We start from the raw sequence: 288358 nt of genomic DNA on the forward strand, positions 1-288358 counted from the left end.
TTGAACTAAAAGATTTGCTGGATAAACCCTGACCTCAAATGACAAATTGTTATGCATAAAAACATACATTCTGTTTAAGTAGTTACATTAAAAGTATAAAACTCTAGACAAGTTTAAACCTTTAATGAAAGATAGCATGGTTTTCCTCCTTTAAAACAACTACATGTTTTATCTTCCCCAAAAGTACAGTTTAAACTGAAGAAAAAACTTACCTGGGAAATCATTTGCAGAGTAATTTCAAAGAGAAGTATTAATTAAGGATGGCCTTTGAAACTTGATCTGCATTTCCTAACTTTGATTAATTTCCTGACTTGAAAAACGATTTGAGGGCATGTTTCTCTATTTTGTATTCTGTCACCACTAAAATATTTTGGACAGAGGAGAAGCAATTGACTGACATCTCACGTCAGGCTATTTCATGTGACAGTTTTATAGGCACGCCTGGAAAACATGGTCTTCCAAAGGTGAGTTAGAAAACCATGCTCACAAAGTAAGTCTAAGTTTAGTAGCTCTACTAAGTAGAAGGATGAATAGAGTGAGGCTTAAGTCCAGAGCTGTTCAATGTTTTCATTAATGGTCTGGATGTTAGCAACGGAGAATGAACTTACTACGTCCACCCATAATACCAAATTGAGGAAGAATGAGCATTCAAAATCATCTTGACAAACTACAGAAATCAGCTACAAAAATGGGATGCAAGTCAATACGGTTAAATGCCAGTTACTAACCCCATATGGGAATAGTCAGCTGCACAAACACAGGATGGAAAAACAAGTGACTACCCAGTAACTCTGAACAGAAGAATCCAAGGGTTATGGTGGATCATAGCATGAACATAAACTAGGAGATGTTATGCCATTGTGAAATAGGTGAACACTATATTCGATATATGAATAGGAGCACTGTCTATTGACTCACAAGGGAACCGTTCTGCTCTGTAAGCTTTGGAAAGCCTCTGCAGCAGGAACTCCATCAGCATGGAGGGATAGCAAAATCCCAGCTTTTCTCAGAGACTTAACTAAGCAGCAGTGAGTATCATATTAATTTAGTAGTTTTTTAAAAAATATGTTATGAGGCGTTATTACTGAGTTCCCTTCCCAAAAATCATAGGTTAGTTTGAAACAGATTTTACTTGGCTTGGTCAATGAAGGCCACTGGGTCTATTTCAATGCATTGGGATGAATGAGTTTGAAGGATAAAGTGCATGTCCCCACTTCTTGTGGACAAATATGCATCATAAAGAAGTTCCACTGACTTTCTGCAGCTTTTGCAATACTACCTCTGCTCTCACGAGTAATTTGTACTCATTTTGGTGGGTCTTTCCTCTTCAAAGTCAAATGGAAAATGGAACCTTATCAGCAGAAAAGCAATAGTTTCTCACATAAATCTTCAGAGAGGAGCATTTCACTAACACTTCTCACATGATTGTGGAGACTGACATATTGTAAGCAGGTTTCGAGGAGAGAGGAGGTGTTCCTGTGTATACAAACAGTCTCAGCTGACTGGAAACTGGCTCTGTACCATGACTACCCTAACTAGACAACACACCTGTGCTCACACAGTCCAAGTTATGTATCCGCCATCACGTAATTTTCTGCTCAACTCCTGGCTTGATTCTATAAACCTCAAAAAAAGAGAAAAGAATAAACATTCTGACAGACTTCATTGCACCTGCCATCTGTGTGCAACATTTCCTATTTATATAACAACATTTTACTATTAGAAACCAACAGTTTCTTGAAAGCAGAGTTTCATGGGATGTTCAGCTCCATTCACCTTAATTTTCTGCTGCAGGCACAATTAAACCAAGCTCTTGTATTTTGGGTTAAGTTGTGGAACATATTAACATTAAAACTGAAACTATATACAAGCTTTTGCTGAAAGCATTGTCAGATCAGCACTGGAAGATTTTAAATCAGGCAATGTCTATGAATGGGTGTATGAATAAGTCTTTTGTGGTCCTGTCATCTCTCAGGCAGAAAGCCTTTGTAGCAAGCAAAATATTTTGACCATTCATATTTTTACTGTGTGATTTATAACGTTGTCCCAAAGCCCTTTGTGAATTTAAAATGCTGTGACCCACGTTTTTCAGAAAGCAATGCTTAAATATAATATTCCCAGATCCTCGTGTAGGGTCTTAATCCTGATCCTGCAAATACTGACATGAATGCTTTTAGTTAAATATAGGATTGAATTTTGGCAGAATCAGGGCCTAAATAAGCTGCCATTTCAAAAATACCAAGTAGCTTCCAAGGACCATTGCAAGCCATAGAGCACAGAAGCAGGACTATGTTGCATAGGCCTGCTTACTTCAATAGGACTACTCACGTTTAAAACCCTTGTTGGATCACATCCTTTCTGAGACAGAAGCACTGGCTTCCTCTGCCTTAAACGAGAATTGATTCAGGCTCTTAACATTGCAAAGCAGAAACCTGACATGTGTGCTTAGTTCTGTACACTTGATTTTGACTGCTGAAGGTAAATACATGTTGCTAACTTTTTCTTTGATGAAGCCTTAAATCTAAATGAATGCACCAGCTTTGGGCAGGAAAAGGTCATGCATTAACACACTTTGCTAACCAGTCCCTTTACTCATAGAGTGTCTAAGCAAATAAAAACAAAATTGATGTATTTCTAGAATGCATTTTATTTTTTTAGAAATCACCGTAAGAAAAATGATGAAGTATGAAAAATGACAAATTTAAAGGCTATGGGTTTCTACAGAAGGTTAAAATAGAGTCAATACTGACTTTATAAGCACTTTACTCCCAAAAGCAAGAATATCATCTAACGCATAATGCCACAGAGAACCTTCAAGTAAATAGTGAAAGGCCATTTCTTTGGATGCTTCACACCAGAAGATATTCTAAACTGACAGTTTAGGAAGCTATATCTCAATCAAAGTTGAAGATGATTTAGCTAGGCCACGTCTAAGCTGAGCTTCTCAAGAAAGGGGCAGTATGTAAGTTAAGTACAGTGGTAGGCTTCATCTTCTTTAAGTCTGACTTATTCTCTGGGGACATCTGGAAATCAGTTGATCTTGGATACAATCAGCAGCCAGAGACTGTTAGGATGTAAAAATGCTATGATGGTGCTCTCCTTCCCCAGATACACATGATAAAAGATCTACACAGAGGCTGAACTGATTTCAAGGCTGTCACCAATCAAGCCTAGCAGGCCAAGGGTCTACAGCTGCATAGTGAAGAATGGGGACAAGTGCAGTGCAAGAGGATTAGAGCAATATGTCATCAAACACCACCGCAGACTAAAGATTTCAGCTCAGTGTCTATAACAAAGCCTTTTAGTTTTATAGCTTATCTCTGTTAGAAGCACCAGTCTCTCAGTTTCTCAGCCAACACATAGCTAGATGTCATCAAAGAGGTCCTCTAGCTCACAAGTGTTTTCCAGTGTTTCGAGAGACATCTCATCCAGCAAATGCTTGTCCGATGTCTTCTGGGAGGCCAGATCAGGTCTGGAAATAGAAAGCAAAGAGATTTGAAACAAATTTAGATACAGATATAAACAATTCCAACATCTACACCACCAAGGTAAGCATTTAATAGTGTATTTTGAGCTTTTTGTTAAGGTTACATGTAAGGGAAAAGTGCTTTTTGTAAGACCTAATTACTTGCTGAGATGGCAATGGCAAAACAACAGATGAAATTCAGCTTATAAATGTCAAGGCTTCAGCTATTTTGTTACAATTTTTAGGACCCTGAGAATGACCATTTCACTCACAATTTTCACATGGAGAACTAGGGAGAGCAGAACAAATGCAGAAAACATACAAAGGATCTGCTCTTCTACTACTGCACAGGATGATGTTCTGTTAACTGCTCTGTATTTTTTCCCTGGCACTAAATGTGTCTGTTGTCCATCAGTTTGACATGAAGACATATGAAGAATCAGACTCAGTTGTCTCAAAGGTCCATGCCCCAAATGTTCAAGCCTCTCTCCAAACAGTTGAGCAGAAGAAAACAGGCAAGTGATGAAAATCCTTCCATCATAATACATGAATTCAGGTATTTGGGGACTTTCAAATCCTTGGCCTTCCCCTGTACGTATGTTGTATTTACATTTGCTATAAATGTATGCAAATAGAAGCACTCGCCATTCACTGATATGTGTATGCCAAGGTTTGCCCTCAGATAGCTGCACACCACAGAGTCCTACCTGAAAACTTCACGCCTGAATCAGACATCCATCACATTGAGTAAGAAGCTACTCTGCATCAGTCAGTCCTATTTAGCACTCCTTTGACTGTCCTCATCAATGTAGGTCATTTAAATGTCTCTTGGCTATACAAGCTCCTGGTGTTTGCCAGGAACCCATGTTCACTGTTTCTCCTCTCTCTCCGAGACACCATTCTGATAAAGACAGCTCTGCTTATGCCTGGGAAGGCAAGGTATCTTGTGTTTCCAAAAACGGTGGCATTTGCAACAGCTTCTGATCCCTATAGGAATTGATCTTACATGTATAGGCTGAATCCACAAACAATCTTTGAACCCTGCACAGACAACTTTGCTTTTGTGAGCTTTAAGAGGAGAATTATTGATCACAGATATGGGTATTGTTGGTGACTAGATATTCCAGGTCGATATCACTAGCTGCTTTGAAACTAAGACATAATCTCTTAATCTTGGCTCAGTATGCTGTAGGGAATTGGTGTAGGAAGCAGGGAACAGGCCTGATGTGCTTGTATTGCAGGATTTTGGACTGGTTGGAGTTTCATAAAAGTTGATGGCTTCATGCCCAGGTATATTCCACTGGTGTAATCCTGACAGAAGGTGAAAAATTCATGTATTACCAAGGCCAACACATCAGCCACCAGAATGGGAAGAACTAGACAGAAGTGATGGAAAGTGTTACTCTCAAATGCTGCCATATGCAGGCTTAGTGCAATGAGGCATGCAAAAGCAGTCCAAATTTTCAGACTAATTCAAGCATTTGCCTTCAACCTCTCCACACTGTAGAGCCAATATAGTCAGTGAAATTCAGCAAATTTTTTTTTCTTTTTAAATTTGGTTTCAAACAGATTCAGAACCAAGTTTCCCAGAACTACTACCCAGAAATCTCTAGGGAGCAGAAGTTTTTATAAAACACTGCAATCTTCAAAATGCAATGAGCTTCCTAAGACCCTAGCCACTGCGTCATTCATAGCCTCTCACACTTCAAGTCTGCCAAGTCCTTGGAGGTTCAGAGCTCTCACTACGATGTTTCCTGCTGTGAACCTGGGGAATGATTTTTATTTCAAGGTGGAGCCCCCCATACTCCTGAGGAATCTGCAAAAGTCCAGTAAATGCTGAGTCTTGGATGCCGTCACTTCCTAAGAGCTCTCCGGTATTCAGAAGGGTTTCCTCACCACTCTATCCATCACCCTACTTCTGCGGATCACTTTAAATTCAACGTACTGGTATATTCAGATTATGATAATTACTTTCTTTGGAAGTCTAACTAACTTTCTCTGTGAACTCTTCCAAAACACTTTCCTTCAGGTCTGAATAAATTGTGTCCAAGCATTTTTTTTTCCTTTTGGTATGCAGTGACATGTAGACAGATGTGTGTCTCATCAAAAGTCACTTGGACTAACTGTGAAACAAACCTGCCAGAATTGGACCCTTAGCCAATGACCTCTGGTCAGCAGGATCAGATCACTCCATGGTGTTCTGATTGCCAGCTATCAACTTATTTGTACCTTATTTTTTTTAAATATAGGTAGCATATCCCAACACAGTGTGACACTCAAGCTTACTTATTGAAGGTGTGTTGTTCTTTTACCTTTCTGGGTCTATCCAAAGCATTAAGTCTCCAGTGAGAACATACATAAATCACACAGTATGGAGCCACACACTGATCATTTTAATTAATTCTGAAAGGTCTCATCAGCAAATAAATTAGGCTGTGAAGACCTCTGTACCACCACAGGCTATTTCAGGTACTGGAAGTTTTTGTTAAAGCATATGCTCACATGCCATATAGGCATATAAGACTAGGCATATAAGACTAAAAGACTTCTGAGACCCCACACTTGTTGACTTTGACATTTCACCTATTCCAGCATTTTCTGATTTTGAAAAGCAAGCCTGACAGTGCTTAAGCAATGTCAACAACAATTTTATCCTCCTTGGCTAAAATAACTGTTTTCAATACTATACATGATCACATCTATAAGCCAAATTGCTGTTGAGTTTTAACATTACACAGCTAGAACTATTAAGCTTCTGTGTTCTTGTAACAACATGGTCCTCATTTAATCACCAAAAGCTGTAGTCACCACACCTGTGAATAAACCCAACTACACTTGCAAAGTGGAAGCATTAGGCTCTTTACACGAGGTTCATCAGCAACTTAATTTTGGTTTTAAGACTTGATGATTCCTATTTGCATGGCAATTATTCACTGAATGCCAACAGCTTGCTTTGTGCTGTGAAATTATTTTGAATCTTGGATTCTCACTGAAGCTGTATTACCATATCCTGATGCATAATTGAGTTAATTTCTTTAAATTGCAGTGAGTTGTATAGTCCTCTCTTGCCAAAAAGGCTGAAAGTAAGGCATTCTTCTTGAAAGTTTATTCTTCTGTTGGATCACTTTTTGAAGGCTTGCATTTTGGTAAACTTAAACGCTATTAACACATCTGGCGAACGGCTGACTATAAGAGATCATTTCATATTTCCTGACATTTAGTTCAAGCCCTTCATAAATTGAGACAGAAGACCAGATCCACAGCTGGTGTGAATCACTGGAGCACTAATAATGTCAGTGGAGCTCTGCTGACTTACACCAGCTGAGATTCTGGCCCAAGATCTGGAAGAAAGTGGTTACATTACTTGGTATTTCTTTCCACAGCTGAGTAAGAGCCATAAGAAACAGAAGACATGCAACACTTTAGTACTTAACTAAACAGCACAGAAACTCAAAGCCATGCAGGGTGATGGCTTTGCATAGCTTGGGAGAAAAGGCAACACCTTCTTTTGCAGCATGACAGATGGACCACTCCCATTTGTTTCTTGTGATGAATTATTCCTGAGTTCACACAGACCCCAGAGAAGATCTGCACAGCACCATTCCTGCTGCAACAGACAGCCAGTTCCACGAGATAATGTTCGTGAAGCAGTATGAAGTAGAAAATAATTTCCTATGTGACTGCTACAAATGACACGATTAAAAAGAGCTTCCTAGTGGCAAAAAGATCAAACAAGTCGTAGCTGTGCTGAAGGAAAATCAGGTCAGAGGCTGCAACATCAGCACAACTGCTCATCTTGAGGTACTTCTTGCTGGAAAGATGAAAGGTTCTCGCACTTAGCTATGCTTGTATAGCCAGCCCAGCACGTTGTGGTTGCAATTTGACTGAAGTTTTTGTTCTTGAGCAACTCTCATGAGATTTGAAAAGATAAATACCCTTGTAAATTAATGTAGCTATAAAAGTTTCCCAAGAAACTTAAATAATCTAGGAGACATACTTGTGTCCTCGGACCGTTACATTATTTTCCTCGTTTTTTAGTAATTAAAATAATCAGTTCCAATCAAAAGCTGGCATTTTACTAAGAAAGGAGACTTCAGCTCTCCCAGAAGATGTGTAGAGTGTTTTAGGAAAAGGCTGAATTTCTCAGTCTGTATATCTTTCTTTAGCTTGGTTTAACAGTTCATTTTTGTCATTAATCTGAAAAAAATGAAGGTTTAATAACATGAGTAAATATTAACAGAGAATATAATCGGATATATACTTTCTTTGGTATCATAAAAATAGGTGGCAGCAGCAGCTCATAAACAGAGAATTGGTGGTCGTTACAGCATTAACATAGGAACAAAGGTGAGGCACCTCAAACACCAACGAACGCTCGCATTGCAACTGACAGGGCAAAAGCTCAGAGCAACATTTGTGCTCCAGAGATGGTACTTTTAGTCCGCTCCAAGAGAAAAACTTGGATTCTTTGTTTTATCAGCAATCTGCTGTCTTGGCTGTGCAAATATCATCTTCACAGAAAGTCTTCAGAAGAAAGGTACTCATCAGCCATTGTTATTAAGGAAGTATTATGAAAGGAGCTTAGAGTAAAGCTCAGGGCTACACGTAAAACCTTGGCCTTGAATAACTGAGGCCCCATAGTGTGAGCTCTCTTGGGAGACATTGTACTGACTGCCTGTACCTACTGGCCAAAAAGAGGAAAGTTCAACTATGAAAAGAAAAAGAAATGGTGTAATGGAGGAGGGGGAAAAGCCTCTTATATGAATAGGTGCATCAAGAACACTATGTGCAGACAGACCTCTTTGAAGTTGAATACTAAAAATATAAGTAGACTGAATTGAAATTACATGTGATTAAAAACACGATGATACTCCCCTTTACAGAAATGCTACAATGACTATAATATAAGGTAAATTATAAAGGTATTTTTATTTTAAATTCAATTTTAAATGGAAAATGAAACTCAATAACTTGGTTTAGGTTTTGGCAGTATTATGAGTATTCAACTTCCAGATATAGTCTACTCTGGCATTTATTCCTAGAAATAATGTGAAAAAAACCCATATATTTCTAATTGATCTTGCAAAATGTAAACCCCAGCAAGTGATGAAGAACTTGCTGGATACAATCACTTTCATGATCTGAAATTACAGTTGATGGACTTTGCCCTCAGTTATGTTAGTGAAGAACCTGAAAATTTTTCTGCCAATTTCAATCATCTGAAGAGAGCAGTGGTGTCAGAGATCATCAGAGCTCAAGCTGTACCTGGGCCCAATACAAATTCACAGAAGCTAGAGAAAAATACTCAAGAAATAGCCCATACCAATGACTTCTAGCTTTAAGGATACTGTCTCCACCCTTCTTAGAGAACCTTCCATGTGTGGCATTTTTCTACAGTCAGTGTATTAAGCAAACAGTCTAGTCTCAGTTAAGGTCAGCAGACAGATAATAATGATAATGATGATGATGATGATGATAACAACAACAACAACAATAATAATAATAATCTTGTTCAATTACACAGTTAATGAAGAATATTTTCAATGCAGCATCCACAAATTTAATGTGCAGCCAGGGGATCAATGTTCCTTAATAAGCTTCCACCTCTGGCTGAAAGTCAAGCTGCAGCTGCACCTGCATTCATCACAACCACTGCACAGTAAGATAAGTCTTGGAATTCCCTCAATTAACAAAACTTAAAGCAAAACTTCAAAAAACAGGACAATTGCTAAACACTGTCTTGCAAAAAAAAAAAAAGCTCTTGCAAGCACCACTCTTTGTTCTCTAGAACTAGAAACTATCAAATGAGGGATAATTTTGATTTATGCTTACACAAGTTTTTTTTAATTTACATATCCCTGGAAACACAGAGGGAGAAAAGTGAACTGGGAACCCCTTAAACATCACAGAAATTGATATAGTGATTGCAGCAAGAACAAACTCGCAAACAAGTCTGCTACACTTAGAAGATACTCATATATCTCTTACTGACAGAACTTTTAATATTGATATAACTTCCAATGACTGGTCTAGGTCAGTTCTCAACATTATTAATCATCCACTCTATTTATTTAGTCCTATGAAACAGATGGTCTAAAGATCCTCAGAAAACCATATGTAATGTCTAAAATGGCTGCAGAGACAACACATTGTGTAAATGAGCAATGCTGACAGTACTTTTTTAGGGAGTTGTATCTGTTCAGTTTCAAATTCCCAGTTAACTTCAGTTGGCATAGTTGCAGGTCCTTATTTAAAAAGAACATTCCGGTTTAGTAATATAAATATAGCCTTGGATCTTTTCATCCGATCAAATGCACTTGCAGATGCTTACTAACAGAGATCTACTTAAAAATGTAGATGTCACTTATAAGGAAAAACCTAAACCATGTTTGTTTTAGACAAGTGGCACACATTTCTGTGGCTCACTTCCACTTAAACTCCTTCTTGCTTAAATAAACTAGACCACATTCAGTTCGAGGAACATACTAGCACCACTGCCTTCACTGGGAAAAAAACACAAATCTCTTAATCATAAGTACAAGAGTATATAGTAAAGGAAATCTTTGTTTAGGAAATTTGTCAAGGTCTTTCATAAAACCAGCACGTTGCAAATTTACTGGCAAATGCTAGAAGCCTTTTCTCATAGTCGTTAAGCGCTGTTTATCACATATACATTTATATAACAGCACGACTGGCTAAATTTTGTCATAACCCTTTTTGAGGCTGTCAGACCCTGGAGCTGCTTTCTCTCCCTAACCCTTTCTTATCCCCTCAGGGCGATCACAAGCAGTAGCCAGAGACCTAAGGGGGCAAATCAAAATCCCCGAAGCAGTTTCTTGCATAAGAAAACGTGTGTCCTCGTGCTCCTCCTTCTGTTGTCCCCAGGACAGGAGGGATCAAGATGCTGTTGCAGCCATTGCGCGGTGGTGGAGCGTGGCGGGATGGGTTTTCCACCTGAAAACCTGAAGCCTGCAGATGGTAGCTACAAAACTGCAAAACCACATTGGATCAAATCACGAAAACAAGAGCATTTAACTGGAGGAAAATCCAGCAACCCTAAAACCTAGATTGTGCTGCCGATGTTCCACGTATTTTCCACTCCTTTCCAGTATTGAGGCTCTCAGTGGCTATTTAAACCCTAATGACTTCAACAGGAGCTAAGCACTTGCTTAAAGTAAGGCACATGCTTACAAAGCCTTCTGAACCACAGCCTCAGCTTGCAACTCTCTGGGGTCCACCCTTTGCATTGACTGCTACAGAATGAAAGCCACAACCTCACAAATTAATAAAATTAAAATTATTCTTAAGGAAAAATGGATTAGTCCAGAGTTTATATAAGGAAAAGTTCCATCTTAATACTCGACTAGGCTACTGTGATATCTTTACTAAATTAACAGGTATAGCTAAAAATGTCCTCTTCTCAGAAGGATGTTGGGGAATCTATGGACATAATCCTAAAAATGATCTTTTAAAAACTCCTATGACTTAATTAAGCAAATTCCTTCTCCCTGCTGAACAATTCATACACGTACAGCTGGGCACCAGCAGAAACCCATTATTTCCCAGATTACCTATTATCCACAGGTTTTGGATCATTCACTTTAATTGACTTATTGCAGAAAACCACTTTGGATCAGTACAGTATATGGATATGACTTACGTATGGATTTTCTAACAACAAAATGCACTTAGAAAGATAGAGCAGCAGGAAGTTCTTAATAAATCTGGGAGCAGTGAATTGAATAAACTGGGAGCAGGTTTCAATGTACAAGTTAAGGTAGAGCAGGTAAAGTATAACAAGCTTTTTTCCCCTCTCTAATAGGTCTCTATTGCATATAAAATTGTTTTAGTACAGAGAATTGTGTTTTCTTTCGTCTCTTAACTCCCATTCAGCCTCTCCTATGTTCCTCCTGCTCCTTCTGCAGCCGCAGATCTGAATTCATTCATAGTTTTCTGAAATAAGTTCAAACCTTTGATATTTAAGATCAAATCCCTGCCTACAGTGACACCTGTGAGAGCTGAAACATGTTCAAACAGCAGTACCAAAAAAAAAAGAAAAAAAAAAAAGAAAAAAAAAGAAAAAAAAGAAAAAAAAGAAAAAAAGAAAAAAAAAGAAGGGGGGGACAGCACATCAAGCCCTTTGAAAACACAAGGGAAAAAGTAAAAATAGGTACAGTTGGCTGAGACAGAACAGACCTGAACACTGCAACAGCCAGTGTTTTCTGGCTAAAATCTTTGCATTTTCGTCATACCTTACCCATCCTTGAGATGTCTCCTCACCCAGGGTAGAGAACAGACATAGGCTTTGTCCACCTAATGTCAACCCTATTCCTTACTTTGGGGTGCATAAAGCAAATGAATGTGGGCTGAAGAGCCTGGATCTGACTCCTGAACTTCTTAACTCACTGGTAATACTTCTTTTTTCTTTGGACATGTGGTTAAGATGATTTAACAATCTTCCCTTTAGCCAGCCCATCTATCAAAATGTCTATTTGGTGGAGTAAAGAAGCCACTTTCAAAATATATCTTCTATTATTATATGAAGCAGGAATCATGCGCAGCTCATGATGCAATTGCTGCAGGACAGCCTGTATAGCAGGCTTCAAAAGTCATTTTTTCTCCTCCAAAACACCAACTGGTCTCCATCCATTCGAGCTCTCAGGGTCTGCCTAAGCAGCAACATCTGCAGTAAGTGCTTTAGCAGGAACGTTTAACAATAGACCAAATAGCCAAGTCATTACTTGTTGGGTAAATGCTGCGAAAGAGTCTAGACCATAAGATTTTTAAGAAAGGTTGTCCTACACCGAAAACCAACAAAACCCCAACTAACCAAAAGGACAGGACTGTCCCTGTGTGTTTCTTTCACAAAAATTCTTATATGAAGTGGGTTTTTCTTCCTAATGAGCCTCTCTACTTTTTAGTTCCGTAAATGGTCAAATTCACAGAAAGATTCTTTAGCCCTTAAATTTCAGAGATTTCCTTTCCTGGCAGAACAGTCTGCATACACGTTGTACCAGGATCAAGGGACAGTCTCAGCTTATTCATGTATACATGGACGTCCCCCAGTGTTACAATAATGAAGGTTGGAGACTTAACTGGTGCTAAACCAGCACCAGTCACACCCCAACTGGCTGCGACTGTGCTGGGATTGCTGCAGATCTGTCCCCAAAGGTGGAAGGGAGGGGAGCCCAGAACGGCCACCAGTCAAGACCTCTCTCTGCATTAGCAGGCCATCCATCTTGGTTTTGAGAAAGGAACCAAGAGGACCAATGGAGTTACAAGACATGAATTAATGAGCACAGCAAGCTGAAAGACAGCAACCAACCCATATTTTAAAAGGAAACTTCTGATTACTACCTTTCCACAAATACAGGTGCAGTTTCAGGGAGTCCATGCACCCCAAGTCCCTCTACCAGATGTTTCTTCTCAGGCTCCAGGCTTTCAGGGACACTTAGTCAATCAGGAAATTAAGAGCAGGGTCCTGATTAGACTGTAGGCATCTGAGGCTGGACTATCAGGCTCATCAAGACCACGAACCAGATGCATAAATGCAACCACGAGAACGAGCAATACTGGTGTCATACAGCCAAGCTCCTTTGGGCTGCCATGCCCCCGTGCTCACCACCCTTACTTGGAGAGATCACCTTATGCTTTACACTCCAAGCCTGCTCATCACCTGTCTGACTTGGCACTAGGCATGGACACCTGCAAGTTTTATTTCACACGCAGCGTATCTAGAAAACATTCAGCAATTTTGGTCACTGAGACCTGCATCTGGCTAAAATCATGCCTTCCTGCAATGAAGAAACAGGCCACGTCAGCCAATCTAAAACAGGTAATGAGAAAGATAATTTACCAGACATCTCCAACATAGGAACAGCTGTCCCCGGGTCAACCCAGTGTTGCCCAGAACCCCTTCTCCAACAACAGCCAAGAGCTCTTTGAAGAGTACAGAGTGCTTTTCAAGCCTCTGACCATTTGCAGCTCAGAGGCGTCCTGAGCCAGGGTTAATTTCTGTGTATTCAGTAACTTTCAGTACCTTTCTCTTTCATTAAATGGCCCTGTCCCCCATGAGCCCATGTAAACTTCTAACACTACCAAGATCTTGAAGGGTCTCCACAGGTAATACATAGGAATTGGAAAAACACAGCAGAAAACAGAATACAATGAAAAGGGGGAGAAACATGACAAAACTGATAAGATACCAATGTACAATAATGTTCTTTACAAAGCCATTTCAGTTCCACAGCCTAAGCCAGATTTTATCTTCAGTTGTGATATACTAGTATGAACCTGAAGTACCTCCACCAAAGTTTTCTTGTACCAGCACTCAAACCACAAACTTTATAAAATTTTAATCCACAGGGAGCCTTTATAATTGTGCTGGTACTGACAAATTTAGATAGTTTGCCTTTTTGTGAGTTTCAGCACAGTGCTCTAAATGATTCTTTTCTCTTACAAATACATTAAGAGAAAAGGGAGCACCATACAGGTGGGCAACTGGGACTTTATTAGGAGAAGGCAGATGTCCATCAGAGTGGAATAATCATGGTGTACATGTGAAACAGATGCTGCCTGTGTAAAACAACCCAGTGTGCTATACAGATGAATCACTGAAAATGCAGTTACACCTGCATCTTGGGTTATTGGTAACAGGTTCACTTACTGGAAACCTGTCTGATTTTATCCACACTAAAGTACTGGGAAACATAGGTTTATACTCCAACATAGCAGGGAAGTCACTGTCTTCTATTAATTAAGACTGTGACAATTTTAACATTCTGAATCTCGATTCTGTCTGAAATAGGTATCTTTGCAAAAGAGAGAGATGGAGAGAAAGCAAAAGAGTAAGACAGAGAGGAGTTCCCATCTGAAACTGCCTCAGCCCTGGCATAAATTCTCATGATCAGAATGAGCAGTTCAGATAGTACAAATGGATGCAAACAATGTAAAAGACCTAGTTGTTTAAAAAGCTTTTTTTTTTTTTAAGCACTTTTAGAACTAAAAATAGTTGTTTGAAAAGCTTCCCAATAAATCTGGCAGACAGAAAGCATTTCTGGTATCATTAGGAAAAAAAAGAAGAATTTTTCAGAATTCAGTCTGAAGCCTGGATTTTCAGTTCAAGGTTAGCTTAGCTCTCCTTTTAATAAAATCAGCTTCTTTCAGACCAGAGTTAGACTAAGTCATTGGCACTTTTTAAACGATTGCACATGGAATTACCAGAGCTCTCCAGCTCTGAGGACTCATCTCAGGAGCAATGAGTTCCCACTTTCACTTGTTCCAGTACAGTGCGGGGTGAGCTGCAGTTCCCTCCATGACATTGCTGGCACGCAGCCCTCCTAATCCCCCAGTGAATCTTCTGAAGAGTTTTATTGCTAACAATATGTACCATAACAATTGACTGTATTGTACATACACACATATAGTCTTGCCTGTTAAAGATTATAGGTCTGGTCATAAAAGATGGGAGTTTCCCAACTGGCTTTATTTCGCTTTGTATAGGTTCTTTGTACACAGCACACCGACATCAGCCTCCCAAGACTTAGCAGGAGGTCAGTGGACTGTATTTTTAACCTATTTGCTTTTTTTCCCCCAGACATGTCTGGACTCACTAGTGAGACACTAGTCCAAAGTATATGGTGATCTTACTGCTTTTTATCTTTTAAAACTAATGACAGAACAAAAAATAAACAAACAAGACTGTCCTGGTTGTGAGTGCTATTAGGTTTTGACACAAACCAGAAGCAAGGAAACAAACCCAAACGACATCCTACTCACTGGTTAGGTTTCGATGGTAATATTTCTGTGCTCACTTTGTATGTAATTGGTTCTGCATTGTTCTGTCAGGTACATAGCATTCATTGCAAATGTCTGTCTCAGGGTAAAGCATACAACAGAATCCGTACAGAAATTAATAGGTGCTGACATATTGATTCTATTCACATTTTTTTAACTATGAGAACATTTTAAAGAAACATTAATGAAATAATAAAATAATTGATATTGATCCCTGCAAAAAATCATGATATAAGATAGATATTTGGAACAAAGCAGCAAACTGAGAAGGCTGTTTAGCTGTGTGGCTGTTTAATAACCAACATGGCTTTTAAAATAATTTATTAACCAGCTTTCCACCAGCTGCTATAAGAAGAGGAATCCGTTCCACCTTTTCATACTCAGTATTGCTAATTGTAATAAGATATTCAGGCAACAGTAATAAAAGCTCACTCTAAATCTGGTGGGAACCGATGAAAGCAATTACGGTGAGGGCTTGGTACTGTCAAACTGTCAAGTTTCAAGCTTAATGTAATTCTTTAGGGTTTACGCTTTCTCTATTCTAGAAGAAAAAGACTGCAAGCCATTTTCTGTTGAGAATGCAATGAGACCAAGGAAACAGACCATTTAACTGCAGAACGCCGAAACACTACATAAAGCACCAATAAAATTATATGTCATGTCATAGCAATTCTTCAGGAAGGGACCTGTTTTGCCCTGTTGGACATTACTGGTGAAAAAATATGACAAGGGGCTTGAGGCCCTTGGTGGGGTGTGAGAAATTTCAGAGGTCTAGGAAGTGTGTTCATTTAAATTTTATCAATTGTTTCTGTTTTTCTAGGCTAGAGACATGTTCCATTGTGGAGGAAACAATGTAGTAATATAAAATAATAATGAGTCATTAGGTTTAGCCTGAATACTGCCATTTATCAGCAGAACATATTCTGCCTAAAGTTTTTGCTACAGCTGTTTGCGAAACTAGCATTGATGCTAATGCCCTACACACACACTTCCAAGTCACACAAGCTTTGTAACTATAAAAAACATTGAACTGCCAAAACAAGGTGCATTCTACATCCTATCTGTATGAAAGTCAAGCATGGCATGGACAGTGGCACTGACAATATGGCACCTAATGTGTGTTTCCTCTAATGCCCAGGGGACCTGGCTCCACAGCATTGACAGGGAAGTCCCACTGGGTCTACAGAATCATAGATTCCTAGAATATCTCAAGTTGGAAGGGACCCGTAAAGATCATCGAGTCCAACTCCCTGCTTCTCGCAGGACTACCTAAAACTAAACCAAATGACTTAGAGCATCATGTAGATGGTCCTTGAACTCTATACATCAACTCAGTCTTCAGCTCCTCAGCTGAAGCTCCCTGTGATGGTGAAAATCATCCTGAACGATGACTGGATGCACCAGGAGGCAGATCCCTCACAGAAGACAGATTACTTTACCTGTTTGCTTCAAATATTCCATGAAACAACTGTCAGTCAATAGCGAACCTCGAGTTGAACTGCTTGCAGAGCAGCCAGTGAGTAGACAGTAACAAATAATGATGCATGAAGTGAACTTCATTGGAAAAAATACTCCACTTTGATTTGTGTTGTAATTCTACACTGAAGGAAATAAGATTTTCTCTTTCATTGTGAGGCCAGGCGCATTAAAACTTTGTGAAAGAGAGTACAGCACAGGGCCACATAAGGGACCCAGCTAATGTGATGGAGATCTGGCAGAGATGCATAACCTAGGCAGGAATGACCACAGAAGGAAACCCCAGTTCCGGATCTAGGAGTGTTAAAGTGCCATCTATACTATGTTACATCTGCTTACCTTCAGCAAAGAGGAGGTTTGGCCGAACTATAAGTAAATCAGCATGGTATATGACGAACAACTGACACTTTGATAAAACTAGTATTAATGACTTTGGCTAGTGACAATTGCTGCATTTTTTTTAAAAAAACCAAAACACAACTTTCCTCTGTTAATCAAAAAAACCCCAACAACAGAAAAGTAATGTGTTAATCTACAGCCTAGGAGACTGTTCAGGGAATGAATTAGAACAAAGCTGTCCCCAGGCACAAGGGGTAGCATGCAGTAAATATAAAAGCAACTGATGGGCATAGTATCATTTGTTGCTCACAGATAAGATGCCTATACCTACAGAAAAGGAGGCTGTTCGAACTTAAACTACTTCTGTTCTTCCCTGCACAACAGTTTAATGAACAGATAGGCACATTTAACTGACACTCTCTTTGTAACAGGAAGTGCTCAACAGACAGAAGAGAGAGAGTTGGTAGACAAGATACAAAGAATAAAACTCTTATTTGATTACTAAAGCTGCTGCAAAACCAAGGCAGAAAGAAATACTCATGCTCCCAGGCAGAATTTGTATAATAAGATGTTATTTTGCTTCCTGTAAGCATCCTAAAGCTGTTCCCAGCATTAAAAAAATGAGCAGGTTCAGAAGACTTGGAATTGGACTTGAGGCTTATCAAAACCCCACAGTTCTTCTCAAGCCTTTAAACAGCAGAAAATCATGAAAGGATATACCTCTTGTAAGATTTCTGTATTACCACTTTCAGAAATGAGAGGGGAAAAAAACAGACATCCCTCTTTTACAGAGTGGAATGAAAAATGGGATAACATGAACACTCAGGACAATTCTTTTGAAGTTTGGATCAAAAAAGAAATGAAGCCTTGGGGGCAGGGGCAGAGGAAGGAAAGTTCCTGCTTTATCATATTGAGTCATTCATCCTCAGCACTTCTGTGTGTTTATTACGTGTCAGCAATCACAAATGAGACAACAGAAGTGTGATAAAACTAGCCATTCCTAGAAAGCACTTCTTACAGATGATGCTTAATTCAAAGGCATGAGTTTTTTCTTTTAATTGTTGGCTGAAGAGACAAAAACTCTAGTGAAACGGTCTCTGGTGAGCAGTTCAGATCAATATGAAGCGAACAGCTAGAATTAAATCAATAAACGGCATAATGAATGCAAAGACACTTCTCTTAAAGCAAAAAGCCCAGGTGATTCAAATTCCCTCACAGATACTGCCCTCTCACTGGAGTTGACAGGCCTCCACAAGGCTTGAAGCTGATGAACCACTGTGCTGCTAAAATGACTTACCCCCCGCCCCGCCCCCCCAAATTATCCTGTGCAGTGTTGCATCATTGTGTGAACAGCCTTCAGGGCTCCCCCCTCTCTCCATCCCATAATCTGGAGAAGGTAAAAGCAGCCACAGAGGCACACAAGCCCCTTAGGAGACCCATGGGATGCCTTCCACCCTGGTGCCCCAAGGCTCACTAGCAGATACCACCAGGATGCTGCTCTGCATCACCACAAAACACACTTGGCTGCTCCATGGACTCTGTTCATTTTTGCCTGCACCAGCAATATCACACCCATCTCTACTTCAGTGCTAATTTGTATGAAGATTAAAAATTGAAGTGTTACAAACCTAGGTTAGGGAGAGAAATGTATGGGTCTCCTGAGGACCTCTCAAAGCAATACAAGTTTGGACAAAAATCACATTTATAGAGAAGCTTTCACCGGCAGACTGAAGGTGGCTGCTGGAGAGAGGTGAGCAGATGTCATGCTATGCAGTAAAAGCAAGTTGTTATTGGCACAGGTTTAGAATAGTCACATTGCACATGTGTGTCTGAGCTGTGGTGGCTTATGCAGCTTGTCCCAAATGAGTGCCCAAACCACCTATTTTCCCACCATGCCTCTCCATGCATTTCATTTATTGCTTCCACTCTCATCGTCCAGCAGTCCAGATGGCAAAATCCAAGTGCTGCCTCTGACGGGAACAGGAACACAGTAGCTGGCTGGCATAAACCCAGTATGGGTCCAAATCAGGAGAAGCTAGATCTCAGCCAGCTACAGAATAGGCAGCTTTTGGTGGAAGGAAGAGTTTTCAAAGATTATGTACACCCCACTCTAGCAGAACCTCCAGTGGACAATGTATTGCTACCCTTTCCAAACGTGAACTCCCTTAATGGAGAAGCGAGTCCCAGAATCGCTAAAGAGTTTGCTGAGTTAAATGTGTCAATAGTGTCTATTCTTTGTGCTATAGGAAATTAAGAGAATCTTTGGGGCAGGGGGGGAGGGAGATATCAAAAACCCAATCCTGGGAATAAACACACCCAGCAAGGAGTATGGCAACCCTTGCACAACAATTTGTCAAGATGTCTGTTGAAAAGTCTACTGGGAAAAATCATACCAAGAAGAGTCCTGGTAAGACTGTTACTATTGCAAAAACCCACAATAAGTAATGCGTGCTGCACTAACAACTATTTTGCAAGGCCAGATTCCAACCCTACCATTCAAGGGAAAAATAAAACAACCTTAAACAGGAGATTTGGAAACAGACTCTTCCAACACATCTAGCAGTCAGTTTGCTAAGTAACTGCCCAGCCGCCCTTGCAGCCTTTGGGCTTCAGCAGTCATCACATCTTGCAATATCCTACCTCCATGAAAAGTCCAAGGAAATAACTGTGGTCCACAGATGCCCTGAACTTGTCCTTTACATGACAGCTATTCAGGGAGTTCTGTAGCACCAAGGGTGTATTTTAAAGCCTGACAATCTCATGGTATCTGAAATTGGAGGCTATTGAGCAAATTTCATGAAGACATGTTCTTGCCAACCCTCCTTGGAACAATCTATGTCTATGAAGGTATTGTATAGCCAGTTGGGAATTTTCTAGATATGTTTTTCAGCCAAATCAAAGATACATATTAAATATACATCCATGTTAATTTTAAGATATGTTGGGAAACCAGGGCTTTGGGTTCATAAATCAATGACCTAATTATACTCGCCCACATACAACATTTTTCCTATTCATGACAGACAAAACGGCTAGCAACCTTTACTGCCCTTCCTGAAATTTGTTGTGCAATGCTACTGTCACCAGTGGTACTCTGGTCTTTCTTAGACATGACTATTTCAGAGACCAAACCACATACATTGTCAGACAGTCATTAGGTCTCCCTCAAGTTTAAATCTCTAATTTTGGGGAAGAGACGTTAAAAAAGGCTTACAAACTAGAATGGTATGTGGCACTGTTCAGCAGAAGTCTTACATCCAACATTAATGAATATTGCAATATACTGCACCTGGGGCAGACATGGTGCAGACAAAAAAACCCACACAGGACTTCATTTGATGAAGCATGTGCATCTTGCTCAGTGCAGGACTGAAGTTGTTACCAATACCCAACATCAGCCCCCCCTTGTCTCTTGTGCCACTCAGGTGTGTTGTCTTGGTGGGTCTGAAGTCTGTCTGGAAGAGTGTCACAGCACCTAACCATTTCTAGTAAAAAGAACATTTACAGCTTTTAATTTGCCATTTTCAAAAAGTAAAATACAGATTATACTCTCCTTTGCACCTGAGCTTTTAAAGTGTCCTCCCCATCGTAGAAGAAAACCATTAATGTTTCCCTTTAAAATATACAGATATATCTCTGTATAGTGGGAACTGTCTAACACGTGAAGGAAAGGCAGACATTTACTTTATGTTTGCCAGACAAAAAATACAGGTAGTAAGCACCAACTTAAATTTGTTTCTGAAGGCTCTTGCCAGTGAAGGGAAAAGATGAGTCGTTCTGTTTGCTGCTGTGACAGGACAGTCTTTATTCTCAGCTTTTTCAGTTTCTGTCATACAGCTGAACTCATGTTTCTGGATGAATACATTAAAGAGAGTCTAGAGGTAAATATTAAACCAATAACTGCAAGGTGAATAAAAAGCTTTTTCTGAGACAATCTTTTACTTAAAGCTAATTGTTTCAGTACATTAATCACTTGGGCTTGAATTTCTGTGCTGCTTTCTTACTAAAAGAATCTAATAACACCAAATGATCAAACATACCTTTTTCTATATGTTTGTATGTTAAAGGAGCATTTAACCAATATTAATTGGAGCAAGTCCTATGATCTGGACAGCCATGGCTTTAAGTTTAACGGAAATTCCAGCAGAACTACAGTTATCTCAACAAAAGACATGTAAAAATAACTTTGCATATGTTTATCATAACAATTCATCCTTACATGCTATTTTTCAACTCAAATAGTTAATTTTAGAACAGAGAGGAGTGTATCTTGGTTTCTGGCAAGATAAACACTGGTGACATATAGTGCACAGAAAATAATCCAAAATGACAAAACTGATTTTGGAAAATGACATTCACTAACACAGCTAATGGTAATTCCAGGTTGGGATTTACCAGATTTGATGTGAACCATAAACTATTTCTTGGTTTACAGCTCTATGGAATAGTACTTTAACGTGACTGTGGCAGATTTCCGATACAAAAGACTCATTCTAAAGACATAACTATTTCCTTAGACTAGTAAACAGTGTCTCATTGTACTGATGACATTGTAAGAAATGCAGGCTTTTGATTAAGGGGATTGTAATTGAAGTAGAGACAGATCACATTTTAAACTCAGTTGGATTAGTTGGTGTTAATTTTTCATAAAGGTATTGTGTTGGTTGTATTTCCTGTGGCTTGATTTTTTATAGATGCATTTCACAGAATAATTAGGATCTCCTAGTTACAGATAATCTTCCGCTTCTGTCTTCCCCTCCCTACTCACATTCTCCGTATGGCGCACGGATGATAACGAACATCGCAGGCGGCAACAGGCAGGAAACACCTTCAGAAACACGCCTGCCTTTACCACAGGTCCGAGGACTAAGCAGTTTCGCCTCCTTTACATCCACACTCTCCATGCACAGTTGAAATCCAATGCTGTCAGTGTGCACTAGCATTAATTTTTCAGCACCTCGCATGAAACAATCGATCGACTGATTTTATAAGGATTCCTGTGAATGAACAAACCCCCTTCCCTATTCCTTCTGGTTTTGGTCCACATACCTCATTTTCTACTGTCCTCCCCTTTGATACTGTTTTCTGCGTTACAGTCCCTTACTGTTGGTGCACAAACAGCTGAGCCAGGATTACAAACTCCTCTGACTTTGGACTCTGCCAAGACTGTGAGAGCCCAGCATGAAGAAGCAGTTCAGTGATCCAAGTTCCTGTTGCCTAATCAGTCCTTTCACCCTAGCCAGGAGGCAGTCATGCCTCTGCTGTGGTTTTGCAAAAAACATGAATTATACGGCAGTACAATGAACTATCAATTACTGACCCAATTTGCAATGCTGGGAATCAAATCCCAAAGAATCTAAATGATCAAAGAAGAATCATAGGTTGCAAATTTTATTGCTGTATTTTTACTGGAACACAGCTTACTCCTCCTAAAATCATCCACATTAACACAATACTCGCATGGTCTGGAGCTGTTTAAACAAAACCTCATTCCACAATTCAACATTACAAGGAAATTAGCTAAGTAATAAGACAAAGCATTTTCTTAAGAGTATTAGAAAAAGTAGGAAAAGTTTTGAAAATTTAACTTTTGTCCCTGAAGCCTTAAACTTTGGAAATCAACCATATAGCATATCTTTTCTAGGTAATGAAAGATATTTGTAATGGATTTTACAATTAAGTGAACGAAAACTGCTATAGAGTCTGTTAGGGATTATCAAAATAGTGTAAAGAATTCACTGTTATGCCAAACTTACCATTAAATTTCTTGTGCATTTAGCCACATACCTTAGGGAAGAAATAACATTTTAAGCTGAAAGAAAACCACTCATTCAGAAGATAAGGACTTAATTTAACCTACAGAACAAAATGCGAAGGTAATAAATCAGCTAAGGGGATGCATATAGCAAAATGCATATGCAGCAATGAAAACAGCACTTGGTTTTCATTGTTATTTTCCACTCTACATCCTATTGATGCATTGTTAAAATCACTGGAAGCAGACAAAGCACAAACTTGCATGAGTGAGGTTTAAATGGATGAATTTACGGAATTTTTTGCTGCCACCAGCCACAGCTTTCATAGAAGGAGCTTCAGAAAGGAAAGAATCTTTGGTCACTTTCCAGTGAAGTTAAATCTCCAGGAGAAGTTCAGGCAACACTGGACCATAATTGCAAAACGACAGTCCCCATGAATTCTGGCAAGGCTTTGCCTTCGAGCATGTCACCAAGCAATATCCCTAGCCCATAACTGGGGTGAAGGTGTGAAAAAAGACCTGTTCTGAAGAAGACCAGAACAGAGTATGTCTCAGCAGCAATGTGGTTGGGGGTTTGGTGGTTTTTTTTTTCTGTAGTGGACAGAGAAAAAATTTTGCTCTTTTTTCTTCTTTTCCAATAGTTTATTTTTCTTGAGTGCTGTCAGTGGGGTCTCTTACACTAATAAGTCTCAAACTTATTAGCCTTCTTTGAGAGCACTTGCTTCATGCTGCCTGAGGCCTCAGAGACTTCAAGCTTTTTCTCTGTAATTCTGCACACTAGGATCTTGCGCATCGAAGAAAAAAGAAGGGACTTTGGATGGAATCTCATTCCGCTAGACTTAACTTGGCTATCATAATCCTACAGAAAGCAATGCTCCTGGTTCCAGGAACCTGCAGTAAGACTCAAAGAGGTGATACTCCCCCAAACATGCAAAGAACGAACTTCTACTCAGTCCAGACAAATAAGGAACACAATGGATTTAACTGATGATTTGAGAAAGTGAAAGGAATCAGAAAAAAATATGAAATTGAATGGACAGATGCATATACCAAAGTACAGTAGTTCTGTAGGACCTGGCAGGGGCAACGAGTAGGCTGTTCTACTGTACGCCAGCCACGCTGATCTAACCAGTGGCTTTAAACACTTACACAGGGACCTGAACATAAAGACTAAGACATGGTTCCCACCTTTGGCCAGCTACCAGTGCTGGCCAGACTTACACATACCTTTATAGTCCGGAACATCAGATTCTCTGCCCCTTGAGCCCTTGTGCTTTTGCAGCTGCTGCATCCCTAAAAGTAAAAGACCCTGGGCTTCACCTGCCTGACTACTGACAAAAGAGTGACAGACAGAAACCCCAGAAAGGCACCGAGTACTATCAAGGAGTTGCAAATACAATCCACAAAAGCTGGAAGTCTGACTCCACAGAGTATGTGGCTAAAAACCTGAAGAAAAAATTCAACAAAACGCTCAAATTAAAAGACATAAGCAGACTTTTTACAAAATACAATCAGCTGTACTGATCTTAGAAAAGATGCATACGTGCTATGAAATGTTATGGTTGAAACTGAAAAAATCCCATAGCATTACTTTTCTGTGTGCTGTTGCTAACAGAGAGACAGGATTATTCTCTATATTATAGTTCAACTAGTTGAAGAGCCCTACTCCTACCTGCCCCTGACGGAAGGAGAAGCAGCACAGAAAGTCAGATATGTTCTTTCCTACTGCCTATCTTAAATAGGTTTACAAACCTGTTCATATGTTATGCTTACAGGATCACTCTAACTACATGATCTATCTATGCTTTCAGATGCACTAAAAGCTAACAGAGTTTTGTTCCTAAGTGTCTAAACCATGAGATTTAGGTTCTCCAGTGTTTTCAGTGCTTCAGAAAACTGTATCCTTTCCTTATGACAGACCCAATACATTAGCATCACTTGAGAATTGCAGGATCAGACAGTAGAGGAGGCACATATCCATACTCTCTGCATACGAACTATGTACTGAAAATATTGCAGGGTTGTTTCTACACAGACCAAAGATGAGTTTTTCAAGCACAGTAACTCATTTCAGCAGAAACTACTCCTTAATGCAGATGGGGACACCACTCAGCAAAATAAGTATCATTTGAACTGGGTGCCTTGATACCCTTAATGAAATGTCAACTTATACCATGTTCAGCTCATATGATCTCAAAACATTAAAGTGTGAGTGCAAGAAGCACAAACAGGGAATATGAGGTAACACCAATGGAAAACACACCTTTTATCTATATAAGTAATTTCTAAAAATACAAGGTGCATGACAAGGAGGCAGGATGCTCTGACAACTAAAAAGAAATTTGCCAGAGACTTCAGTGCTTGCATCTATCTCTGCATACAAATCTAGAGCTGCACTGTCTTTCTTACATGGACAAGCTAATTCATTTCTCCATTTACATTGGTTTTCCAGAATGTAGTATTGGATGAGGGGTCTTTATTTACCTGTAATTCCTTACAAAGGACTGAGAAGAGAAACAAGCTCTGTGGAGTTTGTGAAACTAATCTATTTCCTGCTACAGAAGAACTCTTCCTCATTACTAGTATTTTTGCAGCACAGTTTTAAATGAAGCAAGAAATGCTCCTTCATTTTTCTCTGGAAATACTATTTTGCAAGCCAATAAATATAACTGACAATTCCTTAATATATTGTCCAAAAGCTCTTTCTCATTTCAAGTCATCTTTCTTAATCCCATTTCTCATATTACATTCTCTGCTTCATGTTGATACCCGTCAAGTTATCACATGTTTTCTTTATTGTCCTTTAGCCAGCCTGTATCTATTTAACCTAAAACCGTTCCTTGTAAATCCAGGCTCCAAATACCTTTCCTGTGTCTGCTGTTCTTCTCTCCATCTCTCCAGCTGTCAATATCTTTCTGCTAACAAGACTTCAGCATCCCAAGTGACAGGAGACCTCTGCTTATTAGACTAAAATTGAATTGGTCTTTATTGCTGTCAAATCAGTATTCTAAATTCATGTGTAATTTGCTGTCAGCTACTACTTTTAAGTCTCTTTTGGCATTACTGCTTTCCAAGGTTTCTCTCATTCATAGGAATCGGTGTCTCAGATTATTTTTCCCTTGATAGGCTTGCACTAATTAATGTTTCTAAAATGCTTTTAAAATGGAAAGCACTATATAAACATTAAGTATCCTTATCTGTAATGGGAAACATGCTCCATTACTATTGTCACATAAACTTCACATGAACACACTTTATGCATAGTCCTTGGTCATGGGCACTTGCTTTCCAAAAAAGCATTACTAACTGAATACATTAATGGGAAATATTTATATGTAGGCTATGTACACATAAGAGCTGGGGTACGCATTGTATGTGTTACACACACAAAATATAGCTCAAACCACTCTGTTTATGTATTTAAAGTAAACAGAAACTTAGCCCAGTTTGCAACTTTGCATATGTATTTTACACTGATTTTCACTGTATAAACACTGTCTTACTGAATTATTGACTGCCTAGCAATGTCTGGTGCAGGGAATTGTTCAATACTGAATGAAATGATGTTTGGTAAGTTTAGGCAGCTTAGGTATTAATTATTCCAAAAAACAAAAATAAAAAATCCCTGTGCTTTTGCTACGTAGCATTTCATGTATTTGAGTTTAAAGTCTATCATTTTAAATGCTCTGTTCCACAAAGAAATACAAAATATTTCTGTACACTTTAGCACCTTTAAACCACAGGTAATTAAGAAGACTGCAAACTGTTGTTATTGCAGATGATATTGTGCAGCATCCATTCCCACCACAGGCGCTGATGTCTCACGGTGCCCTCAGGGACACACAGTTCATAGCTTATGGGTTTATAATACAAGGCACATGCCCAAGGGGCCAATGAGCGCTGCGGGGGACAAAGGAAGGAAACTGACCCAGGTAATTTGTTAAAGCAGGCATTAAATATGTCGGCAAGGTTTGTTCTTCCAAAATGCTGCATTCTTGGTCCCGGTCCAATAAATCACTTACCATAGAAGTCAATGGAATTATTCAGAGATTTGAAGGTTAAATTTGTGTTTACATGTTTTGTTTGGTTGGGATCTGCACAGTCAGCACCCTCCGGGATTGGCCTACCATTTAGCTTAGGGGTTTTTTGAGTCTAACAAGTTTTGAAGCAGAAAGCTCTGTGACAAATTTTCTGCAAACCTCACGTCAAAGGGAGGTGGATGGCGTATCTTCACTTCCACCTGTATTTTTTCCCAACCAACCTGTTTACTATGGGTCATGTTATGAGGCATTTTATCATATTCTCTCTTTTTCTGGGCTAATGTCCCTCTCCAAAGTTCAGACCAAAGAAGAAAAACCAGCACTTAGTCTTGAAGACTGTAAGAAGCCTTTCCATCCAACCATCTAATGTTTTTGTATGACAGCTTATACTTGTTGAACTACACGTGGTGATGCAGAGTTACTGAGCGATAGGTGTGTTCCCACTATTCCCTTCCACGGGTGGAGGCTGATACACCTGTGTCATATTTGCTAAACCATAGTTTCAGATAAACCACCAGCAGACTGCTTATTTTGGAGATTGGTTAGGCAGAACAGCACACAGCCAATGTACCCGTCATGCTACCACAAGACCAAAAAAGGTGTGTTTGCCTTCCTTATAAAACACAGAAGGGAGCCCTAAACTCGTATAAAATGTCTAGACTCTGGATAAACAGTCACCAAAGCCGGTGCTGTTGCTAGTTACTGAATTACCATGAAGATGAAGCTGTACATTAATAGTATGTCAGTCACGTTCAAGGATGAGAAGCAGGTTTAAGATAATCTTTGCCCTCTAGAGATCTGCACGGTCACCCACAGTCCCGAAGACGCAGCCACAGGACCAGTTCCCCAGGCTCCACTCAGAAGAGCAGACCTTTGCAGTCAACCTGCAGGTGATCCTCAACCCAGTTCACTTCCCAACTCAAGCACATCTCACTTCCTAAGGTCCAGCTGGAGAATATGAGGATTTGCAATATCTCTATCAGTATTATTACTGCTGCTGCTGCTGCTGATGATGATTATTATTATTATTATTTAACACCAGTCTCCTCAGCAGCATGACAAAATGCACCGACTTGCCAAGCCATCTCCTTGCAGTTACAGCGTGCTCATATAATTCATGTACCATCATTATGAATTCAGGACAGTCTGCACAGACACAAGGGAAACTTAAGGTGAATAAACAAAATGTAAAGGAGAAGGGCATACTTAACTAGATACAGATAGTTTATTTCAGGGGCACAGTATACTTTGTTGTAGTTTCATTCCAATAACTTGATCACACAAGCTCAATCTGCCTTATTTTCTACACACTGATATAACACTTTTAGTTGAATATTACCCTCCATGCATTTTAGTGTGTTAAAATTGCTTCAGATTTTGTTTCCTGGCACTAAGTATATAAACTATGACAACACTGGTTTGGAAGAAAAATTTTTGTATTCTCATGATTATGCAAACAGAAAGCACAAACAATTTTTATTTATATTATTATTCATAGTAAAAGATAACTACAAAGATGATAAGGACTACCACAATTGTAAAAGAGATGTTTGAGGTGACTATAGCATCCTCAGCAATCGTGCTGGAAAACTCATAGCTATTTTAAAAAAGTGATAATGCTACGTAAAACAAATGTACCTATCAGTAGTGATCACCTTCCCAGGTAATGATTACCTCCTACTTTCTGTGCTGCATGAAATATTTATTAAAAAAGCCAACCCTAACATGAAAGAAAAGCACCTGTTGCTGTTTCCACAAGTAGCTCATATAAAAGACCTAGAAACTGGGACAGACTTAAGGGAATTTTCCAAGATTTCGTCCAGGAATGCCTGTTCTCTGGCTGAAAACCAGCTGGGCTCCTTGCTTGAAAATGGCTGAGCAATCTTTAATCAAATTGTCTGGTGGGTGTCTGTGACAGAGAGAAATATTCAGAAGAACTAGGAAAAGAAAATCAGATCCATTTACACCAGCGACCTAAGCCGAAGCTTGAACTGAGATTTAAAGACATAAAAAGTGAACAAATGCACTATTTCATTCTGCTCATATTTCAAGTTACAGAAGCATAAACAGATAAATATGGCAGTAAAATCAGTTTGCTTTTACTGCACAGTGAGTTCTTATGAATGACCAACTTCTCCCCATCACATTTTTTAAAGAATAATTTGTTCCAAGTCAAAAAGCCTGTATGCCAAGTTTCAGCACAGAATAAAATTTTTACAGTGGAGTTATAAATTTTTGAAAAGTGGGTTCTATGTTTTCACATACACTTAACCATTACAAGGGCAGCAGGTGTCACTATAACAAATGATGTAAAGTTCAATTTAAACATCAGAGAACATACTGAAATACTTTGGAAATTGCCACAGGTCACTAACATTTTATATGAAAGAAAAAAAAGAAAAGAAAAACCAAACTCCCCTCCCTAACATTTAATTTTTCCCCCCACAAGGCAAAGTAAAGAAAACACAGACACAGATTCTTTGTAATTAACAGGACTGCGGTTTTACAGCTAAGCATGGGCCAAGAAGTGAAAAGTTAACAAACCATTAGACAACATATATTGCTCTGTATGAGAACTGTAGCAATCTGCAAAATAGCTTAGGATACATGAGCATGAGGTCAACTGTTTTCAGTAGATAATTGTACGTGTAAGCATCTTTATCTCATGGACAAGGCATGCAACATAACACAGGAATATTCTGGCAGTTTCAAAACAATTATATTTGCCTTTCATGTTATTTAAACAAATACAGGAAGTAAGGTCACTAATCACAGTTATGATTTAAATATTAAGAAAAAACTGCTCGTATTTTCTCTCCTCCCCTCCTTTCATTTTTCTGCAAGTCACCATAGTTTCCATAGCAGCTGTACTGTTTACAACACAATGGCCTCTTCCCCCTCCTTGCTAAGACTCCTTGAAGTTACAAAGCACTTTAACACCCACTTAACTTTAAAGCTAGAGGATTCCTATGGGAGTGCTGGTACCCTCTGTAGATGCTTTGCTCAATTCAGGGACAAGAAGAGGAGACACCAAGTAACCTGAAGGAAAAGGAGAAATGCAACTATCTATTTGCTTAAGGATAGCTCTCCTTTCCCAGACTGTCCTTCTACAAAAGTGCTCAATTTTCAACATTACCTCCAGGTTTCACACAGGAATCCCCACTCCTCCTAAGCCAGCATTTGTTCAGGGTTATACCTGGTAGCACCTGAAGTCCTATCAATATTGCACACCGATCAATGTTTTACTCTACATACTGTCGCTATCAAAAGCTTAGCTGAATAATTTGCAGCAAGACCAAGTTTCACCTCCTGCCCAAGGCACCCTCTTGGGTTCGTAGAGGCTGTAGTGAGCCTGGACATGAGTCTGACAGCTCAATGGGATGGCCCCGACCACGCAGCTCTCCTTAGCCTGACACTTGATCTCTGCTCTGTAGCAACACATCCTACACTACAAATCTATACGACGGAGGTGCCTACGCAGCACAACAGTGCTCTCGCTGCTACTGGTGTCACTACCTGTATGTAACAGCAAACAAGTCATAAGAGCAGCAATTTTAACCCGCATGACTCATAACAGCGAAAACAATAATGAAACAGCACCAAGTCCAGATGTCAGAGGTACTAGCAGCATCAGCAAAACTTAATTTGGAAGCAAAAATATTCTGGGAGAAGGTTTAAATGGAAGTTTTAGTTTTGAGTTTTCTCTTAAGAAAGAGAAAAATACAGTCTGTGGGGAGATTGGGTGTGAGACTGGAAGTGGGCAGCAGCTGTGAGCAAGGTCTGTTGCTTTTTTTGCTCCTTCCTCGGTTTATCCAGGGCTGCTAAGTACCCTCAGGACAGGGCCGGCAGGAACCAAAGACCTCTTTGTCTCAGGCAGCTTCATCATCCACAGCGGTAGCTGCTGCTCCTGGTAGCTTGACCTCTCAGTTCAGCAGGATCTGCAGGGAATCGACCAGTCAAGCTGCAAATACTGCTGGAATAATCAATCTCATCTCCTCTGTCCTAGGAAAAGCAAGCAATCCATAGCTTTCAACAGCGATGTCCTAAGCAGCTGCCTGTTTCACCTGTGCCTGAAGCTAACTAATATTTAAGCTCTTCCTCTTCTTGAAATGAACATTTTAATCCAAGAAATATGAATATTATCTGTCAGACATTTTTTGTGGGTTTTTTGCTTCATCATAACAACTCTGGCCCTGATTCAACAATGCACTTAAGCATGTGCTTGAATTTATGTAGATGAATAGGCCTGTTGAAAAAATGCTCCAGTTAAGCATAGAATTGATAATGTGCTTCAGTGTTTTGGATTAGGCTTTAATTGCAGGAAAAGTTTAAAGCCATATTGTATAACACTTAAACATCCACCCATAAGCAAGTTTATGCTTTTCCTTAAAAAAAAAAGCTATAGTACTGCACCCTGCAAGAACCAAAGTACAGTGTTAAAGATCCCTAGGATGAAACTAGTATTATCTTGCAATGTGACAGATGTACTTTAAAAAAAGATCTGTGATTTTTCTCCTAATCTTTGCTGTCACAGACAAAAGAGATTTTTTTCATCAGTCTCTGTAAGTCATATTATATAGTATAGAAATACCAGTACAGTTAGGGTCTTTTTTGCTAACTTGTTCTGTTTTAAAGTCCCAAATGCAGTAATTCATGTAATCACAGTTCCAGACCACCCTGATGTCAGCACCTCTTACATGCTTTATAATAGACCTTATTTTTTTTTAAAGTGGGCAATTATAATTCCTTGTATCACTATCCTCCCCAGCCTACTTAAAACAAGAAAACTGTATTTTAGTTTTATTGTGAAATATCCCAAATAAATATCTTAAATGGCAAATAAGCAGCACAAACATGAACATGGAATATGCATGCCCTTCTTCCCTCCTTATGAAGGAAGTGTCTATCAGGATAAATTTAGGAAGAAAGGAGATTTTGTCCTGGTCTGAGAAGTACCATCCCATTCAGTGTTAATGCTTACCACAGTGAATTTCATCTATCCTTGTGAAATGACAGACAAAAGTCTTGCAGAAATCTTAAGCCAAATCTGGAAATCTGAAGCACTTTAGCATATTAGTGATATGCCACATAATGAGACAAGCTCAGAGCTGTGCAGAATGGAGACGTCTTTGCAAGGAACGCTTTCTAGATACGAAGGCAATCTATAATGTGGATCAGGGATAAATACAAACTATTGACGACAAAGGACGAACTTTGGCACTGGCATGAATAAATAGGAATTGGTGATGAAACATCAAGCATATGACTGAACTCAGAGAAAAGAGGGACTGTGAAGTTCTCAAACTAAGGAAGATTGGTATTCAGACCTAGCCCCCAGCTGCCTTAAAGTTGCCACTTCTCTCTTAGTGCAGATTGAAATTATGTCTCTCATTTCTGATGAGGTCCTGAGCAAGGCGCATCAGGCGCATCGTCTGTGCCAGTTACAGGAAAGTATTTATGGGGTAGTTGATAGGAAAAGCACACAGCAAGAGGAAGGGATAAAAAGTCCAGAAGACATTTCCCTTTGCAGCTGTCAGTAGGAGGCTGCACACCAAAAAAAGAAAAAACGCTCCAAGAAGTTTCTGCAGCGCTTTTTTCTCAAGAGACATGGATACAATGATACCTATTCAGTAGCCTGAGCCTCTGAAAAATGGAGAATTATACTTCTCTACTTCCATGTGCAGTTCTCTGTTCACATACATTGTCAAACAGCAAATGAGACAGAGAGAGAATAGAGTTTATTGTATCTAATGGGACTCTCAACATGTTAGAAATGCCAAACTTTTATTCATAGCATCTACGTGGTAGTAAGACTTCTCAAAAGATGAAGAAAAATATTTTATCAGCCTAAATCAATACTGGACTTTCTCATCAAACACTGCAGTATTTTATTCCTACAGGGTTGCCTGAGAGCTATTGTTTGAAACAACTGCCATCACATAAATCAACTTCTTTATTATTAATAACAGGAATTTTCCTTGCAGTTGTAGTGGGAACAGTGTTCACATACTGATCTCTCCTAAAGCAGTTCCAGTATAGTAATGTGACTATCCTATGTTGCCATCTTTTCAAACAAAGTCCCCACAAGTTACAAAAAAACCATTTCTACTCATAGGCTGTGCCTCTAAAGTATCTGATTTCTTTCTCCTGTATTACAAAAAGACTTTTCAGTGACACTTCAGTATGGGATACATGCAAATATGCTAGTTTTCTTTTATTTGAACCAGTCCATTAGATGCTTCCAAACCAAGCAGGGGAATATAAACACTGCCCAGGCTAAGAGAGAAGCAACCTATCAAGATCTGATAGCTAGTGCTATAGAATTTTTTAAGTGTATGTCAAATAAAAGATATTGATGGTAAGACTGCAAAACAACCTCATCCATTGATTATTTTAAAATTCAAGCAGGTATAATATTTTCCCCTTAAAAAAACATGGTAACAAACCCAATCAGATTACAGGGAGCAAAGATGTTATCATGTAGGTATCATCTGGAAAAAAGAAAATCCCAATAGGACATTTCAATATATTTTTACTTGATGATTTTTGTCTCTTTTGAATGGCACATGCTTTATACCAGATGTGATTGTATCCGTATCTTCCTTAGATGATGTCAAAATGACAAGCTACTGCAGTCAGAAGGCAGTGAAGAAGAGATCGTATTATTTTCTGTGCTCATGAAGCAACAGAAAATAGCATAGGTTTTGATATATGCACATGGTTGGTTGACTTAGATTTGAACCATGATCATATAGAAGAGTATCGTCTCTGACACTGCATTAGGTGCCACAGCAAAGCACAGTCATTGCAGAACAAGACCGCTATGCCTGGCTCTTTTGCTTGACAGAGTGTAAAATCAGAAAGCGGAGACAAAGGGAAGCACAATAAATTAGAGTGACACTATCAGTCACAGTCTTGTATTTCATTAATGTTATAGCTTGCATGGCTGAGTAGTTTTCATGCAAATAGGAAGGACTAACATCTTAATTTTATCCTGAATCAAGTCACTGATTTATCTTACATTGGTGTCCTTCCACCATTCTCTTCAATAAACTCTACCTATGGGAGTGGGTGGTGGGGAAAAGCAAGTTTAATAAGGGTTGGCTCACATGATGTAGAAGGTTATTTTCTCTGATTTAGGCCAATCAAAGTAATGTACAATGCACTGATTAGACATAGCAACATTTACGCATGCTAACCCTGAAAGTAACAAAAGAGTAGCAGGAATATTCAACACAACTGCAAAAAGCCAAGACATTTATATGTAGTAACCTGCATTGCAGCCAAAAGACTTACCCTATTGTATGACTTAACCATTATTATTCAAAAGTTGCTTCAAATTTCTCCTCATCACTCTACAGCCAAATGGAAATAATAGATACTACAGTGCAATGATGTGGAGCAATTGAAGAGAATTTTGAAAATGCTATTTTTTATGCTCTCATTTGATGAACAAATAGATTTTCATCTTTGCATATAAACCAGCTTGTATTAATGAAGTAAATTCTGTGCAAAATTGTTTGCTTGCCTTTGGACTTCACAGTGATTTCAAAATTTCAAAGCAATATGGCTTTTGGTGTATGAAGCAACTTGTAAACTTCTCTCCAACAACTTTTTTTTCAGCTAAGCGACATAACTACAAAAAACCTAAACAAATAATTTTTGCTACATAACCATTCTATGTAAACATTCAGGCAGGTCTAATTCACTGTCGTGGTTTAACCCCAGCCAGCAACTAAACACCACGCAGCTGCTCACTCTCTCCCCCCCCACCCAGTGGGATGGGGGACAAAATCGGGAAAAGAAGCAAAACCCATGGGTTGAGATAAGAACGGTTTAATAGAACAGAAAAGAAGAAACTAATAATGATAATGATAACACTAATAAAATGACAACAGCAATAATGAAAGGATTGGAATGTACAAATGATGCGCAGTGCGATTGCTCACCACCCGCCGACTGACACCCCGCCAGTCCCCCGAGCGGCGAATCCCTGCCCCCACTTCCCAGTTCCTATACTAGATGGGACGTCACATGGTATGGAATACACCGTTGGCCAGTTTGGGTCAGGTGCCCTGGCTGTGTCCTGTGCCAACTTCTTGTGCCCCTCCAGCTTTCTCGCTGGCTGGGCATGAGAAGCTGAAAAATCCTTGACATTAGTCTAAACACTACTGAGCAACAACTGAAAACATCAGTGTTATCAACATTCTTCGCATACTGAACTCAAAACATAGCACTGTACCAGCTACTAGGAAGACAGTTAACTCTATCCCAGCTGAAACCAGGACATTCACTTTTTCCTTTGGCAATACCTGAAAGAAAGTGAAGTGGTATAGATTTGAAAGATAAATGTCTTAAACTGACAGCCTTTTTATGAAGCTACGTTTTATTGGGATGCAATAATGAGTTGAGTTTTCCATACTTGACTGCAGTGATATTAAGACGCCTGATTGTGAAAATGGGAAATTGCATGGAATACAGAAAGACTGATGAGTATCTACTTTGAGGTGGATTCCTCTTTTGTTATAAATAGCTTGTCATGGACAGGTAACTGCACCAGCTCAACTGTGCATCGCACGCTGACAAGAACTCTTTGCAGCATTGCCATAACTTTCTTGTTGATTTACAAACTGACAGTGGATTTACATGAAGTCAGATTAAAAAATTCTAAGTCTTTTTTCCAAAGGGGCTATTTTTTATAGTTCTGCAGTTTTACAATACTCTTCTCTTACTTGGCAATGACACTGTGCTTTTCTTCTCACCTTTTTTGTCCTTGGGCATTAAGTTCACTGTGGTTAGAAGTTTTGCTTTGTTTACACCTAGAAGTTCTCCATCTCACAATGAAGTCCAGTGTCTAATTTCTCTGAACTGTAACACATAAGCGCTTCTGAGATTAGTTCATCTGTTCTCTGAAGACTTAACTGAAACTTTATTCTTCTCCTGTCTTTGGCTCTGCGTAGTTGTTTGCAATTGTTTAGTTTTTGTCGTAAACAGACCAGCTTTAGTTGCAACACTTTTGTGGTCAGCATGGAAAGACTTCATCGAGGAGGAAGATGAATATGTTGTAGTTACAGAAGCTCCTGTTCTATCCACTATACTCTCTCTTCCCTCACAAATGTATTGCAGCACTATCTGTTACTGCATAACAACTAAAAAAATGTGAGAGTTTCTAGCATACAGGAATTATACATTTTCTTATATTTTGTTTTCTGGTAAGTAGAAAACCCGTAGGAAGGTAATTCCAAATTAGTTTATAATTATTGGGAAAGTAGTATTAATATTAAGGTAGCAGATGACAGATGTTTTTATTTCAAGAATATGAACAATTGAGAATCTACACTGAGTTAAGATGGCATCTTTCTGTAAAGTGACTCAGTACGCTAGGTCATAAACCACAGGATTCAGATTCCAAAAGGCATCATTTTCTGCATTACATGAGGTAAAAAAGCAGCAAACTCCAAAAGAGCCTTTCCTGTACATAAAGCAATTAAACCCTTATACTACTATTTAACATTTATAAATGTCAACTGAGTTAAAATGATTAAAATACAATTTCAAAAGGACATTATAATTTCTCTCATCCTTCTCTTTCCTGTGTTGTAGTCTATACCTCTCTGTACACATCTTAATTCAAGACCGAATCTTGCAAATATTTACTCCCAGGTGTAATGCTTACTACACTGTGGAGTCCTATTGAAGTCTGAGGAGACTGTTAAAGAAAAGAGTATCCCAGGAGACTACTATAGACTGAAGAATGTAGACAGGGTGTTTAGAGGGTGCTGCACAATGAATACGAAAACAGTCTGATATTTACGTTGGTTTTGTAGAGTCTTCCCTAGCAGTAGAGATGGATTTTATGAACTGAGAAGCAAATTCAATGTTAGTTCAAAAGGCATCAGCCTGCTTCAGAAATCTCAGCTCTATATGTTTATGAGTAAACTATAAATGCCTATTGTTACTGTTTTCCTACTGTCTAGCATTCACACACTCTTTAATATAGATCTGTTACTTATTCAGCTCCTATTATGTTTTTCTTCTAAATCAACACTACAATTTTGAAGCCACCACATTTACCCATACAGAATAAAGGGTGATATCCTCACAGAATTATATGACAGAGGCTTCATGAACGAGCTTTGAGGTCTCTCACAGCATAGATTTCAGATCACTAGGTGAGAAAATATGTGGGTTTTATTTTCAAATGCTTAGCACCTACCACGAACCCAGTTTAACCAACAACAACACAGGAACAATAAAAATTCTCTCAACTCCCACTGAGATCCTCAGTGGGACCAGGTTTTCAGAAGGTTTCAGAAGGTTCAGAAGATCTCTGTCATGATACTCTCTCATGACAGTTGCTTCTGTTGACATTTCAGTGGACGACAAACTTTACAAAATATGGCTTTGTTTACATATACTGAAGTTTTAAAGTAGCTGGCCATGATCCTTCACTGCAGAGATTTATATTAGCAGCACATCCACCATTACATTCAGCGTTCCCTGTGCTGTTTGAGAAACTAACGGCAGAGTGGAAACACATTTCAAATGGAGATGAGACTAGAACAAAGAACCACCTCACCAGTTTGCTAGAAGTGATGGAGAAGGAATATGTGGTCATCATAGCCATGGGTATGGTGGGTGCTAAGAAGCAGCTGAGAGCTTCCCATACAATCACCGTCTTTCTTCCATCTGGTAAACCAACACTGTGCCACTCAGAGTGCAAGAGCTACCTATGCAACATCCAAGCCTATGTTACACCCACGCCAAACAAGTGAGTGAACTACTCACATTGTATAAAATACATGTTTAACCAAGTGACTCACTGTATTCTACAGAGGATAGTAGGTGAACAAAGTTTCTCTATGCTTAATAGCTTGTAGGAAAAACAAGCAAGCAAATCACAAAAGGAAAAAGAAGTTGTAGCATTCAGATAATGAAACAATTATCCACTTGAAAATAATGAGAAAAGCACCTTCCACAAGGGAGTTTCTTTTTTTTTTTTTCTTCTTGTTTTTTTTTTTTCCCCCTGGAAGTATGCTACAGTCCATATCCCTTTTATCCTTTCCATTAGGTATTTTAAGGGCTACAGATGATTCTGCTGTGAAACAAAAACAAAACACATGAGTATTTTACACAGTGTATCAGAAAAGACAGTTTAAAAAATGCACAGCCTTATGCCTTGAGCCTCTACAAACACTCTTAAAATCAAGCAATTCAATGCTTTTCATGTCAATCATATTCAGAGGTCTCCAATGCCTCCAAATTTTATGAGCTGCCACTCATTCCAATCCCAAAGGTACCCCTACTAAATACAAGCTTAATGACCCTAGAAAGTATGGTTGAAAATTTCTACTCTACAAAAATGTAAATTTAAAGCACAACAGTAAGAGAAACTAAAGAAGAAAAAAACCTCGCAATTTCTTATTAAATAATATTTTTATGCCCTTGGATATAGGCAGTCTTTGTACATACTGAAATATACATTTTGGTGTTGGATGGATGAAAATGAAACTCAAAGACATCTGCAGACAGTAAGTGACACCACCTTAAGCCAATGAAGACTACAGAGTATCTGGATTGTTTTATTCCCACTTTAATCCCTTATAATACATAATGTCTCTCGTTTCATTGTACTTAAACTCTTATGATGAACCAGAAAAATTTCTGTTATTGGTCAAACTTTATATACTAGCTTATACATACAAAGCTTCCAAAAACTCACCCTACTGCAGACTTGGAATTTAAGTTGCATTTTCCCTTTACATTAAAGATGGGGATAATCCGCAAAATCTGTTCACTGCCCTGAAATTCAGTATGCGTATGTGAGCTGTTTCTCTAAGAGAAAGATACCACTAAGAAGCCAAGTTAAATCACAGATATTGACTCTATCTCTTTTTCAATGGACTCACAGACTGAAGAAATAAAATATTAATAATGCTTTGTAGGGCAATGATCAAAGAAATAAAATAGTCCTGCAGAAAAAGAGAGGGAACAAATGGCTATATCTACTGTGTTAATGAGCATGGCAGCAGAAAATTAATTGGGTACCAGGTGTATAATACTGTGAAGAACTTATGTTGCCATTTGCCATGAGCAGCACTGGAACTGTTAGAAATAAAGTTAAAATGGCTTGGAAAATGTGTTATCTGCTTGCCTCATTGTTCTAGCTGGTTTTTTAATTCAGGTCAGAAGATTCAGCTGATACAAATTAACATACTTCTTAACTTCACTGATTTACATAAGCTAAAGTATCAGATCAAACGAGGAAGTAGAAATAAAACAAAGAGATTGAGCCCTTTTTTTTTTTTTTAAATCAAAATGTCCTGTGTTACCAACATGGCAACTCTAAAAATCAAATGACCTATGCAGACTGACCTGAATATTGTTAATACTTGCGTTTCACCTTTTAAGGCACTCCATACTACTTTTCATCTGATGTACAAATATAAAATAATAGCATGAATCATCATTGTTATACTATGCCTTAATACTTTACATGTAAAGGCATTGTTAGTATGGTATGAAGCCATTTTAAATTCTTATAGACTCATAAAATATGTTTTTATTATAAAACTGAGAACTAATCCACTTTTGCAGAAGTTTCAACTAATAGAACCAGTAATAAAAATAGGTATCATTGATGACAAAACCAGAACTACAGCAGCTGATATGGTTCCTAATATTGATGAAAATACATTCCCTAATGTTGATGCACATAGTATTATACCTGATGAGTGGAAGAGCTAGAGCTATGAAGAGTCGCTTCCTAAGTATGAACAGAATAGGAAACATTTGATATGAAGATTTCTTGCCTACTGAAACATGTAATAAAAAGTACTAACCAAGAACTGCTCTTTCACAAAAACAATCAGATTTGCAATTGCAATGCCAAATTCTTCTTAGCTGAATAGAAGTAAAAGGTTCTTCGTGGTGTTCCTCAAAAGACCTGGTCGCCCCAACTCCAAACCGATGTGGTGAGTATCCGTATAACATGGTCACTATTGCAACTGCTGTTTCAAACACTTCTTGGCAACTGTAGCAGAGGACAATGCAGGACTGAATGTGTCAAACCAGTCTGCAGAGGAAATTTACTCCTGAGTATAATTTAATTTTAATCTACACTTTCCATCCTTTCTTCTTTAAGTTAATTTTATGTCGACAAAGCAGTTCAAGTAAACTAAATATTTAGAGGTCAACTATGTTGATGATATATGCAAGTCCATTTTGCAGTTTGGGTGCATGCTGTAATTTAAATAGTATAGACAGACTTATTAATTATTAATTATATACTGAATGTGCAGAAAGCCTATCCTCTAACAAATCCATCAGATTAGTAGAAGTGTTATTGCTTTTTTTGGTATTCTTAGATTGGTCTCACTAAGTCCTACTATTTCCTGATACATAAATTTTATCCTTTTTCATTTGGCTTTTCTTATCCTATTCCCCCTTCCTAACTTAAAATAGAGCCTGCATATATTGGGAAGTATGTGAAATATGGCATAAAAAAATATAGGTCAGAAAAAAATTACTCTTTTTCAGATTTTGTGTGTTGTTCTCTCAACCTCACTGTAGACTTCTAGACAATATGAATTGAATGGGAACAGGCTTTAGCCACAAAGATATCACTTGCTCTCACTTCTCAGTCTTCTTATTTTTATACAAAAAGAAAGAAAAATAAAAAAAATCTTGGGTGTATTTTGCCCTTTTTATGGACTAGGAAAGCAAGTTTTGAATATGGAACGTGGCTCTGAGGAATGACCCAGCTAGGAATTAAGGGAAAAGTACTAATAAGGAGATTTTTGCGGAGACTTTACTGATACCACCATAAAGAATAAGAATACCTCAGTGTAAGCATATGGCTTGTCAGTGCCTGTCTGCTACGATATGTTGTTTCTCAGGGTACTATATTTGTATCACAAAATTCTGAAACAGATGAACACAAAAATAGTCCTTATCTTTACAATACGTGTCTTTCCTGAACTATATCAAACTAGTATCTTAATGGCACAATCAAAGCTTGTCTAAATTCAGAAATCTGAATTAAATAGCATGTCCAGGTCCTTATTAACATACACAATCAATTCCTTATCAAAACTCTTCAGTTTTCTTGCTGATGTTTTGAGTTTTAAAAATTTGCAATTAATTAATTTTTCAGCAATGATCTCTGCAAGCTACAGCTGCAAGGTGAAAAAGAAACAGGCGTAAGTGGGGAGATGGATGGACAGCCCAAATCATTCTATGATTCTGTGACAGGGTCGAGGGTGTCAGCTGTTCAGATTCTGAAAACCAGGTTAATAGAGTGTTGAGAGCAGAAAGGAAAGCATGCTAGCTTTCAGCTCCATCAGGATCTTAAGGACTGAGATGTGACTCATGATATACAATTCTGCCTTCCCTTCCACACAGCTCCTTTGCAGGCAAGCTACTGCATAAATACTGACTTTAAAAAAAAATTAATACAGTCATTTTCCTCACCAAAACTGAAATCCAATCACTGCTGGCATAACACCTTGGGACAGTGAAACAAATGCTATTTATAACATCTAGCAGTAACCTAATATCATCAGGTATTCAAATGTATGCCTTCAGCTACAGCCATTTCCCTAAAGCATTCAATCCTTTTAAAGACCCAGTTTTTGTGGCAGTGGTTAGAAAATGTTCCTTATACTTGATTAAGAGAACCATTTCATTCCCTAAAGGTATCAGATGTTACCTGTCAGGAATAGAGACAAGAATTGAGCCTTGTTTCACAGAAGAAATATTAAAAACATTAGACAAAATCAGTGTCACTGCAATAAGTTGATGAAATACAGCATTTGGGAAACTGAGCTTTGGTTAAAAGCTGCTGGCTAAGACTTAATCCAGGAAACAGCAAAACCAGCGTGCGCACACACAGAAAAAGAAAAAAACCCAGCAAGCTGCTTGGAAAGGCTTTTTAGAAGTTGATAAAGGCTATCAGCAAAGGCTTGTGTTCTCTCATAGTTAAAGAAGTAGACAGACTGGGAGTCACTGTGTCTAACCTCTCCAAACAGAAAGATTCAATGTTGTTTTTAAGTGCTGACATAAGGTGAGGGCAGTAGCAGAAGGGACCTTCTGTACAGACTAAGGGAAGAAACAAATATGTTTATTATTTTTATGGGACCAGTAATTTTATGCCTGATATGTAATTAAGAAAAAAAATAGAAGAAACAAACGAGGAATTCTGTATCTCCTGTGCTGTAGGTCTGGGGCTTCTGAGGGGGTGAAAGATGAGTCAGAGCATGACTCAGAGAGCTGTCATGCTAGCACAGAGGGAACTGAGAGCCACCTTCTGCCTTACCCTCAAAGTGGGTGATCTGGTCTCAGCAGCGCAGTAACATTAGTCATCTGATGGCAGTCAATTCGTGGAACATTAAAAACTCTTTGCCATAAACATACGAAGCCATAGAAATAGAAAAAGGATAAAAGAGCAAAGAAGGAGTAACCATGTGCATGCCTTCACATGATATGGACCCTACTTGGCCATCCACACACAAGAAGAGTGGGCAGAAAGCTCCTCCAAACATGACCATAGCCTTTGAACCAGACGTGGATTATGTTTCAGCCTGGGTCTGGATACACCAGACCTATAACCTCATACATAACGAGCATTCTACAATTCAGCAAGAATCATCAGCTGGATCCTTATACTGATTTCAGCAGATCATGTCAAGTGCTGGGTATAAAGCTTTGCAATTCCAGCATGAATCTTCATTAATTTTAGAAATAAGATTGCTTCTGTGACTTAATGTTTCCAAGTAAGGTAAGAACTGCAGAAGGATGGGGAAACTATATTCCACCCATGGAGCACAGCTCAAAGACGTGAAAAAAAAGATCAGAAATTCACATGTTCACAAGAACAAGACTAGAAACTATTACAAAATGCCCTGTTGCAGCCCAAGGGCTTGTCTGCTGTGAATAATTTCAGGATTTTGGCGGAAGCACATGCTAGTTTAATTTGCTTCTGCAAAACTTTGTTTACTTGCAGCTCCTTCTTACCAATCAACAAGCTGTTTTGAGCCACCACTTCCAACACCATTAAAACATACCTGAAGATGATTTAGTGTATGGCTGCTCTATGGTTTTCCTCTTGAGGGCACATACAAAACAAAGACTTCACAGATTATAAATATATCCAATATGAAATTACAGATTGAGAGCTATCTGTCAGGAAAATAATGAAATAAATTAAAAGCTTTAAACTCCACACTGTTACCATGAGAGGAAAATAGCCCCTATACTAGGACTAAATCAAACAAGTCAACCTAAACTGTATGTAATTAAATTTTAGCTAGGGACAAAGATTTCAACTTGTAAGTTCTAGAGTTATTTGAAACACTGAAAAAAATTCCCACAAACAGTTTCAAGGAAGAAAAGGTCCTAGTCCTGGAATGGGTATCTAAATGTGGCAGTAAGATAAGACTGTAACCAAATGCACAGCTGCAGAGTGAAACTTACAAATTTAATCATGCATGATTGCTAAGTATTGGTTTTGTTTCTAAATTAGTAATAAATGGAACAACAGTGTATTTAATTTTATGGCACCTTTAGTAATAAAATTCTTTGATGTATGGCATAGAGCATGGTTTTATGGAAAAAAAAATTAGGAAAGAAAAAAATATACTTTCCAGAATATTTTCTGGTTTCAGAAACCCAGTTGTAACTTTCTGTTCCCTTTCCCCCACCTGCTTTTTTCTGAATCCAGTAAGATACACAGGAACTTTCTAACACTCCAACTTGAAGTAAATAAAAATAAATGTTTAATAGAACAAAATGAAATGACTGACTAAATTTTCCATCCAAGATATACAAGACGTTTTAGCCTAACGGTGTTAGTTACAGAGGAAAGTAAAAAGTCATGTGAGAAAACTTTTTATATTTTTCTTTTTAGAAAGGTAGCCTTTGTCTCCCAAACAGACAAAAACCCCCAGAAACTAATAACCTGGAAAAGATAAAAAACATAAGGATTTCTACTGTCCACAACTTTAGATGAAGCTCTATTGAGAGTGCTTAACTAGCAAAAGGAAAGGAAGGGCAATGCAAAAGCCGGAAAAAAGGAAATAGTGTGTTATCAAAGGACTATTAATTGCTCCCAAAGTAAGAGCAAGTGATGATCTTCTTCCTTTATTTACTTGGACTTTCAGCTGCCTAATCAAAGAAATGTTGTGGTGGTTGTGCTGAAAGAAAACTCTACCTTTTGTTTCAGTTATTGCCCACTAGACCTTAAGGACTTTCATTGGATTGGTTTTATAGCTCACTACTGCACTTCAGAGAAGAAAACGAGCAGCAGACAGCTCCCAGTGTCCCCTTATATGGTTAGTAAACAGGAACAGGATTACAGAGCACCACTCAGCTCACTGAAGTTTTGTGGCTGTTATTACTTGGTTGGTCATTCCTTCAAAGATGAAATTTCTAGTTATAGTAAATTTACTGCATTTGGAAATGTGACTTTCTAATTATAATTAGCTTTAATATTCAAGCCAATGGATCAAAAAAGCTAAAACAAAACATCTTTCCACATGGAAGACAGATTACAGGTTTTGGGTACTTGCATTCCCTGCTGTCAAAGCAAAGCAGTTCGGCATGGTCTATATTTCCAGTGGCCCTCTTGCTGGTAGTACCTGACTAAGTAAATAAAAAAAGGGCTTACTGCCCCGCAGGCCTCGGTATGTTAGGTTTTTGTCTTCAACTCTAAAAACTGGAAGAAAAAAAGATTGAAATGCACCTCCTCCTTTTGTCCTTTGCTCCCTGCATCCCTCTCATACAAGCCGCTTACCAAAGTGTGCCCTACCAAAGCCATGAAAGTATAAAAGCATAAAGTCCTTTTTCTATTCAGAGCAGTAAGTTTTATAATTTGCCTGCAGGCAGAATAGGAACAAGCAGCTTTTCAAGTTTTTTATGGCATAAAAGAATTCTTAAAACAGCAAAATTATTTTGGAAGAAAATTTCTAACTCCTGCTGGAGAGAGCAAAGATGTTCCAGATGATCTGTAAATAATATATAATGTATGCTTCTTTTTTCCTCTAAATTTGCTCTATTCTGCCTTTCTAAGGCTTTCTCAACATTGAAAACAGAGCCTATTTCTAATAACGGATACCATTAAAGAATGCATGTGTACTGGCTGAAAACAACCGCAAGCACATTTCTCAGAGCATGTAAGACTTTATAGTTATTTCTGTCCAAGATGAGGCCTACAGGAGTGAAGAAAACCTACAATGATACTTTGTACAAAAATATTTTATTCAAGATGTTTACTGTACTGCAGATGTTATATGTTTATTTCTTTTCTTAGATGCTGACTGAACACAGCAGATAGTTCTCCTGGGAGTTTGCGAGCCAAGGCACATACAAGTATCCCAGTAGATGTCTGCCTGCATCCATAGGAATCCAGATACCATTAAAAAAGCCAGTCTTAAGGGGCTGACGAAGCTCATGCTTTACTGGACTTGACCAGAATTCTGGCATCTCAGTGAAACTAACACACAGAAAATGGGCAATTTATGAAAAAGCTTGCAGCACAACAGAGTCAGCTCCGGGTCAAACTCTGTTATTTTATGTCCCCCTAACCCCGCCACCTTTTACCCCAACTGAAGAGAGGAGTAGTGAGATGAAAGAGGACTAATCAGGCACACTAAAAGCGCTTAACTAGATGGGGCAGGACCACTTGCCACAGCTGTAGCAGGAAGCAACAACAACACAAGGTCATTGTATCCCAAACCTGTCCTGACAAAGGGAGCTCTGTCGGTCTATTTACTTTTCCCAGTTTGTCTTGCTTTATGCCTTTGATAAACTGTCAGGACTAGTTCCTCTAAGGACTATATTCCCCCAAAAACCACTCTCTGCCAGCCTCACATATGGTACAGTTTCTTGCGCTTCAGAAGCCTGCAGTTCTCATAAGAACTCTTCATGTTTTCCATAATAATTTTAAATACTTTTCGCATTATTTCTCCAGCTGTGCTGTGTACAGACTGAGCAGCACTACAAATCCTGCCCTATAACATTACTTACTCTTAGCTGGTGCTGCAATCTGGTGGGTTAAACTGCAGAAATATTTAAAAATACAGATCAAATAGCTGAATGCCAAATACAGTACCAGTGTACACAGAAAACAGACAACTTTACCAACATTACCCAGGCACTGAAATAAAGCAAATTTTAAATCAGATTACTTAATTCATTTGGCTCCAATCAAGCAAAATACTCAGTTTTCTCCACTCCAGAGATATGTTTTTAAAAGCTGATCAGGGAACTACCTCCCAGAAATTAACACTCTCAGCAAGCTTATAGAGCAGGACATCTATTAGATAAAATAACATTTTTCAAAGGTCTTGAAACAGTCAGGACTTTTCTATTTTTGAAACACCCAGGAAGAGCAAAGGGATAACAATTCCTCAGGTGGAGACTCTGGTGCTATAAGACTGCCTTCCCCAGGGTCCAGCTTTGTCTCCTCCGGAGCTGGGGAAAGATGGAGCACAAAAAGGGACAGTTGCGGAGTAAGAGTGTCATTCAGGGACTTGTGCAATACCACTGCTCTTTAAATTCACTTATTAAATGAACAGCTTATTTTGCAATAATTTGTCTGCGTAACCAAGCTTATAGCAAGGCCTAGAATACAAGAACTGTTAATACCAGGGTGACTAAGCCGTCCACTTGCAAAAGCCAGTGAGAGAAAGGGGATAAAATGCATGTCTGAGGATGGGAAATGTTCCACACTGAGAGCACAGAGTGGCCTTTTTCTGAAGAATGACGGGTGCTCTGCAGCTGTCCTGACCTCATTACATTCATTCTGCTGAAATTCAAACTTCCTATTCTGACACTTTCGTAGGAAGGTGAAGGAAGAGGTTTTTAAACTCGCCAGTCATGGATGATTAGACATCTTCCTTCCACTGATAATTAAGGGGAGCTAGATTCCTAAACAGTACTCGTGCTCTCCAAAACCTCACTCCTAGGAATGCAGTTGCTGGCACACAGTTTTTATGTTGAATAATTTCACCTGCCCATTTTCACTCACCACCCTTTTGAGCTTCAACAGCTACAGTTCAAAATGAGAGATCACCTCTGGCAAGCCTGAAACAGATTAGTGATAAATTGCTTCTCCTCCTGTTAAGCAATTTGCAGCACATTATTCTGGTCAATTCAGTAGGTTACCATTCTCCCTAAGAAGGCACAGGGACCTGAGGGAATGAAGATGAAAGCTTTTTTCTCCATAGATAAACATGGTACATTTTAATTCATTAAGATCCTCATCTAACTCCTCTAAAAACAATAAATTGCTCACAATGCTTTTTAATGGGATTTATAGTGGATTACCAGCAAGTAAAAATTCAAAGATAATCCATATTTGAGAATTTAGTACTTCTCCACAGCTGCATTGCAAGCGTTCTCTGCCTGTCATTAGCATTTTTGAGCATTTCTTGTGTATTATTATGCTTTCACTAACCTAAAGCAGCAATGCAAATATTTATGCCCAGTGGAGTTCAAACTGGTGGTTTCAGTGGGATGTCACATGGGTGCTGAATTCTTCACCACGCACCAGCTTGAAGTATCACATTCCAGCATGCTGTTCTCAATGTCAGTGAAACTGTTCCCATTTACACCAAGAATGCAGCCTACGCTTTAATATTCTGCCATAAAAACTCTTCCCTTAGAAAGGACATGCATTCCCTTCCAAGTCAACAGTGGCTTCCTGAGAAGGTGGGGTTTCTCAGAAGAGCAATCTCCAGAGACATGGTGGATCCCTGCTACACGACCATACACAAGAGCTACTGTTCTCCTTTCACACCATCCCTGGATTCTTGCAGTCTGTCAGGGAGCCACAGGACACAGTGGCTTCCTATCTTCTCTTGTTTCCACCTACTTGAATGGATTCCATAGGGTAAATTCCAAATCAGCATGAAATTAGGTTGTTGCCACTGACTTTTGGGTTTACTTTAAGCTTTTGCAGACTCCCTCTTTATAAAGTTGTATTTTGGTGACAGTCCTAATGGTTTGTGTGACCATAGGAAGAGAGATCAGTAATTATATTTTCCATCATTATTCTTCCACGTTGGAGAACAAAATGCTTTTTTGTTTCCCAACAAAAAACTTCATGCTATGTAAAAGAAATAGCAATGAAATTTTGCTTAGATCCAAAAATGATCTTTCTTTACCAAAGCCCTGCAGGTTATCTAAGCACTGTGATCTTACAATTTTGGTCACATCTTTTCTCACACAGCAAAATCACCTATGAAAATAATTCCTGTGAAATGTATAATAAGAAATTTAAATTTCAATCCACAGAAGTAAAAATCTAGTAGTTTACTCCAACTCCATATAGTTATGGCATTGCCTAACATAAAAGCTGCATTCTGAAATAACAGAGGATTCAGTCCTCCAGAATTAATATTTTTACACTCATCTTCTGACTAAAAATCTCAGAAAGGCATACACGCAGTGATACCATGTGATTAAAAAAAGAGGAAATCTATGAAAGTATTCAAGAGGTAAGCCCACTGCAGCAGCTCAGTATGCACCTGACTGATGTGTGTATAAACAAACCATTCAAAGGCTAAAAGCGGGTCCACCTCCAAATGATTTTTAGAATTGATGAGACTAAGTGAGGAGGCTGGGTCCATACATCAAAGGAAAAATATTTATTTCAGACTTGATAAGTATCTATACTCATCTGTTTAATCACACCACATTGATCACGTGTTTGCTAGAAAGAATTTTTTCCCTGTTAAGTATATATTTTTTTCAGACGATGAGCTGCATGTAATTTTTTCATTACTAGAACAGCAAATGGATGCATAAGAAATCTTCAATTACTTTCTAGTTAGGGCTACAAAGGCACCATATCATCTGTATAATAGTTTTGCATAATTTAATATCATGAATAGTTGTATACTGTACTAGAATACAAGGTACATTAAAATTAATCTACCTCTGGCGCATTCAAAGAGAAAATATTTGTTTTCTGAATGTAAAGTGAGAATTGTAAACTGCAAACAGTTAACCTTCTGTGTTCATTAATAAGTCTAGGGACCACATGTCATACATGCAATATTTATTACTCTGTTCTTTGTATTTCAGAAGTAAATATATAAAATACCTGAAACACTATAGCAATTGTCAGACTGGGCTTTGGAGATTATGTAGAAGACAACTCCATTGATAGGAAAGAGACTATAAATAAAAACACATGATAGATTTCATTGATCTAACGCCCTCTGAATGCATAACTCATCAAGGTGTTAAGAGAACATTTAGATGCCTTGTTTGAACAGCAATCCACGTCTGTCAGTAATTTGAATTTTAAATTCTTGCATTAGCTTCAGGGAAAAGCAGTGGGTGTACTCAGCCGGCTAGAGGTATGAGGAAGAAGAGATAAGAAACGTTAAAATAGAAAAGCAAGAAAAAGTGTCTATTTCAAAGCATGTACTGTTAATTAATAGGTTATGAGCCAAAAAGAAAATGCATAAATATCCCAGTGATGGGGTTCACAGTTCAAAAATAAACTTAACTCAGAAATCAAAACAACTCTAGCAGAGGTTTTTTCCAGCAAATACCTGCTTTTTTAGTTCATGAAGTATTTTTCCCTGATTGTTGAATGCAGGTAAGATACATTTTATTTAAGACTGAATCTTTTGTTAGTAAAATCCATACTAATTTGGCTAATGATCAGTTGCTGGCCAATGACAACAACCAACAGATTATGCCTGAAATGCATGGAATACACTTACTTGTTCTGAACTAGGCTTGAGCCTACAGTAATCGCAGGAAGCTACTCAAATAGGTGTATGCACCAATGTACCGTGGTGAGATAAATGCCTGACTGAGACTAGATGAGTGATCCTACCAGGCACTGACTTGTGATGCAATTAATGCAGTGCTGCACAGTCCTCGGGAGGACCAGGAGGTATTTTGTTCTGTGAATTCGTAAAGGCTCTAGGAGGTCTTATGCCTACAAGGGATCACCTATTCACACTGAAGAAGAGGTACCCTATTCTTAATCAGATCAGTACAGTGATAAGCAAGGAAAACGTCTGCCCTACTATAACCAGTTTTGGGAAGTGTCTAATGCATGGGAAGTATACAAGGAGTGAAATATATCTAGCTTTGGAGTCCAGGTATGAGAGTAAATGGATGCAATGAAAATTGTACACTCTAAGCCAGCTTCTCTAGCACAGGACAACCATGTATTGTATATCTTAGTTATCTGTCATGCAGAGAAATGCTTCCCCAGTTGGACAGATGGAGGATTTGACTGGCCTAAGTAAGACACAGATGGACTGGATTATTTCCCTGCAGTTGCCACTACTTCCTTAAATCATCCAATCATGGGTTGATCTGGTAAGCAGGAAGATAGATAAGCCACAGCTCAGCTGAGACCTCATCTGTTTACCTCCTTCAACCACAGAAAGCTCAGCAACCTGCCTGCAGTAAAGGGATACCAAAGTACTCTGTAGGACAGTCCGTAGTTTATATAGGGTAGCCACCTGCCTGAAATAGGCAGGAGCGAGAAGGACTTTTCCTGGGAGGAGGAGGCTGTACTAGGTTTTCTACTGCCTTCACAGCATCAGAAAAAATGAAGTTGCACAAGATGGATACTATTCAAATTTTGTCATAATTTGTGACTTTGGAAACCTCCCAGTAGGCAAAGTCTAGTGTGGTAGAACACTGACAGCCATCTCTCTAACACGGAAGGTATGACAGAAGCCAGTGGGCATAGAGAAATGGTCAGGTCCAGACAGCAACAAGACACAACTTGAGCTTTGGGAAAGGAGGAGGAAACCATCAGGCTCTACACCTCTAGCCTCCTAGCAGTTTGCTTAATGTAGTCTCTAAACAGACTGAGATTTTTTCTGTCCCTTGTCTATATCCATGCACTGCTTATGCTTAATTATGTTTTCTTCAGACGTGCTTTTTAATGAAATTGAAGCCTGCTGCTTAAGCCCCTGTCACACATCTGTGCCATTTTCGTGATGTCAGTTCATTTATAATTAAACACTAGAGAGCTTTATTATCTGTCAGTCATAATTTATCTAGGAGGTTGTCCTATTTATCCAATTAAACAGGTATACATTGTCAATGCATTGTATTTTTTCTTCAGTACTTGCCTGGTGCTGAAGCCCTGTACCATTTCATTTAATTTGTGCACACAAAAATCTAGAGCAAAATTCTTCTGAAATCAAGAAGCATTATAATAAAAACATTAGCTTCAGAGTTGGTATTATCTATAAGTTCTCAGGTAAGCTTCATATACAGATTGAATACAGAATTGCTATTGTGTACCTTAATGCGGATTACTCCTTTTGTTCCCCTTCAAGTTAACATAAATTTTATTGTAATTTATCTGACAGCTTGTTTACTGGCAGAATTCATTTTGCTGAAAAATGAAGAAGACTGAGAAAATAGAAGTAGTACCGTATTGAAAAGAATATAAAATAAGGAAGGAGAATGAAACGGTGTATGTTTAAATTTTCCTGTTTCTGAGAAGAAAAAGACAGAAGTCTAAGGAGATGTCTTGCTCACACATTTATACTAAAACTTTAATTTGTCAATTATATCCCAGTAATATCCTGTCCTGCAGCACAGATTCCTTCCCTGGCTAACTAAAAATTAATTTTGTATAGTGTAAAATGGTCTTTTGAAAAAAAACCCCACAAAAACCAACAATCCATCGTCTTCTCTAAGACCTGCAAATTCTTCTCTGTCAATAGATCCATGATAACACTACTGAAGGATTGACATGTTAATAACATCTGTAAGAACTTATTTAAGTCGAGGACCCTGATTATGTCCTGCCATTCTGCTGACCTTATTTAATGTCTTCTACATTACAGAGTCTAAGTATGAGGAGCATCAGGCTTCAAAGACTATAGATCTTGTCATCAAAGCTTATAAATCATCTTGAATATTCATTCAGAAGTTTTAAGTTCAAAAGTGATTGCGCACTACCAACATAATTCAATACATTTGAATCAAAAAACCTATAAATTAATTCATAAAATTTTTGAAATCTCTGGATGAGCTTGGTCTACCAAGAGCTGACTTAACAACTAAAATAGCTATTTGGTCTACATAGTTTCTAGGAATGCCCAAATTCACAAGCATCTGAAATGATTAAGCAACTCCCTAGATAGCCTAAAAGTTCCTTGGGAACTTACCATTAGCTACACATGTTTCCTGGAGTACCCTTGCACTGAGCTCTGGTATAATCCAGAATTAGCAGGCAAGCTCCAGGACTATCAATAGAATCTTGTAGAGAAGCTCAGAAACTTAGAAGAAGTGAAATGAAATTAATTTTAAGCTTGACATCACACAACGCAGTGCCCCCTTTTTCTCCAAAGTCTAGATGAGAATACTTGCATAGTGAGACTCGGGATGCTAGACTCTACACAGCCTGAGAGACTGAACTACACCTGTTTTCCAAGGGATGGTCCAAATCCAGCAGCTTTCGAATATTCAGATGGAAGAACCTAACCTTTCCTATCGGTTCCCTAGAGTACCCTGAGGGACTAAGTGGAGACTGTGCTGAATCTAAGCTAGACAAATCAAATTATTCTTCACAGTTCTTCCAAGGTACCTACTTTTGTTAATTAACCCTGTAAGAAACTTAGGCTGATACATCTGTCAGACAGGACCTACCTTATCTTGGGCCAGACCTAAAACTGAGGTGAGGTAATTGCCTGAATTAGATGCCATAAATGGAGTAGACTGAATTCCAAAAGCTATTCCAAGATGCTACTGAGAAGGTTATGAGCTGCCTCAAGAAAAAACTTGCAGCTGTGGATCTTATATTTGTGTTTCTGCCTTGTACATCTAAATGTTTACGTGAAACTGCTCAGAAAAACAATCCGACTTCTCCTTTCTTCCTTGTTTCTTCACATATATTAAGGCAGTCACATTTTTCTCTAGCAGACAATAGAGACTGTGTTACAGGAGACAACATACTTTTGTAAGAACATACAATGGAAGAATAATATTTGGAGATGTCAGGTGATGGCAAGTTAACCTGCACACAGGTGCACCATTATGCAGACAGTGTTAGGCTCCACTTTGGTTCATTTTCTGAATTCCATGTCAAATTGACTAAGTCTAACAACTGGAAAGTTTTCAAGATGAAAAGCACTTGTCAACATGACTCAGCCAAGGAATATATTTAAAAGCAGAGAACTCAATTACATTTGGAATGTCTGTGCCTTGCTAAGGACAGCAATTTTAGGTGTGACAGAAATTTTAATGCTAAAGATTTGGAAGTCCTAACTGAGACTCAACTTTTTAATGCTAAGGTAACAGCATTTAAATAAATACCAGGTGAATGCTTTAAACTAAATACTATGCTTAAATACTACTCAAGACAGGAATGTCTAGTAAAAAAGTGATGATGTGAAACAAAAATATGAAGACCCAGCTTAGATTCAGGAAGATTCAAGTCATTTGAAAAGCTTGCATAGAATATGCAAACTTACCTGGCCAACAACATTCAAGCCTGATTACCATCTATAGAAGTTGATACTGAACTTTACTAATACAAACGCCCCTAAATTAGCATTTTCTTTCACTTGCATATTTCTCTATTGAATAGAAATATATCTTTTGGTTGATTTATCATGAAATTCAAATCACGTTTGGAAAATTCTTCCCAAGCACTCAGTGTGGCTCAGCTTTGTTCTTAAAAGAGATTTGCCGCTGATTTGAAAGTTGGGCTGACTTTCAGGGCATTTGAAAAGCACTTTCAGTGCTCTAAAAAGGCAGGTCATTTTGTAGTCGTCTTGTTAGCTGTAAAAATTCTGATCAGTCAAATGCTAACATCAGAAGATATGCAGGTCAATAACACATATCACCATATTCAATATGACTTACCTACCCATGAGCTGGTTTTGCAAAGAGACCTCAGCAACAGAAAGGTTAGAACAAATGAAGAAATAAGTTGTATCTTTTTAGCTTGGCAAAAGGAGAACACGTCAGGACACAGGAGTTAATGCAGAACTGGGAGTGGTATGCAAGAAACCATGAAAAAGAGGAGTGTCTGGCTAACACTGTGTTAGGGTAACATGAAACATTGAGTTTTTTGTAAATCTAGCCTAAGAAAAGGTTATAACAGCATCAGAAACATCTCAACCTTGCAATCTATTTCATTAGAGACACCGTGAACTTAGGATTGTGGTGTCTGGCAACATCCTGCACCAAGTCATACTGAATAAACAGTCTAACAAGCATTCATAGTTTTGTCCTAAGACATGATGGTTGATTTGGTATTATTTAGAGCAGAAAAGGTGTAGATGCATATCAGGCATGCAGAAGGCCATCGTTATACACCTCTCAAGAGTTACACTGGATAGGAGAAAGTAGGAAGACAAATAAAAGACTGAGAGGTCTTGCACAAAAGAGTGAATAAAGACTCAGCTGGTCAACACTGTATCACTCCACACTAAATCCCATGTCACTACAACCCCTCCAGCTCTTACAATCCCATGCCCATTTGCTGTTCAGTGCCTTGACATAATTTTTCTAAGCCTCCTGCTATATATATACATAAATGTTTCTAATTTCCTTACCCTCCTATTGCAAAACAACCATGTCCATCACCTCCCTGCTAGCGGGCTCTCAGCCACCACCCAACCAAAGGTGCTAACTGGACAAAACTGATCTGGTGAGACTGTAGGCATATCACGAGAGCTGTGGTCATGCTGTTTATTTGTCTAGTGGCAGTACACCTGAACCCATGGGCGGCCAAAGCAGTAAGTATTACCTGTATTTGGAGTCGTCAGCCATCACCTGCTTGCAAAGGGGCAAACAGGACATTGCTCTTCGGCGGCTCGTTGGCCCACCCAACCACTGTTGCTCCCAGCTTTGAGAAGTACAGCAGGTACCCTGATGGTAAGTTGCATGAATTTGATATATACTGTAAAAAAACTGTTTTGCTCCCCTCTGCTCCTGTTCTTTCCCTTGCTTCTCTCCCACACCATTATCACTGGTTGGGGGATACTGGTTTGGAAATTTTGCTCATACTAGTTCTGGGATCGCTCTGAGTTAACATTGATAAAAATTTGATGCTTTTGGCTCTTTTTAAAACTTTGAACCTGGAGCTCACAAAGTATTTTGAATCCTTTAAAGAGTCAACAGGCAACTCATCATATGCTGATGATAATTATTTTTATTTGGACATCTTCTGTTTGTGTTTTCAAATCTGGTTTTACTTTAACTGAAATAGCTGTTCAAATTCTATCACTTTGGATTTTGTCAACACAACTGGGTATAATCTGATTTTTTTTTCCCATTGAACATTTTCAGGCAATGCTGTAGCTACACAGATATATAACTAAAGGGGAGTATTTATATACTAAGGGATTCTTTCTTAACCTGATGTTTCAGTACAGCTTGACAGTGATAAAGCACCTGAGCAGAAAAATAATTCTGTATTTGTGACCAACAGCAAATCCAGCAGGTATACTATTTGTAGAAATATTTTATTATTTAGTGGTGTATTTTAGCCTAAAGACTTGAGGAGTTTCTTTACAAAAATATCTAATTTTTCAGGATACTTTAATAAAAGTAGAATTTTGTTCAGGTAGTTTAATAGTTATCCATGGAGCAACTCCAGAGAGACAAAAGCAATCATAATCTGGATGGTTCACATCACCACTAGAAACTAAATGTCATGATTTATCATCTTTACTTCAGTGTTACACTTGTGCAACTTCAAGGTTTAGTGAGTTGCACTAGAACATTGAAGTGATGAAGTGGTATGCAAAATATTTTCTATACTTTTGAATACTATCAGTTTTAAAGAAGCATATTAGAAATATCATCTATTTCTAGAATGAAACTTACCCTCATCAAACAGTAGTGTTTACATGCACATTTGGCCCTTTTCGTCCGTTTTAGTCATTATTACTGTGTGAATTCTAAACATACAGGATGAAATATTGATGTCAATGGCTAGAATATTGTCAGATTTGAATTCACCTTAGTACCTGATGCCTTTTGAATCATTACGATAATTTTGAAAAGAGCCTTTTGTCTCACTTCTGCTATTTAACATGCCTTACAATATTGACTCTTTTGCTGATCGTTTTTGAATACTGACCATTTTCCTTCAGTTTTATATGAAGTTCACTTATAACAGTTGCTATACAGTTAACAATCTGAAGAAAATACAAGCATGTAATTAATTTTCAGATTGCTGTTCATATCTGCAAGCTCGAATGATGCAATAGCTACATGAAAATTGTTATGAATGGTTTGACAGCTGAATAAAGTAAAGGATTTTTTTAAGTGTTATTAATTAATCAAGGAAATCTTCCAGCAGTATTCTGTGTCAACACGGATTGTATTAATCTAATTCTGTACCTCCTGCAGCTTCTAATAAGCTCTTGGTTTTATTTATGTTCAAGGAGATTGAAAGGAAAGTTAAATTATTTTAAGAGAGACAAAATGTGAAATTTGTCCAACTCTTTCTCTTATTCTACAAGTTTTTAAACTGATGCATAAGAATGTTCTATATACCCTCCCACAGATGGCAGAACTCATCAAAAAGGATACTGATTAATGTCATGCTGAATCCTGATACAAGTTGACAGAAACAGATGAGTCCTCCCAACCGACCATGAAAATGCATTTGCTTATACAGTATGTATTAGTCACAGTGTATAAATTTATGAATATTTATCCATACAGACCAGATCTGGGGATGCTCTAAGTATTATTGAAAATCCATTGTCATGGACTTCAAGTGCTTAATGTACTGCTTTGGGGAAACATATATACGTGATAAATAGGAAAACAAATGCACAAATCAGTGCCTCTCACCACGTTCCCTCTTTCCCTCTCATCTGTCTGCTCAGTAATGTGCCCAGTGTCTTCTCTCACACTTCTCTGTACTCCTCTCTAGACCTTTTCTTGCTCTTTCTCCAAGTCATTTTGAAAGATCAACCTGCTTTGTGAGGCAGAAGGTACAGGATTAAAACAAAACTCAGCACAAGTCTGTTTACTTGGCATCCTTTTCCCCTTGGTTTTCCTATGTTTTTGCACTAGATTTCAAGCATTCTAGAACAGAAAATGTCCTGATACCTGTATCTTACTCAGTTTCAAGAGCACCCTTGGCAACTATGAAACAGTAAATCTAACAAACCTGCCATAAAATACATAAAAGGAGATGGAGAGAAAGCCACAGAAAATGCTACTGAATGTACTCTGTATTATATATTATATACAGGAGGTGTAGCAAGTCACATTAAGTCTGATACAGTATTTCTTACTGGCTGGATGTAGGTCTTCACAGTCAAGAGTATCAGTGAAATTAGCCCTGCTTTGCTGAGGTGGTACATTTGGGGGGGACAGAGGGAGGAAGAAAGATGGTTCATTGGTAAAAAGTACAGAAAAAGGACAAATACCAATAAAAATAAAAAGATTAATAGCTTCATGCAGTGAATCTGACTTTTGAGAAGTACACTGAACTGAGCAGAAGCTGAGCAATCACCTCAATGGAGCAGGAGCATTTGCAATTGTTTGTGAAATCATTTCCCAAATCCTGAGTTTTAGTGTATTTTTGTGCATGGGATTTTCTCTAGAATGTTTCCTGGGGTCCATAATGAGCTAAGGGATTACTGGTCTTCACAGACAGTTGTGCTATATGGAATACTCTAATTTAATCCAGTAAAGAAGACATATTTCATGATCAGTCTAATGAACAATAAAAACAGATATTTGAGGCAGCTTTATCTCATTAATATAGCCAAGCTTTCATCTCATTCTCTTCCGTCCTGTCTATCTTTGACATCAGGACTGAGCTGGCAAGCATGGTTACTTAGGCTTTCCATCAGTCTAGTATTAATCTCTTGCCAACATGTATAATCAAAATCTTAGGCATCTACATTACCTGCTTCTTCCTATTAAACATAATGTGAAAATAATTCTGCCTGAAGAGGTGTTTTAGGAAATGGAGGTTTAATTGACACCATCATCAAGAGCCCTTTACAAAAGTGTTCATAAAAAGAGTGCACATTTTCTGCAGCACAATAATCACAAGGATGTACAAGGAATTTTAAATATTGCCGCCTTTGTTGTTTTTAATGCAATCTCCTTTTCTTACTTCCCACCCTTCCCCCTAAAAGACTGAAAATACTGTAGCTTGGCCTACATCTAAAGCCAACAAATATTCCAGCACTGCCAGTTAGGTCAACCACACACAACCTTTTCTCCTTCTTACTGTAATTTACTCCTGAGGAGCAATTCTCTTGCCTCCCACATTAAAATACCCCAGCCGGAATCACAGTATTTAACAAAACTAATCCATAGTGCAATAAATTAAACTATACCAACCCACAACCTACCTAAGAGAGGCTTGAAATATAAAATTTAGTTCAAACATCATTCCAATATAAAAACTTTGTTAGAAAGGCAAGGGAAAAACCCACCAAAAATTTACCAGAAAGGTAACAGAAGAAGATATAGTTTCCATTTTTTAAGCTATCCTATTGTAATCTCACAGCTACCAGTTTCACTGAAATACATTATAGATTAATCATTTGAGACATATCTCACCAGATTTGTCACAGCAATAAAATCTTGCTCTAAAGAATATGCCCTGAGAAAACACAGGGTAGAGTCCTGTCATTCTTACTGAGTAATAAGTTCTCCATCAGCAGTCAATTATTAGGCTATTACTAGTGACAAAAATTGGTGAGATGTGCTACAAACTAGAGAGCTGAGCGACTTTACTCAGGAGAAATTGCAACCTCGGAGATCAGCAGATAATGTTCATTTTTCCCTGCCCCAGGCTTTCAGGCTTCATATTTTCCCATCTTTCCTTGGGGAGTCAGCAGAAATGGTGATTGCAGATATGAATTCCTTGCAATTCCCATGGAAATAAATCACCCCTTCCCACGTGGATGGTGGAAGCCTAATTATCTACCGCTCATTTAAAACAAGGACACTTGCTGCACAGAAGGCCAGGGTGCCATGAAGAGAAAGGCAACTGTACCATGTTGTATTTATTTCTGCCTTATTCATTCCAGTTGAATATGGAATTATTCTACATTTTTTGCAACTTTTTTTTTTTGCAAATACTGCTATACATTGTAATCAAAGTCTTCTACCCTTTTTGCCTCTGACAACACCCCATTTTGTATAGCCACAAGTCACATAACACAGGTATTAAACACAGCTCTTCTTTCTACTTCAACCTTATGCAACCTTAAATATTCACAGATGACTGTTGAGAAGATAAGTATTACTTATCAAAGCTCCCATCAGGCCACACAAAGTTACAGTACAATTTTTAATATTTGCACAGGTGAGTCAAAACAGTCTGTCTGGTATGAATGGTGACCAACTGCTGCAGCCAATGTCAGGGCTAAAAGGGAAAGAAAGAAACTATCCAAAGTGTAAGAAAATGCTGAGCATGAATGAAACACAAAAAGGACTTAATTCAACTATCTAAAAAATTTTTGGTTTGATTCTCACATTAGTCTCAAATGAACCTGACTATCCACTTCTAAGAGGTTTCTTAACCTGTTTACATTTTAGCCTGCATGAGTTAATTATAAAAAACTTTCTAAACATTGCATTCCATAAATTTATTATGGCAGGAATGAGCTTATCACTCCTGTACACAGACACTACACTGACTCACTGATATACCAGTGATCATAGCACTTTGTCACACCATGCAAGGTTCTGCAAGTTCTCTCCAATTGTATTAAATAAATACTCTTAATGAATAAAAAAGTGACATGTCAACATGAACTCTCAAATACACATTTTTTTAAAAGAGGATAACTGTGGTGTAAACTTTATACCCCCTCTGGACCATGGAAGGTTATGGTATCATCTTCAGTGGAATTAAAATATCACTTGGTTAAATCTTTACGAGAAAGAATTACTTGTTGCGTGAGACAGTAATACCGATGTCTATGCATAACCCTCTGAGAATGCCAAATTCCAGGATAAAGCTATGTTTTTGCTACCTGAATCACTGGCGGTGGCAAACCACATTTTAAATAAACCTTGCATCAGGACTTTAAAAATGTGAACCGCAAGCTATAAATTAAACAAATGCAGAGAGATCATCCCAGGGGATTCCTGGCACACCACAGGCTCTGAGTGCTTTTAAAGGTGTGGAAGGTTATCAAAAGATAGACAAGTCCAGCTTATTACAGTATTGGAATATAACACTAAGAGCTTTCTCTTCAAATAAATGACATATACCTATGAAGACTGTAAAAACCTTTTGAAGGTATAGAAAGAGATAAGAGTATGAAAATAAAAAAACCCCCACATTTATCATTAACAAGCAAAAACTATGCAGCTGATTCCACCCACAATTATACGTGCAACTAACTTTAATCAGACCCTTAAGTCAAGAACAAACACCAAGCATGAGGACCGTAACAATCGTATTTAAAGGAAAAATGACATTCTCTTTTTGGCCTTTTCTGATGGAGCAGGTGACAACAATGCAGGCACCACGAAACACACCTTGGCAACTACGGGCACTTCCAAATAGCCAGTCAGCAATCTGAATATGGTTTTTTACTTCATACAGATGTTTCTGAGGACTCCTAGATATATGTTGAACACTTTGAGCTCTCTGGAAAAGCAGCATTCATATGTAAAAAAGAAAGATTTAAATTACTGGTGGCAAAGATCCTATCAAATTCAGTGGGGCTATGACTGCATCTCAATATTTCAGCAAAAGCAAACATACTGAAGTTAAGGGAAAGCATCTCTTTCCTTCAATTCAAATGTAGGCCTGATTCTGACAGTCACTCAGTTTTATCAATCAAGCAAGAAGTAGCAAGCCAGCAAAAGTCAAATTTCAATTAAAAAAAAAATCAGTAACAGCTACATCAAATGTACAAAACTAGACTTACACATATGAAACTGAAATTTTTGACTGTCAAGAGTCACAGTGCTTGGTGTAAACATGTATTTCTTTACAGAAAAGGCAAGCAAACAATACCTGTTATTTCTCAGTCAACTGAATTACAATTATTCCTTAATGCTTTCTTCTCAAAATTATGAAGCATTTTCTCTGTAATAACTTTTTTTGGTTGTCTCTACTCTTATTCTCAGGAGAATCCAGCATATTTGCATCCATAATAAGGCTTCTCCTGTATTTAAGATGTTTTCCCCCAAACCACTTCTGAAATTGTATGCATCCTCAACAGTATGTACACATTCAATAGCAAAGAAATTATAAACACTATACAGCAGCCGGAATGGATTACATTTTGATACATACAGAATAACTTAAAGAATTTTGAGTCTTATCCAGGAAAGCTTTTGTCCTAAGAAACCCACGTGTGAATGAGGACCATAAAACTAGATCTTTTATTAGTAAGAAATAAGTCAGACAGAAAAAAAGGTTTTGCTTTTCTTACCTCCTTAAATAAAAACAATTTTGATAAACCAAAGCAGAAAGATAGATTTTTACTTGTGGAAACAAAGTAGTAGTTGTAAGCTGTACTAGAAAAGGAAGCTTTTTCCTGATCTACTTTTGTTTTAGTTATAGAGACTCCAGCACTGGTTGGGTTCAGCTGTACTCTGTCAGTATAGATTGTACAAGCCACACAAAGTATTCTGTATTCAATAACTATGCTTAATTTATGAAACTATATATAAAAAATATTTTCAGTAGGTACTATCTTCTCTCAAATAGGTTCCAATACTTTTAAAGTGAAATTATTATAGAAACATCCAATTATTTATAGGATTCAGGCTGACAGGCCATACACTTAAGCCTCTATATTGAATGCATATTCTACATAGCTAATAGTGTTATTCATATGCAGTCCCCTGAGAGATTTGGGTAATGCATCAATAAGCATAATTTCTAACTGTGGATTGGGATTGCTCTTATTAATTTTTCTCCTCCAAGTATGAAATGCAAATTGTAAAAAGTAGAATTTGCATCTTAACTTGACTTACATATTATCTCTGCTCTGCACCTTAGGAAATTGCCAGATATTAAGTTACAGTTAAAGCTTCAAGAATACCATCACAGTTTACTGGAATAAGAATAATTCTATTTTACTTGCTGACTCAATCATATTTTGTACTGTAAGAACCATCCTTTGTCACATTTTAAAAATGTGTAAATTGCAAGCCATAGTTTGACTGTTATCAACATGTAACATCTGTCTGCCTAAGGAAACATTTCCTTTTATTGGATAGCTCAAATTTGAAAAACAACCTAGAGAGTTGGCAGTTCACTGATCAACTAATTTTTCTGGATTTTTACTTTATCATAAAGAACATCTTTATCTCAGCAAATAATTAAACAGTTCATTTAGCAAACCTTGTTCCATAAATCCTAGTTCAGTTCTTTGCTGATCTCCTGTCTATACTACTTTCACTAAGCTTAATATTATCCAAAGCACATTTCCAAGTTTCATTAAAACTGTTGATTTAGTCCCTGAATAAATTGTCACAGTTAATACTAGATGTCTATACAGATAAATTCAATTCAACTCCTTTTCCTGCCACTGCACCCACACACAAAGCATGAGAAAGGCAGTACTCCTTTTGCTCTAATTTCTATGTTAAGCAGATTTTTATTTGCATTCTTCTCGGTATTCTTGGTCATATCTAAAAATATATTTCCATTCCAAAGGACTAGAGAATTGCTACATAACTAGCCTCAACATCCATAAATCTAAAATATTTGTGGAAATAGAATCCTTTCATTTTTCATGACTCAGTATTTACTTGAGATGCTCTTAACTTTAAGCATAAACACTACTTTCTTACCATACTTTAAAATCTTAGGAAAAATATATAGAAGTTAAGATATAATTCCTATTATGTGATAACAATGACTGTGTTGAAAAACACTGTATTTTCAAAAAGCAATCTGAAAGCCAAAAAGAAATGAAAAACTTGGATGCTCTCAGTCAGTAAAGAGGTATTTTTTTCTTCTGATTTAGGATCTTGTATCAATTGACTTACGATGCAACAATATAAAGACAGCATTATGCTCTTGATGCTTGGTTTGCAACTGCCCTCTCATTGCCTGGCAAATATGAAACAAGCACTGATGATGTCAGCAAAACTTGTAAATGGAAAATAACTCTAAATAAGCTTTAGTTTGTTAAAGCAAGAACTGTGGGATACAATTTTATGTGATAGCACCTTAAAATATTTACATTACGAGCAAAGAATCAAATCTTTCTGCAGGTCTGTGCAGGAGAGCTCAGAAATAAGAACTCATTCGTGCATTTGCAAATGTGATCACAATCTGTCATTTGATCCTCCTGCCAAACAGAAAAGCATGACATGCTTTCAAGGGCTGTACATCTTCCATATTTGTGATGGAGCATTTCCAAAGGTGAAGGAATTTAGAGGTTAACTTCCTCCCTGCCGCACCAGCAGGCTGGGGTGGTTTGCTTGGATTAGTAATTTTTTGCCAAGTAACACAATACTGGAAACCATTTTGGGCAGGACCCCAACGTACCATGAGCTTAAGATAAAGCCTTTCACATCGTGTAGGATCTAGCGTTCCGTCAGTACAAATTACTGAAGAGGCTTCATAAAAAGAAACATCTATATTTGTGAACTGGATTATGATACTAATTCTACACCTCCCTACTTTTGACAGGCTGAAGAGAAGTGAAAATTATTAGCCAAGCAAATTGACTGAAAGCTTGATTAGCAGCTGGCAAAAGACTTAAAATGAAGTTCAAAACCCAAGAACTAAGAAGGGACACTGACAAAAATAATCAGCAAAATGGAAATGATTACAGTTTGGCTTTTGTAATGTTCCAGGTAAACGGGGAGATCTAATATCTTCTTATTTAATCAAAGAATTAGCACTGCCACTGTATTTTTAACTAAAGGAAGGGTTGAAAAACATACTCCATTATCGGGCAATATCACATTTGATTTCTGAAGTCGCCATGGGATCACAGAGAAACATGGATCTTTTATTGTCAGATACACCTTCACCGTACTGGAAGGCATGTCACATGCCAAGCAATGTTGTGACCTGTAGTGCAAAGCTGTTGTTTACAATACATTTCATACATACTTAATGCAAAAAGAAAAATGGGGATAGAGGCTGATAGAATGGATGTTCCATATGGTAAGCCTTAAAATATGACTAATTATGTTATAGCCAAGAAGAAGAGCCACTTTCCGGATTCAGCTCTGATTTGATTCTGTAAGCATATTAGAAAAGCTTTGCATAGTATGAAAAACATAATGTTGCTCTGTTTTTTCTAAAATTTGCCTTACTTAAAGGAATTAAAACAAAAAATATCAATATCGTCTCAGTCCTTCCCCTGCACAAAGGGCTCAGATACTCACACAGTGAGGATTACTCGGCCCAAGGCCTCTATATTCTCCTTTGCAATCATTTGCCTCCGTAGGTTTTCCTTCCACAATCAATACTAAAAAGAATGAAATTGTTTTTCAGGCAAACAGAGTCAGACTTTCAAAATCAAACTGACTATGTACAATGGGGAAAGGGCATTGTCCATTGTAATATACTAGACTCTAAAAGAACAGAAGAGAGGAATTTGACATTCTTCTAGACAATTCTAAAAAAATATAATTTTTTAACTAATAAAACAGGATTGTAAGTTTAAATATTCCTAGCTGGCATCAAGCCACAACCTTCTATGTCAAAATAATGTAATTCTCTTGCTGATTTAAACAGAAATCTTTGCTAATCATGAGAAATGTCTTTGTAGTCTACTTGTGTCCATGTCTGTTTAAACAGTTTATTATGCATTGGATATTACAGATGAAAAGGGAAAACAAGTATTTTGAAATCTAACTTACCATAGATCTTAAAAAAAAAAGATCAGCTTTTGAAGAAAATACCACCAATCATACTGCAGCTCTGAGGTAATTCTATGCATAACTAAGCACCTCCCAGATCATGTGAAAATATTTCCAAAAGTTGAGAGTGATATAAGAAGAAAAAGACTTTCCTGAAGTGTTATAAATTCTGCCCCCCTTGTGTTTAAGAGTGAATTCTTTTTTCTCCCCACTAATCTTATTTCCAAAACAAATCTATTCTCATCTATTAAAAATGTTATTGCGAATTAATTTCCACTGAAATTACAAAAACAGAATCACAGGATGGTGAGGTTGAAAGGGTTGCCTAGCCCAACCTCCCTTCTCAACCAGAGCAGGTTGTCCAGGACCATGCCCAGCTGGGTTTTGAATATTTCCACACATGGAGACTCCACAACCTCTCTGGGCAGCCTGTTCCTGTGTTTGACCACCCTCACCGTGAAGACACTTAAAATGTTACTACTTTCTGTGACACAACTTAGCTGAAGCTGTCCATCTTAGCTTGACACTTGCTATAAATGCATCCTTCTTTACTTGCAAGTTTATACAGTAACCTACAGAACATCGTTTCAGTAGGCTTTGATCTATTTGCTTAAAGTTATCTAGGTCAATTAAAGAAAAAAAAATTACAATTGTCACTTTAGAGGCATATTAAAATCAATAACTCATTGGGCCTGGCAATGTAATCATTCACATCTATTCAAAGTTGGGCAAAATTACTGTAAATGACTATACAGAATGCAACACAACAGTACTCGATCTGAAATATGAAAGTGCACAAGAAAACACCAAAAACCCCAAACCACAAACCCTCCCACATCTGTAGATATAAAAACATTTCAATAAATTTGAAAACTGCTTACTTTTCCTTGGCTGGCACTTCTGTCTCCTGAATAGCCTTCTTGGCTCCTGTGCCGGCAGGCTTTGCTGTCCTTTGTCTTCGCTTTCTTCTTGGAGCAGTATCAATGACATCTGGGCTACCCAGAAGGGAATGCCTTTGTTCTGGTGCTGCCAAAAGGAAGAAGACCAAAGTTGAAAAGAACTTGAATATGAAGTATTATAAGACAATTCTTAAAATATTTTTTGTTTCTTTTTATTAAAACCTCTGTACTGCTAAGATGGTCTCGGATTTGACAGCAGTTGGTGTCAAAACAGACAGATGACATAGAGGGAAATTCAAAAAGTCCAAATTTAAACTGTAAAGATAAGCTTCCCTCAACATCTCTTTGTAGTCAGTGGAGAGAAAGATGGGCAGTTATAAACCAGAAATATACTGATGGTCTCCTCATTCCTCCTTGTAGACTCTACAGTAACTAGAAAGGTAGCCTATAGAGCCCAGTTTCATCTACCTGAAGTCAGTCTTTGTCACCTACAGAACAACTGAGGAAGATGTGCACATGGCACAGGGAAAGGAGCTTGAGCGTTCTGCTTACTGCACAGCTTTGTTCAGACTCTTGGTCTACAGTATGGACAGCAATACACACCCAGAACAATTTTCAACATTCATTACGACAAACCCTTGAGAGAAGCTTATTGCTGTGATCAAGTTCTGTATTTTGTAATGTACTAGTCAACCTGCTACCATGGACCTCCAGGCAATAAATCCTTACAGGTTCTGCTGCAGACTCCCTGAAAACAACAGGCAGAAAGACTGATGGACAGCCTGATGTCTGTTCAGTGAGGCAAGAAATCATCCATCTGGAGCAAACCCATGCGTAAAAAGCGGTAACACCGCTGGTTCAGACTAAACCTCTCAAAGTGATAAAGAGTAGCTGCAGTCTAAAAGGAAAACAGGGAGACTTCCCAACACCTCACAAACCAAAACTGGATAATCCACCTAGGTTTCCACCAAGTCCTCTGCTGAATGTAAGCAAAGTAGGCTCTGTCCAGGTTCTTTTACCTATGATTTCAATCTCCATCACTACTGCATAAACCACGATTTCACACCTGGTTCACATTTATATTATCAAGCAAATTCATAAAAGATGCATTATCTACAGTTAAAAAGCAATCCCCTCTCTGCTTTGACAGTTATCTACTTGAAGCTTAAATGTCAAGACAACCAGATCCTTCCTTAAGCTAACCCCCCCCCCCTTCCCTTGCTATTAAAGCACTCAGAAGATATGTAGACATTTTTATTCCAGCTATCAACATCCTGTGGAATGCTTTTATTGGTATGCCTGCTTTAAAAATAAAATCTTTAATTACTTTGAATTTTCAAGATAATGATATCCAGAACAGCACACATTTCAACTAAAATATATTAAATAATAATGTGGTGAGTGAGGCTGATGCTATTATGGTAACTTCCCTGATTATTACTTTCTGTGTGTTTTAGGAAGGTTTAATCTTCACGTGGATGAAAGACACCATAATTTGAGATTCAATACCGAAGGTTTTCACAGAAAGTAAATAATGGGTCCTATTTCTTCATTCCTTTCACAGTTCTTATCCATGTCTACTAAAAATGAAACAGAAAATACGCAACCCACAAGTAACATTTTCACTGTTTCTCAAAAGAACATGCTTCTGAGCAAGAACACTGCTAAATTAAACATGTAAATAGAGGGTCCCTAGAGCCAGTGCAACCACTGTTTACAATGAAGCATATGCTTAAATATCAGAACCTCTTAGCTTTTACCAGCATGCACTATACTGCCTCACAGACTTAGAGATCTTTGTAGGGTGACAACAGGTATTAACTGACATATTTCCAAGGCACAAGCCAATTAACAAGTTTCAAAGTCCAGTACAGACAAAACACATTGCTTATAATAAATGCTGAGAAGGGTTAAATTACAGCCTAATTCTTCACACTAAACTTTAGCTATGCTTACTTTTCCAGTGCTAAATGTTGAAAATATGTTCACGATTGTTAGTTACTATTTACTGGCAGCATGTTCAGGGTAGTATACCTAACATTTACACTAATACTATTTTATATATTCCAACACCACTTCCTAAAGTTGGCCCCTTCTTAATTAATACACATAAAACAGTTTACTATCAAGAACCAAACAAACTTGAGTAATTTTACTATCATAGCTCTTATCCTTCCTTGCTGCTGTTCTCCTCTCACACTCTCTGCTTTTGCCAAAAAGTAGATCCATAGGTTAGCTACATATGCCAAACCAACATAATGCTGATGTTAAATAAATAATGTCTCTGTGCTTTTACTTGTGTAATATGCAATGGTGCTCATGGCCCTCATGCTCAGCATTGTTTACTGTTTAGACACAAATCCTGTTTGTCTTCTACAACAGTCCCACTGGTGCTCGAGTGAGAAAAATGGAAGAGAAATGTTCGTCTTTGCAGCATACTGCATTTGTGCTAACTTCAGGCTGGGAAAGCTTCTCAGTTTTCTATTAAACATCTCAATCTAATCTTTCTCATGAAAACAAATTTTGCTCTTATGACCTATTAAAACCAAGCAGAATAAAAAATATTGACCTAAATGATTCAAGTAAACCTCTGCAATAAAGTTGACAATTTCTATTGTGAGAATGTTTCTTTCAATAATACCAAGAAGAAGGCTTCTCATTCAGACAGCCTAGAATGCAATCTTAAGAGTAGTACTAGACTGGCTTATAGATAATGGTTTTTGTTTTGTTTGTTTGCTTCTTTTAAGCCAAACTACCTCTTAGGTTAGAACTGCTAATGAAAAGATGGCTACACTGGAAGCTCAAAGTATCATGCGTGACCGTAAGACTTTAAACACACACCCACTACTGCTGCCCAAAAATAATTCCCATTAATGAATTCATTTATAGTACTTGACTAAAGGCCAAAGAAAACTTCAGCAAAATATTATTCATTGCTCGACACAAAATCATTTGGAAAAATGAGAGACAGTCTTGAACATAAACCTAGTTTTTAATTTTGAAAATCTTTTCTAAAAGAAAAATTTTATCTAAATTTCATCACCATTTTAAGGCAGTAAAGTTCCTTGACTTCTCACGAAATTTAATGTCTTACTTTGATATTGTGTAATACAATATGGATGATTGTTTTACCTTTCAGAAGAATAGTACCAATTTAAATGCAGACAAGAGTATTGTTTAATGAAAGCCAGTTAATTAAGCCACCTAAAACAACAAATGTTGATCAAGAAAAGGAAATATTCCTAATATATAACATACCTTCTGCAGGTGAGTAACTGCAAGAAACAGTATTGATAAGAGAGCAAGAAAGGGAATCATAGTTCAAATACCAAGATAATATTTCTGCTAAGAAGATTAAAGACTTAAACTCTTGATGTATTTTTTTGCTGTTTGTTTTGAAAAGTGGTATTACTTGGTGGGTAGAAGGAGTTTTCAAATAAGAAAGGATATTCTACAGAATAATTTAAACTGAAAACTAAAAATAGCTTTCACTGGTTTGGAAGAGTCAGGATGAAATTAAATCAATACAATCCCATAACATTGGGGGCCTGGAAACAGACGATGCCTTTACTCTAATACAGAAAAATGCCAGGACCCATTCTCAAGACATTTGGTACACAACACCTTGCATCCATGCAGAACAGCACAGCCTCTTCCAAGCTCTCTGCTGGGTGCAGTCTCTGGCCAGCCAGACTCTGCCTGGGGAACCGCCTGGCTGAGCTGGTACAGAGCAAAATCATTGTAGGGGAACGTGCTAGCAATGAAAGGGGGCAGACAACTTCGCTCAACAGCCAGCATTGAGGTCGGATCCTGGCATTGTTTAGTGTACTAACACAGCATCATAATCTCTGGAACTACAGGCATTTTAAAATTAATTTCTGTAGCTTGGTTAAAGATAGGCAGTAAGTTAGATTTTAAAATAGATCTTTGCATTACTTTATTTTGATATACAGAAGTCAATTATTTAAAAAGAAATACCTTCCATTCTATCATATTCACTTGTCTGTCTGAAAAAAAAACCCTGCCCACCTTCATCCTCTGTATATCATCACATGTAATGAAAATTCTACAGCTTTGACTTGCCTAATTATTAACAACAGTGGTGTACTCACTGAGAAAACAGAATCCGGCTCCTCTCAGTACAAGCCCTATTCTCAGTAAAGGACTAAAGCCAGTACTAAAAGCTTGGCTTTGCCATAGAAAAATATACAGGGAGCAAAGCAAGCAAAAAATGAGTAGAAGCATTCCAAATTTGAGCAATCTGCTTGCCTACAATGACCTAACTTCACCAAATAGAAAGCAGTCTCAATGTCTGAATTCCTGAAAGGTGTACTGCAAGTAAGAAAAAAAGTAGTAGTTCTTGAGATTTTACATATAGAAAACACAGTTACAGATGTAACTTCACTTCTCTTCACCTTGTTAGCATGTATTTACGATGTAACAAAGGACCCCCAAACTTGAACACTTCTATTTAATTCATTCCTATCATCCAAAACATCTGGCAGAGCTGCTACACTTCCTTAGCTAAACTATCCCATGTAGGTCCAGAATAAAATCAGGTACTCCAATAGTATTTTGCAAATGATCTACTGCTGACTTTTAATGCAATATGGGTGAAAGCAGAACCTGGACCTTGCTACTTATAGTTGAAAGACTACATCAGTGCTCTCATTTGCTTATATTTCTATCCTACTGGTAACTAACCTCAAGTGTATCATGTTTTTGTTATTTTAAATACTGATCATTTGTTTCCCTTCATAAAATATGTTTTCCTCTCTCAATATTTGTATTCCTCAGCATGCTAAGTTACATTAGAATGGGATGTGTCCTTTGCAAATACAGCCCTACAGTCACAGAGCCCATGGGATTAGTCCAACTGCTTATAATGCACAGGGTTGATTAACCAGTCACTCCAGAAAAGGCAACACTGCAAAGGAAAACACTGTACTGCTATCAGATTTGTATCATTGAATTATCAGGACATAACATGACAATTTTAAAACCAATCATCAATGTCAAATGGATTCAAGGAACATTCACATTTCTGGCACGTACCACCATTAGCATTGTAAACTGGCTTTGCTCACAATAAAGAATTTACAGTTATATAAAAAAAAAAATGCTTTATTTATTTTTGGAATGGAATGGAACAGGGAAGATTTATAAAGTATACAGGCATTTATCCTCAAGAAAAGGACCGGCATTTATTTAAAATTATCTCCTATCTTGGAGATTTTATCAACAGTAGCACAAAAGTCTGTCAATTTTAATTTCTGTTCTGAATGAAAATTTACCTGATTCCTTTTCCATCAGAGTAGTAAGGACTTACAAAAATTTGTTCAGATTATCAGGTATTAATGCTATCATAGGTTCCCTAAATTCCTCTCAGAGCCCTGCTGTTAACAGAACAGAATTTTCTGGTTGAATTCTGCTTAACTCCAGGCAGCAGGTGTTGCTCCATAGAGTTACTCAACTGAACTTCCAAGTTCTACTGTCTCTCTTTAATGAAGCAGATGATTTAACTTAAAATCAGTCCCTTGCTCCAGGACCTTGCCATTTTCTCTACGATGGTTTCTTTGGGAAACAACCAGGCTGCACATACAATTACTGCCTCTCCTGCTTCTGCCCTTGCACAGCATTGCTAGCAGATAAAATAGACTGAAAGAGGACAAATTGGTCACAAAATGATCACCTAAAGAGCACCAGACCTGCCTGTGACAGCTGCTCCCCAAGCCACGGAAGAAAAAAAAAGAGAAAGGGAGCAGAACTCATCACTTTAATCCTTGACTATAGTGTAACTTCAGTAATTACGTGGTTTCTCAATCTCAGCCTAATTCCTAAGGGATCACCATAGCTGATAATAATTAGCATGTCTTTGACATTCTCAGCAGAGAGTCTCCTAAATGAATGGGTATGGAAATGAATGTGTCTCACTGATGTAGGCAATTCCTGCAAAGTAGGATTAAGTCATTCTTGACAGGCAGTTTAGGAAACACCACTTCTACCTACGCTAAAGTTATCCTGTGTATACACATTCTGGCCATAATCAGGCCCTTTTCCTAAGAAATAGATCCATTTGGATCATTCAGAGATCCAAAATTAAACATTGCTATTTACGGTTCACGCATATGCTTCAGTGAAAGTAACAGGAATATGTCACTATTTTAATTTTAGGAAAACAGCAAGAGCCATTCTCCATTCCCTTTGTTCTGTTCTACTTTATATTTCATTCTTTGTATAAATTTGGGTTTACTGTACTGTAATCTCCTGGGGCCTAAAGGCTGTCAAGACTGCAGCTCTATAAATTTTTTGTGAGTTAGTTATTAATGTTTATTTTTATAGAGAATATCTCCATGGGAAGTGTTTATGAAGACACATTTTAAAACAACTCCAGCAAGAAGTTTAGATCCAGCTATACAAAATTTATAAATTGTATCCAGTTCAGTACGGAAGTTTACATTTCACCCTGCTAGACTGTATTACCACTGACAAAGCATCCGAAGTCTTAACATGTAGACTTTTCTACTTGCAAAGCCTATTCTTTTCCTGACATCACCTTTTTTCCAAAAGCTTTTTAAATACAATTCTTTTCTTTAATTAAAAAAGCTTATTTCAAACCTGCAGGGAAACTTATCAAGTTGTAATAAAAATCTGGTTGACATACCAGATTTCCTTCTCAATGCTTATTTATTGAAGACAGCTCAGGTGCTCATCTGTTAACAGTTCATATTGTCTTGAAACTAGATGGCAAAAAAACCCTAGGGTAAATTTGACAAGCAAATAATAAGATTGGTCAGGAAGTGTGAAAAAGTCTCTTTCCATATATCAAAATATCAGAGGGGAAAAAAAGAATGCGTTTTTACAAATATCTGCAGAGACTTTGAAAGAGCTCATTAATTTTAATAATCAAACCCATGATGTCTAATAAAAATCCCTCTTTTAAAAACACTTTGATATGGGATATTTCAATGAACCACATGTACTTCATCAGATGAGATATTAATTTTCAATAATACATAATAATGTGTGTTGCTAAATATACTTTAGCAATGCCATAATTCTAAGAAAGTCACTGGTTATAAACATTGTCAAAAGTTATGATTTGTCAGTAACCCAGCGATCTTGAAAATCCTCACAGCATACAGCTGTATACTATATATTTGTAGTGTCTCCAGCCCCTAAAAATTAGTACCTGCCTTACAATACCGAAGGAAAGCTTTATAATGTGCTCAAATCTTTGCTGACATGGGTCTGGTAGACGCTCCATTATGAAGTGGTGAAAGCTAAGAGATTGCAATTTTGATATCTGGAACCCACTAACAATTAAAGTTGCTTTCCCTGCTTTATTTTTTATGGGTGCTTGACAGAAGCAACAGCAATGTTGGCAACTCGGATGCTGAGGTGGTTTTTGACTAGCCAAAGGCTGTCTGGTGACAAGTTCGGCTGCTCAGCAACAGCATGCTCCAGTTTTCCAATGATCCAGTGAAAGCCCAGATTTATTACATGCAGTTTTAGAAATCCTTTTCCATCTCTGACCCTCGAATCTTTTTGAAACTCTGTATTAACACTGCCCGATGAGGCTAATTTTTGTGTACCATGGTTAGATGCACCATCGTCTAGCACACCAGCATATCCAAGTTCAGGCAAGAGCATGTAAAAAGTCATCGTCTGAAAAGGTTTAGATGAGCTCACTGTCCCGGGTGTGACCGTTTGCTAGAGTCATTCTCTGGACTCCCTTGATGTCCTATTTGGATCATCTGTGCCACCCAGGGTGGAGGTAGGAGGCTTCTGAACAGCATCCCCAGGAGACATTAAACAGCATGCAGGTCAAGTAAACAAAACAACAAAACAGACAGATGGAGGAATTAAAAACATGAAGCTAAGAAAAGCTTTGGAAAAAATTTCTGGGCTGTGATCTTTCGATTCAATGTGAGGTAGTCGAGCCGAAAGCCATTTTTCACCAGGCGCGTAAAACATATACCTCATGCGTAGAATTCCAACTGGCATCATTTAAATTGTAGTAAATTTTTTCTGGTGTCTACTCCTTACGTTGCTAAGCCCGCCCAGCTGATTCAGGCCCTGGCACTGACAGTGGTGGGCTTCCAAGTATCACCTCTAAGGCTACCCTGTATGTCAGACAATAATTATTATTATGCCTAATCCCCTGGCTGCACAGATGTGGAGCCTGACATTTGAAAGCCAGTCCTAAAGAAGAGTTTGAACAATGGTAATTATAATACTTACCAATTTCAAATCAGGAAGACATTATTTTGTTAACCTTTATGTAAAATGGTCACCCATAATGCTATTTAGAATGAGAAGATAAAGTAGCGTAGCTACTTATGAGCACTTTGAAACAGGGCTTCTCAATTAATACTAACATTAAGTCTCACTCCTCGGGCATGCATTTGCAAGAACTGTAGCTACTCCTGTGCTAACTTCTTCACCCAAAATCAGTATCTCTTGCATGGTGAAATATGTAAGTGTCTGAAAAGATCTGTAAACAAGAAAGCCTTTTGACTTTTTTTATTTATTTTTTCTTTGGATAAAGCACTGGGTTGCCCTTGTGCTTGAATAGTCTTTAGTATTATCTAGTCTGTCCCCTGGAAATGTACATAAAAGCTAGCTGGTTTAGAAGATCATCATCTTGGCACGTATTTTATTCACTAAGAACCCTGCACGGATCATGAGGCCAGCGAGATCTGCCTCTGTGTACTGAAGGCAGCCTTAAAAAGCAAGTGTGAGCTGCACTGGGGCCGCAACCTACCCAGTGCCCTGAAGTTGCACCACAGTGCTTTGAAATAGCTGGAGCTGGACTGTTATGCCACAAGAATGATTTCTTTCCCCATTAAACAATTTTTCAGGAAATCAATACAACTCAAGGGAAGCCACAGGCTGCAATAACTCTGGAAAATGTATGTTTTCATAACAATGGCATTTTATGGTGGATAAGTTACTAACCTCTACCAATAACTTTATTGTGTGGTATCTTTTAAGCCGCCTTAAGATTTTTTCAATTATATTATAAATTCCATTTGGAGGGATACAGGTATTTCTACTTTAGGTTGAGCAAACGTTTCAGGTGGAAAAATCTAAAATAAAAATCTATTTAAACAGGAACTTTGCCTGCCCATATTTCAATATATATTAGTAAGAAAGTACAATAATGTTTATTTGCTACTTACATTATTTATATAGCAATATAAATATGTGGTCCTATGTGTTTTCTTTGAGAGACAAAAAGACAGATTTCAAGCTTTAAAATAATTCACACTAAAAGTTAGTGACACAAGCACTACGTCCCATCATAAAGATATGCAATTTTAACCTTGGAACACAAAACAGCTACATTAAAACTGTCCTTACATGTGAACATACATAATTAATGATTGGATAGAGCCTAAGCATTCAAAATTTCATTGTCAAAGGAAAAATGTTGAGAAAACATTAAATGAGTAAAAAGGAAATGGAGCATCTCCTGCAGTTTATACAGTGGTTCCACATCACTAATAATAGTATTGGAAGCAGTCAAGGGTGGCTGCTTACTCAGAAAGTTACTAACAAGCTTTTTACCTCTAGTTTCCCAACTTCAATTCTGTGTATGGTTCCGGTAACTAAAAGTCACCATTACATTTTGTAGTTAGTGTGAAATGATTTAATTTCATCACACTCCTAGGGAATACTTGTTACTTGATGATATTTGAGTAAGACTGGGGTACATAAGCGTGGCTAAAATCTTCTGGAATCTATAAGCAGAAGTTAAGTTTAATAATTTTTTCCCAAACCCACAATCTTCTGGCATCCCTTACTACAAATAATTTTCTAAGGACCAAAGTTATTCAACACGCAGGGTCCTGCACGGCATTCAGGGGGGACACAGAATCTCTTCCTGATCTTACCACGGACCTTGATGAATACCGATGCTTTGGTTCCTTGTGTGTAAACCATGAGTAACGCTTACTTGACTTTATAAAATATCTTAACACTGAGGAATGAAAAGGATCGCACAAACCAGGTCCAAAGGATAGAGGCACCTCTGTAAATGTAAGAGCAGCTAAGACATATTATTATTCCTGTAGACACCAATCACGTGTGTGTGCACAGAGACTCTGGAGGATGGAGAGGGCAGGGAAGCAAATCCTCTGCGGAAGAAACAGCGAGTCTTTGGGTGGGTAAGCAAGAGTAAAGGGCCAGTTTTGTCAAGCAGGGCTCACTCACAAATAAGCTTGGGATTTAACAGCCCAGTGAGCCAATATGATTCTTCAGCATGTGAATGATTATAAAGTGTTATCATAATCTGCCAATCAATGTTGATAGAAAACAGTTGAAAGGATAAAGCCTAATTAATACAATCAAACAGTACTACTGAAAGGATCACAGGTCACGTCAATATTATAAACTGTGTAATTAAGAAAATAAATTTAGACACTCATGGATCAAAACTGTGGGGTTTTTGTCTTGTTTAAAAATTTTTTATTTTTATTTAAAGTAAACCTCTAAAAGAGTAAACCACTGCCCAAAGTATTCAATGTCTTGAATACTTAAGTGAAAAACTGGGAAGTTAGACATGACTCTGGGAGACATCCTCAGAAAAGCCCATGTTTTGCTCCAGCATCCTCTGGGCTTCAGTCATGATTACCAAAAATTCTGGGTGAAGCCTGTAAGATTTAGTACTGCCTTCTTTTCCATTTATTCCACTTTCCTCTTTCTACCTTTAGCAAAATTTGAGACAAACTGAGTGTATTGTGGTGACTGGTAAAAGGAGGTCATTGCCCAAAAAGGGACTATACAAGGTCCTTGACAGAATTATAAGAGTTCAAACCCCTTCCTTCTGAAAGATTGTTTCATGAGAAGCTTGTGCCCTTTCCAAATAACCTTGCTACAGATTTTTTAGAATATTCATATTGTGCTTTTTGTATGTATATACCCTTTTTCCAAATGTAATATGCTTTAGATCTTATATTTCTATTGTATATTTTTTAATTTTGTATAACCACCTGATACTCTTCCAAACTCTGGCATGCATTGTCTTATGTTTCCTGTGAAACAAGCAAGCTGACCTGAGCTCTCATATGTCATTCACTAGGAACAAAATTCTATGTACACCATTAGCTTTCTGGATCCATTTATTTCTACTGGAATTAATATGAATTCACTAAATAAAAGACATAGTATGAATATTATCCACAAATTGCTGTTAGCTACCTGCTTTTTTTGTACAGTGTTTCTGAAAGGCTTTTCATGCTGTGAATTTAAAGACAGCATTTAAGATGTCATTATGGCATGTCTTTATATACAGCTGCCATTAAGGTCTTTATAATGGATTCAGAAATGATGAACATAGAAGGTGCATGTGTCTCAGTCAGACATGACATTAAAGTTTCTATGGCAGATGCACTGGCACAATTTCAATCAACATCACAGGATAATTTTGATGTGGAAAATGCTACAGGTAATTTTGGTTACTCTAAGGGGTTCTGGGAATATATTTAAAGAAATTTAAAGATCTCAATAAGTACTTTGAGAGCAGCAATACATTAATATTTATTATAACATTTACTGAGCAATGAATATGAAATCTGATCATGTACAAGACATTAACAGATGACGAACAAAAAATTATCCATCAGCATGTTTCAATCAGAATCAAGAGGCTGGTTCAATCTACAACAACTTCTATTTAGATGCTTTTAAACACTTACAATGCAGTTCGCAAGACACATACACAGCACAATTTTAACTTTAATTCCTCACTTATTATTAATTGTGAATGGATCATAAAACTTATGATAGGACTCAAGACCTGTGTTTACATTCTGACCTGGGTTGGTTTTCTTCATCAGGTCCCTGGACATCTGCAGGGCTCTCCTGATCTGGCTGGCCTGTACACATGTGCCAAGGTCACCACTAACAGACCACAGCTGAAGAGGCAGCTAGAAAGCAGCTCAACTTTAGAAGCTTTAACCCACCATCATGGAACCATGTATGAAACACATTGTTATTGACAAGCTGGAAGATAGTCGGGAAATTTTAAATGGTAATGGTGAATATGAATGGCGAAAGACTATGGCAAATAGCCTGGCTCCAAGTTAATCAGACAATAGAGATGCACAGCCAGGATGCAAGATGAAGTAATTGTGTGGTGTGATGGTAAGAGTCACAGCCAGACTCGTTATACAGAACTGGCTTTGTTCCCTTGGGATCCACTAACTCTGGGATAGTCTTTCCATATGGCAAAAACTCCACTCCTCAGTAAGAAAAAACAGGCTCACGCCCTGAGCTGTGCTAATGTTCCATGTATCCTTCCCCAGCCAATGTCCCTACGAGCCACGAGGGCCAAGAGGCACCACGCAAATTCTTTATTAAAATGGGAATGCCAGGTTTTTGATTACCTAAATCACCAAACCCACTTGACAACACAAAACAACACGTGCACAAGCCTAGGAAACACTGTTTTCTTCTGACAAAGAGTCTTACTGCTAAGCCTTTCTGATATTCAGACTAGCCTTTTGCAGTGTGCAGCAGCCTGAGAAATTACTTAAGGGTGGAACACAGCTTGGACTGGGAAAGCTTCATGCAATTCCTCTACCCCTCCATCAACACGCAGTGATTCTAAAAAAAAAAAAAAAAAAAAAAGGGATATCTATATATAGGGATAATTTATGGTTGTTTAATATTTTATGCAAGCTCAAAATATCTATATGGAAGAAGAAAATACTTTTCTTATTTAATGTATGTTATAATTTCATTACACTGGGAAATTCTCATGCACCTTTACCACCAAAAATTCATTTAAATTATTAAGGCCCTGTGGAGATTTAAACACTTCCTGACACTCCTCCAAAACGACAGTCACTGTAATGGTAAGGTGGTTTCATTATAAAAAGTAATACAGTCTCCCTGTAACTAAAGAAAGCTTAGAGAAAAATGGGATTTAAATACACAGGGTGTAAATACACACTCCCTTCCCCACCACAAGACAGCTCAAGCCTAAGCTACAGACACTGTTTATCAGAATAAGTATCCAGTGAAGGATAGGGGTGAAAAAACCCTGCTTTACACAGGGAAAACACACAAATATGTGCAGATCATTCAATGTAAGTGCAAAGAAATGCACGGGGAGTAATTATTTCATCTGTTTTATCTGCAAGAAAGAGTAACTTTGATCATCTGTGAAATAAAAGGGGTGGGGAAAAGGCAGCATGGCAACATTGATCTTAGGAGAGAAGTGCAAAGGCATCCAAAAATGAATTCAGTAAACGGCAAAGGCAGATTAAAAGCTTTTGCTCAAGTTACAGTTCCAAAAACTGCTCCCACACTTTTAAAGAAACAGGAATAAATTATATATACACTACTTGAAATTAAGAAAAAAAAAGTCACTATGGTGGAACCATCAGACAATTTAACCAACTGATTTAGACTGAAAAGAGTTTTTCCTTTGGCACCTTGCTGCAGGGAGAATATGAAGGGATGACCACTGTGATATAAACCACATACTAAATTCTAGTGATGAAATACTATAAAAACATGACGTCTTCAAAGAAAGAATGTTAGTGGGTTATTTCCAGCAAAATTTGCTGAAGATGTTAGAAAGCATGCATGATTTTATGACATTTTCTGAAGAACCAAGAGAAAAAAAAGCATTTCAGTCTACAAAGGCTTACAGAATTAAGTTCAGTAACAGTAAAATCAGAATAAGGTCACCAGGTTAAGTGGCTGATGTGTGGGATGACAGAAAGCCATAACAAGGTTCTATAAGCAGAAAATATTGTATCATTTGATTTTTGAGTCTTTCCCAGAAAAAAAAAAAAACGTACAACAGAGAGTCTTGGTATTGTATTTTCTCACATTACAGGCGACATCTTACAAGTACTCCAGCTATCCTAAATAGTACTATATTAGACAGCTTGATCCTTAGAAATAATAATGTTGATATTATTTAATGCTAGAATTTTTGCCTTTAACTAATATTGTTTCTAACCATCATAATACTTGTCTAAAAAGACGTTTGAGAACCTGTAATTTTCTTTTATTGGAATGGATTAATCATTATTATACTGGTATAGCTGACTTAAAAAAAAAAAAAAATTTAAAATCACACAGAGTTCCAAATCAGACATTTAAAAAATTGGTTTTTTTCCTTGTCTGCTCCAGTTTAAGCAGTGAAATCTTCACAGTACTGCCCTCAGTCCTATGGTCGCTGGTACTGACTGTTATTTTGGCAGCATGCCTCCCAGGAAGACCAGCTCTGATTAGACTACTCGTAGAGGAGAATACTATGCAGAAGAGTGAAAATGTCAGAATAAAGTTCAAAAGCAAAGAAAGAAACATCTAATCTTTGCCATGTATACCCTGTTGTGCACAACACCCTCTTTGTTGATCAACAAGAAACACATTAAAACATCCAGGACTGGGCACAAAATACTAATGTGAATAACGGCTGTTAAGATGACTAACACTTTTATTACATATTCAGAATTGAACACTTTGGCCAGAAACAGAGCCAGAATAAACCAGAGTAGCCTCTCTGGAAGTTAATGGAACTATAATGAATTACACCAATTGAGAATTCAGAGTATTATTCTGAGATAGCTTGCTGGTGAGATACACAAAACAAAGCAAAAGACTAACTGCATGCTGTGCATGAACACAGTCATTTTAAATTGTATTTCCTGAAAAGGCAGCTGAATAATGTCATTACCTGAAAAATACCTGGAATCCTTCTTGACCATTTTTTCTCTAGTACAAGCTGTACATAGTAATTTTGTACTTTTTTTTTAATTATACAAAAGGGCTTACAGTCAATTCCTCTTCTCTCTCCCCATAAGCTCTGAATTAGCAAGGAAAAAAGCATCACCATGACTATACTGTAAAACATTCAATTTTAACTCGTTAACGTACCACACCTATCCTGGAATATGAAATTCCATTTGATACAATAAACTTTCCTAACCTTGGAAAAGTCAGAGTTGCGTGGCCAGGCCAGTTTGAGGACATTCCTGGATGCTACAATGGGCTTCCAGCCCATGCAGCTAGCTGGTCCCTGGATGCCGTTAGCCTGCATGGTCACGTATCAAGGCAGCCATTTCAGAGCCTCTTGTTTTGGTGGCATAAAAATGGAAATGCTATGTACCTTCATGATTCACTCTCAATAGTCTTTACTACAAAAATACCTGTTATTTTCTCTGAAACTATTTTTACTAATAATAACAACTGCATTGATCTTGTTATCCAAGGATATCTAAGGAAAACAAAGCCACCCATTCTTTACCAGAAACTGCGTTCAGAATCTTTCCTATCATAAATAGCCATGAAAGCTCAGCAGTTCAAAGTGCTGCATTGCCCCAGACAGGGATTTTAAAGTTCCTGAGATCTATGGGCAACAAGGGGATGATTTATTCCGAGATGCAGCTACAAATTAAGTGTCAGTGTATTTCTGCAGCAGCATGGATACAGCCTGAGTAACTGGGAAACACAGACAGCTCAACTCTGAGACACCAGACTGCTGGAAGGGTTTGGGTTTTGTTTCGCCTTCTAGTTTCCTACCCCAGATACGGGATACAGATATATAGCACAGGTCAGGGTTAATACACTGCCACTGAGATAAGGGTGAAGACTGACTGAACTAGTGGCTACTGTTCACAAATGTGATTTCACTTCTCTCCCGTACTACAGTATTATAGCAAGCCACAGTAAGAGAAGAGGATGAAGTGGGAAATAGCTTACACTCACCATTTTGTAAAAAAAAAAAAAAAAAAAAAAAAGCAACTTGATCTGTCCTTTACTCCTGCTACTCCTTGCTGCAGAAAGATGGAGCAGCACAGAGTGAAACAGGCACAGTTCCTTCCTTCAAGCTCATAAAAGAGCTGCAAAATCACTAATCCATGCCACAATTTTATTACTATGTCTCCCACCAGAAGACAGGAACTGTGGGTTCTCCCCTTGCCCTGCTAAGGCACATCTCCCCCAGATGGTGCGGTCTCCCTGTGCCCACTCCTTTCCTTCCAGCTGAACACAGACTTGTTGACAGATGGTCTCCTGCCCAGGGGGAATTTACCAGCGAGTTATTTTAAGGCAACTTTGCATTGTTCATGCAGAGAAAATTCTCCTCAGTGGGCCAGAGACACAACCCTAGTAGGGCTGTAGCTTTAGAAAACTACAGAAAAACTTTAGAAAGCCATAAAATATAAATATCTCCTGAAAGTGCCTACTTATCTGGATGATCAGCACAGCTCTTCGAGCTATGCCACTTCAAAGAATAGAGGAACTTTTGCAGAGTTGGCTTATTGTCTGTACGTAAAAGTAACTTCAATCAGCCAAACCTCACAAGCAAGGCATATGCTGAGGGATGATATACTACCCACAATGAGATGACTGTATTTCTTCTATCTTTAGTTATCCTGTCTTAGGGGACAAGCAGGGAAGCAATAAATCAGCTCCGCTCCTTAGCACTCCAGAGCTTAATGACTGCCTCCTCAAAGGTCCAGCATGAAGGGGACAAGACTCTCAGAATGCAGCAGGAATGATGCTTGTTCCCAAAGTAATGTATGATTTTTCCACCTATTATTTTCCTAGATGATCAAAATTTAATTAAGCTACAAAGCTAATCAGTAAGTTCTCATACATTAAAACAACTTTTTGATATTCACATGCCTAGAAAAGTTTTTTTTCATTAGGCAGTTCCTGAACCAAGTGTTGTAACCGAGTAAAGAATAAGCCATCAGTAAGCAGTTCAACAGCCTAGAAAGTAATATAATTCACTCACACAAGCACACAAACGAAAGGCTAATCACAGTTTTGACCTTGCTGATGCTTTGTCAAAATGACTGACATCAATCTCATGGTCCAAATATCTTAAGGATAGCTTGAAAGCACTCATAGCCATTAAAAATTTTCCAGTGAGAATCTTCTAATCCCTGCCCTGTTTCACAGGCAAGAGACTCCTGACATGATAGCACTCATAATAGAGATCTGATTTTACCCTTAGTCTGATGTAGTGAATGTCATCAGCCTGCAATAATTGAGGTCAGCTGCTCAGTGTAATGGTTAGCTGTGCAACACCTTTCATTTCTTTCTCAAAAAAATCAGTTTAGGTGCTGGCAGGTGGGAAATCAAAGATCACATTTCCATCATTTATGACCCACCTCCATCTCTGATCATAGGGAAAAGACAGATGTATTCACATCACAAGTGCCAAAAATCTTTATCAAGTCTGTGGTGGCCAAAAGCACTTTTTACATCTCCCTAAAAACTATAAGTCTCAACTGTTTCTTGGAAATATAAACTAGAAATTCCAGAAAGAACACAGCTCTCTGTTCCCCACTTTGATGAAAAGATAAAAAATGCTCAAATGAGAAGCTTCATCTGCAAAAGCTAAGTGCACAATAGGAGCTTATCCCTCCTGGGCACCCAGAAAGGATGTGTATTTAATTTTCTTCTGTACCTTGATGGCAGTTTGTGCATGTTCAGCAATTTGTTAATATTCTCAGAGCTTACAAACGCTTGGGAGAACGCTTTCCTAAATTTCACTGGTTAATGATACAGTTTTAAACATGGGGGACATAAAAAACAACAAAGTAAAATACAAATAGGGCACATCATATGAAAATGAATGACAGCATAGTGTAGTGATTGAAAATTCATTCAATCTAAAGGTCCATCTGCATTTTACATCTATCAAAAAATTCCCAAGTTTCTTATCTTCTCTATAATTCCATGTCAGAAGCAGACCTGCTCTGTCACTAAGTGTCAGTTCAGCTTTCTACACAGGCTCAAAGTCTTAGCTATCAAACTGTCCAACATAAAAGCAACTGTAGCTTTTTTGTCCAAAGTGATTGTATTTCAACAGCCATAATTACTGAAAAGCTAAGCAGACGTTTGCCTAACTTACCATCCCCCTTCCCCTGCCATTTAATCAACAGCCAAAGGCATTCAATTAGATCAGCAAAGTCACTTCTGTTCCTGTGCCATTTTCTCAAAAACTGACCATTCATACTTTTTTCTCCTTTCTCCTCTACCCCCAAATCTTTTGACTTTCTTGCATGGAGGATACTCTTCAGTGCTGTTCCTCCTCTGCTTGTGAGGCATGTGTTATACCTCCTTTGACCCCCATGGCTGCATGCTTCCATTGCTTTGCAGTAAGCCAACTGGCCGCTTCAGTAATACTCCTGAAAATCCACCACTCATCTCTTATGTGCTACTCTAACACAAGCAAGACAAGAGTCTTAACTGATATATGTCAGTAATAAATCACCACCCGGTTACCTGAGCATCTGGCTCTAATAATTCAACCAGAGTCCTAAAGTTGACGGTTAAGTTGGGTGCTGTAGCCCCACAAAAAACTCACCTGTAACAGTATAAATTTCTATTAAGGAATAGGGCTAAGCTATGCCAGTGAGAATTTTCTTTTTGAAATCAAGGTAGGTGACAGTATTTGAGTTGACCTTTTTGCTGAACAGAACTGAAATCAAATCAGATATAATTTACAAGCAGCTTCAACTGGAGGACAAGTATCAACATGTTTTTAATCTCCTGCATAAAGGCTCATTTCTCATGGAGCAGCCACACAAACAAGCAGCAGTGTTTTGTAGGGAGGTTTATTAAGCACACCTTGCTACATGGTTTAAAACAAGTGAGCACTGGGAATTGTGACTCAGATTTGCTGTTGTCAAGTGAGGAAATCAGGGAATGGAGTCTTCGGGCAGCCTACAATCAGTCTCAGTTAAAGCAAACTGCAAGTAAGTGACAGACCTTCTCGCCAAGGAACAAGTAATGAGCTGAATGCTCTTAATGCTAATTTGAACCAAGGACCAGTGTTAGAATAAGCAGTGGATGAGGATTCATCTTTGGATGCAGATGAAAGCTGATACCAAGCAATTAATGTAAGTGATGTTTCTCAGCAAACGGAGAGGCAGGTGATTGTCAAACAAAAGCCCTTGTTACTAAGCTTTGTTTAGCACTAGGACTAAATATAAAATGAACTCTTATATGCTGTGTTGCAATTACACACCAAAAAAAGCAGCCAGGTAAAAACCATAGGCATTGGAGATCCACATACAATTCTGTTTTGTGGATTTTGAGGGATTTTTTTTAAAAAACAAATTGGCCAAGAAAATTATTTACTACCAAGTATCCTGTTCATATTGTACATCCATTTTTTCTCTTTCCCATATCAACACAGTGTTTCTGGAAATGCCCCCCCAAAATGCTGCAAACCTTTCACATTTAGAAAACAGGAGTCACTGGAAGCCAAGAACAAGGTATCTTAATTAACAAAGGACATCCAGTGGTTCACAAAATGTAACTGCTTTAGAAAAAAAGCATTTCCATGAGATTTTTCCAAGGTTGCCTGTAGAGTTCTCCATTTTGAATGCTCCATCTTACTGCACACAATCTAGCAGTTAGGTTCTCTGTCATATAATGCTACATATGCTGTTCCAAATACAGAGGCATACATTTTTGTTACCTGCTTAATTTACATTCCCCTTAGCATACACTGATCAATGATGTGAGAAGCCAGTATCTCACTTCTCAGAGATGTGTCCCGAATCTTCTCCCCTTTCCTGTGGGACATACTCCTTCCATGTCTCCTGGCCCACAGGGCAACTTCAGGGAAGTGACTAAGTGTTTTTATAATGTGCTTCCTCTCTTCACCTCTTAAAGAAAAAAAGACAGAGCAGTGAAGCTTTCACCTTCATCAAAATTCTGAAAGTCTTGTTTGAATTTAAAGATTGCATATAAAATGTTTTGATGCTTTCAGCAGGAGTGATGAGCTACTAGTGAACCATATAGTTAATGATACTGTTCCTAAAACAGACCAAGTTTTATGTGTAACTAAAGGAGTTAATATTTGGTGAGGTGTAATGAAGTAAACTGTTGAGTAGGGAATAGACAACAGCTTTATTTTGCATTTAAGTTTTTGCATATTTTCTTTTAAATTATTTCGATGTCTTCAGCAAATAAGCTGCATTCACAACACATGGAAATGGTAGAACAAAATTAAAATAACCTTAAGCAACTGAGAGCACCCAGAATGCCAACATCACCCTTATGCAAGAACTCCTCCAGGTTACAAACAGGTTAACCCCTTTGTTTCACATAGTGTTTCTCAACTCCTACTCCAGAGCCTTCTGATTGCCTGCCTCATATGTTTCCCAGGAAAGGTCTTAAGGAAATTGCTGGCAATCAGATACTCATGACCTGACCCTTCTCTCCCAGGAACCTAAGTAATGAGTATCCTTGTGAGAATTCAATTCATGGCTATAGATTAAAGAGCTATTTTTTCCTGACTGAGACAACAGCTCACAGTATGAGTGATTCCAAACAAGCACTGCTTTTGCCCTATTGCACTGGAGACAGTTGCAGTTTGCAGGATCAGCAGATGGAAAGCTAGGGACAGCACTGTATAAGCAAAAACAATAGTTTAGCCAGGTAAACAGACCTGGAAACTCCGAAGTCTCAGCTGCTGGAACACAGCTGAGCTTAGCAGCCAAAGCACTGCTAGGAGGTATTCTCCTACAAGTTGAGTTTATTTCTCCATTTGAAACAAATAGGTTCCTTACAGAGACAAAAATTAATGTATTGCCATAAATGGGTTAACTAATGACAAGGCTGTAGGCAAAAGGTACATGGTGAGAGGAGAATGAGGAAAACGAATGTGGTGGCAGGTATAAAAGTTACACAAAATGCTCCTCTGATTTGCAAAAAGGTGGTGGTGGTGAATATAAACCAGTATTTTACTGTGAAAAGCATATTCAACAGGGATTTGTGCAGTATCAGCAGTTTTCTCTAGTGATCTACAGAGCTCAGATCTGAGGAAGAGAAGTTGCACCAACATCGAATGCTGGTGTTAATGCAGCTTTATTTTAAGTTTAGTCTCTCCTTATTTTCGTGCATTCTACATTTTTCCACTCCATTCCTCCTCCCCAGCTTGCATTTACTGTTCTACCCACTCAGGACATAGTGTTTTCTGAAGCTGGCCAAAACTGAACCAAACAGCCTGCTCTGCAGAAGTTTGAGCATTAGAGATTTGAGATTTTTGGTCTTGCTTGAATTGGTTGCATGCAATAACTTTCCAAGCTATTGACTGATTAATTAATGAAACCATGGAAGTCACTTTGGTCATTCTTGAAACTTGAGATGATTAGCTATCAGTACAGTTGCCAATGAGGTACTTACTCACTTTTGTGCTAAGAAAGTTTAATATTTTTCATAAATAAAAAATAAACTCTTCTCTCAAACTAAACAAAGGTATGCCCTGGCAGTAAAGTGGGAGGCAATTGAAATCGGCATAGTAAACCGATTTTCTGCCATGGACATCAATACTGCAGACTAATTTGTTTTGGTTGTGTTTTTCAAACAATTGAGCCAGTTATTTGGTTAAGAGAGGCTAAGAAATAGTATTAAGGAATAACTGGCAATGTTAAATTTTTATTATATTCTTAATATATTCCAAAATGCTGGTACATATAAACATATGCTAATGTACCTTTTTCATTTTAATTATGTTAATTTTGGACATAATTGATATCTCCACAAAGAGCTAAATCCTATATTTTAACCCACATTCCCTAAAAAAAGACTGGCACCTGTTAAAATGGGCACCCATTTTAATTTATATTTAGATATCCAAATGTGTGCACAAATTTCTAGAACAATGGGTACCAAACAGCTCACTGAGCATCCAAATTTTGTTTGTATCAAGACAGTGATAGTGTGTCTTTTTACATGCTGACAGAATTGGTAATGAGTTATAAATGAACTATTAATGACATTTTTATAAGCTACAAGGGAAGAAAAGGTTAGCAGCTTGACTACAAGGACACCATCTTGGGAAAGGTGAATTTCTAGGTTTAAATTTGTGAACAATACAAAAGAAGGCTCAGTGATTTCAGTATGATGATTAGTTCCAGGTGATCAAGACCACACCTACTAACTGCTGTCTCACAGGAATATCAGAAAAGGTGTCACTAAGTAAAGACTTCTGAACTAGGCAAGAAAAGTACAGAAAGACTAATCCGTCTCTGATCATGCTTTTATTTAAATCTACCCTGTTTAAAGAAAAGTTAAATCTTTAGCTTCTAAGACATGGGAGTTGTATTCAGGATGCACAGACTCATATCATCATTTTAGCTGACCATACAGCTTTCAGATAGAGATTTAATCTAACTACAGTAAAAATGATCCTTAGAACATATACTGCAAAATACTAGAAAGTGGGTTTTGCACCTGCCTTCCTACATATATATGTAAAGCTCTGAACCTCACGAACTACCATTTTGCTCTTTACAGGGGGTTAGCATTTGTCACGTTATGTGCATCATACCAGAGTAAAATAAATCAAACGTATGTATTTTTATGTAAATAAAATGAGACATTTGTAAGTGTAAAGAATACATTCTCTGTTTCAGATATGTAGGGTTCTAATCTCTACCCAATTAAAAACAGCAGAAGACAGAGTTTACAATACTTTTGATTTGGCATTATATCTTCTGTTCCCTTTAATTTATACAGTAAGTCAAAAAACTAATAAGATGCTGCTGACAGCTCCAGTTTTGAAAATGTCTCTCCTCCATCAGGTCACATGTGAGTAAGCTGTCTTTCAGAGTGTGTAACCTAACGTTTGATCTGCTTGAACATAGGCTTTGTAACTGATAGCTTCTTTACGAGATCATTTGGCCTGTTGTACGTAAAGGAGCATAAATCAACAAGCTCGGGTTAATCTTTAAAAACAAGCTGATTATAGCAAAATGCACTAAAAAAACTGGAGTAATAATTACAGATGTCATTTGCCTACTGTCTCTGAAGTATTTTAAAGCCATTTTTTCCCTTCTAAGCTTTACGAATGCTAGTTTTTACAAATATTCTACATGAAAATTGCATATGTGATGTGTGTAGTGTTACGCAGATTGAGGAAAAGGGTCCTGCAGGAGACCCTTTCATCCTAAAGATGAAAAGGAACTTCTCAGCTTTCCAGTAAAATGCTCAACAAAAAGTTGCCTTCCAAGAATTCTGGCATCATGCCAAATGATTTCAGTGGAATTTGTGTATCAGAGGTATTATTTAGGGTTTCTATTAATTAAAGCAACTTTTTTCTAATTCAATTTTATCACCTCACCCTCAATATCTTTTAGATTGTTCTCTGTGCTATTTTAAGAGTAAAAGCTAATGGGCAAATAGGAAAGTGTTTTTATGACAGCACCTATTACTTGAGATGGACATAAATAACAAAAATATCCAGTAAAATAAAGAGGATAGAAGAGGAGAGAAGGAGGGAAGAAGGAAAAAAAAAAAGAAAAAAACCACAAAAAGTTTAGGGGAATATTACATTCGTGACTTCTAGCTCATGGAGCAAAGGGATTACCTTCTTCGTAAAGGCTTTTTAAAGGATTAAAAGAAAATAAAATCCTTTTCTATTCTTATTTTATGTAGTATGAAGATGTTGACATTTCTTTAGACATAAACTATATTTCCAATTAAGCATTCACTGGGTTTGAAGAAACAAAAAAGGGCTACAGGAAGCAAATCCAACCAGGGAAACCAACTCTTAAATCTAGCAAAGACCTGCCAGACTCACAGTGTCAACTTAAGTTGAGAAAATTTCAAGTTAAAAACAAGGATGCATGCTTTAACATAGAAAAGTAATAAATCAAGGAAACAACCATAGGTTATAGTGCTGTCTTCAGCAACCCAGCTTTTAAATCAAGATAGGCTGTTTGCTCGAATGAGACATTGTAATACAGTTGGGAAGTAATTAAGATAAGTATTCCAGTGAATGTTACACAGGTGGCCAGAGTAAATGCCCTTCCAGCATTTTGTTAGAGAGAAAGCAACATTCAAAATTCAGAAGTGGAAGCTTGTTACTGTACAAAAAAAAAAAACAAAAAAACCCCAGTGTGGATAAACAGCAGTTGAAACTTTTGATTACTTGAGTCACTACCAGCCATGACAAAACACACATGAAACATGAAGTTTAAGAAGACAACCTACAAAATATTCACCTTAAAGTGAGAAGAGCTGTTATAAAATGTGTAACAGCCACAGGTTTCAAGTCATGCCAGCAAAATTAATGTGCTGCTCACTGAACTAACACAAGACTCTCTGGTCTGCAAGAATCTGCAGTATCCGGGCTTTGTTGGTTGCCACTGATATGCAGCCTATTCAATAGCTGAAGATAAGGGCTTTTATCCTACTGTTCAGGATTACAGAAATGTGCTATCAGTACCCCTGCAGGAACCGTTTTTCTCGAGAACCAATACTTCTCTTTGATGAAAGGATACTTCTCCAAGAGCTGATACTGCTAAACCCAAGATCAACTCTTCTAAAGTACATCCATATTTCTAAGAGGGAAGGGAATACAAATGCATTGTGTTATTTGCATGTGAATTGTTTTATTTGTTTTCAGTATAACATGAAGTACACTTAAATATTTTTGATGCCTTTTCTTCCTCTCTGAATTACATGTCTATATAAAACCATCCAGACACCAAAAGCAAATACCTAGCTTTGTAAACATGCACAAGAAAACTATCATAATAAATGGTGTGAACTGAACACAAAATAAAAAATTCCCATTGAATTAAACCTGATTACTATTTACAGTAAAAACAGTTAAACCATAACACTCATGATAAAGTAAAAAATCCTTTACCAAAAAAAAGGGGAAAGGGGCAGGGGAAGGGGGAGGAAAGAGAAGGGAAAGTGGGGGGGGGATTGGGGAGGGGAAGGGGAGGGGAGACTCTGGCTCTGTTTTACCTTTCCAAAACAACCCCCAGGAAAAGTAAACCTCTGACTGTACCTTCTGGAAAACAAATTTATGACCTGCAACTCAAAGAATTGTTTAGAGCAGGCATGTGGTATGAAGTTCATAATGAAACTGTGGTAGAGCGGTTTCATTGGCAGGTTTGCATAGATGAAAATAAAGCACTGTTGTCACTGTACATTGCATTCGGTAATTTCTGTGGTCCATAATACTTGTATTGAAGCATATTTTGGTATAAGAATAATAATTATTGCTAATTCTTATAATTACAGCAGATCCCAAAAGGACCATTACGCTGGATACTAAACAAATACACACAGAGTCTGTGACTTAAAAGTAGAAGAATAAACAAAAGTGTTAGAATGGGGATTACCCCAGGCAGATTATTGATGACTGGCAGAAGTTTCCTATTTACCTGATAAGGAGTTGGTGTTTAACTATTTATTGAAGGAAGATGAAACAGAGCAGCGCTGTTCGTGGCACCACTCCAGCACCACTAATGTTATAGTTTCACAACTGATGAATTACATTCTCAACCAACGGGTGTTGAAATAGGTCTTCTGTAGTTCATGAAGAAGAGAAAACAAAGAAAGGGTCCCACCAAACTAGTGCTGTCTTATAGATGGCTGAGTTACAGGATTCTGCAAAGGAAATCCAGTATCAGAATGTGCACGCTCAGTGCAGAAGTGCCTTGACTCACAGAATTTATGTCCAACTCTGCTCTAATTACAGAGCTGTTGGGTACACGTCACATTGGTGTGAAATATGAGCAAGAACAGAAGGAGGCTCTACATTTCCTTTATGTGTCCCATAGGAACATGTTGGTACTCCACATAAATACAATGAGGATTTGTTATCTCTGCCTAACGCTGCTTAATACTTTTAGGCTCTCAAGGCATAGCAAAGTACAACACATTTTGAAGAGAAGTAGAGGGAACATTAGAACTCCAGCAAGCCAGGTACAAACGTATAGATAGTTTGCTTCCTTAGGGGGAAAACCTGTTTGTTTGTTCATGGAAGAAGATAAAATTTGTAGAGTTACTGTTTCATTAATGGATTTGATTTTGATTTTTTTTTTTAATGACTAGAACTTTATGTTATTTGTTCCACTTTGCATGGATATATTAAACCCAAAGAAAAAACATGACATAATTCCACCTCTGTTCTAAATGTACAGGGCTGAACTGTTTAAACTAGCCTTGTTTTTAAGTGGAGGAAAAAACCCAACAGTATTCATAGAACTGCATTAAGCTTGGAATTTCCAGCCTGGACTGGAAATGGTTCGAAAAATCAGAGTCTTACAATTTAACTTAAATCTGATAAAGACAGTTAATTTGATAATTTAAGCAGAGCTTTAATTAGACTTCAAAAAAATTTACAGCTCACCAAGGAAATAATGTACCTTTATATGTAACATTTAGTAATATGTGGATAATACAACAACAAACATTTTTAAATTTTATATTAGTCAATGCTATTGCACCTAACCTGTAGTGTCGTCATTAGGTACTCTACTTTTTTGATCAGTCACCAAGTTTAGTAATCTGCAACAGTCTTACTAAAGCATAAATCCATTATGATTATATCACCATTATTATATCAAGTCACTGAATAAATAATGACTCGTTTAGAGGCAACCACATTCAGCTACATTACTTTATATACTGAAGCACATACAATAAGAAGGTGTATGCAGAAGTATAAGCAGCTTTGGTAATTTTCACAGTAATATTTTTAAGTAATACCTTATTAATCCCTCTCAGTGCAATATTCATAACAGGATTTTTAAAGGGACATGAAACATTGATATTTTTACTGTAAATGCATTTTGACCATGGCACCAAGTATAACACAGACGGAAAGCATCAAAAAAGGATCAATATCAAGTTTCAGATAAAAAGGTACCTACGGCTTTAAGGGAAAGGGAAATGAGATTCCTTGGGATGAACCATTTCCAATTATAGCTTGACAAAAAAATAAAATAATAATTTAAGCCTGAAGTCAATTCAAATGGCCAGTTCTAAAACTCCTTAAAACCAGTTTTAAAAGAGAAGCCTTCACAGATGGAACTTTAACTGCACAGCACAGTCCGGTGCTGTTATAATAGGCATTTTTTTTACAATAAGTTTGATCAAAGCTTATTAACCAGCAGTATCAAGCCATCAGTGGTTTCAAGTACACAAGAGAACTAATTAAATTTAAAGGGCCATAGCCTCCTGAAGGCACAACATGTAATCCCCAAGGCAGGAACTTGAATGAAGGGGATGAGAACATTTGCATAGTAAAACAGTGGAAAATGGCAAGGTGCTTGCTCTTATTTCTATTGGGCATTATAGCGAGTTTATTAGAAGCAATTTTGAATCTATCCTCATCATCAAACATGTAGAAAAAGTATGAGCGTTGAAAGTCTGAGGATTCACTTAATATAGAATATTTCCACACATATGGCAAGAAACACAGAACATAAAATTTCATTTAATCTAACAGGACAGATCATGAGATCCTTCCTTACCCCAAGGAGCAGTAACTTCCACTGATTTCTATGTGAAATATGACTAACAAATTCATGGGCAAGAGAAAACAAAATAGAGACAAAGCAAGATGACTATAAATTGGTGCCCAGTAGCCTTGTTTTGTCTACAGGCAGCCACATATAACAGCATTATAATTGAAAATAACAATATTAAATTGCAAAATAATTTCTTCCATTGCTTATCTCCCACCTGCTATATTATCCATCATATCTATTATAGATTTCAGTATATAACATCTTTCCCTGCAGTTTTGTTGTATACCTGGGAAGAGGAATAACCTTCTCTTCTCTGGTCATCTTCCAACACTGTGAAGAGGGAAACTATTACCCTTCATCTACCTTTCAAGTTCCAGGGAAGGAAGCAGAAAGGATGAATATTTACCCAATCCTTACTCCTGCTTTAAAAGCTTCCTGACATATGGACCGCTAAAGTACTTTTCAGTTAATAAAAGGGTTTCGTTTGTATAACAAAGGCATGATTGCTAATCATGACATCAAATGATGTTTTCTTAAGTTTGATAATCTTACTGTCATTTGAGGTCCCCTAGGAGAAAGGGCTCAATAGCTAGAGTAAATAACAAAAGTAAAATTTAGCACTGAGCAGAAGCAAGATGAATCAGCAACAATTGGCTTGCATTCTGGATTGTCCTTAATCAGAATAAGGGTTTCTGCATTCTAAAATGACAGAAATTTCTTGCGTCAGTGTGGAGGCATCATGCTGAGTCACCAAGTCACTCTTGTGGGCTAAGAGAAATACAGACTGGCAATTTCCAGCCTTTTTTTTTTTCCCTTTTTTTTAAAAAAACAGGTCCTGTTGGCAACAGAACATGAAAAGAACTACAGTCTTATTCCAATCAACATCTCGCTGTAATCTTTCCAAGCCTGCTTTAGGTGCTTCTCATCTGTGTGTGTGTATCATTCTTTCTACTATCACAGGACCTAGTGGTCCCAATCAAAAGTGATGGCCCTAAAAATGCTAGACACCAGTCAAGCTAAACAAAATATCAGATATTTGCTTAAAGAGTTGAAGTGCAAGACTAGATGCAAGGCCTGAGGGAGGAGTGAAACAACGAGAGGGCACATCAGCAGTCTCAAGTGTGAGGCACCTGCAAAGTTGCTGGAACTTTGGCAAAGTATCAGTAGTGAAAGCAACAACTATATCTGGTTTTGGTGGCTCAGCTAGAATCTTACCAATCCTGCAGTAAAACAGATAACAAAGCAAACCAAAAGCAACCTCCCCCTGCTTCCAAGGAACATTCACACTTCCCCTTTCATGAAGAACTGCTTAACAGCAGGAAGATTCCCTTCCTGTCCTTCCAGAGCAGAAACTCTCAAACAATAGCTCACCGGTGTTTACAAGGACCTGGCACATCATATATAGCTGCTGCTTAAGAATTTATTAAACTGCAGTGAAAGCAGGAATTGTGTGCCTTTTTCAATCTCACATTCACAATCCTAACCAATATGTCAAATAAATTTCCCCCATGCTCATGGCATGATGGGCAAAGCTGTTGTATAGAAAGACATACAGTATTATTTATAGAAGTTGTACTATGTCTAAAAGTTGTACTTCTCATATACATCAGTTGTTTTCCGGAGTGCTTTACACTGAAATACCTACTAATTCAATTTTAATTTGTTCTTTTACAATACAAAGCATTAACTACATCAGTATGTAGATTAGAGACAAAAACTACCATGTTTCAGTTGATTTTGGCTTTAAGCTATGAAGTAGAAACTGCTGTCAAAAAGTAAACCATAAATCATGTCTACAAATAGTACTGTAAGTGCCAAACCCATAAATTTTTAGGTAAACTTTTAGGTTACAGTTTAACTGCTATTGTAGGGAAAAGACCTCTACACAAAATTTATCTGAAGCTGAACAAATAAATGTAATCACCTGCTGTGCAGAGGTTGAAAACCTACCTGATAGACTTACTGAGCATTCATGCACGAGTAAACTCATTTTTGTAAAGGCACAAGAAATGGTTCTATTCTGCGATTCATCTGCTGTTATAGAGGAAAAGCTGTCATAGTAAAAGCCATTTGCAATGCCCAACATAACAGGTTGTATATTACTTTTAAGTTCATGCTTAAATGAACAAGATCTTGTCTTTTTATTAAAAGCATGCCATCATGATTTCAACACTGGCAGTGATGGACACTGTTCTAACAGTTAATTATCCTGTCAGGCATAACGTCCCACTTTTGTCTTTGTCTAATGTTAAGTTCCAGTTATTCAAGTTCATTAAACACCTGTATCTGCTGGACAGAAAGACCATCTACCATCACATCACTTTGCAATGTAGTTTCTTTTAGACCATGAAAACAACAATTGTTTAAGGTACTTCTCAGCATTTCATTTAAATCATTTGCTAATCCCTCCATTGTTATCACATTTTTATCATCCCCAACCTGCTAACATTTTCCTTCAATTCTTGATGTCCAAACTTGACGCAGCACTGCATCAAGGGGCCAAATCATGTATTGGTCCCTTTTACCCTAACACTGCAAATCTGCTTATTTATTTTCACACTCAATGTCTGGGGTTTTTTTTGTTTTCTTAAATAAAGTCATTGCTGCTTCAGAGAATTTTCTACATGTTCTTCATTTTCCAGTGTATCCTTACTCTAGACCAGTGGTTCCCTATCAGGTGAGGCAGATAGCACTGGGAAGTTATAAACTGATAAGAGGTCAGAGAGAGATCAACTGAACTAACCTGGGCCAAGACCAAGCCTGTTTCCCACAAGGCCAGACAGGACAGTGCCACCATGCCAGAATGGGTGCAATGTGGAGCAGAGTGTGAAAATTGTCCAAATAGCTCTTGGCATTGTTGGGTGGGTCCACCTGGGGAAGATGATGGGTCCACCTGGGGGCACCCAGCTTTCTGTGGCAGAAGGAGCTAGGCAAAGCAAAGCTTGAGACACTTTGTATTCTCAAGTGAAGCACAGCTGTCAAAGGACTGGAAATAATCACATTACAGTGTGTTAGAATGCATATGTTTTGTTTATAGTTGGTGTATCACAAAACACAAGTTGGTTTATATACATTATACACATCTTCAATTTCACACTCCTCAGATACAAGGACTGATAACTTTCCATTTATATTTTGAGACAGACATATTACCTCATTTGAGAATCTATTTACCATGTGTTAATTTCCATGTTCCAATTTCTTGATTAAAATGTGGTGCAGCATGATATCCTACAGAAGTCAGTCTATTACTTTACTAATTTTACTTTCATCAGCCAGCTGGTAATCTCATCACAGAAGACATGAGTTTTCAACCTCTGATTTCTGTACCTTTACAAAGACTGGAATTAACCATTCTTATTCCTTTTCTTATTATTTTTCTTCATTGAGTCCTGTTCCAATATTTGCATCAGATCAACACCAGGGTGATACACTCATACTTGAATGTTCCATTTAATTTACTTTTTCTTTTGGTAAATATTAGCAGCTTTTTTCCAAATCCCCTGGAATGCCCTCAGTGCCCCAAAAATTCTAGAAAAAAACTCCCCACAATTACTGGTAGCAAAGAAAAATTTCCAGGCAGCTTTTTAAACTCTGCAGTTCAACATATTCTGACTGGCTAATTTTAAAATGTCTACATTTCACAGCTCCTGTTTCATGTCCCCCTTAGTTGCTAGAACGGAAGTACATTATGACGCAACTACACCTAGTTTTCCCCCTAAACGCAAACCAAAAGCACTTACTGAACATGGCTTCTTTTTCAGCTACTACTGTTTTTTTTTATCATTGCACAGTAACAACTGCGTATATGTTCTCAACTGACTTGAAGACTGGTCATTGGCCTTCTACCTCCTGGCCTGAGATTCTCTGCCTTTATATCATGTGGCTTTCTTCAGCCATTTCCAGCAGTTCCTACTTCTTATTTATGACAACCAGCATCAGCTTCTTGCTTTTTTAAGTTCTGGACATGCACACATACAAATGCATGCTTAATATGTGTATATGTGTCTGTATACACATTTGCCTTCAATTATTTCCTTCAAAGCAGTTTTTAAATTATGATCTTCTCTCTTGATTGTGGGTTTCACCAGTATGTACTAAAACATTCTCAAAAATCCTTTAATTCTTATTGACTCCTGCAACCCACACAATGACATTCCAAATCCAAAAGGAAAAGAAATGTAATGTTGGACTAAGAGATAGGAAAACTACAGATAAACAGAAAAAACCCAAACATTCTCTGTATTAACTTTTATGCCTTACAGTCCTTGATGCTTGATGTAGCTATGAGCTTCATTACCCTCTCATGTCACTCACCCCTGAATCACTGTCTTCTTCACAGAGACACAGTGTACCTTAGAACTCTTTTTGAATGTGAAAATCCTAGACCACGCCAAGATATTCAGTTCCTATCTGTGCTTTTCTATTGTCTATGGGAAGAGAATGCTGTGTACACAGGAAGAGTATCAACTGACCTAAGCGATACTCATTGTGCAGGCTCAAGAATACCGTTACCTTGAAAAACTTGAGTGTGTTACCCAAACGATTAAGTTTATAGCCTTCGTATTATTTGCAAATTTTGCAATTGAAAGAACTCTCTAGTCATGATCAAAATCCTGAGTATTGTATCCCTCAAAGGCAAGAGAAGGCACAGTTTTGTTTACAACTCAAATAAAAATACAGTTGCTATTTTTTTCCTATAACACTGATCAGTCCAGTCCATCATGATTGCCTGAGTAGGGCAGTGGGGGGGTTGTTTTTATTTTTAAATATATATGTCTGTCTGAAAACTCACTGAGCTAATTAAGTCCTACTGAATCTAGCAAAAAGAATCAACACCTTCCACTCCCCTTGCCTTTTCGCTAAATGTGAAGTATTTCGCCTCATATTGTCTGAACTGACCAAATACCACTTGAAAGCAAAGATTTCTGAACTGAAGAGCGTAGTACAATACAAAATAATTTCTTTCTGCAATGGCAAATTTCTAAATCTGTGTGAAGCCCTGCCTACTTTATATTATATTATAAAGCCCTCAACAAACAGGCTCATATGAGTTACAAAGCTGAATACCACTGGTATCAAGGCCTTGAACACTTCTGGTTCCCAGTATGCACAGTAAACAGTTGTAATGAGTTATTCTCTTGAGTACCTTTACCTATGGTGGAAATAGAAAGCTCCAGTGACAGAACCCATAGCAAACTTTGCAGACCTGATGGGAAGTTTACAATAGCTATATGCAAGTGTCAATGCAGTTTTAAAACTTTGATAGCATTTGTCCTGCATATTCCTACTAGCTTGCCAAAATATGCCAAAATTTATATGATTCACAGCTAAGCATCTTGTATTGTAGTATGGACAATTGCTGTATCCCACACACTTTACAAGTCTCTAGTCCTGGAAAAATTAGTCAAATTAAGTTTCATGAGCACCTTCATGAGGCCAGAAATTCACTGACAAATTAAAATTAATTCTGCTATAAATACATTTTTATTCTATTTATGCACATGGGTCTTTTTATAGCTGTTAAACCTCCTCTCTTTCCCCTTTTTAAAGGCTACTGAAACTGTCAGGAACTACATTTTACATTTTAGCAATCATTGCATACACATCATGACTCCAACAATTTAAAATGGAATTGTTGATGCTTCAGATACTGTTGGACTGTCATTAGTTCTGCAAAGTATGTAATTTGTCATTTTGGAAGAAATGACAGTACATTCACTTGTGCAACATGCTTTTAAACTTCCTCTCTCTAATCTAAAAATGCCAGTATTATACTGTGCTTCAAGAGAGATATTTTTAAGGCTTGCAGGTTGGCTTGTCACAGAGCAATTTGTCAGGTAGTATTTTGTCTTCATTAAGGTTTATTCACATAAAGTGATTGGCCTGTCTGTGATATTCCCCAAAGACAATACATTGTCTTACCTGATGGTAATGAGGCCTGTGTTAAATTTTCACTTTCCTCATCAGTGTTGCCATCATAGTCATTTTCTCTCCCTGTAGCCATCTGAGTGGTGGCTATACTAACCCTAGGGGGAAAAGAAAAAACCAAAAGGGGGAAAAAAAAGCGCACATTTTTACCATCTATTATTTCTGCAAAGAATTTATAATTATTAGGAAATGCAAGCTGATACACATCAACATAGAGTCCCCATGCTGAACAGCTTAGCGTATTCATATACAAGGACAGACAAAAAAAGGTAAGTTAAGATATAAAAAAGCAGGATAAAAATAGCAAACAATTAAGCTGTGTTGTAGCATTAGAATAATTAATCTTCTCTGGATATTTTTTTTTTAAAAAAGTACATAAAAACATTTCAATTTAGATATTTCTGTTTCCCAAAGGACAAACGGAATCAAGTAATTCAGGGACAATGCATATGAAAGTACCAACTATGGAAATGGCAGGGACATACTCTCATTGGAAAATCAACAGCAGCCCAACAGAAAAAAAAAGAGGACAGATTCATTGAATATTTAGCTCTTGGCTACAGCATCCAAAGCAATACGCTGCTCTTTGCAGTGGTGCCACAAAGAATCCTCTGCTTTCATGACTAACGGTATTGTTTTGGATAACCAAGCACTTAGCCAGGAAGAACTGTCAGGAAAATTAAGAAATACCTTGTACATTTGGCACCTACTGCAGATTCTTTAGCTTCTTTAGCTTCGTTCAACAACTTCTGTAAGTTTCTTATCTTTGCCTTCTTCTCATTCAGCACCAAAATAAACCGGTTATAAAGATCTGCCTCTAGTTCTTCTTTAGCTTCCACACTTTTTTCCAGCCTACAATGTAAAATTAACTGTTACACTATTTCTTTTTAAAGTTCTGTGTTTCCTGGAAGAAAATTCTGCAGTGAGGCCAACCTTCCTATTACAGGAATCCCCACACCAAACCACGCATGACTAGTCCAGCATCTTGTGTCTGAAATAGGCCAGAAGAAGCTTTTTTCCACAGAAAAGTGCAATGAACTTTGATAGCAAAAGGGGAAAGTTGCCAAGGGGAAAATTTTCTCTTCATGCTTTTTTTTGATAGGTTCTTGCACACATGCAGCTGAGACAACTACAATTCAAACAGGTAAGTGTTCTTTAGTTTCAATGCTCAATTCACCATAGTGGGCATACCTTAGCAGAATACACATAATGAGATTACAAATAGATATGATTAAGCTTGACAGGTCCAAGATCTGGGCCACACACTCTGACTTGAAATGTATTCAAACAGGAACAAAAAAAAAGAAACAAGAAACAGGCAGCTCCCCTCCAACGTGGGCTGAGATGACCACCAAATACTTTGGGCAACTGGGACAGCTCCAGAACTCTTTCCTTGCCAGGACTCCCTGGGCAGACGTGGGTGATACAGACCTTTGCCTGACCATTTTCCATCAACAGCCTTGCACGTCTTGTTCCAGTGAGCTGGCAAGGTACAGAAACCAGATCCTGGCAAAGCTCAACAGGACACTGCAGCAAAACCTGATGGCAACTGTAATCCCTTACAGGCATTCAGACAAATTCAATGCTAGTAACTCCAGTGCTGTGGACTCCATTTCGAATTACACAGATACAGAGATGAGATCTAAGAGCACTTGCAGCGACCACTAGGCAGATTTATTTTTTTTTCCCCTTAACCAATCACAATTACTTGGTAGAGGACTAAACACTTAAAATATATATAAATATGTTTTAAAAGCTCTTAATATCCTCAGAGTAAAATATTATTCAGGTTTTTAAAGATTTAATGTGCATCTGTAGGTAGGTTAATGTCAATAAAATGAAGCACAATGGAAATATAAAATTAAGAATATGGATGTATACTGTCTCATAAGCAAAGCAAAGCTGGAATATAAGCAAACATGAGCACAATAAATGAAGTGACTTATAGCAAATGCAATCCTGTATTTACTTCTTGTATGTCGTAACTTTTTAGTCCTTGTGTTCAACCACAAACATTTTAATAGCTGTGTTCATAACAAGCAAATAAACATCTTGATAACCTTATTGATCATGGTGACTACAATATTACAGCAAATAGTCATAACTTATAAACAACATTCTTTTCATGAACCTGTACAAGGTTGGTAAAAAAGTTTAGGCAGCTTCCTTTGTTATTAAACCCAAACACATAAGAGATTTTTAAAAATATTAATTTATAAGGTAAGAAATTTCAACAGACTTCCTCTATAAATACTAATTATTTTGTTCATAGATGAAAACCATAGATGATGTAAGAAGGAAGACAATAGAAAATAATCTCATGAAGTATTAAGTCTACTGTGCAATGCTTTAGGGATATGCTTGATAGTTGATAAATAATTCATCTAATTTAAATGCAAATAGCAGAACATCATTACCATATAGATCGGTTCAATAATTCCTAAATGAAAGATCATATGTACTAATCAACTACCAGGAGACATTCCACCTACAAAAGAGAAGTTAACTGTTTAGTGGGGGACAAATAGACAATTCACAAAGAATCGTAAACCCTAATACAGGGTCCAGAAGTGCCTGAACATACTTGAAACTAATCACGTCTGTATACATAAAAATGGAAAACAAGGATTTTGTGTAAAATACAATAATGCTGACTGTATCAAATCCTACAGCAAAGTCCCTTCTCCCCCACACAAATTGATACGAGCTAAAGAAAGTGCGTACTACCGTGCCTTTAGTTTGCCAATGGACTGGTGACTGGTTTTTGTCAGAGCAGCTGAGGTTGGTTTTAATAGTTACATCGAGACATTTTGCTGACTTGGCCAAAAAGGTGTCATATAAGATAACTTCAGTGAGGCCCTTGAATCCTGCAAAGGCATGCACTGATGAAAATCCACGTAACTGTAACTCTAAATGAAGTAAAGCTGATGCTGCCTGGACATTAAGAAGCACAGTATAAGAACTTATTGCAAGACTAGCCAATTTCTTCAGCTTCTGGAGCGAAATACTAGCATCTCGAAACATACATACTGACTATATGCATAGATTAGAATATTAACTCTAGCCTGTAGGCAAAATCAATTAGTAGTATGCAATCAGTTAATCTTACATGATTGTCTTCATTTACATGAACACCTTTTTTGATTTTTTCCTGTTGCTTAAAGTGATCCATATATAAATACATTCTCCAGACATATGTATGACATTAATTTGGCCTAACATTCAATCAGTGTAAAATAGTATTACATTAATGCTATATTTGCAAGTTATGAGCCTTTAAAAATGTACTATTATATGGCATATGATGATACTTAAAAACAGCACAGTAAAAAGCAACTGTCCTCTGCTGCGTGGGAACAGGGATACATTAATAATGCAGAACGTATCTGTTTGTGGGGTGGCTCTGGCTGTAGCTCTGCATAGCCTTTAGGATTCACTCAGGCATGCATTACCTGAATTACATGACCACTAAGCAAATCTGGCTGGGTTTCACTGCAATACCTCGTCGGTTACAAATACAAACTTTAATTGCAGTTCATTACATGCTTGTGCCTGTATGTGAGTTGTCTCACTAAAATACCATCTCCCCAGGCCAAATAAAGAAACTGCGCACCTCAAAGACAACTTTCAAGTACAATGAAAATAAATGGAGTTTAATGGTTAGAGTGATGTAAGTCTTATTTGCACATGCTTTCTGATTTCTACATTCTTAGATGTCTCTGTTATGTAAGTGCAATGCTTTTAATGTGCCAGACACGCCCAAGTTGACTGCCATCAAAAAGCTTGCACAGCCCACTGAAAGCAGCTAGTATTAGGAATGGTTACAATCAGTAATTGAGAAAATAAGGTAACTGTCCAGTTCTTAAGTACTGCCTAAACGTAGAGCAATCACACATGCTTCACAGAGGTTAATGTGAACTATGTAACTTAATGGCATTTATACATTTTCCACACTCCCAATAGTAGAAAGAAAAAATTCAACATCTCTACTATTCATCCTTGTCCTCAGCGCTTTAAAATAATTGCTGGTCTTACAGCACTGCCCTATTACATTTCAGATTCACCCTTCCCCCAACATTGGCAATGGTATTGAATCTTGATGAGCTAATGCTGAAGAGTCAGTTTCAAGCACCAAACTACCTAGCCTGCATTTTTATAAGCTGTTTGTGGTTTAAATATACTGTCACTATAGTTGACCACAACACAAATGAGCAGCTATTTTTGGCTTGTCTACACTAATTTTAGATGTTTGATACAAGATACACACCATACCCAAATCAGAACTTTAACTTGTGTTTTATTGGCCAAGGAATTGTTTTGCTACAGATTATTATTACTTTACTTTTACCATCTTAATTACCTATATGAAATAAAAACAATAGCTATTCTGCTCTGGTATTTTAACTCAACCATCCCTGAGGTGCACACACACACACACACACTCACCCCCAGGCACACACAGCATTTTCAGAATAATAATTTTGAAAATTTCCTTAGCCTCTCTATTTAGATCTTGCCAGATAATGTCTTAGTCATTTTTATTTTATGTTTTTAGATCAAGGGCTGAACGGTCTAGCTAGCCAATAACTCCCATACTGATGTCACCTACACATGGGTCATTTCCTGAAAGCAGCGAATTTTTCAGCCAGGTAAAATCCTACACTTAGGTCATCACAATAAGCAAGATGATAGGGAGTTACATCTTCAACCAGAAACACTCCCAACACCTCAGATGCTGCACAGCTTAGACTAGAGCGCATAAGCAATTTAACAATTTGATCATGCAGGGGATTTCTCTTCAAAGGGATTTTTGGCCTGCTCCTGACTTTCGCCTTTATGTGAACCTGAATTGCAGAGGGAAGCAGCAGGAGTCATTTCTGTACCTGGCACAGGGCTGCCAGCAGCAAGCTGTTTACAGCTGGGCGGATTATCTCATATACGGTGAGGCAATAGCCAGCAGCAGATCAGGGCTGGTATTCAGCCTACAGATTGCTCACTAGGCAAATTCAGCCTCCTGAATGAAACTTCCTTGCCATTTTACAGACCGAATGGAAAGCAGAACAAGTTTAGACCTCAAGAGACCCCAGACAGCTACAGGGCAAAGCTGCTGAGCTGAGCTCACAAAACCTTCATGATGGTCAAGAAAATTAGAGTGGGGAAATGGAAAGAGGATGATTGAATTATTCCATCCAGTGCCCCATGCTTAAAATGAACAAACGCAGCTCTTGGAAGTCTGCATGCTATGTTTTAATTCTAATGAGGTCCTGAAGAGAGAGATTTTAAGCGAAGGGAACTGCAGGGGCTGAAACTCTGGAGCTGATGTGCCTTAGCTCCAGGCAAAGAGGGAGCACAATTCTCAACATCACGTGCTTTATTTGATGTTTTACCACTCAACACCGCAAGTGATACAGAATGTGAAGCCTGAAATCCTGTCTACTGAACAAAGACAGGCAAAGCTTTTGTTCAGGTCCAAGAAACTCACAACACTAGGTCCAGCATTTGGAGCCAAAAGAGCAAAGAGAGACACAGCAGGGTAGACTAGGCTGTGGCAAAAAGAATTAAAAAAACCAAAACCAAACAAACCCAAACCAAAAAAAACCCAATACTGTTTGGATGCAAATAATTTTTATTCTCCATTTAGCAGGCATGGCCAAAGTTTGGTGACCATACAACTTTCAATATTTATTTTGAAAAATCATGTTTCAGCTGTTCAAAACAAACATACTAAAGAAAACCACCACCTTTCGAAGCTTGAATACACTGCTTCTGAGAGCAAAGGCTGTGAGGCTACTGTGATTTTTTTTTTTTCTTTGGGGTTACTCTTTAAAAGTGCCACACCACCATGGAAACTGATACAAGCACTAACGCCTATTACACATTAGCGTGTAATGCAGTACAGCATACTGGTTACACAATACGCTATTGTTCAATAAACTGTTAAGCAGTAAAACACCACTTCGGAAGGCCATATGCTTGTCAGGGAGATTGTCAGGAGAAACTGTTACTCATTTTAATGAGAAGGAAACAAAACTAACTCCTCCCAAAAGTTCGCTCTCTTTTTCAGGGTAAATTAATGCCAATTAGCTACATTCTTTCATCAATCTTCCTAAACGTGGTTTTTTTCAGATAAAGCTATAGAAAATCAAGATAAATCTCTGACTCGTATGTGCTAAGTGTTTTATGCCAACTGAAATAAGCATAGATTACTTCACTACAGAGTGCAGTGGCAGACAATTCAGATCCTAAATGCAATGGCAATTATAAAAATCTCTTGTAAAATAATGTTACTTTTTCATATAACAACACACTCGTTTTCCAATTCTGGCTGCTTTGACGAGGCAAACAGATTAAAGCGATGGCCATTTATTTCCCACTCAAAAATGTAGATAATTTAAACTGCTAGTCCTAAGAATTATAGGAAATAGTGGAAAGGAAAAGGCTTCCTGAAGAAAGTGGAGAGGATTCTACAGAAAAAAGGTAATTTTATTTATTTTTTTTTTTTACTTCATAAAGCTAAAACCAGCTTTTATTGCAAAGTTTGTAATACCAGTTGTATCTTTGACATAGGAAGGAGATTCACAACTACATGGGCTGTAGATAACTGGGCTCAAAACACTTGTCAAGAGAAGGAAAATATGTGTGCTCCTTTCTGTATACGACTTCAAAAGTGCTCATCAGTAAAGCCTGCACTGACAGTATAAGTGTTTGTGAGTTTCTCAAGTATCACCTGCAAATGCACTTTTAAACTTACATCTTCTCCATGTCGCTCCAGTTGCTGAAAAGCCTTTCATTTTCTTTTTGCAGATGCTCGTTTTTCGCCTGAAGTCTTCCCAGGCAGTCCAGACAGTAACCAATCAGCTCCTTAACCACCTCTGCCGGACTCAAAACTTTCTGTAGCTTCAGAGATCCAAGTCTAAACTAGGACACAAGGAAAGAATGAGTTACTTCATCTGCACTAGAAAGATCACAAAACCTCACTCCAATAAATTTGAATACATACTTAATAAATATAAGAAATACCTTACAGTCCTCCAGTTCAAAGTGATATAATAAATTTGTCACAAGAATAATTGTGGAATATGTGAAATAATCTCCATGCCAATTATTTATGCAGCTAACATGTCTTAATGGTCACCTGTCATTCAATAGGCACAGGACATAAGCACTGACATACTTTCTAATGGACAGAAAAAGAGATGCCACGCAGCTAGTGTAACATGATATAGGAACAGCCTGCTCTTGTACAGCTCAGAGGAGGTCAGCAGTATAAAGGTGCAACCACAGGTTTTATATAAAAGGCATTTTTGATGTAATGAAGAACAACAGAAACTGAAAACCTAACGGTATTGCTAACGAGTTCTTGCCATCTGCCCAATTCTGGTACCCACAGCAGCAATACAACCACATAAACATTACTGATAAAACAAATGAACATTAATTACTTTTGATTTAAAGTAGCACTACAAATGCCTCTCAATAATGCTTGCATGCGCCTGATGGATGAAAACCAGTTGGCAAGTTTTCCCCTTTAGGGCTCAGACAGCAAGTTCTTAATAATAAAAGGAGTCCTTCAATTAAATAGGTATCTTCAATAATTCAATGAGATTAAAGGATAAGCTCTATAACAAATAGTTGTATTTCTTCAGCAATGGGGATGTTACACAGGTTATACAAGATCTTTGAATAGATTTGTTCTGCCTGGTCTGGCAGAAACAACAGAAAACTGTTGTTTCTATTATGTTAAAGGAGAAATAGCTCAGCCATACATACAAAACAGTATCAGCTAAACTATAAACGTGCAAAGCTGGATGAAGATACAAAAATATTTAACGTGACAGTTTGAGGCAATTGAAGAAGGGTATTAAGGCTCCTTGAAAAGGGTCGCACACATTACCTTAAGAGAAGCAAACCAGAAATGAAGGACCTGACTTTGGTGCTCTGGTGTGGGTAAATGATGGAGAATCTGAACTACCTTAAGGTACACTTCTGCAGCTGATAGAGCTTACAGAAGCCATAGGGGGCTTTTCTCATGCTCTCTATATCTAGAAGCACCACCATTTGCCTGGCTTGACAAAAAAATAGTTGAGGGAGCAGATCCTAAGAAAAGCAGAGTGGGCTGGATGACACAATCCAGACTTTGGCCAGCTTAAACTACAGCAGAAGCAGATCTTTCGGAAAGAGGCACCAAAATGACTTGGCTTTGATTGGAAATGCCTGCAGAAATGTCGAGTTGGTGAGGGGTACGTGGAGGGAGGAGGGATCCTCTCTCACATCTTGTAATTACTAAAAGGATTGACACAACTGTTGTGCCATTTCCCTATGAATAGAACTATTACTCATCTTTCAACTTGAATACATGGCAATAACATCTTTACAAACAAACAAACAAACAAAAAAGTGGTACATGCTAGGGAAGGGTTCAGTCTGTGTCCTGGTACCTCACCTATTAAAATCAGAAATGCCATTTCATTAATTTTTCTCCCTAACTTAGTTCATTTTACTTGGGAGAGCAGGGAAAATCACCAAATAAAAGACATTCATGAAAAAAAAGTGTAGCATTTGTTAACACTTTTTAAAAAGTGAAGTTTACCACCACTATACATAAGGTTTTGCTGAAAAAGGCCTTGTAAAAATTGCTTATAAAGATTTTAAAGGCATTGTTTGAAACAAATAACAGTCCTTCAACTTAGATATTTTATCTGTGGAAGTCTCTACAACATGATACCATCACGAGCTTCCTCACCAAGGTTAATTTATCAGAAAATGTGGCAAACCCAAACATTTAATTTCAAATTAGCACTGATCTTTCTTCCAAATTCACATGTACTGTCTCTGGCATGTTGTTTTCCTTTAGCTTACATACATCTGATGGCTAAAGATGAAAAGATGCATTTAATCTATTTTTGGAAATTAGATTACATTATCAGTAACCCACAGAGTGACGTGTATTCCCTGGATATCACACTTGGCTGCTTGACAGCATTAACAAAGATGGACATTTGCGTAAAGGAAACTGTTTTTCATCACTTGCAAGCCACCACCATACTATACGGATAAAGAATTCATGCCACACTTGAATACTAACCGGATAGAGAAGCACAGTAGCACAGATAAATAGCAACACAATCTTCTACTTATACTGTGGAGGAAATAGCAAGAAAAGGAGATCCTTTTGTCTCACGCTTTTAATATAATCAACTGAGATAAGGTACAGGCAAATATGTTTAATCAGGACAAATAAGCATTGCCCAAATTACAGTTTACTCAGCACAAAAGAATGAAATATGAATAACCCTAAAACAGGTTAAAGTGAATAACAATAGATTTCAGCTGAAAGCCTGGTTCCACTCACAAATCAAAATCATGCCAAACACACAACAGACAGTTCAAAAGCAATTGTAATTATAAACAAACACCAGTTCAGCCTCAAATATATTACATAAACTGATACTGCTAGTGCAACGTGGAGTTTTGAAACTGCAAAATACATTCTCATCTTCACGGACCTCTGCCATGAAAGGATTTCTGAAGATATGTAAGAAAAAACAAAGTCCTCCTTTTTATAAAAAAAGCTGATACACTGAAAGAAATCAAACCAGGCTTTTGGGCATGCTACCTTTTTTGATGAATTCTCAAGATGGAGACGGGGAGAGGACACGCTGCAAAGAGCGGAGCAAGAAATGCGTGCCAGCCTGATGAGCCACTGCTAACGTGTGAGCCAACAGAGAGGAGGTGCTGGACAGATTTGCCACACTGGTACAGGGACACAATGAATTTGGTTGGCCATCTTTTTAGCTGTTCATTTCAAAGTCTGACACAGTAACAGTTAGACTTTCATTCAGTCTTTGTATAAAGCAATTGACTGTTATGTACTGTCTTAACATTAAACTTCACTGTACTGTTTTCTGTGTCTTATACACTGTAATCTGTGGACCATTTCTAGGAGGCCCACTAAAGGTAAGCAAAGCAAGCCCATCACCAGGAGGCTTAAATTTATTAGGCAGGTGCTCATGTATCCACGGAAAAAACAAACAAAAAAAATCATAAGGCTTCTGCACCTTTCCACCCCACTCCCGTCATCTAATCTTAATTTAGGATAGTCATAGGAGCACATTATCTGGGTTACATTGCAGCTATCTTCAGCAGCTCAGTGCAGAAAAACATGGGACATTTAGATACAGCCTAATTAAGCCAAAAGCAATGTGATATTGGATATGCAGTTTTGTTTTGCCTCCTGCACACACAGTATTACACAAAGTGTACCAAAAAGCCTTCTTAGGCTGTTTCTTCAACATGAAATTATTTCTTACAACAAGCTATTACACCACCTATTTAACAAACAGACACGTTAGCACTAACAATAGTAACATTGTTATCTGAGCAAATTACAACTGATTGGCATTCGCCTGTGTAAAGAGCCCAGGGCTGACAAACTGATAAGCCATAAAGGCAGCCAGATCTATTTCATTTCCAAAGCATCGAGGCAAAGCATGAGCCATTCGTAAAATAACGTAAAAAAAAAGAAATCTCAGGACAGTTTTGCTCTGGAGTCCTGCTGGCATCCCAAATTGGAAAGCAAACTGGTAAAAGAGCAGCTGCACAAAATAGCGCAATTTTAGATCCAAGTATTCTGAATTTGGGACAGACACGTAATTTGCAGCACTGATTAAGACAGAATTCTATTAAAATTGAATGGGGGGGTGAAACATAAAAAAGGAGCCATTAGTTTTTTCACATATTGCTTAGTTTTTGCTTGCAAATAAACCAAGAAATAGTCCCAGTTATTTGTCCTTCATCACCAAAACCACAGTAGTGAAACTGGAAACAGTTCCAGGAAGATTCAGTAGAAGTGGTTAAAGATCAGGATACCATAAGAAACATTTAACTGAGTGAGATATCAAGATAAATAGATCTTGCTTACTGCATGAGTGAAAGCTCAACATTAACACTTCACTAAGCTAATTTTACATAGAACATGTCTATGATTTGGATCATGTTTCCAAGGTGAGCCTCATTTTGTAAATTCCTGCACATTGCCGCTCTCTAGATCAATTTATATTTCTTTCCATTCTTCCAGCTGCTGTAGCTTGCTAGCTTCATATCATCTGCAGATGTAATTAATGTGCTTTCTACTTCCTCTCTCAGATCATTCAAGAAAACACTATGTAAAACAGTGAAGCACTAAACACTTCATTTATACAGAGAATGAGCAGATCTGCTAGAGGTCTCAGTGGACAATAGCCTGTGACTGATATACTGCTCCTCTTCAATATCTGTTTTACTTTTTGTTGGGATTTTTTTTTTTACTTGCTTTTTTAAAGACACATGAAGATGAATACAAAACCATTTAGAAAGTTGTGTTCCCTTAATCAGAAATCACACTCAGAATTTATCCATTAGACCAGTATTTTAAGTTTAGAAATAAAAACAAGAATTAGAAGCTTATGGCAAAACTGTCATTTTCCCATCACCTCTTATCCTGCCCACTGTTTTGTCTCCTACCAATGAAGAAAGAAGTGATCTCAAGCATAAGACAGATAATATTTTGGAAGTAAACTGAAAAGCTTCTCAAGTAATTTTTCTTCTTGTTACTGATGTTTACAGGAAGATGCTTCACATAGGAAAAAAACCACATTAAAATATAAGCCAACACATTTTTTCATGGAAAGTTCTAAAGCTACATGAGAATTATTTTATTCTATAGAGATAGTGGATTTTAATTTTACATTAAAATAATATGTATATGCTATATAATCTTTGCATTAATACATTCCGCTAGAAATGAGAGTTATCACATCTAAAGCAATAAGTATTAAAGTTTATGCACTGAAAGAAGCAGCCATTTACACAGCAATGCCTGCATGCTCTCTCTTCTGAAGCAGAATCTGAAGCTAGATACTAACAGTGAGCTAATTTCCAATAACAACAATTTTTCATTATGACATACTAGTCTATAAGAAAATAAAAAAAATGCTGGAAACTCTCATTGCATCTGCATTGCTGGCCATGATTTCTCTCTGTATTACTTAAGTATCCTGACAATCCTTTCTAACAATATTTGTTATCCAAAATATATTTAAGGAATTCCATACTTCCACAAGCTAGAAAACAATATTTATTTAGACAGACTGATTTTGTCCTTTCTTGTCCTGGCAGGCTATAGCAGCTATATAGTGTGTCTCTCTATCTTCTATTTATATTAAATACTTAAATCCTAACCTACGATATTTTGTTTCTTCCTTCTCTATTTTGAAAAGGATTTAACAAATAATTTTTACAGAAATTACACTTACAGATACTTCGGTCGGATTTTGAAATGAAAATATTCCTAGTGTGTGAACTAATTCATAGTTTTAATTGTACGAGTCAACCTACAGCTTGTAACAGAATCATCTCTAACTCACCTCACTCATCTACCACTTTTCCTACACCTTTGGAGTAGGACTCAGAGATCCTTCTGCTGTGCTTCTAATCATAGTATTTCAAACTGCGTGAACAATCAGCTGGGTCAGCACAGTTAGTAACATCTACATCCTTGCTGACAGATGCTGCCTGCTGCAAGGTATTGTCTAAGCAAAGGTCCTTTCACCAGGAAAATATTAATGAAGAATTTGGGGGGGGGGGGGGGGGGAGTTCTATAGCAGCCCACCAGCATGCAGCAGCTGCATAGTCCCTTCTCTGTCTTTATCAAGACCCACAGTTTGTAATAGCAGATGTGACCCCTGCGTTGAAGCAGGAAAGCCCTGAAGACCCACATAACAACAGAACCTTTTGTCATTGCCCTATCCTGAGCATCTCTCAACACCTCTCCTACACTAAGAGGGAGCTACACTGGAAGGGGTGTTTCTACGATAGAGCTTAGTCTTACTAGAGCTTGGTTTTTCCATCCTGCCTATTAGTGCCAGTTCAACTGGGTCTTTGGGAACTAGGGAGGATTGAGGAGCAATCAGGGTGGGTGTTATTAATAAAAACCCCACAGTCTGAAACCATATGTTTTCAATACTCAAAAAGCCATCTTAATAATCTCAAGAGCCAAACCAAAACAAATGCTTTACTCACTTATTTTTCAACACTTGCACAAATTTATACCTAGAAAATCTTACTAGGACAAGATATTAAAAGCCATCAGTTAAACTATGCTGAAGTCACCTACTGATGACCTTGCCTATGGCTGGTACTCCAAGTAAATTCTTTACTACAGAGTTAGAGATTGGCCATAATGCACAGGACAACACTGAATGTTAACATTAATTCAAAAGTAAGATGTCCCTTACATGCTTGCATTACAATAGGCAGTGTAAGATACAGCAGCTTTCTTTTCTCACTGAGAGTTGGAACTCTTGCAAGACACACAGGCTGTGATTTCTAGAATCACCCTTGCTACTGCTGCTTAAATATCAGCTACCTCTTCCACTTCACATATGCACGGACTCTGAACTAAGATAGAATCAATACTTAGATAAAAATAAGTTTTCACCATGAAAAAAACCTATGATTTAAAAAGAGGAAAATGTTAATTAAAATTCATGTACAGGGTTAAAGAATATGACCTACAAATGAATGATGCTGACACTTATACAAAGAAAGTATTGTTACAAGCTTGAATCTGGAAAGCATTATACCATTTTTATTTCTTAAGTCAATCAGTGAGTGGTCTTGATTTTTTAAAGCTGTGCCACTGTTATCTCCAGGGAAATCATTCAACAGTAACCATGACATCCCTGGGTGTGGTAATAAAATGAGTACACTAGACTTGCACAATACAGTGATGACAATGTGAATGCAGAAGTTGCTTTTTTAACAGCAAACTCTAGGAAGCTAGAAAAATTACAAAGTACCATGGAAGCCAAGAAATCTTGCCGGTTACATCAGTCAATATAAAAATATTATCACCAATTACAAAAACCAAGTTTAAGATAAAAATCCTGCCTTTCTCCACTCTTGCCTTTCCCTCCTGAAAGGTTATTTATGAGAAAAGTATTACTTCATCCTCAAAAAAAGAACATCTTCCTTCTTGACAAAGGCATTACATCTATTCTAGGGCAAAACAGCTGACATAAGTGATTGCTATTTTTCTCAGGTTTCTACTACATGCTGCAGAAACCTTTCACATAAACTGCCATCATATTAGCTCCACATCAACTGATGAAATTCCATGTGGTTTCACTATTTTGTATGGCAGGGGTTCCCAAATATTTTGTAGACTGCTTTGCTATTTCTCACACCCTCAAACCCACGCATTCATGGCACTGTGGCCCCCTTAACGGTTGCAGTGCAAGGAGGCTACATCTTTACAGTAAACTAAGCAGACATTGGGAACATCGCCAGGTACTAGAATACACTAGTATTATATACATCTAAGCACTAGAACGGCCATAGCATGTCCTTGGCCCATGCCAGCGGCCACCCCACCAAACACTTTGCAGGCACATTGCAGAAGTTGGAGCACCCCAGGGACCACTCCCAATAGGCAGCTTGCATGCAGCCAACCTCTTCTGGAGGCTGAGAGAGTTTAATAGCATGGACATAGACTGTTCCCCACGAGCTGGCCTCCGTGCCTGGGAACATTCCCAGGAAATTTTAATTTACTGGTGTAGAGGCAACCACAGTAGTCCCTGGAATACTGCTTTATCAGGTTTGCAGCAGAAGCCACTGTCTTTTACCAGATTAAGAAAGAGCAAGGCACACTGCAGGAGGAGGTCTCGGGTCTCACTGTTGGTGGAATACCTGGATCCTGGGTAAACAGGTAGAAATAAGGCTGAAGAAGGCTCTGCCACTTACAAGTTATTCCATCCATCCCTCATCAAGCTGTACACTGCAGAGTGGGCCAGACTGGAAGCAGGCTCCTATCCTGAAAGCTCTCACAGAGTCATTGATTGGGAGGGACCTCCAGAGGTCTCCAGTCTAACCTCCTGCCCAAAGCAGGGCCAGCTCAGAGGTCAGACAAGGTTGCTCAGGGCTTTATCCAATTGGGTCTTGGAAACCTGCCAAACTCTAAAAACTGTTGCTCATGAGAGTACTTCCTCCTCCAACCTTAAACCCACATATATCAATGAGAACCAAATCATATCTTTGTAAAAATGAGATATGTTTCAAAAAAAGGCATGAACCGAGCAAAGTTACAGAGCATTTGTGCTAAAGCCATGTTCATCTCTCAACGTGCTAAGCCACTGAAAGCTGCTAATTTTCCCCTCAATTTTCTTGACCACTATGCAACTGAATCACTTAAAGTTAGAAACACACTGAATACTAAAATGCACTGCAGTGGTATTACTCAGCACCTGTAATATTAGGTATTCCTTCCAATTCTTTTCCAATGCTAATCAGACGCAATGTTCCACTTCACTAAAATATCTGAGCAATTGGAGTAAAAAGGCCAAAGGCAAAGCTACAGAAAGATCAGGTGTCCTTGTTTCTTATTAGGATAACAAATATGGAATGGGCAACTATGCATTATAGTTCCACAAACAGTGACAACAGAGTCATGATTATGTAGAGAACAAACAATTAAGGCAGTTTATTGAATTTGGGATGAAACTACTACTTCACCATGCAAAAACTGGCAGGTCTGCATTTTATGCATACATTTAAGCGCTTTATCTTCTTTTATGCTTCTCCTTTTTATCATTACCTTCTATACTTCAGGCAACACTCTCTGCTACCAGTCTGCCTCTGATGTGAGTTTACAAAGACAACTGAAGCAGGACATCCTTAAAAGATCTTTTCTTCATCCTTTTCCTCATTAATTCAAAGGCTTCAGGAATAATCAGATACTTTCCTACCTCACTGAGCAGCAACCAGGTCTGTGAGCAATGGAACTACTGAAGGCTGGTTTCCTATGGTTGTGACTCTTGTGCTGGATCCCCTAATGTCCAAGAAGGTGAAAAATCCAGTCAAAGCTTTTCCCTTATTTAGTACGTTCATAACTTCTCTTTCCCATGAGGATTTGCTAGTGTCTAATAACACAGTTGATCTCACTCCACAGTTTTTTCCAAAGCAGACATATGAATAGGGTCTCTCTTCTCCATCCAGCCACCTATTTCCATGAAACTAGTAGGAACCTGATATCTTTGAGACCTTTACTCCCGTCAAATCTGTTTGAAATTGGCCAGTAGTTTCAAAAGTTTTTTGGGGGAAGGGGGAGGAGGTAAGACTGGCAGTCAGCAGAGGCACACAGCATGATCATATAAGCTTTGTTCCTTAGAAAGCAGGGTAAAAGACTTGCACATTTTATTATTTTTAAAACTGCCCTAAATGAATTAGGAAATGAGCTTTACTTGGAGATCTAAACTTATTTTCTTCCTTGTTTTTCATGTAATTTATAGTGTGGCAATAATAAAATAGACTCTAGATATAACATCTGGATTCAGGTCTTGGCTTAAATACATGAAAAGTTCACAACTATGTTAATTTAGATTTCAGAAGGAAAGCCTAATAAGACAGCTTAAATCAGAATGCATTTCCTACAGGCTAAGAACAGAACATGGGGCATTACCATAAAACAACTGACACACAAACTTATCACATAGCAACTTAATTGTGTTTGAGGCTTGAGTCTCCCGAAAGTATGAAAGGATGCCTGCCAAGGATTTTTAATTTAATCTGCTGGCATTTTTTATCAAATATTCTGCATTTATGTTCAGGTTTCCAACTCAAAAATTACGCCAGAACAAAGCTCATTTAAGGAAAATCTTTAAAGTAGGAGTGTGAAGCTTTTTCTGAACAGTTAATAACAAAGTATACACAGCACGAACATGTAACACTGAAAAAAACCCCATGCAACCCTTTTGATAACCTCCAGAAAAGTTTCTACAAATGTTATGAAAGATAGATTCAAATAAATGTGCTTTTAGCAAAAATCTCCAAAATAAAAGCAAGGCTTGCAGGAGTGCTTGTGATATTACTGTCAGTAAAAGTTCCAAGGTAACAAAATATGAATGATTAATACTTCTAAGATTAAAAAAACACCACCACATTATGTGTTAGCTGCTGCATAATGGGAGTATTTTAAAACTACCTGTCAACTGATCATATTCCTACATGTGAAACCCAGACTGCAACTTTTTAAAAAAACTTTAATAAAACATAACTGAAGTGTCTGGAGTAATAACTGTCAGATATGAAGACAACTTGTCTTGGGAGCTACTTCCCTTCAAACATTGACCTTTAGGTTTGGGAAGTAATGGAAACTATAAAGTGCTTCTTGAATACACCCTTGGAACTAACATGCCAACATTTTGCAGTAATTTAAGTCAGACTCCCCCTGAATATGCTGACGGTTAACAGCTCAATGATTGCACATAATCTTTTTGCTTGGAAAGTAAATGTATAACCACGTGAATAAGCATGAGATAATGCCTAGACCAAGGCAAAATATAAAAGTGTTCCCAACTAAGTACTACAAACAATTTTCCAGTGTGAGTAATAACACAGGATTCATTTAGAACAACCATTGACTGTTTTCAGGGTGGGTTTTTTATCCTTTGTTTACAACATCCTGAAAGGATGTTGACAGCCACTTGCTAAAGCCTTTAAGATCCAAATACCTGACTACTTAGTAAAAACTTAATTGAATGGAGTTATTTTATCCCATTCAAGAAAACAAGAGATTGAACATTTTCCTCTATAGTACTAAACTCACCTATCGGAGCTACGTGGTGAGCATCTGCATACACTGTGCCCCACCCACAAACATGGAAATACTCAATGTATCACAAGATATATGTAGTGAATATGACAAATCTCCAGTAAAGCCAAAACTCCAAGCAGTTTAAGTACACAGAAGGACATAAACACTTCTATAAATTACCAGGATATGAACAGCATATTTTTTTCCATCCAAGAGTCTAAAAGAAACAAACAAAAAAGCCAAACTCCTATTTTCATGTAGAAAGAAAGAAGCACCAGCTCAGATTCAGGAATGTAACGCAGGTGAAATAAACTTTACTGAGTTGTATCTATCTACACTTATGTCCCTTTTCTTACTGTTCAATTTCATTACCAGCAAGAGAGTTCCCTCATCCCCTCTAAGACTTAAATTCCTCACAGATATGCATAGAGTGAGATCCTAAACACAGAAGCTAAGCCCTTCTAGCCCTCCTCAATGAACACCTCTTCTACCTTCATACAGGAATCTACATTGTTGTAACTGCCTTCATGATATCTTATTTTATGTAAGCATTAAAAAAAAAAAATTGAGTATTTAAAAAAAAAATCAAGAAGTATTTGCCTGTATTTCTCTGTAAAAAACTGTCAGAGATGTAGAAATGTGACAACTAAAACTTGTTCTAGACTAAATGGACCTAAAATGCTCTAGTAATAGTAGGACATAAATTTTTACAGCTAACAGAGATGTTCACTTTGCTGGGTGTGGCGGGTGGTGGTGGTGCATCTTTTTCCCCTTCTTCTGTCACAAGAATACTCCCTCCAACAACAGTGAAGTGTTTGTGACCACAGTGCCAGATGGTACTATCCTAACAAGGACCCACCAAGCAAACCCAATTCTCGCATGAAATTGTAACACAAGGAAGACAGTTCAACCTTGAACCATTTATGGGTTCAGTAGCACCAGCAGCATATCTTTAACTCCAAACAGATGGGATGTATAATCCCTTGAGCCATTTTTCTCAAAATGACAGCAGGAACCATTGCGTGACTCCATTCTGAACTACAACTCCCAGCACAAAATTCCCAGCCTTCTACCCAATTTTCTTCAGATATATGCATCTAAACAGAGGGATATAATGAAACAACAGCTGCAGATGACGTGGGAAATTAAGGAATTAAGATGCCATTATTAAAAGTCATTCTCTGTAACTGCTCTAGGCCAGTAGCAGTTAAACACCTAATACTTACATATAGGAATGACTTGGGAAAATATTGTATTTCACAGTGCCTAGGCTAAGTAGCAGCTCACAGTATGTTTTGGCCTTCAAGGAAGATCTACAGACATTGAGATGGTGGAACGTGTCCAAAGACCAACAAACCAAACCTGGTGAGGGGCCTGGAGCACAAGTCTTATGAGGAGTGTCTGAGGGAACTGGGGTTGTTTAGCCTGGAGAAGAAGAGGCTGAGGGGAGACTTTATTGCTCTCTACAACTACCTGAAGGGGGGTTGTAGTGAGGTGGGGGTCGGTCTCTTTTCCCAAGAAACAAGTGATGGGATGAGAGGAAATGGCCCCAAGTTGCGCCAGGGGGGGTTTAGATTGGATATTAGGAAAAATTTCTTCACCAAAAGAGTTGTCAAGCACTGGAACAGGCTGCCCAGGGAAGTGGTTGAGTCACCACCCCTGGAGGTATTCAAAAGACGTGTAGATGTGGCACTCAGGGACATGATTTAGTGGTGGACTTGGCAGTACTAGGTTAACGGTTGGACTCGATGTTCTTAAAGGTCTTCTCCAACCTAAATTATTCTATGATTCTACAGCATCGCTATACTTCATTTCAGGATGCTAGTATTCAACTCTTCTTACTACATATATATTGGTTTGCTCCCGGGCTCCTTAAAGGAACAAATTAAAACACAGAAAAAAGGCTAGTCTATTTCTCAGAGGTTTTCCTAGAGCCAGAACAAAAGGGAATTTAATACAATCTTGTTTGTGTCTTGTTTATGCTCTGGGCATGAAATTAAGGTTTCTCTTCTCAAGTCTGGCACTACCCAGACTCATTACGATAGAGGAGGATTTAAGACTAACTACTACTGCTAAAAATACCATGCTACACATTCTACCATGTAAGAATAATTAAAATACAGCATTTTTATTCCATAGGTAAAGGTTACTTCAGAGCACTGACTGATCACAGGTCATTTCTGACTGATCAAGTGTCATTTCATATACTGACTGATTCAAGGTAATTACTAAGCTGACATGTCAGAACCGTTCATTGGCACTACAAACTCAACCCTAGCAAATAATTTTTCTATATGGATTATTATCACGATAAAAGGCGTCAAAAGTTTTGCACTCAAGAAATTCATATTAAGTTCTAATAAAGATCAAATAAAAATTAATGTTTACCTGAAAATTCAAATCCACCGAATCTGTTTATATATATATATGTACATACATATAAAGACAAAAAAAATCCCTTATTTATAAACAACATAATGCTTAAAACAGATGCAATTATAATACGTGTCTTTTCATAAAGGAAGTCTGTACTGAGATCAAAAACTGGATTCAATCCAATTAGAAAACATTTTTTCTGAAATCTTATAAATTCTCATCTGCAAAAGAAATATGGTTAACAGATAAAAATGCTAGACTAAAGTGGTTGCTAGCAACACAAACAAAACATTTACTTTTTTCCACATAATACTATTTTCAAAAGTTGTTGTTACAAAGTATTTAGTGAATTAATGTTTTCTGAAGCCAAGACAACCCTGGAAGAAGGCAGGCATTTCTTTCTCACAATTAGAATTCTATAGAGCACAACTGACTACTTCAAGGGATGGTGTTTTAGGACACGTTAATATACAGCCCATTGAACCTACAGCATTTTAATTCACTAGGATCTGAATTCCTGAATCAGTCTTGCATGATTTCTGCACGCTACTTCCTTCGGAAGGTTGTTTCTATTTTGCAGATGAGTAAGTGAAATTGCTTCCTTCATTTTACTTGTAGCAAAACATACGGTGAATGTATTTTGTGACTGGACTGATACATCATCACTAGGATGGTTACAACCATTAGAAACAAATGCCAGTAGTAAAAGCAATCAAGCCAATTACTAAGGTTTCAACCAACAGTGCTACGAAACAACAGGGCAGACCACCTACTCTTCTGACCCTACAGTTACGTGCATTGTTAGATTCGTGCACAGTCCAACCTGATGGCACGGTTTCCTCTCTGACGACTGCTCAGCCTGGTGGCAGGGTATGTTGCAGCTGCTGGTTAGACTACGAGCTCAGGCGAAGCACCATAAAAGCCACATCACCTGGATCCACAGGTCACAGTCACGTCATATTATTTGCACAACGCAACAGAGGCAAAAATTTTCAGGGACCCAGGGAAAAGAGTGAAATCTCCTCTATATTACAGTGTAATTAGAAACCAGGAGCTCTACGCCTTCAAACCCAGAGGCATGGACAGACTCCCTCTGGACAGCCCCAGCTGTTTGTCAGATATTTCAGAGGCCAACAGCAGTACGCTCTACTTATTACAGAAATGGCTCAGTGTGGGAAAGAACCAGAGAATTTAATTTCATCTTTACTGTAATTTCAGTAGAGGAAAACAGCATTTCTTAAGTGTGTTATATTTCTATATTTTATTTTCTTTATTTTTACATGTCAGCAAACAGTGCAAAATGGAGAATCCACTTATTTTCTGAAATCCCAGGGTCTATAGTAGTAATGGTAGAACTAAAACTTTCTTATGATTCAGAAAATGGTGGGGGTTTTTTGTTTAGTTTTGATTTGGTTTTTGCTCTGTTTTTGTTTGTTTTTTTAAACTCTTACATTACCTTATTACAGAATAGTAAAATACTAGCAGTGGAGTACCTTAAAGAAATTGTGATTGGAAGAAAAAGACAACAACAAAAAATGCACACAGTGAGGTGGCAAACAAGGCAAAACTCAACAAACATGTATATTTCAGTTAGCAACAAACTGGAAAAGAACGCACACAGCAGCAAATACAAGCAATAGCCAAAGACAGAGAGGCAATTTTTCCCTTAAAGCTCAAAATGGCTCTTGCGGTGGGTTGACCCTGGCTGGTGCCCACCAAAGCCGCTCTATCACTCCCCCTTCTCAGCTGGACGGGGGGAGAAAATATAACAAAAGGATCATGGGTCAAGACAAGGACTGTTTAATAAAGTGAAAGCAAAGGTCGCGCACAAAAGCAAAGACAAACAAATGATGTTATTCTCTACTTCCCATCAGCAGGCGATGTCTGGCCACTTCCTGGGAAGCAGGGCTTCAGTACACGTAGTGGTTGCTCCAGAAGACCAAAATGCCCCCCTTCCGTCTCCCTTTACTTGGCTTTTATAGCTGAGCTGACGTCATATGGTATGGAATATCTGTTTGGTTAGTTTAGGTCAGCTGTCCTGGTTATGTCCCCTCCCAAGATCTTGTCCTGCCCCAGCCTGCCATCGAGGTGGGGGGCAAAAATGTTGGAGAGACAGCCTCGATGCTGTGCCAGCACTGCTCAGCAGCAGCCAAAACACTGGTGCGTTATCAACAACTTTCTAGCTACCGATGCAGAGCACAGCACTATGAGGGCTGCTATGGGGAGTATTAACTCCATCTCAGACAGACCCAATACAGCTCTTAATGTCACATGTTAACCATCAGTTTTCAGCATTAAAAATCAATATGCTAACATATGGGTAAAACAAGATCTATTAGAGACAACATGCCTGTGAAGAACCACAATATTGAGAACCAACCACTTTTCAAGGCAGGGATCTGGTTTAGGTGACTTGGTGATCTGCGTCCTGCCCAGGAAGCTGTGATAGAATAACTGATGCGACGACCACCCTACATAGACGAGTGTCCGACCTAGAGGCCCGCACACAGAGACAGTATTAAAAAGCTTAATTTTATATTTTTTATTTAATTTTATACCAGTATTCCACAGTCAAAGGGACATTGCTCAGTCAGACAATGGAATGTCTCGAGTTAAACAGGATCCAATAGGTTCATGGAGGTTTTTTTTTTTTGACTAGGATAAAGCAAGTACTTACACAGTCTGAACTCTCCTCAGGCAAGTGGTTATCTCCATGTTGCCAAATATAACTTCACCAAGATTCTCAGCAGTCTGGCTCACTGTGTGGTCAGCTAGAGATCTGCAAAATGGCCCTAAATAAAATCTAAATCTATTCCTAGTTGAGGAATCAGCAAAGAAAAGATCCACCACTATTTCTGAAACTACCAAACTGATCACTAAAATTGCTTCCCATTAGACAATGGTTTTCTAAGGCATATACAAGAAAGACCCATGAAACTGCTCCTTTAAACAAATACCGTCTTGTGCACACAAAGCACATGGATACACATGAACAAACTTTTGAAAAGAAGCCATATCACATCCTGGGACAGCTAGTTTAAACACGTAAGATGTGATTATTTATTCTGAGCTGTAAGCTTAAGGAAGTAGTGCTTTCAAGCTCCACGTAGCTGAACTGGAATGACTAGTAGCATGAAATAGCCCAGACTGCGAAGCAAATAGTGTAGAGTAACTATAGCAGCCCACACAAACACAAATGAGAACTGAACCAGAGCAGCAACACAGCAGAGTGGAATAGCTCTTCACTGCCAAACCCTGAAGTATAAGAACTCATTAAAAAAAAAAAAAAAAGGGGGGGGGGGGGGATGTCAATATCCTGCTCCTGACTTGCAAAGTCAGGAATATTCTTTCATGTTTTGCAAGACTTGCATCCTGTAGTCAGTAGCCAGTACAACTCACACCAACTTCAGAGCGTGCTAGATTTTTTGGCAGACCAAGATTTAAACAATCATTAAAATAAAAAAAACTTAAGTTAGGATGCTCAACTTTGCTAAATAATTTCTTCCCCTTATGTTAAGCTAGCTGAAAGTGATGATGGTAGTTACAGCAAATGTTGCTTGATAAGAATAACAAGGCACAAAAGAAAATAGGTAACCGCTATCGAAATTTCTGTTATAACATTAATTATAACTCGGAGCACATTGAGACTTCAAAATGCAGCATGTTTATTCTTTTTATACTTTGTTTTTATCTACTGAAGTATAATGATTCAAATATGTTGGAAATTAAAGAGAGAATGATACCACGCTAACTGAGTGCAGAAATGAAATTTCCAAGAAGGAAAAAAATCTGATAATCATGAAGAGTCTTTGCGTGATGAAATCCACCTGCAAAGCAATCTTCCATAGCAAATGAAGGAAACCTCATTGTTTAATCTTTAAAACTAAATTGGAAATACTTAGTCTTCATAGTCCACAAGTGTAAGTTCAAAAACAAATGCAATTCTCCATGCACCATCTGCCACTTCTAATTTCCAGCAAGCTTAGGTTCTACAGAGACAGTAAGTGGACTAGTCCAAAATACCAAATGCCTGCATCAAGAACTACAGATTAATTACTTGCAAAACAAGTGCAGAGAAAAGGTGTTAAAAAGGTTACCACAAATTGCACCGAAGTGCAAAATGAACGTTGCCCTTCGAAGTTATCCCACTCTTATCAGCAAGATTGTACCTAACAGATCTGAGCACTTATATTTGGAAGACTTCATAAACAGCCAAGAGGAAGGACATCAAATTGCAAATTTACTCCAGACAGCAAATGAAGCTATTGCCAGCATTTCTCTAGGGGATAGTGAAACAACTGTAAACTTGCAAAAGATCCTCAATTTCACTATATGATTTAGAACAACTTTCCTGAACCTTTTAAACTAGTTAAAAATGACATATTTAAGTTATAACTCCATAACAGAAAATGGTCTTCTATTCATAGTAGCATGAATGGTCCATCTCTGGCATTTTTAAGGTTCTGTCACCTCAGTGTGCACCTACTTATATCTGTGTTTAATACCTAGACCCATGTTCAACTTTAATGATACCATCCACAACAGGAGAACTGCTACCAGGATAAATCTGAGCAGGATCTTAGAGGACCTGCTTTGTCCAGTACCAACATCTGTGTCTACAGAATCATCTACTATGTACAGAATTAAGTAGTTACAACTCACTGCATCTACAATTTCTCTTTCTTTAACCTGAAGTTAGAAGTAGTTACCCCAAGAGATTATAGTCATGAGCACCTGTGCCATGTCTGAACAAGACTCACCCAGCCGCTTCCAAGAACTAAGTCACACTACCAGCTGAATAAAGCCTCTGTAGTTGTAAAGATTACAGACTATAATGAGTATCTCCAAGACAGGAAATAAAGCTGCTGTTTTCATCTAAATGAAGTTTGAGGAATTAACTGATATTTTATATGAAGGTAAGTTTCACAAGCTAATACTTTAGGGTAGTATTCTATGCAAATCATAGAATTGCACCTAAAATTGGGCAATTACAAAATCGTTTTTAGGGACATTATTCTCTTTCCCCTACATTATAAGGCAGCTCTCATCAATCAAGAACGAAACATTTTTGTCATATGCCTCCCAAGAGAAAAGATAGCTCTTTGCAGAAGAACTGCAAGATAATTCACGTCAAAACTAGAAGAAATCATAGCTACTATGAAAACAAATACTGTATTTCAAAACACACTGGGAAGATCCTGTTGTGTAAGAGGTCAGCATAGTTAGTGCTTTTCTACTGAAATTCATTAATTGTAGCTAAGGATCAATTTATTCATAAAAATGAGTAAGTTCTCTATCATACCATGATTATTTCCTTTCTTTTCTTTTATAAACCAGTAATATAAGTCTTATGTACATGTTTCCTTTTCCTTTCCACTGGTTCACGAGTTAAAAAATAGTAATTGAAAAGTAAAATCCAAACAGGATGACTCCTCTCACTTTTCTCCTTGATAAATTAGGAGCAATATTTAAATACAACATTACATTTAAATAAGCCATAAGTAAAATAAACAGTAACACAAATCAAATGCTTAACTGTAATGGTCAACTTGTCCAGAAAGCAGTCACTTTCTGACACGTAAATTAGGAAGTTGCAGAGTTATAGAAGTAGATGAAACAATTCCTCCCAGCCCTGGAAAAGCCCATATCATAAGGACCGTAAGGACAAGCTCCACAAAGCTGCGAAAACTAAGCCACAGGCAAGTGGAAGGGGCAAATACCTGACAGATTTGAGAGAAAACTTGGGCCTGGTTCAGGCAGCTTAAGCCCTTATGTCTACTGCTTCTTTCAGACAGACACCGTGGATCCAGAACCAGGCAGCAGCCATGGGATTTTGGCTGAAACTAGGCTGCTGAAATCAGATCTTCAGAGCACACCGCACATCACCCTGCACTCCTAGCTTAAGTACTTGAGCTCTACAGTTGTAATTCTACTGAAAAAGAAAACACTTCTTAGTTCAAAGGAAGACTTTCTACTGCTACAATTCTTTTTTTCCTTAAATTGGATTTATACTATTTAAGACTGATTTTGCAAAGGACTCTTGGATCCAACTATGTCTGGATGATTGAAACGTGGACTCTCACCAGTCTTTAACACTGTTCTGAACAGATAGGGTGCCTGCTCATGTACAACATGTTGTGAAGTCAGATGCTAGACAGATTCTTACAAAGTAAAAATCCACAAATACTGGGAACAGCTTAGAGTTTTAGCTCTCCTTGCAGGTCACACTGACGCAGCAGCATTTTCAATGCTGGGCCATCACTTTATGATGCTCACAGGTAAGTGTTCCTCAGACATAGGAAGCTAGTGTTTCACAGAAGGAATAAGCCTCTGATTCCTTCAAAGCTCACAATCCAAGAGCAAGGTCCTTGTCCCTTGCATTTCTTCACATTGCTGAGGAGCCAGCAGTCTCTGCGGTCCACTGCCATTCCCCCTGCAGCAGACACAAAGGAGCGGGTGCAGAAACACAACACGTTGCTCAAGAGGAACCCAGAATTCCTGTCTACTTAATGAAAGACAGCAGCTGCTGTGAAAAATCAGCGTGGTGAACCTCACCTCGCAGTTACAAACTGTTACGACTTGATTTCTAGGCATATCCACTTTCTCACTTATAGCCAGAGATGGACAGAACTTTTTGCAACCTAAACACTGGCTCCTCAGTTGTTTTTTTTTTTTCCTCTTGGGGTTAATAGCAGGAATTACTGACTTCAAGACATTTTGAGTACGGAAGTGTTCAAGCTGACAGCTCCTAGGATCCAGAAGACCCGTAGCCTTATCCCTGCAAAGAAGGAAAACAAAGCAAAACCTCCCTTTGCTGTGAACCTGAACTTTGGTTCAAGCATCATTATGCACCATTGTCAGGGATTTCCAAGAGAAGACATACGAGTCTGTGATGCAGGTAGACAACAACAGTTCAGGTCTTCCTAAACACAATTGGCTAGCACTGAACAAGCTCAGTCTACACCCTTTGCTTTGATATCTGAGAATATCTTGAGATCACCACCACCCTCTGGATCAGTAAATATTATTATGGTTAGTATTGTGTACTATTATGCTATAGTAGGAGCTGGAGAAGGATCTGTCTTTGGTCAGGTCAACTGCAAAAGACTCTAGAAGAAAAAGGTTTTGCATCACACATGAATGCATTAACACAGAATTCCTTTACTGCCATTATAATTTCTGTATACAATATAGAAAGCTTAAGTCCATTCTTACTTTATGTAATTTCATCCATCTTAGATAATTGCGGAAAACGTGACTACATCATACAAAATGCATTCATACAGAGAAAATTAAATTAAGATTTTCCCCCAATGAAACGATTAAATCTGAATACTCCTAAAAAAACCCAAACCAATTAACCTATCAAATAAGGACTACACTTATCCAGAAACATATGTCTTCAGAAGAAAATAATGAAGTATGACTTTAAAGTCAGTCAGTCAAGTAGTGAAAAGTGATGATATACAAAACTAGGGGCAATTTCATCCCTTATAGTAATGAATATAACCTATGTTTTTGTACAACTTAATTTAACCTTATTCTGAACTTGCTACTTTTCCTCCTTGAAGCTTCCTGACACTTCATAATAGCCTACTGCAACTTCATTGATCTTAACATGAGAAGGCTTTTAAATTAAGTTAAAAATCAGAAACCATATGAATAAACAATACATAACTTCCTGGAAGCCTTGATCCAGACCTTAATGTTGTGCCTGAAGCTAGATTTGTGACTGCTAATGTTTCTGCCAATTGAATTACTGCTTTTAAGTCACACACAAAGAAGCAGCAGCCATTTAAAAATTCATGTTAGAAGCTACTTATTTCATGGTGTCAGTAGATAAAACAGAGAAATAATTTTGACTATTGTAGAACAACATAGGTGGCAGGGACCTGTGGAGTTCATCTTGTCCAAGGTCTGATGCCTATTCACATCTTATCACCAACATCATTTTGTGGAGTACACAGAAGTTTCAGGTATCTTCTGTCCAAATACTAAGCCTACTAATGCTATTTGGCCCTACTTGTCTTGTAAGAATGTAAGAGGATTACATTTTTGTAGCATTAGTATTTTAAGTCATGGCATCACCATGATTTCAGGGAAGGTATCACATAACTTCTGTGAAATGCTTACATTATTACAACAAGCTGCTCTGCCACTCTGTCAACTCATAGAATACCCAATCCACAGGCAAAATGCTCCCCCCCCGAAACCAACAACAAAAAAAAGACCAAAAGACTAATGCAAGTTTGTTTAATATTAATCATATTCCAGAGCATATGGGTTTAGAGTTCCATTTTCCATAACATCAACCAGTTTGTAGTTGTAATACAATCAGCCCTATTTCAGAACAAATGCATGTTTACAATGACTTACAATAATATGCCAGTCATGGAAGCGTTTTTGATGTCAAGGACTCCATTATATGTTTGGGTGCAAGTTCAACAACAACTGCTGCTCCAGATTTAATGAAGGTAGTACTCAAGGGACAGACATTTCCTGGATTTATTTATGGGGGCTTACAGAAAATGTTCAATATGTACCAAAATATACATTGTTCAGAGACTTTCATGCTTGAGAGTGAAACTCTCAATGTTTGATTCATAATGGCTATTTCACAAGGGCTTACAGGAAATAAAACTGTTTGTTTTAATTGCATCAGCAAAATGTTAGAAAAGAAAGATTTACGTTCTCCAGTGACATTGAATGTTTTGGGTTAATTTGTCATGGTTACCATGGACAGAAAATAAAGGAATATTATTCAAGCACTACTCCAATTCATAGACATCTTAAAGTCTAGTATCAGCAAATATGCACAGTACTGGGGGTTCTCTTTTTAATCTTCCATGTACTCATACAGAACCTTTTAAATACAGGATATACTTACTACCTGTGTAATTTTATCATTTTACCTTTATTATTGTTTTCCATTAATAGGAAACATGAAAAACAGCCAATACGTCTGCCTCTACACTGGACTCAAATTAAACCAATAAAATGTAAGGTGATAATAAATCAGGGTATTTTTAATACGTTCATATGCACATTATTTTTAATATGATTAAAATAAAATGCATCCACTCTACTTAAAAAAGTATTTTGTTTCTGCCTTTCACTTGTCCACTTACCGTGTCTACCATCAGACACACGCAAATTACCTATGAAGTTTTGTATTTTAGTTTGAGACCCTTGAGTTAAACACAATTTTAAAAGCAGCTATACAATACTTAAGAGGCTGCATAGTAGTGATCTCTAATTGTGTCAATGTAGTTTTCCACTGCAGCTTAGGCTTTTTATTCTTCCTAGATTGCAATATGACATGTTCTTTTGAAACAAAAAAAATAAAAAAAATTATAGCATCTTCCCTTTTCACTTGCATATTATTCAACAAAAGAATAAGACAGTGACTGAGAAACAAATGGAAAACAATGAGGCTGCCTATATTTTATTAATGGGTTAGAGAAATTAGTAATATGAGGAAATTTTTGAGAAAGATGAACACTGGAAATTTGATTACAGCACATCCTCTGCAAACAGAACTCAAAATGCAAATTTAAAAAATATCATACATTTTAACTTTTGTTTTCTTTGAAGATTTCAATACGGTTCAGTATCTGTACTGGTCAATGCTTTGAAAACCAGTACCACTACCTATGTGTTCATACCTCGTCTGTGGAAGTCTTAGCTTTTCACTATTTTGGCTTATCTTTTCTAAATTTATGATCATAATGGTATCTGATCAGACATCGCCAGTTGTTACTGTGTTTCATTACATGCTGTTTTAACTATTAGGGTGTTAACTGGAAAGATGACTCAGCAGAAATAAATGTCAAGAGTACTACAAATACATTTTGTCTGGCTCTTGAAATACTTCAGTTTCAGCATCATAGTGACTATTCCAAAACTTTTCCTTCCATATTCGAAGCTGCCAACCCTGTCTTCAGCAAAAAGAAAACAGAAAACACCCCATACACACGCTGTCATCACAGCAAAGGATGAATTCCAATACAATTCCAATGAGCACAATTATCTTTTGACAGTTAAAACTCCAGGAAAGCTATGATCTTTCAACTGTTTTAGACCTCATAATACCTTAGAAAACACAGATATCTTTCTGCAAGCATGGCCCCATTGTGTCTTATTTGCCAAGAACCACTTGTAAATGTAAAAACTAGAAGTTTGTCTTTCACTTTTTCTTTCCATTTTTCCACCATTTTTCTCCCTTCCTCCACAACTTAATTGAAGTACTGCTTTTGCCATAGACTATTCCCCTCCCACAATTTTTTCAAGTTTATCAGTACAGATGAGTATTTTCTACATTGAAAGCAGTTTTTTTAACTCAAATCACTTAAGAATTCTTGCCATTTCACTGGGTTTTTTTAAAAATAAACTTAGAAATAGAATTGAATTCAAAACCAAATGTTGTTCTCAACTTCTATTTGTTCTTTCCTAACATTTACATAAAAAAGTGACAATAAGCAAGAGTTATTTCATGTCAACCTGAAACTGAACAGAGTGTTTGCAGTTTACAGTTGGCTGAGAAATCAGTTATTTACACCATTTGTATTTCCAGAATTACAGAAATCATGATTATTTACCTTAAAGTTATCTGAACAAGTATCTTCCGTGAAAGGATGGTCCAAGATCCACATGCATTCAAATTTCCCTCCAACAACACAGATTTGGATTAGAGATTCTTAGACATCACTGAGAAGGCATATTAAACAAAGCGCAACAGCCATTTCCTCTCGCTCTTTGGCAGTGTTACTGAACACTTCTCCAGCCTTTACTCACATTTTTCTCAGTTTGGACTCAAACATGCCTTCCATCATCGACCTGTCTTTCTCCTTTCTTTGGGATTTGTCCTTTCTCATTTAAGTATTTCAAATCATTGTAATTCAGAAAGAGACATGAAGGAAGGTGTTAGTAATGGCACTGGAAGGACAAAATACTGTTTGCTTTTTTCATATTAAATTTCAATGTTAATAACCCATCAAAAAAAATCCTAAGACAGATTCTTTGTGATCCCCAAATCATAGTATCAGTTTAAAATGAAAACTTTTGGAAATTAGTGTTAACTTCAATTAACTCTATTTTTTCTATATTATTTTCTATATTTTTGAGCTCTTAAATTTTGTATTTTTAAGCTTTTTCCATAATGTTCACAATGGAGACTCTCAAAATTTAAATGAAAGCGAAAATTCTTACTCAGCAAGGCAACTGTGGGAGCTGGGCTCTCAAGAAACAAACAAACAAACAAACAAAATCAGTAAAAATATACATGCTTCCCCTTCAAATCTTGTGTATTATTCTTTAGATTGGATGTTTCTCATGCCAAAAATTCTTTTTTTTTAAGACCTGATCTAAAAAAAGGGGTCTAGTTAACACAGTATTACACACAAACTCCACAGGAAAAATCTGAAGCATAATTAAAAGTTGTACTTCAATCAACAGATCCCAGAAGTAGACTATAATGTCAAGGAAACTAAGCCCTATGATTATTATTATTAGTTTTTACATGCTTCCTTCTTCTCCGTAGCATTTAATTCTATAACAATTTTCAACACCAAGAATCCTATGCAACCCCAACAAAGTTAACATCATCCCTATAGTCCTTATAATAGCTTGAATCTATTTTTCATGTATAACAACTCAGTAACCAACATCAGAAAGTTAGTTCTAAGTCTGTTAATTGACTTTGCACTTCAATTTCCTGGGAAGCATCACAAAAAGTTAGCGACAGCAGCTTTAAACCAATTTGTAAATAACATCAGTAAAACAAGTTAAATTATTCTTTCTTTAATATTACTGCTCAGCTTGCATTATTCTTTGCATTTAGTAAGGTTGAATGAAAATTAAGTTATTAATGGCTTTCTCTTCACTAGCCATTAACTAATTTATGCCCTTTTATGGAGCTGGCTTGTATCACCTCAGGCTACGCTGCCCACTGTGGAGACTCAGGGCATCAGGCACCACCAGTGCATCACTGGATTTTTAGGGAAACTTTTATGATGCAGCTGAGACTTTTTCCTCAGGTTTTTCTGCCACTCATAGTAGGTCACTCCTCCCTGACAAGGCAGAAACACTCTTCTCAGAAAGAAGAGCGCTATCTTCTGCCAGTAAGATTGTGGCACAAGTCTCAGCCTATTTAAATCCAAACTCCTAATTAATCAGCAAGCATCTGTTATTTTATCCTGCAATGCTCATCTTCCCATTTGCTTACAGCTACTGAGATTGTTCTCCCTGCAAGGCTGAGTTATAAAACAATTGCTGACCTAAAGTTCTAGGTACATGTAAAAAAAAATCCTCAACTCAAATTTATCTGACTTTCTTTTCAAGCTGGGGTGTTCCTCCTCTCAAAAGGTATATGTCAAAGGATGAATGAGAATAGCCCATATGCTAATAAGACCATTTTCCACAAAGGGGTCATCAGATCACTCTAGGGCCACTAATCCACCAAAGCTTTCTCTTTATCCCATCACATGCATGAAGAAGACAGAAGATTTTTCCAAGATGCACGGAAAGGTAATTGTTTCCAGTATTGCAACTGACAGAGCACAAAGAACCACGGGTTTGCCCCTTGATGTTACAGTGCTTCACAGAAAGAAGCAGGAGTGCAGCTCAAGCGCTCTGCACACCCCAGTCACCTTCACTGAGCTAAGTTATCACCAGAGTAGTTCAAGTGTAGACAAACCTTCAATGAGCATTACTCCGAAACTGCTCCAAACGACACAATCTTAACCTGTATAATTGAAGAGAGCTCAGAGGATGTGTATTTCTCACATCAAGCTATATACAACCGTCACTTTGATGTTTCTCCTTACAAAAATCATGCCCTTAATGTGGTGTTTTGTTTCTAAATTAATGTAAACACATGATACTTCCATTATTCATTCAGAACTAGGAATTGGTTAATATTGGATCTTTTATTTACAGCAGTCAGATTTGAGGACAAGTTACACCACATTTCAGCCCCACTGAGGCTCAAAGCACAGTAGTCTCTCTGTGGTTCTTCAGTCAAGCCAAGAAAGAAATAAAATGTAAGTTTATATGAACCTTAGTAACAAAGTTGAAAGAAAATTCTTTCAAAGAAGGACTGAAACTTTTATTCAATAAGACTGCTAGCCTACAACAAAGATAGTTAGAGGAAAAGGCCTTAAAGGCTTAAAAAATCTGGACCAACATTTAATAACTATGTTAAAAATACAAATCCCTAGATGTCATAAAAATTTAAAACAGCTGCTTTCCTGCAGATCAAAAGGTAGTGCACCTTCTCCTGTCACACAAGTCAGGAGGCAGAAAATAGCCTAGGTATGAGAGTCAAGATTACTTTATAATTACTCAGTGTCCAGATTCTGCTAAATTAGTGGCATGTTTACAGTGAGGAGCACAAGAGGCACCAAGGCACACTCCATATCTGGCTACTTTATTGAGAAACATCAGCATCTGACTACCTACAGTACATGGCTGTCATAGGCGTTGCTGTGTTTTTCTTTATATACAATATAGCTGCTTTAGATATGACCCAAGGAGTATACAAGGTTTTCCTCTTCATTACCCAGATCAGCAGGAACTAGATCCATTCAGGTTAATGGATATAGCCTGGCTATAGCCATGAAAAGAGGGATGAATGCAGCATCTGGACTGTATAAAGATTTGCTAGGAGAGTTATAAATGTTGAAGAAATCCTTTTTAAAGATTAGCATAGAGTATTTCCAAAGTAGTCCACATTAGAATATTACAATTACTTCAACCTACCAATGCAAGTTTTAAAAGGCATTTAAAAAAACCACTTAAATGATATACAATAAAAGCATGGAAAGAGCAGCCATTCAGTATTTGATGGCCTGTAACCAGAGCTAAACAGAAGTCCTTCATAACTCAGGAACTTGGTGAAGAGAGCAGTGCTGCAAGCTTTTCCACTGCTATTGTCCAGTGGGTGAGTAACCAACAGGAACCACCCTGTCTTGGACCAGGCGCTCGCCTCCCCGCCTGCCAGCTCAGGCTTCGCGTCAGCTGCAACAAGCATTTTTAAGGTACATAGGCGTAAACTAAAGACCTAGCTTTACTTCTTGTTTGTTTGTTTGTTTATGAACTTGAAGTGAAGTCTGGAGGAAAACAAAATAAAACAAAACAAAATGAAAGACGACAACATTTTCTGTTAGGTTTCCAAAATCATCAGAGCTATCCTCATGCTCTTTTTCATTAATTATGCAATCATCTTAAATCTTCACACAATCTTTCTTACGTTTACTGAAATATAAACTTGTATAAAAAAAGACAGATTGAGAAATATCAGACATCCTAAATATTTAGTGCTGCTACAAAACAGTGATCACACTCTGCAGAAGATAATCTTGTTAAATTAACTGCTCACGTATTGTGAATTTAAGAGTGATTGTATTTTTTTCACTTGTTTATTGTCTGGTTGCCACAGCAATACATGGCCTGTTTGTTTTAAACATTACATGGACAGTACATTTGTTAAGGGCACTTTTTTCTCAGCTTTATATTGTACGTGCACTGATGATTTCAGGCCAAAGAGGACGCAGCACTCTGAATGCACAAAACCCAAAAGAATCTAAAATGAACTTTAGCCAGTCCCAGTTTTAGAGCACCAAAATGTCAAACTACAGCTGTTCTGCCTTAACGAAGAGATGTACTGCTCAGCTTAACCCAGTCCCTCTCCCTATCTTCCCCAGAGGGAAGCGGATGACCTAATGTCAGTTTATCTCACTAATGTATGTATCTCAACAAGAAGTATCCTGCTTTATGTCCTCCTTTTCTCACTTGCATCTCTGACTTGCACACAAATACAATCCACTTCAGAAAAAGTGTTTTACACAATTTTTATAGACTTAGAAAAAAATATTTACTATTTCAGTATGTAAATCAGCCTAGAAAATTTATTTTTCACAAAAACACACTCTATATGAAGCAAAATATAATTTCTTGCATGGATGAGTATAATCTGTTTTTTTAAAAAACTCTTACCAAGCAATAAAAATACTCCATAGATTTAAAAGATTATTATGAACTGAAATTGATCAAGACATCACCCATTCTTGTTCTGTTTATGAAATAAATGCAGGGCACAATTTCCCATGCAAAATACTTTAAGGCCAAGCAAATTGCAACTGACATTAGCTATTGTAGTTTTCTACAAATCTTAGATTCATTCCAGTGGAGCTACCTGTGCACTTGAGAACATCACAGTTGGTCTTTTGAAAATTTTGTCTTCTACAACTTATGCTGATATCAATGTTATTTAATATTTGCCTTCCCATATTTAATATCAGTACATCACTATTTTCCCATCCAATTTCTGAAGCGCAGCAGTCTCTGTTCACCATACTCAATCTAACACAAAGGTTTCACAACTGCATTCCCACTGCAATCCCATTTCATCGTGGGATTTCCCAGAATGCATAACTAAATGATTTAATTTCTTTTTCCTAATAAAATATACCATTTTAATCTCACAATTTTCAGGAAAAAATATACTAAAATATTATCCTTTAAGTTCTTTAGGAGATTAAATTGTAAATATATTTTTAAATGCATTTCTTCCTCTACTACACAGGAGAAGGTAGTTGCACACATTCACTTAAAATTCATCTGAGCAATGGCATGAAATTCATTGCCGTTCTAGCAAAGTAATGAACAGGATAATCTGTATTATGGACTATAATTTACAGATGGAAACCGTAATGATAGATAAGTTTTAGACAGCAATTCCTGCTAATAGTCTGGAAGTGAAACAAATAAAACAACACACAAAACTTTGACAGTGCACTCCTCTGTGCCATTAAATTTCATTATAAAAAACCCAGCCTTTTTCTTATTTTTTTTTAAGGTGATTGTAAAAGCCAAAAGCATATACAGAGAAATACTATTATTTATTGTTTGAACCAATGTATTTAGGAAAAAATACACAAACAAACTTCAGAGATAAAGAACTGTGTACTTGAAATGCTATGCTGCAGGGTTCCCAACAACATAAAACTTATCTAGCAAAACATTATTTTTTCCTAAGCCTTAAATCTTCTGTATCTAAACCACGATGTCTACAACCACATAACTACTTTATTCATTAACAGTACTGCCACCACCAAAAGTTTATTGGGAGAAAACAATCATTTCTTTTTCCAAGTGTCAAAAAGCATCCACAAAATACAAGTACCAAGACAGAAAACATAACAATTCCACTTTCAATTTCTAAGTTTTGTCCTTCACTCAAATCAGTCTAAGATGTTCTCAAACACAGGAAAATTGCTTGGCAAAAAATACAAGCCCAAACTCCCCCCGACCCCTTTCAACAGGGCTCCTCTAAAGAAAGTTTAAAATATTTTTTCCTTTATTGAGCATCTTTTTCTGCTAAATTCTAAAGTTGCTCAGGTGTTTTGGTTTTTCTTAAAGAGATCACATCATTCAACTTGCTTTCGTTATAACATCAAGAAACTGCCTAGTTTCCTCATGATAACCTACTGCCATTTCCACCATTCGCGGAATGCACTTACACACTCCTATTTGTTCTCCATGTCAGTCTAAGTGATACCACATTTCTTCACTATGCAGATGATAAGCCTTAAAACAGATATATGAACGAAGAGCCATATCACTTCCCAGCACATTTAAAAATGTTTGGTTTCTGATACAGTTTTCATTTCTTGATTTTATTCCACCTTATCTAATTCACCAAAAGTCTGCAGTTCTAGGTGGTTAAGAAAAAAAAGAAAGAACAATCCATGAGGCAATGGCTTTTAAAGAGTGTTGTTGGGGGGTGCAAAAACCCTGTTCTACTTCAGTGCTACAGATCTGCAGCCTAAACTACTGTAAAAGGTTTAAGCTGAAAAAAAATAGACAACAAAAGGGGGGACTTAAATGCAGAACTTGCATGCCAGTTAGATCCTCCTAAGTTTCAAAGCAAGGTACAATAAAGACAAAGAATAATAAAAGATCTGAAAAAATATCATGGGAATTCACTGACATTTTATTCTCTGAACACATTAAAACACAGCAGTGATATCATGAATACAACCTGTAGGTATGTCTTCAGATTTCAAGAGAGCAACAAATGATCCTGCAGCTGACAGGCCAATAAAATATTACCCATTCACAGCCCAGAAATTCATTTTGAGTGAAAGTATTTTTCAGAAATGTGTCTTCAAGAAGGGGCTATGTCAAGTCTTAATAGAGGATAAACTACTTGTTCCCCTACTATTTGCTGTAGGTGAACTTACCTAGATTCGGCTTCGAGCCATAGCTCGCTCCTGTGACTTACCACACTTGACAGAAAAGCCCACTGTGGCTTTTTGCCACACATACATTTTTAGAATTATGCTAAAAAACATTGAGGCAACCAAACAGAACATAATATGCTAGCATAAATCTTAAGTGCTCCATATCATAAAACATCGAACTCCCTACTCTTATACAACTGTGAAAAAGGTGGATCTTTTTACCAAAGGATCAGACTGGGAGGTATTTTAAAGCTGTTTGCCCCCTGAGATCCCAAAATCTTTTTCAGAGCTGTTACTTCTAGCAGTCTCCCATTCCTCTTTACCACATCCGTTGTTTTACAGATGCTTTTACAATGCTATACCTGGAGACTTCCTATCTACAGTAGTGTCTTTAGAAATTAGATATGTACAATACTTATTTTAGAATTGATGAACTGTACAAAACTAAGAACCCTAGCTATTACTTATTTCATTGAGTCTTAAATCCTCAGATATTTTGTGGGAAGTAATTACAACCAGCTTCCATGTAAAATAGGGAAAACTCCGATACGTTACCTCCAAAAAGTCTACTGCAATACCTCTCAACCATAGAATTCCTGAACAATCCTTTCTTCACTTTTAGGTCAGTCTAAGTGATCTTGACTTCTTTTCTTTGTAAATGACTAACTATAGGAATGTAAAACTTGATCCTCTCCCAAGACATTCTGAGATGGAGGGTTGGTTTTGTTTTTTTTTAATAAAGGAAGTTTACCAGCAACAATTCATTTTCATTCTGTAATCCCTTAGTATTTTAGCAGACTTGTCTATTGCTTTAATTCCTGACTGACTACAGCATAGGCAGCTTCAGATTTCAACACAGAGAAGTCAGACAGGATACCCACTGTATGCTGACAGAACAGTAGCACATTTTCAAGTCTTCCATAACTTCCCAAGGATTTGGACACAAATTATTTGAGAAGGATGATAATTTAAATGTGCTCATATATGTAATATCTTCCTTAGTAACTAATGGATTGTCTTTGTGACACACAAATATTTTTGCTTTTCAGATTCAGAAGAGAAATACTAATGGAACATCTTGGCCTGTTCTGAAGCAATGCTAACATTTTTTTCATCATTATTCAGTAATAGAAATACAGTCTAACAAGTAACAGAACTAAGTCTAACAAGAATATAAGCCTAGTACGATTCACAGGAAATTAAAAAAGCATTTCTGCACATAATTCTACCAGTTGCAGATCTTTCCCTTATATTACTCTTATTCTGATTTTTTTTTGTAAATTCACTTTTTTCCACCTATTCTTTTGTATTTTTAAACTCCCACTTAAGCAGGAAAAGCCTCATTTAAATGTGCTTTTTTAAGTAAGAATCACTGAGACTTTTGACTATCTAAATGTTCTAAAACTTGTTGATATAGATCTGTGTACTTGATTCAACCATCTGTATGGTCATTACTACCTTTCCTGAAAGCAATGCAACATGAATCAAGTGAATCAATCAAGAATCAATCATCCTTTGTATCTGTGAATAGAAAATTCACCATAATCTATGCATACAAAACACACAGCTAATGAAAAGAACTCAAAGATACTTGTTTTGTTACAAAAAAAACCCCACCTTCATTCCCATCATGCAGCATTATTAATTCAATCTCCTTGCTTCTGTAACATTTTAATAGCTCACTTCATGGCAGCCATGTAAAGAAGGACAAGAGTTTCATAACTTCTAGAGTGATGGGAAGACAGATACGAGGTTAGCTCCAAACTCAAAAAAACTCCCATGCAGCAGCCAAGCATGCTGCCAAAAGACCACAGATATATACCGTATGAGCAGCTTAAAGTGTGATACTGAAGGGAAGCCATGGAAATTCTTTGTTTATAATGTACTCGTGTAATTCTAAGGTGTAACATGCATCAACTCGTTATTGCTTTGTTTTTCAGTTTGATAATTTTATAGCTATACTAAGAAATAAACTTCAAGAAAGGAACTAAAAAAGCAAGATAACAGAAAACTAGAAAGTGAAAACAATGCAGAAGAGATAAACGTTATAAATGGACCATGAGAGATAGAATCAAGTTTGAGCTGATTTTTTTTTTTAGCTGATTTTTGTGCTAACAGAAGTTAGTGCAAAAACGTAATTACGTTTTTCTTCACTATATCCAGATGCTAATTTTATCACAGGGACTTTTTTAAAAGGAAGGAAACAGACTGGCTTTCTATTCTGTTCAGAATTAAGTCCCCAAGTTACAAGCTATATGTAAATGAAGTCCTTTTGTCTTTTGATAATCGAAACTATCTGCAGATAGAACCAAGAAACAGCTTCTCCAATACTGCTAAACTGCATATGACTAATACAGGGGAGCTGGGTGGAAAGGGGGATGGAAATCTGCCTGGGCTGAGTCATTGTGAAGACATAGTAAAGAAAGATTGCTGTGTAAATCCAAAGCAATTGAGACATAAATCAGCTGACCTAGCGTCCAGTTTTTAAGGCTTAGCACAAATACGAGAACCAAGGCCTCCCTTGGTATCTTGCACTTCCCCTTTCAACCAATGCAACTTTCAAGTTGCATTAGTTTTGAACTGAGACATGATTTTCAACTGATGAGGACACCACATAGCTGAAGTAATCAAAATTTAGAAGCTTCAGTTGAAAAGCTGCTACTTCAGCTGAGTTTGATTGTTTCAACAGAATCCAACTAATGGCCTGAACAATAAATAGTATTTCGGAAACCCAAACTTAGATGTAATTGTGTTGACAAATAAGTTAAAAGTTCCAGGTTCCTTTCCTTGGCTATCTGTTCTACTGCTGACTTAACTACCACACATCACTCTTTCTCACTTATGCAAACTTTCTCATGTAAATTTTGGAATAAGCAAACAATTAACAAAAAACACAGACTGAGATTTTTCTGAAAGAATATTTTCACAAAGTCTCCCTGAAGATGAGGGCAACAGGCAGCTAGATCAGTTTTAAAAGGCACCATGTAGAAGACTAAGATAAATTGATTTCAGCAAAAAATCAGCATTCTTTTAGTGTTATTCCTAGTGGAAATTTCACCAAAAAGGTATTTTATTTGTGGACAAAAGTGTCCAAACTAAAGTGCCTACTACTGTAAAACTATCTAGTGTCTCAGTATGCCATTGCCTGCAACTGTTCCCATCTCTATCAATTACAATATTGCATGAACTAAAATAAAAGAATACTGGAACGTGACCTAAAATGCTCTGAAATAATCAGTTCAATTGTTTATCTACCAAGTGTACTAAAATTAGTTTCCTTGCCCATGGGAAGCAACTGATGGAAACTCAGGATCTTGCCTATCTTCCCTAGGTGTCAAGTTGATAATGAATGGAAAATTTAGGACCTGTGAAACAGCTGTGCATCTACTCTGACCAAAAGATAATCCTTGAAAACAAACACTGAAGGAAACCAGATCCTATCTCTTAAACTACTCTCCTTAGGCCATGGCTATGAATACTTACTTTTCTTCACTGAATAGAGCAGCTGGGACCTGTAACAGAATGATCTCCCAACTTAAATGCCCTGCTTCAGGGGAAACCAAGAGTTTATTCATTACAGAGAGCACTTGGGAAATTCTTAATTGTTGAAAAAAACCACTATGGGCTTGACCGTGTCTTAGTTACAATGTCAGGTTTTACTGGCATCTTATTTTCTGTATTTTAAAATAAGGTTTATAAGGAAGGGAGGAAGAGAAGAATGGCCACCACACATAAAAAACATTTTAGTGAAATGGAGAGGACTAGCTGGATGACAATCCTCTCTTCTCCTCTCCTCTCCTTACTTTAAGGATTGTGTTGAAGGGAAGATCCTGTGGAGAATCCCTCTTACCCTACACCTGGCCCCTACTAAAGGGTCCTGATGTGATCAACAAAGAACTTGCCTGGTGCATCTGCTGAAAAGATCCTTTTCCTTAGACTCTGCTTTAGTTTGCTACACAAAACGCATACTGAAATTTTAACATATGCAGATGCTACAGTATACCACTGAGGCAGGGGGTAGGCTTTCTTGCAGGAAAAGAAAAATGAGAATTTAGAACAGAATGTGTGCATTGCAATATTACCATCAAGTTTTTGCTTCAGAAATCTAATCAAGGTTATAACAGTGCTTATTAAAGATACACATCACTCAAGACATAGATAAAATCTCCCACAAACAAATCAATACATTTTTTCTTTTAAATCTACCCCCTCCCCTCTGCAAAGCAATACAGACTTAGTCAATGCCTCTCACAAATTTTTCTAAAAACATCATCATAAACTTGTGATTTTCAAATAGAGACAAATGCCTCCCAAAAACATTATCCTCATTTAAAAGAGGCGTGCCATTTGCCTGGATCTCAAGATTCTGAATACCTTCAGTCTGATGAAGAGGAGAGAAACAACTGGGCGGCTATAAATTTCAAAGACAATCTCTTACAACAAGCATTTATAAAAATGTTTCATCTATTAAGTGTTTGCAATACTTCAAACTAAGAAATCTTATCAGTATTGTTTTTCAACACCTATTTTTCCACTCTTGTGAGATTAAAGCCAGACTGTTGTGTAAGAAGTATTCTGGAATACAGACAATGTAGCATCCACAAGATGACCAGCAGATAAATACAAAAAATTGGAATCTACCCAATATTTTTAAACATCACATTTATACCATAGCTAAGATTAATATCTCTTTATCAAATCAGGTTTACTGAGGCCTTACCAAAGTAACACTTCCCACTGTCTTGTTTTATAAAAGTAAAAATATATGTTCACTTCTTAAAAGGTACACTCCTTCAAAAAAGGCCACAGAAGTTGCTTAATAGGTTAAATATAGCTTTTCAAAACTAATTACAACTTGTGCAAGCTTCCAGTGGGGCTTCTGTAGAAACGCCAGACCATTGCATAATCCAGGCTGCATTAATGTAAGAGACAGGATTAGTTTGTAAAGTAGCAAATGTCTATAGCTTGGGTGTCAACAACAGTCAATTTATGTTACTTGTTAGCTATAAGCTGGTTTTGAGCACTACCCAAAAGCTTTAATAATAAATACAAGAAGAATGCAGATCTCCATCTTGTGTTGTGTAGTATTTTGAAAACAATTACACAACATCCATTAAGGATTCAAGCATCCATTAGAGAGTACCACCATAGAAAAGTTAGCTTTCCCCTATAAATTTATTTTTCTGAATTCTAAGAAACAGTAAAACCACTTCTATAGCCTTTACCTTACTTCCACAATTTGTTGACATTTTTTAAAATTTATGCAAGCAATCCTACTAAATTCAAAAGACTACTAACCTGCAACTAAGCCAAAATGATTCCAATGAATCATAAATTTCTTCTCTTAAACAAGGAGGAATAAATTTATTCCATTTCAGAGTGATACTATTGAAATTTTACAATTTACTGCAGTAATAAAGGATAAGGATTCACTTATATCAGTGAAACAAAAAACTTACAGAGCCTTAGTTGCATTAGTACTACTTGTCCATTCAATAAAACTAGTTCCCACAACGTATCTCAACACTTAAAAAATAATTTCAGAATCACAAATTTTTTCATCAAATATTACCTTAACCTTAGAGCAAAATATGTATTTCCTTCTCAAAATCAATGCATACTGCTACCATCCTGAATTAAGTCTACAGAAAGGTCAATATAGCCTGGTATATCTGGGCTTTCCATCATATACTAGTAAGTTGTATCATTCCAGCCCTGAAAAAGAAAGAACGTATATGATAAAGACAACTTTCTCTTACTAACCATTTTCCCTTTGAAGGTATTCAAAACAGTAAGGCACAGAGGTTGTATGTCACCCACCAGACTACTGAAGTGTTAAGTTTTATGCCTTAGTTATGGAGAAACTCACATGAATTTTTTAACAAATATTAATAAATTCTTTACCATATGGAAATATATTTCTTTCCAATGTCATGGTCCAGATTAAAGTTTAAAGTTGTAGCTGAAAGGCAAATGCTCATATGTTGTGGAATCTATGTGTTATTTTCCTAAGGCATGTGACCTGACATCTAGGGACTTTTTTTTTTTTTTTTTAATTAAAGTAGGTGCCATTTGTTGAATTACATCATTTTCCATGCTCAAGTACCACACCTGAACTTGTGGGGTAAGCTCGTTCTTGTCATACTTCAGAAACCACTCCAGGGGAAAAAAAGCTATCACCCAGGAGAAAATTAACGTATCTAGAAGAACTTTAAGGATGGAATTGTGGATTCAAGCCTCAGCTTATGCTGAAGAAATGCAATGAAATTTGAAGCATTTGTTCCAAGGACTGACATACCCAGTATCAGGGAAACTCTGCCAGATGATGAAATTTTCCTCTGCCTCCCTGCAGAGGGTACTGCACTGGGAGAAAGGAAAGTACACTCCTTTGGATAAAGACAGAAGAGAGGCCAGGACCAAGACTGACTATGTACAATGTCAAATTGTTACTGAGCCTTACATGCACAAGCTACCAAGTTGAGTCACTCATATGTCATGAAATACAAGTGTTTCTTTATGTAAAAGTAACAGAGAACTAAAAACTAGCTAAAATCCTAGATTGACAGGTAATGGTTAAACATTTGATTGCACCCACATTTTCATAATGTTCTGAGATGAATCAAATATGAGTATGTCAACTGTGGTAAATTTAACAGGAAGCACATAGCACAAGTATCTTCTATCAACCTCTGAATTAGCTGTGCAATCACACAGAGAACCTCCACTCACTTAAATGTGGTGGTATTATGAAATTGTAAGCCTACCTATGAAGGTCCAGAAACTCCCTGACAGGCAGGCAGACTTGTCACTGAGTCAGTTTCAAGCTTCTCTTTCTCTTTCAACTAGGAAACTTTTAAGAATCCTGAAAGAGCAGTATGTGCTGAATGTGTCTCGATCGATACACAATTAGACAGCTAGATTTCAACATGCCTAAAGCTTTAAAATTGCAATCAGAGAAAAATAAATATTTTTTTTTTTAAATCAGCTTCTAAAAAAATTCGTTTTAAGAAGGGAGAAAGATCCAGGGCAGTTCTCTCAACTAACTCTAGAAAAGCTGGGATTAACTAGTGCAGCTTTATCAAGCACTACAGCACTACCAGAAAACCTGAAAAGAGACATTTCTCCCCCACCCTCCTACTGACTTTCATAGGGGAAAAAAAACCAAAAACAAACAACACAAACAAACCCCCAACAAAAGATCAACTTGTCAATATAAGAGGTATTGTTAAAAAAAAAAATCTTTACTTGGCATAAAAAATAACTAGAAATTAACAGAAACACACTAAGCATCATAAAAGCAAAAGCTAAACTTGAGTAAATATGTCATTCAACAAACACTGGATCAATTTTACATGTGTGACTGAATATATATTTCTGCTTCTTGAATATCATCTGTGAATGCACACACTTTTAGAATGCTACCAGGCACACTTCAGTTCCTGGCTCTTACCAAGTGAATTAACACCATCTCAAATGTATTTGCATTCTCTACATGTTCTTTTAGTACCAACTGCAAAAAGCTAGTGGAGCTTTAACACAATCAAGAAATTGTTCCAAAAACGTGTGGAACAAAAAGCTTATGCTTTTGTAATATGAAGAAAGGAGTACAACAGATGTGAAATGGTTTTGTGGATGTTTCTGTTTAGATGGACCTGGAAAAATGGAGTTTCCTAACAAATAAAAGATAACAGGCAATTCCTATAGGCTTACAATTCTCCATGATGTCTCTTGATTTGTTATTTTTACCCTGAAGCTCTTTAAACGATTTGGACTCTGAATATACACACAGAAGTGAGACAGTTCGTGGATAAAGGTACTAGTTCCAGAGATGTGCTACCCTCTGGAAGCTTGTTATCCTGAGTGCAACATGATAGGGTTAGGAAAAATGTATGTGTAATTCTAATTTTGGCATCCTACTGATTATGTATACTACTCTTTCTAGCCTTTCCATAATAGTGGTCTTGATTAAAGGCCATTATTCAGGAAGGGAAGCACATGCATTTCCAGATGGCATAAATATGCTGCAATGACTAAACAACATTTGATGAACACATGCAGCTCTGGCAGTGCACCAGAAAGAAACCACTGCATTCATGTTATATAAGTACTGTCTGACAAACTTGAGATAAACCACACACCTAGATTAGAATGGCTAAAACCTGGGAATACATTACCTCCTTACTCAGAGTCTCAAAAACTGTTAATAATAAAGGTTGAAAAAAAATTGTTATAGTGCCAATTTTAGATATCAGCTTGTCCAACAGAAGTTAAAATGAAAAATAAGTTAAGCTTCCCCCCCCCATTTCTGATGAAGCATTTATTTTAAACAGCTAGCTCCTAAGGACAGCTTTAAAATACTTGCTTCCTGTTTAGCCTGGTCTCTTTATTTTCCTGTATGTTAAAACTTGATGATGTTATTTACACTCAAATTCATCCCTCCTTTCTAAGTTGATGACACTCACAGTCCCATTTCTATTCCAAGACCTCACACCTCCCTCCCTCAGCCCATCTCCTGAATACCTCGTCTGCTCAAGCTCAGCATGGCTAAAGAACAGAGATGCTGCCTCCTCCAGATGCTGCCATTTATTTTCTAGGCTAATAATACAGGTATCAGTGTCACGTCTGCTATTAAGGTCTGTGAACCAGGCAACACCTTCAGCTCAAATCTCTTCCTGGACATTCACAGTCTCATTTTGCTATTAAAGGCAGCAACATTTTGCAATTTCTTTCCTCCACCAGTGAACTGTGTTTATTTTCCTCATGAGAAATTCAGACATCAAGGATGTGTATCTGTCATCTTTCCTCTGTTGGGGGGGTAGTGACCACTTTTATGTTTGTGCCATAGAACCTATAGAGATCTGCCACCCCAACCAAAGAATATAAAGGCAAGAAAATAAGAGTAGTATCTGCCCCAATTATTTTCTACAAATGAAGATGCTTAATCACAGTGAATGGTCTCAGTCTTACCCTGTGGTAAATACTATGTAACTTAATATCTTCCTGGCATTCTAGCCACAAGGAAAATCGATGTTTTAGAAAAATGGATTCAAAAATCCTCGAGGACCACAGACAAAAAGGAAAATTAAATTAGCATGGTAAATCAAAGGCATTTGCAATATATACAATCAGGCCTTCATGAGGATTTCAGCAGTGACATGTACGAGGGTCTTGTGAAAGCCATTGAGCCCAACTACTCACTTTACTGTTCTCACACTCAAAACCAGTGTACTCATCCATTTCTAATGCCCCTTGAATGCGTTTCAACATACAAAAAAATCAAGGTGTAGCTTGCCCAAGAGTTAACAGACAAGTCCTGTCCACCCACCCCTCCCACACACAATCTGGCAGAATTATTTTTATCACAAATTAAGAATGCCTTTACCTCGAATAATTTGCACTCTTTGGTGCCCTCAGTCATTGTTACAGCACTGTCTGGTTATATATACCTTTTTGAATTGTTAGGCATTATTAAAGGTGGACATGAACATTGGTTTTCTAACAACAAAATATAAAGTGATAGAGCTTAGGATAAACTGTTAAAATCCATGAAAATTACTAGAGCTATTACAAGATATATTGTACACTTGCAGAGAAAGAGCAGAGAAACAAACTTTTCATTACTAATCAAGCAATTTGGAGACAACTGTGGAACAGCTTTGGTTGGTTTGCTTCTTTTACTCATCCTTTCTCAAGATAAAGGACTGGTACATGAATTTTCTTTTCCAGAGAAAGGCTGGTTTTTTTGCAATCCCCAGATTGTGTCACTGAAATAAGAATTTTTAAACTATAACTATGTCAGGTAGCTAATATGCATAACATACCCCCTTTCCATTCCACTGGTTAGCACAATACTTCTGTTACCACATGTCCAACTAACAGCCTTATTAAAATATCCTTTTCCCAAATACCTTGAATAATTCACTCATAGCCTGCAAGGTTGAAAGCATAACAACTTCATTACGCAGTTTACAGATTTTTTCAAGCTAACACACAAGTGTACCAGCAGGCTGACTATTCCTCTGATCTCGTGAACAAGAGAGAATTCCCATTTAGTTATTTACAGCCAATGAAAACTTGTTTTTGCCCCCCCATCACAGCTAACAAAACCTTCAGCTGGGTCTCTCAAACATAATTGGTTTGTTGTATACCAGTTAGTGCATATAAAATAAATGTTAAATATTTTAATGCAGGTCTTTAAAAATAAAAAATACTGATCAAACACAAGACAGATCTCAAAAGTATACAAATTTTCATCGTAAGGAATCATGAAAAATCCATAAATGTGTCTAAGCACTTAATTTTTTGTTGTTGTTGCTGACATATCATGAGAGCCATTTTTGGAAATACAACAATTGTTTCCTGGACATCTCCACACTCAGACAAGTAGGAATGGGAGTGACCAGAGAGAGATGCTTCTTACTTCTTTACCTTCAGGCATGGATTTCGGTCCAGCATGCTCACACCATAGGTAAAGTCTCAGTGGAAGGGAACCACAGAGGAGATAGTCAGGCTACCTGATTGGGAGCAAGACCCAGAAGATTAAGACAAGATCCAGAGACAGACACTTGCTTTACAATAAGCACCAAACCTCAGGACTGCCTTCCAGTAAACTGTTGTCAGCTTGTAGACAACTGCCTTTATTAATATACAATATTACTAACTCAGTCCCTCTACATTTTGGGGTGGGGGGTGGGGGTGGGGGATGTTTGGAGAGTAATGGATTACCAAACTGACTGACTTTACAGAAATCTTCATTGTTTGACAGACAACATGAAACAAGCTCCCATTTCAGTGGGTTCAATAATCTCCACTGACACAGGGCAAAATTTTCATCTTTGATTATAATTACACGTGTGTATTTGAAATATCCCTTTAAACATCCTTCCATTTGCTATTCAGTAGTATTTGCATTCTTGTTTAACATTCTCAGTTTCAACCTATGTACTACACATCATCTCATTATTTCTTAATGAGATTAAAACGACATTGCTTAATGAATTTCAGTATACAATCTCAGTAACACTGCCAAAACCAAAAAACTGGAGTGGTAAATGGCTGATTTAGAGAATCAGTTTCTCAAAGCAGGTAGCAAGACTACACTGTTTCAACTCCTTTGTGAGCCCAGGGAAGTAAAAGATTATAGTAAATTCTTCTATTTTCAATTTTTAGCCAAAAAAACCCTTAAAAAAATAAAACTATCAGCTGACTCTGGGTTATTTAAAAGACAACACATTCTCATGATATGCATGGTTTTCAATAGGATTTTTGTTTAGCTTAAACGGTATTTTAAACTGTGAATAAAACAGTACTTGTAAAGGCTACACAAGCTCACAGTTTTTCTCCAACTATGTATCTTCAGACTTCCAAGTTCACCACATTACCTCAGGCTTAGACCTCGCATCTAAACTAGAACTCTTACTTGTGCTGTGACTGCCAATCAACAGCTCAAGTTAGTAAGTCTCTAAGAGCTACATTAGATAGTGCATAAACTTTTTCTTTTTTCCTGAGAGTGATTCAGTTCAGAGGAGAAGAGTATAGGTTCAGGGTAGAGCAAGAGAGTATGGTCAGGTTTATTCCAAATAAATAGCAAAATCCATCCATATAATGTTTCTGGGATAGACTAGCTATACATAGAATAAGAAGTTCTTCTTCTAGTTAAAACTGAACAGCTACAAAACACACACAACTGCAAGGTAACGAGTTCAGCAGGAAATCATGAAAATCTATCTCCTACTGCTTTGTGAGTTGTACAGCAATCAACTAAGTGCACAGAGAACGAGAATAAAACGTAACAAGCAGCTGAAAATTTGAGGAGGATTGTAATTCAAGTTCTGCATTAAGTCACTTTAGATAAGTTAGAATTTTATCCCAAGCTAAACTACAAATATATGAAGCATCATCCAATAACAAAGAGTATGTTTCATGCATTATTTTCTAGTAAGAAAAAAAAAACCAACTTTAAAATAGTTTTAGACTAAGGGCACAATAACCCACACATACACACTATATAATACAGGTTGTACCTGATCATGCAAATCATTGATAAACAGCTTCTATTAAGAAAATATAGAAATGCAGAGATGCAAGACAAACCTAAAATGAAGTATTTCTGTTTACTGATAGAAACTACTACTCAAAAGCATCACTTTGCAAACCAGGGGACCTCCTCTCACCTAAGAGGTTCCCTTTTAAGTCCCACATAGTATGTACGAGACTAAACCTGATGAGATTTACACATCTGCTTTCAATGTGATGGATGCTATTTGCTAATAAAGGCCACAACAGCAATTCATAGATTGGAGAATGCAGTTTATTATTGGAGAGGATGAGGACATATGTGTGTAATCTTTCTTTTCCTACTGATATCTCAGTGTTGGAGGGTTTTTTCCACTCCCTGCTTCAATCCCCCACCCCATCCCATTTAAGTCAGGTTAAAAGATTTAGAATAATGTCATGTTGCAATAATCCGGATTGAATGACCAGTAAAAAAACCTGACTGTTTCCAGATTCCACTTTTTGGTATCTCTGCAGCTCCTAAGAGCACTAGCAAGGTTCTGTTACCACAAATTAGCATACGCTTACATATTTGTCTTATACTAATAACCTACAGCTATTAATCATGCACTGAGAAGACACTGTGAAGACAATGTGCTTGTATGAACAGAACAAAAATCTGTACTTCAAAATCTTAAAAAAAAGCCAAAACTTAGATTTGCCAGAGAAGAACACATGCAAAAAGACAAGGATTTGCATTCTGAAAACCCAAAACCCCCCAAACTAGTACCAGTTACATTTTACATCCAACAGAGCAATTAAAACTAATTTTTAAATGAAATGTCAGACACTATTTGCAGGAGCATCTGAGACTAATAAAAAAAAAAGATAACAAGACAAATCATATTCTATGGAAGAGCTTTTGCAAGGTGTACACTGTATTTACCTCTCTGGGAATGTATTTTTGTAAGAGAACCATGTTCAAGATTTCAAAAACAGAGAACCTAGCTTCCAAAGCATTTTCCAGCATTACTAATATGTTTTAGAACAATTCTAAATGAATATTTGACTCACCAAAAATTTCAAATATATGTTATTAGGCTTCAAATTTTAAATCTCAAATCAAAGAGCCTTAGGCTTTGTCCTCCATGATTAAAAAAACCAAACTTACTCCACATGCTGCCTGACATCTAACAGGCAGTAATTAGCATTTTGTAAAACCCTAAGGTCAGACACAACAGTTTACAGTGTTTATAGTGAGGCAGCAAAATTAGAATAGTACAGTTCCACCAGGAAACAGTTGACCTTGCTCTGCTTATTGGACCATGAAATTAGGAACCTTTTTGCACTGTTGAGGGCAAACTTTATTTTTATGTCAGAATTACTAATACTTAGTGACTTCCTAAGATAAGTGAACAAGCAAAGATATGTATTTCACCTCACTGCAACTTAAGGGAAGCAAACAACCAGAAGCATAACACCTTCCTCACTGCAAATACTACAGCTACCTTATTTCTGCATCGCATTACACAGATATTTCTGTATTTGCCAGTTTTTAAAAAATACTGTACATGTCAAATTTGCTCTTTTCTTACATTTCAAGACAATTTCAGTATGTAACTGTAGTACAACTAGTATAAGTGCTGAAATTAACTGGAAGCATTTACTCAAAGCTTTGAGGGTTAAAACATATCCATTCAATATTTTATACTGGTAAAGTCTATTTTAGTGAATGCAAACTTTAACAAAACATTATTATCCTGAGCTTGAGGGTTTTCCTGTGCCTTTGCAGGTAGAAAGATTAATGCTTCCTCTGGAGCTGTAAAAGCATTTCTGAAGAGAAACATAGGTGAGATTCTTGCTGTTCTTCAGGCTCTGACCGTTGTTCATCCTTACGGTGAATACAGGACTAGACTATTGTAGTGAAGTTTTAAAACCCAGTAATCTCTTTTCCAGAGCATCTACTGTCCTCTATATTTTTCTTGGGAAACTAAGACTTGTCAATATGCCATGATTTAAAGATTTTCATCCTAAAATGAAAGCATTTATACTCAGCTGTACAAGTAAAAAGTAAGCCTTGATATCTACCCAGAGATTTGAAATGCACAGCAGGTATGCCAAAAAGGGAAAAATCTGAGGGAATTGAGAGGAAGGGAGACAATAACATAACATCAGGAGGGAAAAAGGACAACTGACATTTTTTTCTTGTATAAATCAAATCAGTATCTGTTATTTTGCTATTTTAAGAACATTTTACATTTATTTTTAATATATTTAGACCATCATTGCACTTGTGAAGTAAGAAAATGCCCTTTATAGTGTCATTGACAATAGGCCTTAAACCAGTTAAACCACTATTTTTGTTCAGTTGGATAGTTCACTAGTTCCAGTGAAATCCACAAATCCTAACTGGTAGAGAGAAACTTGAGGAGTATTTATTCATTGCAGTGTTTGATTCTTCTGTTTTCAACAATCTCTCATTTTTAAAGGTATATACCTCCAGTATTTTAAATGTACTTCTCCCCAACAGTTCTCCAAATCATTGCTTATCAGAAGCAGCAATCAAATGGCTAAACAATCAAATAGCTTATTACAATCAAAATCCAAACAAGGAAAATAGCATAAGTTAATTCTCCAGGACTTTTGTCAAATATTGCACACACATTAATATTTGGGGGGAAAAAAAGAATTTTTAAAAGAGCTTTTCTTACCTCAAGGCTACAGAAGTGATCTACTGCATTTAAAGTGTACCTACAAGACCTGAAAAGTGCATAAACCTATGCATCGGGCGAGATGGGGAAAATCATGTAGCAGTTAGAAGTCTGAGATTATGCAAAAGATAACACTTAATGTTTTTATTATATAAGGCCCATTAGTAAGCTATTTCTAAACCAGGCTTCTGAGAAACTCATTCAAGTGTACGCTCTTAAATCCTGAAGTACGTAGATATAAATGATACAGAAGAGTCATTGCTTTAAGACTGACCTAAAAACTAATCATTTCATCTTTCTGTATTTTCAGTTGAGCAATTAGTCGAATTGCCTGGGAAACAATCTGAACTCTCAGTGACCTTTGTTATCCAAACAACGTATCCTCAGTCGTTTGGAGCAAAGTAACTATTCAAACCTTGAACCAAGACAGTTTGGACAGCATAAAGAGCTCTACCAATTCTACTTCACTCACTCAGTATGCTGTGAAAAGTTTTGGTTAGCATGAATTTCTCCAAGTATTTTTAACTTGTAGTAAATTCATAATGAACTCACAGAACTGACCATGGAAAAGCAGCCACAGGAAATGGAAGAGACAAATAGCAGCATCTCTTCCATCAGCCTCATTAGCAACAGTACTGTATCTAAGGTAGAATTTCTTAAGCTCATGTCCTCCCTGTTTACAAATTTACGCAAAAGGCAAGAAAAAAACCAGAGCGTGTCACACTACTGTAAAAAATAAGACTGCTAGCACTCAAATAATTGTTTATCAAAGGCTATTTAATCAACTTAATTGCCAGTACAAAAAAAATCTTGCCGGATTTCCATTATTTATTATATGTGGAGTGACTTGCTAAAGTACTTGGAAAGATTTACTTCCAAGTGGTCACCTACTTAGATCAAGCGCTAAATCACTGACTCTGAGATGGTGTTTGTTTAGGTGGCAGCAGTTTAGCTGGCCCAGCCTCAATGGCCCCTTACTGAGATCTGTGTGTGTGTGGCCCATTTTGCACTGCAGCTGGCTTGACACACAAGTCCCACTGTATACCAAACTCATTGTTATTTTAATGTGACTCTTAACAGTCTGCTTTGCCCTTACCACCCTAAAAACAGTTCCTAAGGGCAGAGTGCTGAATACCCTACAGCAAAGCCACCTGTCATAAGGCAGATAAATCACAAAACACATCAGATTTTTTAAAGGCATAATTTTTTAGGCTCAGCTACATCAGGCTGAGATACAGCTAGAACAAGTATTTATAAAACTCAGACAGCATTTTAACTTTTTTGATCACCGTTTCAAAAAGGTGAGTACTGAAATCCTTACGGACTTCCCTTAAATTAGATTATGATTCTTATTCTGATACTTTTAAAATTACATGCACCTATGACACTGCAAAATAAACACATTACATACCTATCTCCTCTAAATCAGATATGAATTATTTGTGACTTGGGGAAGTTTTCCATCCATCCATTCAAAAAAAAAAAAAACAACCCATCAGCACCTAAATCTTACATATACATCATTATTATATATTAATCATTATAAACACTTTTAAAAGGGTTTGGAGATACAGGTTTGGTTTCATCCTATTAGGATAGTGCTGGAGTAGTTGCAAGCATTTACTTTTAAGCATCTAGCTTTGGTAGTACACATCAGTTCATGGAAGGAACCTACGTGTTCAGCAACTAAACAACAGGTGAATCAGATTGTAAATTGTAGGCTTCTGAATGACTGCTACACAGATGGTGTAAATGACCCCCCCGATCTTTACTTATGTTGATGGTAAAAGCTATACAAAAAATTGTCAAAGGCATTTCACATCTGGACGCAGCCCGCCTTCTTATACTCCCCTAAGTTGTTGCAGGTCTCTTTGGCCTTCAAAATAGGGCTCTGGCTAACAAGTGTAATTCCAGCCTTAATGAGCCAGTACAAAAGATAGGGAAGTAATTTTGAGGAACCACAGACAAGTTTTTAATCTCTAAACTTATTTACTTCCATAAGCAAACAAGGGATAATTATTCTTCCCTATCAGCTAGGAAAGGAAAACCAAACTGATCTTCAAGGGCTTGTTTGTAAGCTTACCTCAATGAGGAGATGTTTACAATGCCAACTTTTATTGCTACAGTGGAGGATCATCTGTCAGACTTACCACTGTCAAATATTTAATCTATACTACAAAAGACACAACAAACTTTGAACAACTAACCTGTGGCACCTAATGAGGGATGATAAACCTGTTTTCATGAGGCAACTTACAAAAACTACATCCTCTACTCTACTGCTCTTCAGTTTATGTGTGCGTGTGTGTGTGTCTGTCTGTCTGTAAATACAAGTTCTTCATTGCAACACAGACCAATGGAGCTCACATACACAGTAGTCTGGGTACGCAAGCAGAGATTCACAGGTTTTGGGGATGGAGAATACCTATTAAGTCATCTCATGTACTATACTGCCAATGCAGGATAGTTAACTTACAGTGCATTTTCCATTCCTTTGTCCAGTCCGTTTTTAAAGTGACTGACGCAATGGGGCTGCTACCACTTCCTCTGGCAAACACTTCAGCAGTAAAACAAATTTCAACATCAGAAAATATTTCCCAATAATATGCCTACACTTTCCTTTGCTTAACACCACTCCATTATTTTTATTTGCACTCCTATAGACCACCCAATACAGTTCTGTCACATAATTATATTTTAGAGAAGCAGATCTTTAGCAAGCTGCTCCAAAGAAGGTAAAAATTATTTCTAATACCACAGTTTAGTACAGTTATGGAAAAAAAAATTCAGTATCTAACACATTTTATCATAATCAAGTGACTATTACCAGTCACTAGTCCAAAATCACCTACATATTTTCTCTACCAGAAGACTGGAAAACAAATACGCAAGCACACAACTGAAAAAAAAAAAAAAAAAAAAAAAAAAAAAAGACTACTTTTGAAAACAGCGTATTTCAGATTTATACATTCACTAAGCCCCTGAAAATCACGTATATGTCTATAAATTTTATAATATATATACATCAGTAATTACCAAGCTGAAAATTATGCTTATCAAGAGAAAAATCAAGTGACATTGGTGACATAGCTAACTTTACTTCACATCAGCCAATAATGATTAAATTACTGATCTGTAACACTGTAAACATTGCTTTTTAAGTCTTAAAATTGTAAACACTAACTTCTAATGCACTACCAATGAAAGCTTTTGTTATTTATGACAAATTACATCTGTTCACTAAGCTCCTAGTCTATATATAAAGCATGCTAATCATGCACAGAGTACGTTTCACATGTGCGGATATTTGCAGATAACAGGGATCAACAGATACACCAAGATGGTGTACACAGATGTAGCAGTACAATTCTTCCACATGGATGAGATATTAAAAAAAATGTGTTGCAGGCTATTGCTCTTTTTCTGCTCTCCTAGACACACTCTCTTGTGAAATAAAGTAACAAAAATTAGTAAATACCATACTACTATTAACTAGTGTGAATTATAAATGCATCAAGAATGTTATTTGAGATTATTCATTTAAACTATAGTATCTACAAATAAATATTAATTTTCTTAACAAGGAGACAGAATAAGAAGCAGCTTGACTTACAAGCTGCAAGAATTTACCATTGTGAATTCTTTAAGATGCTTTTAACATGCTCATTCCAGTTGGGGTATACCCACCACATACCTCAACCTCGCAGACTTTTCAGCCAGCAATTATTTATAGACTGTGTAAATATAAGTTGTAAATAAGGGCCCAGGACACAACTCAACTGAATCTATGATGTATTCAGAAGAAAAAAGGCAAATTATTTTGTAGAAATTCTACTCTTAATTTTTGATAGGAAGCAGTGGTTTACCCAGACTGGATGGAGAACTACGGCAGAGCAGTGCACTGAAAATTACTGGCTGCGATGGGTATAGGTGACTGTTGGTGACCAACATCATGCTGTGGGTAGGTTTCATTAAAATTAATTAAAATTATCAAGTTTGTGTATACAAGCATGCATATACCTCTAACAAAAGGTATATTGATGTTCCAAGAGTACAAAATTTATTCTTAGGCACCTGTGTACTCCTTGGATGAAAAAATCTGCAATAATAGAGAACTGCATGAATTGATAAGCATTTTATAGCTCACGAAGTATAACAATGCATTTCAGAAGTCTGGGGGGTTTTTTAACTAAAAAGTGTTAACTGTATTATTTAAGACTAAGGAAAACATTCAGTATTCAAACACAACCAACCACATCTTCATGCCTACTTTTCTGTAATGTCTCCTTTTGTTATATATCAAAAGATAAAAACATTGGGTTAAGAATAGTAATCTTCTAATTATTGCTGATAATTTAATGGACCTTCTCACAATGGTGATTAATAATATAACGGGGTAGGAAAGAAGAAATAGGGAACTTGGAAGTAGTATTATGTACACTACTGTCATAATTGGAAATGATTGCTCCTTTTCCTTTATGCCTACATTTTAAACAAAAACATGAAGACTAACTATATCTCTCAGTATGACTACAGGTAGCATATCTAACAAAAGAAATGCAGCACAGTTTAACCAAAAGCTCCCCTCTCTCCACACACACATCACCATCATTGTTTCTTCCTCCCTCCACTCTTCCCAAGATTAGGAAGGTTGTAATTTGTGTATATATACAGTTGCTGAAATATGAAGAGAAAGAGAAAATATTCATAACGACTAATCGAAAGATGTAAAGACAATACCCAGTAAGAAGAATAAGTACTACTAAGGGACGAACACTGAATTTAAGTCATGTTGGAGTTGCAGAGCAGTTTCTCTAGGCTTTCCCTGCAGTAAATGCAGATTTAGCTGAATCTCAGCCCTCTGGATATACAGAGCCCAGGAAGATTAATTTCCTAATCTGATGGTGAAAGATGTACATCATGAATACTTTCACAGAGAATTTGCAATATATTTGGAACATATCCTGTTATACACCTGAAAGCTATTTGTAATTCTGACAAAAGCTTCGGCAATTTTATTTGTAGGCATTAGTTTAGTACAGGAGGAAAAAAAGGTGTATTTTCACCCAAGCAATGACATCTTTTGTAAAAACATTCTTTTGACACCCAAAGTTAAAAACATGCATAGCAATCAGGACACTTTGTATTTTCAATTTCTTTGGCCAGATTATTATTTTCCCAAATTGACATAGAGATGTTTTCATATGAATTAAATTTCTCATAAGCCTTAATTGGTGGAAACATATATTAGGTGGGCCCACATATATGAAGATATTTTCCCGTAATAAAAATATAGTATGTATTTCATCTGTCTGGTATTTAGAATATATTATGTGTGACACAGACAAGAAAGACAGGGTTCTTAAAATTACTGCTCTTATTTTCTAAGTACAATTTGGTCCCAACCTTGTAATCCTGCTATAATGTAGTACTTTTTACCTAGACACTTTGTGAACAGCACACAGCCCTGTGTGCTCACAAGAAGTGTCAAGAAGCGGGTATAGAGCCCATATGGCCTTGGGTAAAAGCACAGAAATATTGATAGTGCAGACTCAAAGACTTACATCACCTAACTTTTGGCACCTCAGTCAAGAGCCAAATGTGCTGAAATTTCCTATACTGCACACGGAAAAAGGCCTGTAATTAAGTACTCTTAAGAACCCGAACTTCATTCCACTGAATCTCTCTTCCTCTGCTTACTAAAATGAAGCCAAGATTCTGACAATAAGCACATAAGTGAGCTGCTACTGATTAGGTAATATGAATGGGTCCCCTCTTTAAAGTGACTTTCTCCTCATCTAAGAGATACACATACACGAAATAAACACATACTCCCATTGCAGGTTTGTGACCAATATCTATACTGCATTCTTTGCCTATTTCCAATTTAGAGGAAAAAAGTATTTCCACCTTCTACTTCCAACAGACACACCCCAGAGAAGGTAGTTTCTTTGTTTTGGTTTGGGTTTTTGTTATAAGTCAGACACCTCTGCTAGTTTCTTAAATGGTGATACCTGCCAAAATTAACCAAATGAGAAGCAAAGCAGGTCCCAATGGTCTGAAGAAAAAATCTTTTAAAACAAAGCAGGTAGGACAATTCCTAGACACTTAGTTCCCAGACACAACAACTCCATGCTAGATTTTTTCCCCAGGGAAAAAAAAAGATCTGGCCAAAGACATTCCTACTCTTCTCAGTCTGCAATCTCATCTCCATTCTCTCCCCACTATTTTCTTCCCCTCAATAATGCCAGTGAAACTGATTGCAGAACTGTGCCCTGAACTGGATCAGTGCAATTTTAAATCAGCGCTTTTTAAACCCAAATTATTTCACTAATGTTCCTGAGTGGTCAGTCACCCCAACTGCTATCCTTGCACAACTGAAGCTGTGTCAAACGTTAGGAAAGGCAGAGCATTAATTTTTGGAGGAGGGAAAAAAGAAATAAAAAAAACAAAACAAGCAAGGAGGATTACCTTAAACTAGTTTCTTCCCCAGAAAAGCTTTAACACCAAACCACAACCTGAAACAACCAAAGGTGCCTACAGATACAAGTTATACTGGTTTCTTTCTTGCTTTAAGAGGGTCCTTTCCTTTGCAGCCAAGAAACCAACATGGAACCACACTCCCAGTTGGAATTTAATGCATTTCCAAGCAGGAAACAATTTTAGTGTTAGCTTCTAAAATATTTAAAGTAATAGAAAAGTTCATTTTCCAGTATGTTTTAGCATTTGAAAATAATCTTCCTTAAATTTTAATATTTTTCCTTATTTGGGTGAGTATAGAGGGAGAAGAAAGAAAAAGCAAGCAAAGCAGAAATGCATTGAGGGCTGGAATTTCAAAAGGGAAGCATACTTCCCAAATTAGGAATTAAAGACAAAGTCTCAGCTTATGGAACATATCAGCTTAACACTGAACTGCAGCTCCAACATGTAAGCATACTCTGCTTAAAAAAAACAAAACATAAATCACAGAATCACAGAATAGTTTAGGTTGGAAGGGACCCTTAAGATCATCTAGTTCCAACCCCCCTGCCATGGGCAGGGACACCTTCCACTAGACCAGGTTGCTCAAAGCCCCATCCAACCTGGCCTTGAACACTGCCAGGGATGGGGCATCCACAGCTTCTCTGGGCAACCTGTTCCAGTGTCTCACTACCCTCACAGTGAAGAACTTCTGCCTCACATCTAATCTAAATCTATCCTCTTTCAGTTTAAAGCCATTACCCCTTGTCCTATCACTACACTAATCCAAGACTTACATACAGAAGTAATACTCTTACTCAGTAGCATTTAAGAAAGTAACACAGCAATAGTTCTACTGATACCAGGTTTTGATAGGAAATCACAAACTTGTTTCTAGTTTGGCCCATGGCAGAGTTCACAATATTCATTCAATCCAAAACATATATATCACAGGTCTATTTGATTTTAAAGAACTTAACAAAATACAGAAATGTACCAAGAAGGTCGTTCTCATAGTTTAACTGTCAAATTTAAACATTTAACTACTTACAGAGCCATCTTTCAGATTTCTTTCATAGCAGAAGTGACACTCCATATTTTCTTCATCTCTTGAAACAGCAAAGTTGTATTTGCCAGCTGATTCTTCTCCAGCTATCAATGCTTTCTTCAGTTCTTCAACATACTTTTCTCTATTCATTTCCATGTCAGCAGCCTCCCTAGAAATTTCAGCTTCAGACACTATCAGAAGGAAACATGTGAGAAATAAATACTCATGTGTGTGTGAACATGTACAGATATTTATATGTACATACAGACACACACACAACTTAAGGGACAGGCAAATATTAGGAGACTATTCTTTCCTTCACATATATCAGTGTGCCAGATGCTAACAGAAATGTAGCAGGAATAGTGTGTTTTTCATAAGAATTCAGTTCTGTCCCCTTTTTCCTGTCTGAAAATGGTTTATTGCTACTAGTCCACAATTCTACTTGCCTAAAGTTATTCTGCATAACACTAACCTTACAAGAGAGTGCAATGTTTTAATTATAATCTACTGTGCCCACTCAGTTCTCTTTGAAAGTGTGTAATCTAAACCCTGTAAGACAACAGATGCAACTGTCTCCTCACACATTCTAGATCCAGTTTTCCAAGTTTGTAACTTACAACCTTAAAAAAAAAAAAACAAACTGACAATTTACAAACAAAGCTACACCTAGAGACTTGAGAATCCATGTTTTACTGTTCACATTCAAGGACCACTAAATGGGGGATATGTCTCCAGTTTGCATTACATCAGGTCTATGAAGAAAATTTTATTCCATTCCTTTGAAGATGAAGAATGGTTGAATACGGTATAGAACAGGCCAAAGATTCCTATCATTGAGAACGTTGATAGCCTTTTCTGTCTGCTTCTGATCATTTATTTCTTCCTAAATCTTCATTCATTAGGAGTACCAAGAAACAGTTCTTGATTTTACCACCTGGGCCCCTGTTTATTTTCCTTCCTTTCAATTTTATTCTACATACTGTTTCCTCAGTACTTTTAGAGATCAATTGTTAATTAGAATAATGATCTCAATGAGGAGTGAAGAGTTTCTTGCACAGGCAGATACAAGCAAAGACACTAAATTAAAGATAGGATGTGTATAATGTAATGCAGGCTTTAATGTGTAGCCTATTGATACAGTATTTTAGATGTTTACTTAACTGAAGTGTTTCCTTTTCCTCCAACAAATCTTCTGAGGAAGACTGCTCTAGATTGTCATCCACCCCTGCTTGCTCTTAGACCTTTGTAGCATTTGCCCAGCATTTGGGAGCGCAAGATATGCAAAAGGACATTAGTTTGTGGCAGCTTGGGGGGAAAAAAAAAAAAAAACCAAACACCAAAACAAAACAAAAACAAAAAAGCAAACAAAAACACACACACCAACCCCCCCAAAAAAACAAAACCCAAAATACATCCTTCGCATAACTGCAAGTGACTTAAAGTATCCCACTTAAAACCCCTATTAATAACTATTTCTTCTCTATACAAATGCTTTTGAAGTTTCACAGAGACGTAAGCCTGCACAGACGTATGCACTGAAATCATACCAATAAAAACAGAACAGCATTTCAATCAAACATGAGCCTGTTCAAATTGCCTCATTTTTCTCCAATCTTCTTCTTGACACGGTAGCTACCCTCATATTGCAAAAAAGGCAGTACATATCAAATCAATCCATCACATAAAAATACAGCAAAGAGGTAAATGTACAATTATTTGCTATGAATAGTTATATCCTCACAGACTTCAGGATTTCTGGATTAATTCTGCAACTTCAGTAATTTTTGCTTATTTTCACAGACTCGGAGTGGTTGAGGTTGGAAGGGACCTCTGGAGATCGTCTAGTCTAACTCCACTGATCAAAGAAAGGTCAACTACAAAGGTTGCTCAGGACCATGTTTTGAATGGGTTTTGAATTTCTCCAAGGACTGTCCTTTTCAGACAATCTGTCCCGGTGCTTGGTAACCCCTATGGTAAAAAGTTTTTTTCCAGTGTTTAAATGGAATTCCTCGTATTTCAGTTTGTGCCCGCTGCCTCTCGTCCTTTCACTGGACATCACTGAGGAGAGCCTGGCTGCAACTTCTTTACTCCCTCTCATTGGGTATTAATTAATACACATTGACAAAATCTCCTTGAGCGTTCTCTCCTCCAGGCTGCACAGTCCCAGCTCTCTCAGCATCTCCTAGCATGACAGATGCTCAAGTACTTCAGTCATCTTCAGGGACTGTCACTGGACTCAATTCCCTAAGTTCATGTCTTTCTCATACTGGAGAGCCCAGAACTGCACACTGCATGACAGGTCTCACCAGGGCTCAGCAAAGGGGAAGGATCACCTCCCTTGACCTGCTGGTAACACTCTTCCTTATGCAGCCCAGGAGACTGTTGGCCGCCTTTGCCACGAGGCCACATTGCTGGCCCATGTTCATCTTCTTGTCCACCAGGACTCCCAAGTCCTTTTCAACCAGGGACCTGCTTCCAGCCAGTCACCCAAGGCACCAGTACAGGCTGGGGGCTTCCCCCTCCCCAGGTATACAGTTTTGCATTTCCCTTTGTTGAATTTAATGAGACTCCTGTCAGCCCATTTCTCCAGCCTGTTCAGGTCCCTCTGAATGGCAACCCAATCCTCTATCAACCCTTCCCCCCAGTTTTGCATCATCTGTAAACTTGCTGAGGATGCACTGCGTCATCATCCAAATGATTAATGAAGATGTTAACAGTACTGGACACAGTATTGACCCCTGTGGTACAGGACCACTAGTAACTGGCCTCCAGCTAGACTTCATGCCACTGATCACAACCCTTTGAAATCTGGTTGAACTGGCTGAGCTCAATACATTCCACTCTTCATCTATCTAGTCCATACCTTACGAGTTTGTCTATGAGGATGTTAGAAGACACAGTGTTGAAACCCTTGCTAGCTAAAGCCAAAATAAACATCATCCACTGCCCTTCCCTCATTCAACAAGCTTGTAACTTGAGAAGGTTATCGGGTGGGTCAGGCGTGATTTCCCCTTTGTAAACCCATACTGACTACTCACCATCTCGTCCTTAGCATTTTTCAAAATGGCTTCCAGGATTATTCCTCCAACACCCTCTGGTTGACCAGCCTCCAGTTACCCAGATCCATCCCCTTACCCTTCCCCAAGGTAAGAGAGACGTTTCTTCCAGTCCTGGAAAACACCCTCTGATCACTATTACCTTGCAAAATCAGTCAAGAGTGGCCTCACAATGACATGGGGCAGATCCCTCAGTACTCAGTTTCATTCAATCAGGTCCCATGGACTTGGGTACATCCAGTTTCTTAAGACATTCTCGAACCTCATCCTCCTCCAAGGGTAAGTCTCCTTTGCTTCTGACTTTCCCACTGATCTGAGTGAGGGGCTTGGGATTTATAAAGGCAAATCTTAACCAGCAAAGACTAAGACAAAGAAGCCATATCCCATGGAATTCTTTTAAAGGGAGCTTGGAAGAGGTCAAAGTCTGCTCTCTTGAAATCTAAGGCTGTTATTCTGCTTTTTACTCTGTTCCCTCCTCTCACAATCCTGAACTCCCCTAACTCAATAGTCACTGCAGCCAAAGGCTGCTCCTGGCTTCGACTTACCCAACCCCCTCTTCCTTCTTTGTAAGTATTAGCTTTTGTAGTCCTCCTCTCTACACATCTCACAACATAGAAAACATGTAGATGGTACTGATCTTAGACTTAACTAAGGGGGGGTTGTTGGGGTTTTTTGTTAGGGTTTTTGTGCCTTTTTTTTTCTTTTTTAATACTACCTTGCTAATGACCTTAAGTGATTACCATATATCTGCAAAATCTGGTAAGGCAGGTCAGTCACTAACAGCCCACTCTATTACTCCAAGACACAGGCAACCAGCTAGGTGAAAAAGGAAATGCAGGTGGCAAAAGAGAGCATGCTAATGTCACCACTGCAAGGAAACAAACAGTTGGCACAAGTAGAAACTACCCCCTTTTGTGCAAAATCTGAGCCTGCAGATACACTCAGTTAGAAGGATAAATTAGTGGGTCAGAATCACATTAGTTATTCCCCAGCACAAGGCATTTTCTCCTCGACAGATTCAAATGTGTTAGGTCCTTCAAAAGCTATAAAGCAAAGGGACACAAGGGAACTGAACTGTTCTGGAGTCATAAGAGAAAAAAAAAAAAAAAGATGGAATTAGGCTCAATAAATATGAGCAAGTCAGTCTTTGTTAGACTAAGATGTGAAATGTCAGGCCTATAGCGGTCTGAAGTCTGTCACAAAGCTGCCCATACTCTCCTTAAGAGAAAATGCTTAAAAATGAGTATTCTCTGCTCCCCTCTTCTTTTAAAGATAAAAGAGGAAACCTGTCACACCCATACTAGCCTAACATAAAGTAAAAGGACAAGGCACAATAGATAGCATTTTACCAGGTATGCAACACCACAAATATTCAACAGATGTCAGAAATCGCAGAAATGCCATTATACATTAAAAAGAATATAGGAGTGCTGTGGAGCATGCATTAAACCAGAAATAAAATAACTTCATAATCAGTATTCCTAGATTGGAAAAAGATGCTTCTATGCTTACATTTTAAGTTGCATTATCTATACTGCAGAGAAAGAAAAAAACAGTGGAGAGGGGTGGAAAAAAAGAGGCCAGGGAGAAGTGTGGCATATTATTACTCTGTGTCCCTACAGATTTGTAAACTCAAGCTGTGTGCTCTTCATAAAATCACATCTCCCAAAATGGAAACTGTATTCTGCTGTCCGTTACAGCAGATATAATAGAGAATCATACATAAATGTTTTTGTGCACAGCCTAATACTGATGAGCTGTAGGGCACTGAAATACTCTGAGACACCTAATAAACTAAAGATTCAAAACATTTATATTTTAATATCATCATTTGAATTTTAATATCATCAGTCTAGAAAAGAGGAGGCTGAGGGGAGACCTTATCACTCTCTACAACTACCTGAAAGGGGGTTGTAGTGAGGTGGGTGTTGGTCTCTTCTGTCAGGTGTCTGGAGACAGGACAAGAGGAAATGGCCTCAAGTTGAGGCAAGGGAGATTTAGGTTAGATATTAGGAAAAATTTTTTTACTGAGAGGGTTGTCAAACATTGGAATGGGCTGCCCAGGGAAGTGGTTGAGTCACCATCCCTGGAGGTATTCAAAAAGCGAGTGGACAGGGTACTCCAGGGCATGGTTTAGGGGGCATGGTTAATGGTTGGACTTGATGATCTTGAAGGTCTTTTCCAACCGAAATGATTCTATGATTCTATGAAGAACAGGTTACACTTTTCAAATTTATTCCTACAACCCAACAAGACAAATTTAAATAGAGCAAAAGTAAGCAGCAGCCCTCTTCACTAAGTTGGGGTTTAAAAAAATCTTTTTGAAAGGGAACACAGGGCACAGAGAGAGAGAAATGGATAAAGGTGTATCAGAACTCTTTTTTCACTGCATGGACATCACAACCATCTTTTTTTCTAATATGTAAAACCCGTTCCTAATACATGAAGGGAAAGAGGCTAAGACAGAGGGCCACATATATAGCCAGCTTGTACTTGTCCTACAAACAGGACTTTTGAGTGCAAAGCCACACTATTTAGCTACAATGCTGCATCACTGCCTCCTTCCCTATATACCAGACACAGCTGCAGCTGGCATACAGGGACATGAACAAGAGCAAAGCCAGCATGCAGGCAGCACTGCAAACATGAGAAGACCTACAAGCAAGCAACTGCTAAGTCAAAGTCAGTTGTGCATGAATCCTCACACATTAAGACTGACAGGTATGAATTTCATAACAGGACTTGGTACTGTTACAAACATTGCTGCAAAGCTGGATGCTGTTAACTTACACTAGCCATTGCACATGCTATCAGTTCTTCCCTACATCACTGCAAGCCAAGTGTTCAACCCTCAGCCCCAACATAACTGAACACATTTAAATATCCTAGATGAAGTAGTAAAAGTATTCTTCAAGATTTTTAAAGCTTATTGTAAGGATGAAACAGATGTTATCAGAAAGGCTTAAGACTTTAACAATTGCCAGTTACATCTTTTTTTTTTTTTAAAAACGAAAGCAGCACTTGTAATTTTCATATAAAAAATGATACAGTGAAACTACTGTCAGGAAAAAAGCTAAGCCTCCAAGTCAGTGACTGATTGGGGCTACAGTGCTGGTCAACACTCATCTTGCAGAGCTAACAATCCACTACAAATAACAAGAATTGAGTGGGAAAGAAAAGCAAGAAATTTGCCATTAAAACATTTCTATTTTACGCTACATACACCAATCATTTCCTCATTATCTAGCTTATTTCTTGTACAGGACACTATACAGAGTTGAGAGAGAAAAGGCCACTAGTATGTCCGCAACTCCCTCAAGTCCCCCAAAACACTACAGACAGAAATGTGGAAACCCTTGCAGTACAAGGCAAAGAGCAGCAGAAAAAATAAGTCGGAAATACTTGCAAAAATAAGTGTTTCTTTAGAACAATTATTTAAAAACTGAAAAAAAATAGATAAACTTTTAATGAAAATAAGAAAGCTAAGAAACCAAAGACACTAATATACTGTAATAGAGCACTGTGGGTTTTTTCTCCTGTGGTGCCTGTACAGGCTGCATGTTCCTATATCTTATAGAACTAGCAGAACTGATCAATTGTTAGAGAAACATGAAATGTATAAATCCATATATCTGTAGTTCTTTAACCCAATACCAAGTGAATACATCAGATCATATTGCATATTTGTGTGCTTCTCCTCCCCCCAGATTTTTTTTTTTCTCCTTAAATAGGACTTCTAACACTTTTCATCATCACATTAAACATACAAAAACCATAAAAGACAGCTCCATCAGCAACTCTCACTCACTTCCTGGTAGGTCTTGCCAAGCAAAATAATCCAGTGTGAGAAACCCAAAAGGGATTTCCATAGCAAGAATTTTCTGACCACCGCTTTCCCTCCTCCCACGTTTTGAATTTAGAACCTAAGCAGTCTCAAACATGATGTAATAACTTAGAAAAAGTGATCAAAAACAATGTTGAGTGTACAAAAACCCAGATCTGTGCAGTAGGAAAGCCTCATGCACAAGAACTTCAACTCCTAATGAAATTATTGAAAGGACTACAAATTCAACAGGAATTCCTTAGAAATGGATCAGTTTCTTGCAGAAGAAACAGAAGCACTCTCCTTGGATGAGTACCCAGTGCTCATGCTAAACTGTTGTGTGTTTCCTTCTTTTCTTTTAATAGAATGAGCTCATCTTGCTTTCACTGGTCCTCTGTTTCGCAAAATGATCATCCAGCCATTCTGCCAGATGCAGGAAGTTAACAAAATGAGAACTGTGTTTACGTATTTTTTCTATACTCTTCCAGTTATAGTAACATAGCTTTTACTTAGAAAAAGAACAGATTTAAAGAATCAGCTTTTTGTGCATTTTAAGCTGGGGATTTTAAAGTTACGCAAGAACAACCAGAAAAGCTTTTAAACAAAAAAACTAGTATCCTTAATTATTTAAGTATTTATCAATGGTAACATGTTTTTTGTTATTTTGAAAATATATAGTTTCACTATCCTATTACCAAATCAAGAAAGAAAAACGCTTCATACCAGACTACAGGGAACCAGCATTGGAATGTATGTATTTGTCTTTTGCAGGAACTCCTAATCAATAGTGTGTTTGAAATGTTAAAGGGAATATGGAAGAGCAGATTTAATACATACGTAGACATATTTTAACTTAGTCTTGTTCCCTAGGTCTGAAAGAAGAGAAAGGTAACAATCGTATTCAAAAGAAGGTTAATGAATGATTAAGCTTCTTTTTTATGCACAGGAACTATATATACACACAAATATATATAGTTTGTATACATGTATATACATACAAAAGCACTATTTTATTTATATATTTTTTTATATATATATCTATATCAGGCCCATGTGAAAGCTTGACTTATGTAGGAACTGGGGAAAAACAACGCCTATTGGACAGGGAGAAGGAAGGAAGGAACTACACAGAAATCTAATCTTATAATTCAGAAAAAGTCAGGAAAATATTTTTGCTTACAATACGCTGTAAAATATATCATTCTTTCCTCACTTTGAAATATTTTTGCCACTGAGAGAAGGGCTTTTGATCAAGTATTTAACACATTTCTAAAGAAACACACAAATATTTCCTTCTTTCGCTAGGTGTGAATGAGAGAAGCATGCACATATTAAGACAACCATCATCTTATTCAGGTTTCGGGGGGGGGAGGGCGGCAAATTGCATAGGCCGGTTGGTTTTTTTTCTTCTGATAACTTATGCCCAGGAAAAACGTATTTTCTTGTCCATTCTTCTCAAAAATTCACCTGAGTACCAAATACAACTACATTTAATTCTTAAGATTTTATGAAACCATTTAAAAACCATCTGCAATTAAATGCTTCATGAACTATAATTTGCAAATGGAACTTGTATGACACATTTGTTCAAGGACCTGGAGAAGACACATAAGTGGTACTCCAATATCACTGCAAGAAATTATATTCTTGAGAAAAAAACAAAACATTGCATATCCCTATGCTAAATGAATTAGCATTAGGTTTGACACACAATCTTTCCAGATTTGAAAGATCTCTGAAAACGTCCCAGAAGATCATGAGCCCCACCTCCTCCATCACAGGAGAGAGGTAATACTCATAAAAAGTTCTTGATACAAGTTGTGGGTCACAGTTCAGAAAGTGTTTACAAATAATGATAAAGAACAGTAATAATTTAGAACAATTCTTATTCTTTCCATTATTACCTGTCCCAGTCCATGCACATTGACCATCACTAAGTATTATACCAAAGCCAGTGCCTAAATCTTTTTCCCATGATACTTGTAGAAAATATGTTGCTTCTGGATCAGAAACTGGATGAATTCTGTTCAAAGTCTTCTCCATTTTCCAGACACCTGTTTAGGAAGTAAGATAATCTTGTTATAAACAATGGCTTATTTTCCAGAAGTGCTTAGCAGTTTTACATAACTAGCTTCAGGGGGAAAAAAACAAAAAACAAAAAACAAAACAAAAAAAAACCAAAAAACAAAACAAAAAACCCCCCCACAAATATAAGCATACTTAGAATTTTATTTTACTTTCCTCCACAAATTCAGTTTTTCAGAGAACTGGTGATATTTCCAAACAGAAAACTGGATTACAATAAGTAAGGTTTAAAAGCACAGTGCCAACAATCAAATATATTTGAATAGTCCCAGATTAAGAAACTAAGTATCAGGAAGCTGGGGAACAGAAAATTACAATAAACAAGCACTTCCCCATGGCTATGTTTTTAACTTACTGTCTGCTATCAGCCAACATATAGCACACAGAATATAAGTCAAAATAATCAATATCCATCTGGAAGACTGCCATATGAAAGCATGCTACTAAGCTTCACTGCAAAGCAGGGGTTGTAGTGGATGCCAGCAACCAAAGAAATTTAAAAACTGGATGCTGCAGACAATGAAATTTATGATGCTACAGTGAATTTTTTGCTTAATATCAAAGCAACTTGGCAATCTGTACTTGACATAAGACGTTCTAAAGAATCCCATGTATTTATTTTTAATGTGACAATAATGAATCCTCACAGTACTCAAGAACTTTAAAACTGCATTTGGCAATTTGCTCTGCAGAATAATGAAGAAACAGCCAATTCTGAAGTTAACACTGACATACAGTATTTTCATTGAAAATGCTTCATGTTGTCCAGTACCTGGAGAGTTTGTTTTGGGGTGTTCAGTTGTTTGGGGCTTTTATATATTTTTTTTTTTTAGAAGAAGAATGAAGTGAATGTAAAAGGGCTACATGTTCACTCACTAAAAATAGCATGTATTGACAAAAGCAGGAAAAACACAACTGAGGCATTTAAGATACATGCACTGAGTACAATGATGCTTGGACAGGTTAAGTATTAAAAGCTCTATCAGTTTTCCATCTCAAGTGTAGCAGTAAGTTATCATGATCAGGTTCAACTCAGGTCCTGAGGGGACTCGGTTGTTCAAGCACTCGTAGAGGGAAGCTCTTTCTTTGCTTATGGACATTGAGAGCCAAATCTAGATACAGAGTTTACTACCATTGGCCTCCCAAAAAGTTGGCATTTTCAGGTTAGGAGGAACAGTTTTAACTGCAGTTGACTGCACTGTGTCTGACCTTTGCTCAACTCTGCACCCAATAACATTTGAAAATGCCTTTCCCTTGCCCAGAGAAGTGCACAGTATTCGAAAGCAGCAAAATATATGAACATAAGACTTGTTTTTCAAGCATAAAGCTGCATTAACAGCTAGACAACAGCTGCATTGTCAGTAATACAAACATTCATTATAGATATCAATAAAGTTAATGAAACAACACCTTAACTACTTCTGATGGCTAATTAAACCACAGATCACCTTGCACTAACAAATAGCATTTTTTAAACAGTAAGAGGTACATCACGTAAAGTGCGTGCTATGAATTCCAAGCTGAACTTTGGCTAAAACATATCACTAGGCACTTCCAGCATTCCTGACTACCCATTACATTTTCATCACCAAATACTAACTAAAGCGCTAACTTTATTTTTCCAGCTTAAAGCTTAAGTACACATAAGCACCCTAACATTTCCTTGTTCATAATATTTTTCTGAAGAGTTTAGGATTCAAAAGCTATGGTAGGAGTAGGAGATAAATCATGTACATACAGCTAAGCATCATAAATTCTCACCAACAACAGTAAGAGGGATGACTTTACTATCTACATCCATAAACCAATGCTGCTTATACTTTTACAGATGTCATACTCCACCTTTCTATTCACAGAAAATGTGCCAGAAACAAATAAACTACTTAAAAGCAATACTGAAAAAATAGTTTGAGTCCAAAAAAAAATGTCTTCTATTTCCAAGCAACTGGCCACTTCTGAAAATCTACAGTATGTCCATGCACCCATAACCAAGAACAGAAAATAAAATATTTGGGGCATGGAGGCCTGGAACAAGGCAATCAGTGACTACAGAATTAAAGCCATTTTAAAGATTTGCAGTGCACTAACTGCCTGGACATGGGTCAATAAAGAGCACAGGACAGAAAGCACAAGTAGTGTGTGCAGGATGTTTAAGCACACACACACGTATTCTCCTTTACCTGTCAGATTCCGTTTTGCTTTTTGCTCGTTCTGGAAAAATACAGAGTCTTTTACGAAATTTTTTCATAGAAGTCCACCTCTGAAAGACAACGGTTTTAAAAAGACTTTAATTATTCTTTTTTACTTAAAGGTTGTAAAACAATTGCACAGAACCCAGACAGATAGCATACAAAGTACTGATGCATATATATAGTTCAATAGGGAGTTTTTGCTTGTTGCATTTGATTCTTATCACAAAGCAGAGCAGCATTCAGTGAAAACCACCTGCACCAGAGGCTGTCTTTTTAATGTAGACTGTTATAACAGAAAGCAAAGCAAAAGAGTTGGATTATCTATTTATATGACGAAAAAGAGAATGAAGTGTCAGTCCTCAGTCAGAAACAGTGATGTCAAGAGTCGCACAGGAAAGGAAATTTCTTTAAAGATGTGCTAACAAGGTCTTTAAGGCCTGAGATGAAATTCATCTCATATCATAATACTGTCCTTCCCATGCATCCATCTTCACACATCACTATTTCACTGAGTGATGTGGAACAGCTAAAAATGAAGATTCTGTTTAGACATCATTCATAAGAGGTCAGTTGCCATTGTAAGGGATGAACCTGTTAGCAGAACTGAGAAAGCTTCCATACAATTTGTATACCTGTTGTAAAACACAACTTCAACAAAAACAAATATGGCGAGGTGATACAACGCAGAAGAATGTTCTGTATTTCATAATAAAATGCAACATATAGTTGTCAAGCTTTTCCACATTTTACTGTGCATCTTTGAACAATTTTACAAGAGAGCATAAAAGGAAAATACTTTTTCTCCCAGCTTTTACCTCCTTCATTGTGCTCACTGACCTTTTGAGAGGAGTATTTGCTACCACTACATGTTTAGAAACTGCCTTACAAAGCAGAGCTCAGCCTTGCTTGAGATCTCCAAGCATTCAACTGTTCCAACCCATTAGCAAAAGCTTAAGGATTCTTCACTGTATATAATGGCTATTATTTACTTATCTTCAAGAGAAACAAAGCTTCTTCATGAAAATTAGTCTGATCTACACAGCATACACAAACATCACTACAAACAAAAATATTGTATCTTACTGCTTTTTAAAACCTGTTTGTAAAAAAACCCAAACAACAAAAAGCCACACAAAAAAACCCCAAAGCCCTCTTCCACAAATCTCCCAACACCACAACTCTTCCACAGAGTTCAGTGTAGTGTTGAGTAAACAGATAAACCACACAGCTGAAGCATGAATACAACAAAAAACAGTAGTTACCTAACTATTTAGCAACTAGCAATTACCACTAACGAAAGAAAAAAATACAGAAACTAAATCAGAGCATACTGCCTGTTAATTTACTATAAGATGAGTGCATGCATCTTATCCACTCTGAAGGCAAACCAGTAACATATGCACACCAGTATATTTCCAAAATAAGAATTTCAAGGGGAGGAAGTTGGACGTCCTACTTGAATACCTGCAGTTAGCTGTATGTTCACAGGATTCACAACTTTGTTCAACGTCTTTAAAAGATGTCGCTCTATACTTCAAGAGCTGAAGTAAGCTAAACCACCCTCCTTAAAACTAACCTATCTCAATTCACCTGCCTGCTTAGTATATTCTCTCATGACCCCATCAGCTTTCAATATGCCAAGCATATGTGACTCTTCACAGATCAAGTACTTGTGTGTAAAAAGTGATAATGTTCCTACCAGAGTTTCTGCTCCAGGGGTTTTGTTGGGGGGGGGAGAAACCATGTGCACTGCCAAAGTCTGAGGGGCACAGGAAGAGCAGATTTGCCAAAGCAGATTGTCCAGCTCCCCTTCCCCAAATTAACACCCCAAAAAATCCCCCACCTTACAAATATTTCAACTTGGCCAACAATGAGTGTTCTCTCCAAGAACGTACAAGACTGATAACACAACTCCAAGTAATTTGCTTGAATCCACAGTCTTGAGTCATTTCCACGGCAGAAGATGTCATATATACACAAATCAGAGGGTTATCATAGCATCAAGGATGCAACAAAGTTGTTTCCCATTTTTACTGTTGACATCATTATGTCCCAAACCCTAAATGTAGATTCTAAAAGTGAAAAAATTAAGTACATTTCAATCTAATATCTAAATAACACTTTAAAACACCAATCATTCAACAGGATAATTCATTGCCATAACCACCACACATGCAAAATTCCAGCCAATAGTCCTGCAGGTGCTCGTCTACGAATCTACCTTTATACATTCAAAAAGTAGTCCTACTAGAAACACTAACAGTAAATTTTTAAATGAATGCCAAACCACTTCTCTGTTGTGGCTGTTGTCTCAAATAATCCATTAACACTACACCTAAAACTGAAGCATAAAGAGTCACAGCTGTTTTAAGTACTCTGGGCCAGACACTCAGCCAGAACAAAATAACTGCAGATGTACTGACATAGGGGTCTGTAAAATACATGTCAGCTTGGGGCCTGAACTTCCACAGAACTGGTCGCACAAGCTTGTAGAAGCTGGTACCGCTTTTTAAGATTTTACTAACATCCCCATCTCCACCAAGTCATAATTTCATTATGAAAGACATCCAAAAATATAAATGATGAGGGAGAGTTGAAACTTCAAGAGTTAGTTTCACATCTTTGGGTGGAAAGATAGGGTCACAGGTAAGAATGGTATTAATGCTCAAAATGGTTAAAACAGCCACCTGAATTCTGGCACTCTCACTATTTAGCAGTCCAGCCACTGCTGAAGCTTATTAAAAAAAAAAAACAAACCTCGCTGCATAAAACGAGACTATTTTTACAGCTATCCAACAAACTAAATTACTGAAATCAGACCCTCACTATTGCAGTCTAAAAAGCACCTCTGAGTCTATTAAGACCAGAGGAGTACCTTCAAGTGCAGTTCAATATTCAGCAACACTATCTCTGTAGGCTTTTTCCATCCACTGTCTCAATAAAATGAGAGCAGTCAGTACCTTCTTCCTCCCTTAACTATGATAAAGAAAAGCTGCAGAGAAACTGATTGATTAGGGCCATAAGAAAGCCAGTGTTTTTCTCCTTAAGGGCACAGGAGGTCACACCACATACCAGCACCTCACCGTGTTAGAGCCAAGGATCTGAGACAAGCTTGCAGGTGGGAACAGTTGAGTCCCACCCCAAATTTGTTCATCAGAGGCTTTATTGAGGCCTTCAAACAGTTGAGGATTGAGCTGTTTATCTTTAGCACTTTGTCCCTTTGGTCTTTGGCTTCTATGATCTATATTAGGCAATGTTTCTTTCTGAGGAGAAATCAGCTGTTGGCTGGTGTGCAATTGACTGGAGTCTACTCTCTGAACAAAGAGTGTACACAGTTGCTTCTGAATAAACAAGACACTTTTAAAATTGGTTTACAAAGAATTTTATATGTTGTTTTGGATAGCACTAGGCATAGACCAAAAGCCAAATCTTTTAGGCTGCTCCAACACAGCACCATTGATAATAGTTTGAACTTCAGCACTTTATTTTTTTCCATGCAGACTAATGGCTTTTTTTCAAATTGCTTCAGCTGCAGGTGTTCCAAACTTCAGCAGCTATGCATGGAAGGATACTTACAGATCAGAAAGGGCTACTATGTCTTTCTAATGGAGCAATTAACTTAAGTGCTTTCTTGTTGAGAAAAATAGGAAGCTATCTACAGTGGGCTTGGAATAGAAGACCAGCACATACAGCACACTGCTATTAAAGGGTATAATTTGATCCTTTCTGTCATTGGCTTGACCACAACATACACTACAAATCAGAAACCAATAATCAGAAGAAAGTGAATGGTTAACCTATAATCAGAGAACAGGTACTATTCAGGAGATGCTATATGTACTTATAAGCGGATTATTGGAGATTTAAACCAGTCAAGAAAAACTTGGATTGCTTTTAAAGATTAAAACAAGCTATTTTCACATTTTCCAACAGAAGGAAATAAGATAATGTCTATATTTATGAATATTTCTAGAGATATATTTCATACAAATTGATATTCTCTCAAGTTAATTTAAAATTCCATTAACTCAATACTTCAAGAGGAAGAGCATTAAAATATCTGACAGAAACTTCAACTACGACTCAGTTAATCTAAGAACTACTATTGACCTAATAAGGACTTCCTCTTTTTTCTTTCCTTTTTGGAAGAACATGATTGTGCCAACAAACAGGAAGAAAACAATACAGCATCCTTCCTATCACATCTCACAATAAGCCTCCCATTCCCTTGACCACAATGTTTGTTTGACACTGAAGAAAGATTCAATAATAACCTTCAGCTGTAACTTAAAGATACATCTGAAGACCAAAGATAAAAATTTTGAGCAAGCTTTGTTTCCTAATGAAATTTAGGGGGCTAACACATTTTTATATTACATGCAACCTAAATTGTATCTAGTTGTTCTTTTGTTTAACTTTGTTCTATATTAAAAGCACAAGGATCACAATTTTGTCAATAATGCAACTTTGTCTTGCAGATAGAGGAAATGAATGAGAAATTGGCACTGGATATGAAGAAGTGACTGAATGACTTTATAACTTTGTGCAGACGGGTGAATGGCCCATTTTAAAAATTCAGTCCTGCATGACAACATTTGATCAAGAGATTGACTTTGAGACTGATGCAATTAGTATTTGGTCCTCATGGACCCAACTGCAGAAGCAAGACTCACATGGCTAACATTTGCACTGCTTGCTTCCCACAGTTTCGTAGCAGCCACAAAAGGATTGGAAACATGCACATACTTTTTGTGCAGTTGTCCAAAAAAAAGCAGTCTTGAGCTTGTCAGACTCCATGGGCCAATAGGATATGCAAGATTTGCCGCAAAAGATCTGGAATCTACGATAAGGAACAACCCTTGTCAGACTTATTTACTACAGTCACCAGCTGAAAAATGAGGAGAAACAGAAGGAAGCAGACAGTCAACAACCTTTATAGTAGGAATCTTACTAACAAGCTTTGATCTTAATTGTAGCCTGGAGGCAAAGCCCACCCTGGTGTCTTTCATCCTCTTGAAGTCTCAGACCTAACCCACTACCAACTCCAGATATCCAGGCTTGCCAAGCTTACTTATAAGCATCTATATTAGGAGACAGTTTAAGCTATAACAAGGTTAAAAAAAAAAAGGCCTTAATATATTAAAATAAACACCCAAGTGAGCAATTATACTAGTATATACTAGCAAGTAAGGGAGTACCTGGATAGATTTCCAAAAGGGACAAACCCTTCTTTTTCATCCTTTTCTACGAATTCTTCCCAACACTAATAGTTCAGTGTGTTCACACTGTCAAATCATCACTTTCCAAAATCCGTATCAGAAAAATCCTAACATTTCCCTAGATAAAGCAGGATACACTAACTAAATATTATAAACCTGTAAAAAATAAAATTAAATCATACAACTGAAATATTTCCTGATTAAAAAGTTAATTTTAGTACTGAAGTTACTAAAAAGTGTGTATAGAACTGAGCAAGGATCAAAGATGACCACCAAACCAGCTTCAAGTGGGCAGATCTGGGATGCAAATTCAGCAGGCGCTCCTAAGAGACCCAGACTCACTACCCTTGCTGCCTCTGGGAGATGCAAGCCCCAACAAATATTTTATAAATCTACTTTGGCAGTAGGTCAGCCTGGCTTTCCAAGGCCCTACCAAAGCAAATGGTGGCATGGAGCCACACCTGTTTTGCCTTCCCTTGAAAACTGCAATCTATTAAGAAAGTTAATTCACTTTCTCAAAAAACAAACAAACAACAACTATAAAAAAAACCCAGACAAAAACTTAAAATATCAATCTAAATATATATCAATTTCTCCATAATGTCTCTGAAAAGACAGCACTAAAATAATTATATATTTTGCAGATAAAAAACAGGAAAAGGAAACAAATCTATACAATTCTGCCAGACACAACTTTTCAGCCTGCTGCATACCATCAGTAAGAACCAAGATTCCGGAATTTCTAGTATCTTAGTCACATTTCCAAAAGCATCTTTGTAGTTTTCAGTAAGTTAGTACTATCCATTTGAGTATGGGAAAGTTGAGGAATTAAAAAAATAAAAAAAAAAGCATGTTTTAACTGCCCTTCACCCATCCAAAAATACTCAGATACATATGTCTTTTTGATGTATATTTGGATAACATAGTAGTCTGGCTGAGGTATCATCTGTTTTCCAAAACACTGCCTTCTTTAGGATTAAGTATTATCAGGATATTCAACACAAAACAAATCTGTCCTACAGATTTCCTTTGTTTTCTATTCTCTAGTCCCCATCTAGACCTATTATAATGCCACTCAGTTTGACATGTTTCTGTAAATGCTTGACTTAACATCACCGAGCAATGGATTCCACTAAACAGTCTGCCTTTTTTTTTTTTTTAGTTTGAAATAAAGTCAAATAAATTCAGTACTACTGAATCCACAATAGCTCCATAGGCAAGACTAACAAATCTGAAACAAAGATAAATGAAACAAAGAAATCAGTGTCAGCTAGATATGGAAGGATGTAATTCTATATGTAAGATTTCTGAAGAGCTTTGAAAAATTGAGCCCAGTAACCTGGAAAAACAAGTTTTACCAAATGTAGCTGCTTCAGTGGGACAAGAGCAGGTATAAATACAAAGGCTTACATACCATCCTCTCCTCCCACCTCTACACCTAAGACTTTTCAAAGAGATGGATTATTTTAATTTCACATCCCTGTCAAATTAATGATAAAAAATAGGCCTAGACTTCAAATTGCTTTATCTTGCTGAACAGTTTCCTAAGGCATTTTCTTTGAAGAAAATCCTGCATTACCTCGTCTTCACTGAACAAAAGTTTTATTATGGTTTTCTTTCCATTTGCTATTTTTCTAATGGAAAAGGCAACATTGATCTCCTTGAAAACAACGAGCTCACACTACTTTAATTTATTAATTTAAACATTGTAATTAATTTTGTTTCATCTGGCCCCCACAGAAAAATAATTCACAAGACATTTTCAGTGAACTGGGATGTTCACTTTCAATGCACTTAAATTTCAATTTTACAGCTCTTTATTCAGCCATGTTTAACACTTTGCATTGAAAATTAATTACTTTTTTGATGGATTGGGCTGAGCAATCAGAGTTTGAAGCTAAGACAAAGAGACATCCATCTGTATCCATTCATATTGAACATTGATTTCAACTGTTTCCACATATAAGCACAGGTTCAGCTTTGGTTCTTTGATCTGCTTTGAATGCCAAGCCATGAGATTCAACGTATCAGGTAACACGACAGTTACCTATACACAGGATTATATGATGCTGGTGCCCCATGGTATAGCACCTTCAATAGAGGCAACAACCCACAGAAAAGTGACAAACCAAACCAGGAGAGAAACACCAGTCCATATCCAAGAATGACTGACATGCCAGTATTTTAGCAAGGAGGGGGCCCAGTGCCAAAGTCCCACAACTGCACCAAGCTCTGAGCAAACAAGCAGCTTTGTTTTAAAAAAATAGATAAAATAAGGACACAGTTCCACTAAATAGATAGCAAATTTGGTGGCCACTGACTCTACACCGTAAGCACTTACATATCTATTAGGTTGTGCTCAGTCAGCACTATGTCTACAAAACACATTTAGGAACGAAAAAGGACATAAAGAGCTTCACAAGGCACTTGTACTTGTTATATCTTAAGTTCTATACATAAAAATATAAAGCTTTTCAAGACATATCAGCTCACTGCTTTTCTAAGTAGTTTTCCTGACTCTTTCATGTGGTGATTTTTTCTTCTTGCTATGGCCTAGGCAAAAAAAAAAAAACCAAAAAAAACAACAAAAAAAACCTACTCTCAAAAATTAAACCTCACCCAAGACACCTAATGCAAAGCAAGGGGGTCTACTTAAGGAAGCCAGCTTTTCAATATTAGTTTTCCCTCACAACTACTAAAGAATGCTAGCGTGCACCGGAATGAAAAGAAATTTGCAGACTACTATGAGGACACAGCAGGGGCATACCAGTGGAAAAATGCCATTGGGACTTGAACTGAGAGCACAATTAGGTACTCATTAGGAAAATAGAGCACAAAAGTGCTTTGATACTGCACCAGTTAGACACAGTTTTCAGATCTTAAAATGTAAATTATTACAAGGCAAACGTGGAGCATCAGTGTAGAGGTGTCAAAACTGTTGTTTTAAGACTGTAAGTTAAATCAGTTCTTATGGAATGATGACGTAAAAAATGTTCACCTTCATGTTGCTGGGCTTTCTGGTTCCCAACTGCAGAAGCTAAACAGAACCACTACTGCACATCACTACCTGAAATGAAACTGTGAACAAATACAATGACTTCGAACTAATGCAGGTATATAAGCATAAAAAAACCCAGCCCTTTGTGCAGAAGAGTCAATTCTCCACAGCTCTAACAAACTACTTCAGTACAGTTTTAGATACAGTACTCCCACTGCATTCTTCCCCCTTTCAATGTTACAAGTACGCTATGTTTTACATTATCAAGTACCAAAATCACAACATAAACCTTGAATTAACAGTATATATTAAAAAATTCCTCCTCTACCTCATTATTTAAAGAAGAGAAGAAAAACATCTATGTTTAGAACAGTCAAGGTTAGTAAAACAAAGCCCTGGAACAGACAATATTAAAGAAAGATTATAAAATATAAAGCACAGTTTTCATCTATATACTTCCCTGACCAAGGCAAATGGAAAAAAAACCATCTCTCTAATATTGCCTTGAGGAGATTATGAAACATAAGTCAAGTAAGTCTATTACCAAGACACACACAAGAATGCTTCAGCTAGTTCCTTGCCTCTTATCTCCAAAAATAATTATCCTCTATGAAAGCAATGCCTAGCTTTCACTGAAATGAAAATTTCTGCCCAATCTCTGTTATGCCTATGGCCACTGTGTGCTGTACTCTGTAAATTAATGTTAAGTTTCACAGCTGGAGAAATTTAATATAAGCCCACACAATACAGTTTACCGCCTCCAACTACTGTCTAAGCTTCCCTCACTGGCTCAGTCAACACAAACCTCTCCTCAGGTTTTTTGTGAAGTTTCCACCATAAGCTTGACACAGCTGACAGCATTTGAAAAGCCCCATGCTCCCTCCTTCCTGTCCAGCTACTGTGCTGAAAAGGGTGGCCTCTAAGATCCTTTTGTAGACCTGTAAACAAACAATCCCTTTCATAATCATTTGAATCATTTTTTAAAAACAAATGCAGCCTGTGATAGGATATATAGCCTCACTCTTCCTTGCGTTAATTTTTCCATCCCAAGATAGCAAGCAATTTGGCTGATGTCTAGATCAAGAACACAAAGTTCTCAGTCTCTGCGCTCTTAAAATCACATAAGATCAGTCTCCCTTTTTTTCTATTTATTTTACAATCTCTGCTCTATCTGTCTGCTCTGTTGAAGGACACCCTTTCCCACAAAACTCACCTAGAAGTCTGCAAAGCAGATGCAGAAATATTCCAGTAATCTTCCAAACTTTGGGAATTTGGACTATCTATTTCTTGTGAAATTACTAGCATGCCTCAGAAGACAGTAACACCAGAGGCCTTTGCTTTGGCATACACATAATGAAAATTTTTTCAGCTTGGAACTTTTCCTGCAAGACACGATCTTTTCGTTGATCAGATATGACTGTGTTAGATTAGCAAACAACAGTAATTTGTTTAGTAATTGTCGTCTAAATTTCACCTTAGCTTGTGTCAACATGGTACCATACATAATCCAGTAAGTCTTTTATATCTTGGACAGCAGTCCTTATTATTACATTATCTGATACTAATTCCACTAATAATCTTCAAATTCACAAGAGCCTTTTGCCACCTTTCATTTTTTTTCATCTCATGTATAGAGACAAAGGAGGTGGGGGAGACTAAAATCCACAAAGACATCCCAATTACAAGCAGTAGGAGGTGAAGAACACTGTTTCTTAACCCAGGAAAGGGAGAGAGCTCAAGTCAGCAGAGGGACCAGTGGTGGAACTAGAGCAAACCCTACTTTTAGTACAAAAATTTTCATTTCATGAACCATTCAATAGTATTTTACAATAGCTTTCTAAATCGGATTCTTTGTTATTTAGTGAAGTTAGTCAAGATCATAACTTAAATGCGTATGCACATTATTTTACGCATTCCCCACAAAACCAGCAAGCACTACACACTTTTTGCCAAATATAAAAGAAATCACAGCTGCATCCTAGTAACCTTGAAGACATAAATAACGGTTTGAGACCTTAAAAATCTCACCCTAAACTCCTGGGGATTCCACCTACTCTTCAAGGATGTGTGGTGCTTTTTCATTTGGGGCTCCTAAGCTCTAACATAACCTCTTAAAATCATTCTCCACCTACTGCGAAGCCCTAGGTGACAAGAGGTAAGGATTAAAATTTCTCATCTTCAAGTGGTACTGAAACATAACAAGGACATCAGAAATAGGCATTGAGACAAAACAGCAAGTGACTCTGTAAGGCTCCTTACACATACATAAGCATGTAACATGTAATTTAGTGAAGCCAACATGCAGTATTGTAAACCATTTTAAATTATCTCATCCGTACTGAAATGGAAGTTTATGGGTCAAAACAGACCACAGTAAGCTATCCAGTGTTCTTGCAAACCTGCTGGCAAGACAAGACACCAGCAGCACCAACACTGGGATTGTGCATGTCAGAAGAGTGGATAAGGTCACCTGTGTCATGTACAGCATAACTATTTCTACAGCAAGGCCATGACACTTCCCCCCCCACACACAAGCTGGAGTGCCTTGCTGAGCTGTGCAGTATCCCTGGAATCAGCCCATCAGTTGTATATGACATATATTTTCTTTTTTTTTCTTTTTAAATAATACTTAATGGAAAAGCTTTGTTTTGCAAGTTGTACGTAACAACTTAGATGTACTGGTTTTAGTCCAGATAAACGCTTGAAATCAGTGGAATTTAAATGCTGAGGCAATTTTGAAAATGCTTTATGCAGCTTTGTATACCATAATAGTGTTTCAAATCTAACTTGCCAGGTTTAGTTCTTAAATACTTCACCAACAGATACATTAGAATCATCTTGTGAATCCAAGATGCTGCTATTCTGCTCATTTCACTATCAGTGTCAGAATAACTCCTGATGTGCCTATAATGCCATAACTTCATATAGCAAATCATTCCAAACGCTCTCTATAACAGCAGTCAAAAATGTTGAGCGTATAAAGTAATAGGCAAGTGCTTTCTCTCTGCAACCTGGAGAACATAGCCACCATCACGTGATCCAACAAATAAAGGCACCCCAGACTATAAACTCAGTACGTGTGTATCCAGCATCCAAGTATAGCATAATAGCTGGCATGTTCATTCCTCACAGTCTTTCAAGACTCTAGTCAACTCTTATAACAGCCTACATGATTCAGAGTTTTATCATACTGATACAGGACAGCAATTCACATGAAACCTGCCACAAAAAGAGGAAATTTTAAGGTATAGGAATTCCCATGGTTATATGAACATTTCTTATCATACATCACCTGACACAGCAAGTTACTATAAAATGTATGGTTACAATACTAGGTTAAAGCACTCCTCCCAAGCACCTGTGATGTGAAGACTGAGGACTGAGTATTCATTCTTGCTTAGAATAGCTGCAACCTCCAAGCATTTTACAGCTATTGTGGTTCATCCTACTACAGTGAATACAGTGTGCACTTTTGCTAGGTAACAGAGGGAGGCACAAAATGGAAAGAAAGAAGAGCCATACCTAAATGTAGACAGCTTTTTTGCAAAACGGTACTAGCAAACAAAATGCCATGTTCTAACACCATTGCCAGCATACAGAATGCTACCTACTCACTACATTTGCCTGAATAATGCATATCCCTCACGTTCCACCGCCTCCTTATTCCAGTGGGAGAGCTAAACAAATTTGTAGCTGTAGCAACTATGCAAATAAGTTTTTATGCATTCATGCTTGTAGTTGAAGATACTAGCAACACAGAAGTAGATAAGATGCAAAAGCAAAGAAGAGCATTATCAGCTTTTGCCAATCATTCAAACTAGCATATCTCAAAAAACCCAACTCCATTTATATCTTATTTACAAATGTTTTTTTCACCTCATATATACACATGCCCATTTGTTATGCACAAAAACTTGTTCATACAGATGTACCTCTCATGTCAGTCACCCACCTGTGATATTTTTAAACGATCTCCAATCCTTCTACTTCTTATGAAAGCTAAGAGACAAGAGAAGCTAAATACCTACATGCAATTGACATTGTTTTGGTATAATTCTTCCTGCATTTGAAAACAACCTAGAAGCTTAATCTCTGAAGCCACTTCTTTTACCTTTCATTATACACACAAATTCCTTGGTATGCTCTATTGCTTAAACACTCAAGAGTATGCAATCTCTTCGCTCGCAAACCACACCACTGTAACATCTCTTAATGCGTATGTACTACGAAGCACAGCCACTACTATTAAACCTCCTTTAAAAAAAAAAAAACACAAACCAAGGAACAACACAGAAAACCAGTATTCATCATACGGTTTTATTTACCTATTTGAATATTGCTTTATAGATCAATATAATTGTTTAAACTTCTGATTTATTTTGAAATTTCAACAGACAAGAATGCATATGCAGCCAATTCCTGTAGGCACTACCAACTGAGCTCTCAGCCACTTGTAGTGTTTTCCATGACAATATATTAAATAGGAGAAAAAAATACAAGGGAAATGAGTACCACCCTCTGAAATCTTGTATTTCAGTCAATACCCTAGATGTATCACAGCTGCATCCCAAAAGGCATTGTCATGCTAGGTACACTATCTTTTAAATGATGCCACCAAGGCTCCCACAAGATGATTAGTATCAAATGGCATTTTTTCCACAAGAGCAAAATACGCAGCTGAAAGCATTTTAATACAGCATGTAATCAATGAAAATTCTTCTTCAAATAGTTGAGACTGTTGGAAACTTCACTTGAAAATTAAATTGCTAGGGTAAATAAAAAGCATTTTTGCAAAAATCTGTAATGGATTTTATATGTGAGCTTCCCAGAAACTATCAAAGTAGATAACAGTATATAAAAATTATCCTATAGGACATGTTTGCATATAAAACTACAGAACTAGAGAAAGCTAGCTGACCACCTGGAAGCAGGCTTGACTACAATGTGACTGAGAACTGACAGCTACAGTCTCCTCTGCAGTTACAGAAATAATTTTTCAATTTCGGTAACCAATCCACATTAAGAAATCAAAAGTGAAACCAAAAAGGAAAACCAAACCAGGGGTTTTTTCCATCTCAGAGACACATAAATAAGTTCAAAAGTAGTATTGCTTCTAAAATCTAGGGTCATGGTAACCATTAGAGGTTGAATTGTTCATTGGTTATAGTTCTCTCACTTTAGAAATTACCTTCATGTGACATCATCAAACACTTTAACAACAGGCTGTAGTTGACAACAAGGCTGTTTTTACAACTGTCTTTCTGCATTTTAATTGAATTCCAATTTTCATCCAAAACCTCGACATGTGAATAAAAGAAATTGATCCTGTGAATGTAATTCACTAACAAAATAGGAGTAAGAAGTATGAACATGTTATGACAAATGACCATACATCTTGCTGACTACCTATTAAGTCAATGGATAAATTTGCAAATTAATGAACCTTCATAGTTGCTAGAGTTAACCAATCTTGAGAAAAACAAGAACAAATCTAAAATCAATATAATGTCTGAAATCCACAGAACAGAAGAACTATTTATACAAGAAAACTCGTCTTAAATTCTACATCTACTTATGTTTGAAAAAGTCATTTTGGTAATTATGAATCTGAAACTGCAATTTTACAGAGAACTCAAAATTGTAGTCACCAAAGCTACTACTGCAAATGAAGTTGCTCTTTAGAAGATACTAACAGTGTTTTAAGCGGATTGAGTACATTTGTTTCAGTTGCCTAAAGTACTTTGCCTTAGTAGAATATTGCCTTCGTTCCACTATAAAACATGTTTTATACACATACTCTCATTACCCTGCAGCCTCCTACAGCATTTTCTGGAAGAATGTCACATGTTATCCCAACCACTGGTAGGATGAAAAAATTGTTTCCCTTTACCAAGGGAAAAAGCAAAACCTGTCCTGCAGTCAACAGACAAACAAAACCAATTTGGCCCCAGTATTGAAAGATATGACAGAATGACAGAGACCTCAAAACAAAGCCATCATCTTTGAAAGGGTTAATGCTTTTCAAGTTCTCTAAGATGAAGTGTACTTATAAAAGGAGGAACAGATTGTTCATGGAAGTTGAGAACAGAGGTTTGTCGTGACAGCAACACCTAGGCACCTTGCTCGAAATACAAAATAATCACGATGAAGTGTTACCACAGAACTGGTCAGAAAGCATGTAGTCTTCACTTTACTGAAGTCCCTCACAGTATCAAAGGCAATTCCTTAAAGAAAAAAACAATCTCCTGGTCAAAAAAACGAAATGCCAAGTCTTTTTCATCGTGAGCCAGAATGAAGGCCTATCCCTTTCGTATGGCTCGATGGTAGAGCAGGCACTGTCAAAACCAGCTGCCAAGTGCAGGAATAACTGCAGATTTTAGTTGTACAGGGTTCTCTTATATGCAAGTATAAGAGGCCAGCCAAGTAGAACATTTAATAATGTTCTTTTAAAGCTCTTTTAATAATTCTGTGTGTTTACTTACAGAAAAATACACTGTGGTCATGACAAGGAAATACACTACCTTTACGCAAGCATTTTCAACTTGACTTGATGTGTTACATGCTACTACAGAAAAGGAAAGAAGATGAAAACCTCTACGAGGAGAGAACACAGGAAGAGAGAAAAAGACAGGAGACCAGAGTGGAGCGGAAAGACCAGGCTCTGCTCCCTCCGCTCCCTCTCCTCGACTACTTCCCGAAGGGAAGCCAGTTTGGATTTTCCCTAAGGAAGAACAGGACCGTGACTTCACAATAAAAAAGCAATTTATTAAAAAACAGCCTCACTAAGGAGTTCTTTATGTTCTTAACGTTTCACTAGCAAGGGGCTCACCCCCGCGTCTCCGCCCACAGGGACCGGGGGGGGGCAGATCGCCGGCCGGACACAGGGCCGCGGACCCCCACCCCCGCCAAGGACGTGCCCAGCGGCACCCCCGGCCCCCCCACACCCCTCGGACAACCGGCCCGCTCCCTACCCCGCAGGCAAACCGCGGCCGGGGCCGGGCGAGAGGCGCCGAGACACAGGACCCCACGCGTCCCCCGCTAGAGAAAAAAAAAAAAGGCACGAATCCAAAAAAAAAAAAAACAAACCCCCAAAAAACCCCCAAAACCCAAACACCACTTTGGGCGAACAGGCGAGGGCGGAACGCGACCGGGGGAGCGGGGCCGGGCCGGGCCCCCCCGCCCGCTCCCAGGGGCCTGCGGCTGATACCGGGTGCCTCGCCCCGGCCCCACGGCGTCGGGGCACCCGTGGTAGTTGACGGTCTCGCTCGCCCGGGCCCCACCGGCGGCCGCCCCCGTCACGACGGAGGGGGCGGGGCGCCGCTACCGACCGACCTACCTCCTTCTCCTCCTCTTCTTCTTCTTCCTCCTCTTCCTCCTCCTCCTTCCGCACCGCCGCCCTGCCGCTTCCGCCTACCCGAAAAAGCCGCGCTCCCGCCCGCCGCGCGCCAGCCAATGAGAATCGCGCTCCCCCTTCCGTCCCGCCTCCTTCCGGCCGCTCCAGCCAATCGCGATCCCTCACATCGCCAACTGCCAATCCCGGCAGCGGCACTGCCCGTTCCCCCCCCAGGGGGCGCCCCTTGGGCGCGCTTCCGCCCGGCTTCTTCCCCGCTCCCTCCCGCCGGAAGTGTGATGTGGCCGCGAGCGGGTAGCCATGGTAAGCGCGGGGCGGCGGGCGGGCGGGGGGTGCCTGCTCCGCTCCGGGGTCGCCCCGGCCCCCGACCCCCTCCCGCTGGCACGGCCGGCTTCCGTGCCAGCCGCGTGTACCGCCGAGCGACGCTTGCCGGGCCCGCTGGCATCCCAGAGGCCCCTCGCATCCCATCCGGGCCGGGCCTGTGAACCCCTTCAGAGGCCGAGGCCCTCGCCCCGCCGCGGGGCAGCGAGCCCGCGGGAACGGAGCCGTCCCAGTTCTGCCGTAAAGCCTTGCTTAGCAGTTGGCCTAGCACTAACGCAAACGGGCATGTCTGCGGCTCCTTGGTCCCTTTCTCGCCCCCAGCCCGACAGGTTTTTCCCTCTCTACCGGCCTAGCCCGGGTTTTTCCTGGGACGGCAGTCCTTGCTCTGACCTGCAGTGCCTTGTCTGTCAGGATAGTATTTCTGTCTCTTCTGACCTTCTGGTTTATTGGGTATGTTGTTTGACATCGTGCTTCTTGAGCAGTAAGCTGAATGCCGTTCTCGTTTTTCAGGAATAGTGTCAGAGGCCTAGGTCCTTTTGCTAATGAAAACCACGAGCAATATATATAGAATTGACCTAGAGGCTTATTAGCATTGCCATTTATGTTTTCTATGGTTTCTGCCTTTTTTTTTCATTCTACGTCCAGGGAATATAAATGAAAGATTTGTGTTTGGGTTAGAGTTAAAGCTGTGCTGTGAAATAGCCTTCTCAGCTGATCTTTATACAAGCAGTGCAGATACATGATTTCTAAATTAAAAGGAAAAACAAAGGAATAGCTAAGAGAAAACCTTTCCCTGTACAAACAAAGGTTTGTACATAACTTTAGCACAGAATTATTTGAAGATGAGCATTTTCAAAAATTTTTCTAGAATCATGGAGTGGTTTGGGTTGGAAAGGATCTTAAAGATCATCTAGTCCAGCCCACCTGCCATGGGCAGGGACACCTTCCACTAGGTCAGGTTGTTCAAAGCCCCATCCAGCCTGACCTTGACAGGTTATCCATCACCAGCGATATATACGGTACAACTTCCACTGAATCTTTTTGTACTTCCCACATATTTATTAAACGAGTAATATATCTTGAACTTTCTTATGGTTCCGTTCAAAAAAAGTTCCTAGGCTCCACATCTTGTCACCAGCAGGAAATTGCTGGAAGTTGCTCACCTGAGCATTCCTTGGCAGATCTTTTAGATGAACCTGTTCTAATCTGTGGCTTCAAACAGTGAACAAAGGGTTTTCATGATAAGAGGCATAAATTATCTCAGAAGATCTAAAACACACATACAGAAAACGAGATGAAAGAGAAGTGAATACTTCACCTCTGATCAGTGCCTTGAAAAGGTAGATACTATAGAAGAACAACATAACCATGGTGTTCTTCATAGTACTTAAAATGATTTGAGATTGTAGAAAAAAGGCAAGAGAACCTTTATGATCAGTGAGACATTTACATTAAGCACTTAAATATAACGCTGATGTTTAGAAAAAAGATTATGGCAAGCATATGAGATCTTGTGAGAATTTTTTTCTCTGCTTGTCCGTGTTGCTTGTTAGAGGTTACTCTGTATGTTTCAAGGAACCTGAAGTAAGAATCTTTTAATGAGACTTTTCTCGTGATTTTGTGTCATAGGAGGTGAAAATGAGATTCCTCAGTCTTGTGGTGCTCAGGGAATTTGCTCAGGGAAAACAATAACCCTCATGGCATATCCAGGACTTCGGATTCTCCATGATGCTACTTCTGGTGTCATGGCTTTTTGGAAAAAAAAGTTGTCTTCTGGGACTAGCAGTCATGAGCTGTTGGTAATGACACTTTCTTCTGAGCTCACACTTGACTGTGAGATAGGAAACAGCTGCTGTCTGTGTATTGTCAAATGGAAGAGAGTAGAGCTATACCTCCAATTTGTTCTCTTTCTCCAAAGAAAATGAGCTGCAACTGTGGCAAGGCAGTAGCTCTGTGAATAGCATAATTTTTGAAGCATTATTTCCAAAGGACTTTATCCCTTGGAACTTTCTATCCCATTGTCTCCCGGGCTTCCTTACCACATCCTTACTAAGCAAGTCAAAACTTGTGCTGGTGAACCGCCAGCTGCTGCCAAACAGAATATATATAAGCTGGATTCTACCTGTCTTTTCCTTTATGTGAAAGCACAGCTTGTGTTTATTTTTTTCCTGTTCACTGCCAGTGAGTAGAAGAAAAATTTACTGTTTTAACTTAAACCAATTTTGGAAGTGGATAGAAGCTGCTCAATGGATTAAAAAGTTACTGGAAACAGAAAGGATGCAGTATAATGACACAGCTGCTTAATTTATTTAGAAGCAGAATATGTATTGTTTCCTGACTTTTACAAATCATGGTGTCAGTTTATCCTGTCAACTTTTGAAATTTTATATCTGAAAACTCAACAAAACTTTTCCTGGTGGGGTTGAAAAATTTGCCGCATGCATGTGGTGTGGTGGGTGGAAGGAGGGAAGAAGCCTAAAGTAATATTGAAATTAATGATGAGCCTCTTACCTGCTGAAGGGTTGTCTTCAATTTCCTCTGTAGCAAAAATGTGCAATTGCAGCCAAACATGAGTACATGTACAAAAAACCAGCTTAGTAGCTATGTCTTGTGTCTGTAATTGCAATTTGGTGATGAAGAAAATAAATAATTGCAGAAAACTTCACAAAGATGGCTTCTTTCCCTTCACCCTCTGGTTAGGACTGGCCTTGAGCCCCACATTACTGCCGAAAAATTGATTGGGGAACTTTCCATGAGGACAAACATTTCTGTCACAATCTTTGTTGCTATCTTAGAATGGTGTTTATAGAAGGAAGGGGAATTGCTCATATAACCAATTGTAAAAGCATTCATTAGTAAATATTGATCCAAACCAAGCTCTCGGATATAAACATAGCAGAATCTGAGACACTGTTCTGCAAAAGAGCTTTTAGGAGTCTTCAAGTACAAAGTTTTGTTGTTTGGCTTATTCAAAGTTAAAAGGAAGAATCAATCTTGATTCAAAGTTGCTAATAGCTTTGTCTTTATCATGGCCTAAAGGTAGGTAGGATTAAAAACATCTCCTAGTTCATCTTACAGTCTTAGGATGTCTTTGTATTATGAATTTATTTTGGAATAATGATGGACAACTTTTTGCATGTCAGTATTATAATGCTATCAGGCACTGAATTTTTTGAATAAGGAGCAATTAGAATTTCAGGGAGTTACAGCTGCAGTAACAAATTTTGCATCTGATAAGGCCTTTGGTACCCAGCTAATCTGATTTTGCTGGGAATCTGAGGATTTTACTCTTACACCAAAGCTGTTATGCAAGAAGATGCTAGGACCTCCTTTGCTACCAATCATGTAACAACTCACCCGTGACCCTGCACTCGATGCTTGTTGACCCCCATGGCAGCTCTGGCATGCCCCTAGCAGTAGGAGCAAACACTCCTAATTGAGGAGAAGGCAAGAAGGATCTACTCTCCGTGTACCTTTCCTCCCGTCAGAATAACAAGCTTGTCAGAGCATTGAAAAGGAGAGAGGAAAGGACAAATAGGACGCGCAGTGCAGATAGGTAGGGACAGTGAAGTATGTTGTTTACTACACAAGTATTGGTGCTTAGTAAATCTCGTACCATCTGTAACTGCACTTCTAAATAGTAATGCTGCTGTGGAGTAGGCATGTTGTGAGTTACTTCAGTAACTCAGTGCTCAGTATAGATATTTCTGTGTCAGTTTACAAGAAGACGTGAAAATATATCATCGATATTTTGCTTCTGTGGTTATAGAACAGGGAAAACTATTTCGTAAGATACATCTCTTGTTCTGATTTGGGAAGAGTAGGATGCAATGAGTCTGCTTTTGCAAATTTTACCACATACCTGAATAGTCCAGGAATGACACAAGTTGTGAGAAACCATTTCTTTGCTGAGCGCTGAGTAGTTCTTATTAAACATCTTTGGCATTCTGTCTGCTATTAAACATCTTAATTTTATTCAGTAATAGCATGAGAAGTGGGGATCACATTTTTCTGCAGGCCATTTGAAATTAATAGTGGGCTGATTATACATTGTAGATTTTCCATTCATGATCCAAACTCTTAAGTTGAACAGAAAAGGAAGCTACCATAAAATAGTCAATGTCACTATTTAATTTTTTGATTGGCTGCAGCATTAGACACCATGCACATCCACTGTAATAGCTACAGTGTTGAATACATTTTTCTGCTGGAAACAGCTGGCATCTTGCTGAAAATGTTACCTGTATTACAGATGCTAAGAATCCAAACCACGCATCTGAAATCTGCCAAACAAGAGACCTGCAGAGGTGCTGTAGGCCTGCCCAGTGGCATGGGACATCAGAGACTTAGCAGAGCTTTTCATGATTTCTTGACTAAGTACATTTTTTCTTGATAAAGAAGTATTTATTTTTCATGTTTTAAAGAGATGTTTCTACTACTAATGAACACACAAAAAAGTATTTAAATAGTATACATAAAATGTTACTAATTTTTTTCTAATTCTTAGGTAAATTAAAAGGTAAGCTTTTTGTGCAGGCTTTAGAACAGAAAGAGCATACTGTCCCTTTACTGCATGCAGCAACTTCTTAGGCTTTTTGTAAGGATGTTCAGGAATGCAGTTCAGCTTTGAATTGCACAGGCTTTCTGTGGGGATAAAAGACATTGAGAGAAATAGAAGGTATCTGGTTTTTTCCTGTTGTGCTGTGGACTCAGTCTCTAGTTAGTTTTGATTCTTACTTGTGAGTTTGGTATGTAGTAGAACTTTCACCGTAACATTATTTTCTTAAATTTATCAAACACTGGCAGATAGAATTTTAGCCATCAAAGTATTCAATACAACAAAGAAAAATATTTCAGTATCTTCCTTTTTAAGAACTTTGACTTTCTTCCACGTCCCATGTTCAAATTCCTGTAGCACCTTCTGTTACAAACTCAGGCTTTTTGCATGCTGCTTTTATTAGAGTAAGGTTGTCATCTCGTGCAAAATGTGCTGGCATGTTAGAATGAATCTTACCTCTTCCATTCACACAAACAGTTTTTACTGTTTCTTAAGATTCTCTTGTAAACTTGAGGTAAACAAACTAAGCACTGTGGTGTGCAGCTTCAGAAGGAAGAGTTAGCTAATTTGACAGAACCTACGCTGCTCAGTTACCAAAAACATAGGAATGGTGCAAGTTAGGCATACTTTTTTGATGAACAGGAAGAGAAGCTGGAACTTACTCATTATGAGAGAAGTTGTCTCTTTCTTTACACAGATAATTTTTCTCCTTCTGTTTGACTATACTCTAGAAATACCTAATGTACAAATTTTTAGGGCAGGAGAGGTAAAAGAGCTACAAATCAAGATATATGTCCTTTTAGAGAGCTCTGTGGCAATGGCTGAATATCACCTGCTCTGTTCATAGTTCCAGAAACTACCGTTAGGTTCCCTATTACTCTGGAGAACATACTTAGCTTCAGCATCCTAAAAAGAGGATTATAGAAATTACTCCTGTTACCTAATGGGGAAAGAGAGCAGACAAAAAATCTGTGTAAAATTGCAAACTACATAATCTGCAACAGAGACATGGAGGAAAAGGTATCTTAAGCTTTTACTGCCACATCTAACATAAGTCTATGTTTGTTGAGTAAATATATGGACATATATATCTATGTTTTACAGTAACCCTGATAAAAAAGCTTAATATTGCAGCTTTCACTTTGTTTTTTATTGTAAAATTTTTTGGTGAAATGCTGTGTCTGTTAGCTGCTTACACCAAGAGTTCAATTTTGAAACTATTGTCTAGGTATTGGGGCAAGAAGAAGGAATTCAAGTGAGCATGGAATTTCAACATCGTCACCTTGAGGTCTCATTTCGGTGTTGGTCTGTGGATTGGAATTGCAGTAAAAAACCTAAATGTGTTGAAGTCAGAAGAGCTTTTGTAGGAGAGGACAACTGTTTCCATCTGTTAATTCATTGTCTGATTGTTTAGAGAGATTGGTTATGTTTTAAACAGATGTATTAGTCTCCAGTTAACTAAAAAGCATACATTTTAGTTCCTATGTGCTGTACTTGCCATTTAAATTAGATGACTTCTTCAAAAAATGTCTAGGGTAAAGATTCCCTATTACTCTTATTGAGCCTCAGCCTGAATTTTATGAATGCAAAAATATGGATTTTAGACAGAACTTTCAATATTTTGGACAGAAATGTGAATGAGCATTAAATATTGTACTTAAATTCCTTGGAAACCAAATACTGGGGTGAATGTGCAGTAAACTTAGAGTGAAAAACCCTATTCTTGTTGGAGCAACCAGTAACTGCTAACTGGACAGTATTTGGATACTTACTAAGCACAAACCAGTTTTGTCTAAACATTCTTGCTTAGTTCTTCAGTGTAGTTTTGCCGATAATCGCTTTGAACTTAACCGATTTGCAGGTTTTGTATCTTTCTGAAAGTTCTAATTAGCATGCCTCTTTTACGAATGCTTATTTTCCATTCATTTTTATCAGATTACATTTGGCAGCAGTGGGAAAACAAATTGTTTCAGAATAAGTTGGAAAATAATGTAATTATGTGCATGTTTTAATTAACTTTTAGCAATTGCTTTGACCTTCAGGTTGGGAGTAGTCCTACATGTTTTATTTCCTATTATTTTTTTCAGTTTATACTCCTAAAAATTAGATTTAGACTGGGAAAATAAGAATTGCAGTACCTAATGGAAACCTTTAGATAATACACATTTCCAGCTTTTTAAGACCTCTCCATTAAAATTTAATAGATTGATTTCACTTCTCTATGATGGGATTTGAAGCCTACATTACTATTTTAATGTAGGCTTTTACCTTTTTATCAGCTCTTGCTTAACCACAGTTTAACTACAGTGTAAGCTCTTGCTCACATTCTAATATGAGAAAGGCAGCTAAACGATCAGGTATCGTTTAGCATTTGTTTCTTTGGTTCCAGAGAACATAATCATCCATAAACTTTAAAATATTGAGGAGGAAAAAAAAAGTAAAACTGTTATAGAAAGACTGTATAGTCTGCAGCATGTTACACAAATGCAGTTGTCATTTCTTTGGAATATTCTAATAATTTATCTGTGTTTGCGCACATAAATTGATTATTATAATAGTAACTATGGGGCAAAGTTTAACAACTTGCTGGCACTACAATGGCCTCTGTTTTTATAGCACACACAGATGAAATCATGGTCACGCTGCAATCAGAGGTAGAGTAATCATTTTGTAAATACTGAAAGTCTAGGGAAGGTTAAGCTTTAGTTTCAGTGTTAAGTCTGTTCAGATAAACTGGAAGAGCTTTTGTTTCATGCTTTCTACCAACCCAGGGGGACAACAGTATAGGGTTTATGTTCTCCTCCTGCAAGTTTTTTTCCCCTTAGAACTGTGGTATCAGGTGGTTTGTTTTAAATGGAAGTATATGAGGCAAGGGGAAGTTCAGCAGGTCCTCCATGGCACATAGTTGTATCAAAACTTAAGACATAATTTATTATAGTGCTACCCAGGGATTGCATCATTCAGTGGTCCATAATTCTGTGGTGCTGTCTGCAAAGACATGGAACAAAACAGTATCTGAATCAGAGAATGTGGGAGTGATGGAGCGAATAAAAAGTACAGAGGTAGACGCAGTACAAAGTCTTGGTTATGCCTGTTATTTTCACTGTAGAAAAAAGTTTAGGATCAGTGCATCTATTACGGCTATGTCTGCTGAGGCTGAATACACATTTACCAGTGATCAGTAAAAATTTAGGCAGTCTGAGCGTGCCCTCCCTTTCAGCACATTGAATTAAATACTCCTATAAAGTGCAAGAGTTGTTGATGACCAGAACTCTGAGCTGCTTCCTTTTTTTTTTTTTCTTGTCCCTAAATGTAGTAAATTTAATGCTGACTAAATTGCAGGACTGACAACTTTTGTCTATAATCAGGTTGCCAGGGGCTTTGCAAATGTTATGGCCCATCAGGATTCCCTTTCTCAGCCACATAGGAAGTTTTTCACTCTAAATCAACAGTTACTAAAGTATATTAAACTTTAGTTTATACTTTAGTATATTAAATTTTTATTACCATGTACTGTTCCATAGATTTCTTTTTACTCCCTCTGCAGGCTCCTCCTTCCCTCTCTTCTCACCCCAGAAAAAGGAATTGTCGCACCATGTCCTGCTCCTGTGATGTAGCGGACTCACTGATGGAGTCTTCCAGAGGCAACTGGAGACCATTCCTTTCCTTATAACTCCCTGTTTTGCCCCAGTATCCTCTGTGCTGACAGCTACACTGTTCAGATGCAGACTTGAATAGGAATACATTCAAATATCTCTAGCTGTAATGTTTGTATTCTAACTACCATTAGTATTTCTAATGCATGCCACCACTGCTAATCTGAACACAAGAAAATTTTCAGGGATATTCATTCTTTATTTCTATAGTGTATTATATGGAACTATTTTTAATAAGATACGATATGATCAGGGAAATAATACTGAGGCATTTTTTTAAGTTCTAATTTTGGGAAGGATTTAAAAGAGCCTTTGGGCATGTAGCTCTCAAAGCTAAAATCCACGGTCTTAATTTCTAAAGACTTATGAAAAAACTTGCTCTTGCAAGTTGTGCTGAATACAATACCTCATTAGTGCTGCAGGTGATGTGATAGTGCTCCACAACTACCTGGAGACAGCATGGGGCGGGGGGGGGGGAGTAAGGGGAAGTGTCATTACTTAAGTAACACAGAATGTAACTAATAAGGTGTTTCCACCATCTCAGAAATGTGCCAAATGCAGATGTAGAAAATTTCAGCGTATATAATTAAAGCGACAGCTTGCACTGTCTAAAACAAGAATAAAATACCAGTGCTGATTCTTTTCTGCATTTGCAGTCCGAGTTAGTTGTCATTTCACCAGCATGTGGACACAGTCTAAAAGATAGCATCAGTTTCTCCATGTGCTGAAATTTCTTTGTAGTGGGAATGAGGCTCACAGGATCTACATTAAGCCAGTCAACGTGTTTTAAAAATTCCAGTTAATTACTTCTGGATCAGAGGAACCCAGTTTAACCAAATGAACTGCAGCCCACCTACATTACAACATTTTCCAAATAGCTTGGTATGTGAATGCAGTATTTTTAAAAAGGATTCTGAGTAATGTGTGACTCTTACAGCAGCTTTTAATTACATCAGTTCGAGCCGCTGGGTGTAAATAGCCCTTTTCTGTAAATTCTTCTGGGCCATAAGAATGACTTCAGATGTGAAATGTGAAGCCATCTACTTCAGAAATAAATTTTCATTTCCTGTTTAAAATTGTAAACAAATTTTAAAATATGCATGTCTGTCATTTTAAAGTGACTGTATAGATAAATGTGTAATGCAGAGAACATTTCAGTGGAATGTCGTCTGTAATTACAGCGATGCCCTATGCTGTAAATCTGGAGAAACATATGAAGAGCCCAACAAAGAACAATTATATGCTGCCCCTGTTGATTGACTAATAACACATTTCATGAGTATACATTTACAGTCCCTGCTTAAGAGGAAGCAAGTGTGCCCTCCTGCCATTTTTGTACGTTGAAGTACCCGATACCGCCAGCCTCCTTGGGAAGCAGCTGCAAGAGAAAGCTTGCAGGAATTCATGGGAACCAAGCTCTGGCAGGCACTGTGCTGTGAGATGTCGAGAGCAGCTGTCTCTCCCGGAGGACTGATCAAATTAATCAGTTGATAGGGAGTATCTGGCTTTGCTGAGAGGCAGCCGCTCCTGGATCCGGCCCCGTCACGTTCCTAGACCTGCGGGAGCCAGGAGACACTGCCTCTTGTAGGTCCTAAGAGTTGTCTCTGCAGGGGAATTGCGAGTTTCCTGGTTTCTGAAGTCAGCCAAAGCTTGTGCCTAGTACAAAGGCAAAAGTCTGCTGATAATGATGGGCAGTGTTTTGACCTTTGTGAATAATCTGTCCGTTATTTATGACATGGCAGAACAGAAATGATGACTCAGCTAGCTAAGCTAAAATACTGAGAACATGATTTAGCAGATACTGTGGCTCAGGAGGAAATCAGGTAGCCTCACCTTGAGGAGCTGAAGGCTGGATTTGGGTGTTGGATCACTGCTCCACTCGTGTAATGTCCCTTCTCCATGTTCTCACTCATCGCAGAAACCTTCCTGCATGTCAGCTGCTGCGTGTAGTTGCCATTTACTCTTTACCTTTCTCTACTGCATACCTTCCCTCTGCATCTTAATAATCACATTTTCACCCTGTCCCTTTTTTGTCTCTCAGGCTATTGTAACAGAAAGGGCGTGAAGAATGAGGGAACTAGCTTGGGAATTTTGCTCCAGCAGAAGGATGGCTGATGCAAAAGAGCTCCTGCTTCACGCAGAAGTAAAGGGGAGAGTAGCACACCCACTCCAGTGGCTAATGCTGCCTTTGAGGCCATGCCCTGAAGGATGCTGAATTCTGTCATACAGGCTGCAGAGGCAGAGTTGTTCAGTTGCTCCTTGAGCCTCTCCATGCTGTTCCTTCTTAATGGGTAACTCTGCACCCACGGGTGGCCTGTTGAACGCCATTAACTTAGACGTTTAAGTTAGTTTGTGTATCTAGTCCTCTCTAATGCATGTATTCAGGCTGGCAGTTGTATGCATGTTCAGGTATTGCTTCATATGATTCATGAAGACTTCTATGTAACCTAAGGTTATGTTGTTTTTTTTGTTACTAGTTTTAGATCTCAGTATCAGAAGGGTTGTGAATGTTCCAATGACTTTGCTTCTACTAAAGCTTCTCATTTTTCTCTCTTAATTTGCTGTTAGTCAATACTGAACTGAAATATTGTGATTTTCTTTTGTAATTCTCCTCAACTATTTAGAGAAATTTGATTATTGGAGCTTCAAAACATGAGAATTTTGTGACATAGAAAGTGCACATAGATCAACAGAGATGTGCCTCAGGCTATGGAAATGGGACCTCTGATGTGCTCTTAAGTCCCACCAAGTTCTGCCTGAAGAAGGAAACTGAGATGTAATACCTTTCATAAGTGCTAAATACTTACACTTAATTAAATACTACTACTCAGCCTTCTGGGTTGAGCAGTATGAAAAAATACGAATATTTAGACACAAATTCATCAGAACTCCAGAACGAAGAGTGAATTTATTGTGTCTGCTTTGCCTTTTTTTTGGAGTTCAGACTAAACAGGATTTGCAAATGAGGGTAGTTGAGCAAAGAGAAAATAAGGCTGTTTGAAGTAAGCTGTTGCCTAGTATACTACCTGGTGCTGTTAAGTTGACCAAAATGTCAGTTGAGACATGTTAAGTTAAAAAAACCCGGAACAATAAAACTGCAGTTTCAGGCAGCTGGATTATTTTCACATTGTAAGAAGACTAAGTCTCAGATTTGGGACTAATTATTAGAAGCTAGAAAGCACAAGGACTAGTAGGCAAATATTTCTACTAAAAATTCAGTGAACCTATTGGGAAAAAAAAAATGTTGCTAGTGCATTATTTATTGGAATGGTGATGTGGCACTTGCTGGAAATCAGCATCAGCTGTCTTTCTTCCAGATTTTGTACTTGGTTATGGAGAGTACCTTCTCTCCCCCAATAATGTTTATACTTCTGGAAAAAGATTGTTTCACATAAGCAATGATAGTTGCTTCTAAATTAATAAATAAAGAACATGTTGGCCACACAAGACTCAGCCTTTAGTTAAAACGGAAAGGTTGTGATGCACTTACTGCCTATTACTGATATTTTAAACTTTAGCAAATAGCCAGATACTGTAGCAGTTTCTCAAAAATTGTTTCTTCTTACTGCCAGTAGGCAGATTAGTTTTACTATCAAACAATAGAACTTTACTACTGAATGCTAAGGCAATTCTTCCATTTGTCCAGCATTTTCCATATAATTAGCACTTCTAAAAATGTATCTAAAGATGTTTTAAATTTAAAAAGGTGATTTGAAAATAAAATTAGTTACGTTTTTGTAGTTCAGTTAGGCTTAATTGTATGTATTTCTACAAATCTGTTGAATTTTGGGTGTAGTCTTCATAAAGCAGTATATTAACAATCCTCCTACATATTTCTTGTTATTCTCTCTCTTGGCTGCCACTGGTTTACTTGTCAAATACTCTTCACCTCCACCTTCACCACCACCACCATATTCTATTGATGCAAACCGCAGTTACACGTATTCTTGGCCAGGAGGGAACATCTGTTTTCTGTAACTCTTAGCCTGCTGCTAATGGCTTTCCACAAACTGGCTTTGGAACAGGTGCCTGGGAGCAAAACTGTAAGGTTACCGTTTTGCCTGCTGTTTCTTTACCCTTCTTTGGATGGATTGAGAAGGAAAAACTCCATTCTTCCACCATTGTGTGCAACGGGCTGTTAAAAGAGTTTCTGGCTCACTGGCATTGTAGGTTTCTTTTTTGTTTTTAATGGGTATTGTCTAGGGGATCACCTGTTTTCTCCAGCTTATGCAGAGAGGGAAGTTTTGTACTGCAAAGATATAATTTTTCTTTTCTAATTTTCTTCCGTAGTCTGCCATCTTCAATTTTCAGAGTCTACTGACTGTAATCTTGCTACTCATATGTACGTGTGCCTATATCAGATCCTTGGCTCCCAGCTTACTGGACAAAAATAAAACCGGGTATGTAGTCTGATCATTTTAAAGATATACAAGCTGTTTGTTTTTAACTGCAATGTTTTAGTAACTTCTAATGGTGTGTGATAATACAAATCCTATTTTGAAAAAATCTCTCTTCAAAGATAAAAATCTTCATTTTGTACCTTACAATAGAATGCAGTAAGGTATTTGCAAGCACTTAGTTGCAATTTTATAGTAAGAATTTATTAACTAACAAAGCCAGCTAATATAGCTTTATTAGTTATTTTCTGGATTTGCAACTTTCTCGTTGGATGCTTATTAAAGATACAGAAATGAGTGACAGAAAGAAAACATTTTCCTACTTGTGGCTATTACTGTAATGATTTCTTTTTGATTCTTAGGGTGGGTAAGAAAACATTACAGCAGAAGCTGGCTTTTTTTCTGTTTTCAAGATAGGCATTTTGGAGGTACAAGTTTGAAACACAGCTTTAGCAATAATCTGTAACTAAAGAAAATTAAAAATTTTTTTTAAAATAAGCAACACTATTGTGATGTATGATCTCTTTAAGTCATTGTTTTGTATTCTCTAAGATGAAGGAATTTGTAGAGGAGTTTTTGAAAGCTTCTACAAAACCTAACCTATTTTTTTTGTCCTTTGCTCATTCTAACTTCATCTCTCACTTTCATTCCTAAAGCACATGTTCCTAGGTGACCAATGTTTTTCTCCTTTGTGTTCACTATTTTCCTGGAATGCGCTTAATGTTGCAGGGCCAATACTGCTGCAAAACAGTTCTTCTCTACCCTGCTTGCCAGTACAGTTTTTGGGGGGGTGGGAAATGGGGACAGCCACAGAGCCAGATCTGTGCCTCACACTGTTAATACCCATTCACCTTTTGGCTTACCAGTTTTCTTTGTGCTATAAAGAGTGTGACTGGATGTTTGGTGCAATCAGCAGTATGCAGAACTGTTATTTAAATGCTGTGGTTTTAAAGTAATGATTGGGCAATTTTGACCTAGAAACCACTGAGACTATCCGTAGTATTTCAGTAATACTGTCACCTAAGGTTAATACAAAGGAGATAATATTTATAGAAGTAGGAGGTAATTCTAGCTAGTAATGTTCTAGCTGGAAAAAACAGGCTTTTGGGCACTGGGTGTTTGTCTTGTCCATTTTTTCCATTAGGTCATTTGCTGTTAAAGAAAATGGTTTTTCCCTAAGTATCTTCTGTCACTTCTGCATTTAATTTTCAGAAAAAGTGTCATGTTTTAAGTAGACTCTTGTCACCAAGAACCTTGAGTGTTTGTCCTCTGAAAACCTTTGTTGTAATTAACCTCTGGAATTGCTATTTTATTACACAAGTTTTCTTTTAGCAATGTAAGATACCCAGAGTACACTAGCTTTTTTTTGATTTGGAGTTCAAACTTGAAAATGCTTGTGTCCTTTCATAGGAGGCCATGAGGTCGCCACTGACATGAGAGATTTCTTCTGATAAAAGTAAAGATGGAAAGAAAGGATGACTTCATGAAGGACTGGGGAGGGTGAGGGGAATTTGCGTGTCTGCTAGTGGAAGATAACACAATAGTCAATGAGGTATACACAGTAAGAAGTAAGAATATTTATTTTACTGATTAAAATTTTAGTGCTGTTCTTGGCAAGGAGTATTTCCTTTAATCTGGAGCTACTCTGTTTATTCTTGAGGCAAATCTGTCTGGAGTACAATAGAACTTTTTTCATAAAATGTTTTCAAAGGGTGCTGACACAGTGGAGGAGTTGGGCGTTTGATCTGTAGGTTTGTATTTATATGGATGTTGGACATACTATTTTGTTTTTGTTTTATATATACGTATGTAGACTACTTTGTACTGGAGAATAAAATGTTGGCCTGGAAGCAATGAAATTTGTTTCCTGAATGGTAGATATTTACATGGAGCTCATATGCTGTTAAACCCCTGTCCCTCTCCACTAACATATTCCATGCTCAAATGGAAATGTCTAGACATACTGGATAAAATAAATTCTAGTGATATTTCATTTTACCACAGAGATGATCTTACCTCATTATTCCTGCTCCAAATTAATAGCATAAAAAAGTAGCAATAAAATATTAAAGTGACAGAGAGGAGAAATGTTGATAGTTATTCACTGTATTTCTGACTGAGCGGTAACTTTGGTGAAGATTTAAATCTGTTGATAATAAGTAAAGAAACATGTTTCAGCTGGTTGAGAGACAGTGTTGCAAAGTGATGTCACCCATCCTCATAACACTGTATTTCATTCTGTTGACTTCTGCCAAAATCATCTTTTCCTACCAAGCCAAACAGAATTTTAAACCTTCATTTTCCCTGACACGTCTTGAGTGTTTCCATGTGCTTTGTCCTGAGCAGTAGTGTTTAATGTTGGGAAAGCAAGTGGAGATTTACTGTTTCATGCTAACTAGAGGAGAATGCCTACCACAACATAATTCTCTCCTCCCTGCTCACCAGAAAGATGTGTTAGCTTATCTGCAGTGGAGATTTCCTTTGACTTGCCATAAGCATTGCAGTGGGGTATCTCTCACACTGCCTCCTCCAGTGGCAATGGGGTTGTCCTGGTAAACACATGGCAGCTACATTTTGCAGCATTCCCAGTCTAGCAGCCAAAGTCTAAGGCCCCACTAACACTTTCTCATCTTACTGGGTTTCGTTTCTTTGGATTTTTTGTTCTCCAGATAACTAACACCACTTTCATGATCAGTGCTTTTAACATAAACACTGAAAGCCAGGAATATGCAGCAGCTCATGCACAGTTGACTTGTGGCTGCCAGAAAACAGCAGGTATGCAAGCCAGACTGACACGTTTCACCTGCATCAAAACAAGGATGAAGATGAACTTGAAGGGGAGAATAAGGAACAGTGCAATTACTTTGAATAGTTGCTTCAGGAGAAATTATTTTGGAGCAGATTCATTCAAGGCAGCATTGTTTCTGTAATAATCAAACGGGTTTTGACTTGAAGAGGTGCATGTTGTGGACCTGAGATGAACAGTAATGGAAAAATTCAGGAGGAGAAGGCCTGCACAGGCTTTTCTTCCAATGTGAGATCCCCAGTTCATTGAGAGGCCATGATTATAACTGTTTAGAAGGTCCAGATTTCAACTTACTTTTGCTCAGCAGCAAACTATGTGGACAAACAAATGTACTGAGCTGTTCCAATAGCAGCACAAGTCACTTAAAAAGGTACTGTTGTCATCTGTTAGAAGGCTTGTCAGTCCTCATGTCAGTGGTGACTTTTAAGTTCATAAATTGTTAACTGCAGTAAGGGTAGCTGATGAAACCCATATTCTAACTGTTTTGTACCTCCCATATCAGAAAGGAAAATTCATATTTTCACTAAGAAGGGGGTTTTCTAGGGCTCGGAACAATGTACAATACTTCAATTATAACTTTACATTGTTACACATGGTCGAAAAAACCCTGAGAAGGCAAAGAAATAGCCTTGCTGAGATTGTGAGGCAAATACAACAGATTTATAGACTGCCTGAAGGAGTTGAGTTAATACTCTTTTTCCCAGGTAAGATTCTTCAAATATGCATATGAAAAGGACAGTAATGTTTTATTTCTTTGAGTTCCTGGCCAAGTTTTTGAGAGATGGCAACATGAGATGCTGGGCTGTGGAATTTTTTTGTTGGTTTTGCAGCATGCAATCTGTAAATCTTAATTTTACAAAGAGTAATGACGGTTTCGATAGTCTTAAGTGCCATCCACACAGTACTATGGGGCTGTGTATTTTGCTCTATAAGATTTACACTTGAATGCCTTTTTACCTGCATGCAACTTCAAAAAGTGCATAGATGTCTTCAGGTTACTTTACTGTATGACCTCTTAGCCTGGAAAAGTGTGATGGTCTACATGCAGGGATTATTACTTCTGCTTGCGGAGCTATATAAAAGCAGAAGAAATGAGCTTTGACTATACAGAAGTACTTTTGGCTTGAGATAAAAAGATCTAAAGCACAAATAAAAAAGCCTGTTTTCTAAAAAATGAAAATGCTGGAATGCTCTTCACAATAAATTGGTCAGCAAGAGGTACATAAGTCAAAAAGCATTTTGCTTTGACTTTGAAAACCTCAGTCAGTTGCTGCCACTTGGTTCTCACCTTCCCGACACTGGACATTTGTTTCAGAAGTAAAGGTGAGGCTGCTGAGTGGAAAGAGGGAGAGAGGCTGAAGTAAACAAAGACCATAAAAGAGGCCATAAAATATGAAGTAGCACAGAAATTCTTTTTAAAAAAGTGCAAGGTGTTGACTGCTGAAGTATGCAGGCGCAAGTGGCCCAAAACTACCTGTCCACATTCAAGGAGGAAAAAAATAGGCAATTGCCAGAGCCCAAGAAAGGGGGAAGACAGATAATCAGACCATTGTTGGTATGGGTTCAAAGCACTGTGGGAAATCACTTGGAGAACTGCCATCACAGCAGGTAGTAGATGCAACCCCACAAATAACGTAGGCTGAAGTTACTACTGATAAACATATCAGGAGAAGGAGGAAAAATAATTAGGGTTTTTTCAGTCCATAAATCTATAAATAGACAATATGGTTGAATCCAGATGTTTTTACTGCATTGCAACCAGTCATACTACGAAGGAAACCTTCCTGTAGATAAGCTTTCACCACAGTTTTGACCAACATTTGAAAGGCTGAAAGCTGGCTTCTAGTTCAGGATGCTTCAGTATTCTTCCCCTCTTCCTCCTCAGATTCTAAAGCAGTCCCTGCTGTTGTTCCTCTTGAGCAGTCAGTATGAGATTATTTTAGTTACACAGTATATTATAAATTTGTGGCATACATGCTTGTACATCCCTTTGAATGTGCTCTGAATAGTTGAATTCTGCTTTTCTCCGTTGTTATTTCACTTGTGAGAATTAACGTTCTGGGCAAGCAGCATTAATGAGACATGAGCAAGGTAAACCTTGGTAAAAGAGTAAAAACAAACCTGAAGAATTGTTTTGATATTTATTTCAACACAAGTATTCTGTATCAGATTACAACTCTGAGTATGCTCTGCTAGAAGAGGGGTTTTTATCTACTGTTGGTAAGGAAGGTACAAAAGAGAGACTACAAAGCATTAAAGTACTCAGGTTTATCATTTCTTATACCTGCAGGAAAACTTGCTTCAAAATCTTAACATAAAAAGTTTTCCATGTACAATGACATGGAGGCCTGTTGGTGTTTCCTACTGCAGTACTTTTCTAGTTCTGTTTATTTTCTTTACGTAATTTTGTCTCTGGGGTACTTTAGAATGTAGAATTCTGATGAAATCTTTAGATTTGGAACACAGACTGAGTAAATGCATCTTTGCTTTTCTTGCATGCAAAAACCTTGCTAGACTTAGAAAGAACTTTGCCACTTGTTCAGTTCATAGCCTGTACCCCTCTGTGCAGGTATCTGGTGTTTTCTGATGTTGAGAAGACTGTCAAGTTGACAAACTACTGTTAATTTGGATTGTTTTAGCATAGAAGAAAGAAAATCAGTTGCTGTAAATTATTTTATTAAGCCAAGAGCCTAATGAATTTATTTTGTCTTTACAGACTATTGGGAATATTCTGGAAATGCGCCAGGATTGGTAAATTTTTTTCTTTGAAATCTTTAAGACCAGTGCTTTTTCTAGAGTATGCATTATTTATTGGGATAATGTTTCTGTGTAGCAATGAAACCCATACTCATACATTGTCTTAAAAAATGCAGGTTTTACCTCCATGAGACATAATGAAGGGCTGGGGTGTGGGGCATAACTATCTTTCTTAGCATCATGGAAGTCTGCATTTTCTAATGTCAATTCATATATGTGTTATTATATTTGCAAAAATCTTTTGCACTTTTTACTACATGAAATAACCAAGGGCATACTTATTAACATAGAAAGAAATCAATGATTCCTTAAAAACTGCTATTTGAAATTCTGATGGACTACTGACAAAAAACAGATATTTACCTTATAGTAATAAAACAACACGGAATTCATAATGCAGTAAGGTTCTGTTTAATCACAAATGTCTTTTTTCTCTCTTTTGCTAGCTTCTGTGCACTTTGGAATTATGCAAAACTGTCACTGTCAAGTGGCATCTCTGTGCAAGCTGAACAGCTCTATCTGATTTTAGACATTTTCCTATAACATTGATATTTATATTTATTTTAATCCTTAGTCTGAATTTATTTTGAGAAAGAAATGGGAATATGCAACAGAAGTTCAGTCTTAGCATTAAGGTATATCCAAGATTTTTAAAAAATTACAAATCCATCATCAGAACAGTGTTCTTGAAATTGCATTGTTAATGCAGAACATTGAACTTGTAATTCTAGATCTTCCTACTTGTCATTGAACCTAAAGGAAAAATATATGGTTCCCTTTTCTGCATTCTCAGGCTTTGAAAGGGACATGACATACATTTTCCAGTATGTCAGAAAGCACTGATGCAAAAAACAGGTTTTTGTGAAGACCTGTTGTTAAAATGATTGCAGATATTGTCCTATTTAGATAATAGACATAGCAGAACCAGTTTTAATATTGAAGGATATGGAAGTTTAGTAATTGAAGGATACTGGCAGGGTGGCAGCTGTCAAATTAATTTTGAGCTATACCAGCAAAAACAAATATAAAAATACAGCTGCATTAAGATTTGTTCAAGGTTGAAGAGAACACCTTTCCTTACAATCTTCTTTTTTAGTTAATTGAAGTGCAAGCATATTTTTTCTATTAGCTATGCACAGCAGTTTAAAAACTATTTAAAAGAGTGCACAAGAGGTTTTATGAGGTCCCTGTCAACTTGATAAAGTTAAGAACTGCAGTTCATGTGGAATATAGTCCTGCTTTCCCATCATGTAGTAACATTAATGTGTTTGCATTTGCTGCATCCAAGGTAATGCATGCACTCTTGTGCTCCCTACTGAACTGCTTCCTTTTCTCTTTGTCGTGTAAAGCACCAATTTCTTTTCAAGTTACATCTAGAGTGGTCCAATTTGACTTTCTTTCAGACTGACAGATGAGAACGTAGCATCTTAACATTCCTTCTGTACGTTTCCTTACGTAACTACCATATCCTCAGTATGGGAAATGGGCTTTCAAGATGATTCCTATCATTCTGTTTGTATTAATCACAAAAGCATGTAGAAAGTGTAGGCTTTTAAAAATGAAAATGCCTGCTGGTTTCCTTTACGTTTAATTTGCCCAGTATGTTTAAACAACCTTTTCACTGTGCATAAGATTTTAATAACCAGCAAGTGGTTACATATTTACAAAGTTGTGCAAAATGATGTTTAATCCTGCCACATGGTGACTTCTCTTTTAAGAAAATTAAGAGCAGGGAAGTATAACCCGTATGAAAATTGTAATCCTTTAAACTGTAGGAGGTGGACTTCCTCAAAAATTTATTTTAAACAGATGTGAAGCTGCAGACATTAATTCATTCAGTTATTTGAAGTTTAATTAAATATATGCCAGATCATGACAACATCTTGTAATGTCACTGGGGCAGGCACTCCTGCTTATGGGAGGTGTCACTACAAGTATTTTATTTTTCTTTTGCCATGGAAAGTTTGTTCCTCCTGTGTTTGAAGGTCCTGCTGGTAAAAGAGACTTTTTTTTTTCTGACGATTACACCTCAATGCTAGACTTGAGAACCTTGGCAGGTTTTTTTAATGTTTCTCTGAAAACCGTGTTTCAGAAAGGATGGTTTATAGTAAAACAAAAGACCTCGCACAGCAAAAGGAAATTGAACTTTGTTTAAAGCAAACAGCTCCACCTCTGTCTTAATGCTTCTGAATGCGTAAAAACAGGAATCTTCTGACTTTAAAGAGTCAATGCTGTGTTAACGCTTCCTGACAGTTTTGTAGGCTGGAAGTACCATCCAGTGTAGGGGTACCTCTGCTCTCCAGAGAGAAGTCGGTGGATTCATGAAGAGTAATGCTTAAGTAGAAGAGTAAAAGGCTATTTTTATCACTAACCTGAAAATCTGTGGACCAGGCCCTCTCCACATGCTAACAATGTTATGTCTCTCTAGCAAAGAAACAAGACAGGCATCTGGCCATGTCTGGGCCTCTGTGAGCTCCCCAACTGGTTAGCTGGCTTCTACATGATACCATGCATAGAAGATGCATGCTGCATATAGCAGCTGTCATGGCCAGACAGCATCGAGGTACACCTCTTTGCAGCTGACACAGAACAGCTTTTGAGCAGCAATAGCCCTTAGCCAGAACTGGGAACAGAGCCAGTAAAAGATTTGGTGTCTTGTTCGGCTTTCCAATGCCTGCGTCCTGACTCTCTTTGGCACTAAGAGATAGCAGCAATATATTCTTTTTTTTTTTTTTTTTTCTTTTTAAATGTTTTCCTGGAAACTGCATCTCAGAAAAGATGGTTTATAGTAAGGTAGAAGTCCTTGTATTGATCTTTGCTTAAAGCAAACAGCTCCAGCTCTGTCTTTATGTAGCAATATATGCTATCCTACATCTTAATTTTCCCACTCCCCTGTGTGTTCTTCCTCAATACACAGCTATAGTTGTAATAGCATTTCTCCAGCTAGAAATGTTGAATATTAATTTGCATGTGCAAAGGTATAATTACCGTGTTAGGCTAGGAGCAAGCTAGGTCTGTTTAGTCATGCCTGAATTTTTGTTTGGTTTGGTTTTTTTCCCCCTCTCAGGTGAACGGAAGAGCCCCTACGTGGCTGTGTGCTGTGTTGTGATGGCCTTCAGCATTCTGTTTGTACAGTAGCAACTGGAGAGTGTCCCCTACGCCCTACAACCAAACAGCAGAGCATGGAAGACCTTCTGGCAGGAAAAGATGGGAAGGTGTCATCAAGTCTCATCTCACACATTGGATAGCCTGTCTCTTAGTGCACCCCCCACTCACCCACCCCCCCGCAAACAGACGGTCATGTAAAACAGACGGTCATATACAGTATTAGTCATAGTAATGTAACCAACTCCAGGTGACATGTACTTACTAATGTCACGTCAGTAGTGACACTCCTGATGTAACTCTTGAAATACTGAGTTTCACAGGAGCTTTTTTTACACCGTGCAGTTGAAAAGTCTTTTAAGTTTTTGTTTCTAGACCTGTTTAATGAAACTTTAAAATGATAAATCTAGCAATAAGACCACTCTCACAAGAATAAAGAACATTGTGACTCTAGGATATGTTTACAAAAGTATTTTCAGTTCTTTACTGTCTGAACAATTCCTGTCATTTTGTGATAGCTATACTTGCATACTAAAAATATGACCTCTGGCCTAAGTTACATTCAGCTTTTGTTTTCTAAGCTTGTAATTCCTCAAATAATCTATCAATATTTTTATTGTTAAGAAAAGATATGGATGAAGGCAGGGCCCATAACTGTAGTGGTATCTGACTAGCTGCTGAGAAGGCACAGATGTGGGCTTTGAGAACCTGGACTGCTTGGTGTAAAATACCATATGTATCCATTTTTAGAGATCTAGGTCTCAGGTAAATCATTCCCCAACTTTTTTCAATATTGTGAGAGAAGGATTCCAAAGGCTGTGCTGCTGTTGTTGTGTGTGATACAAGGTTGCTAAATCAGCTAAGTGAACAGTTAGCTTCTTAAGAGTCTGCAGATAGGAAAGTTGCATGTCCCAATATTCTAAAGGTTGAAGAAAACAACTAAATTAGATTGCAGTCACTATTAATAAATATTAGATTATCTTTAGTAATACTTTCCATTAGCATTTATTTTATAATTTTGCAAATTTTCAGTAATCTAGTAACTTATTTTAATAATACTTGACAGGTGTGTTTACACTAGACAGCTGTATGACTTCATATTTACTGCATTTGAGAGTTGTCTGTCAGCACTATTTTTTGGTGTTCTGAAAAGGTATGTCATCAGAATGAGCTAAGCTGGCAATAAACACACACTGAGAGGTATGTAACTGTTGTCATTCTTGTTTGAAAAACTTGTTCCATAGATCCAGATTACCCTGCATTTAGAAAGAAAGTGATTATTAGTTATTACCTTTGTGTTATCTCACATATACCTGCATATCTAAATCACAATCAGAAGTACTTGTCCAAAACTCTTTTATAATCTGGAGCCAGGAAAAACAGATTTCTCCAGGCCAAATAAATACCCCTGGTGGTAAACCAGACAGGTTCAGAGGAATACAGAGCTGTATGATGATGACCATACCATGCACACACAGAAGCCTTAAACTGTGCAGGAGATCTGGGGAGAGGCAAAATCTGTTTCTGCAACTTTAAATGTGGATACTGCTCCAAACATAGCATCAAAGCAACTCATTTCTGGATTTCAAAGGTGCCATTCCTAGACTGGGGGAAGGGAAATTCCTATGAAGTCTTGGGTTTTGACTGTCAGGTGTATACATGTTCAAAATATGCAAAGAATCATCTGCTAACTTTTTATATTAAACAATTATATTCTCATTTTTAATATTTATATTTATAGGACTCTTAATATTAATAGGACTTTATTATAAACGATGGTGTTTGTGTGATATTGACACATTTCCAATTCATCCAAAGCTGTTCTGGTTACCAGATTACTTCTTAATAATCTCTTACATTTAGCTGTGACTAGGAATACCAGTGAAACAACCCAAGGAAATTTTCCTTCGGAGAATCCACAAAGTATTGACATGAAGGCATTGTATTGCAAAAGCCTTTCCTGTTCACAGCATTTTATCATTGAAGAAGTTCAGACAAACACATCTCTTCCTGTTTGTCATTTGTTGTTCGAACTTTAAAATTATTTCTTATACAGCAGTTCTTTGTTTTGTCCTGAATGCAGGTCGTTGATGGATACTTGAAGTTTGGGACTTTTTCATTTTCTACTTTATATGACATTTACAGGATATTCATGGTGTACTGGCTGCATGGTTGCTCAACAGTGCTACTTCAGCAATAAAGTAAATAACACATTTCTCAGCAGCTGCTGGCAGTACGTCAGTTCAGCAGCACTAGGTTGTATGCAAGCATTAGAAATGATTGTAGGCAGAGATAAGTGTCATCTATGGTGGGACTGCTCAGCACTTGCCTCTAGTATCTGAAAAAAGGATCTTTAAACTGTGACAAACTTCAGTTATTTTGAAATGACTGGTTTAGGCAGGTGTTTGCCTCAGGGCGAGTTCTTTGGTTTTCAAAATTTTGGCTTTGAAGAGATTGATACCTCATCTCTTTTACTAAGATATGAAGAGAATACTGTTTTCCCATGTTAGAATCTTAAAGCCATTTTGCTTTCTTTTTCTCATGCAAAAGAGCCATGAGAAATCAAGAATACCTTGACGTTTGACCGAGGTATAAATGCTGTGAGGAGGAAGGGAAGAGTATAACTTTGGGCACACGCACTTGGTAAAACTTTACCACAAGTCATCCTTAAACTCTCAGCTTGAACTGTGTCATTTTCAAAGAGCAATAAAAGTTCCAATAGAGCTCTATCAGAAGAGGTGTCAGGGAAAATAGTCTTTTCTTGCACTCAGTCTTTGCTCTGACTCCCAGACTGAGTAGAGATGTGAAATGCTTACTACCAAATGATTTAGGTGCTAAAGTAGCCTAAAATGGCAGATACACAATTGTAGGATTTGACCTAAGTTGACAGAGTAGGTAACGGCTATCACAGGTGGCTGAGGAGACAGCAGCAGGAATTTCTCGCTGAAATACAGGAGCTTGTAACCACAGTAAGTCTGTACACCTTGTCCTATGTAGCGGTGCTGCACAGGGAGTGAATGGAATAGTGATTAAGTATGACTTACACTATAATTGTGCCTGCTATTGTAGAAAAGTACTTCCATGTTGGGACTTCATCCTTTTATCTAAACAACATCATGGATGGTGGGTCTAACATCTGGCAACCTTCCCCATCTGTACTTATTGCACACATTGCATGAAAGGTGAGGGTGGTGTAGGCTGTGGTTTTAAGTGCAGATCAGAGGAGGTTCCCATCTGTTTTTCTCTACCAGCGAGAGAACAATGAGAATGCAGGATTATAGAATAGCATTTTCCAGTACGGCAGCGTACCTTGGATCAAGATTATGCAACTTGAAAAATATCAAGTGTTCTCCCTTTAAGAGTTGCACTAGCAGAAGGAACATGTACAGACCCTATGTCTGGTGTTCGGCACAGGACAGATGCACTCTGCAGCATTTTATGTTTGTGATTGCAACTCGTAGAGACATACCTGAGCCATCTTGTGGATTGACAAAAGGTAAGGTATACCAAGCTAAAATTAGCTAAAATGGCACAAATTTGCAATCTTGGAACAAAATGTGGCAATCTTAATTGCTGCATGGAAATTCAAATTTACTGCTTAACAATGCAACTAATAATAAATTAATGCAGTAAAACCTGGAACATGATGTGTTTTTCTTTGAATACACAGAATATTTTATACCCGTGCATGTACTTGGTATGGATTAATGTTATATTAACTTTCATCCACATCTGCACTCTAAATGACCTCAAATTCAAAGCAGGGATTTAGGAAGACTAAACTGAAAAGCAGTACTAGCCATATTGGGAAATGAGTAAAGCATGAGTAAGAGATGGGATCACCGTAAAGGTCTGATGTTCTGGAGAGAGTGATAAGCAAATGGGCAGACATAGCTAATGGAGGAGGAAACAAAAAGTGGAGTCCAAGGATGACTCGAAGATTTCATGTTCTTGGAACAATGTTATTGTTTTATGAATGCCCTTTCTACCTCGTTAACCGCAGCCAGTGAGCAGTGGAAATACACTGTGATCAAGAGGTGAAGTTGCAGTGTGGTAGAGGAAATGATTACTCATTATTACTCTGTGCAGTTAAAGCCACCCTTTCCATCCTTCCCAGTGTCTCCCCAATAAATCAGTAAGGATGACGGAGGCAAAATGTCTTCAGTTCTGTCTCAATTGACATCAGTGGGAGAGCCCACCATCTAATGCTTAGAAAGGCTCACCACGATCTAGTGATTCCTTCCCCCCTTCTCCCTTTCATGCCATAACTACTCTCTGGAGAAAAAAAACAAGAAGAAAAGAAAACCAACATCTTCCTAATAAATTAAAATGCTAACTTTGGTAAAAACCACCAGAAGCCAGGAAAGTGTGATCTAAACCTGCTTCTCATACTCGTGCGACGACTTCACATCATCTAGTCAAAACATTCCCAGTTAAGGAAGGTTTTCCAGCCTGGTTTTTTTCCTGCCTTTTCTTTTGTTTTATTTGAACATTCTTAGTCATTCCAGGCACAGTTGACAAGTGCTTTCAACGTACATTACAAGGCCCATATAGGTTCCACATGTATTTGATGGCATTTGGCTAGCTAGAAAAGTAGTTTTCCTTAAGCTCATGTAATGCAATGTAATCAGCATGCTTGGGATGGAAGATGTGTCTACACATTGAAAAAAAGTTTTTGAACATGTGGCCTGAATTGTTTGCTTGACTACAGTTCTTATATTTTATAAATAATACCTTTTTTCATGATGACCTAAGGTCATAAGCAAGGCAAAAATGCTTGGAGAAATACAGTCATTCTGCAAGGCCTGCTGACAGCTGGAAAAAAACACATGCTTTTGGACAGGGAGGATCTTCTTCAGGTCCAAAATGACAAATGTCACACAAAGAACTAACCTATACTCAGCTTTCAGTTTGTCAACTCTGTTTCAAACTTGAAGGGTTCATGTGCCCAAAGGCACATCTATGTTTTTCAGTCAAATCAGTATCTGACAAGATATAATGTATCTCCAGACAACTTTTGCCTAAATTTCATGACCTCTTCATTGGCTAATAGACCACAGGTAGTCCTCAGTAAGTAAATTCTCACTTCAAGCTGCACCCTTCTGTTTGCCTGTTTAACAGTTGGAGCCCAAGCTCCTCAGATGAAACATCAGTCAGGCTGAGTCTTCACTCAAGCTTCAGAGACTTCCGAAATATAACAGCCTTTGGCACTGCAGCTCACGCATTGCTTCCTACTGCACAAGAACCAGTAGCTGTAGGAAGATTGTCAAATGCTTCGTTAATCTAAATCAGAAAGGCCTTCCGAAAGGAGTATGTTACTAACTCATGTAATCCCCACTGGTGTGGGAGTGAAACACCAACATTTTCTCAAGAATCTGGGTATAAACATTTCCAGTGACACAACTACTCCTGCCAGCTCCTGGTATGTCAATAGAGAAGATAATTACTTAATGGGCTCCTCTGTCAAATGCAGAACTTTCTACAAGAGCGTCTCATCGCATCACATCATTTCCGTTACTTGAAAGGGCTCTTTGGAAGCTGTACCACGAGAAAAGTGGTTTTCCCTCCAGCTCAGCTAAGTGAGTGGGAAGCAGCATCTCTCTCCAGCACAACCATAAGTATATCCAGCTGCAACGTCATTTCAGTAAATTGCCATATTTGTGTAGACCAGTTCAGTTGTACCAACTCACCAATTTGTTGTAGGCCTTATTAAACTGTGGCATGCCACTGATATCTTTTTCAACACAGTGTAAGCACATATAATCCAAACACACTGCACCAGGCTCTTTGATGTCCTCTGCATCATCTATTTACATCATACATAAACTAGTCAGAGGAGCCTATCACAGCACTCATACCACATGACAGCATTTACTTTTGGCAAACTCAGTGATTAAAATACTGTATTTTCCCCTAAAGGAAGACAAGGAGGATTTAAAAGGATAAAATTATATATGGTTTCATTTATTCCGCAAAAAAGACTTGTTTTAAAACACAAAAGACTTGTTGTTTTAAAGCAAAGTCAAGTCAGGTCAAAATATAAAAGTACCCTTTTCTATTCTAAAGTCTTCACAGCTGGTCATTCCCACATGTAAAAACTTAAATAACCTTTCAGGGCTGTAGTAGGGCTAATGAAAATCCAACAAAATGATAGATGTATTTAGACATAAATGTCACACCCAGTGGAGTTAAAAGGAAATAAATAGTAATTCAACAGCATTGGCAAGCTGCTTTTTTTGACTATGTAGCACCACCAGCATATTTTACATGTGTATCACAGTCATGAATAAGCCAGACCAGACACACATTCACAAACCGGTTTTGATTTCCTATTAAGCTACATGCTTATTTTCCTTCCCCCACCCTTTTCAGCTAATAAAGGAAGCCAAGGGAATGCACTGATCTTCGTCTGTTTGGAACTAATGTTATCTCTGAATTCTCATGATTGATTCTCACAGACTGGTAAAACTTCAGGAGAGAGAAAAAAAAAATCCCTTCCTAATGCTAAACATTCTTGACATTTGAATTGTTTGTTATTTACTACGGACATAAAATCCCGATACCAAAGATGGAACTTAGAATTATCATCATCACTAGCACTGTGCCTGGGGCTAGAGGGCTTGAACGGGGTTCCTCGTTGAAAAGGAGTTTATGAGCATGCAATAGTCAGCGTATTCTTCCCCACACCACTTCCCTGCACAGAACGTGCATCTGCCTGCCAAGGAACAAGTTTTGACATCAATCTGATAGTTTAATGATACCCCTCCTTAAGAGACCAGAGGCATGGAAAAAGATTTTTGTCTGGATTCATGGTGACTTCTGGAAGTAATAAGAATTTTCTCCTCCTCTTCTCACAAGGAAGAACAAATCCTTTGAAATCCAGCAACTTCAGGTCATAGGCTGATCTGTTAGTTGGACCACACCACCATCTTCATATCCCTCCTGCCCAGATTTTCACTTTTGCTTTTAGAGACGTTCAAATTCTTTCCTTCCCCACTGACACACAGAAGGCTCTTCCTCCTTACTTTGTCCAGTAACAAACACAGTAACACTGGGTTTGAAAGTGAACTTCCCCTAAACCACTCTCTTCTCTTGTGTGCAGGTCTTTATGCACGTAACGTGGGGAACATTGGTCTGTAAGACAGCATCCTGTTCATTTCAAATCCATCCATAAATAACTACCTTTGAAATTCCATCTCCAGAGCGGCAGTTAACCAACTCGTAATGACTTGGCAGCACCTAGAAGCTTTGTTAACCAGGGTATGTAGCATGGTGTTAAATATGATGCAAGAATCTCTGTACAAAACTTAAGGCACAGTTCTTCTGTGCCCTTTGGCACTGGAAGCTCCAGTCTTGTGTCTAAATTCCACCCCCACCCCTCCCCACCCCCCGAAAAGAAAGGACAAGCCAACTGGTAAGCCCCAAAACCTTGGGAAAACCTAAACACAGAGATATTTACCCAGGCACACCTAAGCTTCTCAGTCCAGCTCTGCCAAGGACAAGGGCCTCCCCTCTGAGAGGAGAAATACAGCATCTAATTAAAAATGGAGGAAGACCCAAGTGGTTAAGCTCTCTTCATTGTTTCTTGCCATTTATCATCTATTTTCCACTCCTGTTTTTAGCTGTTAGATTTTAAGACTGCCACACTAGTGCAGCCTCTTCCTAGCACAACACACTGCAACCATGGAGAGCAAGGCACTTCATGCTTTTCCGTTTTTGCCTTTTGTATGTTTGTGGTGATGATCTTGCTGGCTTGCAAACTTGATGGAATGATTCAATATGTGCTCACAAGAATCAAAACAGTATAGGCTATTCCCTAAATTCATTCAGACCACTCATCTCACATTTGGAAAATATGTTTTAAAGGAAAAACAGGTCACAAACCACAAAAGTACTCCCTATGACAAGTTTATTATATTTATTTAGTATGCCTTGGTGAGGGGCTCTGAATTGTGTATACACAAATAGACCTCATCACTCCTTGTCATAATAAAGTACAATATAATACACAGACAAGTGCTCCAGTGCCATGACCTGAGCACAGGAATGGAAGCTTGGTCTTCTTCGCTTCCATTACTGAATAATTCACTATTTTTGTGGAGTCATTTATCAACTCCTTGCTGAGCCAGCAGATTGTGTCCTAGCAAGCCCAAAACCACTACCTGCCCTTTATCAGTCTCAGGGTTCAGACTCCAGATGGAGAAGTAGGAAAACAAAGAGCCTTTTAAGACCAGTTTTAGCACCATTATAAGCAATATGTGACCATACAGTGCATATGTCTACTGTGGTCCATGTCTTGCAAACGTTGACCGAGCTATTTGTTTGGTTATGCTCCAGACCTCCCTAACTTTAACATTTTTCCCCACAACTCTTCCCCAGGCAGAAGGTCTGTGCTCAATTAGGGACTGACAAACTCATTTCAAAACCACCCCATCAATTCAAGATGCACAGTGCAAAACGCATAGTGAGAAGGAGCAGGGATAGAGAAAAACAAAATACCCAGGGAAAATCAACACGAGAAGATGTGAGAGCAAGCAGGAAAAAACAAGTGGCATGGACCCAAAGGATTTCATCATTTAGTTTGGACTTACCTAGCTTCAGGGTGAGCGCTGCAGGGTGCCTCCCCACAGGCTCTGCATGGCCAAAGGGTGGGAGCAGTCCCCAGCTAGAAGGTGAGCATCCAGGGCTGAGGAAAATTAAGAACCCATGTCTCCTTTCTGGGTAAACACTCAAAGCAGTCAGTTAGTGTGCCAACAGCATTTCTGAGTAAAAGTGATCAGCAGATAGACTTCTCCAACCAGAGCTCACTACCTCATTCTCCAAACCACGGGAGAGGCACGTTGGGCTGACTTCAACACTCAGGGGATGTTCTGCCCCAAACCCCAGGTCCCAAGCCTTCGCGGTTGCTTTCTTACATTTAGACATATTCCTTTCACCTAAGCCCTGCATTGCCAGGACAGTAAACTTGGGATTACTCACAAAGAGATTTTATGTCAGTCACATGCGCTAGTTTTGAATACTCGGTTTGTGTGACCTGGGAGACAATATTTCAGAATACTTTCAGCACTGTGTAACATTTCATATGTTTAAAGCACAGCTCCCATTGTTTATAGCTATACCCGAAGTCAACCAATACTGTCAAAAAATAATGAGTGTTGGAAAGCAATAGTAGCAAACACGTGAGGAAAAATGAGCTTAGGTCACCTAATGCCATCCAGCACAGAAAGAGAAAATTCAGTTCCATGTTTTTCCTATAGCTGCAGTGAGCATCAAGCTATCTATCTTCTCTTAGCCCATAACACATTTATTATACATCTTCCAATCTCCTCAGTGAAAGCAGCAAGGTCCCATCCCTCCCTATTTAAGCCAAATTCACGCTTGGAACAGTTTCACTCCTAACACTGAAAGAGGCACAGGACCCTGAGAAAATTCCTGTGTCGACACCATGTGCCTGAGACAGGTAGGAGCACATCGTTTGGTCTGCCAGTACTGGTGAGGCTGCCTGAGGCCCAGGAGTTGGACAAGGTTAAGTGGAATCTGCTCAGACAGTATTGAACCAGCAAAGATATACAATAGCAAGCTCCAGAGCTTAATAGCAGTAGTGTTTGGACTTTCTTTTTATCCCTCTAAACCCAGTTCTAGAAGCTGCATTACAGCATTTGATCCTTGGAAGTGACTGAACAATTTCTATTGCCCTTCCTCCTAATACAGTATTTAAACAGATTCTGGATTTTTTTTTTTTTTTTTTTTTAACGGGCAATCTCAAGCATTTTGAAGATAGAATAATTCAGTCTAAAAATATTCCTTATTATAGCATACCATTCTATTGACGGGGGAAACTGGCATAGGGACAATTAGAGACCTCATCAAAGGAAATCAGTTGAGTTTTCAACAGATGGATGTGCTGTTAAGCAATTCCACAGCCCCATTAGAAATATTAAGGCATCTTCAAATGAACCTTTTAGGAGTCAGCAAAAAAACTCTTCATCAAGTTATGCATGATCTTACTTTATTATAGGAGGCTGTCTGCAATGATCTCCCGAGTTCTTTTCCAGCACTGAATTCATACAGTTAAACACAAGACCCTGCCTGCTCTTTTGTTGCAAACTCATCAGTTTCTCTACACTTCATGCATTTTTCTTTTCATCATTCTGATGGCACAAAGAAGACAAAATGGCACCAAAAAGAAAACCAAGTCCCCCAAATCCCCAGGTTGCAAATTCTAGATCATCCATTTCCCCCATTATCAGCCTGCTAGGATCAAGGAGTACGCCGAGCAGAGAGGGTGACAAGGATATGATCCAAACAGAGAGCACTCTGGTGTGGCTTCTGGTGCAATCTGGCACTAGGGTACTTCTTTAGCCAGCAGACAGCAGCCCTTATGTGGCTTTAATTTATTGTCAACACCTGCTAGTCTCACCCTGGAGCGGGAACTGGGGAACTTGGAAGGCTACTGTACTTCAAGCCCCAGCATCCCCTTCATCTGTGTACTCTCATGCCTGGAGTAGAGCAATTCAGCTATCCACTAATCGGGCTTTAGACCTTTTTTAGAGGAGGGCATGGACCTTTTCTCATTCCACCATGTCAGAACACCCATTAGTTTTACAGGGAGTAACATTCAGCATTAAGGACACAAAAAAAGAGCAGCTCAGGACAGGAAAGGAGCACCTTATCCAACTCCAATTCTAGGAGAACCAAGACTATTGACAGACCATTAGTTAGCACTAAGTAATGTGAAGAACATTCACTAAATTGTATTTATATAGAGAGAGGTATATTTGCTGAAGGAGTGGGAACTACTCAGAGGTCTTCTAGCCAAGTACTAGCTGATTTAAACTGTATTCCAGACCCTAGTCACTTAAACGATAATAACTCAAAGTAGGATGCCTTTAAGAAGATATTTTATCACTTTATCACAGATTATAAATATAATTGTCAGGTACTGTGCCATTCTGCAATGCTGCTGCTACAGAGGTTGGCCATTTCCACCGTCCAAGATGTTATTTCTCTATTGCATGTCCACCTGGAACAAACTCACTTGGGATGCCTAAATCAGCTTTACTTCCAAAAACTTCTATTCCAACAGATTGTTGTTTTATTCTCTTGGAAAGCTTTCTTCTTAGAAATAAGACCCTTATTGACACTTTTTATCTCTGAAAAGGCATTAGTACTCCCTATTTCAAGATAAAATATTCTTGTTTTGGAGGGAAAAGAAAACTTTTCCATTCAATGTAAACATAAAGAATGATGCTTCTCATACACCATTCACGTCTACAAAATTTACAATTCATAAATGTGTGTGATGTTACCAGATGATACTCATAGGGAATGACAATAAAAGTATGTCCAACTGGATACTATCCCTCTTCCAAAAGTGCAAACTAATCTTAGCTGTCCTTATGATTTACAGCAATACTAATGGAAGTAGTTTAGCAACATGCTCTGGCAAGCAAGAGCATGTGGACTAGGGAGAGGGAGAAATATCCTACACTGGAGGAAAAGTATGCATTTACTGAAGGGAGGAAGGAGCACGTAAATATAAAACACACACAAGTAGAGTTAAAACACTGTGGTCCCTGGGTTTTCCTCTGTGTTTCTGGATATCCATTACTGAGTATATAAATTAGATATCACTTGTACTGAGAGTTAATCTAACAACAGTTGATCTGAAATATCAAGACCCAAACAGGACCAAAATGGTTTTAAGTCATATCTTGGGTCCCTTCTTCAACTGATACGCAACTGTTCCAACATCATTCATGTCAAAGGTGCGAATGTAGCTTCCTGAATCCACTTAGCCCCATTTCTGCTATTTTGTGATTACAATGCTCTATTTTGTGACAGTAATGCTCCGTTATGTTTATACTTGGAAGCCTCTCTTCTCATCCAGTTTCATTTTCATCTGCAACACTTCCTTTTCCTCAGAAGTTAGATTATCACCAATTTATTCCTGCAGGATAACTCACATAACACTATTTCTGCTAAGTCTAATAGAAATAGCATCTCATCTGAAATTGTCACACCTGCTAGGTTATTTGCCCAGTATTTTCCTCCCTTTCTGAGGGAAAACCAACAGCTATTGAAGCATACAAGATAGACATTCAATATTGTTGCTTTTCTAGCTGTAACACTGAAGAAAGAATACTGGTTTTGTTTTCTCAGGACTTGGTTTTCATTGACCATTGTTTCTTGCTCTTTTGTTTCCTGTTTGGTGGGCTCCTTTCCACAAGCAGCCTGGAAAAGAGAATCAAGGAAAACTGTGAGGCCACAAGGGAAATCAAATGGCATAATTACAAATGACACAAACAGTAAATGAAAGTCTTTCCTTCCTTAGGCCCTTTACATTTCTAAAGGCTATGGTGACTGAAATGCTAGGATTAATTAAATATAACACCAGTGAATTCTGCAGAAGTTAAGTAGATCTCTGGTTTTTTACCTTCTTAACTGTAAGAAAATTGAAGAGACTAGAAGAATATTTCTCTTTCCTATTACATCTGGTTGGAAAAAAAGTATGTTTTTCTAGGTAAGCATGAAAATGGAGATGAAAGAGGAATTTTCCACTAAAAAGACTTGATTGTGATGAGGGAAGAGGTAGGGAATAAATCAAACCAGAAAAAGTTGCTGCCCACCTGCACAAATGTTATGGCTAATTGTCAAAATTCAATCAAGTAAGAGAACAAATACATGGCTGCTTGTGTCTAATCAGAGTCTGCAGTCGTTAGCAGGTGACAGAGTAATACTCGTCTGGCTAACACAACCATCTTCTTCACTGTGGGTGACCTTGTGAACCATGACCCCTTCCTCGCCTGCGCACAGGACAGAAGAAATCCCTGGTGCTGTACAGCAGCAGTGACCAGGTAAGACAGCAAAACTTAAGAGGAAAGGCCGCTGTCCCAGCCAAAAAAATGGCGTTTCTGCTGCTCTTTGCTTTTAAACATCTTCTGGAGAAAGTACACGACTCTCTCTGGTTCTCCAGCCCCAGGATCTTTGCAAATAGCAAGTTGGCTACCACATTGTGCTTAACTAGGACAAAAAGGCAGATCTGCTCTTCATACAAAAGTCAGACGGCCTTTGTTTACCAAATGTCCTTTTGTTACTCGAAGCTTTCAGCACTTGCACTGGGATAATGAAGGACATGCAAACTACACTGTAACCTTACCAATCTATTCTCATGAAGAGCTCAAAAGTCAAGTCCCCAGCTGTCTCTCAGAGAAATGCATGCAAAGAAGGATATGAATTATCATTTTAGAGATGCTGTAGAGACGCCTAAATTCTCACATTTTTAAATTAAAACATCTGTTAACAATGCTGCAAAAGAACCAGATCTACAGGCTGGTTTGTAATTCCAAGTGACCATGATAAGGTTATTTGAACAATGCCCAGCCTCATGGTTAGGTTTTAATTTTGTCAGGACCAGATGGTAGCTGTGCCGAATCACTGTTGTGAGATAAAATGAAAACAATTATGTCAAGGAGCGTCTTATGTCATAACACGTTTACTTATAATAGACATTTATCTGGCAATCTGGGCATTAAAACAAACAATATCAGTAATAAGAGTTCATACATATTTCCAAAGTATGTAGTTCTTAAACCATTAGGTCTTCATTGGTCAAAACCATATGCAAACTGCTCTTTGGATTAAATGTCATTGTAGACTATGAACCATATAAACCAGCACTCTTCACCAAACTACCATGAAGCCCAGCAAGAGCAGGACTCTACCCTTCAGTAGGATTTCTCAGCAGTGTAAAACTGGCATAACTCCTTCATAAATTATATAATTAGAAAATATTTTAAAACCTCAAACATTTCCACCAGAAATGCCAATGCTGCCAATAAACTTGAATAATGCTTCTTATCTGGATTAGTCACCTGCATGTTTCTGTAGGATATTAGAATAAGGCCAACTGCGCTTGTCATTGAGGAAGATAGCGGTAAGACTTCGAAGCCTCATAATTGGTGCTTGTTCTCCAAAAAACTGTAGAGCACCCAGTCAAACACATACTTGCTATAGAAGGAATATAATTAGCTTTCATGCTCCAAGCTTCTCTTCTTGGTCCAGGGAACAAGCTCCAAAGAGAGGACTCTGAAGCCTTGTTGCTGTCTTTCTCAGTGATCAGTCCATGGCATAGGGAAATACTCTCCCAAGTGTACTAATACTGCATGTCTTCTGCTGACTGCTCATGAAAGGAAATTTTTGCAGCTGTGGATGCTACAGAGAAACATACTTCTTTTTAAACTTAAGTTGCACCAGCATTATGTTTAGCACTACAAATTCAGAGTTTATTTCAGTATTATGACAATTTTGTGAAGAGAGTTGTTAGCATCACAGTCACATTTTCATGTGCCACAGCACTTGTGAAAATCCCAACCTGTATGGATTGGGTATATGCTCACTCTGGATCATTTGACAAAAAATTTTTAGTAGATACTACTGTGTGCCTATGGCTCCAAAATTTTGGACCAACACAACCACTTCCAAACTTCTCCCCTGACCACTAACATAACCCTGTGGAACTGATAAATGTTCACTTTTTTCCTGCTGAATACAGACCAGCTGCAAAACATTTGCTATGGCTGTCTAGATTCGGTGATGTAGTCCTACAAGAGCCATCAATTGCATGTGATGCCCCATGTGCAGTAGGCTTTCACTTGTTTGCTCCATATGAAGCAAACGCTGAGTTCATTTTAAAATCTGAGCTTCTTCGGTGTTTTTCATCCATTCTGCTTGGTCTCTTTGTTATTCATCTTCCCCAAAAATGTGTTTAAAGATTACTGTTGTTTTTGCAAATTCACTTGATTCATGATTTTGGAAAATGCTAACTACATAAGACCAGCTAGAAAATACAGCTCAGTATAACCTGCAGTAGACATTATGAAGGTCTTCAGAAGTAGAGGTCATCATGGGTTAAATGTAAGGGGAGCAATTAATTGCCAACCAGAGACAACTACTGCCAATTTATAAGCCTGGGGCATCCAAGCTATCTGTGCTGGGCTGGTGGATATGACACCAGGTGGATATGACAGGATCTGTGCCTTCACAGAGCAACAGCCAGAAGAGATACTCAGAATTGCTGTGGCCAGGGCAAGATATGGACATTTGGGCAACAGAAACTACACAAGGTGTTTGAAGCCAGGGCAGGTTCTGATGAAACACCATTTATGATTAGAGGTGACAAGAGCTAGACTTCTTCCTCTTTCCCATGGAAAATGTTGCATTTCTGAAGTGGATTTTGTTCCAAAGTAGAACAACATGCCATGTTGGGGGAAAAAAGAAAAAGAATAAAGATTAAAAAAATACTTTTTTAAAACAGAATAATCTGAAACATTTTGAGCAGCTGAAGAGAAAGACCAGGCCAGAGACCTGGCAATCTTGAATGGAGAGTGGATAAGCATGGAGGAGTCTCACAAAGTCAACGTTATAAGTGGGAAAGGGAATTTTAGTGGAAAGGTCACTTATGTGTTGGCGAGATAACAGGAAAAATAAGGCCACTGCAATTAAACCTTAGTTTCACTTTGATTAACCAAGGCAGAGTGCCTTGATGACTAGCACATGATGAGAAACAAGGTCCAAGTCCTAAGCAAGACAGCAGCAGCAGGAAGGCACAGCATCGTGTGCTGTATCTTGGTAGGTAGTACAACCTAACAGGACTTTAAAAAATATAAATATATGAAGAACTCCCAGAAACCTGTTACACATTTGAAAGTCATTTTTCATAAATGCTAGCACCTGAAGTCTGGGGACTACAGGAAAATCAAGATCAGACTTTTCACCCCAGCTACAATCTACAGACCTGCATTTCGGAAGGAAAACAACAGGAATGAAAATGACAGCTAAAATGCCAGGTTTTCTTGAACAGCAAATCTGTATTTGAGCACAAACAAAGGTGCACTGATTTATGCTGCTGACTGTCTCCTGTAAGTACTGCTGACATAAAAGGCTCCCCGCCTAAGAGTGCCTAACAGCCCCCTTCCTCCCTGCAGCACAAGACGGGCAGGAAATTCCAGATACCGGAGAAGTTGAAGTCCTGAAATGAAAGCTACAATTCAGAACAAGCTGTGCAATGAAACAGCGCTAAAGTTTAGAGTCTAAGCAATAACTGCATCATAAAATCTTTCAGATTTACTTTGGTGGGACTTTGACATAGGGCAACCAAAGTTCACACCTGGGTTTCTGACATATTATGTTAAATCTAAAAGTATCAATATTTTTTATGTGAAACCATAGGTTTGATTCTGATTTCATATCTGTTGTACCATAAATCTAGCAGTGGCATTTCTGATGCAGGGAGATACAGTAAGATTGGGATCACACTGTATTGGAAGAAAATTCCATCATGCTTCGTACTTTTTTTTTCTTTTTTTAAAACGAAACTTGCACAAGATAAGATGGATGTTGTAATGATTTATGAACATCCACACAGCAAAGACTGGAAAGAAAACCCTTGTATAACAAACCTGCAGATAATCTTGAACCCTAGAATTTAAGACTGTTCTATTGGCAGTATTTCCCTGGCCATTTTTTATAATATTAGCTTATTTTGTCAATTCTTTTCCTACAGTAAATCTTATTTCAAATGATATGCAGGGAAAAACATTCTGGAGAGTAAATCACTATAACAAGCTTCAGGAAATGAAGCTTCAGGGTGGGTCTGTCAATGAACTGCTGCCTGGGGAGAAGTCTGAGGAGGTGTTTTTAGCCCCATGCAAGTTAAAGTGGAAAATTGCGTGATGCCACTGTTACAACATATGGCCAGAAATATATGTAACCTAAAATCTTTCAGATTTATTTTGGGGAGGAGTTTTCCCCAAAGAATGTAAGTTCATGCCAATGATAATGTCAGATGACAAAGGTATCAGTCTCATATACCAACACTGCAAATCCATTTACAGTGCAGATTAACCCTTATTCATATGCTCAGCTTCACTGTTGTTCTTAAGTAGTAGGACAGCTACATGTACCCACTCTTTTTTATTCGTCTTCTCTAGTTTGTCAGCCCCTTCTTTAAAATCACAAAAGATAGTTTGTGGTTTTTTCCATGCACTTACTAAAATTGCAACCTATCTCTACTTTCTTGCTGCCTCTATCTCTCCATCTTATTAGAGTATTCCCCAGACTGCTTAGAAAATAAGGTGGTAAAAAAGTACAGAGTAATGAATCAAATGTAAACAAAGGTACCTATAGTCTGAAGCTGCCTTATGACATTCTTAGGCTATTTATTATGAAGCATATTATTTTCCTGGTAAAAAAACAGATGTCCCCTTTATCTAAAAGACAATTTGGAAGCAGAGTCAGGTACTAGACTTTAATCACCATTTCTACAGTCTCCTTTCAATAAAGGCTTTTAGTATGTGCACAATAATCCTGTAAGTCTGTGAATAAATTAATTTTTAATATATTTGTAGACAATGTAAGATGGAAAAAAAGATTTTGAAAAACTTATGTATAGAATATTTAAATTGGCTGGCCTAAATTATTACAGTCTAATGTCAAATGTTAATGGCATAAGCTAAGACAGAGAAGTTCTTGGTTTTCTCAGCAATGACACAGCTTTCTCAGTCATGTATTGAGCAGTTATTAATTAATTATAAGTTGTTAGTGGAAACAATTAGCACCAAACTCCTTATTGAATGTTTTCCAAGCAATAGATAACATTTTTTTTAAGATCCGGTCAGAGAAGGGCATCTCAGCAACATGCATTATTATTGTGCCCATCCTGTCGACTGGACTGCTATCATGAGATGGGGTTAAGAAAAGCCCATGTTAGATCTAAGTCAAGATCTAACCTTTTCCTAGGCAAGATCTAATATATACTTTTCAGTAAAACTGTCAAGGGTGAAAATTGGTAACATATGATGATTTGCTCCATTAATTCAGGCACCCATGAACTCATGCTAGCACAGATAATTGCATTACTTTTTTTCACATAAAAATGTGAATCAAATTTAGATTTCTTAAAATGGCTAATATTAAATCATACTGTGCCATGATTTACCTTATTACTATGAACAAATTTAAACAGGATTTAAAACATAACATTCCAATATTCCAAACATAACATAACAGCAAACCAAAATTCCTTCTTTAAAGGCAAAAGTGCTTTTCTAGTTTCCAGAAAAAGTCTTAAAGAAGATTTAGCTGAGATTTTATTTGGACAGTCAAAAACTCTTTCACAGGACCTATCACAAGAAGCTACTGATAAAACCCCTGTGGGCACAAGGTGAAAGACATAGTACAGCCATAGGTCAGGACCTGCCTGCAAGATGGAGAAACACAAGTGTCCGCAGCCACAAGTGGTAAGATTAACAGCGCAGTTCCTAGGACCCTTGTGCTAGAAGAATCAGGCAGAAGATAAAATACAATGGTTTACCTTAGTCAGGGCCCAAATGCATGTGCAATAAAAGGCGTTTTGGGAGGTACTAGCTGAACTACTCATAAACCTCACCAGCAAGTTTCAAGATTCAGGTCAGAGATCAATTCTCTCCAGATATTCCTTGTTCCACATAGGAAGTACATCCACATCACTAGTCCTTCCTTACTCCTGAGCTCTTAATAAAGTACCAAACCCTGTAAGTGAACATTAGCATGCACGTGATGTACAAGAGTGAAAAAAGGTTACATTTTGGCAGTATTTTCACGGTACATTTGGGTTACCCCAAGCAGCTCTAACTTGATTCTCACCCAGCAATAGAAGGTATTTACATTTTCCTTTGTCAGTCTTGCTCTTTTGGGCCAGCTATTTTTCCTGTTCTTGGCTCCAGCTCTCTCCTTAGTGAGTATTATAACATTCAGCAAAAGAAATCCAGCTGGTTGAAGACTCTACATAAATTAAACGAGAAACTTGCAGCATGCCAGCTTTTCATCTAAACAACATGTGCATTTAAGTCTGCATAACAAAAGCTCCTACGGCTTCAAGATTTCATTTATAGGCACTTCTGACAAAAGACACTGCAAAATGTTAACAGAGCTACATCTATTTTATCTCAAAGTAGCCTCAGGCAATATAAGCCTAAAACTAGGGGCATGCAATAGTTAGCATCTGAGACCTAGAAGTCTGCTGGTCTTTTAAATACTTTCCTCAGAAAGAAATTGAGTTAAAACCTAGAAGAGTTTATCCCCTTCTCTTCAGGCTGAGCTATACTTTATACCACAGATCAGTGGTCAAAGCCTCCTGTGTCTAGGAAATATCTTTCCCCCAAACAAGCCCCTCAAGTCCTCTTTGGGTCTTCAAACACTTCATTAGCATAAAAGAACCAGAGCAAAGATGATAATTTTGCCCATTTTAACCAGCTGAAGCTTTGCCCAAAAAAGTTCTGTCATGTGAGTGTCCTGGTTTCAGCTGGGATAGAGTTAACTGTCTTCCTAGTAGCTGGTACAGTGCTATGTTTTGAGTTCAGTATGAGAAGAATGTTGATAACACTGATGTTTTCAGTTGTTGCTCAGTAGTGTTTAGACTAATGTCAAGGATTTTTCAGCTTCTCATGCCCAGCCAGCGAGAAAGCTGGAGGGGCACAAGAAGTTGGCACAGGACACAGCCAGGGCACCTGACCCAAACTAGCCAACGGTGTATTCCATACCATGTGACGTCCCATCCAGTATAGGAACGGGGAAGTGGGGGCAGGGATTCGCCGCTCGAGGACTGGCGGGGTGTCAGTCGGCGGGTGGTGAGCAATTGCACTGCGCATCATTTGTACATTCCAATCCTTTCATTATTGCTGTTGTCATTTTATTAGTGTTATCATTATCATTATTAGTTTCTTCTTTTTCTGTTCTATTAAACCGTTCTTATCTCAACCCACGGGTTTTGCTTCTTTTCCTGATTTTCTCCCCCATCCCACTGGGTGGGGGGGAGTGAGTGAGCGGCTGCGTGGTGTTTAGTTGCTGGCTGGGGTTAAATCACGACAGTGAGCCAAAACATGAATGAAATATTTCAGGTGGGAGGTTCTTAATATTTTGTACAACACATAATAACTAAGTGGTAATTTGTATAAATCATTTCCTGAACAGACACTTTATTTCATCTTTTCGTGCTGTTTTAGATAATATATAACAGCTTCTTGATGTTTTTTTTGTCATTTTTGCTTTGTCATCTTTTTTTTCCTTAGCATAATAATGCTGGACACAAAATATAGAGATAAGGCTAAAATTACATTATTTCTTCTTTATCTTGATAGTGTATTGTACTAGAATACAGCATAGCACTAGAAAATTACTTCAAGTTAGGTTTTGGAAAGTTAAAAATAAACTTTTTGTCTTTAGTGGGATTTTTCAAAGGATTGTAATGGAATTAGAAGACTCCCACTGAAATTCTATAGAAAGTAGTCCCAGTCACATTTATGTTGTGGGTTTGGAAAATCCATGCTTCCATATCGAAATGTACTATACAATTTCTTGTTACTATAGTACAGTAGAAACACAAATGGGTGAGCTAGCGGACTACTCTTACTGATTTGCAAGAGGCCAGCTCTGATCCTAGTTATCTCATAAGACAAATTGCTTTTTTTTTGTTCTTCAGTAAAACGCCCATGATTTTGAAGTTACATTGATGTTTTGTGCAGAATCATTCCAGCACCACAATCCAAAAACCAAATTCTGCTCTGTGGCATCCCCAGTGGGAAGTGCCCTTATTTGTAGATGCTCAGCATTAGTCAAGACAAACAAATGAAGCTTCTCCTTTCTCATCCACAGTTCATCCTCCACAACATCCTTTTTCTTCTACCATTTTTTACCTGAGCCTGAGCAGAAACTATTTTCAACAGTTGAACATTAACAGTCTGGTTTAAGCTGGTAGGAAGTTCACACCACCACTTTATTTCTAAAGTGCAAAATCCTGGACTGAGAGGAGGATAGGCATTTTCATGGAAAGAGTCAGGGTTTCACCCAAAATGTGTCATATCTATCAATGTTTCAGTTTTTCAAAGGTATGTATTATTTGGAATTTTCTATGACATTTCTTCCTCCCTTTCAACTGCCCACATGGACTTCCAACAGCTCACTGTCTTTGGTACTAGATATATGTGCTGTGAGTTAATTATGATCAGTGAGATAATACAAAAGGAATTTTGTTCTGATTCAGTCAGCATGCAAACACATTCTGGCACAAACATTACTGTGAGTGAGAACTGGGAATTTTATTTTCTGTGAATTCTCTGTTGGTGAATTTTGGACTAGGTAATCCAAGGAAAAATGGGACAGTAGCATGATTGGAACAAACTCACTAAAACAGCAAAAATGTGGAGCATTGGACTGGCTCTTCTCTTGTAAGGGCTAAGCTTTTCATATTTATGCATATAACTAGGAACGGACAGGCATTACCTCTACAGATCATTAGCCACACGCTGCTATCTTCTACAGGCTTCTAGACAAATCTAGTAGCGTTAGCTAATTTAATGCACAGAGACAGATCTGGAGTTTCTTACAGGTCCAAATGGCCACTAAACTGGGAGACAATTCTTTCCAGATCTTCGTGTCACTCTTGGACTCCTTAGTACCAACGTATTTTCCAGTTCTGGGAACACCCAACACATGCATTCCCGTGACAAGAAGCTACCTTGGCAACTTGCCTCTCTTTCCCAATACCATACGTCCCTTAGCACTGTGATTCTGGGAAGAGCTGTTAGTGGGAAATGCTCGCTAGGCAAGTGAGGCTGTCAAGGAAGGAGGTGAAGAAATGGGAAAGTTTGAGGTAAATGAGCTAATAATAAGGCAGACAGAATATCTTCCAGGGTAAGTGTCAGATGCTTTATTCCAAGGAAAACTTCTTACTCGGAGTCAGAAGAAGGTGAATCTTTACCAACATCAGATGAGATCTTGGCATGAGGAAGCTGCAAGCACCTAAAGGACATAAATTCTGAACAGTAAAGACTATACTTAGAGATTCTGTATTCCTACAGAGCAAGACTGATAATGTCTGCAAAATAAAAATGGCCCCCCTGCCCCAAATTCCCCAACATTCAATGGTGTGTCACTGTGTCACTGGCTTTATTAAAAAAAAAGTAATATCCACCTTTCTTTAGAGTAAACACATCAGTATTACATGGGTTTCCTATTTATCTACTTTGAAAAGTTGTAATACAGTGAAGATGGCTTGGTACTTTTTCTTCTTACAGGAAGCATTGATATTGATTAAGGTGTTTGTTCTCATTAGAGACTCTCTTATTAAGCAGAATACAGAAAACTGGTATCTGTCATCTTTCACCTTCTCAGCTGTTGGTATGCAGAGACATGGCACTGGGAGGGGAATGAACTGGAAATGTTAACTGTTACACTGACATTCATAACCATGTAATTTCTGCAGGATATAGGAAATAATTATCTATTTTTACTCCAGGCTTATCATAGAAAATTGATTCTTTCCTCAATTTACCCAGAATAAGATACAGTCTTCAGACAAAGGCATCCATTTGCTAAGAAAAAAAAAATAAATAAATGTGCTTTTTGTTTTGGTTTTGGAAGAATTAAAACAAGGACTTCCCTGTTGCTGGCAGTGGTGTCATGTGCAATAATCTGGTCATTGTAAAGCCATATCTGGTCCTAATTCCCAACCCACCACCAGATGTTTTCAAGGCATGTCCCCTTGCAAGTCTGCTTTGCTGGAGAACAATAATGCAGGGATTTCAGCTTCCATGTTTTGGCACCTCATCATGGTTGTTAGAGAATGGTGAGAGGGATTTGAGAGCTGTAATGCTGCCAAAGGTGGCTACAGTGGCCGAGGGGGGATTTACAAGAGGGTTGAAGTGGTGGCTGCAAACTCATCCTTTGGTGGGGCTGGGCAGCTGTGCCTGACCCAGGGTCAGCAGGTCCTTCTCCCAGAGCATCCCACGAAAGCATAGCAGGACCTGGCACCCCTCCAGCCAGTGGTCTGCAACACCCGGCCACTCTCACACGGATCAGGTTGTGGGAGACTCATGCCTCCAGCCAAGCCCCAGTAATTTGGAGGAGCTGGACTTACCGATGGGGCAGAAGATGCGAATGTAACAAGCAAGCCACTGTGCTGTGGATCAGCCCCTCATCCCAAAAAGCTCTTGACAATTGGCTTCCTGGCTTCTTTCCCCACGATGTCCAAACAGATGCTCCTGGGCAGCCGGCAGCCGGGAGGGCACAGCCTCCAGAAGACCTCCAGTCCCTGCTTCTGGCTGAATAAATTGTGTTTTCCTTTCTTCTACCTCTCCATGTCTAGCAGCATACAAGAACAGCAAAGCAGGGATGACTGATCTCACTGTTAAGCATGAGCCTTGTGTGAGCAGCAACGAGCATGCATTCAGAGCTCCTTTATTTAAAAACAAGGCTTATTGCAAGCTGCCCCCATGTCACACCAGAGGTGCCGGCTCTCCTCTCCAGCCACGACTCTCTTCCTTTCTTTCACACTCTTGCAGAGATCAGCCTTACTGCTAGCCTCAGCTTCCAGCACCCCCTGTGCGTTCCAGGCTGTGTCCCCCCAAACAGTGTGTCACCTCACCTGCCGTAGAAAAGGATGAGCGTGCAGGCTTTTTCCTGCCACAAAACCAGTGTCTTTTGCACATTTTGATGGTGGTCATGTCAAGTCCCTAAAGAAGTGTATGGATAAGCAGAAGACTTCTTTTGCTGCTTTTGTTTCACATACAACTGTAGTGTGTATTGTGAATTAGGATTGATCTTCTTGTGCATATTTTCTTCTACAAGGAAGGTGTAGTGATTCCAACCAAATAAATTATAGCTTAGTGACACCTTCTCCCACAACTGGGAAAATGCTGCTCTTCAGTCTGTACAATATATTTAAGTTCTCATACTGCTTCAGCAAAACAAATCAATTTCAGAAATCATCCATAGAAAATCTTGATTTGAATAAATCAAGAATCAGACATGAAACTGAATCACTTCTCATCACATCTTACACAGGAAGGAACCCAACTGTTGATGAGTTATTTGGACTACAAAGTCTCCAGAAAAAGTAGAGCAATGCTGAAATGCATATAGCTCCTTTCTTAGTGATAGAAACCATTTACCAATATCCCCCAAAGCCTGAATTGCAGGGCTGTAAAGTAGATGAAGAAAGTTGTAAAAATGGACAAATATACTTGGTGTTGGTACATGCATGAAGACATGTACCTTGTTGGTCAATTATGTGCACAAATACCTGTCATTTTGAAAGATCTCACTTTTGATATAATGTCTCAGGCATGAAAAATGAGGGACTTACCTGAGATTCAGTAGGTCTACATGAAATCAGGTAGGCACAGGCTCACTCTGCCTTCTCTCCAAAATAAAATGAGCTTGTTTGCTAAGCAGGATTTATAGCTGAACTATAGATACTCTTACCATATACAGTCACAAGGGGTTTTTGTAGCAACAGAATGGACATAGACCACTCCTGCCTTGCCTTAAGACATACCTATAATGATATTGCTGTTCAAAAGCATGTAAATAGGGAATTCATTGAGTGCTCCCATGAAGTTTGTCAGCCTCTGACCAAAGGCTTTATAGGTGCTAGAAAGAGATTAAGTGTACTAATTGTGATTTGTCATTAAAGCTAAGTGCTTAAACTTATCTCTTCTTTTTTTTTATTGCACTGCAGTAAAAAAACTTGAAGTCCCAGCTGAGTCAGGCTGTATTTTACTAAGCCCAGTAAAAGCAGTAGGACACCATCCTACTGAACAGCTTACAGAAAACATTTTAAAGGACCAGAAAAATAACACTTTAAAGAGCTATTAATCAGAGCCTAATAACATAAGGATCTGCAAAACCCTCATGTCTGGCTCTAGATCCATCTGCTAGGTACTACTGTTATTCCACCATCATTTCTGCTGTAATCTGAACTTCAGTGTAGTGAAGGTCAGAGGTGTTATTTCCATCCAGAAGAAGTGGTAGCACCTGCAGAAGTCTCCCTGATGTAACACATTACCAGTTCTCCTGTATGATAACAGGTCTCTCCTTCCACATTCAAATGGTGCTTCATCCAGTGATCACAGCCATGAATAAGAGGTTCATTGAGCATGAAGTAAGGCACATCACTGCAATAGTCTTCTCTTTGTGTCATCTGTACATGCATTCTGCTCAGCTGCAAGCAGTGTACCAGCTCTGCCAGGCCAGCCTGGTGCTCTGCCTTTCCAGCTGGGCACTGCAATCGCACATTGCAGCTGATCCTCCAAGTAGCAGCAATTGCAGAAATGAGGGAAGTGTCTCATCCTTAGGCTACGGTGAGGTGTAAGGAAAAAAATAAATTACTGGCATCTGGATCCTCATTACACTGACATTTGAGTGGTCCTGACTTAGATCACAAGAAATTTCACATCAGGCCCTGACCATACTTACACAGATGCAATAACATTTCAGTAACTGTGTGAATCGAGTTATGCAAATCATCTGCAAAAGCAGAAATTCCCAGCAAATACTCTGACATATGAGACTTTTAATATAAATAATTTCTTATAAAATATAAACTGTTATTCTGTGTCACTGATAGCTAATAGATTAAGTCCTTGGTGAAAATACTGTTTTCCCTTTAGGATCAGTTACTGGGAGGAAAGAAGAAGAAAAAAACCCCTCAAACCAAAACAATTTAATCATCAAAAGAAACAAAGAGAAGCACAATGGGTCCACAAAGGGTACATGACCATCCGTCTAGGAACCACAGTCTCTAAATCAGATCTTGCCCCACCTAAGCTTACGCTGACACCTTCTCAGCATCCACAAAACCCACCTATGCCATCCTTTATGCCTAGCTGGGCACACGCAAGTACAAGCCTTGGGGGGGGCTACAAACTTTCTTGCTGCTACAAACTTCTTTAACCAGTAGTTCTGGTTTCCTTGTCTTCTGCTACTCCATCTCTCTTCCCCCCTCTTTTCCACTACCATGGGTCAACTGCATTGAATTGCTCCAGTCTTGTGTGGGATGCATGCCAGCATGCAGAAGACACCCAGGTCTCCTCATGGGTATAGGATGAAGTTTATTACACAGACTTGTACAGCACACACACACATGCAATCAGTGAGATTAACACCATGGGCCAACAAGATATTTCTTAGCCTTGCTGGGCACTGCAGCCCACCGTCTGCAGTTGCTTCAGCTTTTATGGCTGTTGTCTTCCCTCCCCTGGTCTCATTGTTGGTTTTTTCCCCCTAATCATCACTAGAGAGTGAACAACTCTTGCTCTGTGAGCTCCTGCACTCCTGTGCTCTGTCACAGCACTCAGGCAGCCCCTTGTCAGCAGGGTGCCAGAAAGCCTTGCAGGCATTAGCTTATTAATCCTCACACTACCCCAACGATACGGGCAGCTATTATTATCCCCATTTTCCTGGGGGGGGCAATGGGGAAGGGAAACTCTTCGAGATTAAGCGTCTCAACCCAAGGTCATGCAGGAAGTACAGCCAGGCTAGTCTCTTACTCTCTTGTTTCTGGGTCCTCCTGAAGGAGCTGACAATGCCTCCTCGCAGCTGGGAAAAACTTGTTTTGTTTGATAGCCAGTATTTACACTCATGCAGCAGCAGGCAGACCTGTAGAGATTTTAATGTAAGCATTAAATTTATTTAAGAAAATCAAGGAGAGCATCCTCCAGTGCACAGAGCACAGAAACAGGCATCTTCAGGTTGGAAAAAAAGCCCATCAGGTCTCAGCAGGCTAATCTTGGGTGGATTGTTTATTTTGCCTTGGCTCACTTTGGTGATGATGTTCACCATCAGTAGAAAGTCAAACATTGTTAGGTGCTTCATCTGTTGGGACAGCCAGGCTGTGCCCTTGAAACGTCCTTGTTGCAGAGGGTAAGTGAGCAGCTGAGGAAGCCTCTCGGGACGTCACTCCCATCTCGCACGCTGTGCACCATCAGGGCTTGCTCTGCCCTTCTCCCACACAATCACCTGCTAACCCAAATTGCTCCAACAAAAACCACACCAGGTGAAAGCTCCTATCACATCACAGGAGAGACCAGCATTGAGCAGAAATGCAAGAAAGTGTAATTCTGAAGGCAGGAGAAAGATGGGCAAACCCCACTCATTTATGGAAATCAAATTGCTCAATTTCTTTCTACCTGCATTTTTTCCATCTGTAAAACAGTCATGAAGGCTGCATGTGTTTGTGGCTGTTGCAGAGACTTGCTTTTCTGCAACAGGATACTCAAGAAGTTTACATTTTATTCTGCTTAAAAATGAAAATAAAATATTGAAACCTCTTTTTTGTTGTTGTTGCAAAATGAAATCTGTGGTTTATAGCCTTGCCTAAAAACGAGTAACTTGAGTTTTAAAACTAATTGCAAATATAAAATTAAGGCACCTTCTTATGACTATACTTGAAAAATCAGGCAGACATTTAATCTTTCATGAAAGACTTAGCAAACACTTTTGCACTCTCCACCCAGATATTTTGATGCAGTCCAGATGGGTGTGTACCTTCTGTCTCTGACAAAGAAACCAGCCCAGACATCCTTGGGTTCCTTTCCTTTTACAGCTTAAGAGGATTTAAACCTGGTTTATGCTAGTCTGCCTACTCACATTATCATTAGAGATGAGCAAATCACAATAGAAGTGAAAGGCTGGCTTAGGTCAGTAAAGTTTTGTTGCCTAGGCAAACTTAGCCAAAACATTCATGTATTCAAAGGTTTTTAACCTGCAAGAATATAATAAAGCCTGAGTTTTTAATTTCCAGTTGTGCAAAAAATATTCAGAGAGCAGCTTTTCTTTGTTTTGGTCCTTACTCTGAGTTTTTATTCAGAATCAGAAAGCTAGAGGTACACAGTAATGACAAAAAAAAAAAATTAGAATCTGAATCAAACATTTGCCACTCTGGGCAAGCCTACATTTTGGTCTGACATGTGAGATGAGACTTCATCTCATGTGCTCAGCTGTAACTAGTATGTCCTTTGTGTTCGGTCAACAGCTACTTTATTTACCTTAGGCATTTGCTGTCTTCAGAAACATGCATCCATTTTATTTTCATGGCAGCACAAACTGTAAGAGCTGTCAGTGTGTGCTCTCACTGCTTTCTCATAGGATCTAAGCTGTTATTCCTCGTTCTAGCCCTGATACAAGCTAGAAGTCATTGAGGAAGCCTGTAGCTGCTTTTCATGTAATGATGAATGTAGCACAGATGAGAGGTGGTGTAGCAGACGTTCCTCTGTTATACCTGGACATTCCTTGCATGGCACAACTGGGATTATGGACAAAGAAGATGGTTAATCTTTTTTTCAGCATTCCAGCTAAGGGCTGAATATATCTTCCTATTTTACAGTAATCCAACTTTTAGTGCAAAGTACTTCATATAAGGTATATGCTATTGCAAGGTAAGAATATACCTAACAAGCAGTTACCACACTTTATCAAACATGCTGTAAATCCCCACCTCAAGTCCCCCAAAATTGTTCATATGCCCATACCTTTTTCATTAAATACAAATTATTCTGTGAATTTTTTACAGTATCAGCATTACATTGAACCTTGCATGACTGCGTAAATCAAGCATTTCTGTTTGACTGAAGAGAGACAATATTTATGTCACAATACTCACACTGTACGTTGAAAATGGTGAAATGATAAGAAAAACAAAACTTTCTAATTCAGCTAGTAGTTAGCATAGCTAATTGCTGTTTTCCTTTCAGACAGATGGTAACTTGTGGTTTTAATCAAAATCAAGGAAATACACAAATAAACAGAAAAGCTCTGATATTAAAATAGTTTTGGGCTACATTCTGGGTTAGTTATGCAGAACAAAGGTGGTATCTGGTTTGTATTAGCAAATCGAGGAAGATGCATAATGATAAAGCTACCAACTTGTTAGTGATAATCTTATTGTCACTGCTAACACTATCAGACATAGTAGTAAGAACCTGTAGAAATTCATGCAAAAGCAGACAAACCTCCAAGTTACATTTTTATAATTAAGAAACTATTCATGTAGGAAAGGAGGAAGAGCAAAACAATGAATAAATTATTTGCTTGGCATTTCATAGACCCTGTAGAATGCCAGAGTGACTGAATTATCATACATATAAGCAAGATAAGGAAATAAGCCAGAGCAGGGTAGACAAATTTATTCCTAGTGTCACTCAACACTCTTGAAATAAAGAGTTTCATGAAGGATAAATGCATGCTGTTCTGACTGTATTGTGGAACAGAAAGACCAACCCCTCCCCCTTTATTAATTCTTGTGCTATCACATTAGTAATGATGGGGGAAACTAGAGGAAGGGTGGATAATAGCAGGCACATTCATGTAAGTGAATGCCCTTGTAAGGCCACTCTATCATATTTGAAAGCTCATGGAAATTGAGAGAGGTCCCTCATGAGTGGAGAATGGCAAATCTTGCACCCACCTTCAAAAGAGACCAGAAGGACTATCTAGGAAGCTATAGGATGGTCAGCCTTTGGTTCATGGGGAAATGACAGTGCAAGTCTTCTCTGAGCCCAATTCTGGGAACAGAAGGTGGATATTCGGAGCAGCCAGCACGGACTTACCACTAGCAAATCATGCCTGACCAGCCTGATGATTGACTTCTGCAGTAAAATGACTGCCTCTGCGGACAAGGAGAGAGAGGTTTGATGTCTTTTAGCTAGAATACTGCATGTAGTTTTGGTTCCCCCAGCAAAAGATACTGATCAGCTGGAACAAATCTGGTGGATGGCCATCAAGATGGTTAGAGCATTTACTGAGGCTGAGGGAGCTGGGATTGTTCAGCCTGGTGAAGGGACAGCTTCCAGGAAACTTAAAAGCATCTCCTCAACACCTACAAGGATGTTATCCAGAAGAATGAGCCAGCTTCTTTACGGTGTTGCCAGCATGGGAGACATCAGACACAAATTCAAACAGGAGAGGTTCAGCGTGAAGTAGGGAGAAACATCTTCCCTGTGAAGGCAGTCAAGCATCGGAACAGCCTGCCTGAACATCCATGCCATCTCCAGCCGCAGAGGTTTTCAAGACCTGTCTGGAAAAAGCCCTGAGCAAACTGGTCTGACCTCAGAGCTGGCCCTGCTTTGGGCAGGAGGTTGGCCCACAGGTCCCTTCCAGCCTGAGTAATTAGCCTTTGATCCTATGAATTCTCCAGCCCTCTCCAGGAGATTGACTTCCACACAGAAGCACAATGTAAGGTCCTGAAGCAGCCAGGCTTTCTATGGAGAGCCAGATATAGTACAGTCTCACCTTAAGTATATTTCAAGACATTTGTCAATGAGGAATAGGTCACAAAAGATTACTGAGAGGATCCCAATTCAATGTTTTTGAAATTACAGCCATTACACAAAAACTGGAAGACAGTTGTACCTCTCCTCCACCACTGCCCTTAATTTCTGTCTTAAAGATATTGTACACTGGTGAAGAATTGCTTGTCCTGGCTGAACACTATTAGGAACAAATAAGTTGAAGTAAACAGAATATCGCCTTACAGCTGTCATCATAATATTGGCCATTGAAGGGGACCTGGAAAATGAATCTATGTCGTGGTGAAACCAGGAAAATCTAAAGAGGAAAAATGCTCAATTTCGCTCTGCAAGTAAGTGGAACAGATGAAGGGGGTAAATTAAGAGTCATATCCTCTACTGGGCCCAGACATTACTTGATGATAAGAAATGGGAGCACACAGAACCTCCTTCCCCAGCTTCCCTATTCATAAGGCCACTGTGAAGCAAGCTGGCACTTAAAGAGTTATTTCCAGAGTGCTCTAACCTAAGTCCTGCCGAAAGCCCCTCCTGATTTCTCTGCTTGTCATAACTGTCCCAACTGCAGAACCTTTTCTTGTCCCAGACACATGTTCAAAGTATGTGTATGTGAAGAAGGGGGAAGCAAGAACCAGCATGCAGCAGCTGGTTATATTCATTTTAGGGGAATCCCCAACCAGCTGTTACCATCAACTTTCCATTGACAATGGCCAGAAAAAATAGAGCAGGGGCCAGGATATATTAAAGTGTTAACTGAAGGCTGTTATCTATGCTCTGTAATTATGAGTGCTATAGAAACTTGTATGCTTTTCTCCATCACACTGCTGTTCCCCCATGCCAACATGTACATAGCAGATTTTTGTTTTTTAATCTTAAGCATGTCATTGCTTACTTGCTCTCTTGAAAGTCAGCTGCTGGGGTAGGAAACTAAGACAACCAGATGTTTTACTTTTCATGCTGAGGAAGTGAAATTAGAGATCATCTTCCTAAGCTTTTTATGGAAGAAAGTTCAGAAATAAGAGGAAAGCTATACTTTTAACCCTGCACAGTTTAAGCACTGAATCCAGTAGTTAATAATCACTGGTAAAAAAAAAGGAATAAACGTTGGGAGGGAGGGAGGGAGGGAGGGAGAGAGAGGGAGGAAGAACAGGAAGAAGAACACGGGGAAAAGATCACCCTAAGTTTTCAGTTATGGCTTAAAAATGTATTATCTTCTTCATGTAGGCTAGGTAAATCTCTATTCCTTAAAAATTACTGTTTTACAAGTCCAACAAAGTTTATATTTAGGCAAAGATTTCTATGTCTGGCCCTCAAAAGCTGATACTACGAGGCACCCACTGCTAAAACACATACATGCCTTTAATTGCAAAATGTCCATATGTTGTGGCTAGCATCTTAAATACATGTAAGTACAAAAATCCTAGTAATTTTCTTGCAGACTTTCTTTTTTTTAAGGCATATCTGACAGTCTTCAAAAGGGCTATTGCAGTATCAAGTCAGAGGGCAGGCAGGGGTGGGATGTTTTAGGCAAGCAGCCTAGAGTAGGAAGGTTTCATATGTTGCCAGCTCTCAGCAATAAGTGCTGCATGAAGGAACATTCATGCTGTGGCTCTACTTAGTTTCTCAATGTTATCACAAAATGGGAAATTAAACATCTTTTCTCACAATAGAATACATTTGCTGGCTTGCACCCATATTCTTTTAATTTCATTTGAGCTAGCAACAAATCTGTTTCTCATTTAACTGCAGCTTCTTTCTCATCTATATCTTACTTTTTTGTGTTGTATTATGAGTGAATTTGTATTTATAGGTGAACATTGGCTCCAACCATAACTCCAAATTCAAATGCCATTCAACTCTGGGACTGTTTAGTTTTAAACTTTAGCCCAGATCTAAAGTTCTTCCATTGACTTCTGTCTTTGAAATAGCCTAAGTCAAATCCCTAGAGCTGAAGACCTCTGGACTATTAAGGGCTTGAAATATGGATCCATATCAAATTCACAGCTTGAGCTCATTTCCTGGAAGTAGTGGTGAGATCCAGGCATGAAGCCTCATGCATGTTTCCTATCACTCTTTTGCTAATGTCCTTAACGTTAATTCACCCACCACTTTTCAGTTCAGATGATACACATATTCAGGTCTTTCTCAGCCTTCCAATTCAACTCCCCCCCAGAGATGCTCAAAAAAGAAAATCCAAAAGTGACCCTACATTTGAACATCAACATCAGTAGTCACATTGTTACATGGGAATAAAGGGAAAAGAGTAAGCCAGAAAATGTGAAAGAGCACTTGTTTACTACATCATTTGTCAGATGGCCTTTACACTGCATAAGAAGACAGTCACTATGAAGTTAAAAGGTCCAAAACCCCCCACTAACATGCAAGACCAATGAGTGTACAACACAACCACTCTGGGTCTCTTCTTAAATCTTCTGGAACAGCTCAGGGAGCAGCATGGGAGAGGTCCCAAGCTACTGAAGGGGGTCATTTTCATGCACAGCAGGAATGGCAGCATATTTAACCAAACTGAAACCAGAACAGGGCAAACAGAGGGCAGCTTTTTTGATCTCCCAGTTCACTGCCTGCCTTACTAATTACAGAAAATTTAATTTTTTCTTCTCCAGAACAGCACAACAGTAAGTGTTAAAAATGCATTTATTAGGAAGATAACAATCTATGGTTTCTTGTGTTTACTCTACTTCTTAAAAGCTTCATGCCACTTTTTCTAAAAAATATAAAAAAATATAATCTGTTTTCAACAGATGATCCCTTAAAGGATGTTCCTGCTGAAAAAAAAAAAAAGGCTTATGAGGTTGTTTTTCTCCCCTAGTGATGTAATTATGAAACATCAGCCCAAGGAAAAATTGTCAAAGGGAAAGACAGGAAGAAATACTCTTTGGATCCCAGGGAAAATGCAAAAAGTTTTAATGCGAAATGATGGCATTTCTTGTTTTCTTCATTCGAGAAAACATGTTTCCCCTTGCATTATAAAGAAAAAAATTATTTTTTGTACTTAGAAGTATAGATTCACTGAGTAAGTGGCCTGAACTGATTTAGGCAATGATAAAGCCCTTTTTACCGAAGTTCTGCTGCTTGGTGTATTGAACTCAGATTCTTCTTGTCTCTATCTACATAGAGTTGTGGAATTTTACTCCCTGAGCATGCCAAAATGGTTTTAATTGGGCACTTCTTAAAAAAAGACAGTAAACATTAGTTTTCCAAGTTCGCATGCAATTTTTTTTTTTTTTTTTTAAGATTACAGGGAAAATACTGGAATATTTTTCACTCCCCCCCCCCCCCCCCCCCCCCCCCGTGTATGGGAAAAAAGGGAATCTCTTCTCTCCTCCCATTATAGGCAAAAAGCAAGGAAAAAAGTGTGGCTGTTTCCACATACCATTTTTTTGCTAAATATAAATTACACTCATTTTTCAGACAGCTCTCCTGTGGCACATGTGCCTGTAAGTTTGAACATAAGATGCCATTACATAAAACTCCCAGTTTCTCTGCCTGCCACCCTGCTTTGCTTTACCTCAGCACAAACAGTTGTACAAGAATGCAGCTAAGAACCAGCATGAACAAGAATACCTGGCTCGGACTACTGACCTGCCTCTGCATCTCCTCGGGTTTTGATTCCTCTCCACTTTTGAAAGGAAATGCAATCACAGGGTAGATATTCTCACTTTTTCATGACCTAGAATTATACTCATGAATACAGTCTCACTTCTCATCAGGAAAACAGTATCTTCAAAGTATTGCAAAGTGAAATGCACCAAAAAGGTGTTTTCCTTTCATCATTTACTATGAATTATTTAGGATTGACAACAACAATGGATGTACAGCGTTGTTAGTACTAGGTTTGTAATGGGAGAGCTTGGCATGTCTTACTCTTTTTGTTAAAATTCCAGTGGAAGCAAAAGCTGAAAATATTTATAAGCTACAGAATGAACTCTGGAATAGCTCAAAACTGGTTCTTTAAAAGGTGTTCTTAAGTCCTCAAAAAATTACTTAACCTGACAACTACATAGAGAGCTCCTTGCAGAAACAATTATAATGCAAGAGGTTTTCTTAAAAACTAAAAATTATCTATTTGAATTGCTAATCAAGAAATTGATGCTTATTTAGTAATAAGTAAGTTGTATCTAATGATTTGCTATAAATTTTTGCTATAAAATTCCTGGGAAAGAAGTGGTTGCTGAGGGACATGTCATAAATCTATAAAGTCATAAGAGATAGAGGGCACCTAGTGAATTTATCAGGATGCAACTTAAAACTTTTCAGAAAAGCTAAAAAAAAACAAAACCAAGATTTTGTTGTTGTTGTTGTTGTTCTGGTTTTGTTATGCAGTGCGTTTTATTTGCGCTACTCACTGCCACAGGATGTTGTGGAGACCGAGAGCTTGAGCAGTTTTAAAAGGCATTAGAGAGATAGATGGGGGTAAGCCCATCAGTAGCTATTAGGGTATCTGCTTGTAATAAGGGATACACTGTAAATCCATATCTTGTCTGCGGTAGCCTTTTATCAGCAGATAGACCCTTATGTGCCGATGGGGATGCTGACCTCCAGACAGCTCCAGCAGAGTGGGTGACCTGGGCAGGAACCTGAGCCTCATGGTTGCGCTCCAGCTGCTCTCAAGTGGTATGACATCACCACAGGGCACCGCAGCACTCCATCACTCCTTACTGACACTGTGCCTTTCTATGTTAGGAAAAACGAAGGTAAACTAAGGACACTGTGTTCCTAATCCCTCTCTGGGGGAGGCTACCAGGAGGTTTCCTTCACTGGAAGCAGCGAGTGAAAAGACCGTGTAAGTTAATAGTCAGTGTGCTCCGATGACTCCAATACACTGCGCTGGGACCCCTGACATCTGAGCCCTGGGAAGGGGACACCCACGGCGGTCTGTAATTTTGCAAATGCCCTTCAGCTGATCAGGTTCCCAAAGAGCTGCGTGTCAGAAGGGAGGTTGGAGGATCCTGAGCCCCCAGCATGTACGTATCCTAAAGCTTAGTAAACTGATTGTTCATCATTTTTTTGGCACAGACCGAAAACCTTTCTCCAGTTTCCCAATTACTTTGTAGGTCCCTACTGACATGCATACACAGCATAAGGCAGTACAGCGAGCTCCAACCCGACTGAACCTGGAAGCAATCCAGCTGTACCTCAATCTCCAAGTAAGCTAAGTGACACTGCTTGAGAAAAGGTCCTGCTGCGCTGCTTGATGAGGTGGCTTCTGGTAAACCAGCTCTTCACTTAGCACTGCCTCGTGCGTTGTAAACAAGCCTCGGAGAAAACTTCCCAGATGCAACACCCTTATCTTCCCCCATTACTCCCCCATGACTCCGCTGATCTGCCATTCAGCACCAGGGCATAATAATTGACCCACTGACCCCAGGGTTAAGCATAGTTCAAAGAAAGTTCTAGAGACCACCAGCAATCTCCTCAATTTTTTTCGCAGTCTGCTGCTGCACATCTCTTCCCCCACCCCCAGCTATGGCTCCTCACCCTGAACAATAGAGCAGGAGAAGGCATCACATGCCCCACTGGTAAGGACCAGCTAGCTTTGCCTAATCCATTTAATTTTTAGCAGCCCTCCTACTGATGACAACATGAGAGCTGAGACTTGCCAGAGGACGTTCTAAGCTTAGCAGAATTATTCTGCAGCTGGAAACTCATCAGATCAGCAACAGCATTTTGTACCATTTTGTTCCATTTTCCTTTTTGCATGCAGCATGAAAAAGCTGCATTACACCGCATCACTTCCATATATAAAACAAACTGTAAAGACCTATACGGAGCAATTCTCTTCAGCCTACAGGTTTCCTGTATGCTCTGTCTGCACTATATCCCCACAGAAGCATTTTTGAATGAGTATTAGTACCATTTCCTAAACTAATGGCACTGTCATATACAATTTTTTTGAAAAAACAAAACAAAACAAAACAAAACAACAAACCAAGAAACACCTCACCGTTTCTTTTGCTTTTTAAAAATATATGAATAAGTATTCTGTCCTTTTTACACATTTTAAAATGAAAATGTTTTGCAGGAAATACATTGTTGGGCCCTTAACACTCTGGCCTTAGCCAGCTGAGATGCTGACTCACATGTACTTCTGTGATGTATTCCCCTTGGCAAACTGAAAACAAGTTTAAACCCATAAGACAGGAATCTTGCAAGTTAGACTGACCAACATAATGCAGTTCAGTCCTATGAGACATTGGGTAATTCTATTGATATTTGTGGAACAGGAGGTTGCTTCACTCATCATTGGCTTTCATCCCTCTGCAAATAGTTATACTGATGTCTCTCATGCAAAGAAACCATTTTGGCATCAGGCACTTAGATGACTACGCTACCTTTAGGACCATGACAAAAATAATTTCACTATCAAATTTATCACTTACACCATTCCATCCAGTACAGGCATAATCTGCACTGGCAAGATTGTGCTAAACTAATCAGAGGGATTATAAAATCTTTAAATAAATTTCTAATTTAATGTTATGTTCATTATTGACTGAAGAAGGAAATAATCATGACTGTATAAAGAATCAAAAGGATACATACAAAAAAAATTGATTCTTCCTCTTAAACATTTGTCTATAAAATAAATGCAAATAAGTCTTACAAAATTAGTGTAATGAGAAGTAAGATGGAAATCAATAAGCAGTGTGCACAACCATCTGGAAATTAATGTTCTTCCTAGTCAATAGGACTGCCAGAATCAATTCCGCCTCCTCCCCCCAAGCTAGCTATCATCTGACAATAAGATGAACTAATGTAACAGGGGAATAAAAAATTCAAATCCCGAGAGACAAAACAACACAGATGATAGGATCAAAATGTAAAAGCAGCCATGCTGAGCCTGGCCAAAAAGCCAAGGAGCTCATACCCAGCACGTGTCCATAGCCAGGGGCAGATGCTTCAGGAATGAGATTTGAACCAAGAGGAGCATCACACAACCCATCTCCCTAGCTCCTACACATCGGCACTTCTGAGCCTCACTGAGCTGGAAGCAACACTTGGACTAACCCCTGTAGTAACAGTCACCAAAAGACTTATCCTTTACAAATTTGTCTAATCCTTTTAATGCCACTTAGACTTTTGGCCCCCATTCTTCAACAATGGCTTCCACAATTGTATTAGGTGTGGCTCACTCCTATTGACTTAAGAAAGACATTCATGTACATATCAAAGGAAGGAATTGGATATGGATTTGAGAGTGTTTTAATTCTCCATACACACTGGTTATATGAATAACCACAGAACAATTAGTTGTAAAACTTGCTGTTCAGATATTACGAAACAATGAAGACTAAATCCCTCAAGCAACTGTAAAAATATCCAGCAGACTAAATTAGATTGAGTGAATTAATAAATCTGCACTGTTGATCGCATGACTGTACCTGAATCAAGATTGTGCACCAACAGATGGCATACTCTTTATCCATCTTACTTGCATGAATTTCTGTGGGTATGTTGCCCAACATTTGGCATGAATTGTTCATTCAGGAAAACAGAACAGGAGAGATGAACAGCACAGGCTAAACCATTACGTGAAGCATAGCTCACAACAAGGGGCTGTGGATAATGTCACTACATCAGATACAGCCCCAGGAGACCATTGCTCAGACAGCATGAGAGTCACAAGTCCTTGCCTTCTAACTTCTAACCCTGACACAAGCAGCATATTTCAGCTCTCCCAACCTCACTCAACCAACCAAGAGAACAAACCTTCATGTCTTAGAGGAAGCAGTTCTGTGGGATTTCTGCTTTGTGCATTTTGGTCAAAGGGCTGGCAAACCCAGCAGCTTTTCATCATGTCCATGGCCAAACACCTACAACCTTGTGCAAACATTTATGGCCAGACCTACAAAAAGGCTTTGTTAGAAGGATTTTAGGATCCAAACTGAATCCTCAGAATCCATGACCAACCCCACAGACAGTTACATTTCTCTTAATAAACCTTCCCAGCCACCTAAAGTTCTGGACTTGTGCTGCAACAGGTGTGCCCCAAGCCTTTCAGGGCTGAGCATCTCAGGGAATCTTTTATGTCTAACCCTAACGAGCACTCTGAGACTGGATGTTCTCTGGCAGTTGCCTCTGAGTTCACATACCACCAAGAAGATCAGTTTTCCCCACAGCTCACTTGTGGGCTGCCTCCAGTTGTGCATTTTTTCTGGGGTATCGGTGATCTGGGTTGAAACTCCTACCTCTGAAGAGGGCTACACCAGCTAATATAGTGAAACCAGCAGTATTGCACACCAGTTGTCCTGGTTTCAGCTGGGATAGAGTTAACTGTCTTCCTAGTAGCTGGTACAGTGCTATGTTTTGAGTTCAGTATGAGAAGAATGTTGATAACACTGATGTTTTCAGTTGTTGCTCAGTAGTGTTTAGACTAATGTCAAGGATTTTTCAGCTTCTCATGCCCAGCCAGCGAGAAAGCTGGAAGGGCACAAGAAGCTGGCACAGGACACAGCCAGGGCACCTGACCCAAACTAGCCAACGGTGTATTCCATACCGTGTGACGTCCCATCTAGTATAGGAACGGGGAAGTGGGGGCAGGGAATCGCCGCTCGGGGGACTGGCTGAGTGTCGGTCGGCGGGTGGTGAGCAATTGCACTGCGCATCATTTGTACATTCCAATCCTTTCATTATTGCTGTTGTCATTTTATTAGCGTTATCATTATCATTATTAGTTTCTTCTTTTCTGTTCTATTAAACCGTTCTTATCTCAGCCCACGGGTTTTGCTTCTTTTCCCGATTTTGTCCCCCATCCCACTGGGTGGGGAGGGAGTGAGTGAGCGGCTGCGTGGTGTTTAGTTGCTGGCTGGGGTTAAACCACGACACCAGTCTTCTACACATCTATATCAATCTTCATAACCAAATGAAAAATATCTTAAAAATAAACAGCAAGCAGAATGCAGTGTTATGCAAGCAACACAGATATAAGAATGGCACCTGGACTGTTATACACAGAACTGTGTCTGTTTAATTCAAATACAGCAAAGCACAATGCATAATTGCATACTTCCTCGAAGAGGGCCAGAATACAGCCCTCTTCTTTTCCAGGTAAAACACCGAAATTTTGTTCAGATACTAAACCATTGAAAACCTTCTCAGGATCTTTTGACTTCAAGCGTACTGTATGCCATGCTATCAAACCGAAGTAAAACTGGGAAGTTATTTGGTACCACTCAGTTGTGATTAAGCAGGCATTCTCATGAATGAAAAATAGGGACCATAAACATTAACAATGTAATCTGATGATACAATTCCTCATTACTCTCAGAGTGACTAAACTTTCCACTAGCAGGCTCCTGAGACAAAGGAAATCTCTTCCAATTAAATACATGCAATAGTACCCAAGCGGTAACATTTAATAACCACCAAAACACTCTCTAAACCAGATAAACATTACCCAGGCCTAAGTCCAAACAGTTCACAGTATCAGAACAGGAAATCCTAAAAGTTTACTGGTACTGACATGGAAAAGAGTGAAGTAACTCCTCCCTGCATGTCATTAAAGGAAAAATAAAGCCAAATATTTCTAGGGTTACAGTTCTAGCAGTAGGCTTTATCACTCATTTCACCATGGCTCTCAAGAATTTCAAAACTATAAAATTTATTGTTAACACAAGACTTCAGATACTCTTCTGTATGAAAAGTGAATGTATTTGAATAATGTATCAAATACAATCAGCTTCTTTTATTTTCATATTTTTTTTAAAGGAGAAAATTTGAGTTTAAAATATTTTAAATACTTCATTCATCACTTTGCTTTCAATGTTTTTCTACAGAAAATTGTCTGGCTAAGCGTTTTTCTTTATGATTTTCAGGTAATGCACATTAGGACCAATGCTGAATATCAAAGTTAACCTGAATAAGCTCTCCTTTGTAATAAATTGTTATGATTTATAATTGTAGTATTTTGATGATGCAAAGTTGGCTTAGGGACACTAGTTCGTATTAGTATTTTGTATGTACTTTGTACTAATGTAAATAGGCATCCAAAATGCAACTTTTTTGTTTTGTTTTGTTAAAGAATATGTAAAACCATAGCCTTGCATAAAACAATTAGACCTTTGAGACTGATAAACAAGCCACTTACCTGATACAGAACTTTAGCCAACAGAGTGGAGTATATTTATCAGAAAAGAAAGGAAAAAAGTTGTTCACATTTATACGTTAGTATGTAACAGTAAAGGCTTCACATGTTATGGAGCAGATTGCTACGACTTTGTGATTTAAATGATGAAATAATTAACTTGTCTAACAAAAAAATTAGAAAGGAATTCAAAGGAAACTAGCCAGAGGCAATTATTGTATTAACAGTACTATCCTTCTTTGAAAATAGAAAATCTACTTTTAAATGTCCTGTGGGCTATGGATTTGCTTCTGATGTCAACGGAAGGAAAGCAAGTTTCCTTCTCGCTCTTTGAAGAAATACAGTTCATCACTGTTTTATCTGACATGCAGTCATTATGCTTTTTACTGAAGTCAATTCTTAGCTTCATGGGAGGTGCTCAGCAGAGGTCCTGCTATAGAATAAAAGCACCTTTCCTAGAAAAGTAATGCTGAAAGAAAAGTGGAATTTACTATTCCCTAAAGACTTCTCATTCTGCAAATTACTTGGTAGAGCCAAACTTATGCCTGCCCAATTGAAGCCAAATCCATTTGCACAACAAATGCTTAAAGTTTCCCAGTCAGGTTTTAACATCTAGCTCTTGCCACCCACCACGCTTATTTTAAATAGTAAATTTTCAGTAACATTATTTACTCCAGTGCAGGTTCTACAGCCTAAGAGCAAGATTTTCAAGTGGGATAACAAAGAAAAGAGCACAATTGTTCAATCACTCAGCAAAACTCTTCCCAGATTAATTCATATTGTGATTTTTTTTCTTCTTAAATATGAAGAAGTAGCCTTAGCAGGCTATTCAAATACAAATTGATAAAATTGCACACTCACAAGGAGAAAATATCAGTGTATTGCCATGGAGATGAATTTAGTCCTGCCACTTTACCTACGTCTCCCCCTGCATATCTCTTAAGCTGATGATAGAACTACAGCAGTATCTCTGGGAATTGAACAGCACCCACGTCACTGAAGCTATCCATATCTATCTGGCCCGAAAAATTACTCGTACCTAGTGCTCAGCAGACTAACTTACATTACAGGAAGCACAACATCCATTCCTTCCATACCCAAAACAGCAGGGGGAAGGAAGGGAGAAAGGGGAGAAAAAAGATATCTATCCTTATAGGCAGACATCAAAAAAAGATGGGTAATATGTGGCAACATCTGAATTGTTGAATGAATAGTCCCACGTGCCTGGGTGAACTTTGCTTGCAATCTCCCAACTTGAAAAGCTTATTTATGCTTCCTCCTACCTCACTCCCAGTCCTCTCATTCCTTCACAGCTGTTGCCAGTGTTCGGTCCTCAAAGCACAGGCAAGAATTTGAGATAGACTGTCAGATGACAGGTTTTCTAGTCTAGACATAAGGGATTAAATCAAACTATTAAATGTTCTTGATGGCAAGAATGAGTGTAATAACCTTTTTCTCCAAAATTTAAAAAAACCCCTAAACTCAAACTAAAAAATCAAGAATGTCTTAGCAGGAGTACAATGCATATAATGGGCATCTGTGCTGCCTAATAGATGATTAAGCAGATGTAAGAGATTTCAAAACTATTTAAATATACTATGAAATAACCTTGTGGCAAGTCACAAACTAAATAAGCATGTTTAATTTCAGAAAGAACTCCCAAAACAAGACCCACTTATTTATTTATGTCTTGAATTGCCCCTACATTTCCTTACCTTACCAGTGATGCCCCTGTGGGCTCGTTCCCTGTTTTCAGGGGACTGTCAAACAGACCTCTGGTTTGTCACCAAGTTTGGACTCTGAATCTGACTCCCTCAATGGCTCCTGAGAGTCACTAACAGTTGTCTACTTCAATAAATCTTTGAAAAAGAAAACAAAGATGCATTGTTTAAATGTGCACTGTCACTGTAGAAGTAAATAAGTGCTATTAATGTTTTGCTTTAAAAAACATCTGGTTTCTGTATTCAGAAAAAAACTGGACTATATCTGTTCAGCTAAAATGTAATAACACAAAATGGTTATAATGGAAGTTGTTTATACAAGCCTTTTTCCACCATTATTCCTTTCCTCTCTTCTCTGCTATTATTTATTTTAAATTCTAGTTTAAGTGGATTAGATTTCACCCATAACCAGTATGTGATTGCATATTGCCACCATGCCAGCTTCTGCTAGGACCTCACTGAAATCAGCAGCTCCCCACCCTTCTGCTTGTCGGATTAGGTACTTTCCAATGTTTTCCTTCCTAAAATGATTAGTAAGGCATTCTAGTATTATTACATAAAATTTGTTAAAGGGTGTTTCACAACCAGAGCCTGGGTAGTATCAAATCACCTGCATATAGCACAAACACATACACAGATCTGCAGTAAAATAAAATCAGCAAGACTGCAAGGTCATGTGCTCAAAAATCAGGTAAGGTAAAGTTTAAAGTAGTCTGTGCCTATGATTAAAGACAGTATCATAATTAATAACAGCAGTCTATCTCCACTCTTCAGGAAGCACTTCTGATACAGTTCAGATCTGGGGGAAAAAAAACAAGCTTAAAATATGACAACATATCTCCATGTGGCGTAAGTCATCACATTAAGATCTTTTGAATCACTTAACACCCTGCCTTGCTCTTAAGTGAAGAACAGAACTGGCAGAAGCAGGCGAACCACTGCTGTGTTGCCAGCAGCCGTGCAGACAGAAACAGGACATTTTACAAAAGCATGCTAAGGGAGAGGAGAGGCACACCCCAGGTCAGCTCCCAGTACCAGAGGAGAGCACACTCCATGCAGCACACAGCTTCCTACCCGCTCTCGGTCTCTTCTGCTCTCTTCTCTCTAGTTTGCCCTCTGAGTTTCCACCCTCTTTGTCATGACAGTTTTTCACTGTTGGCAGTATCCCTGCCCAGTTTCCATATTCACTTTCCACATGCAGCTGTTCCTTATTTCCATTTTGTCTGGCAACTCTTGATTTAGCACAAGTCTCGTTCCTTCTTTTTCTCTTCCTGACCTGCACTCATCACAAGTGGCCCTGATTTACTGTCTTCTTCTACATCTCTGTGCTCAATGGTTTGATTCAGCTAAGCCCAGCTCTTTCAATATACCCCTGATCCTTACCACCTATGTATCTCTTCTTCCATATCACAGTGGATCCCAGTCTTCTTGTTGTCCAGTCCAAGGTTGTGTCACCTTTTCCACTCCTCACCACCTAATCCCTTCTCACCCACTACTTCCCATTCACCATTTCACCCTCTGCCCAGATTCCACTTCCTTCCCCTCCTCCCTGGGCTCCTTATCAACAGTCTTGCACTTTCATGTCAACATCCATGTCAAGCAGTCTCTGCCATAGTGTTGGAGTACATCAAGGAAGCACAGGAGATACAGTCTCCTTTACTGCACCTAGTGTTCAACCAAATGCAACTATGATGTAGGAGATTACAGGTGAAACTGTAATGGAAGTCCTGCCAAATTCTGCTCTTTGACATGTTCAACATGGGCAAATATCTTCACCATTTCCACAGTTCTAGTAATAATCTCTTTAAAATGCTTATAATTAATAAAGGTTTTCAAAAGAACGTGCATCATAAAAGGAGATTTTGCTGCCAGCACTCAAGCTGCTGGAACTTCTCAAAGAAAAGTTGCCAGAATTCCTTCTAACAAGAACAAAATAACGTGCTTTTGTTCATTCTTGTTTTCTGAAAAAAACAGGTATTTTCCTCATAATTACAGTTAGCCTGAGGCACACATCTCACCTGGAAAGCTGAAGTTCAAATGATTAATGTTCAGCAGATTTTAAAGCAACAGGGAATTGAAAACAGTGAAAATATAGACACCCTTAATAGGTGGTGCAGCTAGTCTCACCTTCAATGTTAACCATGTATTTTGCTTTTTACTTTTAGAGTAAGATTCTGTATGTTGGAAATAAAATGCAAGTCACAGAATTACCAAGAACCGAGTCCATTGTAAAAGCCATGCGGAAATGCCATCTGCACTCTCCCGAATGTGCTGCAGCTCAGTTTTCCGGAAAATATTTTGCTTGACTGAAAACAGTGTTTTTCTTAGACAGCATATAAGGCTGGTGTCCTCTGTGTCTTTTATGCTACATCCTCTGTTGTTCAGTTGAATGGAAGCTGTCGGTGAACTCTCAAGGCCAAATTGTGGCTTGCTTAGATTAACTGAGGCTCTGGCACACTCTTACAAAAATATAACAAAGGGAATAGCATAATTTTTTAAAAACAGTACAAGGGGAAAAAATAGCCCCACCTCCCCAGTCTCATACCTTCTTATCTTTGACAACATGAGCAAGAGGATGCACCACAGTAGTGGAGAAATGGAATGGGATTATTGTATTAAGACTCTATTTATACCACGGAGAGCAGAAAAAGCTATCATAATAGCTGCGAATGGAAGAGATGTTATCATGTGTCCTTTGTGTTACCAAGGTCTGTAAACTCAACTTAAAATCCCTGCCATCAGTTCTGCCTCTTGGCAAGTCTAATACATCATGGCTATTTGCTATGAGAAAGGCTTGTGAGCCAAAACGTCCTTCCTGCTACTTTCCTACATTCTATGGTAAATAGACCATATTACCCAAGTATCCCTGAAATAAAGACTTACAGCAAACAGAACCATAAGAAGTGAAAAAAATAGTACCCATTTTTATCTTTCTTGCATTTTGCAGCATCTGACTCCCTACCTTTACAAGGATTTGATCTAAGAAGGTACTACATGCTTTGATCCCAATCAAGGAAATAACTTTCCTATTAACTCCAAATGTAAACACATGTTCAAGCTATGTGTAAAATCAGACCTCTCAGTTTTAGGCAAAAATCAAAGTCCAAATGACAGTTTTCCCCTGAGTTTATAAGTAATGTACTGTGAATAACACAACAGCCTGATGTTCAGAAAGGATCAAACAGTAGTTCATATACAAGTTCAGGCTCCTTTGGTAATGTGGAAATAAGAGCAAGCAAAAGAATTATAGAATCATAGAATCATAGAATCATAGAATCATTTTGGTTGGAAAAGACCTTCAAGATTATCGAGTCCAACCATTAACAATGCCCCCTAAACCATGCCCTGGAGTACCCTGTCCACTTGCTTTTTGAATACCTCCAGGGATGCTGACTCAACCACTTCCCTGGGCAGCCCATTCCAATGTTTGACAACCCTCTCAGTAAAAAAATTTTTCCTAATATCTAACCTAAATCTCCCTTGCCTCAACTTGAGGCCATTTCCTCTTGTCCTATCTCCAGACACCTGACAGAAGAGACCAGTACCCACCTCACTACAACCCCCCTTTCAGGTAGTTGTAGAGAGCAATAAGGTCTCCCCTCAGCCTCCTCTTCTCTAGACTAAACAGCCCCAGATCCCTCAGCCGCTCCTCATAAGACTTGTGCTCCAGGCCCCTCACCAAATTGGTTGCCCTTCTCTGGACACGCTCCAGCACCTCAATGTCTTTCCTGTAGTGAGGGGCCCAAAACTGAACACAGTACTCGAGGTGCGGCCTCACCAGTGCCCAGTACAGGGGAACAATCACTCCCCCAGTCCTGCTGGCCACACTATTTCTGATACAGGCCAGGATGCCGTTGGCCTTCTTGGCCACCTGGGCACACTGCTGGCTCATATTCAGCCGGCTGTCAACCAGCAAAATCAAGGCTAGACAAAAAAAAAAAAACAGAAATCAAGGCTAGACAACTAGACAAAGTAAAAGATACACATAATGAATAAAAGACAAGCTATTGCTTTCCAAAAAGTAACTTCTAGATCGGTGAAGTTCTATTGATGTCTAGAGTATTCCACAGATTACAAATAAGTTTATTTGTAATCATTTCAAGTAGTTTCCCCAAATCATATAAAAGAATTATTTCAGACTTACTGCTTTAGATTCTGTTTTTCTCTGTAGTCTCAATGAGAACCCATCAGAATAGTTCTCTGAACAGAAATGAGTTTTTTGAAGCATGCAAAATACAACTTACTTATTTGTTTCATCTCAATTTATTTCTCATTGAAAGCAATAGTTATCAAAGATTAATTGAAATACAAAACTCCTATGGACTTAAAAGTCTTGGATTTCTGAACATTGTAAATCTCAAGGAAGTAAAGTACTCTCTCTCTCCAGGGGATGTGGCAATTGTAGACAATTTAGAGGTCAGGATCTGCCAGTTTTTTTCGTCCAACTCAAATTATGAGTACTTTTATATCAACTAGAAATCTAAAATCCCATACTGCTCCTAGAAATATTATGGGTTGTGATCCTATGGTTACAGAACAGAACACTAGTGGAAACGAGCAATATGAATGGAACACTTAATTTCATGTAGCGTCCTTCAAATCAAGCAGATCATATTAACTGCACTGTTACTGCATGATTTTTCATCTCTAAGACAATGTGGGATAATTTAGCAGAGAGGAAACACAAAAGGTTCTATACGTTATTCTGACACATACAGATTTAAAGGAAATGTATATCCTAGGAATTTTTGAGCTACCAATACAAAAAATATTTAAATCTACTATAAAATTCAGAAAATACTAGAAAAAGATAATAGTGTTTTTCCAAAAGGTGCCTCAAGTTGCTTCATAAGGAAGCATTACTTTCTACATGCACTGTCAACTTAATCAACATTTTTTAATGTCTTTAGAGTCACTATGCCTACTTCAGCACAGCTGCAACTAGACAAAGGAAGCAAAAGGTTAAGTTCAGACACCAGTGTATATCTGTATGGCCAGAGAGATCCCTCTGACAGTATAGTGTTTGGGTAAGTTTATTTTCTTTCTTTCTCAGTCCCAAGGATTTTCATCCCTTAAAACTATGGTAATTTGTAATAGCCAACAGACATCTACAAAGGCTGCCCAAGTTTAGACAGAATTCATTGTATTTTCAATCAATCCTGTTTGCAGAAGTGTTAAATATGGAATCAGCGAAATTTGGTATTACCATTTTTTTGACCTGAGGTGATTTTTTTTTTTAGACAGAATTAAAGAAAAAAGTTCAGATACTTTACATTTTTATAGAAAGTGATTCTTGGGGGTAAAGACAGCTGAATGAATGTCTCATGAAACAAACCTGAGCTTGGTATGTAGTCAGGCTTACATCTCTATCATGAGGTATTATATCAGCAAACTCAATAGTTGTCAAAAACTATTGTAGATTGTTTATGTACTATAAAATGACGCATCTCACTTAGGAATGTGCCAAAATACATATTTTGTCTCATTTTCTTATCCTCAAGGATACCAGGAGACAAAGCAAGGCAAACTGTAGTGGTTTTTTTGTATTATCAATAGACTGCTGAAAATGCTTTTATCATGCTAGGATTCATGCACTGGTCTCTATTGACTACCAGTGCACAAATCCACTGAAATCAGAAGCATTCTTTTAAATTTACGTTTAAGTACGGGATTGATTTGCTTATAGAACTTCCGCCACTGTTTAGAAATAATAAATGAAGTTGAACAAACCAGCTTGATACTCACAAATCAAGCTGAGTTTCCAAGTTGCAGAAATAGGAATTTTTCACCTTTTTTTCCCACCAGTTCACTTACTTACAAATTCAGCAGTAAAATTTATAAACAGCACTGAAATATGATAAATACAAAACCCACAATTTAATTTTCACTTCCAACTTCACAGACCAGAGTTGCAAGAATTTATTAAGCTGGCAATCTTCTACACAGATTTCACTCTATTCACTTTATAATCTGCAATAAAATTACCAGAATAGAGTTTTTTTCTCCTGCTCTTTGAAACTTATCCTTGTGTTGAGTCCCTTCATGAGAGAGACTGGGGTATATATTGGATGCTCAGAAAACTCTCTCTATAAACGCAAATTCATCCAAATGACTGTAGTCCTGGAGTAACAGAAGCACTTCCTGGCATTTAAGACTCACTAGCTCAATAAGAGCAAATAGTTCAAAACTGCAAGGAGGCATCTCCCACTAGCTAAGTCCTTAATTGGGTTTTATTCCATAACAACAAGATTAAAAACTTATTTTAAACTTACTTTAAGAAATGAACTACAATCACATCATAAGAAAGTATCAAGTTGGATCACCCTGGTCCAGTCTGTATTGATTTCAGCATTGAATTCCTTGGGTTAGTGTAATCAACAACATCCTTCCCTCCTCCCACCTTTAAAAAAAAATACCATCACTTAAAACCAACCTCCATGTAAAAATAATTTTTGGGAGGAATCCTGGTAAAGCTTTTAGGTCAACTTTTCATTGTGATTCAATCTGAAATATATTCCCAGATTACAAGCTAAACGCCTTGTTCTATTGAACTAATCACTTCAAATGAAGGGTTTCTCAGATGGAGTGAACCACAGTACAAACAAACTCACAAAGAAGTTTTAAAAGCCTAATTGTAAAAATATTATCTTTTAAACTTTTTTTTAGTGACTCATAAGAGAGTAAATTCCACTCTTCATTATGTAATCTGTGACTCCTATTGAAGTCATGAGCATAAGTACCCAAGAGGACGTTAGCCAAAACTTTGGTGAAAGAAATTGTAGGATTTGCAACACTAGTGCATTTCACCCTTCACCAAAGCCCAAAATAATCTTTAGAATCCTTGCCATTTCTGCTAAATCACTTCTACTGACAATACCACATGCACTCTATAGGGAAAAAAACCCCACAGTCACAGGTGTGAAATACAGTATGTCTTCCTGTGCATTTTAACACACTTATTAATTTAAATCCTAATTTGGCATGTCTTAGCTGGAAGTAAAGCATGCAAGTACAAAATAGCAATCCATGCCTTCTTGCCTGCTGCCTAATCCTAACTGTGGCCACATTACAGGATTTCTCGCTGTTGTCTTCCCTAGACAAGAGAGTTCTACATCTCTGCATGCAGCTCTTTGAGCAACCGTGAGTCTGTCTCATACCTGTAAAGGCTATGCAGAGAAAGACCCCAAATCTGAAGGCTTTGAAGGGACCTGAGACTTATCGAAAGGATTAGGACCTTCATAACATATATACACTTTCATTTTTTTTATAAAGCAAAACAGAAACTACCATCTGAACTTTACATGAGAGGGCTTAGCCAGCAAGTGGACTGGGGTTCAACCCCTTCTTTCAGACTGACGGCATCTAGTCCTTCATTCCTCAGCTTCTTAAGAAGACCTTTAATCATTAGGTTACAGACAACAGAGATGGAGGTAGGAGTAGGGGTCAGAACCAAGAATGTTCTCCCAGTAGTGTGCCAGCCTTCAGGGTGCAAAGCTACATAGCCAGAGAGTGTAAGGGAAAACACTGGTCTTGCATTTTCTGCTGCAGAGTGATGAAGCACCAGCATAGCCAACAGATGTGGATAAGAGGGAATCCCTCTGGCTGAGGAAAAACTCAATTGATAGCTCAACTTCCTGGAGAAATTTTCAGACGTAAATGTTCCAAAACAAAACCCTGTGAACTCTTTTTTTTTGGGGGGGGGGGAACACCCAAAAACCAGCAGGTGGGCTAATTGCAGGATAAAGTGTCAGGACCCTGGCAGCAGAGAAACCTTATGCCAGATGTGACGGTGGAGTAGTTTGCTTGGGGGAAGTGTCACTGATTTTGAATCTAAATTTGTTCAGAACAAAATCGTAGATATCTCTTTCCCAGTCTATTATTTTTGTCTCATCATTCACATGAAAGAGTATATCTGAATCATAATACAAAGGGAAGAGGCTTGGAACGGATCACACTAATTTCATGATAAGCAGAGTAGTCTCATAATCATTTTGATCTCATGTCTTCACACTTGGACTGACATGGCATCAGTAGAGCAAGGTGGCCTGGGATGACAATGAAAGTGCCAAGTGGTGCAAAGGAAGCTTTCAGGCTTCATCGTTTCTGGTGAAACACAGACTATATCACTACAGTGAGGTGCCTGTTCTCTAGAACACTGCTACAGCCTCAGGGCGTTCCAGCATGCTGGTCGATCCTGACTTTCTCAGGAAGATCTATAAACTTAGGTCACATCCGAGGGATCAGTCTGGGAAAGTGCTGACCTCTGCCTGAAAGAGGAGATGGCTGGACAAGGCCAGGAGTGAAGCTATGCCCTCTATGTTAAGAGTAAGCCAAAGGTTGATTCCTGTATCTGATGACTCATGGTGGAAGAAAACAGATTGGAGTGCTGAACTTCCTTACAACAAGCTGGGTTTAGCGTGTTTGAATTCCTTTGCTCTGCTCCCAGCGTTACAAATCTGTGAGATGAAGCACATCCATGTATGTAGAAACAGTGAGAGCCTCTGACTATTTTACAGATAGCAGGGCTGTAAAGCATAGTGGCCATAAACAAAGTAGTTCCCACACAATTTTCTTGTGCTGGACGGTTGCTGTTGTGTGATAAGCTAATCCTCATGAATTTCATTTGCTTTCAGCTACATCAGAAAAAAAACTACTTCCAGGAAAGATAAAACAAATCTGAATGACATATTTAGATAAAAAGACCACAGGCATCATATAGACCCTATTTACACCTGTATTACCCCAGTGATGCATTAGTGGTTTCTGGGGTGGCATATTGTACACCTCAAAGAAAATAAAAAATAATCCAGATATTTTTGCTGTGTATTTTTACTTAAAGAAGATCACTACCAAATAAATCACATCTTAAGAGAACTATGTCTAAGGACATTGCTATCACACCAGCAACTTAAAGGAAAAGTAAGCTCTGCTGTGTACACACAAGGGACTACAGAACCTGATGAATCTGCTTAATCAGTCATGTCCTAATTACTTCTGTAGTAACCATGTGCAACCTACAAGTCGAAGGAACTACCATAGAAAAATATACTACTACTAATGAATAATTAAGAGCCAGTTGGGAAGTGCATAAAAAGCAGAAATATTTCTTAATAAGCCATCTGTCAAAAGTTCATCAAATGATCTGAGGTTGTAAAGAATACAGAGGCCAGCATAGTTATAATGTGATCAAACATTTCTTTGACTACCTAGTATTCCATCTATATGTCACCAGCTTGTGCCTCTATCTGTTGTCCAAAGAGAATGTGACGATGGGTCAAAACAAGTTCTCAGTTACAACCCTACAATCCCACTGACCTCATGTGCTTGGCATTGCATGAGTATAACTGAGAAAAGAATATGACCCATTATATGCTGCGCCAGTCATGAAATTGAGCTACCACACCAAAAAGGTCAGAATCCAGCTAGGGATTATGGAAATTAAACCAAGCAAAGGTGAATAAGCAAAAAGGCTTTTCTTTTATTAAAGAAAAAAAAAAATTAGTCCATCATGAATTAATGTTCTTCTTTCTTTTGCCAAGTCTAGAATAAAACTTCTGAAGATTCATGCTCCTTTCTCTCTTTCACAGGATTCATGTTCATAATTAACACATTTGTAGTGCTAAAATTGAGAAATTTTCCACCCAAATGTCAGAAGTTAAAGAAAGAGGAAGGAATTTGAAAAATAATTACATATTTACTGATAATGTCACACTAACATGTTTGTGCTCTAATATGCTACCAACTAGAATTTTTGACTGAACGGGAGTTTATCAGACATACCTGAAAGACATTCTGGGTGAGCTGCATGCTGTAGTGGGACATGAAATTTGTATCCACGTTAGTTTTCAAATACATTAATGTGGCTTGATTTTAATTTAAAGTGACAATGCAAGCCACCATTAAAAACATTTGGTCATACATCTTTCAGTTAATGAACATATAGGGCAGTACATTGAAATCTTCTCATGCTCCTTTTTTGTTTAAACTGCTGAAAGAGAGTGTTGAATGGGGGAACCACAAAGTTTGAACTAGTCCTCACATCTATGTTCCAGTTGCCAATGAATCAGAAATAAACAAACAAACAAACAGAGAAGTTCAGTTTTCCTTGGAGAATGCTCTTTGTATTTGAAGGGAGGAGTTGCATATGTTAGTTTTAAACAGACACTGGCCATGTCTGTAGAACAAAATGCAGTAGTGTGTCTGGAGCACAACACAGCACATGTGAAGCACAATGCAACAGTCTTCAAACTAGCCTGAGGTACCTTGGCAAGCCTATGGAAAAAGCATTCGCTTGGAAACATGTTTTGCCTAATGTGGTTTAACAAAGGTATTGCTCCACCCACGTAAATGAGTTCTTGACAGAATACATCAGGCACGCAGAGCTATGCTGTTAAAGATACCTTGGAGGTCTGAGTACTGGCTTTCACTTAGTGCTTGAAGACATGTTCTCCAACTTGGGAGTGGAAGACAACTGTTAGGCAACAAGAAGCTAAATCCTTCAAATTAAAAGTTACACTGACATTAGGGAAAAAAATGATGTTAGGAAATGATAGAAAACACCAATTCCAGAAACAAGCCAAACATTTGGCAGTTTTAACTGGCATGTTGGAGACCAGCTACATCTTGGAGTGTTGGAGCTTATTCTTTGCTTAAGAGTGACTAAAGCAAAATTTGACTCTGAAGACTGGAGAATTGCTTAAGTTATTTTCTGCTTCAAATCTCCCATGAAGACATAAGAATTCAGGAGACTAGGTGGTATCTGTGTAGTGTCCAAAGCTACATGTTAAAAATGCTCTCCTCAATGTGTGCTTCATAATGACAAACTGACAGGGTAAAGTGCTGAAAGGAGCCTCCCTCTTATATATGAATATGATGGAGTATGGATGATACAGCACTGAACTTGCTTCTACTGGCAGCTTGGCATCTCATCACAGGCACCATCTTCTTCCTCAACTCTCCTGTGCTAAAGTGTTAGCATAGTAATAAGATTCACAGCTCACCTTTAGCACAACACATCCATGCTGTCCTTTTCTCACCACGTAGCACTAACAGCTATGAAAAAATAATTAAATGTATGTTAAAAAATTATTTATGTATAAAAAACTATGTAGAGTAGCTTTTTCACAGTGGAATCTCACACAGGGAATCTGGAGCTACAATTTACTTAAGTCTGAAATTAAACTTTCTCAGTGCCCAGATCTCAGATCCTTGGAAACAAAACAAAAAACTGTACCTGTAGAGCTTTAATAGTTGTGGCGTTAATTCTGTTACTGTTTCACCTAGCTATTAAAATATTGTCTTGAATCCATCCACACAATTCCCATTAGTGGAAACTTACATGCACATCAACGACTGAGATATCCATGTTAAAAATCTGTCAGCAACATATATTACTGTGCCCAAAGCAAGTTTTTAGATCATAGCATTCAGCTTTTCCCCTCTTCCCTCAGAAAAATAACTTGACCAACAGATAATTTCACCATGTGCATTTCTTAGCTCTCATAGTTGCATAGGGACCACCTAGGAGCATCCTTTTGATAAGTATTTACAAAAATTATTTTAATAATAAAAACAGTACATAAAACAGGTTTCATTTCAGCAACCAAGAGCAGATTCTAGGCAGATGTACTGAAACTCATTGAACATTTAAATATTCACATTTTTTTTCATCAGTCTGAAATCCAGAGTATGAAAGTTAATCTCAGCTAGAGGATTGTGGAAGCAGAGTAGTTCACAAGTGACCTGTCAAATTTCTGTTTAAGGGGTTAGAAAGAAATTAATCTCTTTTACAGTAGTAAGATCCTGGATGCTAGATTTCGTCTCAGCTTTAAAACTATGAATGAGCTGCTAAAGTGTCCCGTGATGAAAATGTTGTCACCACCTTAATCATAGCACCATGAACTTGGCCCAGTGATAATTAAATGGTACAGTTGATTTTAGTTTTTCCTCTAGACAAATGTTAGCAAAAACTTAATTAGATATGCCACAGTATGCTCAAGGTTCACCTCTATGAAACTCATTTTAATCTAGATAATTTAATGCATTGCTTCAGTATCAGAGACCTAGAAGAAGCTGGAATGAAATGTGTTAAATCTTTGCACTGACCCATTGCCTGCATTCTGTATGAGCTAAGCTACAACTTCTAGAAATTTACTATTTTGTGCTTCATCATTCAGAGATACGTCTTCCATCACCAGACAAGACACCACCATTAGAAAAGCAAATCTTAAAACTAACTGTACCCTATCTTCACCAGAAGTGCTGTAAGAAATGTACCTGCATGGTTTTTCACACAATCACTTCAGCTATACTCCAGTGCACTTCAGTTTTTAATTCAAGAGGAGTGATGAAGCTGCATGTGGACAGTATGCATTTGTTCACACTTCACAGTCACATTTGTGAACCTCTAACAACATATGTTTTTACAGCCATCAGGTCGGCAATGCTTAGATGCACTAACAGCTAAGAACCAAAATAATACCACCCAGCTCCTGACAATCACATCCAACTATTCACTGCTTTAGACCCCAGCCTGCATATCTGTTGACAGTTCTATTTAGGATAGTGGACATCACATCCAGTTGTGATGACCTCCAGGAAGACCTCAGTAGTGAAATAATAAGTGATAAAAGGCAGGTGAACATCAGTGCAGATAGATGTGATACACATAAGAAAAATCAACCTTATTTTCATCTGTACAGTGATAACCTCTGAGCTGATTGCTATTGTCCTGGAATGGCATCTTTGGGTGAGAGAGCTCTGAAAACATCAGTTCTACACCCAGCAGCAAACAAAAAGTAAACAGAGCATTCAAAATTAGAGGGAAGGAATGCTGAACAAAAAATATAACCTTATTCTGACACTGTATAAATCCATGGTAATTCCAAGATTAAAACTCCAAGTACTTCTGGTCCTCTGTCTTCGATAATAACAGAACAGGAAGAATTACAGGGAACAGCAACAAGGTCAATTAAATGTTGGCAGGAGAAATAACTAAACATTACAATTCATGAAACTGGAAGAAAACAACATAAGGCAACAAGACAGTGGCTGAGACCATTTTATCATGCCTGATGCTGAATAGTCATTGTCTTTTTGAGTACAACATGAGAGGCCATCAAATGAAACTAGATGGCTTGCAGGTTCAACAAATCAAAAGGAGATGGATCCTTACAAAACATGCAGACAAGCTATGGAACTCCCTACCAAAACACACAACATAGGCTGAAGGTTTACACAGGCACAAGAAATCAATATATTCCTGGAAAAAAAAAACCACCAAAATCTATAGAAAACAGACACCACACCTGCTTCAGGAAGGTTGCTGGAATAGTGTTCTGGAGTAGGATACTATCTGTTTTTTGCTGTCCTTTCTTTAAAAGCCTGTGGTGTGAGATTACCAAATGCTGCTGGGCAATGCCAAGTGCTAATCCAAGTAGATTGTATTGACTTGATCTCCTTTGTTGAAATGTTTGTGGACTCCAGTGGATTTGTGCTCCATTCTTTCCTATTATGAAAAAAACATGTCAAATCTTCTTCAGTGCCAGATTTATCCCATGCTCATTAATTCTATTCTTTACTGAGCAAATAAAGACATCAGGCTTCCTGGTTTGGATATCCCCTGAAATCCTTTTAAAAACTAGGGTTACATTAGCCACCTTCCAGTTCCCTGAACTCAGTTCTCTGGCTCTAACAGCTCAAAAAATTTAATCCTTGAGCTACGTTAGAACACAGACATCTTGCATGAACACCATTTTACCTATTCATACTACACCGTTTCTACTAGCACTTCATATTTGAGATAGATCTTTTAATTAACCCTCTATAAAGAGGGGTTTGGTGTGGAAATCCCCTCTCTCTCTTTTGCATCTGAGCACACCTCTTGAAGTTCTATTGGCTCTATAAAATATTGGTCCTACAAACTCCCTAGAGGCTTGGTTGTACTGACCCTGATGTATTCAAAGAAGGAATCTTTATTACGTTTCTTGTTTCTTTTAAGTTTTTCAAACTCTTGGTGAGGTTAAGCTGTACTACTGCTTCTCTGAGCCTTGACAGTTATGCTCCCCAGCTTCTTCTCCCCAGACCCATACCTAGATTCTTCCTCTTCTGGAAAGTTAAGTTGACACAAGAATCCACAATTTTTTAAAACTGGTGTGCATTTACACAAGTCTATTAAAAGGCACAGAAGGAAAAATAACTCCAGATGCAGATTATCCCTGATAATTCCTTATTCCTTAAGGAAGAGAGTGTCTATTTTAGAGTGTAAACTTACTCCTGTTTGCATGACAGACTACCTACTTTTTGTCACATGCATATATTTCACAAGAGAAAGTAGAACAAATCTGAGTCACTAACAGAGATCAACAACCTGCACAGCCATGAACCAGACAAACAGACCAACCCAAGGACTTTAATTTAATACATGCTTTTATCTTCTTCGCATTAAATCCATGATCTGAAGATTTAAAAAAAGCATTTTTCCCCACTCACTTCTTTTGCTGTTAATTTCACTTTCCAGAAGTTAAGATTTTACTTCACTGTTGACCCTTCATTAGAGAAAAAGAAAACAAAATTTTATGGAAAGAAAGCCCTTTTCTTATGATAAATACTAGGACAAACATTTGAAAGAATACAGTTTACTCTCTTACAGACAATAGCCTTGTTTTTACAGGCTGCAATCAAAACATCTACATCCAACATCTCAGCCTTCCATCTCAATTTAGCAGGCAAAAAGAGTTTGCTGTGACATATCACCAACAGAATGCATCGAAATATTTGCAGCTAGGTAATGAGGATGCCTGCCTGGGCTTCACAGTCCATGCTTTGCCATGAAAAGGATGCAGTTAGCAATGCAAACCTGTTCCTCTGTCAACCTTGTGCAGCTGGCAAAGAGAAAGTGATAAAGAGGCAAATGGGAGGAAGGAGCACAGAAGGAGGCTTTCCATGGGTGCTCCTTTCTAAAAAGTAGAAAAGGACCCTCATTTATCAGTGCACAACATATTCTGAGGCACAGAGGGACAGAGGTAGAGTCTGAAGGCACCCTGAATATAAATTATATATAGATATTCCAGTGCTAAAAACAAGCTGCAATGAAGAAGCAAGACGCTGCCAAGATAGAGCCAAACAGCAACCTCCAAGGAATGGTAGGAACCAGACAAAAGATTCACTACCTGTTTCCTTGAGGAGCAAAGATATAAGCAGCAACCTGGGAGGAGAGGAGGGGTAAGGAGGAAGAGCAGAGTTGCACTGAGCCAGGGTCTCTCTCCCCCTCCCCACCACTAATTAGCTCATTGCTAGGACCTCTCAGAAAAGACACCTTGTGATATTCCCAACAAGCTGATTTTCTCACAGGCTTAGAAAGCCTCAGTAGATAATCCCTACACCCCTTTCTGTTTTTGTAATCTCCAAAGGATAACTGCAAGCTATAAAGTGAATATTATGACACAGAGTTCAATAAGAAATACACTTCTTATTTCAGTTACTGTCCCATGACTGCAGGCTATTACTACTATCTTCTAAAGATTTAGCTTAAAATGTTTTCAGTTGTTTTATTTAGCCTCTGTTGCAGATACACATTTATTGACTTTTCAAATGCGAGCACTTTAACAGTACCTACAAATGTGCTCACAGACCTTTGAGCAGGCACCAGATGATGACTGTGAGTGCTTATGTACGTATTATCATTCATGTTAGTTTAAATGTACATCTTCATATCCAGTTTTAGACACTTCCCTTGCTACATTAAATATTCCCAGTAACCTATGAAGCAGAGGTGAAAAGAGTAAGAAAGACGTGCAGTAATGTCTGTACGCTTACATACCATTTTGTCTTAGTTATTGCCACTCATTCATTATTCCCTCCATCACAGTGACTTCTTAGCTAATTTCTTGGACTTGTCACAGATGCTGTGTCATCTGGCCCACAGGAGAAAGTGGGTCATAGCCAAGAGTTTAAGGACAGCACTTCAAGACTTTTGGGATTACTTCCCTTTATAAAAGAAGGTAGGGGACAAAACCCAAATGAACCCGAAGTATTAAAGTAGCAATGAATGAAAACATATGTCAGTTCATTTCTCTTAATTTTTTTTCACTTGAAATTTTTTTCTGATTTGGTATTACAGTATGTCCAAGTTACACAAGAGAAGGGATTCAAACTTGCTGATAGGCAGGCTTGGCGACAGTATAACTGAACAAATAATTCCTTCCTAATTTCTCGTTACTGCTTTACTTTTTATAAACTCTGCAATGCACTGTCAACCTGCAGACACAACAGACATAAAATTTATGTGTATACCATGACATGTCAGAGCAAATTCAGACTCCAGCTCTTTCACACTTTGCATTTAATTCAGTAAGCGTCACCTCTAGCAGTACTGGAACACTTTCTGAAAATTAGGATAACTCATTAAAAATTGTGCCCAATCATCATAACACTCTTCTAGGGATTGCAGTGTTCTCAAGCTATACTCGGCCTAATAAATTTGGTAGATGCCAAAATAAAACTACACTTCAGCATGTTTTACCACATTATTACTATGGGACCTAGAATTTGAATCTAGTGTTCTTGCGATCATGACAGATTTACTATAGTTTTCATGTAATAAACTAGATGGGTATGATAACATCTGTATAGCTGCTAGAGTATAGCTGCATTAACTGTACTTTAACCATTGCTTTATGATTTGAAAAATATGGGTTTGGGCCAGCATTTTATTGGGTTGCCTTGCTCAAACGTGCTCTCCATTGCAAAACAGTCATTTTTTTCTGTTCCAGCTCCTGGAACTGTAACACGAACAGGAAATACTATTTCACATACATTTACAACCACACAGGGCAATCTGCCAGAAGTTTGTCTGTTCTCTTTCTCTGGAGTCCAGTCCACTGAAAGGTGAATCTGCTTATCTTACATATGGTCCAGACAGCCACAGTTGCCGGCAAAATTCAGTGATGCTTAATGAGTAAGCTGTGCTTCCAAGAAACAGACAAAGGCTGAGAGCCTGGAACTGGCCAGTTTTCAGGTCTCTCACAATGTTGCATCATCCTAAAGAAACCCTGCAGCAGAACTGGGATTAGAGACTGCGCATGAGAACTCCCATCTGCCAAAACAACAAGGAAAATATACAGACTCGGAGAAAACATTTTAACCTATTAAAACCAGATGTTCCCATTCACCCTTCAGACCTATGCATTGTTCCACCTGTATGTCAAGGTGAAGGAGATAATTCTGTTCCTTTGCTCTTATTTATACTGATATCTGCTTTCTAGCCTGAAAAGCCTATTCAGGCTTCCCTCCAATACTCTGCATTAAGATGTGCAGTTACATGAATATCTGATTGGTGGTCCAATCATGTAAGATTTCACAGACAAGCAAGAAGTGAGCTACCATTTGATTAGCAAGAGAAAAGTGGAAATGCATGGCTGTAACTTAAATTAGCTTTTATCTTTTGCATCCCATGGCATGAATGGTGCAGCTTCCTCAGGGTGGCGTTTTCTGGGGCCAAGTGGAATCCCACAAAGAATTCCTTTGTGACTGGGTTACTTATGGACAGAAAGTGAAGTTGAAATCTTTTTCCTGCCGTTTAGAAAGAGATGGTCTCATGGACAAGGAAACCATAGCCAACCAGAGGAAAGTGCACGTCTTTAATAATAGGACACAATTGAAACTCAGGGGGAAAAAAGGGTCTGGTAATTATTCTCCTAGGCTTTTGAAAACCAAGGCCCAGTTTCCTGCTCCATCCCAGATTTCCTGCATGATCTTTAGCACATCATTTGGTCCAGATCAACAGGCACCAAGCCTTGCATCCATTTCTATGAACTTCAGTGCCCATATCTATGCATGAATTTTACTACCAACAAAAGAATAGCAGTGAAAGCAAGGACTAGCACCCAAGGTCTCTCCCTTTGTTCCCACCTAATGCCAGCACCACCAGGCAGGAGTCAGATCCTTTGCTGTTCTCCCTCCAGCTCTCTGTAGCTAGCACTGCCCACCACAACACCAGGGACGTCCAGATGTAGCACCTTAGCTGTGATTGCAGGCTGCAAGCAAAACTAGCTCCTGAGCAGTGACAGAATGTTGGCATCCAGTTAAGGAAAATACCTGAGTGGCATCACATCCATTAAGAGAGCAGCGTCTCTTGCCACTGAGCAGAAAGGCACATTTCCTGACCTGAAATATGATCACGTCAGGAGATAATGTTAGATGCAATTTTTTGTATTTTCCAACAGGTAATTTTATTCAAAATGTATTCCCAGGTCATATCATGGCTTTTCAAGCTATTTGTGCTAGTTTCTGACTATCTGTACAAGATTTTCTTCATTCTTTCTCACTTCCAACAGATATTTGAGGAAAAATTTAATTGGATATAACAAAGATAAAATTTATTGTCTAATTTGAAATACCTTTGAGTAAGTGTTACTGTGCTGAATTCTGAACACAATGTTTTACTTGACACACTTCTAACTGACATCAGTGGTGCTGGATAACGTTAAGGAAGTGTAAATGATAGATGGATGTTGACTTTTTTTCTTATGTCTGCCACTCTGAGCTTTCCCTCCCAAAACCTTCCTTAGGGATTTGAAACAACTAACCTAGCTTCTGCTGCCTTAGCACTGTCTGAAAATCCTTCATCATCCAAGGACCTTCATTTACTAGCCAGTTTGTGAGGTGGCTTCTTGATCTTTGTGAGGGTTCTCTTGGAGCTGGATATCTGATGTGGGCTGCAATTAAATGCATCACTGATCCAGGCAAGTCCAGAGGTCACAGTTTAAATTGGCTAGAATGAATCCTGGAGAGGTACTCTCGTGTATTCATTTCTTGTGTGTTTCTCCACTAAGATTATTTTTGTACATAGCTGGATAGTCTGAACAGACACTTGAAGGGATATTTTATGCGCACACTGAAAGTCAACCCAACCTCTGCAGGCAAGCTTCTCCTGAGGTTCCTACCAGGGGAGAGCTGTGGGTGATTTGTTTTGAATTGGTGGACTTCAGGAACTGAACTCCAAAACCATGTTCACAAGGAGCAAGAGGCACCTCCCAGGTGGAATAAGGAGTTGGGATGAAGCATAAAGCAGTGGGTACATCAATAGACTGATGGCACCTTACTGATGGGTTCTGCCAGTCCTTCTGTGGGGTCATAAGTCTTCGGATCTCCCAGTGCTCTAGTAAATCTACAGATCAGGTTTGGCTAGCAGGGCTTACCTAGCCTAAAGGACATCTTTGAGATCATTTCATGAACTATTAATTGCCAGTTAAGCACTGGGTGTTATTTTGCACCATTTAGGGGCTCTAGTAATGACATCCTGAAACTGGATCCTCCCCCACTCCCCTTTTAGTGAACAGAGGGTTGATACACAACAATTTGCACTTCAGCAAACAGAAATTTTATCATTTGCCTTGTCTGATATGTTAATACTGCTGAGACAAATTCAGCCTTGAGAGAAGACTCTGGCAAATACTCTCCAGTCGGTTTAGGTATCACCTTGTGAACTTTGTCTAAACAATCAAAGCAGAACATAAAAATGTACCAAAAGAGAACATTAAAAAGGAGAGGAATCTATTTCAGAGTTTGAGAACAGAACTCAGTCTTGGGAAAAAACCTCGGGTGAAATACTGGCCTCTGTGAAATTGGTGACAAATCGCCCCCGCTACACTTCCCCCCACTTGTGTTCTAATGTTTCAAAGGAAAATTGATTTTCCTAGCTTCTCTATTGACATAATGCTGATAGGGTAATAAGGAACTATTCACATCTATCATACATAGTCACACTGTGCTCAGCACACTCAGCATCAGAACTGCCTTTCACAAATAGCGGGAGGGAGAAAGTGGCAATTGTTAATAAATTTCCTGGACAGATTTATTTTACCTGTTGACATTTTGAGAAGCAACTCAATCCTCATACTTTAAAATCCGACTGTGCCTGTGGGACAGGACCAATTTGCATTAAATCATGAAGTCCTAGAAGAGGATAATCGCAATTTGTGTTTATGAAAATTGGTAAAGTCATTTGGGTTATTAGTAACAAATCTTTAACCATTCAAGCTTTTCAAAGACCCTTCTGTATTCTCTCTAGGAGGGTTTCAGTTTGGGCTGCCACTGTGCCTTAAGGAAAAACTGTGTGTATCATATACAATACTATACTATTCCTGACCTGTGTCCCACTTGAAAACCCAAGTACTTTCTTGTACTTTGTGCCCTGCATTCAAGCTTTCTCCTTTCCGTGTGGAGCTTCTCACATTTGTAAGTTTAAATCAGCTCAGAATACAGGCAAAGTGTTTCTGTTAAAGAAGTGATCAGGCTCCCTAATGAACCGTGGTCTCCATAATAAATCCAACATTACTACACAGTAATGCTGACTGTACAACAGTTATTTCCTACATCACATACAAGGGAAAACATGCTGTCTCAAGACATGAAGTGAAATGGCAGTTATTGCCAGTTATTTATTTCTTAATATAAGTCATGGTATGTATCCAACAATTGTGCCATCTCAGTATTTTATGGAATATTTAAAAAACTTTACAAAAGCTTAGTTATCAACAAAAGTAAATCAAAATAGAGAAATGAAAAAGCTGTCTTCCTCCAAACTCTGAAGAATTATTACATCATATAATACCATGGTGATTTGAACGGCAGAACTGCCACCGAAGGTAGCATTTGGTCCAAAGGACCAAAATCGAACAGTGTAGTGGGAGGATTGTGCTTACATCTAAAGGCTGGGAGGTCCGGCACAGCAATTTCAACAAGAAAGCAGCAGACATCTAAATGGGCTCATTCCCCCCTCAGATAATTCCAAAACCAGAAACATGGTGGACATTTTTGACAGGCTTCACGTCCTAGATTATCTTTCTTCTTCAATCCAACTGAAACGAAGCTTGGGTTTGATTTACTGTTTTGTTTAACCCATCTAGCCAATCCCAATTAATGAATTTCTCATCAATAAAGCTATAAATTATAGTTTATATTTCACTGATGTAATGGGTCTTTTTGCTGTCTGTAGTCTACTGTCATAACAGAAGAGTGGCAGGAGATGCAGACAGCTGTTCTCTTTGATTGGAAGTGCACAAGGAGATCTGAGAGATCAGTAAACATTTTCTTTCAAGTTATTTTCAATGTTTTTATAACCAGTGTTGGGAAAGGAGAAAAAAACCCCCTCTTTCTTTATAAATTGGAGGGACAAAATGTATTGGTGGTGTCTTTTCATGTGCTACTACTACCCTGGCCTGATGCGGGGGAGGGTGAAACATTCTAGCACCTTGTTCTAATAAATCTTCTTCAGTTTTCTCATGGACACAGCACATTGTAATTTAGAAACTTGGCAGGGAGGAAGTCCAAGTGCAACATCTTCAAAAGACTGTGGCTTTAGTGAAAATATAAGTGAATGAATTTGGCCTGAGTACAAATAAGAAACGCATTCCTGGACTGAAGAGCTACAGCATTAGCTTAACCTTAACACCAGTTCTGCTTGTCCAGAAGTCAGAAGAGTTTTATTTTGGTTTAATGTATAAGATCAAAAACACAAATAAATTGAATTCCCTGCCAGTGGGTGGAGGTAATATCTCAAGCAGCTTTGCACCCAGTGTAAAAGAATTACTGCACTGTTATGCATTTCTATGTTTAGCGAGTTAAAATTCAGGTGCTGTGGTGGGTCTGCCAGACCATATGAGGTCTACGTTATGAGACTTTTTTCTATACATCTGCAGCACTACGCTCTAGCTTTATTGCCTTGCCTTTCCTATGTGTTTTTTTGTCTTGTTACTGCCACTGTTGTTTTCATGGGGACAACTTTGTCAGTGGACAGACACTTGGGACCAAAACCATAATAAAGACTTTTGGTTAGAAATGGTGCTGCCTTTATGAAGAAGACATGAGAAAAACACACTCTATAAACCACTTTTACCACAATGTTTTCCTTTCCTCCTCCATCCTCTTACACCAGAGAAGGACAGTGAATGGTGTGCTTGAGGGGTGCCCAGCTTTAAAACCAGGACTGCAAAGTCATTTTTTTTTTTTTTCTCTTTCAGTGGTACTTCCTGTGTCCGAAATTTGAACTGTGCATGAAATGGACGTTGCTGTAAAGGACCTGTAACTTGAACTGTCAAGTTTGTCAAGTGGTTGTGTGCCACCCAATTTATTATGCTACAAAACAGAGAATGCTTTCTTTCCAACTCTGCAATATAAATGTTCTTGGTAAAAACTAGGATCTATGCACATGGGCCCTGTGAATTAGTTCATTGTCCCCCCCCACCCAGCCCCTGCCATTGGCTCAGCCTTTGCTCTTCCAGTCCTTTTGCACTGTCCAATGACTTTAATGGATTTTGCTGTGGCTTCTAAGAACTCGTTCAAGACAATCACACTTATGTCAGTTTTGACCTCGATCTGAAAGAACTCCATAATTCAATAACCACAAGTTCCATTTCTCAATAATATGCCAAAATTAATAATTTAAAAAATGAGCCCTTTGGAAGAGTCCAAATGTCTGTTCCCTCCAGAAGGTGTCAAATCTGGGAATGGAAAACCTTGTGTGAAGCTGCAAACACATTCAGTATCTGAATTCACCACAAAGCTGAGTTACATGTGCTAAGTTACAGTTACAGGTTTTAATCATTGCATCCTACCTCACGCTTCATAGGTATCATTGAAGAGCTAATGAAAGTACTTACACAAAATACGAAAACAATTATTTGAATGTTATTTCATACTGACAGGAAAGCAGCAATTTACCAACTGCTGGACCCATGTGTCACTCTCAATTCTTATTCTTAAAGGCATAAAAACTGGCTGCCAATTCTTTAGGGCATATCTTCCATAAAGGGTTAAATGGGGAATGGCTCTTAGGTTGGGTTATACCATCACCCAGACAAAAACTCCCAAAGGCTTTGTGCTTGATGTGGTCAAAAGAATCACAGCTGGTTTACCATAAAAAGAGAAAATATGAACTTGCCCATCTTGTACATGGGAGTGAAAGGCAGTATTTTAATGGGGTTTTTTTTTAATGTTATTCTTTGTTCCCTCCCTGTATGAGGACCCGGTAACACCCTGGGCTTTAGGCTACACCAAATTTCTGGACATAATGTTATGGGTTAAAATTCCCATTTAGTTTATTGGAGTAAAGATTTCACATTTGGATGTTAGGTATTGTTCCTGGCACCATCCGTCTTTTTTTTCCAGTGCACTCTGAGACCGGAGTATCTAATGGCACCAAATATTAAAAGACTGTTTTCCACCTAATGGAACAAAAATCAGTTACGGTAGTGGAGCCACCTCAGGGAGCCAAGTGCTAGTCTCAGCAACACAGGTTACAACTATGCTGAATTCCTGTTGATCTGGGATTGTGCATGTGTGAATGGGAATAAACCATTGACCAGCTGGCTCTTCCATAGGAAACCTTCTCTGCTTAAGCCCTGCGTACCTAATAAAACTGTTGCTAGACAGTTCCAGTTTGGAAGTGCTCTACAGTATTCTGTGATGTTGGTTGCATTTCTTCTGAGTAATTTATTTTATTGAAATATTCATTGTACCTGTTGTTGGTCACTGGCCCACAAGTTACTGCTCCAGTTGCAACCATTGAGCTGCTGTGCAAATCTAGACTTTCTGAGGTATGTGGAGTCTTGTCTAACAGCTTAATATCAGACACATATCACAGTGCTTTTGTGACAACAAATATTCTCACGATATACGTCAGTGGATCATTTACATTAGAGACTTTTCACTCCAGGCTTGATTGTGCCAGAAAGTTGCAGACAGTTGATTATATGTGTTTTGCTTTCCACTAGTTTTCCTTTCAGAGCCTTATCTCAGGAAGACCCCAACAGAAATAAAACACAAGGCACTGCAGGATCAGACTGAGTAACTATTAGCTTGATGAGTTAGATGGCTTGGAGGAGGTTATTATTACTTGGGCTCAAATTGACATCTGCCAGGTCTCTCCTCCTCCCCCTCCTTGGATCAGCTTCAAACAGCAGTTCTTCCTGTGTCTAAGAAATCAAGCATTTTAAGATTAAAAAGCTTAGAAGTTGCCTCGAGCGCAGGCTTACCCTGCTAAATCAACACAGGTTTAAATGGACAGACTAACTATTGAACTTTATATAGGACTTCCCATCCTATGGAGGATTGCTGAGCATCTTTGGCTGTTGGTTAACACCTTGCAGGATTGGATCATAAAGGATTACAGTGATTAAGGAAAGACATGTTTGATCAGCTTATAGTAAAGTAACTCTTAGGAGGAGGTAGTCTAAGTAAATAAAAGGAAATACAATTCCCACCACACACTGAAAATCTGACATTCTTTGCTTGCTTTTCCCAATATCATCTTATTTTATGGTTTTGGGGGATTTTGCAGCTGCCCTCATCTTGCTAGAGTCATAAAAACAGTGACTGGGTATATATTACCCAGGGTGGGGGTCTCCAGTTTGGATGACAGTGAAAGGTGATGCTTTTGATCCTCTTCAGCCTTTCACAGGGTCTCATTTCCCTTTCCAGGAACAGTGGGAGAACCTCTTCTACTTTCTCTCTGCAGAGTAACGAATGCTCAGTCATCTCCGCTTTGCTTTTGCAACACAGCAGAGATGCAAGGGAGCTTGACTAAGCTCCTCCTCATCTGCCCTATAACCATAAGAGTATTGCAACCAGGAGTGTACAACTGAGGGGAAGGAGGAAAGACTTGTACAAGACAAAGTTCTTGATGGTAATTTTGTGATCAAAAATGTCATCAGAAACTGATCACAGGAAAAGTGGATCCCTCTAGGTTCTGGAATATGAGGGAGGTAATGTTTAGATGATCGGTTATTCTCACATTTCATATTCTGAAAGAGGGAGATGCAATGAATACACTGCTTACTACAGTATGGCATATAAACTTCATTCTCCATTTTATTCCTTTGGTTTTCTGTTGGAGTGAATATGTTTACTAAGATACATGTGTTTTGAGCATACATATGAAAGATGTGATCCTAACTTTTTATTGGTATGGCTAATTGCAAAATATATCTGAATATGTAGCAGACTTTCAAGCATATTGCTGTCTGCTCTTGTAAAGATCATTATCCACAAATCTGACAAATGCTTGTCTACTTGATTCTCTGTTGTGCAGCCTAGTATGGACAATAAGCTTGCCTTGATCTTCCAGATTCAGAATGTATTCAGTCACATGATTCCTTTGTTTAAAAAATGTTCTGTACCAGAATTGTTTTCCTATGCTACTGGTAAAAACAAAGAATAGTGCAAACGTGAAAGTAGGACTGTGTGGTAAAACTCACAAGAAAACATAAGTTCTAAATTAAAAAGGAAATTAAAAAGTTAGTGTCGTCACACTATAATTCACTTGGTCTTGTTTCAGCCTCATGCATTTTTTATCTGGGTTTATTACATTAGAAATAGATAATCAATCTTTTAATGCTTTTTAAATTATGATTTGTAGCCAACTGAAATAATGGAAATAGTAATGAAGGTCTATAATGTAGGTGTAGTGAGTAAAGATATTGTGCTCTCATACTTGAAAAGCATACTTAACTTCAATTGTGACTAATAAATAGAACTTTTATCATAGTATATCACACAATAGTTTTTAAATGTGGGCAAGTTAACATTGCTTTTGAAATCTTCATGTTGTGCTTAAATAGTTCTTACATCCAATTTCCTAGTAATTGTTAAGTACAAAGCACTCAAAAATCTGTTTCTTATTAGACTTGCAAAGTTTATATATTCTCCTTAACCAGATTCAAGTTTCAACTCTGTTGTACTGTAATTCGGGGTGGGGGTAAGTGTGCTTTGAGTTTCACTTTAAATTTTTTTCTGTGACCTTTTATTCATTTTAATGGGCAGATGAAAGAGAGAGAAAAAGAGAGGAAGAATAAGAGAGAGAAGGAGAAAGAGGAGAGAGAAAAGGAGAGGCAGAAAGAGACGGGAAGGGAAGGGAAGGGAAGGGAAGGGAAGGGAAGGGAAGGGAAAAAACAAGGAAGAAAAAGAAAAAGAAAAAGAAAAGAAAAAGTAAAAAGAAAAAGAAAAGAAAAAAGAAAAAGAAAAAGAAAAAGAAAAAGAAAAAGAAAAAGAAAAAGAAAAAAGAAAAAGAAAAAGAAAAAAGAGAAAGAGAAAAAGGAAATGAAAAAAGAAAATAAAAAGAAGGTGGAAGGAAGGAAGGAAGGAAGGCAGGAAAGAAAGGAAGGAAGGAAGGGGGAAGAGAGAGGGAGAGAGAGAGAAAGCATGCGTTTTCGCTGTCATGGTATGGAAATATCAGGAAAGAATGGTGAGCCCTAAATACATGCACATACTATACAATACAAATAGCAAAGCTGCAAAGAAGACAACTCTCTTTATGCCCTGGAACTCTGCTTTCTTTGCAGACAACAATATCTTCCCGGGGGGGGGAAATTAATTCAGAAATAACTTCTCTTGAGTAAGGAGGTACAAAAGATATGTTCTATAAAGATGTTGCAGCTAAGCTGGTTTTCAGGGTGAACGGTTGAAGTAAATTTTAGAAACAGGATGCTGCCTGAAGAGCTATGATTAGAGAGAAATCTGTGTCAATAAGCCATAACAGAAGGAAGCAAAACACCCTAAGGAATTAAAAAATCTGAATAAAAAAAGTCTATCATCTGAGTTGTTATCTCAGTCTCACTTTCTAGCCTTTTGGTAGTTTTAGATACCACATACCTTCATTCACCTCCTTTTAGGTGAGATCTACACTTACATTTTAAAAAAATCAAACAATTAGGAAAAATAAAATAATTCCTCAGAAATTCTGTGTTGCTCCTAAGAGGGAGGAAAAAAGAGCCCCCTCACCCACATAACATTAAAATGTGTTCACTTAACAAACCCATCTGCAGTTCAAAAATGGCAAGGAAAATGTACTTGAAAGAGATCCGTCTTTGGTAAAAGTGGAATTTGAGGTCAGCATTAATAAAAATTCTATAATTCTGCAAGAAACTGTCAGTCTCCCAAACTTCCTAAGCTGTGAAATTTCCTTGAGCTAATTTTTCTGCCAAATTGCTCTTAGTTCTGCTTCAAATATGGTTTTTACATTACTAGATCTTGGGCCTCTGTTTCAGTATCACCAGGATAGCTGCAGCTCAGTTGTTGGCTTGTGGACACATATAAAATGCCACATCCAGCCCCTGGCAAGAAATGCATAACAAAAATATAAAAGATCAAATTCATTCAAATTAGACCTTTTTTAATGCATGGATTAGGAAGGAAATGGTGGCATATCCTAAGAAAAGCAAGAGCATTTGGGACATGTCTCTGTATCTTCTTAGGAAATCCAAGCCAAGAAGAAGCATCTTCCAAATAGCAATACAAAAAGCAAGATGAACAATTAAACATTTTTAACACCATATCTGAAGAAGACTGACTAAACGGCCTGTTACATTGTCAAACATAACCACAGAGCCAAATCTCAAGCCTTCTGCATCACATAGTATATTTGACTTTGGCCTCAGCTATAAAAGTGCTTCATTCCACTTTCACAAATATTTAAACCAGCATATAACTGGAAAAAAAGTAAACAAATACTATGGGAAATCCACTGAAACAGATTGTCTGTCATTTTACTTTTGTTCTATTTATTCTGTCTGTTGTTCAAACCTCATTTTTCTATGGCTTGCCTAAACAAGTTTTGGGTTGTAGCTATGGCTTCCTTAGCAGAAGAGAAAAATTTCAACTCATTATTCTCAGGAAAAAAAAAAAAAGTATTGCTTCTGCAGAGTATTGGAGCCATCTGTAAGGATAGAAAATGTCATTGCACATTAAAGAGCTCAAGGATCAGGCCCAGAACCTTTTTACAGAGGCATTTGATTGCTTTAGTGAGTTATTACATTATGACATTGCTGAATGTGATACATGATATTTCAGTTGCATAGAGCTACAGGAATATGATAATTCAAAAATTCTTACTCAAAAAGTTAATGGAATGAATTGTGGTAGGACCACGATCATATCTGTCATACTCTTGAAACAGAGATGTTCCTTTTGTTTTCAGTGAAGAGATAATACCCATATGCCTTTGTCTGCTTCACAGGCCCAGTGAATACACCATAGTGAGACATCTTACAAAAAAATAAACCAAAAAAACAACTGGAAACCATTCTTTAGCATGGGTAAATAAGAGAAAGTGGTGTATATAACATTCAATTATTTCCACGAGCAAAGAGACAAATGGCAAGTTTAGATTTCCCAACACACACAACCTTGCAGAGTGCCCTTGTAGGAGCTAAGCTGAAGTTAGCAGTTTTCTGGGGAGCTGGCATCAAAGGTAGGCCCTGGCTTGCCTAAATGTGGACACACAGAAACATTGAACTGTTCCAAATTCAAATTTGCTCTATTTAGTGTGTGTCTGTGTTTGCCTGGCTGTGCTCCAGGACAACTTCACCCAAACTGGAATTTAGGGCCCTAGGGGTTTTTAGTTGAAGGTCTTTGGTTCAGGACTGTTGGGGTGCTGTGATGCTGTGTGCCATATACAACAGCTCCAAAACTGTGACAGCACCATCGAATCAGGCAGGGAGTAACCACATTTAGACAGCCACAAGAGCAGTTCCTGAGGCGTCCTGCCCTATGATTTTCAAGGTCATATACTTGAAGTAGACGATATGTAATTTTCCTGATGGTTTAAAATGGAAAGTGATTTGATACCTCCTTCTTCTAAAAGGGAGCAAAAAACTGGGAGTGGCAAAGTTGTTGAGCACAGCCTCTTCCAGTCCACAATTGGGAACAGATTCCCAGGCTCCTTTGATGGTATGAAAATTCATTGAAGAAACAGCTGTCATTTTTCCTGGGTTCACCAAAGATCACAAGTGAGATATAGCAGCAGCAACAGCAGCAAGCTGTAACCACAACTTCCAGAAGAGATTAATGGCAAGGGAGAGAGGAGGAAATCATATTCTCCTCCGGCAACAGTGGCTGCCGTCTGGTGGCAAGACATGACGGACAGGAGGTGCCTTCTCTAGGCTCCTGACTCCATCCACAAGTAAGGGTCCTGGATAAGACTTGCAAAGATAAGACACAGTGTCTGCCTTGCTACCCGTCGAATTCTTTGTGTTTTGTAACATGCCAAACCTTTCTGGGAATGGCATGGAACTGTGATTGCACACTCATTCCCCTTCACGGGTGAGGTGAGGATGGTGTATGTAGCATGGTCCTTTGCTCTTTTGTTCCTGTCTGGTCCTAAACACTTGATGATATCTTACATCGGCAGAGATAGGGTTTACAAGTTTTGAGGTGTGGTGGGAAGAATGGAAAGAAAAGGAGGAAAGTTAAGAAAAACTGATATTGGAAAACTCAGAGTTTTCTGAGTTAGATCAGATTTAGAAAGGGAAAGAAGGAGACAGAGGGAAGGAAAAGAGGTGTTATAAGATGAGAAGAATAGATGAGGCATGGGGAAGAGATATCTTAAGAATCTTTCTAGAAGAAACTCTTTCTCAGAAGGAGCTTTCTGCAGAAATTGTACAATGGCACATAATAATGTTTATCGCTCACTGAAAGGGTGACAGGGGGCAGGCGGCCATGAAGCAAGACTGTGGCAGGGCCAATTGGTTCAAGGGTAAGTAGTGCTTCAGAGAAATGCAAAAGTTACAGTTCAGTTTGCTGCCTACATAAGAGCTCTGAAAGCGATGTCTTTCAGCTTCCATCTCCTTCACCCTTTCCACACAACCTGAGGTTGAATTGCTCCACAGTCCCAAGGGGTCCAACTACAATGTCACATTACACTGTAGGAAAACACAGTCTGTCATAAGTTATCATGTATTTTTTAAATGTGCATTTTGTGGTCAAAATCCTTGTTTATAATTTAAATATTTGCCCCAGAGCACCTACTGGATTTAAATAGTCAGCATTCATAAGGGATTGGCTTTTTCCCCACTGCGAATGACCCCAAACAATGATGTCTGAGGAAATCTTCAGCCTCTAATTGTTCCTCTTCTGAGTAGCTTTAGTGATTCACAAAAGGAGATTCAGCAGTAGTGACTTACTTCTTTATTTTTCTGTCATACTTACAAAGCCTTGATGCTTGCACAAGTTCTTACACTTGTCTTACCAGCCTTCAGATCACCACGCAGCTTTTCTCAGACCCAGAAGCTTGCAATCCTGACAAGCAAAATGCAGAAGTTATGGTCTGTAACAGCCTTTCTTGTGGTGAGGTAAATCAACAGTCCTTACAATGTGATTATAATGCCACCTTCCAAGAATCTGCTAATGAATTGTTCCTCATCAGCTAATGATTTGCCTTGCATGGCTTTCACTTAAATTTAAAATTGCTATTTTAAAGGGAGGGGCACCAAGGGACAAGAACCAAGTCATGTGCTAAAGACCCCAGAGATCAGAGCCAGAGAAAGAACGCAGGAATTCCTGGCTCCTGTTGCTGCATTCAGTCCCTGTCTGTCTTTCTCAGCCATTCCTTCTTGTTTCTACAAAAAATGAAAATGTTCCTTCTATGTTTAGGAACTCCAGTACAAGAAACTGCTTAAATGGCCCACTTATTTCCTTGAAAGACAGAACTAAATGTAAAGATATTATTTTCCTTGTGTCACTAAAACAACCTCTTCAGAAACAGGAAGACCAAAATGAGTCTTTGAAAGCCCAAGAGGAGGAGCTCAGCATCAGCAGTGGCTGTGGGACATACTCTCAGCTCGCGGGACTGCTTTTACTAAACCTTCCATTGAACAAGGGAAGATTTTGTTTTAGGGGGGTTATTTAAAGAAGAGTGATAAGAAAATAGAAGACGATGATGTAAAGATGCAGGGAGTGGGAAAAAGATTATTCTTTTCTTTCTGTTTTTCAGGTAGACCTTTGTGCTCTGAGTTTTTGAAATGCCAGTGAAGTTTGGGAAAGGAAGGAGAAATCACGCTGCTGCTGTACTCTGTATATCCACCTCTACGATGCATCTGGTAGGTCTTTCTTTGTGTTCTTAATGAGCAATCATTTGCTCAAATTCATCTGGTGACTAATATGTTCCTTCTATCAGAATTTTCATCCCTTCTGTCAGTTTAAAACTATAAAGGATTCCTCTGAGATTACAGCAGCTTTCATTTACTCAATATTGTGATAAGCCATGTGCCCTCCAGCGCTTGCATAACCTTTACAGTGAAGACCACAAAACAGAGCATGGCTCAACATGGCAGTTTTATGAGATTTCTGCAGTGCATCAACATTACCAGGATAAGGTTTTGACTGTTTGCTGTAGACCTCTGGGTTCTTCAAAGGGCAACTTGTTTTACGCAATTGAGACAGCAAGAGACTGTTTTGTCTGTCTGTATACATCATACTGTGTAGACATCGAGGACCAGTCCAGCAGCAAGGTTTCAAGTGACAGAGAGCTATCTTGTCAGGAAGTATTTGCAGGCAATTAAGAAAATTAATGCAAAATCCACATTTTCTTAATATGAGTTCTGAGTTCTTTGTGCTCCTCACATATGGTTTTCTGTGCTTCTCTTTCCACATGCTGTTAACTTACTGGAAGAGGAAACGAGGCCTCTTATTGTAATATCTCTGTGTGTATGAAAGATCCTTCATTTTGTTCCCACAGCTCTGGTGAATGTATGCACAAAAGTAGCATAGTAATTCATGCCAACTTCAATGACAACCTAGCTTTATACAAAGAAACGGTTAAATAATGAAGTCTGGGAGTAAACTCTGGCAGGAGACCAGACCTAATAATTCCACTTGGCAAGATTATCCATGCCAGTAAGGAAGGTTGACTTTCTAGTATAAACAATTAACTGTGGTGATAAAGGATCTACCACATGTTATATTATTGGCCAAGGTGGGGGGGGGGGGGGACAGAAGCATAAGTGGTCAATGTCTTTCAGTTAATTTGTTCTCTGCAAACTAATTAACTTTGTTTTGGATTTGGTGGATATGTTCACTTTACTAATAAATTGGAGAACAAATAGGAAAGGGAAAAAATAGTGCATTCTGTATCTCAGCAACCAATTTTTTGCATCTTACCTCTTCTGAGTTTCAAAGCAATATTTCATTTGTTATAAGTGAATTTTATCTTCAAACAAGAAAAAATCCATGCAATGTATTTAACTGATGTTAAGAAACAATAGCAGGCACTTTTCCACTAATATCTCGGCAAGGTAATGCGTAAACATAGAAAGACAGAGACTGCATATTGAATGATCCATTGACATCTTAAAGAAAGCCCCTTCATGATGCTACAGTACTATCCTTCATAATTATTTAATGAAGTGAGGAGGGCTGATTCTTTTAAGAAAAAGAACATTTCATCCATGTTTTGTTGTTATGATCTTTGCAATGACTTTTGACAAAGATTTAGTATCTGAGCTTCAGGATAGCTTTCTGATTTATGAAAGCTCCTTATTTTTGCTGGTTTTTTACTTGTCCCTTTTCTAGTACATACTAAGTACTAATATGTACTAGTCTAAGCACTTCATACTTTAGTATTCGTTAGTCTATAGAATTAATTTCAATTCTTTTAGAGCTAATTTGAACAAAGTCTGTCTGTTTTTCCTCTGTAGAATTTTGTCTAAAATAAATACCAACACTTTCCTTCAGAGGAATGAGTTTCTAGGGAAATTTAGGATGGAAGTATTGAAGGCCAAGGCTCTATATAATTCCGAGTTCATGCAAAGCATGATATAACACAATGCCTGTGATATCAGGGCATTGGAGTCAGTAACCAAGAGACTTCTCACTGTTCAGTGCTTTTTAGTAGTTGTGTTCCACAGCTACATATGCTCTGTGCTGCAACAACACCTAATTTGGGACTCAGGCTGAGAAACTCCCAAGACATTTCCCAAAGGTCATTTAATTAAACAGGGACAAACCTGGATTCATCTACTGCTTTGCTTGCAAACTAAATCAACTTTTGCTGTAACTCTAAAAGAAAGACATGTAGATGTTACACTGCTTTTAAAGAACATACCAATAGAGATGCTTCCAAGTTCTCCCTGGCACCCAGTGTGCTTTTCAAAAATACAGCATATCTGGACGCCTTGGCTGATGCTGTGTGTCTCTGTTGCCTCTACAGATGAGCTCAGCTTCATAGGAGCTCAGATCCCGCCTTTGCCATTCCCAGTTTATTTCGGTTTTGGTAAAAATGTGAAGCATGTGAGTTAATAAACCAACACTTTACACATTAGGTCATCAGTGACGCTCTACTGAGAGCCAAAGATACAGAAACAGTATGTGCCTTGGAGCAGTCCAAGTGTGTAATCAAATGGAAGCCTGCTGCAGATCACCAAGCAATTAGCAGGCTTAAAGTATTTCCTGTAGATGGTCCTTTCTTTACTTTACCTACCCCAAATGGTCCATGATCACCTCATCTCTATTTTTCCCAGCAGTGGTCTCAGGCATCCCAAACCATATGACTCCTATTATAAGACTGGCACCCAGCTTATGATCCATCAACGCCTCACCTTCACAAGGTGGTGACGGAGCAGTACAACATGCTAACACCTTTCAGACATTCCAGCAAGAAAACCAGGGGCATAAAAATAGATAATACACCACCAACAGTGCTAACAAATTCTAATTATAATGGGGCCAGCTGTTAGAAGCTACCAGCCAAAATGCCTTTATATGAATTCAGCTAAGTCAGACGACAATAGCATTTATCCCAGCTATGTCTGATGATTGTTCTTGTGTGCTGATACACTGTCACTTCCCACAGCAGCCAACACATGAGGGAGGGATCAATAAAAGGAAATATTACACCTATTTAGATACAAGCGCAACACGTTCGTTCAAAACCCTTACAATTCCCATCATTTCTTTTCATTAGAAAGATAAATTATTCCACTGAACTCTGACGCATGGAGCACACAGTGAAGAATATCATGTCTGACTCAAAGGTGTGGTGCCTTTAGATGTGTAAGAGAGGATCGAGATATCTGTTTTGCTTTGAAGTAAATCCCACAAGAACCACCATTATCTCATGGAAAGTTTTGAAAATGCCATTTAAAAGCACTTGTGTCCAGATTACCCATGTACCAGAGGAAACCAGTGAAACCCTTTGAATCATTCCTGTCATTAGACTATCTCAAAACACATTTGCCAGACTGTTGAAAGAAGGTAGCATTTCCTCTAGGCACCATACGTTGTGAAGTATTATAAATATATTGCAGTGCCTAGAATCAGGATCAGATTAGTTAGCTTGTGAAACAGTAGTGTTTTACTTTCCTGTCTCATTTATTTGAGAGGTACCAAAGCCAGTGTTGAAACTGGTTTTTCATGTATAAACATTCTAAAATAGCACGTGGAGTTCATCTTCAAAGGTATGCATTTCTCCAGCACATATGTATAGACTAGGTGCCAGAATGTGGCTGTGTCTTCTTCTGCCAGTCCAGCTACAATTTCCTGTTCCTAGTCTCTGCTTCTGAACTCAGGAGTGCTTGCAATTAAAGTGATTCCAGAAAAACAAGATGATGAAGGTCTGCCCTCTGTCTCATGCTTTTCCCACAGAGAAGAACCAAATGAAAGCACCCTAAAACAGTGAGCAGCTGCCTCCCCAGAAGGTTTGTATAAGCCTGTGACTAATAAGTGCAATTCAGCCTATGCCTATGCCTAATTAGTTGCTTCTCCCAAATGCCTCACAAAAATACAATGTGATAGCTTGAGAGATTGCACTGGTGAGGAACACATCTCAGAGAGTATCTTAGGTGTTCTTTGTTTCTCTTCCTGCATGTTTATGGCAATTTGAGGTGATCTTTGTTAAGAATTCATCTCCTCCAGCTGCTCAGCTGCCATGAGGGACTCATTGTTATGCAGTGTTTGCAAGAGTGCCGCTGGTTGCTGCAGTGATGATGAGATGCTGAGAGCCAAGATCCCTGACGTGCAGGTGTGGAGCGTAGCACATGCGTGCATGGGACTCTTGTCCTGGGGCCAGAGAGCCTCATTTCTATCAAAACATACAGCATCAATAAACTCCAACTGCCCTGAGCTCAAGCCTTAAATAAGTGTACTCACATGTAAGATTGAATTATGGAAGTGACTTTCTGCAGTGAGAGGAGAGAAACTCTTGGCACTCTGCAGCTGCTTCGTTGCTCTGAAAGTGCAAAATAAAAAGCTGAGGTGTTAGGCTACAAGGTGAGGTTGGTGAAGCACAAGCTCAGGCTAGTCTGCCATCAAGTGATGGATCCCGTAGACCTGCACCGATCCTTCCTGGCCTTGTGGGGAAAGGAGCTGCAGTTGGCAAAATCGTGCTTCCCACTGCACACACTGCAAGGGTTTACAGGATCAATGTCCCAGTGGAACAATAATCTGGCAGGGTGGATTAGCTCTTAATGGCAAAAGACTTGTTTGCAAACAAATGCTATGCTATGCTATGCACAGGTGGAATTATTGTTAAATGTACTTGTTTAAGTGATTTCCAAAAGGAGGCAGTAGGTTATTAATAGAAGAATTATTATTCAGGACTACCTGTTTCTTAGGTTACATGCAAACCTAAAATTGCATTCTGGTGGTTTGCAAAGCTATCGCACTTTGATGGAACAGAGAATTTACATTTTCTTTCTTTTCCTTTTAGCCAGTGATTTGAAAGTATATGTCTCGGAGGGCTGAAAAAATCAGTGTATCCACTCTGTGCCTTATGAAGCAACAGTAAATGTCAAAATTTTTGCAACAAGAAAGGAAGAACACATTGCAGGAAAAAGTCTATACTGAAAACAGTCCCCTTTTTTTTTGAAAATATAAAATCTTAGAACCATTTAGGTTGGAAAAGACCCTTAAGATCGTCGAGTCCAACCGTAAACCTAATACTGCCAAGTCATTAATCATATATAAATCCATGACTAATAACAGAAATATTTTGATAAGAGTTTTATTTTCTGGAGGTATTTTAAACAGTAAGGGGTTTTTTTATTTGGATTCTTCTGGTTGTTTTTAGAGAGGAAGATTTACCAGATATTTAGCCTGAATGGAGTATGTATTTCAAATGTAAACAACTTTCTACTGGTAAAGGATTTAGCAAGCAAGTGAAGCTAAGTGGGAAAGTAGAGGAAATGCAGGTAATTTTGATGAGTTATTAACTGTTTTATTTATTTGCTTAGATTTTTAGATTCTCCAGTGTGGGATGGGAAAATTTTAATAATTACAACAAATTTTATAATCTACCAACAAACATATTCAGTAGAAGGCTGCTAATTATTTACTTCATCATCTAACTCAGTGAATTACCACTTCAAATTTTATGGATACTGCTTTCTTCTGAAAATGTTTTCTTTGGGAGCCTAGTGTGTATGCATGTGAGCCTGTGTTGCTATTTCGAGGTCCAGCATTCCAATGATAAAAATATAGTCAGGAATCTGAGTGGTAATTATTAATAGTTACAGTATGTTATGCCTTCCAAATGAAGAAATGGTATGAGTTAAATTTCTGACATCCACAAGAAATTTCTTCCTAAAATCGAGGGGGGAGGTTCTCTGAAATCTGCTGAATACATAAACAAGTGGAAGTTTTGCATCCTCAGGAAAATCCAAAGCTCCTTAAATAACATGACAAGTGAGGGGGTTGTCTGCATCTCACCTTTTTTACCTCAGGCAGACTCTGAAATGACGTCATTAGGATGGTCTTTTGGATAGGTTTAGTGACTTTTCAGTCAGAAAGATCAAATCAGAAAGAACAGCCTTCTGTTCTAAGAAGTCACACGAAGTTGGTTAAAAAAGAAGTAAAAGTGCCCACACAACTTTGAGGAAAAAGGAACTTAACTTGCTAAAAGTTCTTAAGCATGCATAAGAGAGGCTAAAAAAAGTAGCCAGAAAAACAACTGGTTTATGACTAGTTACCAATGCATTTAAAGAAAAATAACAATGTGTAATATTTAAAAATATTTAAATATAACAATGTGTGACTTCTGTATGTGTTAGATATGACACTTTGCCACTCAAATGAAAGCAGAGAGTAATTTACTGTACAACGCTTTCTTGGTCCACTGAAGACAAGAAGTCAACTTTTCCCATGCTGTTCCAAGTAACTGTTTTAGGTAAGCAGAGCCAGGTTTTCATCATTGTTTTGTAGTTACCCTTTCCATTGGCATGTATTGGAGCCTTAAGGCTGAGTAATGGTCTTGTAACTGTGTAAATACTGATACTCATGAATCTGAAACAGAGCTGCCTTGCACCAGTGCCCCACAGTTGAAACCAAAATCTACCTGCCACAGAGTGAAAACAAGTTGAGGCCAGTGAGGCAAAGAGTATAAAAACAAACAGACTTTGAGAGCTCCTTGATAGAAGCTTACAATGAAGTGGAGTGTTAAAGAGATGGTAAAAGGAGCCTCCTGGATTTTAGAAAGTCCAGATTTATCAGTGCTTGTCTGAGCTGATCCAAACCTCTGGAGGTTTTGACTGTTGTCCATCACTAACAATAATGTGAATGACCCCATTTATTACACTTCTTCTTTATTAGTGATAAGAAGCACTGTCCAAGAAACTGGGATGTAGCCCACAGAAAACAAACAAAACTTCTTACTGGGCAACATCTGAGAATTTTTTCCTGGAAAGCAAACTAGAAGAACAGTGGTATCTTGTTATGTTAAAGTGCAGTTTAAATACTATTCATTCATTTCACAAACCATAAAAACACAGCTAGATACTGTAAACTAATAAAACTCATCAGTACTACTGAGCAGCAGTACACTGGGTCTTGGCAATGCTCAGGCTGCTGTGCTATGCCTTTCCCTGGTGGATGGGAAGCCCTTTCTCCTTAACAATCTTCAGCTAATTAGTGTCATTTTGCAAAGCTGCAGTTCCCTGTGCACAAATATGTGGACAAAAGATTGTAACAGCCTGAATTTTTCCAGCCTGTGTAACTCAAAATGTTGAAAAAACTATACAGTGCCTTATGATTTTTTTGTTAAACAGTGATGATCTTGCTCCACTAAATCTTATCTCCTTACCTTATCGCCTTACCCATTTCTATGTCTCTTTCCATATCCTACATTTGTCTGCTTTGGAATCTAGTCTCTCAGAGGAGGGACAACAATATTAAAATAAACTAGATATTCATTAAATGTTATAGTATTAACCAGTACTTATTATTAATAACAAGTATAGCTGAGAAAAATGCACGAGATGATAGATTGTCTTGCTTGCACCAGAAAAATGTATTAAATTTTCTTAGTTGCTAAGTCTGTGATGCTATCCAACAGTACTGGGCAAAGTGAAGGCCAGACTGTGAAATCCTTGCACACATGGAGGAGAATATAACCTTACCAGAAGTTCTAATGAAATTGAGGTGGTGGCTGAGAATAAGGTTATTTCAATCTGAGGGAAAAAGGCACCACTTGAGGGAAGAACTGCAGTTCTTAGGAGCATGAGTGCTTCCTTGGTTCTTTCCTTGTTTTGTGGAGGGGAATATACTGTCACTGCTTACTGTAAGTAATAGTAGTGGTAATAATAACAACAAAGGGAAATGTTCACATTCCTACTTTCAAAAACAGGAGGAATTCTGGAGGGTGAGAGGATTAATTATTCCCTTTTCCCCATCACTTTTCCTCACCAGCTACAGGCCTAGATAATAAAAGCTGATTTTAGAAGCTGTAGAGAAGGAGTGTCTTGCAGCATACACCAGGTTTTATTAATCCTTCACAATTAAACTGTATGCTTTCAAGGGTCACCTCCAGCCAACCCTCTCAGGCAACAATTCACAAACATACAGAATTAGACCAGTCCTTCAATAACACACTCATGCAGTTTAATGCTGTTGCCCTACAAATGAAGAACAATGTCATGAAATAGTCATTGAGACCTCTTTATTTTCTTGTTTTGTCACCATATCATCAGATGCAATTTCCTCTATGAGCTACAGTCTCTTTATATTCTTGGAAAGAGGATTTCAAGAACCATTCTGATGAATAACGTGTCAGGTATCACATACACTGATATATGTGTGTATTTATCAAAATAACTGATTCACAAAAAGCCACAGTCAGTTGTAAAACCCCATGAAAATACCATTTTATAACTGCCACCCCTGGTATACCTTGCAATGGTACATAACACTTTGATAAAGCATCCCTACTGTGAAAAATACATAGGAAAAGATTACTACATGTTATAGACATTTTTCAGGAAAGCATTCTCAAAACTGCTGATATTTGTTATACAGAATTCAAACTTTTCCATTTATGGTTCTCCTTTTGATAAATATTAATTATTTATAAAGTACAAAATTAAATTATTAATGTTGTTTAATACATACACATTACATAAAAGATGGAAATATTTAATGTATTTACTGCCAATATTTGTAACTAATGCAGAGAAAGGGAAAGTATTGAATAAAGCAGTTGTCAGCTGATACCAAAGTAGTCAAGCTGATTAAAACTTAGCCTCAAAGGAGTCACAAGTGATTCTTAAGATAGTGAGAAACTAGGTGATAAAAAAAGCAGAGAAATTCAGTTTGAATGACTATGAAATAATGTACATTACTACCAGGAGCGAAATAATTGATTGTGGGATCACTGAGGATGGTTTTTACAGGACATCAATTCAATGTCTAGCAGGAGTCAGAAGGCAAATGAAATGGCAGAAGTTGCTAGAAAAGGAACAGAGAATCAAGAAGAACCCTTCATTAGGTTACTGAGTACTTGCAAAAGTCTTATATGCTTTTTTTAAAACCTCTCTTCACTTACTGGCTAAACTCAGAGATGGGGGTCCCAAAGTACGGCCATTTTGCACTTACTGTTTAAAACTGCATTCCTAATTTCCAGTGGAAAAGACCACAAATTAAAAAATTTTCCCTTTTTGGTGAGCAGAACTTGCTACAGCATGCTGAAAATGATTGTAGTTTGATCTTTCTAATAGACCAACATCCGCATCCAGTTCAATAGCCTGTAACACCAAGTTTAAGTGTGAGTGCAGTTGACTGTGGGTTTCTGTTCAGCTTTCCACATATACTGAAAAGAAACTGTAGAAAGTAGAG

The 288358-nt window shown here is 38.2% G+C and overlaps 2 protein-coding genes across 8 annotated transcripts; one reads left to right on the forward strand and one right to left on the reverse strand.

Annotated features, from left to right (window-relative positions):
* Positions 1–2627: 2627 nt before the first annotated feature.
* On the reverse strand, positions 2628–184937 carry XRCC4 (X-ray repair cross complementing 4). 5 transcript variants are annotated; one of them, XM_052775779.1, is made up of 9 exons: positions 184917–184937; positions 169364–169443; positions 167003–167152; positions 158220–158407; positions 105508–105674; positions 99447–99608; positions 98751–98854; positions 65539–65683; positions 2628–3472 (listed from the first exon to the last, which is right to left on the reverse strand). In XM_052775779.1, exons 3-9 carry the CDS (start codon positions 167139–167141, stop codon positions 3364–3366), a joined length of 1014 nt encoding a protein of 337 aa, XP_052631739.1. In that variant the 5' UTR covers positions 167142–167152; positions 169364–169443; positions 184917–184937; the 3' UTR covers positions 2628–3363. The 5 variants fall into 5 exon arrangements, with proteins under 5 accessions (XP_052631739.1, XP_052631738.1, XP_052631740.1 ...); XM_052775778.1 differs by lacking the exon at positions 184917–184937 and adding an exon at positions 183749–184153; XM_052775780.1 differs by lacking the exon at positions 169364–169443.
* Positions 184938–185148: 211 nt separating this feature from the next.
* Positions 185149–207746, forward strand: TMEM167A (transmembrane protein 167A). 3 transcript variants are annotated; one of them, XM_052775784.1, is made up of 4 exons: positions 185149–185246; positions 197769–197878; positions 203398–203432; positions 206506–207746. In XM_052775784.1, exons 1-4 carry the CDS (start codon positions 185244–185246, stop codon positions 206574–206576), a joined length of 219 nt encoding a protein of 72 aa, XP_052631744.1. In that variant the 5' UTR covers positions 185149–185243; the 3' UTR covers positions 206577–207746. The 3 variants fall into 3 exon arrangements, with proteins under 3 accessions (XP_052631744.1, XP_052631743.1, XP_052631742.1); XM_052775783.1 differs by lacking the exon at positions 185149–185246 and adding an exon at positions 190816–190842; XM_052775782.1 differs by lacking the exon at positions 185149–185246 and adding an exon at positions 194301–194360.
* Positions 207747–288358: the final 80612 nt, after the last annotated feature.

Source organism: Harpia harpyja, chromosome Z (assembly GCF_026419915.1).
Source record: "Harpia harpyja isolate bHarHar1 chromosome Z, bHarHar1 primary haplotype, whole genome shotgun sequence".
NCBI classification, from domain to species: Eukaryota; Metazoa; Chordata; class Aves; order Accipitriformes; family Accipitridae; genus Harpia; species Harpia harpyja.

Coding starts and splice junctions, on each gene's coding strand:
- TMEM167A (XM_052775782.1), top strand. CDS start 194,316: ATGAACTGCAGCCCACCTACATTACAACATTTTCCAAATAGCTTG. Junction 194,361..197,768: donor AACATTTTCCAAATAGCTTG/GTATGTGAATGC, acceptor TTTCTTCCGTAG/TCTGCCATCTTCAATTTTCA. Junction 203,433..206,505: donor CTGGAAATGCGCCAGGATTG/GTAAATTTTTTT, acceptor TCCCCCTCTCAG/GTGAACGGAAGAGCCCCTAC.
- XRCC4 (XM_052775777.1), bottom strand. CDS start 183,770: ATGCTTTCTGACCAGTTCTGTG. Junction 167,153..183,748: donor GCTTTCTGACCAGTTCTGTG/GTAACACTTCAT, acceptor CTTCCTAAACAG/GTGTCTGGAAAATGGAGAAG. Junction 99,609..105,507: donor TGGAGCGACATGGAGAAGAT/GTAAGTTTAAAA, acceptor TTTACATTGTAG/GCTGGAAAAAAGTGTGGAAG.